This window comes from Aspergillus ochraceoroseus, assembly GCF_002846915.1.
Source record: "Aspergillus ochraceoroseus IBT 24754 chromosome Unknown P175scaffold_3, whole genome shotgun sequence".
NCBI classification, from domain to species: domain Eukaryota; kingdom Fungi; phylum Ascomycota; class Eurotiomycetes; order Eurotiales; family Aspergillaceae; genus Aspergillus; species Aspergillus ochraceoroseus.
The window spans coordinates 1,496,117-1,753,954 of record NW_024468478.1 but is presented as its reverse complement, the minus strand read 5'-3'; the positions used below and the strand labels follow the sequence as shown (position 1 = coordinate 1,753,954).

The window sequence follows — 257,838 nt, the reverse complement described above, 5'->3', positions numbered from 1 at the left end:
ACGGATAACGAGTACACCACAGTCGACCATAGAACTGCTGGGTAGGCAAATAGGATAAATGGCCGGGCCGCCACACGTAGCCAACGATCCTGGGAAATCCGGCCATTCCAAGGTCGAAGGTAGTGGGTGAATGGAATGGACGACCTCTCTCGGAGTCGGTTGGTATACTGCAAAGTTAAACTCAGCCCGCCTGTCGGTTCCAACGATTCACTTCTAGCTCCTGATTCATCTGCAACCGGGGGGACCTTCCCTTGCTGCTGGATGGCCTCTGATTCCGGTTCACCAAGCTGTTCCTTCTCAGGCTCACCATCAACAAACCCCACATGGCCTTTTTTGTGTGATTTATGCAACATAGAATCCCCAGTGTCCTCCGTGTGTGGGGCCTCTTCGTTCCGAGTACCAGCAGCGCGGCCCCTAAACCCGTGGCTTACCATGTCTGACACACTGCGATATATATTAGGCCGCTTGTGATGTCGTCGTGGTCGCGGGGTTCGATCCCAAAATGTCTCTGGGACGAAGAGGAAGATCAAAATGAGACAAGCCCCGACGATTATGGAGACAATCCAGAATACCCAACGCCAACCCAGACTTTCAATAATGGCTGCACTTACCAGGGGGACAAGATTTTTACCACCAAGGAGAAGAAGGGTATATATGCCGACACGGTATGCTCGCTCATGCAAAAAGTAAATTTCTGCGATAGTAGCTGAAGGTAGGCACTCCACTGTGCTCACTGCGATTCCCTGAAAAATCCGGGCCACAACCAGGCTGGGGTAATTGGGAGATAGAGCACACCAAACGGCGGAGAGAATGAAGAGTGTCGCACCAAGTAGATATACGGGACGCTTGCCCCACAGAATAGCGGTTGGTGACATGATCACTGAACCGATACCCAGTCCCATCATGTACAGGCCTGTTGTATATGCCACCTTCTGGGTGCTGACACCAAAGTCACTTGAGACTTGATTGAAGCCGGCCGCCAGAACAGGTGTCATACCTCCTCCCATAAGACAATAGAAACCGAGAGAGATTAATGCGGCGTCACGCCTCCAGACTGGCCAGTTCAGAGGGTCATTCATTGAATCGTCTGGTTGGGGTTCCAGAACAATTTTTCCATTGGCTGTCTTCTTTGTCGGAGGCGCAGATGCACGTGAAGACGAACGAGATGGGGGATATGGGGCAGGTAAAGATGAGGCAGAGGTGCGCTGAGGTTGGTGCCTCAGACCTAACGGCTCATTGCGATTCGAGGACAACAATAAAACAGTCCCTAAAATGTGTGTTAGTGAGGTGTCCTTTGGAAAACATATCTATTCAGGTGAAGCACTCATTCATACCCGGTACCTCGTCCGTTTCTCGATCGCTAAGAATACCCAATGTTGCTCTCGGACGATAGCCGATGTCGTCTACATTTGAGTTGGCATCATCAGATGAGGACCCGAGCAGCTTCTTCCACCAACTGGTACCTTGCGACTTTTCATTGTTGCTGTCGTTCAGGCTTTGGGCGGCCGGGGCCGCAGGCTGTGTCTCGGGAATCGTCATAATCGACTCGGGACGTGATTGTGCGGCAAAGTCAACGGAGGATGAGGATTGGATGACGGTAGTGAGGAGCAGAAAATCCAAGTATTATGCTGCAAAAACCCCGACTTTTTTGTGTAAAACGAGTAGGCACGTACCTATCACGGGGGTTGGTTAGCAATTCCGACAAAGGTCTTGCGATGTGAAACTCACGACTAGTTCATGCCTCATACAGTAAGGAGACAAGTCGCTGGTGGCTGGGTAAGGGATATTAATAGGGGGTATGCTTCGATTGCTAGCACCACGCCTATCCTTCACCACTAGTCTGGTCACAGCCTGCGATAAGCAGGACCGACTATGATAGCTAACGATAGTCACCATACATATTCGGAGGAAGAGTTAAAAGAAGGAGAGGATAAGGCCAATATAAATATGAAGATTCTCTGGGAGGCTGGTCAGTATCCAGTGGATTCCATAGTTGTCATGTGCAAGAGGGTAAAAGGTCGCGATGTTTTAGTCGAAATTCTATGAGCGCCACAAACTTCAATCCCAATGAATCCTGAGAGAGGCGGTGGGCAACAGCCGCCTCCCCCTAGGCGATTCTGAGTAAACATAAGCTTGTTAAAGACCCACTAACTGCAAACTAAATTATGTACTCCGTACGGGCTGCGATATAGCAGAGGAGATGCTGGTAACTCTGTAGTTTGTACCTAAACCAAGGGTCAGTTCGATCGACGGCGCTATACATGATAATGTCCACATGGGGGAGGGGTATCTGCACGCTGACGTCTGTAGGGGTCTCAAATTTCGTAAGCTGTGATAAGCACCAGCCAGTGAAGTTGGAACTTGGAACAGTTCAAGATGATGCCCACAGATTTGTGGGGGGGAGGGAAGGATTACAGGAAGATTGGAGCGACAAACTCGCAAAGGCTAAAAAGTGGGTTGTTTTGACCGCATGCAGAAGAGATCGCAAAACATCCAATCAGCAATCAACAGTGTCCGAAATAAGGCGAAAGTGTCTCTGCATCATATAGCAGCTGACAGGAGGCACTCCACAAAGACCATCAAGAGGCATTCATAACTCCATGTTCGGGATCCCCTGTGTAGTGAAATGGATGGCGGCCGGGTTAGGAGGCAAGTGGCTTGATTGCGGTCCCGTCTGGGGGTGCAGGTAGTTTCTCCTGTTTCATCTGCCTTTCATATCCACTCAAGACTCAAACTCTGTAAAATTTTGACCTTCGACGTCTTTTGTACCCTCTTCAGTACTTGTCCATGTGTTGAGGTTCGGAACTTGAGCGGTTTTGGCTGCTGCCAAGTTTGCCATTTTATCCCTCTCCCGCGATCATCGGAAGCTCCAACAAATTGATATTAGCGAAGGTCTGTGGTGGACACTGATAGTCCTCCAGTATGGGGAGTGTAGCCCAGCGATCTGGAATATTATTCGTCATCTTGCAGGGTGTTTTGTCTGGTAACTAGTTAGTTGGTGGGGGACGTGTAGAGTCCTTCAAAGAATACTGATCGTGCGTCAGTGTGCTCATTCTGAAAACCATGCTCTGAGTGAATTCCTAGCAAGTAAAGGTGTGGGTTAAATGGCCCAGGGGTCATCATGATGGTGAGACCATTCTCTGTATGGAGTACAACGAGGTTAAGAGGCTGGGATATTTTAGACATGGTTCAGGAAATGGAAACTGACCAAATAATCTTCTTGCAGGTATCCTGTCATGATGAGGGGGAACTAGAAGACCTGGGAGATTCTGGTGTCTCCTGAGATTCAGTCAACTTCTGGTTATTTAACAATCACAAGTGAAATCATAATCTAATAAAAAGTCCTGAGGCAATAAATGCTTTCCTAATTCAGCACAGTGTGTCCTAAGGCACCAAGGCGAGGTGATTTCCAAGACTAAACCTAATATGGACCCAGTCAGCACGTGCGTGTATAGCGAGCTTCAATTCCTCTACCTGTATTCATTTCTTGAATTCTTTGATTAAGGACGCAACTTATTATCGCCATGGCGAGATTTAGACGACATTCGATCTGTTCCCCTGCTGGCCCCCGCTCCAACGTGTCTTGAAGCCGCCGCTGGATTTGTTCCCTGGTATACTGCGCTGCGCCAAGATGGTGATGGAATTGGCTGGGGTGCAAACAGGGGAGAGGGACATCTGGGCTGACCAAGATGCCAGGGCTCAGGAATTCGATGAGCACACCCTGATCGCGCGTGTGTTTTGAGATTTATTTATATCAAAGCTTTGTCCGGTTTGTCCCAGTTACGTTGTCTTCGTATGAGACTACTTACATCGTGGTGGTCATGACTATGGAGCAGCCAATGCTATGGCACCCTTCTACAATGTCGTCCGGCAAAACTGGCGTATGTTTACTCCTCTGGAGAGACGCGATATAGCTATCTATATATTGGGTATCATGCTGTACAAACTTGGCTTAGAGGCGTTCAATGGATCTATCGTGACTCTTGCCACGAACAAATACGACTACGATGCCTACATCACCCACACTCCTCCAAAAACATTCCAACGCGTTGGGCTCATGGTAGGCCTTAATCAGGCTTGTCAGTGTGTCGGATCTATCTTGATCGCCCCTCTGATACGAAGATTTCCTGCGCGGATAGTGTTGGCTGCGGGAGTTCTCGTGTTTGGCATTCTCAGTGCCCTACTTCTCGTCATCGATGCTAGTACAGGGGGAACATTTGCCCCAGCATCCTTCCGTAACAATCATCCGGAACATGACTTTCATTACTACGGCCGCTACAACACGGACGGCATTATTCCTGTCTACTGTGTGGCTGGAATTGCATACGGTATGGTTGAATTGATACGTCGAGTAATTCCTCGCGATCTTGTTGGTGGCCACGTTCAGAAGTTGCGCCAGCTGGATGCGCTGGTGCATATCTTTTACGAGGTATCCGGAACCGCTGGCGCGTTCTGCACTGCTCTCGCTTTGATTCCTTATTTTGGCAACAACTACTCTTTTTTGATTACGCCTGTTTGTTTTGGGCTCGCGGCCATTGTATGGTTTTTCCTCTCGGACTGTGGGTTCCAAACCCAACGTGCCGAAGTTCTTGAAAACCAGCCTCCATATATCCAGGCGGTGGTGGTGGGATTCTGGCTTTTTCTGGAGTCAATTTGGACGGGTGCGCGCATCCTCTTCACTTCTCGCAAGTTTATCTGGCTAGTGCCCGGATACGCCATCGCGTTGTACGCCCACCGCTACCTTGAGAATAGTGTAGCTCCCGCGATCGCTCGTCGCTACTTTGGGAACGCCGCGTGGTCGCAGATCATTGTGGGCGGCTCGAATCTAGGAGAGCTTCTCGGCGCATTGTTTGTCATTCTATTCGCCAACCTCGTCCATACCCCGATCCCCTGGCTACGGCTGGACGCGATTATGTTGCTTATAACCTGGTATCTGCCCTTCTGGCGTCCACCACCTTCGCAAGTTTCCATGGCTTGGATCGCCGCCGCCACCTTTCTGCCCATCTCTTTCGGCTGGGCAGCAGGTGACGTATCCTTAGCGGCTTACATCCAAGCAGCGCTTGCACGGGTCGAGTCGAAGACAAAGAACGTCTCGTCTCTGGGCGCAGTCATGGCCTTTCTTTACTCCACATACATTGTTCTCTACGCAATCACATCTCCCATTCTCGGCAGTTACATTGACCACGTCTACGCTCGAACCGGCGGCTCAGAAGGAGGCGGCAACATTTACGAAGCGATCCGAAATATCGCCAGTGTCCAGTTTACTGTGATATCCGTCCTGGTCTTCCTCGCTACATTTGTACCGTGGGGGTCCTGGGCGTTGAATCCTGGAATGCTTCACAAAGAGGATTTATACCATGAATTACCTGGATTAGGAAAGTCGACATCAAAAGACAAGTGCGCAACGTGAAGAGCAGTGTTTTAGTGTAGAGGGAAAATCCCTATTTTGTTTCTACCAATTAATATACATTATGATATATATTATTTTTACAGTATATTCACTTAACAACATGATAATACTAAGCCAACCTCTTAACTCCCCTCAGACCATCCATGCAAACTGAAGACAAAATAAAAGTAAAAAAAAAAAAAAAATTAAATTTAGAACAGAACGCAACAAAGAGCCAGGGAACAAGACATCACATCATTTCATTTCATTTCATTTCATATATGTCCCTTCCAACTCCGAAGGCCCACTAACCCGACCCTTGGGCATCACGCTCTGATCCCAAATCCAATACGGCGGCTGTTGTTGTTGTTGTTGCTGCTGCCCAGGATGCCCATATCCATATTCAACCTGTCCTATCCCTAGCTCAGGTCCCGATCCCGGACCCGGACCCGGTCCCTGACTCTGCCTGAGACTCTGGCTCTGGCTCTGGCTGTGGCTGTGGCCGTGGCTCTGGCCCTGGCCCTGACTTTGCAAAGCCATATTCACAGGCGACGCACCAGAATACGGTAAAGAACCGCCACCGACACAGCTATCCATTTCGCTTTTCATGGCGCCTGTGCCTGGACCTGGACCTGGACCTCCGCTTTGAAATAACGCCCAGCGCGCCGTACGGGCAGTCGTGCTCCCCTCGGCGGATTGCGAGGTCACCCATTGCTTGTAGACGTTGTTACGGCCGAGTAGGAAGAGCAAGGCGCCGATGACGAGGACGGCGATTACCGCGCCGATGACGATTCCCGCGATGGCGCCGCCGCTTAGGGACGAGGACGAGGACGAGGACGCGGATGGATTTCCCAAGGTGGTGGAGGGAGAAGAAGGAGAGGCAGACGAGGTTGTGGAGGATGGCGAGGATTGTTGCTGCTCGCCTTCTGCGGGCATGGGCTGTCCTGGGAACAGCATGTAGGGTGCATTCAGGGCGCTTGTGTATTGGGTTTGCCATGTCATGGAAGCATTCTGGGAGTGGAGTGGATTCAAACAAGTTAGTTAGTATAATAATTTACTGAAACGAATTTATATCTGTGGATGGAAGTGAAGGAAAGGAGGAGATGTAGATGTATGTACTGTACCGGGTTGATGGCTCCCACCATGCCGTTTTCAAGACACGAGTCGATGGCAGTGCAGTAGAAGAAAGTAGGCTATTATGACGATTAGCACGGGGTCCATTTTATCTCTTTTCTTTGCTTTTCATTTCTGTTTTCTTTTTTCTTAACCCGCCAAACGGCAGTACAGTAGATGTTTCATAATCGTACCTCGCTTCTATCGACGGTCCAGCTCCAGGTAGGCGGCTAGAATAACAAAACTCCCATCAGATCAATGCCAGAGACTTCATTCGCGTCTATATAAATTAAGGGAAACATACGTCTCCCACAAGCTGACCATTAACTTCATCAAAGGTGTCGAAAATACCCGAGAAGAAGTAATCTCCGTTCGCAGGTATACATGGCGCGTTGTAATCGGCCTGGACCACAGAGTGATTACGCGGATAGAACTGGAAGACTACCACGTCGCCCACGTTTGCCGAAATAGAATGCGGTACATACTGATGCGGGCTCTCCCTGGGACCAACTTGGATCGTATGGGTTGCGGAAGCAGCAGTTGAAGTAGAGGAGGAGGAGGAGGAGGAGGAAGAGTTGGACGACATGGTGTTTTCTTTCCAATGGAGCTGAAAGATTCCCCCACGGTCTAACACACAGAAAACTTCTGTCCCCTTGGAAAGGGTGCATGAAGAGGAGAAAATAAGATATTTAAGGACAAGGTTCTTTGTGATGGAGGCGCAATTGCAGAGAAAGAGAAAGTAGCCAGGGAAACGGGAGGTAACTAAGTCGCACAATACGAGAGACTCTGTACATCAGAACTTCAACCAAACAAAGGACACAACAGTCTAAGGTTTCGAGAGAATAAAGAACTAGGAACCGGATGCGGATCGAAAGTGAGGCGTCATCGTCGAGGGATTGGTGCTTGGGCATGTTGGTCGACTGGGTAACAAAGAATCGAGCCCCCGAAGAACTCGAAGGATTTAGTTTGAACTACGGAGTACAGGAATAGATAATGGTTTCCTATCGAGTTACAGAGTAGTCTTCTACTTGTCGATGATGATGCTGTTGTGGATGCCATTCTGGCTTCTAGAATGCCCTGGCCTAACTCTTCGACACTGCAGCCATGATACCAACAACCAGAAAAAGGGAAAAAAAAAGTAGATATGGGTTGAACTTGCCATAATAAAATTACGAATAATACATCAAACCCTCTCCTCTTGCAGTCCCTGGTGTTGAGAATTCACCCGTATCAATCTCTAGCCCCCCCCGTTGTTGAGAACGACGCTGCGACGACTCCTTCACAAGAGTCTGAGCTTCATCTAAACATTCTTCGATCCGCGCAATCTTCTCTCTCATTTCGTCTGCTAATGCTGGAACACGGCTGGCCTCTGTCACCTCACCTTCAACGGCGATGGCCACTCCCAAGTCTCGGGTGATATTCTGGACCTCAGCCTCTAATCTCTGCTTCAGATCATCGAAAAGTGTATTCGTCATACTATCATACTCGACCTGGATCCTGGTTGCAAGCTTCAAAAAGATTTGCGAATGCCGAAGGTGTTGGTCCATGTTGCGCTTTCGTCTGTCATGACTTCCTCTCCCTACGCAAATTTGACATCAGGACGGACCATTTCCCATATAAACGGGGAGTCGAATAAAAGGAAGCAAGCATCTTTAGCTTACCAGATTCTAAGTTGCAGATGTCATAGGCTGGTCGCATAATATCGGCCATGTAAGAAATATCGCTGTGGCCGTCGCTCGCATCCCATGAAATTCGCCTAGGGCTGTCAGTAACCTCTACTTGATAAGCCAGGTAACGCTCAACATACGTGGAGCTGGCGATAATGTCATCAAAACAGCTGGAAATTGAGACGTTTATGCACCGTTGGTGCGCATCGATACTATCCAGGAGATTTTCCATGGCCTCGGGTGCCAGGTGGACATGCTCTGATTCTCGATATGAGCATGCAGTCAATTCAACAAGAGTCGCGCGGCATATACCAACCAACCTTCTAGTGTGTCGCAAACCGACTCGAAAATACCAGTCACCCGAGTTTCAGTGGTACTCTGTTGTTGACGCAACAGCTGCAGTAGTGACTCCCAGTTATGAAGGAGCTCATCCTGCGCTCCCTGGAGAATTTCATTGTTCCAGTAGCGTATAGTACTATCTCTGGATTGGTGTACTCCGTATTTTCTGCAAAATGCGGCGTATGTGTCATGGTGCTGATGGAGACATAGTTAACTAGACAGGACCGGTCAAGCTATATCTGTCTGTATAGGATCTTACTATTGTTTCCCAATTCCGGCTCACACGGGTAGCTTCAGCGTTCCATCTTCTTTCGGAATCTCCTACTATCCTTTAGGAACAAGATATCGAGTCGAGGTTACCCATGAGCAACTTACGAATTGGCCTGGTGATAAATTCCCTGAGCTGATTAGCAAGTCCGGCCTGTACAGGACGCATACATGAATTCCGTGAAGTAAGGCGCTACTTCTTGTCAGCATAGGAGCGAATCACTTCGTTCCCTTAACTCATAAGCTCCCTTTGGTCATTTCGAGAAAAGGAACCTATCATACCGACGTGATAGTAGCCCTTGCCTCGTCCAAGGCCCGGCGGAGGGTTTGAGCCCTCTCGACGGTGACCCTGTTTGACCCTGCCAGTATCCATTGATCGAGGGATTTGAGGAGAGCCGGGACGCTGTTCTCAAGGAAGGCAGAGGTTGCTTGGAACTGAGCCTGTGCCGGTACTAACTGACAATACTGCCGCAGCTCGAGAATACCACTCAAATCAATGTATTCGCTAGCTTGCTGCCGGCCATCCGCGCGATGCTTAGTGTATAGTTGACTGCTTACGCAGAAAACTTTAACCACTCTGTTATATTTCTTGGACAGCTTTTGATTCGCATCTCGATTTCGGGTCTCAATCAAGAGCTTCTTGAGCCTGGTTCAAATCAGCGTGCTGGGCGGCATCTATGGAATGGTAAATAAGCTACATACCTGAATTTGAGCTTTTTTTGTTCGTTTCTTTACATATCGCAAGGAATTAATCTTTTTCCACTCCCCCCCCCTAGCATGAGAGGATTACTTACCTTTTTGCTTCGCGTTTTGCAAGTCTCCATAGTTCCGTTCCCACTGCGTTCCGACTCTGAGATTTTTCCATTTTCCTCAGCGACCGTTCAAGGGTGCGAATATTAGCCAGGAGCTGTTGGATCTGCTCTATTGTTCCTCGAGGGGCTGCGCGGTCCCGCATGGTTTCTTCAGCATCCACTGTCTGTCGGCATCATATATGTCAGGATATAGCGATTCACCCGTGTTTGCACAAAATCCATACCTCAGATTGAGTGCAGACTATTCGGATCTGTTGGTCCGGAGTGCACTTGTCAATAATCTCTTGGATTGAAACATCTGAATCACACCGAGTGATTTTGCAGACTATAAACACCTCCTCACAGGAATGGCGAAGATATCTTTCAGTTGCCCTTACTCGGACATAGTTTGAGTCCCGCAAGCCTAGAAGAATTTAGGATTGATAAGAAACCGAATAGAAAAAGAACCCCCCCCCCCCGAGGGGAAATTCTCACCTGGTAGGTCTGCTATGACAAGGCCTGTTCGTAGAATGGGCGATTTCAGAAAGACCCTGCAACCCTTGATTAGAAAGTGGGAATTAATATTGAGAATCATCTGTACTGAACCTGATCATCTTGACAAAAGGCCAAATAGCCCTCCCTCCTGGGTGATAAGGCCCCATTGTAAGCATATCAAGTGAATCCTTGCACTCGTGGGCATCCTGTGCAGTAAATGAATATTGAATGGCATCGGGGCCACCAGGCTTATGGCTCAGCACATCTTGAATCCATTCTTTTAATTGCGTAAGAATTATATTCTCCGCATCAGGTTCCTCATTAGAGAGGAATTCCTCCGAGAAGCCAGGCTCCGAGGAAAATAAAGCCTCCAACGCCGCCCAGGCACGCACCGAGGATGATTGAGCCAAATCCCATTCATTTCCACCGACAATTTCTGATCGAGCTTCGGTATGAACTCTTCGAAAGCATCTCACCAGCTCCCGTAAAAGCTCTCTTATTTCATCAGTACCCATGAAATCCGCCTCAACAGTATATGGGCGTTGATGTCTCTCATCCACATTTCGAAACTCGGTTACGACGGAAGTACAGGCAGTGCCATTTCCGCTCTAACCCTGAAGTTAGATATGAAAGAGACGTTTCTGGGTTTATACATACCGATCGGGATAGACCGCTTTGGTCTAAAAGCGCGTTTACGAGGGAGCTTTTGCCTGGTTCGCGGTTACTTCAAGTGCATCCTACCAGGTCCCAATTGTAATCCGACTACTTACCTACGCCAGAATCTCCGATGAGCCCAACCGTGCGAGTCGCCGGGTAATCAAATTTGCTCATCATTTGAACCTGCTCGTATAAGGCGCTTATATCCGTTGTTTGATCGTGCGCCAGTCCGCATCGTCCCATCGTATTGCTCAGGTGAAGGAGTTGCGAACGCACCTCCTTGACGGCGCGTTGTAGACGAACATTATATATTGGAGCGTCGGGAAGTTTTTCTTGGGAGACATGATACTCATCACTCTCTTCACCAGAGCTGGCGTCGGACCAACTATCACTCGTGTTATCGCCTTGTTCTTCCTCGTGTCCTTGGATAGACGGAACCTCCTCATTCCTTATCGCCAGATTCCGAAAGCCAAGCGCCACAGATTCTAGATGTGAAGACAAAGGAGACCTAGTAATCACCGTGCTCTCCTGACTCCTTACCGCCAGATTCCGAAAGCCAAGCGCCACAGATTCTAGGCGTGAAGATAAGCTCTCCTGACTTGGCCCACTGGACGAAGTAGGTTGGGGACTCGGGGTAGGTGTTGCATTGTGGAGGTCCCTATAGGTAGCGATATTGAGATTAGGCGATAGATTAGATCTCTGTACAGTGGGCCGAGGAGTCTCGGGTGCTCCATTGTTTTCTTGCCTCAAGCTAGACCCTCGATCAACGGCCGACAAACGAGCTCTGGTATCTGAAGTGGTGGACTCCCGAGACACAGATGGCACGAGCAAGGGACCAAACCTAGTATTGGTAGTGTCGGAACCCGGTGTCATAATTTCTCGGGATGGAGGAGTAAAGGCGAAATTGAAGCCTGGCCCGGACGGAGAGAAAGTGAACTCCGTGGAAGGAACGATATGACGTACTTCAGGAGTGTGTGGACGGGACGTGATATTGTCAGCTGGAGGTGGCGAGGGCGATGAAGCCCCAGATATCACAGGCACACGGGTCATGATGGCTGTTGTTCTTCAGGTGCTTTCTCGTCGAGTGCGATGATAATGATGGGGAGTACTAAAGGTAGGAAAGGGAACGAGACCGAAGAGGAGACACGCCGCCATATTTATGCAGTTTGGCCTCTCCAGACAGGCAACTCACGAGGCAGGATTTCGTTAAGCCGATCCCTAACCATTAGTTATCTCTAACGAGCGGCGATTGGAGGAGGAAATGTGAACGTCGCTGCAAGAGAGCTGCGCCGCAAAATTGCCCTGGGGATGAACCGGGGTATTATAGGTAAAGCCCAGAACTAGAAACATCGTGCTTAAATTCGAATACTACTTAACATCTGGTATTGCAGAAAAGCCGTAAGGACTTGAAGACTATAGCTGACTGGAAGCTGTTGCTTCCTGGCACGTAGTTGAACCGCAGAGATAAGAAGACCTGCTTGCTAACTTGAAGTTATTTTGATCTGGCCCCAAATACCGCAATAGCCACGCAGTAGTTGGTTTGAATGATTCGCCATAAGATAGTCAGCCCTCTTCCAAGGTTGATTTGAGCGCCGCCCAGACAGGGGTGAAACGGTACTAGTAGCCTGGTTCAATCAATCGCTCCATCCAGAGCTTAGGTTCTTCCATCCTCGATGATGCACCCCTCCCTCACGGCTATTATACTTGGACCTGTATATACATTTGATAGATTAGAGGTGAAATGATGTTTGTCAGATCCCCCAACAAAGACCGTCAGTATTATATCATAGAGCTAGATCTCTAGGGTACATTTTTCCTTGGGTAGACAAAAGTTGGAAATGGAGTATAAAAGAAAGCCCTAAGTTCAAAAATTCCCGTCCCGGCCAACGGACTTGAATCCGCCAGATATTTACTTAAACCCAGGAATAAGAAGATTAAAGCTCAACCAGACAGTCCGGAGTCAATAATTTAAATACTCAATCCAAAGAGTTCAAAAAGATTCATCTCTAGACTACCAAAATGGAAGCTCAAACCCGCTGCAAGCGGAATGGGGTCACGTGACAGAACGCGGCGTTGCCCCTTTGCAGCCAGAAAAAAAAGGCGTTCAACAGTGCAGCGTCGTCCCTCTTTTGCCTCCCCTTTTTTTTTCAATTAATTCGAATTGTGACTTCTCCTGGCCTCGTTTTATTCTGTTCTTTTAATTTACACCATTATTATACCTTATATTCTTTATTTAAAAAAAAAGCCTCTCCTTTAAATTGATCCTCTTCTCGTTCCTTTCGCCGGGGATTTGCCATCGTGGCTTGATTATTGAGGATCTTCGACCCTCCGACAAGTTGAATTCCCTTGCGACCACTTCTTCTCTCTTGATTCAGCCCTCAAGGACTCTTGATTCTCTCTTCTTTCTCTCCCTGCGATTTCTCCACGGCTTCCTTTTCGTACAATCTTTAATCTACCCCGTTTTCTTATAATGAAGTTCCGCCTATCTTCGCCGATTGTCCTCCTCCTGCTTCCTGCGATCACTTCCGCGCTTGCAACACCAAACCCAAGTGATGAAAGCACAAAGGATTTTGCCGTGGTGGGACGTGAATACTCAGGTGGTAACCCAGTTATTCCTGATCTAGACGAACTCGCCCCAACAACTGCCTCGAAAGGGACGCTGGACGCCCCGGTTGACGGTAAAGATGGTAGACCACACGCTGGTCCGTGGGTAGAGACGAATGCGGAGCGGGATCGCAAAAAAACAGGAACAACAACCTCAGTGGACGAACAGACCAAGTCGGACTCAAGGTCTTCAGAGCACCTGGGCCCCGATGGCAAGCCAATCCCCTATTCCAATGATGGGGTCATGGACGACCGCAACCGGGCAGCTCCGAAAGAAGGAACTCGTGGAACAGAGGGTGGCGTATCGGAGAAGCTCAAAGGGGGTACTTATGCTAGTGAAAAGGCTCCAGGTAGCCCAAAGGAGGCGCCTCCTCTACCGCACAGTGAGGTACAGAAGCTCCCAACAACTGGAGAGGAAACTGGGTCAAAGGACAGCAAAGCTTCTGGCGCTGATTCGACCTTGGGCGTGCTCGAGGTATTTCCCTGAGGCATCTATTACACCCCGTGAGGAATGATTTATCTAACTGATTTAAAAGAAACCTGCAGATCTGCCGGAGAAGCCTCACGATATTCCGCTTCCCAAGTCTCCCGCCGGTGTACAAGACAACCCGCTTGGACTGGAGAAGGAAGGTTCAGCAGCAAATCCTAGCGATGCCATCCAGCAAGAAGATAAAGGTGCTTTCCACTCCCTCCTTTTCTCATTCACCATGATTGTTGTCTCCGAGATTGGCGATAAGACCTTCCTCGTCGCTGCTCTGATGGCCATGAGACACCCACGCCTACTTGTCTTCTCCGCCGCCTTCTGCGCCTTGATCGCCATGACTGTGCTTTCCGCCGTTCTAGGACACGCCGTCCCCACATTGATTCCCAAGTCCTTTACTAAGATATTGGCCGCTGTGCTCTTTTTTGTCTTTGGCGCCAAGATGCTCAAAGAGGGCCGGGAAATGTCTCCCGATGCGGGCGTTGGCGAAGAGATGAAAGAAGTGGAGATGGAGCTTGAAGAAAAAGAACACCAGCAGCTGCGAATGAGCCGTCGTCGTTCTTCGGTAACCCCTCATTCTTTGGAAGCTGGTCGACTGGGGCGTAAACCTCGTTCGTCTACGAACCGTCTCCCATCGCCTCCCGAGAGTCTCTCTTCCTCATCCTCGCGCGCATCATCTCCCCGCCCCACGCGACGTTGGAATGACCTCCTGGTTGGTATGAACAACCTGTTTTCGCTTCTTCTCAGCCCTGCTTGGGTTCAGACCTTTGTTATGACCTTCCTTGGAGAGTGGGGTGACCGTAGTCAAATTGCAACAATCGCCATGGCTGCTGGACAGGACTACTGGTGGGTCACTATCGGTGCCATTACCGGCCATGGGCTTTGCACTGCTGCCGCGGTTATTGGAGGCAGCGCTCTCGCTGGCAAAGTCAGTATGCGTGTTGGTATGTATTTATTCCCAAGCGAACCCACTAACGAAGACGCACGCTAACATTCGTGAAGTGACCCTTGGTGGCGCGACTGCTTTCTTGGTTTTCGGTGTTATCTATCTAATAGAGGCTATGTACTAGGCGGGAAGGAATTGTCAGTTCTACGGTAGCATTTAGACATGACCGGTGTAAAGGATGAGATTTGAGAGAATTTGAAAGAAGTGAGCGAACCGTCTGATGTTTTGCTATTTCTGAGTTATTAAAACCAGGCTTCTTTGTCCTTCTTTGTCCTCTGGGATTTGTCGCAGATTTATTATGGTTCCCAGTCGCTATCATGAGCTCCTTATAAAGGTAGGTACCTGGTCCGGGATGTAGGGTTAGGGTTAGGGTAATACTAGGGTTATGGGGTAGTTGGTTAGGGTCAGGATATTCGAGCTGACTCAGCATGATTACATAAGAAATACCCTATCCCCAACCTGTTGCCATTCTCCCCAGTTAAAACATAAACACGCATGTCCATCAGCCCCCCCTTTTTTTTTTCCCTCCCTCATCTCTCGTCTTTGGAACTTGCCATCTCTCACACCCGCAAGATTCATCAACCATGCAACCCTTTCATCAAAACCCCATCTGATACTGGAACCTATTCTCCTCTAGCGGCGGTTTTTTGGTTCTTCCCGCTTTATTTACCGCCTCCAGCATCGCTCCCAGCGTCATGGCGCACTCCCGATCGCGTTTGGGACAGAAGAACCTTTTGGCTTCTCCAGCTGTGCCTAGTCCGTCACGTAGACGTGTGACGAGAAGCCAGAGTCGCGAGCTGGACCAAGCGCCTAAATTGTCGAAGAATCATCACACAGCTCCATCGCATCCATCTAACGGCAGAAACAAGTGGGGACAAAACAAGGGTAAGTGTATCTAGATATTCAAGTGCCGGCTGCCCGCGACTCGCTTGTTTGGAGCACATTGTATTGTTTACCTGATCCGCGTTCCTGTTTGAGGGTATCTCAACCAAACTCGCATTCCCAAAACTTGTATCCTTTCATAAATGTTTGAACAATTCTAAGCTATTTAATTGCTTTTTCTGTTTATGTCTATGTTTGATTTTGATTTTTCTTAACATTTGGGTAGGTTTGTCTACCGTGGTCGAAGAATCGCCTTTCCGGTCCCCACATAAGCCTGGTGTTCGGTATGGCAACGCGGTCATACCCGAGTCCCCTGAAGATGTAGTAAATATCTCCGGGACAACTATTCTACCATCAGAACCCGATAATGACTTGGATCCGGAAATGATGCTGGAGGTTCTTCCAGACCTCGAGAGAGCGGGGAGGAATCTCCTGGATTTCCTGGCACCGAGTACTGCAAACCCGGTCAATATTGTCAATAAAGCCAAGCAACTCGGTGATCCCAGAAATACCGAGAGCAGACGCCTCCGTCGTCTGATTACGAATCTAGACGAAGAAGTCAAGTTTTACGGGAACGAGACCTATCTCGATGCGGAACGTCTCGGGATCATATTTTTTTCTGCCCTGGCTGGTCGACGTGGGGGGGTTCAAAAGGACTGGAGTCCCAATCCTGTTGTGCATATGGCCAACTGTGCACGCTTTGCGGCTGAGATCCTTCTTGCAAACGTCGGGACGAACTCTCCAAAACGGGCCATTGCAAATGTTGAGGCTCTGTTTCCCAAGCCGTTCATGGACGACCTGGTCGAGGATGACGAAGCAAAGGCTGCTGGGGATAGCTCTTTAGAAAAGGACACGTTTGACCTTGCTCTGGAAATTCGCACACAAGCATTGATCATACAATTGGAAGACCACCAGGATGATCCTCAGTTTGACGCCAAGAATGCTGTGCGAACGGCCTTTTTCGTCGGTACCTCTCGAACTGCGGCTCTTCGAGGCTTCAACTTGCCTATTTTTGGTGGAGAGAGCGGAGCTCTTCCTGCACAATACCGGGACATTGCCCAGGATCGTTTCAATGAAATTCTCCTGTCCGAGCGTGGAGACGGCTCCTTTGATGTTGAGGAGTTGAAAGGCGCTTACCGTTGGCCACGATTTGTCCTGCGAGCCGCGCAGTGGATTCGCAAGAGGACGGCTGAGATTAGCAACGACTTGGAAAATCATATGAGCGCGCAAGATGTGCACGATGCATTCTTCACCTCAAAACACCCCAGCTTCACTAGCACTGTGGGTGGGTCGGAGGGAGAACCAAGTACTGTCGAAGAAGCTGAGGAGGAACCCAACGAGTCGGAGGTGGGCGAACCAGCGGTATCTGAATCAGCAGAACGGCCGCAGGATTCACGGCCCTCACCACGGGATAGGGAAAAAGGAAGAAGGTTGTCTAAGCCGTAAGTTGCGCCCTGCTCAATTATTCTTGGTCGGCTTCTAACTTCCTGAAGTTCATTCTTGAATGCTCTGTCAATTCAACGCATAGCGCAAAGACAAGAACGCTTGCGCTCTGCAACCGAAACGTCAGATAGCCGGCGCCATTCTGACATTGGTCTTGCTTCACAGCAAGCTCCCGAGCAATCTTCTAGCAGCCGTCGTCAAACGCTTCCCGCACGCCCGGACCGGCCACCACAGGCGGACGAACCCCGTGAGATCCCCGCCTCGCCCGAGGACTCACCTACCTTGTTGCATGGTGAGGACGAGTTCACCATCGGCGTTGATACACACCTTGCCATTGGAAACGAGGGTACCCAATTGGAAAAGTCACACAGCCCTCCAGTCCGACGCACGAGAACCCCTCCCCAGCGGCACAGACCCTCGCGGGCTTTGAGCCAGGATGTATGGCATTCGATTAAGATGGGTTCCTTCCGCGAGGCCTCTTCATCACCTAGTCGCATTGCACCACCGGCATTCATTGACCGGCAGCACAACGCCGAGCGTGTGTCCCCGATCAGTCAAGATGTCGAGGCGCAAAGCGCTGTCGGGCGTGTAGAAGCCCGCGTATCCCGAAAGCGGGCTCGAGAGGTGTCCGAAGAATCCGAAGGCGATGAGGAGGAGGAGTTCTCCAATTACACTGGCCAGGCTGACATTGACCGTAGAAGAGCAGAGAAGCCGCGGCCCGTGGGAAACAAACGACAACGAGTTGAAGAACCAGAACCAGAACAAGAACAAGAACAAGTTAGTGATGATGACGATCTCGACGAGTCGATCCAAGCCAGTCCCCGACGCCGACAACCTGGTTGGGTTCCCAGCCGGCAAGCCAGCAGGGACTATCTCCATTCCGTAAACTCATCATCCTCGCACCAGCGCTGGTCGCCTGCGGAGGATAAGCGACTTCTTCGATTGATTGAAGAGCTTGGATGTGGCTGGGCGCGTATCGCACGGCAGAACGAAGCGCTGCCACTCAAGACCGGGGAAGCACGCATTGAAGGGCGCAACCAGGTGCAACTGAAGGACCGTGCTCGGAATTTGAAGATAAAGTTTCTTCGGTGCGTTCTTCCCCCCCCCCCCCTGGGCGCCCAACTGATCTAACCTTCCGCAGTGAATCCATCCCCTTGCCCCGAAACTTTGACAAGGTCACCATGAAAGCCAAGGACTACGACATGCTTGAAAAGCGAGGCATCGATGTGCCTCGTCCTTGAACTACGCGCCGACAGCCGGACACGGGTGGTTTGGGCTGAACCCAGTCCGCTTATTTTATTAGAACATTGCTATCAGTATGGTTTACGTATGATACCCAGGGGGAGGGAGGGATACTTGGTGTTTATTCCGTTTTATTTCCCAGCAAGTTCCGGATCCTTTATACAAGATCTCTAAAACATTTTTCTGCCCGTAGAGAGAGAGAGAGAGAGAGAGAGAGAGAGAGAGAGTCAAGTAAACAAAATGATCAAAACGAGAGAACACGATACCACAACCAAACATATCCATCACCCAATCAATGTCCTACTTTATGTAGTAGGTACTAAGTACACACATAGATGCAAAGCCAGTATGTATATAAATCCCTCATGTGCAAGCAACACATCATCACGTAGGTATGATTATTATTATTATCTTATGTATGTACACACACACACACACACACCACCGCCAACTTCCCCCCTAGAATCCAGAAAACGTGCAGCTCAAAGCTACATAGAGCTCAACCCATCCAGGTCCGATTCCGGAAAATAAAATTCCCGTAGTATGTACTTAGAACCAAGCCCCGAGCAGCAACAACAAGCCCACCAGCAAACCACAGACCACGGAGGACGCAGCCAGACCGGGGTTCCCTCGGGCCACTGCGGCTGCAGCGCCAGAACCAGAGGACGTAGTTGCGTTGGCGGCGGTGGATGAGGACGACGACGACGGTGCTTCACGGGATGCAGTCGCAGTCGCAGTCGCAGTCGCAGCATCGTCGTCATCATCTGCAGCAGTGAGAATCTCACTAGGGATGGTGGGAGCAGAGGCCTTGGTCGAGGATGGGGTTTCTGTCGGGTCGTCGCTGGAGGTAGCTGTTGCGAGGGCGAGGCCGGTTTCGACGACGGTGGGGTTTACGCTGAAGGAGGCGGTTTGGTCCGGGCCGGAGTCGGTGGCTGTGATGATTTCGGTGGCGATGGAGGGCGGGATGGTATCAGGGTCGTCGTCTTCTGGGGCTGCCATGGTGGAGGAGAGTAGGAGGGCGAAGACGAAGACGAGGAGGAGGAGGAGGAGGGGGTTGGATTTGGATTTGGATTTGGACATTTCGGGTGCTGCTAGTTATGTAGGTAGTATACTGTTTTAGGGTAGAGATTGAAGTATGTATATATATATATATATATGCGTATATGTAGGTCTGTCTGTATGTATGTATGTATAATGAAGGATTGAACACGATCAAGATCAAAAAGACTGGACCCCAAAGAGGGATAAAAAAAAAAAAAAAAGAATGTCAGCGGCTGGTAAAAGCAAAAAAAAAAAAAAGCCCGAAACCAAAACAAAGAAGATCAAACAAGCGTGATAGAGGCCGGGGAGTCCATTTAAGAACCTCTCTCTCTCTCTCTCTGTAGGTAGGTAGATCTGAACTCATTTCTCCGGATTCCACTCCGTAGTAACTCCGTAGGACTCCATAATCCTCGAACTGCGGCTGATCCCTTGCTGGATTAAGGATCTGTTTCATGTCGCTGGCGCTCGTAGTGCAGATGAGCGGCTTCCTAGTTGCTCCCCCTCGCGCAGAATGGAGCAGCTCTAATTTGATGCTCCTTTTGGAAGAAAGAAAGAAAAGAAGAAGATGAACGACCAAGTATGACCTGTCCAAAATCCACTCTCTGATGCTCGTCGATTTCCCAGGTAGGGATAAAGAAACCCTTGGATCAGTCCCCACTCCAGTATGATTAGGATTATGATTCTGAGACTTCTTGCAACAAAGATGTAAAATACTTCCCCCCTATAGTTATCTTATCCTATAGTTATACGGAGTATAAAGAAGTATTCCCATAACGACCCTAACCCTAACCCTAACCCTGCCTATCCATTGAACCCAACCCCCGTAAGTCCATCCGACAGAGATCTATCTACCTACACCAGCCACGTTCCTATCCTATTCGACGCAAGACAAGGCAAGACAAGACCGTGGTTGTCTCGGAGATATGCCTGTATCAGAATCGGAAAGGGAACACTGACACGCGGGGGATTCCCGTGGAGGCCATCCGTCGCAGACCGTCGTGCGTGGAATACTTATCGATCCTTACTGTACTCCGTGCTGTGGAGAGGCGAGGCAATGATGCTGTACTACCTCTAGACTGGATCGTTCGAGGCATCTCGTTGGAGTTACACTCGTCTGGAGACTAGATCCTCTGCACGTGCTACAAGATTCCCGATTTTGGTGTCTATTCTATTACTGTGTCCTTGATTGTCATCAGACAGACACGCAGACCACGGAGGTCAGTATGCACAACGTCCCGCGAATGCGTGGTGAACCAATGGCTATGAACGACAGAAAATTGGCCTTGGCCTTAAAAATATAGGCGTATCAATAGGTAGTATGTAGCGATTCCCTGCCGCTCAAAAGCGAAGCAAGTCTATAAACCATACAAGGCATATGTATATATATGCAGGAATGTCACATGCCCTCATTCAAAAGTAACAAAGCGAAGGCGGCACCCATTACCGGCCGAGCAATAAATGTTATTTGCGGATAGCTGCTCAGGTCAGCCAGATTCGTGAAAGCCATGTCATAACACTTACTCTCCAGATACCGTATCGTACAAATCGGTAAGAGCGCGGTTGGTAGGCGTCTCATTAATCCAGTCGGCCAGCAGACTGATGAACATGTCCCTGGTGCTGGTCGATGCGATTGCAGCCGCAAAAAGTTCCCAATCCGCTAGGTGCAACGTCTCAGCTATTGCCTCGCTGGGAAGCTTGGGGTCTCAACATACCTTTAGTGTATTGGTGCCTGGTATCGAGCGGCACACCAAACGTCTCTTTGATAGTTGGGTAGAAAGCGCTCTGCATATCGTACACTGACTGTGGGACTAAGTTCAGGCCCAGTTCTCGATCCGTATACAGGTTGTAAAGCAGTCCTATATCTTATTAGCTGTATGAACGGTGCCTATCATCTGCAAGACAAACCGTGAGAGTCATTAGATCCGTACGACAAGGTTGCGTGCGGGTAGTCTGTGTTACGAGCGATTCCCAAGGTCTGCCAGTTGGTGATATAATCGTGTGCGTAGTTGGTTAGATTGTTTGCATCCGCTGTGTTCGTAGTCATATTGCCAATGACCGACATGGCTTCGATTCCAATGATCCCTTTCAATGCCAGGTTGGTTTGGTTTCTATTCATGCTGTTAGTACAAGCACTGATATTGTGAGCAATCACATACGCCAAAGGGCCAGCAAAATCGTCCGTGGAAATCTGGTTGGCTGGATACAGAGCGTCATCCACCAGGTAATTTGTCCATTGTCTCAGCAAGGAGTAATGCTCGGTAAGATAATCTGTGTCTTTGGATTTCAGTGCATAAGCCAGAGCCATAATCACCATATTTCCACACTCTTCCAGAGGCATTGGCTCATCGTTGCCATCAGGATGTCCCGTCGCATTAGGGTAATGAGCACCAATATCGTGCATGGCATAGGCATTGGGGTAATGCCCTGACGCTTGAATTTCAAAAAGTGGCTTCATGATGAGGTTCAGGAGCTCTGGGTTAGTATACAAGAAGACCGGATGAGCGGGGAAGATCACGTCGACTGTATTCATGTTGCCGTTGGAAGATATCTCCTTCATAAACAGATACGGGTTCTCTGGTGTCCCACAAAGCTGGGTCGCAGCGAATGCCTGCCGCGCACTCAGCGACGTGATGGTTAAGTAATTCTGTCCGGCGGCGGCAATTGAGTCTCGCGCAACTTGATCATCTAGATTTGAGCAAAGCCTATTGGACTCCTCATAGTCATGATGAAAGAAGTCAAGCTAGAGAATGGAGAATGATTAGTGATATCTATGGAGCTCGGGAATCGACAACACTCACAGCGTCCAAAGCAGTATGAAAATAGCTTGTCCATAGGGAAGGTACTGGAGCAAGGCTACTGGTGTTACCGGTGTATTGAATTGCGTCAGTCTGGGCCAATCCTATAGAGAATAGGACACTCGAGGCCGAATTAACAGACCCGAGGTCATGAGCAAAGCCGAATACCGGCCAGTTTGTAGAAATAGCCCTATAGTTAGCGTCATTGGAATTATTTAACTTTCCGCTGCTGGAGAAAGTTCCCCGAACATCAACGTCTGCTCCCGTCTGATATGTGAGACTAGTTTCGTTGTCTGTCGCCCAATACCAGTCTCCCCATTCTCCCTGGTCCCTGTTTTCAGAAAAAAGAAGCGCCGTCTGGCGATGAACCTTGTGATAGGCAACCCCATCACCGGTTACACCAAAATCCCACTGTGCGATGGCAGAGCGGTCCCCAGATATCCATTCTAAGCGAATTAGTATTTCGTACAGTGTGGTTATTTATAAGTAGCAAAAAAGAAAAGAAAAGAAAGAAAAAAAAAAAAACTTACCTGCTGAGATGTCCGTGTACACCTGCACATCGTGAGACTGCCCATCCAGAGATGAAACACTCACATCAAGGTACGAAAATACAAGCGACTGACGTCGCAAATCATTAGGAGTAATAGGGGATAGAAATGTAATTTTCATTTCGACTGCATCCTCGATATGCATCGTAAAGATGCTCTTCGTCGACGTGTATTCATAGGCAGTTTGATTCACAGTGGTTGAGCCGGGGAGTCCCATCCACGTGTAAACGCTGCCATCAACACGAATTAAGCCCGCCCATCCAGTTATTTGACCCCTATTGTAACCCATCTTAGTCTTGCTGGCGAAACAAATGAGTTTACTTAGTATGAACCACACTCACTCCCAAAAGGTTGGCCATTCTCCGGCCAAGTACCCTCCATTACCACCGTCACGTCCCGCAGACAGCCAGGTATTCAAATACGGAGACTTAACCGCCAAAGGCAAGGCGGGTGGCCTAGCAGGAGAGAATGTCGAGGTAGCTCCTGTGAGAGTGACTAAAAGCGCGACCAGTATACCCAGAGAAAGAAGATACATTGTGGTTTGGACGGTCGTTATGAATCAACCGCAAAGCATCATCCTTGAAAAGAGGATGAAGGGAATTGAGGACAGAAAATGAATAAAAAGAAGAATGCACAATCCAAAGGAGTGTAAAATAGCTAAACAATAATGTGGCAACTGAGAATGTTCAAAGGAATGCCAGGAACTGTTTTATAGTCGGTGGGCCTAGCATTCCCCGCGGGCGAGGAAAGCTTTATAGAAGGAGTCTAGGAGCTGATAGAATGAAGTCTAGTCAGTTAAAAAAACCCCATCTAGACTGTGCAGAGGCATGCAGCAGAGTATGCGCATGATAGAATTCCCCGAATGTCGTCTGACCTGTCAATTTGACTGCGGAGACTCATGCAGTCCACGGCGTCGGTCTACGGAGACAAGCTAGACGAGCACGACAAGAATAGAGATTGTGGAGAATGGTCAGACTTTACCATGCATGCTATGCTGTTCATGAAGTTGAAGCAACCAGTAAACATCCTCCTCTCGACTATCACTCCACAGGCAGATTTGATCCAGGACCCAATGATCATGCCAGCCTACATCCAAAATCTAGGGTAAACACGGCTTGGATTTTGGGATCCACATGATAAGTGTCGAATAGTTTTCCTGTACGGAGTATTATAGGGACGAAAAAGGCCAAGGTCACTCATGTTATGCTGTCAGCACAGCCAACTGAGGAGATGACGATGATTTGGCGTTGAGCGACATTGGTAACTGGGGGTTAACCAGCCAAGGAGATGAACGAAGAGTAAGGTTGAAGAATAAGAGACGGTAGTAAGAAGGGGGGGAGAGAGAGATGGACAACAGGAAGAGAAAGAGAAAGCAAAACGACAAAATGTGAAGAAGGAGGAGGACGAGGAGGACGAGGAGAAACAACACTTCCCGAATAGGAAACTCATCTTCAACTTGTCTCAAGTCAACTTCCATCCTTCCCAAATCCATCCTTCCCCAGACCCCAACCCCAGATTGCCCTTTCACTAGCCTTACACAGTTGGATAATCCGCATCTCTCCCTTCAGTCTTCCATCCAATGTGACCACCCACCACTGACCAACAACTGTGATAGTATCATGTGAAAGAGAGAAGGAAAAAAAGAAAAGAAAACCATGTAAATCCCTCCCTGCCAACTACCTTGCAGCACACTAACTCACTCGCTACATACAGTAGTCTCCGACTATCTAGTCCTCATGTCAAGGAGGAAACCAACGTACTCGGTAGTGTGACCTCATTTCCACAGGTTCTCACCACCTCTCACGCCCAACCAACGAACCAACTTCTTCCTCCGTGTTCAGAATACAGTGGACGACTACATAAGACAGAAGTGGGCCAGACACCACCAGAGACGGCTTTTCTCTCGAGCCAGCCAAGTCGCCAAGCTATCGGATGGTCACCTTAATTCCTGATGAAGTCAGAAACCTATCGAGTGCAGTAGTCTAGTCGATAGGTAGGTACGCTGTGCACTGTAAGCATGCAGAGTACAGACCCATGAAGCTTTTCTTCCCTCCAGTTTTCATTTGAGGAGCAAGCAGAAACCCAGAAGGTGGTTGGTTAGTTAGGCACGCAGGCAGCCTGCACCCTACCGGATCTCGGCACAAAAGCTGTCATTTCTTTTCTTTTTCTTCCTCAGTGGACATCTGTCTGTCTGTCTGTCTGTCTACTCGAAGCATCAGGACCAAAAAAAAAAAAAAAAAAAAAAAAAAAAGAAAGAAAAAACAAATTTTAGTGTTGTCGGTCACCACCACCACAAGTGATAAGTCAGAAAGAAAGTTAACGCCATAATATAATATTCCACGCAGGTACGGAAAACACCGGGCAATTAGATAACTACCTGTCTCTTGGTGTCTAATAGGATCCATGAGCTGACTGCATGACTGCAGCAGCAGCAGCAGCAACGTCAACAGGGGTCGCAAAATCACGTAGACGATTTTTCTCAACATTGAACTTGAACAGAACTAGGACTCGAATGATGCGAACCCTCGATATTAAGATCATGATGTACGGAGTATACCGGGGGATATGATAAATCACCTGCCTGGTAGGTAACTCCGATGTAGTACATCAGCCCCTCAAAATAATTCCAAGTGTGTGTGCACAGGGCATGAGTGCATATCAGTTGACTCGACATGCATAGAGTACAACCTACACCTAGTTAGTTACCTACTCTGCTCTGTAAGCCAGCGCTGTTCACAGACCTTGCATTGGTAATGGGGATTAAGACTCAGTACTCAGTATAGGCTTAGATTGATTTGAGAATTTCGAATGTGAATGTGACATTAAATATCTTATACCTAATGTCTTCCTTTATCCAGTCCTATCATAAGTAACGCACGTGCATTCAGTTCGTCTCGTTGCATTCATGTCATATCCATATCCCATTCCATCCACGGTCATTATCCGTCCGCAGTACCAATACAAAAGGAGAGACATAAATATAAACATATATATATATATATATAAAAAAGAGAGAGAGAGAGAAAACGATAACAGCATTGTTTTATACCTTCCCAGCAAGCGTCTTCGAACTCTGCGCCAACTGAATGCAAAACTCCCCCCATTCAGTGCCCCCAGCCAAAGGCAGGATTTCCTCCGCAATCGCCTCCTCCAGCCGCTCTCCATACCGTCGGCGGTACTCGGTCTTGACGGTTTCGAAATGTCTCGGTTCCCAATGTAACCGGACCAGGCGGGAGATCAGGAGCTCGGATCGTTCGCGACCGGAGCGAGATTCGCGGAGAGCTTGGTGGAGAAGAAGGGCGTCGCGCATGGGGCGATTGATGGCGCCGTTGAGGATGTGGGCGAGAGTTTCACCCTGTTATATTAATGGAACTTCGCGTTAGTTGAATATATGGGGAAAGGAGGGGGGTTGTTTGGGGGTTTTTGGAGGACGCAAACGTACCACAAGGTTCTGGGATTTCTGAATCATGTCACGCGCAAAGTTTCGTTCGTAATGCTTCTCGTAAGCGCGGAGAACTTCACGCAGATGCGCGTCACTGCGGCGAACGATAATGTAGATCATTGCGGTTTCCCCGCCGTTGCGAGAAACAAGCGCTGCATGCAGGGCCTGCACGTCCCGATGGACGAGTTCCGGGTCGATCGGCTCGCGTTCGCTCTGTCGAGTCTCCTCTAGGGCAAGGAGCACCGCCGTTCGGAATTTGTCTGCCTTGAGTTCGGCCTTCATGCACTTATCGAGGCTGTCGAGGTACCGAGAGTCTTTGAACGAATCCTTGATCTCGCGTATCTCGCCATTGCTACGACCGAACAGCGATTCGATGAGGAGCTCGCGTCTTGAGGTGCCGGATTGGTAGTAGCAGTTAGCCCAGAACGCCTCGGATTCCCAGCGACCAAGGGCGGTAGCGTAGCAGACCTTTCCGAAGGAGCTGTTGCCCAGTTTAACGCGGATCTGCTTAGCTAGGTTAATGCCCTTGCCATGGATCTTCACATGATTCTTGTACTCCTTCCGCAGGGCTAAAATCTCATCGCTTGTCAAGTGGGGTAGGAGTTGGATCAGCGTTTTGTTATCAATGCTGCGAGTATGGCCAAGGGCTTCCTTCAGTGCTAGGGCGTCTGGCGTGGCATCGTAGAAGGTCACTTTTCGTCGACTATCCCGGGGTGAAATGACAACCAAAGACTCCGCACCGCCCCTGGAATCATGTCGCTCATGCCGTACGCGGCTGCTACCCCGCTTTGAATGATCACTCTTGGGCTCCTTGCGTTCCTTCTCATCTCTGGACTTTCGTGACTTGCGTCTCCGTCGCTCGCTGTCGGTGCTATTGTCCAGCGGCTCGAGATCCGAAATATCATCATCGTATCTAGGTGCGATGAGAATCGGGGACGGCATCGGGGACATGCTCTGGTATGTTCCCTTGTAAGGTTCAAGCATTGGGCTCGCAGGGCGGTGATCAGGGTCAGGACCGGCGACTGAGAGGTTGTGGGCCGACGAGACGGAGAGACTGTGGGGGCGACCAGCAGTGCGGGATCCGGGCGTAAGTTCGACATAATTTTGCGTGCTGTCCTTCTGGGGAGTGGATGCAGTAGGGAACTGAGGGGCTGCAGAATATCTAATGCCACCATACTGGCCGTCACTTGGTTGCGCACCGGATTTCGAGCCATACGGGGCTGCTGCGGCCGTCGAGGACTTCGAAGTGTATTTAACCTTCGGGTCAACCTGTGCATATTGAAATGGAGGAGGCTGCGCATAAGACTGGTGGGCCTTGGGGTCCCCGGAGGGGTTCCGCTGGTGACTTGGAGCAGGCACTGAATTCGTAGTCGGAGCGGTAGTCCACGAGGGGTTCACATACTGCGGCAACGACGCAGCTGGCTGGCTGGGCGTCGCGCCCGGGAATGCCCCCGGCATGGACTGCGACACCGGGACAAACCCTGGCTTCTCGCAGTCAGGAACCGGCGCCCAGGTTGGCTGAGACGGAGCCGGTCCGGACAGAGCAGGATTGGACTGTCTAGGAATAGCTGGATACTGGTACTGATCAGGCCTCCCATAGCCGGTGTGCCCACTGACTCCCTCCGCACTGCGTCTGGGGTTCGTATCCGGTTTCAGCGCCCCCGTCATCATGGCTGGCTGCGAAGGAGGCGCCGTAGTATGCGAGCTACTCCCCTTATACCCATAATATCCGCGCTCTAAATCTCCGGGCGCATCCCCGTAAACGAGATGGTCGTCATCCGAGTCCGACTCTGTATACGAATCATCCGAGTAGGCATCGTAGCGCACAGACTTCTGCTGGGGCTGACGGGAACTGGGAGTGGTGGTAGTGGCAGCGGGAGCGGTATACTTCGAGCTCTCTCGCTTCGCGGCCCTTTCCCGTTCCCTATCCTCTTCCGAGCCCGAGCGGTAGTAGTGGTCATCACCACTGCGGCTGGGACGAGAACGCGCATAGGAGTCTCTTCGATCGCGATCCGAGTCCGACTCATAGCGGGAACTTGTCCGATAGCCGCGGAGAGGGCTAGCTCCTCGAGTTCTCGAGCTTGCGCGGCTTTTTTCATCCGATGGGTCGCCGGCCACCAAGTACTTGCTGCTTCTTCTTGGGTCCGCAGGGGCAGGCGAAACTCCCCGGTCGTCGCGAGATCTGGACCGCTCACGGATACGGCCGCCTGGAGACTTGGAACGGCCGCGCGACCGTGGGTCGCTGACCTGAAGAGACATGGAAACGGGAAAACAGGAAGACCTGAACCACGATTTGAGAGAAGAGGAAAAATGCGATCGCAAATTGCAATACAAGCAAAGAGGGGAGGAGGACGGGCGGCTAACTACTTAGCTAGGTGCACAGACAGAGTCGGGGAAAGAGTCGTACGAATCAGCGCACAATCAAACAATGAGAAAAAAGACAATGCAGAGTGGACACGAGGGAGACAAAGAAGAGAAGGAGTACCGATGATTTTATCAATACTAAAGGAGGAGGCAGGAAAGACAGAGAGAAAAACAAGCAGAAGTCAAGGCTAAGTAAGGTAGTTGAGTTAACTAACTATCGCGGGGGCTGAACAAAAAGTGCCGCTTCAGGCTCTTCTCAGCTGAGGCACACTACAGTCCCACCAAGAACTCTCTTTCCTCTCTCCCCGCTCTCTACTTTTATGAGTAAAAAAATGAAGAAGGAAAAGAAAAGTATGTACTCACCCAGTTGTATATCGAGTCAAAATACCCTCATCCTCCAGGGAATCCTGTCGCCCCGTTGGAGCCGCATCTGAAGCTTACTAGGTACGTACAGAACCCAGACGCATCCACAATCCATATTAATTTGTCTTCCCCTCCTGCAAGTGGTCGCTGGCTTCAGAGTAAGCAGGGTATGGATCTATCTATGTACGGAGTACTGTACTGATCCAAAGGTTGCCTACAACGGTGGCCTGGCCGTTGTCACCCACACGTACGGAGGAGGTACGGAGTACTCTGTCTGTATCATGCAGGAGGATGCACTTAAACAACAACATCATCAAATGAGGACGAGTCCTGTAAAATCCAGGACCCTGCACCCAATCACTAGCGGCTACTGACTATCTGAGCGGCTCTTAGGTGGAACCCTACCACTCCACTTCGAAGACGGAAAAGGGCGCCGCCACCTTGTGACAAGTGCAGAAAAGTGGTATTTTATTTGACAGTTCAACTAAAACGGATCAAGAATACAGGGTACTCAAAGGAAATATGGTGAAATGAAAATAACTGGGATGGGGAAATGGTGGGTTAGAATCAGGTCTGGGAGTACACCGAAGCAGAAACGCCGGAACATCACAATGATGTCCTAGCCAAAACGAAAAGTGGTATAATGAAGGTCGAGAAAAAAAAAATGCCCCAAGAGACACATAAGCCTGTACAAGGGGTGGGGAATCAAATATGGCGATTTTGTCTGTTGGAGTTCCCGGAGATTGGAAACAACAACCACAGTACGCAAATCCAACAACTTTCATAGATTGAGAGGCAGATAAAATCGAGAGAGGATTTATGTCCCTCAATATTCCACTGTCGCAGATAGTAGTTCGAACCGAGAAAGCTCCTGACTTGTTGAAACACGCATAGTCAAGTGCAATCGTATTCAATCGCATCATGCTCATGACATCGAACGAGATAAAAAGGGGAGGGGAAAGAATTAAATGCTAATCTGAAAGGAATGTCGGTGCTTTGATGGAGAAAGGAAAAAGAGTTTCGTCCCAGAAACCCAAACTGAATCACAGCAAGTCTGGTTCCAGGGCAAAGGCGTGAGAATAGAAATAATCGTGTATCGAAAAAAAAAAAACAAAAAAAGTATCAACATATGTAAACGTCCTTTTTGGAAAAGCGCCGGCGCGTAGTGGTGCTCAAGACCGTTACCGAGTTCGACGACCTGGATCAGGGCCCGTTCTGCCGCCAAAGGTCCTCTGCTTCGTGGAAGTAGCAAGATCATGACGGTGCAGACGGCTGGTTCTCCATCGCTCGTACCAAATGACACGACTAGCCTCGCGCAATTCGGATCTCCAATCACTAAAGACCGAGTCCTTGAGTTTGAGGAAGTCACAATGCTCAGGATTGTAGGGGTCGGCAAATCCCCAGGGAAACTTGCGTCCAACTGGTTCATTTTCATTCTCTAACGAATATGGATCGGGCGACAGGATCGAGAAGGGGAGAGGAGGAAGGGCGGCGGGAGATCCGTTTGACTGTCGGGTGGATTCGCTGCGCTCCGAAGGAGATCTTGGGGTTTTCGACGGCGCCGGGTTATCATCACTCGACGTGGATTCAGACCCCTCTTTCCCCTTCGAGCCATCTTCGGCAACAGGAGTCTCCTCCTCGTATTCGCTCTCCGAAGACGTATATTCCTCCTGTTCCTCCAAAGTCAGGATCTCCAGGGGGTCGATGTTCGCCTTCTTCAAGCTTGCCCAAACTGCTTTTCGGAGGTATGCCATATGCGCTGTGGTAATCGTATCGGCTTTGCTGATCACAGGGACAACGGTCGTCTTGCCAATCACTGTCCGCAGCACTTGGATATCGAGGCTTTCATCAAGAACTCCGAGAACGTGGGAATCGGACGCTCTTGGAGTTCCTTGGGCAGCGCGTTCGGCCGCGGTGATATTTTCGGTCAGTCGGGACGGGTCGAGGATCAAAAAAGTGCAGTGAATATGGGTGTCTCGGACGCCAGGGGAGCGGATGACTTTCATCTCTTCGTTCAGGGTTTCCTCGAACTTGCTCTCCAAGAAGCCCGTTACACCACGGAGCTGGATATCAACAATATTTTTCTCCAACCCCTGGGAGTCCCACAGTGTCAGTCCCACTCGTTCTCCATCGATCTCAGTTTCCAAATAGTGAGAAGTATATCCTTCATTCGCCGGAGATTGGCGCTCATATTCCACTTCTTCGGGCGAACGACCGGGGTGTTTATGCGGGGGCAAGGCCAAAGACTTTCGGAGAAAATTAAGGAACGAAGTCTTGCCCGAGTTGCGAGCACCGATAACGAGGATACTGCGTTACAGTCAACATATATTTCTGTCTCGGGATCCACGGGCGTTGCGACTTACTTGTACGGGGTCGGGTCCTTGCGTCGACGCAGTCTACGTGGATTATTGACAGTACTAACCGCGCTGCTTGCGTAGCTATATCGACCACGGTGGGTCATACTCTCCGTACGGGCATAGGGGTCATTGTACTCGGAGGGAACAGGAGTGCTCATGGCGCTGCGAGACATGTACTGCTGAGCCGGCGACCGTGGGCTAGAGACACCAGCGACATTGTTCTTGGATTCATCGCCTCCAAAGGTCTCGAGGACGGGGGTGGGTGAAAGGTCAGGGAGACGGGGAGGTTGTTTAGGGCGTGTCTCGCGCTGACGACGAAGCTCCTCTTCCATCAGCTGGGCCTTGGACATCTTCTTGTTCCTGCCTCCGGATGATTTTCTGTCGCCGATTGGTTCTGTGGACTTGGAACGGCGGAGGAAGCCCAAGGAGGAAGAAGCTCTGCGTTGATCCTTCACAGAGTTGACGTTTTCTGTAATGACAGGAGGAACATCGTCAGGAGGCTGGTTGCGGCCCGGGGTCCGGGGTCTTGCTGCTGAGGTTGCCATAGGATCAGACTCGGGTGGCACTACCCTGTCACTCGACTTGTCTGTAACACCACGGGTTTCTTTTGCCAAATAAAAGTGGGGTCGTAGTGAATTAATACTGTCTCATATATAGAGTTCCTCAAACCAATGGGAGAGATATTGAGTGGTTCACCAACGCTTATTCGTCAAGGTCAACAGGTTGGTCTTGGATAATTCGACGGCACGGACTATACAATTTTTGAGATGGAATCAGTGAATATAGCCGGATAAAGGGGGAAGATCACTCATTATCAGGCACAAAGCTTCTCTGCACAAGTAAGTGGCAATATGGCAAAACACAACTTACTGATCTTGAACAATTCGATCGTCTAGTTTCCAATTCAATGGTTGACCAGATGCGGGGCACGATATTTTCTACCTGTAGGTACCTGGTAGGGTTGTCTCTCTATGATCCGCCAATGAAGCGATTGACTGCAATTGCCAACAGCAACCAATTGATCGGTCCCTGGAGTTTTTTTCTTTATCGTTTTTCTTTTTTTCTTTTTTTTTTCTTTCCACAAGTCCGTCAAGACGTGCAGACTCGGTGTAACCCCTTTGGATTCAATCCCAGGGAAGGTAGAGGCTATCTAAATCGACAATTCACTCGCCCAGCAAGTGTTTATCGAGATGATCCAGAGCCTCTCTGGTTGAGGATAATGAGCACAAGAGAATGTCAAAACGAATGGAATAGGAGGAGTTTCAGTTCCGATAATTGAACTCGCACCCTAGAGCTTTTTTTTTTTCTTTTTTTTTTTCAAAAAAGGTGAACTCTGAGCGCCAGAGAGTAAAATTGCCTGCTCACAGCGTCCGACTGATGCGGCGCATATAAGTGAGGGGAGTAAAAACAATTGAAGACGAAACGAACGGGGAACAGATCGAAAAGAAAGAAAAGAGGTTAAAGGAGAAAGAGGAGGAGATTTCAAAGAAAGAAATAAAATAAAACAAAAACGGATGATAGGCGCTGAATGAAGATCGCCCAGTGAGAGCACGAATGGATGTTTTCTTCTATCCTCTTTTGCCTCGTCCCGTACAGGAAAAAGCACGAGAGATTCGGACTGTCTTGTGTATCCGCTCGTGGGAGATGTCAGAACTAGCTGAATCTTTCACCAGGCCAATTCTTCTTCTTCTCTTTTGTTTTTCTTTATCCTTTTTTTGTCAAAAAAAATATGATTACTTCCCTTTGCAGTCCAAGTTCTTCGGTAGTAGTTCTCCAGCTCCAGAGATTCAGGGGCAACATCAGCCAGTGTACGTCAAGCTACTACACTAAGGGGCCGGACCTCTCCAAAAACTTCCAACCCTTTCCAAATTCCCCCACTCCGCGAGTCCTCTAAGAGATTTAGTTTGGCTAACTTGGAAAAGTTCCCAGGCGACTGGAGGGGCAATCCATTTCGTGATTCCAGAGTCCAGCCTATCTAGTCCAAGAGTACGGGGTATTCATCACAGGGGGCTCGGGTCATCTTGAATCCTTCCCTGGAAGCTGTCTTCAAATTAGAATGTTCGATGAACTGAAACAAGAACGAAAGCGACTATGGCGATCTCTTGGGATTGAACCTCGAGTTCAGCGTCTCAACATTCGTGCAGCCCAATTCCACGCCCCCAAATGGCTCGTATCCCGACGAGTCGTCATGGGTACTTGTGGTGGAAGATCAGGCAACTCCTTATAGCTGGCGGCATAAAAGACATGGATTATCGTGAAGGTAACTAGTTACCATCCATCCTTGCTCATAAGAATCCTAGTAACCACAATCATACTAGGACCAACTGGAAAGAAGTGTGGTGAAGCGCTGTAATTTTGCAGTCAAGCTGTGATCTAAACCCCATCCACACGTGGGACTAGTCCACGTTACTAACTATCCTACATAAATAAAGATCCAAGTTGACATGATTGGCATGCCATTCAGTGTCTCACTGTCTATAGTATTCTGGAAGGGGAATCTAGGTCGTCATCGCGCATATTCTGAAGTATATAGCTGCTTAGTTGGTAAATGTCCAAGTCCGCCGCTCCAAGCAAATGGAAAATCAATATAGTCCCGTCGTAGTGGTATGGAGTGTTGCGGGAATTAACCACCAGCTTCTCTCACCAGGGATGAGTAGAGTTTCGCGCGGTCCCGGGCCAACCCGTATTATTGTTGCCCCTGAGTTGGAACATCTTTGAGTACACACAGACTACAAAGTCTTGTTTCGTGTTGAGTCTACGGAGTACGGAGTATTCGGCGAGTATTCTTCTCAGACCCTATATATTTACCTCTCTCTCTCTCCCTGCCATCGTATCTACGGAGTTCCAGCAAAATGAAACCCCATCAAGAAATCCAAAATTCGGAGTATGTGTTTCTATCCATCCATCTCACGGAAATTACCCCCCCCTTAGTCCCCACCAAACCAATCTGGCCTGGACTGTGTAACAACCTCAGAGCTAGAGCCAAAAAAAAAGGGTGACAGGGCAAGTTCATCCCAAACTATCTACTAACTATTTCCAAGTCCGAAACGAAAGAACAATACAGGGATCATACCCATCCGGACAAACATTCGTTCGAGTAAGCCCCTTGAATTTCGGACCGTTCGGGCCTGCACTGTACTTGGCCTCGCCGAATAATTCTGGACCGCCGGGCAGCGCATCGTCCCCCCACTGGCCGTTGAAGTACAGCCAGTTGACTGGGTGGCTTGGGTCGTAGGGCTGGAACGTTTGGGTGGCTGGAGCATAACTATATGCATAGGCGTTGAGGATAGGATCCCAAAGCGTGCCTTGGTCAGTGTAATCGACGACAAACCCGGCCGGAAGATTCAGGTGAGGGATTGTGTGGTCATGGTCACTAAATCCATCCATCCATATTAGCCTTCTGCAAAGAAAGCAAAAGAGGGCCATCCATTCCCATACCCAGCGATCGAGTAGACGGCATGTGTCCCGTTCGCCGAGTACGCGATCGGTCGGTTCCCTTGTTTTTCGGTTGCCTCGTAGGTGAAAGCTTGTCCACCGGCATGCTGGCTGTACCAAAGGGCTTGTGGCGTTCCATTCTGGAATCGAACCATGTTATGCTCCCTGAATACAGCGAGTTAGATACAGGGATGTTAAGGCCGAAGTAGTGGGTGGGTGATACGCACCAATCGCCAGCATGGTCCCCAAACTCCATTCCCAAAACGGTATTTCCCTGGTTATACCTAGTTATTCGAGCATGAGTACGAAAGAGATATCCAGGAAGAGACCAACCAACTCACGCATAAAAGTAAAAATAATACGCATCCACCTCGCCATTTCCATGATCGTTAACAACAATGATCGAAGACCCTGCGCCCTCCGACTGCCCGTTCTCCTGCATCGCCGCACCCTGGAACCACGAAGGCTGCGGCTTCGCATCGATGCCCTCTTTCGAAGTCAGATAAACGCTGGTGTTTCCCAGGGTATTCAACTGGTCCAGATTGTCCAGTGTAAGTGGCAACTCCAAGTTCTGGACCACCTCCCAATCCACCTCCGGAGAGGTATGGACGAGTTGGTCAGCAATGCCAGCGGGCCGATATGCTTCTTCACTGTATAGCCACACCAGCGGTGCTATGTAGAACTCCAGTTAGCGCATGCCCTTTGAATACACATATATATCATATCTAGGCTTAGTATAACCCGGAACACTGCCCAGTACTCACCGTATTCGAGCACATAGCTCGGGATAGCAGTAGTAGCCAACCCACTGGCATCCACGTAAAGAGGGACCTGTACAGACATGATAGGTAACTGGATACCAAAGAGCGCGCGAGTAAGAGACCACATCAGTTTTTTTTTCTCTTTTTTTTTTGCTTTTCAGAATATCTCTTTTTCGTTCTCAAGCTGATAAAACAAGCCCAAGCGTCGCTAATGTCTCTAGGAAAACCCAGATCAATTTACACTCCGCAACAACGGTACCTTCATATGCAAATCTATAAATTCCCCCGGCCTCATGTACCTACCCTACAACTGAAGTATCAGCAGCAGCACTACGACCTAGTCCACCGGGAATGGTTTTGGGCCTCCTGATCGGATCCTCGTGTACCGGTATCTAACCTGTAGGTACATAAATTGCCCGCCGCATCCACTCATGCACCCTCGTGGGGCAGCAACTGGACTACACCGCAACACCTGCTGATAATCTTAAAATCCGACTCTGACAGATGTCGATGACAACCACCAACGAGTCGTTTTCTCTCCAACGCGTGCGCGGATCAAAAGCTTGTTGTTTATCTGGCTGACCGGCAATCCCTTTCTTTAGAGGTTCCTGTCCGTCTCAGGGCTGGCTGGCTGGCTGGCTGGCTGTAAAGTTCAGGGTCTGCAGCAGCGGCGGGGAAGGGTTGCGTCGACTCTTCTGCATATGATACACAATCCCATGGAACATAGATAAGCATGATTCGAAATTACCTAGGTAGGCCTGGTAGGGTTAGGATTGCCATGTTATTGGGGTTTGTACCTAGTACTTGTCGTGCGTTGCACTAGTAAGTACCTACCTACATCTGGATGGAGTGGACAACATTCCTCGGGGCTCGCTCTCCCTTTTCTTTCCCCCGCGAGGCTAAATAATAAGAAAAAAAAAAAAAAAGACAAAGACATCCCGTGATGTAAGGTGGTGCCCCTGAAGAGTCATCTGAACAAATCATCTCTTGGGATCAGATTTCCTAGGTACTATCGCATAACGTCGGCGATCTCCAGCCAGTCAACCCTGAATCAGACGCGGGGCCGATCGGATACGTGCATGACTATCTAAATAAAAGTGCTCCTGTGATGATGATGGTATCATTGTAACTACAGTACATAGGTAGTAGTATTCTAAAAACAATCTACTGCAGCCAAGTGGTCATAACTAAGTAAATTATAAGGCCAGATGTTAGGAATATACTAGTTCACTGATATTGGTCATTCCAATTCATTAACTATTAACTACATCAGATTTCCCGTACGGAGTACACCTACATCCAGTCTACTGCAGGGCTACCTATACCTCCTGCCTCTGCCTTTCCTTCTCCAGCTTAAAGATCCGCAAATCCAACGGAACCCTTTCCCCCAGCCAAGTCGCCCGCTGCGTGTGATTTCGCTCCTCTTCGGAATCGACTGTGTTCGGGTGCAGCAATGCACTCAGGGGACCCCGATTCACAATTAACCAGGGCACAAAAGCGCCGAATTGCGCGGGGGTAAATAGATTCACTTCGAACATTGCGATCGGGTGTGGACCGACGGGTTTGTCAAAGAAGGCGTATATTCGAAGTTCGGGAACTGCGCCTGTTAGTCTTTTTTTTTTTTTTTCTCTTGCTTGCTTGAAAGCACACGGTAGATCGATTACGAAGAGGGGAGAAGCTAGGATATGTGGTGGCTTACATTCACGTCGGATTCGCTCGTAAAGAGCCTTTGCGAATGTTACCTGGTCTGGGTTGTTCTGCAAGCAAGCAAAGGGTGAGATCAGATCCGTCCCTGTAACTATACTCTACTTTAATAATGCAGGCGGAAACTACTAACCTGAAAGTGATAAATGTGAATATCGAACCCTCCTCTTCGGTCCTTTGATAGCGGATCCGGAAACTCCTCGTAGGCTTTACTCAAGATCCCATGTTGCGGGTTTTTCAGCGACTTGCCGTCGGCGTTTCTCTCACTGTATGAATGTTAGTACTATAGCGAAGTCGGGGAATGGCAATGGAATGCAATTGAACATTCGTCTGAGGAACGTACTCCGACAGTGGCTCTAGGTTTTCGTAGCCCTCTAGCGGGGAGGGATAAGAGAAGGCGAATTGGTCGGTCATTGTTTTTGATTTCTTTGACTCTTGTTTTCTTTCAATGTGAAATAGAATATATCCAATTAAAGTATAGATTCAAGCTAAAGGATTTTATCTGATTAAGAATATGTATGGGGGGAAGCGGGACTGAGGAATTCCGCTGTCTGACAAATGTGCAGAATTGGTGGCGCTCACTGTAACTAATAGTAATACAAAAAAATTGTAAGAATAGTTACAGAATACAATAGAATATAGCAGAATTCGCAGAATTCAATGATACAAATGAATGACGTAAGGTATTGAAGATTTCTACCCAGTATGGATTAACTATAGTCCGTGAATCACGTAACATACAAAGAGGTGCGATTATGATATCCCTTTTAGGGATAAAATCTTTACAAAGATTTGTCAATTGTCGCTATCCTTACTTACATAATACATAGAGTCTACCAGGTACCTAAGGTACCTAATTTCCTACCTAGGGATAGTCCCATTCGACGATAGAGTAGATTATTTATCCAATCAATGCATCCATTCACCTCCACAATTTGAAGACCCTTTCTAGCCATTCTTTTGAACAATCACGCCAAATATCATGGCACACTGCTTGAAAATATTTGCGAACCCTGTCTCATTTTCTATGTCATCGACCTCCTCTCGACCTTCAATTCCAGTTTTCGGATCTTTTTGGCGTCCTCGAAAGCTCAGATTGGCGTGTTCCGCGCGGCTGGGCTCCACAATGGTCGAGAAACATCGCATTGAATACAACTGGATCAAGGGTGTGGAAACACTCGAAGAATATCAGCCTGGGGGTTATCATCCGATCATGGTCGGGGATGTGCTACATGGCCGATATTACATTGCCGACAAACTTGGCTTTGGGGGCTATTCGACGGTTTGGCTTGCCCAAGATACTCATCTAAAGCGATATGTTGCTGTCAAGGTCAACATAGCAGACTCGTGTCCGCGCGAGACGAAAGCCCTCAAGGCTTTGTCTGCTCCGCTCCCGTCGTCTTCGCCTACACACCCTGGGCATTGTTTAGTACCTGCTCTCCTGGATGAATTCCAAGTGCAAGGTCCTAATGGAAAACATACATGCTACACGGTGACCCCTGCACAATGCAACCTCAGAGAAATATCCTTCAGCCGTCTCTTCCCCCTCGAAGTGGCTCGAGCACTATCATATGGACTTGCGCAGGCCGTTGCCTATACACATTCGCAAGGCTATGTTCATGGAGGTTTGGTTTGTCTGACGGTGACGATATCTACTTGGGTTTCATGCTAGTAAGCTGATATTCAAAACATTGTTGATTTAGATATTCATTTAAGCAACATTTTGGTCAAGCTCCCGTCAAGTTTCGATGACCTTTCTATCCAGCAATTATATGAAAAATACGGCGAACCTGAGACAATCCCCGTCACACGATGCGGTGGGAAACCATTACCCCCTAATGCCCCAGCCGAGGCAGTTGTACCGCTGTTCCTAGGGAAATACGCAGAGAAGTTCTCTTTATCCGACGCGCACCCACTTCTAAGTGACTTTGGTGAGGCATTTTCCCCCGCTTCGGAGGCTCGTCTTGGGCAAGACTGCCATACGCCACCTGCGTTTCGAGCTCCAGAAGCCAAATTCGAATCGCAGACCCCGCTCTCATATCCCTCGGACATCTGGAGTCTGGCTACGGCAATCTGGGAGATCATCGGAATGAAGGCCGTTTTTAGCACCGATTTTGTGCATGAGGATGAGATAGTGTCTCAGCATATCGATGTACTGGGACCTATGCCTCTAGATTGGTGGCAGCGCTGGGAAGGACGACCTGAATATTTCGATGAGTATGGGTGTCCAATAGAGTCCTACAGGGAAAATAGATGGCCTTCGCTTGAGGAGTCATTTGAGATCGGTGTACAGAAATGGAGACGGAAGTTAGGAGACGGGATTGAGGAAGACGAGAAAGCTGCATTTCTAGATTTGATCCGCCGGATGCTGTCATTCCGACCGGAAGAGCGACCGACTGCTGAAGAGGTACTAAAATCGGAGTGGATGGTCAAATGGGCATTGCCTGATTACGAGCGGAGCTAAAAGATCTTGAACATCGATATCGTCCATTCTCTTGTCCGTGTGAGTGAAGACTAAACAGGGTTCTTGATTTCATCCCCATCATGGAGATGCCAGTGCGTTAGCGGGGAGATGAATGGCCGAATACAGGCTTGTTGTCTGTGGAGAGTGGCTCGCTTCGTACCACATTATCCTCGGAGACTCGGCAGTGCCAAGTAAGAAACAATGACCACAAACTATGCTAATCCGTGGCCATCTCATAGATTTGTCCAACTGGTGGCGGGGGCAGGAACGGCAGCGTTATACAATGTTTCTGGCAATGTTCTTCCTAGTCCAGAGCCCTGTGCGCGGCGCAGTCAATTCATCGACCTTTCAACTGCTGATCGTTCACCTCCATCAAAGTATTACGCACTGTCTTCTCCTAAGATCAGTCGGAATAGCGAGGAGCGCCTTACTGTCAACAAATCACGCATGGTTATATAAGCAAACATAGGCAATAAACTCATGTGTGACCTGGATAAGGTAGATTTAAAGAGCGTTCCTATCCAAGATGTTCAACCCCTTGCAATCATCAATCCGCTGTTTACACTCTATTTCTATCATAACCCATTCGTGATGGACGAAGTCAACCGACGTGTTCTCGAAGCTATTCGAGATCTGCGGACGATTCGGATTATTTCTGATGTACCTACTGAACGCTTAACCTCCGACAACTATTTGGAATCGGCAATCAATCTTGTTGAGCCATTCGTTAAAACTTGGGAAATCCAGCATGCGGTGCGGCATATTGTTGTTGATGTCTACCCACGGCACACATACATCGTTTTCGACATCAATAATCATCGTTATGACTTCAACGTTGCTCATTTGCAGACATTCACTATTCCCGTTCACATTCTCCGCCTGTCGAAGAGGAGCAACGATTGGACGTTCTTCAGACGCGAAATGGAAGATCGACGAGTCGCCAAGGACATTGCGGAGCTGCACAGATGCAATGGCCAGAGCCAACCCCCTTTCTTTGCAGACCATATTAGTGGATCTGTTTACCTTTCTCCCCGTCCAACCGGAATGCATACTGGGATTTGCCATAGATGCATAATCATGAGATTTTGAGGATGGTCCCTTGCCAGTCAATATGCTTTGTTTTCGCTTCGTCAATATACCCAATAAGGAAACCCTCCGAGAAGTAACACCTTTGAGATCTACACAAGATGACTTGTCGCATACGTCCACGCATGTTGCTGCCAGCATTGCATCTAGTTCAAGCATATGCCCATTAGCAGCATATTAGAAGTGGTATATGCCCTGATGATAAGATAAGCTTATCTACCCCAAGTTTGTTCTATAAATAAACCTTATATGGGGCCCTGATGTTTCTTCTAGCTCTTCCTTACCATAACCTAAAGCATAGCGAGGGATCCCCTTTAAGGCTTGTTAATAAAAGTCAGACCGTAGGACTGTTATGCAAATTCATCAAGTCAAGAGGGATCAAAATCAGAATGTCCTCAATCCTGGCTGGTGCCTCGGGTCGTGTTTATGTACGAGACAAGGTACTCAGAGCGCATCCCAAAAGACCAGAGCTAAATATCTATCGCGCGCAGTAAGTCTCACCACCCTTAAGAATCCCAGTAGTATTCCCAGTCTTTCCTACTAATTAGGCAGTAATGGATCTAACCCTAGTTGCGAAAACCAACCCGTTGTTCTAAAGCCTGTTTCCAAGTCAATCTTCGTTCGAGCAATCCTTAACCCTCAAACGGGGGTGTCCAGATACGAACCAACTTCGAACACATGTCGACGCCAACGAAGATGAACTGGTACTTGTTTATGAATACTTCGAGCATGACCTGCTTTCCCTAGTTCGGAAGAACTCGAATCTTCCACTCCGCGCAAGAAAGATAGATTATATTTTCCAAGACGTCGGAGACGGGCAGTGGAGAGGTTCCACGCTAAACCATTGAGGATCCATTTACATAGGTTTCGGGATCATACATAATCCATAGATGATCTCCCCTCTACATAACTAGTTCTTAAACTGCACTGACAACCTTCTTGCCCAGATATTAAGCCTGACAATGTTATGGTCGATTGGTTTTTCGAAAAACAACAACGGCCAGCGTGAAATCAAGCGAGCCGCCGCGTTATCTGTTCTGGACTGTGCTCTATGTACACCCGGACTTCAAAGAGCTAAAGGGAAGCGGGAGTCGAACCTGAGCTGGGAGATTCTGGCCCGGTTAATCACATTCTTTGGCCCTGTTCCTCCTGGGCTGGTAGCACATTGATGGAATTTATCGGGGGCAACAGCTGGAGATCCGAGTATGCGATTCAACCAGTGGAAGGAAGAGGATTTCCCCAAATCTTGACAGGGAGACAAAGAGAGTGATATCTAGCATGACAAAACTTAACCCTTGCTGAGAGAGCTACAATTGACCAGGTAAAAACTTACCTAAATCTCGTCATCTATTTCTATAAATGCGTTATGAACATCATACTGAGTAAGTTGTAGGAATAATAGTGACTTTTTGTTGTTCCGATACTGCGTGTGTTTACACGGAAACCAGAAAATATATATAGTACGTAGTGCCCGTCGGAAGACTAGGGTCAGCAAAAAACTATGCAATACAAGGTATGCTATTTGTACATGGATGAATATTCTACTCCGAAAAAGCACTCCTACCAGCTAGCCTTGACGTCAATATGTCCGTCGTCATCAATGAACTTCCCGCGATCCCACTCACGGCCTTCACCTTTTTTAGACCACTTGACGTTTTCTAAGCTCCCTTCAGAGTCTCCGGCTGGCGCCGCGGAGGAGCTGTTCTTCCATCGCTCAACGATATCGTTGTTGAAGCCCGCTTCTCGTAGCCTTTCCTCTCCTTTTTGTTTCCAGCGTGTGCGATCCCGTAGAGCTTCTAGGGCAACCTCCCAATCATCGTCTCCCGTCATGAGTCCTGCAACAGCGCGGCGAGTTAGCCTGCTACCTGACTGTATATCGTCATCCTCTGGTTGTACATCAAGAGTGGGGTCGTAGTCGGCGGCAAAATGAGCGTCGATGTTGCTGGAGTTGGGTTTGTATGCGCCCCGGCCACGGGAGCGGACAGGCGCTTCCTTGGCCGGAAGAGGCCCAACCAAATCTTCCAGAGGGTCAGACTCGTCCCCTGATTCCTCGTTGCGAAAGGCCGATGTAGATGGTGGTGGTGATAGCTTTCGTATATCTCTGCTCTTTCGCTTTTCAGGGGACCGGGAGCGAGATCGTGGTGAGCTGGAACGCCTTCGGTGTTGGCGGTGGCGACGAGAATTTTTGCCCTTTTCATTCTGTGGAGATCGACTCCGCGATCTGGAGTAAGACCGGCGCCGATGACTTTTCCTAGATCGTCTGTGCTGGTCGTCGTCACGGTCACGCGAGTCATGTCTTCGTCGAGAGGTGCATGATCGTTCCCTCTCTGTAGAAGGTGAACGGCTCCTTGGCCTTCGTCGATGAGAACGATGTCTGTCATCACGATCATCCCTTCTTTCTCGCCGTGAATCTCGGCTGTCGGATGTGTTGGATTGGCGAGAACGATGATCTTTACTGCTCCTGTGGGAGGAAGAAGGCGGGTTTCGAAGCTGTCGCATTCGCTCTCTGGCCTCCCTTTCCTCCTTCTTCTTCAACGCAGCATTATGATTATCGGTCTCTTTGATGATATGGCGAAGAAACCGGGTGTTGGGTTTAGGGGCCGCGCCTGTAGGCCTGTGGGAAGCAATGAGTTAGATATCATCAATCGTATAACATAAAGCAGAGGGGTCCGTACCTTTTCGGCACATATGCTTCCATCCCAAGGGAAGAGTACTTCAAGGAGCTGCTCCTCGCCTCCATTGAGAGTACTTGCGCAACGTAGTCATCGTCATTTGGGTCCGCAGCTGCCTTTTTTGCGAAACCTGGAGGCATGATTGCGGCGACAGAGCTGGGAATCGGAAATCGAGGAACGAAAGAAAGCTCGAAGCAGGGTTCTGGCTACATCACACCAGTTTATGAAATACGCCAAACAGGTTCCATCTGTGCAGTCACCATTTACAGCGCAGGAGGATGGCTGGGAGGATATCTCTTGATGTCGCATGAATGAGAGCTGGAAGTGAGTATTCTGGGCGGGCGATAGATGATTTCACCGCCCAAGGTATCGATCAAGCGCCCGCTTCGATGCTTTGTTTACCTCCACGAGTTCTGCCGCTTTTCGATCAACGTCGTGAAGATCTAATATTGTGGTTGCTGGTCTCTTGAAATCGGTATTTTTCTTTACAAGATAGGCGGTTTATACCTCATTCAAAATGGAAACGCCAGACCCTGCCCAGATACGACAACAGCTCCAGCAACTCGAGGAAGATCATGGTGACCTAAAAACCCAACTTTCCATCATTCGAATCAGTGAGCCGATTTTTTCTCCGGATGCAGAAAATCCAGGGCCGTCACCTTCAAAGCGTAATTCAGATGTTTCTGCCCTTGATAACCCATCTCCAGCGTCCCTCGTGGCAGACCTGGCACACTACAAGGTATGAATTGGGTTCCCCGGCCTCAACGGCGATGCAATTTGGCTGACGTTTGACGTAAGGAATTATTTTCCAAACTGCGCTTTTCATACGTCGAACAAGTTACAAAAGAGAAGTTCCTGCGCGCTATCGTGGGCGATCCTCCCCTCGTCGTCGGCCATAATGAGAATGTAGAACTGGAGGGGCAGTTGGCGGAAGTGAAGGCAGAACTTAAGGCGCGCAAAGAAGAAGTTCGGATGATGATAGAGGATATGGAGAAGACTGCTAGAGATCTTGCAAGTCGTAAGTGCGCTTAGCCTTCTATACAGATGGGATGGGAAAGAATATGAACTAACATTGGGTTGCCTGACAGGCTACAAGAATGTTCAGCTACAAATGACCCAGCTAGAGACTCTCCCTGAATCGATTGAAAACCTCGAATCTACTATCGCTACGCTGCGGGCGAAACAATCCTCCGATACGCATGCTTCCTCCTCTTCACAGAATCTTCCACTCCCTGCAACGCTGTCTCTTCTGGCGGAACGAGAGGCTGAACTCGCTGCACTTAATCGACAGCTCGCTGCAGTGCAGAACACTTTGCCACGAAAGACACGAGAGGCCGAGGCCATGGAACGAGAACTTAGCATACTCGAGCGACGGAAGACGGACGCGATCTATCAAGCCAAAGAAGCACAGAGGAAGAAACAGGAGGGCGAAAGCGATGGGCTTGAGGAAGCAGGAAGATGGTATAGAAGTGCGGAGGAAGCACTTAAGAACCTCGTGGGCGTGGAAGGTTAGGGTTGATCCGGGGATTGCGAACACTGCACGATTTATGATATCCGGAAGGATGGCGTTTGGGATTGACTAATAAAGGTATGGGTGGAGCGTGGCGCACATGTCTATGAGATCTACAGGTACTAGAAGGAGTCTATGAAAATGATTCAGGTTTCGAAATTGAGGCGTAGGCTACTTTTTTTTTGGTATTCATCCATTTTGGAAAGTCGTACAACATTATACGCTATGCCGCAGTGACATCAAAGCCCCGTGAGAGTTACTTTTCCATAACGAAACCCGCCGTACTCCTATTTTTGATCATTTACTCTTCCTCCTCCTCACCCTCGTCATCACCGCCGGAGGCAGCCTTGGCCTTCTTGCGCTGGACACGGCCAGGACGGCCACCACCGAAGGGGGAGCTGAGGGCGAAGTCAATGTGCTTCTGGGAGTCCAGGCGGACCAGGTAGGAAGGCACGTTGACGATCTGCTTGCCGACACTTTGAGGGTGTTAGCGTATAACCCTTCATGAAATAGCTGTTGAATGGTGCTTACCGAATGTGGCGCTGCTTGATCAGGACACGAGCGTGGTGGATAGACTTGGCAAGGCCAAGCTTGTACACGCAGGTCTGGAGACGACGCTCCAAGAAGTCCTCAACACGGAGGGCCAGGACGTAATCGAGCTTCATGCGGGACTCATCGAGCACACCGATGCGGACCAGACGACGAATCAAAGCATTACCTTCGAAAAGACGCTTGGGGTCCTTCTCGTCGAGGGTGAGCAGCTCACTGGGAGTTCCATTAGCCATTCCATTCCTACCCTTCAAAAAATATATTCTTCTTGGCGGGGTTCATACCGAGCAGCACGACGAATCTTGGACAGAGTGAGCTGGACACGCCACACCTCACGCTTGTTGCGCAGGCCGTACTCGCCGACAATCTTCAATTCCGAGTCACTAGATACACCATGTTAGGCGGAAAACACGACATAAACAGAAGCACGCTTCTGTTCAGTGGCCGGAGAGTACTAACAGACGAGCAGACTCGAAAGCTGAATAGAAGTTAGCACAAAGATTTTCAATTTGGAGGTTTTCGCTTTTTTTTTTTTTTTTTTTTCTTTTTTCTTTTTTTATTGCGATGGCTACTTACGACGACGAGGGACCTTGTAGGTCTTGGAGTAAACGCGCCTGCATTGCAAGAACGGTAATTAGAAGAGGCGACACATTGAGAATCTCACTCAGAGTGTATATACTCACGGGACGGGGGCCATGGCTGCTGATTGCGCGGTGTCGCGATGTTGTCGAATACACTAAAGCAGGACGAATTTCACCAAGTCTTTGAAGTTGAACGACTTTAGGAGATGGGCCCTAACCGAGCCCGTGGAGCGAATGAAAGCCACCATACCGGGTTGGGTTTAGTGGGTAGGGCTAGACCCCAAGGCGGAGGGCGGCGCACTAAGCATCCGAAAAGTCGAACATCGCGAAGACGACATCAGAAGGAGGCTTCTTTCGTTGTCGACAAGTTCTCAACTCCAGCACCAACAAAACCGTCAAAATGGGTCACTCCCACGGTCTCCGATCCGGCACCCGGGTATGTTGATACCATATTCTTATTGTCTACGATTTACTTGGGGGTTCGAAGAGCGTGCCCGCTGACGATGATTGCAGTATGCCTTCAGCCGTAACTTCCGCGAGAAGGGCCAGATCCGCCTGTCGACCTACCTGAAGACCTACCGGTACGACGAAACAAAAAAAAAAAAAAACCCCCCTCGAGAGAATTGATTATGAAAATATGGGATAGCAGGTTCTGATAAACGTTTTTTTACAGGGTTGGCGATATTGTGGATGTCAAGGTCAACGGTGCCGTTCAGAAGGGGTCAGTTTTTCTTCCTTTTTTCCTCGAAAGCCTTGGACGAGTCTGGATTTCGATTTCACAAAAATTGTGAGTATGAAAGAATGAGTTGACTGAGACACGGAATAGTATGCCCTACAAGGTCTACAACGGTAAGACCGGCGTCGTCTACAACGTCACCAAGTCCTCCGTCGGTGTCCTCCTCTACAAGGTCGTCGGCAACCGCTACATGGAGAAGCGCATCAACGTCCGCATCGAGCACGTCAAGCACTCCCGCTCGCGTGAGGATTTCATCAAGCGTGTCAAGCAGAACGCCGAGAAGAAGCTCCAAGCTAAGGAGCAGGGCGTCCACCTCCACCTCAAGAGACAGCCCGCTATGCCCCGTGAGGCCCACGTTGTCGAGGGTGCTGCCGCCGAGACCATCGTTCCTCTCCCTTACGACACCCACATCTAAACGAATGGAATGGTCGCAGCGGTTGTTTGGTGTTTCTGGGTTTTTCACATCCACGTGTGGAGTTTGCATTTGTGACGAGAAAAAAAGGAGGGTTCTCGATGCTCTGGCACAACTTTATTCTGTGCATAGATTCCCCTAAATGAAGAAAAATTAAACCAATTCTGATTTCCCGTTCATTTGCATGAGTTCGATTCGGTCAAGTTTTTGGGAGGGGCGATACAGGTTATGGATCACCAACCACTTGGTGAAAAAGTGTCAACTCCGTATTATAGAGGACCTTGCAGTTACGCAACCTCCAGTACATGGTTTAACATGCCCAACGTCAATCGCATGTTACAGAATGGCTACCTGAGGATGAAAGAAGCATTCCACCTGACTTCTTCTCAGATAGTTACAAGTGCCTCATAATAGCTCCGCCCCATCGAGCTCAACCCTCCCTGTCCCCTTTTAAGTTCTTACTCCGTATTCCTTTCACGAATAGGAGTAGGTGTAGGCGCAGCTACGGCCAAACATCGTTCTCTGACTTATGTCTACTTTAAATGATTCCTCACCGCCGGAGACACCCGGGGATATCTATCATATATAGTCATACGTACCTAGGTAGGAAGGCCCCCAATCAATAGACAGGGCAGCGCAAGGCAGGGTTAGGGGAAAAAAAAAAAAAAGAACGGTGAGACCAAGACAAGCTTGTATCTAATCCACCAAATGAACGTGTCTAGAGTTGAACTTATGCACCCGGGTCTTTTTCTCTCCTTGGGTTCTTTTCTTTTCTTCCTGTTTAGGCTGTTTTTTTTTTTTTTTTTTTCACCCTCACTGCCTCAATCGCAGAGCTGCAGCACAGTAACCCGCGTAATCCGTTCATCGCTTGCACTGCCAGGATAGCATGAGCTACTAGGTAGTTTTGCCCCTGTCAAGTGGTCAGTGTCGGGTTGGGCGAGGGACGCGGACGAAAATTACGTCCCCATTTCGACTTCTTTCTCCATTACACAGTGGCATGCACGGTTAAAGAAACGCGGTCTGACGATCTTATCGGGATTCTCGTGTTTCGGGACTGGCAGGGCTGTATACCGGTAGACAGATCGAAGACATTGCATGAACTCTACTATCTTAGATATGGTAGCTAACTCGGGAGGATTTCCTCCTCCTCTTACCCCGCACGCGCGCTACATTCTGTGTTTACCGAGAAAAAGAGAAAAAAGCAAAAGCAAAAGGGTTGGTGATGCGAGTGAACCTATGCCGCATCACACCCCCCCAACGCCCGCTACAGTCCAGACAGCTGCCAAAAACGAGTCAAGGGAAGGGAAGGGGAATAATCCTTCATATACCCTATGGCTAAACACATCCAGACTTGCTACCTTCTCCAAGTCATGTAAATTAGAACCAGGTTAGCTATAACATGCTAATATTTTGTCTTGATCTGAATCTTTCATTTCATGGTCTTATTTTTCCTGAATTTATAGTTAGTACGAACTATGTAGTACCTAGGAGCTTATAAACTAACTGCAGAGCAGGTGTTTGGAGCTTGCGCCTGATATTGTTGAAACACGGACTCGTAATACCTGAAGTACATACTGTCGCCTTCCAGATATAGAAAGCAGATCCTAATTCCGTTAATAAAAGTCCAGAATAATTGGGATTCATACCTTCCTACCTACCTACTTAGTACTAGTGATTAGTTAGTTAGTTAGTGGGCGAGTGAGTAAAACTCACTCGCCCGGAGTACAGAGTATGCCCATCATCATAGACTACCAAAGATAGGCAAAAAGAATGATATCCTTGGTCTAAACTCGGGACATCTAAGCGAGGGCAAGGCTCTCTAACCAGTTACCTAGTTAACTAACTATGCCTCATGGTTGTTAAAACATAGATGATACATCATTAATAGGTGGATAAATCATCTAACAGTCTCTCTCTCTCTCTCTCATCATTAACAAGAGAGAGAAAAAAGGGGTTAGCACAAGATAAGAATATTATTTGGGTTTAATTTTAATTTTTTCTATTTTTTCTATTTATTTATTTATTTATTTTGCATATGACTGTTGTATGCGCCTGCAGAAAAGACTGACAGGTTCCAATATTCCGAGAGAGAGAAAGAAAATAGATTGCAGCATTTGTGTCTTTGATTGAGTATGAGGAACTGATCTCCTACATGATATACGAGAATAATCATTCTATCGGGAAGACAGACCGCAGTTCCTGAATTAAAGCTTGAACTACAATATGTCATAAGCTGTGGCGGTGCAAAAGGATGCCAGCCAGAAAGAGAAGGGAAGCCCAGATAGATACGTACCTTTACCCTAGGTATTTCGTAGTGACCTTCTAGTTTTCTCTTTGCGCGGATATTATTCTGGATTTGATTTGTATGATTATTTCTCAAACAGCCGACACCGCATGTTTCTAGGCCCCTCATAGGACTCCTGGATTCTTGATATTCGCATTTCGGGCGTACACGCACGACTCGGTTTCGATAGTTGCAAGCTAGACAAGCATACCGAGTGAGTGACACACACACACACACCATTCCAGGGACCCGAACGCCTGAAGGGCCGGAAGCATACATCCGCGCAGAACATGAAGGAACTTAAGAAGTGACTAAAGTTGACGGCTGGGAGGGTTCTTTTCGGACCCGGCGACAATCACGCAAAAGCGAGGAAGCAAGCCGTCTGCCGGGGCCTTTGGTAAACTGCTAGAATCGTGGAATCACCCTCCTCGGTCTGGCAGTGATTGGACGGCGGAACTCCATCAAGCGGACGGGAGATTTATTAATTTCAACCCTGTTCAGCCACTGTCTCCACTTGTTTAACCCCCGGGCCCCCTGTGAGAAGCAAAAAGGGTGATTCTCGTCTCGATTCCCACTTGCTAATCAGTCAGGAACGCGGTGGCTTAGTTCTTCGAAGAGCAACACAACGGCAAACCGTACCAGGATGGTGCTGGCGGGGAAAGAAGGCCGATTCCGGTTCAAGGTACGATGTAAACAATAACCCCATAAATGGAATGAGGCCTGGGAAGGAATAATCATGCTGCAAGTTAGAATGTCCAGAGTTTAGGCACCCAATCCTCTCTAGGCAGACAGAGAAAAGGTTGTTGTTGCCTTAGTAGGTTGGTGTCAAGGTAGGCACCAACAGGAACTAAAAAAAGGTACTTTACTTTGATACTGAGTGAGGTACTTAAAGAAGAAAGTACTAGTTATACATGACATCTGATAGAATACTAGAATCAATCAGCCTTACTCTTTTTTTCTTCTTCCAAACTGTAACATGAATTATCAGCTGGTTCTAATTCCTGGATTCTTAAAATTGGTGAGCTCTTTCATTACCTGTGACTGCTCCACCATGGTTATGCCCTGGGTGAAATGGAAGCTACGTAGAGGAAGCTGAAACCAGTATGATGGTTAAATAAATTCTGAATAGACCTGATGTACTACAAAGTACCTACTAGTAACAAGAGGCAATAACTATCTATGATGTAACATTTCTCAGCTTTGTTCCTAGGGTGTTTCATCATTTGATATAGAGTACTCTAGTTATGCATATGGCTATTTGTGGAATCCCTTAAAAGGGGCCCTTAGATCTAGGCTAGAAATAAGGCTTGATTTTTGTGTAAACAAGTAAAAAGAGAAAAGATCTTTATTTTTTTATTTTTCTCTTTTTATTATTATTATTGTTGTTGTTGTTGTTGTTATTTTATTGAATTTTTTTAATGATCAGAGATTAGATCCCGCAAAGATACCTAGGAACGAGCGGAGACGACTACAGTTGTAAAGAAGAAGAAGAAGAAGAAGAAGAATTATAACTATCCAGAGAAATAGTGAAGCAAAACAACAATAATCTTGTTTTCTGCTCTTTCCTAAGGCGTTGTTCGATACTCTGAAGACTATCGTTTTTATTGGAGCTTGAGTGGACTACCTGGGATGCTCGTAATAATCATTGCGAGTAAGTATTAGTAGATGTTGGGCTGGGTGATCCAAGGGTTGTTTCTATGCTTCCTTTCCTTTCCTTTTGTGATTTGGGCATACTCTAGTTTTTCTTTTTAAATATGAAAATAATAAAATATAATAATAACCTTGGCCAGTTTACCCGGGTTTCCCTTCAGTCCGTATATATGAGACGTTGTCAATCCTATCACTGTGCCACTAAAGCCTCGCCGGAAAGGTGGAATCAGCCTACTATAAGATCAAAGCTGGTTCTGATTCTCTCCTATTTTCGTTTTTCTGAAAAGTTATTCCCTTTGCTGTCGTCGCTGTCCCTCTCAGCGCCCTGCCACTCCCTCCTCTTCTACCTCTGTGACGCCTTCCCCTTTCCTCAGTCCTCCTGGCCCCCATTAGACAGATATGTCAAGGAGACATCCACAGGGCTCAGGCCTTATCAAACAGGATGCCGGTAGGAGCCCGTGTGATCAATCCTTCGCCCAACCCTTCCAAAAACAAGCTAGCCCGGAAATTTCCATCGATAACCCGAGAGTATACCTCAGCCTTGCTTCTGCGGCAGGTCTTAACCAGCAAGGCATTTGTGGCAATCTATTTGACCAATCTTTCGCCCAACACGCACAGCAAGTTGCTCCCGCGAGATTCGACAGTTTCTCTGTCGTTGGTGATGGCGATGCAAGCCCATACCTCTCCCAATCTGGGTTTTTGGGCCCCAACCCACCTGTGGATTCGCAGGCGATTTCCCTATATTCTCCTGTTGGCCCTGCTTCTCTGTCACAGCAACGTTGGCAGAAGTTAGTGAGGGTTAAAGAGATTATCATTGCCGACAGCTCACACTATACTCAAGACCCCCAAGGTTTTGATATACTCAAGCCATGTTTTTCAGAAGCTGTGGAGATCATTGAACATCTTCTTTCACCCGAACAAGAGGAAGAGAAAGGGGAGGAGGAGCAGGTTTCCCAGGATGGGAACAGGGGGAATACAAACTTGTTCCGGTGTTTTCTTTGCGATGAGAGAAAAAGGACGGATTACACCAACCGTGGGACGTTTAGCAGGCATATCACAACTGATCATGCCCAGAGATTTGAGTTCACATGTCGGTTATGCCATTTTACCTCACGGCGGAGAGACAAATTGCATAACCATATGAGAGGTGCACACTCAGGTCATGGACCATTAACCAAAGAGGAAATCAAGGCAAATTCAACACAGCTGTCACCACCCACCTTTTGTTTATTTTGCGGCACTCCCGTGGATTCGTGGAAAAGCCTCCTAAACTGCCTCTGCTCTCACTGCGCTTTAACCCAAAATGGTCATCGGCAAAGGCAAGATGGAGATGATAGGAATGATGGCAATGGAGGCCGGGACGACGGCTCTGGAGGCGCCCAATTCCCTCCTTCAGATTCTAGTGGCATGAGAGGCTCCCAGGGCACAAGTGGTGGCGAGAACTGATATGAAACCCAAGGCGCGGGGAATTTGATGTATTATGGAAGCTCCTCTAGGTATCAGGCTTCCTACGGTGTCAACTTTTTGAAAGCCCAGGAGAGCCCTGAGATCTCTCCGTGTCCCAGCCTTGACACCCCTGTAGAAGTTTCAGAACCGGTTCCAAAGCGACTCAGTTCTCCGGAGTATCACAATTTTCTTGGTTCCGGGGAGAATGTTTGCTCGCGGGCTTCTGGAATCAAGAAGCTGATACTAGGTGATGCGCCTTCCCATTCCCCAAATCCAGATTCTGCTCGAGGACGAAGGAACAGACTACCAGATGATGGGACTGACAAACACTCCAAAAAGGATTCTCGCCCTAAAATGAACAAGGGGCTAAAAAAAACCCCTGTGGAAGCTGTGGGCACATTTTTGGTGACTGTAAACAATGCGAAAAACTGGGCCCAGTTATCGACAAATGTCACCTGTGCAGTCTGAAAATCTCTCTGAAGCGAGCTAGCACTGAAGGTTGTTTCATGAGTACTAGCCAGGAGCGCAGCATCGGCTGTCCTTACCTGAGCCAGTTACTTGGTTTGAATAAATTCAAGACATTTTTCGACCCAGACCCATGTATGAAGGCCGCCTTGAGTTCAGACCAATTGATACTCGGCACTTCATCCAAGTCTGTTGAGAAACCTGGCCGACTCGTAGGGTTCAACAGCACGGTTCTTGCTTTACGTTTGAAGAGGACCTATGGGGACGACGAAGACGACTTGAAAAAGAAAAGTCTAGGGCAATTCTGTAGTCTTGGCAAAAGGACAGGATCAGTCAATGAAGAGCATATTCCACAAGATTTTGACGTTTTATTCTACTTCGAACGTTACCTGGACGCAACTCAAGTGCAGCGATCGTTCTTAACCTGTGTGCATGAAAGACTCGTCATTTCAGAGCCGCAGCATCTCTCTGCTCTGTCCTTGCAAGGGTTGTATGGATTTGCGCCCTGGATTATTGACAATGCACGTATGTTAACTCACCTTTAGACATCGTGTATCCAGACTGTCACGTTGACTGACATGAACCTAGATATCCCTGTGTATCGTCTCTTCTATCTTGCCCGGGGGAGAGATCATGAATGCTCCACGGCAAACCTGCAAATCGCACGACAGTCCTCCCTAAAGAGACGAGCTCATTTACGAGTCAGGATCCGTGCAATCGCAGGGGTTCTTGCACTCAGAGCGGCAGTGTCAAAGTCAACCCCAGCAATGGATAACACTGAATCAGAGGACTGGGAATTGGGAATTCCGCCTCCGTCTCTCACAACAGATGATGATGTGCTGAAGGTAATAGCTGGAGGTGCCCCCAAATCCGCAAATATATGTCAGCCTGGCTAGTGGCCGCTGGGATATACTAAGATTAGTATGATGTATGCCTTTCTTCATTCCCTGCCCTGGATTTTATATTTTGAATTGCTTTGACGGTTTTATACCCGGCGTTTTGCATGTTTTAATATCCTGCGGTCAGTCGTTTCGGGATTTTTGTGACATATTTGATCAGAACTTTCCAGTATCTGGAAAATCTTTCTTTATTTTTCATATTTTTCTTTTGTCGGATGGGTGTATTTTACAGGCAGATGCCTGGATTTTCTTATCTTTCTTGATCTTGTAGATGAGAGTAGAACAGAAGATGTAGGACAGTAAGTGAAAGAGGGGATGACTCCGGAAATAGGAGTTAACTAACCTCTCAAAGCCGAAGGAGGGGGTGGACGGGATGACATAGTTATGTGGCACTATTTTATCGATAAGCACTTGTGAAGAGCCCCCGAGATTACATGAGTTTATGCATGATCCGGCCCAAGCTCCCGGCCAATTGCGAGAAACAGCATTCTCCTCTTCGTAGTGGTCTCCATCCTTCCTTGCGTTAGGTATTGAACAGGAAATGAATCTTTGATATCTATGACCCCTTAGAATCTATCCTCCGATTGCATGTACCCCGCTTACCTTTAACCCAACATGAGCTCATCCAACGCCCCTCCCGCTGGTGGTGACCGACGGGACGATTCGCACCAGAGTGACTCTGGGGGTGTATGGCACCCCGCGAGAGAATGGCTTGAACAAGGGGAAGAAGTAGAGGAAGAAGATGATGATATGGACTTTGAGCCAGAATCTGAAATATCCGAAGACAGAGCTGATTTGGATGACCAAGTGGACGACGACGAGGAGGACCCCGAGGGACCTTCCAGTATTTATGCCCGTTCTCCTCGGCTTCGTTTATTTTTCTGAGATTTTGATACTAATTTCAGGTGATTCTGTGCAGTATTTCAAGACCCTGAATTGCAACTTCGCAACATACATATCGAATTTTCGATGGATGAACCCGACGACGACGACGCTGGGGTGGATTCCGCGGCAAGGCATACAAGAGGTAGAAATGTCTCCTCTCAGAACCCAGAGGCTTGGTTAATGTTTAGGGTCCCATGCTGATTCTGAGTAGTTTCTGCTACACGCTTACTGAATATACTCACCTCTAGCGGCCTCCGACACATCCTCCAGTACAATGGATTCCGTCCTGGTCTCGGCGGTGATGCTGAAGACGAGGACGAAGACGACGAAGAGTTTGGGTTTTTTGGATACGGGAGACGACCACGACGGACTGGAGCTCCTCAGTACCCTAAAGTTCCAAGTGATGAGGGCACAACCCTGATGAGGTCCGGGATTTTCGGGAACGAGTCGGACTATGTTGATGAGCGGATGAAGCGCAAGAAGTCACTTATGTCCAAGATGATGTGGCGAGAGCTGGGAATCAATGGCCCCCGAGTGCAGAAGAGGGAGGTACAATCGATTACTCAGGTGAGTAGGCGCGGATGATGATTATTAACGTTATCCTGACACTTGGCTACTTGTAGGGGTTAATACCCGGCTCTACCGCGGATAAAATCATTCACTATAACGCAAAATGTTACTCGGGTCAATTTTCTGACGATGGTAACTTTTTCTTCTCTTGTGCACAGGACTTCAAGGTCCGTATGTACGATACATCCAATCCTTACGAGTGGAAGTACTACAAGACTGTAGACTATCCATTTGGGGAGTGGACTATTACAGATGCTACCCTGAGTCCAGACAACAGATTTCTGGCCTATAGTTCCCTCCGAAATCTTGTTTGCCTTGCTTCCACCGATCCAGATGATCAGTCGGATCCCTCTATACTAGACCTCTCCGCTATGCCTGGTGGAAGAGTTGGGCGCGGGTTATTTGGGAGGTCAGGATTCGCAGTATGCCCTATTATTCTCCAGAGACTACTGTATATTTATACTAACCGTGTTGTGAATAGGTTTGGTCCGTCCGATATTCAGGAGATGGTCGCGAAATTGTTGCTGGCACCAGCGACCACTCTGTCATTGTCTATGACCTTGAAACAAGACAATCAGTGCTTCGCATACAGAACCATGAAGACGACGTGAATGCCGTGTGCTTTGGGGACACGTCCTCGCCCCATATCCTTTACTCTGGATCTGACGACACGACCGTGCGAGTTTGGGACAGACGATCCATGGGTGATGGACGTGAGGCTGGTGTGTTTATGGGACATACGGAAGGCTTGACTTACGTCGATAGCAAGGGTGATGGCCGATATGTTCTCTCAAACGGTAAAGATCAGACCATGAAACTCTGGGACTTGCGAAAGATGATGTCTACCGCCAAATTTGATACACTCGAGGCCACTAGCTTTTCAACCGGGTTTGATTACCGATTCGATCCTTATCCAGATGACTTTTATGAACCGCATCCGCATGACTGTTCCGTGGTTACTTTCCGAGGCCACAGAGTTCTGAAGACATTGATTAGATGCCACTTCTCCCCCCCAGGAAGCACAAACTCCAGATATGTATATACTGGTAGCGAGGATGGAAAGGTCTATGTCTACAATCTAGACGCAACCCTGGCGGGGACGATTGATGCCAAATACGCGACGGTTGATTCTCGCCCCCACGATCCTCGTTTCCGGAGTAGGAGCGGCGAGAGTGCATGGAGGACATGTGTGCGGGATGCTAGCTGGCATCCCAATGTTCCTGTCTTAGCCGGTAAGCAAATTTCTCTCGCTTTCTATTGATCGGTATTGTCTAACCCTGGGCAGCAACGTCCTGGAATGGCTGGGGCTACTCCACCGGCACCTGCACGCTCCATACTTGGAACAGCAATGCTTCTGAAGACGAAGGCGATCCTCCAGTAGGGGGAAGCTATGATTCTCAGTTAAATTATATTCCAGAATTCAACGATCACAAAACCAGAAACCACCTCAAAACCCATCCTGTGGAATTCCGGGATTCTGATGAGGCGGAGGATGTGTGGTGGTAAATTCAAAAGATATGAGGCTTTACCAGGCTCATACATCCTGAGTTGCTTTTTATTTTCATTTTTGAAGCGTTCATTTACACTCTTTTATGAGCCATATATACACCGGCGGTCAATATCTGGGATATATTGCATTTTTGACTCGATAAATATAAAGAAAATCACAAGTCTGGAAGCATGTCTAAGACATAGTGTTGGGGAGATTTTATTTATTCTATCCGGGATATTGAGAGCGCAATTTACAGAAATTGAATGATAATCAATTAGCTACCTTGAATCTTGAGCGCGAAGTAAATATTAAAATAACGTTGGCGGTGAAATATCACGGGGAAAACAGTTGGCCCGGAGTTATAGTTGAGCCGTGTCCCGGTCTCAGCTGCAGAAAGCTCGAAGCTCAGTTGTCGTCCTTTCTCTATCGCGCCGCGCTCCACCCGACATCGTCCTTCTTCGGACACGTCTTTCAAGGGATTTATTTTGCCCCCCATCACCATTTCAGTCGCCTCTTGCATTTACCATTACCTTCCTCCTATCGCTTCTCACCTTTATCGCCGTCCCACCTTTTGTTCACCCGAGCGCTGGCCGTTACAATTCAGGGGATACTATCTAGGCGGAAATCCTGAGTACTTCCTGGATAATATCGGTGTTCAGGGCGGGTTTGACTGACCTTACAGACGGCTCTATTTCCTGCTTTCCTTTCCCCCAACCTTTTCATTTCCTGTGCTCTTATTGAAGAGTTTGACTAGACCTGTTCTCTAGCACAAGGCTGTGGCACCGGAAAGACAACGGGCGCCACTCCTGTGGAATTATCCTCCGTACCCATCTTTCATATTTGACCCAACTTCTCATCCCATTCTACCTGTATTTGGATTATCCAAACAAGAAGAGAGAGACGCTCTGCATTCCCGTTTCAGAGCTGTCACATCCGGACTGGTGAAGACTTTGTTCCCTTTGAAGCTGTGTTCGCTTCGGATTGTACGTATTTTCGAGCCTTCTTTTTCTGCTGTTGTTCTCCTGTTGTTGTTCATATCTCGCCTCCATCTTTCAAAGTTGCAAAGTGTTCTTGAGCATTTACCCCAGGTGGTATCCTGGTGTCCCTCCCGGGTTTTGGGCTGTTTACAAAAAAGTTTTCCTGTGCTTATCAAGTGAAATGACTTTCGTTGTGCTAATTGATAGCCTACGCCTGCAGACATGTACTTGCATTGATTCATCGAGACTGAAAAGAGAGAAAAAAGAGACAAAAAAAAAAGGACTGTATATTGAATCAAACCAATCAAGCAATCAATTTTTGCCTTGAGACTCCGGTCTATATCTAAGCACGATGGCTACTGAAGATGATAACTTCGATATTGACATCTATGGAGATGGCGGTAGCTACAACGCCAATGAACAGGGGGAATACAAGCACGACGATGAGATGAAGCAGGATGACACGGAGCTCATTTTAGACGCACCTGATAGTGCCCAGAATGGTGGCAATGTGTCGACAAAAGCCAATGCGAAGCATGAACAAGCCGTCCCAACAGCTAATGGCGACCATGTAACACACGCAGATACGGCAAATCAGCAGCAAATGCAAAAAGACACACCGGCCCCCCAGCAGGGTGTGAAACGCAAGGAACTTGAAGATCGCCCAACTGATCCCGATGCCACTCCTGCTTTGCTTATATCTGATCTGTATTGGTGGACTACCGATGACGATATTCGCGGCTGGGTTCGGGAAAGCGGGTGTGAGGATGAACTTAAGGATGTAACATTTAGCGAGCACAAGGTGAACGGGAAGAGCAAAGGGTAAGTCAAGGGAGACTATCCTAGCCCATCAACGAAGCCACAAGCTAATTCTTTCTTAATTACCAGGCAAGCGTTTGTTGAATTCACATCGCTTCCGGCTGCAACTGCTACTAAACACAAGATCGAGTCATTTGCCTCCTCGGGACAGGCGGCGCGGAAGCATACGGTCAACTACACCAGTCCCCAGCCAAATCCATTCCGCACTTTACCCAAGGATAATATCATGCGGAAGGATGGTCAATCACGCCCCGGCTTCTCCTCGACGACAGCCAACTATACCCCTCTGAACAACATGGGTGGGGGCTTCCGGGGGCGTGGAGGAGGCTATACTGGCCGCGGTGGAATGGGAACCAACATGGGCGGCTTTGGTGGAAATCGCAACTTCCAGAACCCCATGGGTGGTTTCCAAAACCCAATGGTCGGTGCCGGGTTTCAAGGAAATCAGATGGGAATGCAGAATTATGGCTTTAACAATCGTGGAAACATGATGGGCGGCAACATGCGGGGCGGACCTGGAGGAATGCGTGGTCGCGGTGGTGGTATGGGTAGTGGACCGAACATGATGAACATGCCAGGCATGAATCCCATGGCTAATATGGGAATGAATCCCATGTCAGGTGGTATGAATCCAATGATGGGTGGAATGGGCGGAAACATGGGAATGCAAGGTACGTATCTACTCTTTCAACCTGGCATTGATGATAGTGATTTCTGACTCCTTGTGAGGTATAGGTGGCTTCCAAGGGCCCAACCAAGGGTTCAATCAAGGCTTCTTCCCCCAGAATCAAGGCGTGGGTGATGGGTCATGGAACCCTCATGGCACGAAGCGCAGCCGACAGGAATAAAATGCATTTTTTACCTTCTCTCACATCCATTCTACTTCCTCTGCGAAGCTCTGTATTCTTCTTCTTGCTTAATCGGTTGTTGAACCTGGCGATATCAGGACATTCCGGGCTGGTATTATGTGTATCTCAATTTCTTTTCTTTATTTTCTCAGCTGTACCTTTTTTTTAAGCTTGGGTCTGTATGGTTCTCGTTTTTATTTCCTTCCGTCCTTGTTGTTTCTTAAAGATTTATCGGGGAAATTGGCTTCCATTTGTTGTGCGGGTCTTGCTTTTCTTATTCGAGCTTTGCTCAAGGTGTATTAAACAAATCAGATCTTTTTCTACATCCCATCTTTCTTTCTTTCTTTCTTTCTTTCTTTTGGCGGGGGTTATATCACTTCATGTAAAGCTTTGAGGAGCAAGCTGACATCTACCAGGTGGAAAGAACATGGACTAGCTTGTACCAAATTGGTCGTCTTTATGTTTCTTTTGTACTATAATTTCTTGTCTATTGCAGCGTCTAACTGCTATTTGGAAAGCATGAAAGCTAAGATCTGCTGCAACTCTTGCATTATCATGCGCCTTTTTGTGCCACATTTAGACACTCTAAGTTGGTATATTCAAGCTCCCTCTCACACCATCTCTTGTGAAAAGCTAGCCTTCTATTCAGGATAAACCTACGCATTAGTGGGATACAAAGACAGGCACAGAGTATGGAAGATGAGTAGTAGACATATGGATAATAACAAGATTTCTGTAAAATGAAAGAAGATGCAGGTTGCTGTAGGTGGATGCAGAGTGATATGCTATAGATCAAGCCACTTTCAACGGTCCAGCGCCACACCACCGTACCAGAGTACACAGCCACAGCAATCAACCCAAATGTCCAGACTTTGAACACCAAAATAGATCTGAGAGTGTCATATTAAATTATTGACATTCTTCCTATGGTGTATTCTCTTTCTCGGGTCGAGAGGAAATTGTGACCTCACGTCGTCACCATCGCTGAGTGTCTTAGGCGCGGTGTTGTAGGGGTCCGATGCAAAGGCTTGACAGAGGCTCCTCCACCCAAACCTCGAACTTCCCCATCGATGCGGGATTCGTAACTCTTCCGCCATATACGCTCTCCAACCAGCTGTTTTTTCTGGTTCGATATTGCCTCGCTGAATCCCATGAAAAAAAAATTCATCTTTACACCTAAGCGACCACTTTAGAATTCCCATCCGCGTGCGTCTTTGATCTCCTCCAAGACAGCCTTCCCCGCGTTATCCCCGGGTCCTCCTCGCATCCAACCCCTCGTGCTCACTCGACGACACCTCTCACCGGACCTACAAGACCTGAAAAATGCAAGCGGTACCTGAATCGCGACAACAAACATTCGAGGAGATCTACGGACCTCCCGAAAACTTTCTGGAGATCGAGGTAAGCTAGATAAATATCCTCATCCCCCTCCGCCTGGACATGTACCCCTCCTCCTCCTCCTCCTCCTACGACCTCGCCTTTGCCCTATTCTATTCAAATCCACGCTGCAACCTGAACATGGGATTTCAATCCCCTACGCTCTCCAATTTTACTCGGCCAAACGATTTTTAGCTAACTCACATCTCCAGGTCCGCAACCCTCAAACGCACGGCACGTCCCGCAGCATGTACACATCCTATGAGATCATCTGTCGCACAAACATCCCCGCCTTCAAACTGAAGCACTCCGTCGTGCGTCGCCGATACTCCGATTTTGAATACTTCCGCGATATCCTTGAGCGCGAGAGTACAAGGGTGACAATTCCTCCTCTTCCAGGGAAAGTATTCACGAACCGGTTCAGTGATGACGTGATCGAGCACCGGCGGGAGGGACTGCAGCGGTTCTTGCAGATTGTTGCTGGTCATCCGCTTTTGCAGACAGGGAGTAAGGTACTTGCAAGCTTTATACAGGGTCAGTCCCCTCCCCCCAAAGCGCCTTGGATGTTGGAAATAGGTTTGGTCCATACTAACCTAGAATTTAGATCCTAACTGGGATCGCAATGCTTGGTAGAATTGGCAGGGGTTGAATCAATTAATTCACTTAAATTCTATCTCTCTCTCTCTCTCTCTCTCTCTCTCTCTCTCTCTCTATCAGCAGCTCTCACACACATACCTATTGATTTACCGGCGGAGCAAAACAGCGTTTCTCTCTTGAATCAGTCGATCGAAGTGATTATGGCGGCAATCTAGTTCTGTCTATATTATGATTCTCCATGTTGTTTCTTCTCTTTTTTTTCATCAAGCACTGTAATCTTTGTTATATCTGTTTTGTTTGGGTTTGGTTGAACCCAATCTATGCATTGTGTTCTGTGCTCATGCATTAGTTATTTTCTGAAATACCACGTAGTTTCTCAATTTCTCGATTACTTTCCATCTGGGCAACATGATGAGCAGATGGACTAGAGTACCACATCCCAGAGGAGACACTCCACCGCGCGTGAAATGAAATAAACAACTTGGTTCAACTTTAGCTATCTGTAGATATAAGTAGGTTCAGTTTGAGCTGGATCCTAGGTAACTAGTAGATAGTATAGTATGACTACCAGAAAGGTACCTATAATACCTCGAATATTACTTTTCAGCTGGGGCAACGTAGGTAGTTAGTTGCTCAGCCTCGGGATATGATTGCCTAGGCTAGAGGCTGGCCCTGGCCCTGACACTTGGGATTTGGGTGTTTGTTTTCCAATATGGGGGATCGATCCGACCTGGTAGGGACCCCAAGGTAGAGAGTGCGTGCCCCTTAGTCCAACTTCCTCACTCACTAGCAAAGCAACAGTATAACTAGAACTATACCTTCCAAGGTAGCGGACGGACATCCATTAACTAGTCAACTACGGTTCTAACTTCTCACTCATTTCTCAGCCCTGATCTCAGGTCCAAGCTAGCAATCAACGAGACACTATGTGGACATGCAATGATGCATACATACCGGAGTAGGTATTAACCTGATTAGGAAATTCATTCGAAACTGCGTCAGACTCTGGAGTGGAGTGGAGTCATTGAGAACTCCAATTGAAGAATAATACGTACCAGTAATTAGGTAGTAGTTAGTTAGTTACTACTCCGTAGTGGTGGTACTTAATAATAGAAGCCGTGGCAAGGAAACAAAGAATTAACATTCATTATGGAGCACTCCTAGTGCTTGATTCAGTAGATCAGTTCCTATTTCCACGTCGCAAAGAAAACAAACAGCATCGCATCGCGGTCCCGGTTTTCTACAGAGTACTACTCCGTAAGTACTCGGTAGGTAGTTAACTAGGCGGAGTACTGCTCACTAAGTGCAGACAAACCAACCAATCCCGTCCACGATAAGAACTATAGAGGAATAGAAGCGCCGAGTAAACCCGATATAACAATCCCTGTACGGAGTTTAGTGAAGTGGAAAATAACGGTTGACAGGATCTACAGAGTACAATCCCTGCGGGAAGATCTTGGCGTACGATTAGGAAGGAGAGCCAGGGGATATCGAAACAGAACTTTTTTACGTTGGTGAGATTCAGTTCTGGGGGGGTTGTGCTTGTTGTTGTATTGTCTGGGGATCCGGCGTACTAGTATATCGAGTTTGGTGGATAAATTGCGGCTGCTGTCTGTCTCTCCGGATCCTGATCCGGATCCGAGACTTTCTCTGGAGCACTTTCCCAGGTTGGGGGTATTTGGGGCATTATAATTCTTTCGGAGGATGATGGTGCGCGCGTGCGTGTGTGGCTGCAGAGTATGGTGTGGGACTGGCGTGTGTCGACGTACTTTGGGACAACCAGACTGGTAAGGCACGAGAGGCTAAATATTATTCAATATAGCATTCATTTCCCCCAACGATCGTATGTGGTTGGTTGTATAGGAGGTATACGTCAAGGTTAGGTATCTTGTAGCGCCGGCAAGAGTGCCTAAAAGAGTAAACCCGCGCGCCATTGGAGAGGAAAACAAATACCTGGCAAATTGCACAAGCCGTATTGGACGTTAGTAGTGGCCTGGACTAAAATATCCCAGGTTGGATGCATCGTTGAAATTAGGTACAACTACTCCATACCGAAGTACCTATACCAGAGTAGGTATACGGAATCAAGCGCTGTATGACAAGCTGCTGACCCCAACCAATGTACATCGTACTGCGTATATTCAACCAGGGGAATTCTGCTGGCCCCCAAACTTTTTTCAACACGTGTGAGTGAGAATCTGTGATTTATAATGAATCATTATGTACTCACGCAGGTGGGGAAATTTCAGCTGTCTTGCTAGAGAGGAGCGAACGCGCGCTGAAAATCAGGCGTTCCAAAGACCTTTCGATCTGGGGCCTCAGGGCTGAAGAGGCAGGCAGGATCAGTGGATAGATTCCACTTGCTGGAGGGAATAAATGCCGAGTAGATCAACAGCTAGAGCTAGCTTGTAGAAGTAGATGGGCTGTTATGGCGAGTAAGCTGAGCAGACACGGATGGGATGGCCCAACGGTAAAGCAGCTCTGGAGCCTTCCATGTCGCTCAGTTTTAGGCTGCAGGGATCTTGCGAAAAATAGATATATATCTTAACCCTTTTCTTTGGCTTGGTTGATCCCAAGGGGAGGGGAATATCTGGAGATAGTCTTGTCTCAACACACAAGGCTGAGTGTCAGTACAAGGGTGGATGTGCGTGAGAGTGGAAATAACAGGGGAATCTTTCTGCGCCCCTAGAACAACTTGCAAGTCATTGTCAGGATCTTCACTGTCATTAGGCTCTAGAAAAGACCCTGGAAAAAGGAGGGCATGTTGGTCAGTTATATCTCCAAGTTATCCGTCGTCAACATTGACAACTCTACCGTTTCCCTCCTCCACCTATTTCAAAAAACCATCTTTGCCCTAGTCATCTTTATCTCTCTCCTCTTTTTAAACATTTTGCATCCTTTGCCTTTCGTATTGGCGAATTGCATCCCAGGTCCAGCCAGGGAGCTTGCGAGATACAAGCAAAATGGTGTATCCAGGCGGCCCCAGTCGGGGCTGTTATACATGCCGGGCTCGCAAAGTGAAGGTCTGTTCTCCCTTCCTCCCTCCAAATATCTTTTTTTTATATTACTACTCGGTATATTGTCGAGGAGCGTATATACTGAGTTATAGCAGTGTGATGAAATGAAACCAGTTTGCCAGCGATGCATGAAGGGAAACCGTACTTGTGGCGGATATCGTGTTCTCGATAGTAATCCTTCCAAGAAGACTCGCAAACGCCCATCGTCCCACCAACTCCAGCCAACAAAAGGAGCCTCAATACCTCCAATAGCGCCATCATTTGGCCAAGTGACTCTGAACAGTAGTCACAATCGCTTTGGCTTTAGCGACTTTTCTTTCTCGGTACCGAAGCAGAATCTTGTAGAGAAACAACTCGCGCATTGCGCGGGGTCTCCTTCCTCTGTCCATGGGCAGTTCGACCCGTGTGCCTTTTATGCACATATCCTTCGCCTCCCGCAAGCACAGAGTCTCTACGGTGGCTGTTTGGCAGCGCTTCCTAGTGTTCTATCAGAACTGGATGGATTGTCTCCGTTGTTACCGGCTCTATCGGCCTTGATTCTTACCTTTGTCGCCGAAAGGAGGGAATATGGAGCTCCTGCTGTGGCCGACGCCATCGGATGCTATGGCAGCGCCCTACAACTCACTCGTCAGGTAGTAGAGGAGCGAAATGAAAGTAGGACCTGCGAGCTGATCTTGACAATTTTCATCCTGGCCATGTACGATGTACGACTTTCTGTCCCGCAGACTCTCAGGTCATCTCACTCACTCACCCATTTCTAGGACCTGGCCAACGAAGACCACTCCAAATCCACATCAAATCCACACCTCGAAGCTGCAATTGCGTTTGTCCGGACGCAAAAGAATAAGGATTTTCAAAATGAGACAAACGTAAAATTGTACGGCGCTCTCCTCTCCCGAGCTGTACGTTCTTCTCCTCAACCCTACCTAGTAGTATATAAACCCAGGAGCAAGACCTCGCAATAGGGGCAAAAAGAAGAAGAAGAAGAAGAAGAAGAAGAACAAAAATAAATCAACTACTAACCCAAGATCAAATAATCAAACAGCTCTGCACCTGCTTCGACACCGAAAACACCTCCAACTCCAACGAGTTCTTCTCCATCTTCACAATCGACGAGCTCTACGGCCTACAAGCCGCTCTCTCCAAACCCTCCCCTGCCTCCCCGAACTCCTTCATCCATCTCTACACCTGTAAACTCCTCATCCTCAATCTCCAGCTGCGCCAAATAGAATTCGCCTGGCCCTTCCTCGAAGCGCCCCTCCTCACAATTTCATCCTTCCTCGAAACCATCTCGTCACTAGACCACCAGCTAGCCAAGTGGCCGCACTCTCTGCCCCCAGAATGGAAGCACATGACCATCCAGCTGCCAGAGAATAGCGTCGATATCTGGGCGGCCAGCGCACACATCTACCCGACATTCTGGGCCGGGAATGGCTGGGCGCAGTATCGCACGCTGCGGGTGGTCTTGCAGTGTTTGCGCTTGCGGTGTTATGATTTGTTGACGCAGTTTGCTTACGATGATAGGAGTGGAAGTGGTGGTAATAGTACTGGGCATGCTTCTGCTTCTGCTTCTCCTTCTTCTTTTTCTCCTGCTTCTGATGCTGCTTCTTCGACTTCGACTTCAACTTCCTGCTCAGGTTCGACTGTCTCCAGCTCGCCATCACTCCACGACCTCGCCAGTGATATCGCCACAACACATAGCAAGATCCGGGCGCTGACGGCTGATATCTGTGCCTCTATGCCGTACCATCTTGGGTACCGGGCCGCGTCGGGAGAAATCCGCTACCCGAGTGAAGGGTTCCCGCATGGGAAATACGCGCGGCTCATCTCTGCTTGCCATATTGTGTGGCCGTTGTATGTCGCTGGGATCGTGGAAGGGGTGACTGTCACGCAGAGACTGTGGGTGTCCAGACAGCTGGATTTCATTGGGAGGGAGATGGGGGTTGGGAAGGCCGTTGTGCTGGCTGGGTTGGTGAGGGGTGCGGCGCTGGGGGATGTTACGTTGGCGATGGAGTATACGGATATGTGGTGATTTACTGACTGGACTGACTGATGGTTGCGAAGAGTGTAAAAAATAGTTACAATCAGGGGAGCGGGAAGGGGAGTTAGCGGGCGTACAGGATAGACTCGAATTCGGTTTAATTCGATACGAATTGTATTACTGATTGACTTGGCGAGGCACTGCACCTAGGTAGAGCTTGTATAGTGTTCGGGAGAGAGGCCCACCACAACTTGTAATATAATATTAGACTGAGTGGGAATAGCTAGGTGAGATCCTCCCAGAGCAACGGTGGTAGAGTGTTAGCTGTCCACGAAGTGTCTACGCTTGCATTATTCGTCGCGTTCTCGTCCAGCGAAAATGAGAAGGCACCAGCGGGTGCAGCCGTGGAGCTCTCGGGTGGCCCTTGGGGCGGTACGGGAGATGGAAGAGCTGTATCTACAACCCCCGTAGGAGCCTGATCTAGTTTAGAGGACTTTTCTGGACGATCATCGGATGGCATACGGTCGAGGTCCAGGGGGCTTTGCTTGTTGCCAGGGGGGCGAGTGGATCCGTCTTTTAGGATGGCATCTTTTGTCTCGGTATGCAGATTTCTTCCGTTTACCGAGCCCCCATCCCGGTATGCGTGAGGGAATTTAGTCCGGAATCGGTCCCGTAAATCAGTTGCCCTTCGATGGTCGAGGTTTAGGCGTTTGTCTTGCTGGATCAGTGTCCATTGAAACCCGTGAACTGCGTATCCCTTCAGCAAGGCTTCATCCTCGGATGCAGTGAACAGGCGGCGTGAACGGCGCCGGGATTTTGTGGCAAAATGTGGCTCAGGGATTCCCAGGGACACCAAGGCAGATCTAGATTTACTGGACAGGATTGGGGTAGTTTTGAACGATGAGCTAATTCTAGAGCGGGACTTTGGAGATTCTGGCCCCGCCTCGTTGGTTGAGGAGAAACTCGAAGACGAGCAGTCGTTTCCAGAGAAGTTTGAACCTTTCACTATCGAACGCGATTCGGAATCGGTTGATTGTGGTTGGGGAAGACGGAGTTTCCCACCACTGCCGCTCAAACCATCGGTTTCGGTCCGTGATAAGGAGCTGGTGAGAGCGTCCCGAAGTTGTCGCGTCGCTTCATTCGGGTCGGAAGCCCTTGTGTGAAGAATTAGACATGATTCTTACCGTAGCTAACAAAAATTCAAACTTCGCCTTACCGGTAGGCCCAGGGACAGCAGACACGAAACCTAAAGGTGCTTAATTGGCTTCAATCCCACCTTCTAGTCACATTACACATACCTATCTTTCAAGTTCGACGCACTCCGCCTGTTGAACTTCAGCTCTGGTTGCGCCAATATTGCCGTCCAATTGCCAATACCACACTTCACAACACCACGGAGCAGTGCTATGGTCTCCTCATCGGTCCACTTGCGAAGATTCTTCCGCGAACGGCCTCTCGTTTTAGGAGAAATTGGTTCATCGCATTTCTCTGCGGACGGTGGCTCTTTCTCCACGTCAGGTTGGCTTTTATCGGCATTTGGCTGATGAGTCTTAGAATTGGTCAAGATCGTATTCTCTAGGCTGGCATTGTCTGGCTCTGCAAGCTTTTCAACAATAGGCGTAGCCAAAATATCCTCAATCCGCCCTTCTCTTCTTTCCCCAGTCTGACTATCCGAGATGGGGATGGTAACCAAGAGAGTTGGCTCCACGAGAATACTATCTCGCGAGGGTTTAGTCAGGAGCTGGGTAATCGAGCCGGCCTCGATGGGTGGAAGCAAAGCCGCGTTAGGAGGAGGCTCGTTAAGTCCATTGAGAATAGCAAACGGCCCGAACGGCGGAGGTCGCTGCTCCTTCTGTGTCTGGGGTATCGGGAGCTGCAAGTGCTCTCCAAAAGAATCCCCATGAACATCCACACGTCGCCGTTTCCGAGAATGTAGGCCGTCATCGTCAAAAGAGGAATACGGGAATCGTTCAAGAGCACGGAGGTTGACAAACGCCGGAAGGATTGGCCGTGGAGGTGGCTCCAACAGGGGGTCCGCGGAGAAGTCGTTCTTCTTTGAGCGAGCAGCGCTTGTACCTTCTGGTACCTCGGGACTCTGTTCATTCCGTGGGGGCAAATTTCTAGCGGAATTGCTGGTCTTTGAAATCGAATTTGGGTCCCGGACCCCACTCGCATTGGGCTCGAGGGGTAAGGGAACGCTGAGGATGCGGGATGAGACCGGCTCACGAAGAGGAGCGATGCGGGGATGAGGTAGTTCGCGTGTTAGAGATTCGTCGAAACTACGGGCAAAAGTGCCGTTGGAATCCATGATGGAAAATCACACCATTAGGAGCATGAATCATGAGAAACAACTAGCACCGGAGAATGGTTGCAAGGAGGTAGACCAGGTCATTTTGCATGGACTCCTTCCTTCCTTGACTTTCGCACCCCGTAGACGAAGTTGTTATTCGATGCTGGTCCAAATCAGGATTCTTGTCTGAGAAGAGCCCCCCTATCACGTGGCACCTGAGGATCCTCATAGGAGCGGATAAACTATATTGCTGGATCACATGACTACACGTGATTCCCTGGATTATTAGGTAATCCTGGGGGTAGCTCAATGCCACAATGGTAGGTAGAACGTGACGGGGCGGACAAGTACTTTTGATATCTATTGCTTAAAATTAGGTACCTACCTAACCTACCTAAGGACCTACTAGGCATATCTGAATTATAATTGGTTAATTATATTCTCCAGGGACAGAAATATTTTTTGTTCTGACCACCACTGACCCACAGTTGCGAGAAATGGACAAAGAACTTTCTGACCCCCAAATATGCTATGCTATACAGAGTAACATACGGAGTATATCTAATAAAGTTGGGAGGTTTGGAACAGCAACAGGGTCGCTGACAGTATTAAACAGCAGTGAGTGAACCAAGGCTATCTGTAATACCTTCTACTTAGTTAACTACTAAGTTCTCACTTCCTTACTATTATCTCCCAGTTCCCTGCCCCTCCTCCTCCTCCTCCTCCTGCCCTCCACCACAATGACGACTTATAAAACATATAGTCTTGACAGCGCAATTAACGATTTCTCTCAACGCTAGTACTACTGTAACAAGACAGTAATGTGATGAATTTGCTATTTCTCATGCTGGTGGGGAGTCCACTGCTTTACAGATGCAAGGAGTGTGCAGCTATACCATGATGGCAGGGCCCAATAACTCCAAGCTCCTCTAATTTTGAGATGGGGACTCTATCCTTGATATAGGCAAGATTAGTCTTGCTAAAGCTACCTACCCTGAATTTGTAGCCAGCTACAAGTATCTCAAAACTATAGCTGATTCACGGCTACTCTATATCTACAAGATAGAGAAGCTTCCTGGGATTGCTTATATTATGGCGCGCATCCTACTAGATGATATGTCCTAATAGTATAATACTATTAAGGACTTTATAAAATATACTAAGAAATCTTTTTTCCCCTTTCTATTTTCAGGAACTAATATTCTAGAATAGGTTCTTTATATAATTATAGAATAATAATTAATAATTAAGCCTGGATAAAACTGCAACCTTACTTATAGAGTTTTAGTTAAATTTTGACCTTCTAGCTCGAGACCTACTATCTTACTTTGCACTAAATCTTAAAAGGGTCTGCCAGGAACTCCCGTCTCTCTTCTCCAATACCTTCCCGTTTATTCTGAGCTACAGGGACCTGAACATGACAAATCTCCTGGCCAATTCTGGAACTAGATATATCACTGGAGTTATGGACTAGGCTAAATCAAAGATTCTGCCTTTTGGGTTCATGCTCTACGGGCTTGAGAATATTTTAGGCTGGATAGATTTAAAAGGGTGGTACTACTATAATTGCTCCTGCAAACTTAGGAGCCTATTCTGGCAGACCTTTCAGGAGGAGGCTTGGAATATCTCTAATGCTGATTTCTATTTAATCCGTGCAGCAAGGATGGCTGGACTTTTCTACCAATATGGATTTTTTTGGGACATGAAAGGTATGGTGGAAAGTGTGCGGAAGGATCAGCAGGGTGGTTTGCTTGCATACATATCTGGATGCTTTCTGTACTACTGATGATTGGACCTCTCTTTGGTGAGCTAGCGTATGTATGATGGGTTGCAAAACAGGCAGGGAGGTGAGACATCGTGGGCAGATATAGGGTATTTTCTCCATGTATTGACAGTAAACTCTAGATAGTTGGTTAATCTAATGAAGAAAAAAAAAAAAGAAAAGAAACTACTCTAATATGGTATTAAACTATCGCGATAACTAACCCTAAGTAAAGGATCAACTCAAAAACAATAAGATACTATCCCTAGGTAAAGGATACACTCAAAAGACAAGGTCCTCACTTTGGAGAATAGCCATAAGCTGGTTCTCCATTTCAATCTTGCCCTTAATATAAACTTTATGGGTGTTTTTGATAGTTTATGCATGAGATTCTCCCGTCCTTGAACTCAGGCATGTCTGTTTCTTCAAGAAAGAACCTAGTGATGTAGAAAGGTATCCTATAGCTCTTCATATCTCTGTTGTCCAGCATGACAGTGCTGTTATTGGTGAGGATAAACTCACTCATCATCAGCGGCATATCATCACGAGTAAGGACTTGAAGCCCGAGGAGATCGACTAGGTCATGGGCTTGAGAAGGTATCTAACTAGTTCCTGGAAGAAATCAGGATCGATTTCATCCAGACTGGTTGTTGGTCCTTGGCGATGCTCGTAGGCTTGCAGCTCGCCGTTGGCTGTCAGCTTGAAGATGTGACCGTGGATTTCTGCCGGTTTGATATCTGCGATACTGGTAGGCTGGGTCCAGCATCCCCGAATGGATTTGAGGGGCGTCCTAAGCATGATCTTGTCTTCCTCGATTTGGAAGTGTCCGTGGATGAGGTGGAGTCCAAATATTTTCTGGACATTGAAACGTGTAAAGAGACTGGCAAGCTCCTGGTAGAGAATTGTAACTATCTCGATGTGGCTGATCCTCTGTCCACCCTTCTTCCCACGCCATCCCCTTTCAAATCTCTACCACTTGGACCTTTTGCCGCAGAACACAAAGCAGGACGCTGTGCTCGAGTTTTAGTGGTGGATGACAATTGTTAGGGACTTACTCCGTACACGGCCATGCAGCATGAGTGATACTCCTGTTTAAAATAGAGATAAGATGTGATGATATGTGGTGACATGATATGACAATACATACACACACATATATATATATACAGCAAACATGAACTGAATATAGACAATGAATAAAGTTGAGATGATTGATGTGCATATTTTATCATTTGGTGAACAATTAAAATCAACGACGGTACAGGGTATAAATAAGACTAAAGAAAGTTTATCCAATTCCTCGTATGGCTCGTAAATATATAGTTTTAAGGTTATTTAGATATTATTATGTGGTGACAGTGGAGGTAGTGCAGAAACCGTATTTATCTGCAGAGCATCATAACAGAGGCTAAAATGGAGAGGGAGAGAGTTAGTAGTCTATAAATATGCATTAGTATCGCTCTATTAGCCATTTCCGTCGCGTGTTCTCATCCATGGCTCTGAGTTTCGCACTCTCAGCTCGTTTCACAATAATGTAGTTCGTTACTACATCTGCACCGAGGATATCCTGCATAGTTTTGTTGGAGGCTAGAGCATCAAGACTCTTGGAAAGGGTATTCGGGAGTTTAGTCGTGATACCTAGGGAGGCACGCTGGGCATCGTTGAGGGTAGCTGCGTCATCTATATTTATTTGTATCAGTATTGTAATGGGCCTTTTAATAGGGAGCCCGGGGAAATTGAATGGCTTACATGCACAGTCCTTAACGGTTAGCGGTCTATTTTCCTTGACACCGGAGTATCCTGCAGCAAGGAAGGCAGCCATTGCGAAGTACATGTTGGCCAGTCCATCTAGAGACTTGATTTCCCAGTGACCTAGGGAGATCTTTCGGATTGGAGCCTCGCGGTTTTGAGTGCCCCAGGTGACCCATTCGCTTCCGGACCAGATGCCGGACATAACGCGCTCGTAGCTGGCGTCCCCGGAGAGGGTAAAGGCCACCAGAGCTGGGTAGTTTTCGAGTACGCCAGCCAGGAAGGAGTCTTCTTTTGTAGGTGGGGAGATGGAGATGTGTGCGTGGGAAGCTGTGCCAGCAGCGTTGGAGTAGGGGCGTGGGTGGAGGGTGGCCCGAATGCCGTGCTGCTCTGCGACGCAGGTTATTACTTGTCGGACTGTGATAAGCATATCGACTGCAGCGACGGGTGAGCCCGGTGGGAGGATGAATTCGAATTGGCCCGGAGCGGATTCAGAGTGGAATTGTTCAAGATTGATCCCAACAGAGGCGAGAGTCTCGGCGATCTCTTCGAGTAGCGGGACCAGGCGGCGTGTTTCCTGGGTCATCTGAGACCACGAGTGGTTTGTAGCACTAGGTACATAATCTTCTTTGCCGGTTTCGGGGTCGATAACAGACTTTAAAAAGACGACTTCCACTTCAAAGCCGCAGGTGGCCTCGATACCGAACTCGTCGCGGAGTTTGTTGGCTATTTTGAGCAGAGTAGTGCGGGGACATCCCTCCAGGGGTTGGTCCTCTTCGGTCCGCCACCAGGTCATCACAGTAGCGCTTTTTGAGTTGATTCCAACATTTCGGCGAAGACTTGATAAATCCGGAGTCATGTAGAACTGGCCAGTAGTAGAACCTCCGACTACCATGTCGTCCTGCAGCATCCAAAGAACCGCCATACAGATACCAATCCGGCGCTGCTTGCGGACAATCTTAGCGAACTCCAAGATAGGGAAGATACGCAACCGAACGAGCGCTGTAGGGTCGATGAATTGCATCCAAATATATTTGACATCCGGGTTACTCCTCATAAACACCTCAAATGCATCCGCAGACGAGGTATGCGACAGGGGGCTAGCCAATGATCCAGACGCAGGTCCATCGAAATGGAGATTCTCGTGAAGATCATATAACTTGTTAGAATTGTAGAAGAGAATGTCTACTGCAGCTTTTTTAGCTTGCCCAACAGTGTAATCACCATTTTGGACGTATTCCACAAAAATCTAACGACATTTAGTTCAAATCAATTTCAAAGACAATTCAGGGCAGTAAACCTTTTCTAACGCATCACGGAACTGTTTGTTGGCAAGCCAGAATGTCTCTGGGAAGAAATGGCCGTCCGTGCTCCACAGCAAGCGCGTTGTAGGAACAATCTCAAGACTCTCTCGGATGATGGACTCCTGTGCATCTCGACTCACCATGGGGAAGACCTCTCCGAGGTCTAAGTAGACATTAGGATAAACGCACGCCAGGTAACCGGCTTCACGAGTGTACGGATAAGACGAATGCAGCAAAACAAAATCAACCTCGGGATACTGGGCAATCAGGGCTTGCAGGTGAGCAGGGTTAGAGCGGAGTAGATTAATGTCGTTATCACCTAAACCAGTATGCAGCTGAATGGGTTTATTTGGCTGAGTGGTCTCGGCCGATTTGAGCAGATTGAGGGTTTGACGAACCAGCCAGTCATTAAGCGGCTTATCTTCTACGCGGCAAGTGGAGATGGTCGCTTGGGAGATAGTGCGTACGAACGAGTGAAGCACTGGTCCAGTATCATCGTCATCAGTTGGCTGAACATTTAACCCAGTGCGGTAACATATAACCGACTTAAACCCCACTACCGCGGGGTCGTGGATAGCTTCGGAGATCCGGAGATGAAACTCTTGGGCAAAGCTCTCCCAGAGAGGCTGGAAAGCAGAGAGGTCTGCGGAATGCAGTGGGATTGATGTGTTCCGCACAAGGGAGGATAAGATTTGAGCGGCCACCGCCTCAATGCGGACAATGCGCTTAGTGCATGATACGGTGAAGCGATCATGCCAATTGAAAGGCTCAACATCCTGGTCCGTCAGCAGATCGTCGAGTAGCAGGGTATGGGTCCCCTCCAGGCACTGGCGGACAAGGTCCTCATAGTCACGCCGGACCCATTGGTTCCGGGCCGCCTTCAACTGGTCCCAATCGGATGAGGAGCTTTGATAGAGGGAGGCAAGCTGGACGGCAGCGCGATGAAAAGGTAATGTGGATGTAGCATTGGAGAGAGCGACTCCTTGAGCTTCAGAGATAATCTGTTCAAATGGATACTTTGTATAATCGCTAGCTGCAGACTGAGAAAGGAGATTATGTGCGTGATTATCGATTAAGGGATGGGTTTGGATGAGTTGACGTAGTGAGGAGAGAGGATCCATGGCGTGAAGACAAGTAGGAGGGGAAGGAGGATGTTTTATTCCAACCCAAGGAGACTTAAGGAATGGGAGGAGACCAAAAAAAGGGAAAGGAAAGGAAAAGGAGAAGAAGAAAAAGAGAGAGAGAGAGAGAGAGAGGATGAAATTAATATTATAATTAGAAGTGAAGATAAGGAGCGAAACGACAAGAAGAAGAAGAGAAAGAGGATGAAGTGGTGATACTTACCCAATTAGGTGAGTCAGCTCACATGAGGAATGAGAAATAACTGTATTATATTAACTATCATCTTCTATATTCATTTATTTCATGCAGATGCGGAGAGGAGGGCAACTGGATCATTAATAGTAACCATAATTTATTGGGATTTTTGTCTGCCTGCTGAGCTTTGATACAGTGGAAAACTGATATATGCTCTTCTTGCAGACCATTCATGGCCCAAAGCAGCAATCTTGACGATACTACGAAGGTACTCTCGCAGGAATCTTCCCTGAGCTTTCTCTCATACAACTCACCCTAGAAAGGAAAATCCTCAGACAAAATAGGAATCCTCTACGAGCTCCGGGGAGACAACATCCGACAACAGATCTTAGCGGCATGCACGGAAGGAAAAAAATAGCAGGGTTCAGTGTTCACTTATATTAATGCTACCCTGTCTGTAGTAGAGCCTACCTAAAATAGTAGTTATCTACCTCTCACAATATGTATTCATTGAAAATTCATCAGCTGGGCCGCTTCTCTCGGCCCATCGAGTTGTCCCAAGACCGCTCCGTCGCACATATAATAACATCAGACCCAGCCGCGGAGGGGTCCGTGCATGCAGGGAACGTCGTGTAACAGCTGCTCTTGTTAGTTAGTACTGCCCTTCGATCGTCAAAGTTCCCGTCTTCGTAATAAGATACTCGTTCACGGCCACATCCTTGCCGCTCTCCTTGCCGTACCCGGATTCCTTGATGCCCCCAAAGGGTGACTCCGCCGCAGAGGAGTTACCAGTGTTCAAGCCAATCATACCAGCCTCCAGATTCTCCAGTAATCGCCAGGTGCGGTCGATGTTCTTCGTAAAGGCGTAACTGGCCAGGCCCATGCTGGTGTCGTTGGCCAACTGAACAACCTCCTCCTCGGTCTCAAACCGGTACAGAGCAGCAATGGGTGCAAAGGTTTCTTCGCGAGACACCAGCATCTCCTTGGTCATATCTTTCAGGATGGTAGGCTGGAAGAAGTATCCAGTCTTCCCTTCAACACGGTTTCCACCAAGAATGACCTCTGCGCCCAGCTTTCGCGCATCCTCCACCTGAGCGATAGCCTTATCAATGCTGCGGGGAGTCGTGAGGGGTCCCATTGTGGTGCCTTCCTGGGCGCCATGTCCCACCACTAACTTGGCTGTGCGCTCCTTAAACAACTGTGCGAATTTCTCATACACACCCGCCTGCACGTACACCCGGTTAGCGGTAATACAGGCCTGTCCGGCGTGGCGCCACTTGAGCGCCATCAATTGATCCACGGCCTGGTCCAGGTTCGCATCATCGAACACAAGGAAGGGGCAATTTCCACCCAGTTCCAGGGTCACTTTCTTCAGCCCGTGCGCGCAGTGCGCAGCGACCAACTGTCCAATCCGTGTTGAGCCTGTAAAGGTAACCTTCTTCACCAGTGGGTGCTTACAAAGAGCCTCGCTGAGAGGAGGCGTGTTCTCCATATCTGTGGTGAGCACATTGAATACACCTGCAGGAAACCCTGCCTTCTGCGCGAGGTCTGCGAGCACCAGCGCTGTCAGGGGTGTCTCAGGACTAGGCTTGAGAACCATGGTGCAACCAGCTGCGAAGGCGGCAGCAGCCTTACGCAGAACCATGGCAATAGGAAAGTTCCAGGGAACGAGAGCAGCTACGACGCCAATAGGCTGCTTCACGGTGAAGACCCGTCGGTTGGGAGTGGAAGGCACAGAGATAGTACCCTGAATGCGTTCTGCCTCTCCTGCAAACCACCAGGTGAAACCGACGGCATAGTCGATCTCTCCGTAAGATTCAGCGATCGGTTTTCCGGTCTCATGGGTCAGGATCTTGGCCAGATCGCTCCTAGCTTCGCGGATAAGGGTATCCCATTTCATGAGCCATTGTGCGCGCTGGCGCGGGGTTGTCTTCTTGAACTTCTCAAAGGAATCGTGGGCAATTTGCACAGTGGGATCGACATCCTCAGCGGCGTTTGCAGGACAGCTTGCCCAGGGAAGATCGGAACCGGGGTCTATGCCATTGGTCAGTATGGCTGAATTCATAGAGATCGTGACAGTTACAAGATATACAACTTACCAACAACTTCAAAGCGTTTGCCACTCTTTGCTGTGACCCAAGCACCACCAACAAAGGAATCAAACTGGAGGAGTTTGGGGTTGTCAAGCTGGGGAGAGCTTTGTTAGTGAGGGTGACATGTTTTTAGCGGACGTGGGGAAGCTAAGACATGACGTACCTCGAACGGAAGCTTGTATTGCTGCGCCATAACGGAGGCAATCAGTTGAGATCCCTAATTAGTCTGTTATGGATCTTGAGATATTCAGAGATTGAAAGAAAGGCGGCGAGTGAGGAAAAAAGAGACACACACAGAGAGAGAGAGAGAGAGAGAGAGAGAGAAGTAAAATAAAAGAATGAACCCCTCTTTCAACCCCTCCTCTCGATTGACTTGTCGGGGATCTCGGCGACCTGGAGAATCTCCCAACTCGGAAGCGATTCCGACTCCTATGCGTTGCTGATAGATATCTAGTTATTTTATAGAGATATCGTCTTTTCATTGATTTCCTTGCTCAACGGAGATAGATGAACTAAGGCTCCAGCCAGCCGGAAAAGATCGGTATACGTAGGTATACGGATGCACCGGTCAAGCGGATCACCTCGTAATCACGAATACACTCGAAAATGGAAGCTACTCAACCACTCATGGATTCTAAATTGATCGAACAAGAAGGCAGGATATTACTTGCTCTTCGAGCTGATAAGAAAGGTGATTCAACTCCAAAGTCTCGAAACCTACCTAGCACTGCAGGTGAATCTATACTTCTCAACGAGATTATAGATATAGATGAATATAACTAGCCTCCCTGTTTAAATCAGTACTATCCATATACTAGCCCAGAGTCTGTTAGATTAGGTACTGATGTCAGTAATTAATAGGTCTACATTGACGATATTTTGCTCAATTTGAGGGGTAGTTATTCTCTCAGGCAAGTAATACTAAGCTGCGTAGTATAACTACATATGTACCCTAATTAGACTATTAAAGTGACAATGACTAGTAAAGAAGATGTGCCGCTTGCAGATTCAAGATCTTATACAGAGCAATTAGCCATATAAATAAGATTAGTTTCTTATGAATATACAAGTACATACAGCCTCAAGTCTTCTCTGGGGTAATCTATAGCTAGCGATTTTAAAATGCAATCCCAAACGTGGTGGTTGAATAGCTTCAAATTTCTTGAGCTTGACCCTCAGCGGATTAGGTACGCCATGACTGAGTACTAAATTATCAAAAGTACACTGCTGGCTCTAACTCCGCCAAATGCTCCGCCCGACCTTCTCTAGGATTCGGATTCCCCGTTCTTGGTCGAGGATTGTGACCAAGGTTGTTGCTTGAAGCTGCAGCCGAAGAATCCTTTTCTCTGGTATCGATCTCCCCTGCTCCCAAACTCCATACCGGTGAGGAAGCTTCTTCTGCTGCCCCGTATATCTGGTTCTTACTGGTCCACCATCGTTCCAGATCGCTCGGATCGCGCAAGGGGAACTGAGCCCATTCAGCGACTGCGGCGGTTCGCGATGGGGTTTGTTGTGGTGAATTAACGACGACAGTGAATGAGGGTGGAGAAACCGCCCGCAAAGAGGCATAGGTGCTATACAGCGCCCGCTCTGTGGCCGCCAACCGGTTCTCCAGATGTGTAATATAGCCCTGAGGAAGGCCACTATTTTGTTTCATCTGTTAATGTAAGATCTGGAGCTGACGGAGGAGATATGTACCGTTTCCCACTCTCGGGGTATATGCATCGCCCTGGATCAGAACATTGCGAACAGGACGGGCTAGATAATTAGTTGGATCTCAGGAGAATGGAAGCAGGAGACGAACAGGGTACGATCGCACTATAAGTCAGACTGTAGCTACCTAGATTTGGGAAGGAAAAGAATACCTTGCATTTCTTCTGGCGACAGGGTTCACATGCGATGGGATTTTGTTTGTCTGTCATTTATACCGTATATAAGGATATGTCCAAAATAGATATGTATTATATTATATGATGAAGGTCGTCAAACTATGACGGTAGAGAGTTGACCGAAATGGATTCAATTAGGTCTAACTAGGAAATAGAGAGAAGGAGAGATGCTTGGAGGAAGCATGGAGATCTGGAAGGAAATAGTGGCCTAAATACATAGAGTAGTCACGTGTCACTATCTTTTTCTTTATAGTGATGCTACTTTATAGTAGTACTAGTTATATTTACTAAGTATAGTACTCTAATATACCCCCCTTAGTAATATATCTATTATATAAAGCTATTTAGAGTCTATCTCTAACCTACTAAAATCTAACCTCTTAATAAATTTATTAAATTTTATAATTAGTAGTACCTTAATTAGCCTATTAATAATATTATCCTCTCTACTAACTATTTATAATTAAATTCTACTATTTTTAATTACTTCTTTAATAAAGAAATAGTAAATATCTATCTAGTAAAGTATAGATATATAATTTAACTTCTTTATTAATATAATAATATTTATAGAATTAATATATAAAGATATAATATTTTTTATAGACTTTCCTAGTCTAATAACTATATATAGTTTTTATAATTATATAGCTAGCTTTATTACTATATCCTATATAATAAATTTAGTAATAATTAAACTTAGAGTAACTAGTAATTACTTTACTAATCTTTATATAATTAGTACTCTAAATATAAAAAATATAAAGTCTTCTATTAATTTCTTATCTTTATAATCTATATAGAAGGTATTAATATATATATATAATAGATTATTTAAATAGCCTAAAATTATTATATAGTTTAAGATCTTCTTTAAATATTAGAAAACTTATTTAATTATATTATAGTTTAACTTACTAGAATTATAATTCCTCTATAATAATTATATTATTATATATTAAATATCTAGTTAGATCTAAATAATAATCTAATTTAAAGATTTAGTTAACTCTTAATAATAAGTAATATTATCTTTACCTATAGAGGTATATATAATATCTAGAATAATACTACTAGTATCTTAGGTAATACTACTAAATTCTAGTATTTCTTTAATTAATTTCCATTCTAGAGTTATTAGTATATGATATAGCTAAAGACTATAGAAATTCTATTTATAGAGCATCTTTTGGATATATATATATTAAGATATTAATATTAGATTACTAAGCAGTCTATAAATATTATATTTTAAGAACTATATAGGTTTACCTAGTTACTTTAATTTAAAATATTTTTCTAGCTTATCTATAAATTATTAAATATTTACTTTATCAGGGCTAGTAACTATTATATTATTAATATAAATAATAAGTATTAGCTACTAATCTAGGTTATAATAAAAGTATAAGTCTTTATTAATTACCTTTATACTAATTTTTACTAGAATATTATAGAATTCCTTATACTAAAGAAATACTAACTATTATAATCTATATAGGGCTTGGAGTAATAAATATATTATATTATTTTACTTATTAAAACTAGTTAATTAGTATATATAGATCTTTCAGTCCTTGATTATTATATTAAGATAAGTAGTTATTATATTAAATTATACTTATTTTAAATTAAAATAAATAACTATACTTAAAAATAGCTTTACTAAAGTATTTACTATTACTAGAGAGTAAACTTAGTTAAAGTCTATATCTAGTTTTTAGAAGTTTCTATATATAATCTATCTTATATAAAATTATAATATATTATTATTTATATCTAATTTTAAGTTATATACCTATTTTCCTAGTAAGACCTTTATATTTTTTAGTAATAGTATAAATTTATAAGTTTAAATAACTTTAAGCTTGCTAATTTAACTTTATATTACTTATATCTAGTAATTCTTTTATAGTAATTTTATTACTTAAGTATAGATTTATAAGATTCTAATTTTATAAGTCTTTATAGGCTTGATCTCTAGTATAAAATTACTAGGATCTAGTAATATAGTATCTAGTAATATTATAATAATTATATTAGGTGATTTTCCTAGCTTTAGATAGGATCCTAGTAGATAAGGTATTTTTAGAAGTATTTTTAGAGGTAATATAGACTAGAATTAAGATTATTATTCTTATTTTATTTTTTCTTCCTATAATTACTTTGCCTACTTATCTTTAAAGTAAATACTTTAGTATTAATCCTTTATAAATCTTAAAGATCTCTATAAAGTAATAATACTACTACTAGTATTATTACTAGTAAGATTCTATACCTTTACTAAATTAATTATTTTTATATTCTTAATATTAAATTTAACTTACTTTCTAGTCTTTAAATACTTCCTTTTTAATATATTTAAAATTATTAGAGTATAGTTATCTTTAGAAGATTCTAAAATTAGTAAGACCTTCTTATATTAAGTAAATAATTTTAGAAGTCTTTATATTAGTTATAATACTAGTATCTTTTTAAAAATAGGTTAACTAGTATATAGATTATTTATAGTAAAATAATTAATTATCTTTTTATATCTACCCTATCTAGATTATTTCTCTATACTAGGTCTTACTATCTCCTCTATATCCTTACTAATCACTTAATTATTTTACTTGGTAATAGTTTTAGAAACAGCCCTAGAGGCAGGCCTGGAGGCAGGTATCTGCTCTAGTATAATAAGCTTAGTAGTCTTGGAGATAGCCCTAGGGGCAGCTCTAGAGGTAGGTAGCTACTCAGGTATAATAAGTTCAATACCTGCCTCTAAGTTAAATAGGGTGGTTTTAGTAATAGCCCTAGAGGTAGGTAGGCACAAATATATCAAGTTAGTACCTACCTCTAGGTTAGATAGATTTAGTTTAGGTAGGACTAGATTAGATATTAATATTTAAATTTTCCTTATAATAACTTTATTATTAATTACTAATAATAAGATTTAGAAAATAGTATTACTTTAAGATATTTTATTATAAGTTATTCTTTTCTTTTTAATATTAATAAATATAATTACTCTAAATAAACTATTATTCTTTAATTTTAGTTTATTAGAAAATTATAGTTATATTCTATTTATTTTATTAATATTATTTTTATTAAATATTACATCCCTTAACTAAATTATCTTCCCTATATCTAGATACTATACCTTATAAATATAATCTTTATTATATCTAACTAGTTAACTAATTTTTACTCTAGGTAATATTTTTATATTTTTAATCCTATTCTTATATAGAATATTTATAAATACCTTATATTCTTATATATAAATATATTATAGATTAATATCTCTAATTAGAATATTTAATTCTTTATAAAAAAGTTATATAAATAGCTTTCCTTTATTATTATTTTTCCTAACTAATCTATTTAAAATATAGATTACTATATCTATATTATATAGTTATATAGTTAGTTTTATTTTTACTTAAATATATATTATATAGGTAGTTTAAATTATATAGCTACTAAACTATTTAATAGTACTATTTTTCTTAGAGGTTTATAATAGTATTAGTTTATATATAGTGCTAAAATCCTTACTCTACCTAATATACTTATTAAATTTAGAAGTAGAATTAAATCTAACCCTTTTAATATAGATACTAGTTATATTTAGCTAATTATTATATATTTCCTTTAATACCTTTAAAGATTTATTTTTTATCTTTAAATATTATATAAAAAGGTATCTAGAATAATTATTTAGAACTAGTAAGATATACCTAATATTATTTCTTTTAATTAGTTTAATTTCTTAAAGATCTATATATATAAATTATAATAATTTTATTATATATAGTTATAGTTTTTAGGATATTCTTTTTTTTAATTTTAATAATTAACATGCTTTGTAGTATAATTTAGTATTCTAATTAGTAATAGGCAAGTTATTAGTAGCTAAGTTATTACTTTTATTATAAAGTATTATCTTGTTGTGCTTTAATTATTTGATAGATAGATAACCTAATTATTAATATAATAAGTCTATTAGTATAGTAGGCATGATTACTACCTTATTTAGAACTAAAAATAGGATATTATTATCTAAGATAGTATATTTAATTACCTTGTCTATTACTATCTTATAAATATATTAATTTTTTAAGTTAAAATAGATTTCTAATTCTATCTTTATTCTTTCTACTAATATTAGGTTATATAATATATTTAAATTCTAAAGATATTCTATTTAATATAATATTAAAGTATTATTATCTAATTTAAATTAAATTATTACTTTTCCATAATCTTGGGGATATACTACCTTATTATTAGAGGTAATAAAACTATAATTCTTGAAGCTATTTAGATCTTTAATTAAATTATTAAAAAGATTATAATTATTATATACTATATAGCCTACTCTAGAGTTATATAGCTACCTATTCCTAAAGATAATTAATATTAAAGTTATTAGTATATTAACTCTAGATAGCATGAAATTATTAGTATCTAGAATAGTATTAGCTTATATAGCTAGGGTAATAACTTAATTTTAGATTAAATTATTCCTATTCTTTAACTTATATAACTTAAAGTATTAAAATATTAAAATTAGTCTTTACCCTTCCTTTTACTTATCAATTACTAAATATAGATAATTCTTAGTATTATATTTTTTCTCCTTATAAAATAAGTATAGCATTCTAGGTTTTCTAGATTACTTTAACTAATAGTTAATATAACTAGTAATTATTATATTCTATAGTAGTATATATTTCTGCTATTATTACTACCTTCTTCTATTATTTATTATTAGTTAAGAATTTAATATATTCATAGTGTCAGGGGGCAGAGTCGGATTCAGATATTTATTGACTAGGAGCTAACTAAATAGAACAGCAGAATAGTAGGTATTAGGTAATAAACAGGATATAGCTTGAAGAGCTATAATAAGATTAAGGATAATATAGCTTAAATATAGGAATAAGGGTAGATAATTAAGATAGAATCTAACTAAATAAATATTATAGCTTCGCGCTATAATAGTACCCCCCCCTTTAGGGTTAAGCTCTATTAAGACTAGGGAAGAATTAGCTAGGGTTTCTTAGGATAATAAAGATAGTAATTATTTACTAGTTAATAAGTATTTTTTAAATATTTAGCAAGCTCTTTAATTAATTTATTATATTTAATTTACTTAATAATATATTATAGTTTAAGTTTACTATAATTTTAATAAATTTATTAGAAATTAAGGATTTTTTTAATTTCTTATTCTTTTAATCCTTTTACTTTAATAAGTAGTAGTAAATTAGGATATTAATTAGATAAAGAGTTATTAGTAGTAGAGTAGAGTAAAGATATATTAAATATAGAATAGATTTTTATATTTTTAAGTAATTTAAATTTATAAGTATATAGGCTAATAATTCTTTTAATATAATATAGCCTAAAGTTCTTCTAGTCTAACTTCTTCTATAGGTAGAGTATTTAGATATTATAGGTATCTAGCTAGACTTCTTGCCCTATAATATAATAATATACAGGTTACTTTTAGTAGTTAGCTTATATTTTATAATAAGCTTAAGTAGATAAAATCTTAATATAAATAAACTTATAAATCTTATATATAATATTAGTAAACTTCTTAGTATTTTTCTTAGTAAGGTAGATAATAGAGTAGCTTAGTTTAAATCCTAATATTAGGTAGAATCTATAATTAACTATAAATAATAATACTCTTATAGACTTAAAGTAGATAAAGTTAGTAATAAACTTAATTATTAATAATTATTTAAATTAATTATTTTATAAGTATAATATATATACTTATAAGTATTATTCTAGAATAATATTAATATATTTAGTTTAGTTATTAATTTTAAAATAATAAATAATAAATAATAAGTTATAAATCTTTAAGTAGGATATTAAGTATTTCTAAAAAGTAGTAATAAACTAGACTCTATAATTTAATATAATTATTTTAGGGATATTATAGAGCTTCTAAATATACTTAAGATATAGATTAGCTATCTCTTTAATATTAATTATCCTAGTATAGGAAAGAAAGTACTTTATCTTTATTAAATAATTAATTATAACTAGAATAGTATTATAGTTATTACTTAGTAATAAGTATATAATAAAGTCTATACTTATATCTTACTAGATATATTTAAAAATTAATAAAGATTTTAATATTTCTTACTTTATTTTTTAGAAAGGAATAATTTAATAATAGAGATAATAATTCTAGATCTATTAATTAATATATTTATAAATCTTAGACTAGAAATATTTATATAATATTAGTTTATATATCTTAATTCTTCTAGAATATCTAGTAATAAAATTTTTATAATAAAGTCTTAGTATTTTAGCTTTTATCTTATTATAATTAGATATATAAAGTTAGTCTTAATATCTTAAATATAGACTAGTATATCTATAATTAGCTAGTATAATATTAAGATATCTTAATAAACTATTCTTTAAAATATTTAGAATAGACTAGAGCTTCTTATTTTATAAATAAGCTTTATTAAATAATAATTATAATATTAGTAGTAAGGAGATTAGTTTATTAGTAATAGATTATTTAGTAAAGTATATTTAGTATTAGCTATTAATATTTAGTCTTAAATTAGTAGTAATCTTAGGTAGTAAGTTTTTAGATTTTAAAATAGTCTAGCTTTAATAAAGGAATTATTTATTCTTCTTTTTAGGTAGGTCTTTTAACCTCCTAATTAATATATTAGGCTTAATACCTAACTTTCTAGAGTAGTAATATATTTAGAAGTTAAATCTTAATAAAAATTTAAACTAGCAGGCTTATTAATAATTTAGTAGCTTAATTAATATAAAATACTCTAGATTCTAGTAATCTATAATAATTTTTATAAGTAATAGAGTTTCTTCTAGTTTAAGATATTATTTTTTAAAATAATAAATAATAACTAATAATTTTTTATTATAAATCTTATAATTATATTCTATTATAGAATATTTTTTAGAGAAAAATATAATAGAGTATAATATATCTTTATTATTATATTATAATAGTATTCTAGTAAATATATAATTAAAGATATTAATTTCTAGAATTATATTTTTTAACTAGTTAAAAGGTTTTAATATTAGGGTATTTATAAAAGTAGCTTTTAATTATTTAAATACTTTTTAATAGATAGGTATCTAGTTAAAGTTAATATCTTTCTTAATTAGGTTAATTAATAGTCTAATAATTTTTAAAAAATTATAGATAAATTAGTAGTAAAAGTTCCTAAAGCTAATAAAAGCTTGAATATTAATTAAATAGGTTAGTATTTTTTACTTAGTAATTATTTTTACTTTATTAAGATCTATTTAGAAGCTATCTCTATCTATAATTAGTTCTAGGAACTTTATCTCGTGCATAAAGAATTTATATTTATTAAATTTAGTATAAAATCTTATTACTTATAAGTATTCTAATACTTATTAGATATAATAAATATATTTAGTATAAATTTAGCTATAAATTAGAATATTATCTAGATATATAATATAGAAAATATCTAAATAATTATATAAAGTTTTATTAATAAATCTCTAGAATAATACTAGGGCTCTAGTAAGCTTAAATAGTATTATTAAGAATTTAAATAGGCCTAACTAAGTTTAAAAAGTAATAAGGTATTCTTATTCTTTCTTAATCTATAGATTATTAAAAGTAAAGATAATATTAATTTTTAAGAAATATTTTATCTTTTTTAAATTATTTAATATCTCTTTTATTAGTAGTAGTAAGTAATAATCTTTTATAATAATTATATTTAGAACTTAATAATCTATATAAAATTATAAGCCTTCTCTAGATTTTTTTATAAATAAAATAAGAAATATAGTAAGAAAAAAACTAGAGTAAATAAAATCTTTTTTTAAATTTTCTTTAATCTATTTCTTTAGAATTTTTAATTTATCTTGGGATATACTATACAGGCTCTTAAAAGATAGGGTTTTTTTAGATAATAGTTTAATCTTATAATTATTAGATTAGTAGGGTAGTAGGTACTCGGCCTTCTTTAATAAGAATATATTATAGAATTTAATAAATTTAAGGAGTAGTTATTCTTATAGCTTAGATTTAATAATAGTAATAGAATTTAGAGTAGCTTTAATATTAATAATAGTAGTAATAAATATCTAGTATCTATAGTAGGTATATATAGTATAAGTAATAACTAAGACTCTAGTAATATCTTAATTCTTTAAAGATTTAGGATAGGGGTTAAAGTATTAGGAAGAAGCTTTTAATAATATATTATATAATATTAAAATTTTTATAAGTTTTAGAGATATATTATAGTATTTTTTATAATAAAAGCTTTTAAATAAAATAATATAATTAATAAATTTAATCTAGAGATTATAAGTCTTTAATTAAAATAAGCTAAGAATAATAAAAAAGTATATAAATTAAGTTATAAGAAAAATAATATTTTTTTTAGTATAATTATAAATTTTTTAGATTAAATAAATAAAATAAGTAATATAATTAAACTTTACTAGAGTATTATTAAATTCCCTTAATAAAATAAGATTTTTTAATAATAATATTTCTAATTAGTTATCTATAGCCTAATTATAGTCTATAAAATATTTACTCTTAACTCTAGAATTAATTATTATAAAAGTTAGTAGAGTCTTATTAAGAGTTTCTAGGTTAATAAATAAGATTATTAATTTAAATTAATAACTTTCTTCTTTTACTATTATTCTAGCTATTATAGCCTTTAATAGATAGAGGGAATACTAAGGATGTTCTTAATTATAATTTAGATTAGAAATACTCTATTTTCTAATTTAGGGAATATAAGATATTTGGTAGGTAGGATTCTAGTTAATAGGAAGTATAGATCTAGTTTAGTAGTAAATATAAAGATATAGCTAGTTAGTCTTTAGTTAGGATATAAGTAGCTACCTACTAGGTAGTTAGCACTACTATAGTAGTAATATAGGTATTAGGTTTAATAATTAAGATAATAGATAATAAATAAGTCTATTAGGTCTTTAGTAGGAGTAGTAGTAATAATAGGATTAATAGGGACTACAGGAATTTAGGTAGTAGAAGTTAACTTTAAGATAAGTTAGGGAGGCTAGAAATTCTTTATAGATAAAGGTAGGATAATACTTATATAATAATAATAATAATTTTTTAGATTTTATAGATAATTAGTAAAGTTATAATATTATAATAAGACCTTAAAGTATATTAATATCTCTTAAAATTCTTAATTAATAACTTATTCTAGAATTATAAATAAGATATCTTTATTTAAATTTCTTTTTAATATAAGATATTAGAATTTAGTAAAAAAGATACTAAACTTATAATAAATTTATTAAAAATAAAATAAATTAGTATAAATATTAGTTTCTAGATTTAGATTTCTAAAAACTTTCTCTAAGATTTCTAAAATTTTAATATAATTATTTAATTTATAAATTTTATCTTAAATATATAATAAAATTTAGGTATATAAGATTTCTTTAAGATAACTAGTTATATAAGTTATTCTATTATTTAAGGTTAGAAAATAATTAAGATTTATAATTATCTTCTAGTAAATTTAAAAAGTAAAGTATTTTAGATTACTTTATTAATTATTAAACTTATTAGAGTTAGGAAGTTATTTAGAGATTTAAGTAGTAGGAATAGATATAGTAAGAGTAGTAGTAGTAGTAGAGGGGGTAGTAATATTAGTATCTTTTTTAAAAGAAGATAGTAATTAAAAAAGTATATTATTCTAAGTAAGTACTTTAAATAGCTCTTATTAGATTTCTTTAACTTATATCTTCTAGTACTTAATTATACTATCTTTCTATTAAATATAATTAAGAAGATTAGTAATAATAGAGTATAAAGTAGATAATTTATAGAATTTTTCTATAGTAGTAGTAAAGAACTAGTATATCTTAGTAATATATTATTTTAATTTATTAGGGGTATTATATAGGAGGGTTTCTATACCTTTAGATAGCATGGGTAGTAAGGCAGGCATGATAGTAGTAATTAACTTCTAGTAGAGAGGAGCTATGTAATATTAGGGGGCAGAGTTAGATTTAGATATTTATTAATTAGGAGCTAACTAAATAGAATAGTAGAATAGTAGGTATTAAGTAATAGATAGGATATAACTTAAAGAGCTATAACAGGATCAAGGATAATATAGCTTAAATACAGGGATAAGGGTAGACAGTTAAGGCAGAATCTAACTAGATAGGTACTATGGCTTCGCGCCATGACACATAGCTAGTATTATAGTATTAAATATAATATTAAATAATAGATTCTCCTAAACTTTATCCTTTACTATATTATATATAGTATAAAAATACTTCTATATAATTATTTTAATAGGATTATTACTTAAATTATTTAAGATTAAATTTATAAAGTTTATATTATTTCTTTTAAGCTCTTAAAGTATTATAGTAATTATTTAATAAGATATAATAATTATTTTTAACTTATTAAAAGTATTTATCTTCTAGATAAAGTCTAATATAAACTTATTAATAATTATATAATTTTTATACTTAATCTTAATAACTTCTCTCTATATCTAGTATATATATCTTTAACTATTACTAATTATTATTTTTTATAACTTCTATATAAAATTATCTATAAAGATATATAAAATAGTATTTATTAATAATTTCTTTACTAGTTTCTTATTTATTAAATATAGTATTTAACTAGTTACTATTTATAAAAGAAGTTCCTATAATTTATACTTAAGATTATTAAGTTATAGTCTAAGAATATTACTTTTAAGAAGCTTATCTATCTTATAAAGTCTTAGCTTTATTTATATAAATAAAGCCTAAATTTCAAATTTTAAATTATTTTTTAATATTATTATCAGGCTTAAGTTAAATATACTATTCTTTAGCTTTATTACTTGATTTTAGCTATTAGTAAATAGGGTAGTAGCTATTAAAAATAGGTGTAGTAAATTAGGGATATTAGGATATCTGCTAGGGATAGATTTAGTTATTATTTTAGTTAAATTATAGAGATTTTCTACATACTATTGCCCAGGTAGAGTAATACAATAGTAGTATAGGTGGTATAATATAATAGTAGTAGGTAATATTTTTACCAGGATCTCTTTCTAATTAGGGAGTAGATTACTATACAGGGGTATAGGAGTATGATAAGAGTTTTAGAAATCTATAAAGCATAAAATAGAACCTTAAGGAGGGCTTATAACCTGATAAAGGTTATTAAACTATAATAGTAGAGAGTTGACCGAAATGGATTCAATTAGGTCTAACTAGGAAATAGAGAGAAGGAGAGATACTTGGAGGAAGCATGGAGATCTAGAAGGAAACAGTGGCCTAAATATACAGAGTAGTCATGTGTTGCTATCTTCTTCTTTATGGTGATGCTGCTTTATGGTGGTGCTGGTTGCATTCACTGAGTGCAGCACTCCAACATTATATGCATGTATATTAGAAGTACTCCGGATGGCAATGTTGAGAAGAATCTGGGGATCCGTTTGGATGCGGGGAAGAAAATGCCCGGTTGGAAAATCCCAGCGCCGATGTTTGAACTTCCACCTCTTCGTTTCTTTTCAATTCTGCATGTATCTAGATCCTACGGGATCAACAACCGCCAACTGACGAAAATTAATGGACTCGGGCAATTCCAACCATGACTCTCCTGCGAAACGCCAGAAACTTACCACCCGCGCCCATGAGCTTGGGGTAATGCGCAAGTCGACGGACAACGGATCCGCATCGTTCCTGGGCTCTTCCAGTGGCATCCACTTTATTCGCGTCGTCTACAATGCTTTTGCCCGTCGGTCTGCTCATCTGAACCAGCCTCAGCAGGTCTCCAAAGACTCGCAAGTCCCGGGGGAGGACGACCAGCTGCAGCACCAGCACCATCAATACTGTCGCGATCTTTGGCTACCCCATGAACTGGATCTCCAGCCCGCCTCGTCTTCACTTTCCTTCGATTCGCTGGTGCTGTGGTGTCGCAGCTACTTTGACAGCTGGCATCCAATGTTTCCTTTTCTCTCCGGACCAGCATTTCTCATTATCCTAGAGCAAATCAGTCGCGACGGGTTCAGCAATCTCCCCGCTGCAGATGCGATCCTCGTCCGCTCAATTATGTCCATATCCTTGATGGACCGTCGCCAGATCAATGCAGCTGGCTTACAGCCCCGAGTACTGCCAGGTTTGGTGTTTGGCTCCGTGCATCAGGCCATGGAGAGTTTACACACCCTCTTTTGCGATCCTCCAACCGTATCCATCCTCCAGGCAGCGTTCAGCGTCCAGCTATTCCTCACTTCGTTGCTACGACTGAATGCTGCTTCGCGGGTTGGCGGGGTCATCATCCGCACAGCCTTCCATCTAGGCCTGCACCGCTGTCCTGTACGGTTCTCCTGTTTCAGCCCTCTGGAAATGGCCACTCGTCGTCGATTATTCTGGTCTATCTACTGTCTTGAACGATATCTGTCTCAGGCACTAGGCATTCCCCTTGGCATTCGAGATGACGATATCGACGTATGCTACCCTAACGCAGAGCGACATGGCCTCGCAGACGAGGGTGCGCTCTTCTCCCACAACCTCTTACCATATTATCCTCAACCTAATCTGACTAGACATAGACAGCAGACTCCGCCTCCTAGCCCACCTAGCCAAATTTGCCCGCGTCCGCGGCCGCATCGTCGAACTCCGCAACAAATCCATCCTCCACAGAGACGACTCGATTGACGCCACTCAGGTCCACGGCGAACTAACTCAATGGTGGAACGAAGTCTACGACGACGTCTACCCGATCGAAACCGCCGACGACAGCAACCCGGCAGAGCCTACCCTCGCACCATTCCACCGACTCCTCCTCACCGTTCTCCGCCACGAATCCATCATCTCCATGAACCGCCCGCTGCTGGCAGCTAAGGCATCTTCACCGGAGTACCGCACGGCTCTGCAGATCTGCATCGAGTCGTCGCGGTCTTTACTCACCTCCCTACGGCAGTACCTCTCCAGCGATCTCTCGGAGACGTCTGTTCCGCTGGTGTGGCCGTCCTTCACCTGGGCTGTATGGATGAGCTGTCTAATCCTGCTCTACGCAGCATGGGAGGGTGAGTTTCCGGCTCCTTCGGCTTCTCGGTAAACTTTCCACTTCCTTCCTTCAGCCAGTATATACTAATCCGAGGGGGGAACACAGATACTCCAAAAGCGGCCTCACAATTCTCCAAGCCCTCTCCCGTCGCGGAAGCACCTGGCCTCAAACCTGCATCGAAGCCATCCGCGACCTCGACTCAGCTCTCGCCACCTCAAATCAGAGGCACGAACCACCCATAGCAGGCCCTCTCAGCAATGATGCCCTCGACCCGGGCATTCCCATTGACGCACCGTCCCAGCCACAACCCCAAGGGTCCTCAGCGCCAGGAGACCCTTTGCTGCCTGATAGTCTACCCACCGCTGCAGGGAGTACGCAATGGAACAACTCATCCATGATATTCGGAGACCGCATATCGGGCATGAACACGAGCAGCACCAGCAATCCAGGAGCTAGCGAATTCAATCTTCCCGAGATATTTCCGCCGGGGACTAACGGTGGTGGCGAGATGGATTTCGGTGATTTTTGGAGTTTGGCGGATGGGCCTTGGTTGATTCATGAGGGGGGTAGTGGAGTTTACTAATTTCGTATGACTGGTTGTTATTTAAGGAGGTTAATGTGTATAATACTGTATAATACTATTTCTACGACTATTGCTATTACTTATAATTACAGCGCAGTAACATACTTGATTATATAGAAGAAAATGTGAATCCGGACAATCCAAGTCCGCCGGACAAAGACTCTCCGGTGCGGGGGGGATTTATTTTTTACTATATCTAGAAAACACCCCCCCCCCCCCCCCTCCCCCCAACTCAAAACCACTCCCCTCTCTATTCCATCTTGACATTCACTTGAACCCAAAACTTCCTTCAGAAAGAAACTACCGAAGAAGAAGAAAATGACCAAAACATACCGTATCGCAACTATTCCCGCCGACGGCATCGGACCCGAAGTTATCAGCGCAGGCGTGCAAGTGCTGCAAGCGCTCAGCGCAAAACTCCAGACGTTCGCGCTCGATTTCACACATCTCGACTGGAGCTCGGAGACTTATAAGCAGACAGGGAAGTATATTCCTGATGGTGGACTGGAGGAGTTGAAGAAACACGATGCGATTTTGTTTGGGGCTGTAGGGGCACCAGGTATGTAATTAGGTTACCTAGATTTTATGTTATATTGTATATTATATGGGCATTTCTTTTGATTTGCTTTCTGCCTTGGTTATTATTATATATCTGTGGTGCAGAGTGTTCTCTGTATAGAAGAGAAAAGGTAATAATCGTTGATACAGATGTCCCTGATCATATCTCGCTCTGGGGTCTCCGGTTGGCTATTTGTCAACCCATGCAACAATACGCTAATGTGCGTCCTACGCGCATCCTGCGAGGCACTCAATCGCCCCTGCGCGATTGCGCTGTCGGGGACCTCGACTGGGTGATTGTTCGTGAGAACAGTGAGGGCGAGTACGCCGGGCAGGGCGGACGATCGCACAGGGGCCAGCCCTGGGAGGTTGCGACGGAGACGGCGATTTTCTCCCGGCACGGCGTCGAGCGGATTATGCGGTTTGCATTTGAGACGGCCGCCAAGAGACCCAGGAAGTTGTTGACGGTGGTGTCGAAGAGCAATGCGCAGCGCAATGGCATGGTGCTGTGGGACGAGGTAGCGAGCATTGTGGCGAAGGATTTCCCCGAGGTCACGGTGGATAAGATGTTGGTCGATGCGATGACAGCGCGGATGGTGCTTAAGCCGGAGACTATTGATACGATTGTGGCTAGCAATTTGGTAACACCTTCTTCCCTTTCACGCTATTCAGATGCTTGATAGAACGAAGCTAACGGTGTGTGTATGTGTAGCACGCCGATATCCTCTCCGATCTGGCCGCTGCCCTGGCCGGCTCCATTGGAATAGCGCCTACATCCAATCTCGACCCCACGCGCCAGAACCCAAGCATGTTTGAGCCGATCCACGGCTCTGCATTCGACATCACCGGCAAGGGCATCGCCAACCCCGTCGCAACCTTCTGGACCGCCGCAGAGATGCTCACGTGGCTGGGGGAGGAACCCGCCGCGGAAAAGCTGATGCAGTGTGTTGAGCGAGTCTGCGAAGCTGGGTTTCTCACAGCCGATTTGGGTGGAAAAGCCACGACCGTGGAGGTGACTGCTGCTGTTGTTGAGGAGATCAAATGGTTGAATTAATTCATTCATTCATACATACTCTTTCCGATGTTGTATTATTATAAACAGAATAACTATATAACTAGCTTGCGAACCAGGGTATCATTCCAGACGACAAAAAGCAAAAGCAGAAATAAAAAAATAATCAATCACAAGACATTCTAATTTCGTGTTTCTCGTGTGGTCTTCCACCAGCAATTTTGGGCCTTTTTCTCGCGTTCTTGTCTCGCAAGGAGGCTCTTCTGGCGCTCTTCGGCGGTCATACAGCGGTGCGTTTCTCGCCCGCGATCAGGGAACTCTTCGACTGAAAGGCGTCGCGCCAGCCGTTCCGCGACTTCTACAATCGCTAGTGCGATCGGGACAAGAAGAAAGATTCCTGCCGCGAAGAGTTCGTCCGCATATCGATCTAGCCATCGAAAGGGACTTTGCGCTGTGCGGAGGGTGTGGGTGTGAGTGTGGCCATTGCGGTTGTTGTCGCGGGCGTGAGTGATGAATGTGCCGTGGGTAATACGGAGTGTGGTTTCAGAATCCGAGCGAGAATCGGAAGGGAAGGCTGAAATTGGAGAGTTGTTGATAACAGAAAGAGGATGTTGGAGTTGGAGATCTCCGTCATTAGGAGAAGTCGGGAGGGAAGAGATAGGGAGGACAAAGGAGAGACAGAAAAACACGAGGAATAACTTCATCTTCCCATTGACATTATTGTACTGGTAGGAATTGTCAAAGAGTTTACAAGTGAAATCTCCCGCACTTTTGACGATGAATACTTTTATACTGAATAGCTATAGGCAAGTAGGAAGAATAGAGCCACAACCGCTCGAAACGCTCTCGACGCCCCCGTGTGGTTCTCTGCGACCGGATTGGCCACGAACGGGTTTCAGTATACGAGGGATAACTATAGGTACGAAGTACAATTCTTGACCCTCATAGCTTATCCCGATCGTGCTTTCACTCCATCCTGCATGGCCTTCAAATGCTCCCAGTTCAACGTATCTTCGCCCAGGCTCCAGGCCATCACGCCTCCTAGTTTCAGCGCGTCCACAATATCCTTGAACTTGCGCGCAATCAGCTCCGGCGTATCCCACGTCCAGAACAGGTTCACTTCGGTATCCATGTAGTACTGTCCCCCAGCCTTCTCGTCCGTCTTACCATCCTTGAGCGCCCGTCGCCAGGAATCCGTGATCGAGATGCCCTTGCATTCGCCGTAGTCCGATAAACATCCAGCCTGGCAGAAGTCATCACCCGTTCCACTATGTAGTGCTCGTTAGCGCAGCCTCTTTCATAATGCTTAAAGACAAGGAATAGCAAAAACAGGAAAAGAAAAGAAAAGACAAGGGTGGCATAGTTACCAATTTCCATACTGACTGCAGCACGATCCCGGCGGGCACTTGGTCCCCTTTGCAAAGCCACAGGTCCCGTCGTAAGAAACCTTCAGGTTCGCTGGTGGATCAGACATCGTCCCCTTTTCAAATGTGAACGCGCCCGATTTGCCATTGTCAGTCCCATCTGGGTTCTCCATCACCACGACGGGACACCCAATCGGGTGGCTGCCGCAGTCCGCGTTCGCCTGCGTGGTGAACCATTTCGCATAGTAAGCAAAGCCCAGGTTGACCTTCTGCGGGTCCAGTCCGATATCTAGAAAGGCCTGGATCGTATCCAGAGAGCCCGCGACACTGGTATGGTGGTCGGTCGCGTTGTTTCGTCGGTTCATCAAGTCGTAGCTCATGACATTGACCATGTCGACAGACGGCCAGATCTTGGGGCCCTGTTCCTTGGTAAACGCAATCATGTCCCCCCGTTTACCGGGGACCGCGATGGAGATGATTTTGTCCTTTCCGACGGCTGCGCGCAGGGCTGCCAGGAACTTAGGGTATGTTTCGATCTCGGATACTTTTTGTGAGTTGGGGACTCGTTTGTAGTCATCGCCGTTGCCACCAGGGTATTCCCAGTCGATATCTAGCGATCAATTCGAGTCAACCTTGGGTTTGTTGTCACCAGGAATTCATCGTAACTCACCCACGCCATCAAATCCAACACTATTCAACATGGATGCAACGTTCTTCGCATACCTTGCTCGAGATGCGTCGTCTTTCGCACCATCCGAGAACCCAGAGGAGTCACCCCACCCACCAATAGCGATCATCAGCTTGGTGTTGGGTCCGAATCGCTGTCGCATTTGCGAGACTGGTTCAAACGGGGTAAACTGGGGAGGAGAGTCCGAGTTAAACAGGGTTGATTTCGCAAACGCCATGATAGCATGGGTGATTCCCTGCGTCTGGTCGCTGCTGGGTAAATCAACAGTATGATACCTATCATAACCCTTTAGTACTTTCGCACACAAATATCGGAAAGGAAAAGAAACCCACTCGTCAATATACATGCCCATGCGCATACCCGCCACGCACTGCAGAGCCGCCAGGGCCAGCAGACCGAATTTGACCATGATGATATTTGCCCAACAGAAGATAAAGACCGACAAAAGAGGACACGGGGGAGGAGAGGGAGAAGGAGAAGGAAAGCCGAAATCCCTTCTCGCGTACACTGTAACACGCCGAATGTCGAACAAAAACAACAGCGTGCAAGGGCCACGAGTCGCAGTTAAGTAACACGAAAATTGTCGCAGGCCATGGTCACAGGGGGGCCCTCATCATTCAGCCCACTCCCCCGAGTTCCTGGAAGACTGTTTGTCTCTAAAATCTAGGGTTATGCGTAGGCATAGTAGCAACATTCAGATGGGTGGAGTCCCGGGGGGCGAGAATCATAGAAAAGCTGAACATAGATACAGCTAACGAGGGATACTAGTAGTATGGCATCTAACATGAATGATGATGTGAGCTTGGATCCCATTAGAGCCATACTGCCTGGGTGAGACATACCATTTTCAGATGCCATACGCTGGAGTAGTTTTGAGTTCGCGCGAATTGTGTTGGATGGTGCTTCCTGCAATCAAATTCCAGACCTGCGTATAGCATACCAGCAACACAAGCATTCCGGTCCTGGTATGTTCCTGGATATAACAACATTAAGCAGAGAAAAACACAGGTCTTCTCTCCATTGCGATAAAAAACGATTGTGGCCTGGAATTGTGGCGAATTTCCAAAAGGTACGAGCTGAGCCACAAAACTCCCTCGAACTCCATTAAGATGAAGGTATGCTGAAATGCTGGAAACATTGTTGAAAATTAGAGCCAAGTCTAAATAAAAGCAAGATTTAAAAAATCAACAGGATGCATTAATGACGCTAATTCAACAAGTCATGGGTATAGGAGAATGCAGCCTGGGTAAATGACCCAGCATCAATATATCCTCACAAAAGAACAACCTCGCAATGCTTGATCCGATGCACTCAATCCCACCGACGCCTGATAATCGGACGCGCAGGATCCCAAGGCCCTGTGACAACATTCTTATACTTCTGGAGGCTAATTAACCACCAGCTACAACCACCCATGGCAAATGCCGTAAGAATACTACCCAGCAGTGATCCAACCACAGCGGCTGCCCATCCACCTCTTAGCGTGATCCCCACGGCTCCTCCGGCGACAATAACCAACGTCAAGGTTAACAGCACATGTCCGGTCCAGGAAATGTGACGAAGTTGCCGGCGGAAGATGGGAAACAACCCAAAGACCTCGATGGAAAACAGCATCAAGCTAAACACATGGGTAGTAGAGGGCAGTCGAGATGCAAGCACTGTCGACGCCATCACAGCAGCGTTCGTAGAAAGGGAGGCAGGAAACTTGGTGGCGCCCGCGCCTTCCCCGCTCCCATAATCAAAGGAGAATATGTTCATTATTAGCAGCCAGCAGCTCACCGCCCAAATCGAGTCGCTGGCAGTCGACTTGGTTAGTGATTTCAAAATCGGGCTCAGTCCGAGTAACGAAAAGTAGATCAGAAAGGCCGATTTCACTGTGGATAATCGCTGTCGATTTCGCGAAGAAAATAGCGGGAATTGGTTGGTTCCATGCAAATCCTGAGAAGGATCAAGAGCACTGAGGACCCCACTTGCATAGCCTGGTGGAGGAGAGGCTGGATCCAAGGCACTAAATGAATCGACACTGAATCCTGTACTCTGTCGACGAAGCGGTGGGCCAGGTTCGTTTTGCGACATCGTCAGTCCAAGGCCATGAACCTGCGAATCCTTCTGTCCATTCGAGCGTGAGGTGGAAGATGGGTTGCCCGAACTTGTTGTAGAACTGAAACTGGACCCGTCGTCGCCCTCAGCTACACGTTCAGTGCCCTTCCAATTCTCCGTATGTTCCCTAAAAGCCCAAGAGTCCCACAAAATCCAGCCCACGGCGGTCCCGACACTACCCCAGCAGACGACGGAAACGGGGCTGACCCGACCCTGCACAATCCCGACAAAGCAACAAATGAAGATAGCCACAGAGCAAACATGCTGTACGATCACGGTCGAGTCGGCTACCAGCGGCCAGAAATCGTAGGGACGTACGCGGGGGTTTCTCTGGAGGTGATCGAGAAAGGTTTCGGTGTCGGTGTAATTATCAGGGTCTGTCCTAAGAAATTAGCCATCGCGCGACGCAAGAAGTATTGGGGGTGATCTCAAACCAAGTGGACATACATGATTGCTTAACCCAGAGTAATTTCTTCCATGCTCCCTTTCGTCGCCTGCGTCCCCCTATTCCTTGTACCTTTCGAATCTCCTTTCGAGCAGCACCCGGAACTGCGGGCGGGGGTCGGAGGGCTGCAACGGAGGCAGCACTCGCAGCATTCCCACTCAATGTAAGTATAGACTCATCATAATTGACAGGCCGGTTTCGAAGGAGAGAAGAGGAGTAGTAAGCATCTTCGGGGGCAAGACGAGTGGGATCTGGAAGGACGCGGTGTTCCGATGGAGGCTTTAACCCGCCGGTACGATTGGGGTGAGTCTCGACGGGGACAGGGGGAGGCACAGGACGGCGAGATGAGTCGGAGAGAGAAGGCATCAAGTCAGCACGAGGGTCATGCTCGAAGCATGGTGGTTGAAAATCAGAAGGAAATAAAAACAGCTTTCGTTCAGGATAGGATTGAACAAATTGCTGACCTTATGCATCCCAAGATCTCTCCCGGCGTGGAATTAATTATAGTAGCAATAAGTTTGTACAAAAGCACGCTAGCGGGGACGCTCAACCCCATAATAGAAAGGGCCTTTATATTAAGGCTTTATTAGCTAGCTGGAAAGCCTTTTGAATTGCAAACTTCTCTCCCAATCTAGGTCCATATATATAATATATAATATAATAATCTACCCAACACTTTCAATAGTGAAAAGATAATTCTAGTGTATATAATCCTATTGTGTCCAGCACATATAAAGGAATATCTGGTAGGTGAGTATATCGGAATTATCCGGTAATATTACCACAATAGTCAAACGCTGACTAATTACAGGCCTCTATTTCCTAGTTGAGGATAGTCTAAATTCAGCAACACCTCCTTATCCCCAACCTGGAAGTTCTCTCAACTTCCTCCTTTCTTCTCCTCTCTGCTCCCTCTACATATGCAGTTTACACATTGACCCGGTGATCTTGTGTGCCAGCAGAAACTAGTATGTCACTCCCTTTTTACTCGGTATATCAAATACCTACTAATCAAATTACAGGGATCAATATTACCGATGGCTTCTACGGAGTATTGCATCCGACTTTTCATCCGAAGAGAGGTCTAATCTTAGCCCGCGTCTCAGTTTAATACCTCTGTGCCCTCGGGGCCCATGATGCTCTCTTTCCACCTGTCAATTGTCTTAAGGGCCCAGAAGCTTTCCTGTGCCCTTTCAGGCTTACTTCCTAGTGCAAACGGGTAGATATGGCACGAGAGAAGACAAAAGAAGAAAGCTTGAATCAAAATGGGCTGGACCATATCAAAACACAGCACCTACTATCTCTTTTATTTGCAATATCCTTGACTGCTAGTGATTTCACTGAATACATGAAGACAGCACATAAAAACAGCCATGGAAATAGCGACCCTACACCTGTAGAACTGCAAGCGCTACTTTTGAAGGCTTGCGATGTGTGGGCCCAAGATACTATTGACGAACAGTCATTGCGTCGCCTTCAGGCCAACCAAGGGCTGCTTTAGACTGCTTCTTCAATCGAGGTATTCTGCTGGGACACCTGGGCATTTCCCGAGACCCTTAAAGGACAGGTTGAGACGCCCCAAAAGAGAAAGTGTAGGGAAACCTCCAGGTCTCCCAGTAGAATACCTCGATTGAAGAAGCGGTCTAAAGCAGCCAAGGATATTGCAAATGAAAGAGATGGTGGGCGCTGTGTTGTGACTAAGATGGGTGAGCCCATCCAGGTGTGCCACATTTACCCGTTTGCGCTTGGAAGTAAGCTTGAAAGCGCACGCGAAAGCTTTTGGACCCTTCTGGAGAGCTTCTGACCCCGCAAGACAATTGACAAGTGGAAAGAGAGCATCATGGGTCCCGAGGGCACAGAGGTACCGCAAAACCTACTGTGCCTCTCGACCATTGTGCATGACCTCTGGGGCTTGGCACGCCTTGCCTTTGAACCTGTTGAAACGTCTGACGACAAGACATCCCTGACAATGCGGTTCTGGTGGCTCCCTCTTCGAACTTTCTCCATACAGGCCTACCCTATACAATACGTATTCCTTCTACTTGCCATCAGTACTCAGGAAGAAATGCCGTATGTGCTTTGACTACTGCCGGTATGCTTGGAAATGCACATGACTTGTCAGAGGTAATAGAATGGTATCATGGTTTCTGTGATACGGATGATGAAGGCAACAATATATGGGACGAATGCGTGCGGGTGCCTCCCTCCCTCCCCGCTGATCTTAAAGCAAGTCCCCGCAATACTAAGTTTTTAGACTGCGAGACGGATGAGCCTATCTATTCCGGCCAACTTGTGGCAATGACGATCGGGGATCCGGAGGCCATGCCCCTTTTAGATATGTATAATGTATTTCAATTTTAACTGTATACTGATGCGAAGATATAAAATAATAGTAAGCTAATAGTTAGTTAATACAGGCTATGCTAACTAACTAACATATAAAACAGCTGTCTAAGCATATTTTTTAGTCCTTAGTTTTGTCTATAAGGTAACTGGTTATTTCTACTGAACAAGACATAAAACCCCCCCAGCATATAAGGTTTTGAAGGAGTAGTTGATATACATATAAAGCATTCCCACATTCATGAGAATAAAGTTATTATATAATTTCGTTCTCTATCCCGGAAACATGAATTCAAGCTGCAGGCTTCTCGAGCCACATGACAAATAAGAATGCATTTCACCACATATTAGTTTTTTAAGGAAAGGAAGAAATCTAGAAACAAAAATTCCCCGAAAATTGCGGAGAAATCAAAGCCAAAGCGGAAACCAGAACATTAAAATTATCATTTTGTATACAAGCACGCTCGCAGATGAAGTGTAGAATCTGACCCGCAGAGAAATTTCAGATTCTGCAAGCATAGGAATGTTGAGACCAAGATGCACAGAATGTCAACATGATCGACGGGTATCAAACGCTCAAAGTGGGTTAGAAAGGGGGCAAGCACACCTTTGCCCAGCCAAAGTCTGCAACTGAATGAATGCTGTCATGGGCCCTGTCCGGAGGAATCAGTCTCGAAAGGAGAAGCCCAACGCTTTTTTTTTCCCTTGGGTGAAAACTGTTTTACACGCCATAGGGCAAGGTGCCCGTACGCTCATCAATACTGTTTCTGCGGCCCCAGTTCGCTGGCTTCCTGCGTAGGAATGCGCCAACAGCGCCGATATAGCCTTCATGGCGCAGGAAGTAGGCCTGCTTCTCTCCTTTAGACCAGAATCGGATGGCATATGACAGGGTGTTCATGGTTTGTCTATGTCCTCGAATAAACGAGCCACCGAAGTAGATATGCTTGACTTGGTGTTTTTCGGATTGCAGGTATGCGATTTGTCCAATATTGTTACTAGACGGGTCAGAGGTGTTGGTTATCTCACGGAAGGAATGTCATACCTGATAGCATAAAGTAAACTTCTACTCATATCTTCTCCCTTGAACATCACATCGCCATTTGTGTGCTCGTGGTCGTGGTCGTGGTCGTGATCGTGATCATGGTCCATACCATTCTGCAATGCTTCCTCCTCGCGGTGTCGCTCGGCATTATTCTTCATTCGAAAGACTTTACCGAACGTACTAGCGATGGCCGTGCTCTTAAGACCAATCTTGTTATAGTCCATACCATAAATATCGCCGACAAGCATGTCAACACCGCTGTTGTCGCCCCGGTCCGCCATAGCGAGCATCTCGTCAAATGTCCGAGCACCAGTCAACAACGACATGATGCCCCAGAAGGTTCCACCTCCTAAATGAGTACCCCCCACACGCTGGAATTGTTTAGGCCCTGATACTTTGATCATGGATACACCGGATCCGATGTTGACCAACAGATACGGGTAGACGTCCGGTCGGGCCTCGGCAAACTGCATCGGCTCCATTTCACTGTATGTGAATACTTCGTTGGGGATCTCGGTGATGAAAAAATCAAGGCCTAGGATTATCATGATATTTAGCGGGGTTTTTCTTCTGGTGTTCGCTGTTCGTACGTAGGAATTTCAAGAATCATACCTGTAATGAGACACTCCATCTCGTCTTCTCGCATAATATCCACGTTCAAAGTCTCTTTGAGCTTGTCATAATATTTGTAGGCCCCTCCACCCGTCGCCACCACGCATAATTCGTCCTTCGCAGCTCCATTGAGTTTCTCGTGCTCTTCTTTTATTTGTTTGATGAACTCCAGGCACAGGTCTATCCTGTCGGTCTCGAAATTAATGAAATTCAGGCGGCCCCCGTTGTCAAGATTGTCCAGCTCTCGTGTAAAGTAAACTAGTTTCGCAAGCGAACCACCAATCTAGAGAGTATCATCATCAATTGTTAGGTTGGACTGAGTCTCCTTCATTTGACGGTCGGGAAAGGGGTGCGATTGCGGGGAGGGAGAGAGAACAGGTGCGGGGGAACCGCGGAAAGGGAAAGAAAAAAGAAAAGAAAAAAAACTTCAGGAACTCACATCGACAGCAACATGGCTCACGACGCCTGTATGGTGCGGAAGACGAATGTCCTGGCCTTCGTAATGGACGCCGTCAGTCCGTACCGGACTCTTCGAACGAGGATCATCATCGACAATAAAGGCGCCCTTGACATTGATCTTGACGGTTCCTGGGTTGGTGATGGCCCGCTCCAGTCGGGGGGCACGAGCAACGGTCGCGGGATCCGTAGAGGACATAGTACGGGTGTATAAGAGGGCAGATAGACGATTGAAGGAGAGGATTGAAGCCAGAAAAGCGACCGATTTGACATAAGAGGTAAGAAATAATGCAAGGTAGAGGGAGGAGAAGCTCCTGGTCGCATGTCCTTCAAGTCGGAGGAACTGGTTCCCGTGATGGTTCGTACGGCGTATATCTCCTTCTGCCCGGTTTTTGTTGAGAATTTGGGTGGAACCAAGAATAGTTTACCTAGGTAAATAATTAATACTTTATGAAGGAAAGGATGAAGTGTGTTAATATAATGTAGTTCGAGATATACCTAGTAGTGGTAGTGGTAGTGGTAGTCAAGATATCTTTCTACAAGATCAATGACGTCAATTAGGATATTCTTTCCACTAGGAGATAGATACTCTCTACATATATCATAAAAATTACCATCAAGACAGTTAATAAATAAGTATTATAATACCTAAATGATGAACTGTCAGAGGATCTCCATTGGTTCGGGTGGATGGAATCTAAACTTCCAGCAGTATTAGTACTTGGTGCTATCCTAATAGTACCTGGTAGCTAACCTCAATATTATAGATTAGATTCTTCTATTTAACATTCTATAGGAAAGATTCATTCACATTATTATACTATATGTATTCACTATCTTCTAGGCTGCCTGCGTAGCCTGATGTGTGTTGATGTTTGTTTTCTAATATTATGCTCAAACACCATGCCTGATATTTTTCCCTTTTCTTCTTTTCTTTCTTCTCTCTCTCTCTCTCTCTCTCTTGCCCCTCTGTTCTTCCCTTTCTCTGACCCCTTCACTCTCCTCATCTAAATCCCAGGTTCAGAGCATAAGAGAGTGCCAAAAGTAAGTCATCCATTCTCTATCTACTCGATCTAAAGTACACCTCTCTTTCTTCTAAGTTTCATATTCCAATACAAAACCCTCAGATCCAGACCCTATTCACATCACCATGGAAAGCGTGGACAACTTTGACCCCTCCGCCATGAGGGCCGCTCTCACGGATGTGACAAACGAGCAGACCAACAAAAACGCTGATGCTGCAACGATTGCTCGTGAAAAAGGTTGGGCTCAGCCTGAAGTTTACAACTACGAGAAATACACTGCTGCTCCTCCTCCCCCGGCAGATACTCTAGCAGAGGAGGTCGTGCAGGAATCTGTCCCTGAGTGGGCTGCCCAGGCAGCGAAGTACGAATGGAATGACGAGTACGGGGATATCGGTCCTGAAAACCCTGAGCTCGAGGAAATGCTTTTCCGCAATGAGTTCATTAACCGTACTGGCCTCAAGCTCGGAGCGTAAGTCGCGTTATGCTTCTTATTCTATCAACGCCTCTAACCCTATGTAGCTTGCAGAACATTGAAGTTTTTGCTGAGAGTCGTGAGCGTCCTAGACCAATCAAGAGTGTATGATGGTACCTTTCGAAAATACAGTGAATCTTTGCTAACATATTATTGATCAAGTTCAATGACGCTGGTCTTCACCCTATCATCCTCAAAAATATTCAGCTATGCAACTACGAGCTGCCTACTCCCATCCAGGCATATGCTATTCCTGCCGTACTTACTGGGCATGATTTGATTGCAATTGCGCAAACTGGTTAGTTTGAATCATACTTTCTTTAGGCTTTAAATATGCTAAAAAGGACCAGGATCTGGTAAAACTGCCGCTTTCCTCATCCCAGTCCTCTCCCAGCTGATGGGGAAAGCCAAGAAGTTGGCAGCACCACGCCCAAATCTAGGTGCTGGGTTCAATCCCGCTGTCGATGCAGTTCGTGCAGAGCCTCTTGTGCTTATCGTTGCACCTACCAGAGAGCTTGCGACCCAGATCTTTGATGAGGCCCGTCGTCTGTGTTACCGCTCAATGCTACGCCCCTGTGTTGTTTACGGTGGCGCACCTGTTCGTGATCAGAAAGATGAGCTTCAGAAAGGGTGTGATATCCTCATTGGCACTCCTGGCAGACTCTTGGATTTCATGGATAAACCTCATATTCTTTCTCTCAGTCGCATTAAGTAAGGGCCCCGGGTTTTTATGTGGATCGCAGCTAAATTTTAATTTAGATACACCATTATTGACGAGGCTGACGAACTTCTGCTATCTGACTGGGAATCAGACTTCAACAAGATTATGTCCGGAGGAGGTAAGACTTATTTTTTGCATATCATATGTGGCCCGGCTGACAGTCCAGATATGAACGAGGATTCTGATCATCGTTACATGATGTTTTCCGCCACTTTCAACCGGTCTTGCCGCCAGTTGGCTCGCAAGTTTCTTGCAGAGGACCATGTTCGCATCCGCATCGGGCGTCCGGGCAGCACCCACACGAACGTGGATCAGAATGTAGGTCTTGAGCAGAATATTCCATCCTCTATTGCGTCTTAACTTAACCAAGTCCTCTTTCCTAGGTTATTTACGCGGAACCAAACCTGAAGAAACAGTGTCTCTACGATCTTCTGCTCGCCATGCCTCCATCCCGTACCTTAATTTTTGTCAACTCCAAGACCCAGGCTGACTTTTTGGATGACTATCTGTACAACATGGGACTTCCCAGTACCTCCATTCACTCGGATCGTACTCAACGCGAGCGTGAGGATGCATTGTATGTCGACTCCTCCCCTATCGACACGAATTAACATACTAACCACAATACAGGCGTGCCTTTCGTACCGCTAGATGCCCGATCCTTGTTGCAACCGGAGTCTCTGCTCGTGGTCTTGACATAAAAAATGTTATGCATGTGATAAACTTCGACCTTCCTCGTGTCCAGCACGGAGGTATAACCGAGTACATCCATCGCATCGGTACGTATATATCTCCTGCAATGTCCTCTCGGTTTCAATGAACACACACACCAACAAACAGTTCCCAGGTCGTACTGCTCGAATCGGTAACGAAGGTCTCGCTACTTCTTTCTACAACGACCAAGACTCAGAAATCGCCCCAGAACTTGTCCAGATCTTGATTGAAAGCAAGCAGAAAATACCCGATTTCCTTGAGACCTACAAGCCTGAAGGTGGCGTGGTGAATTTCCACGACGATACGGATGATGAGGATAATGGTGACACTATCGTCGTTCAGGATGATACCGCTGCCAACACTGGGGGATGGGGAGGAATTCCCGCAGCTTCTACTGATGTCGCTCCCCCGGCCGCATCTTTCGGGTGGGAATAGGGGGCTTTTCCTCCCTTGTCACTACTTCGTCGCCCACACACCTTGCCGCACGGCTTAGTACCATGTCCTAGGTAACTGCACGGCAATGGAGTGGAAACGATGATGATGATCCAGGCGGGCCCCCTAGCTGAGCGTTGGTTTCAGATTGAGTTTCTTCAGTTTCTTTAGTTCAACAGAGAGAGAAAAAGAGGTACCTGCTTCTGGAAAGTAGGCCTTCTGATCTCAAAACATAGGCAGACAAGAAGGCTCTCGCAGGCTGCCTTTCCGGTATCTCGCTCATCCTTGGAAGCCTTGCAGACCAAGGTAGACCATCTTCCACCTCTGAAAAGAAAGTCTATCCAGAATTCGTGTGCATGGCGCAAAACTAACTGCTGGTTTGGTTGGGAGGTTTGGGGCGGGTCCAGAGAAGATGGCTAGCTGATAGTCTTTTTGTTGAATCTTTGTTTTCCTTTGGAAATAAGTCAACCAGCTCATCGAACTGTCTCTTTTTCTCATATTAATCTTCGCACATCGTACTTCGTAGGCCATGATGTATCCTCGCAGGCAGCACCTGCCTCACCTTAACGATAGTGATGTCGTTCGCTCCTTCTACTCCTCATGCACAGGCAAAAGATGATTTGAAGAAATTCCTGGCCAAGGGAACACAAACCTATCCAATCTATCCACCCTATATTTCTAGTCCATTGAGCTTCATAATATTCGGATATTGGGACCCTTCCGAGGTATTCTCTAAACCTTCAAAATGAAAGCCATCCTCTCTATCCCCGAAACCATCATTACCTGGGCAGCTCTCATGGCAATCTTACGCCCTTCCACCTTCGCAATCCAACTTCTCCCACCACCCCCAGTACCCTTTAACCTCACGGCTCCACTCATCATCAACAAACCCGCAACTGAGCTCTACCAAATCAACAGCACCCATCCTCTAATCGTCGACACTTTCACCGATGCAGAACGCAACAACATCGGATTCTGGCACGGGCCCAGCAGCACCCTTGCAACCGAATACGGCGATGGCTATGTGCGTCTGCATGCCTCCGACCCAGATGAGAACTACCACACCCAGCTTGCACCAGCAACATGTTTTGATATGCAGCCATACCGCGATATGTACCTTCACGTGGTCTTCTCGGGAACGACCAAGTTCAGCATCTCGCTAAACCAGCATAATGAGGAGTGTGACTCGCGTCGAAGTCCGTTCCTAGAGACATGGGATACCGTCGAGGCAGGCCGTTATGCGTGGGGGAACGATATCTACGTGCCTCTCGACCATTTCAAGATCGACCAGAGACGAACAATGTCGGTGTCATTCCATGGTTTCTATTCTTGGGAAAGCTTGACCCTGTTCAAGGTGGAGATTGTGTCGCGGGTTCCACGTGGGTTCTACATACCTCCTAAGGCTGAGGATGGGAGCCTGTTTCTTCGCTGTACGAGGCCGAACTCGTTTGCATTTGGCATTGACGATGGGATGCCGGGGTTGGTGCGGGATATTATGAAGATCTTGGACGAGGAGAATATTCTGGCTACCTTCTTTGTGGTGGGTGCTGGGCTTCGGGACCGGGAGGCCAATTTCTCCCAAGTGTACAGAGAGATGCTACAGCGTGGGCATCAGATTGCTCTACATTCAAACACACATCAGAAGTAGGTGTTGACTAATCCTTACTATGGAATCTTTCGGACTTCTGGGGGATGTTAACTTGTTGCAGAATAGAGGGTCTCGAGACAATCCAGAGTATTGATGAGGAGATTATCCAGAATATTGAGACATTCCGAGAGACTCTTGGGATTGAATGTGAGTACTTCTCCCGTTAACCATACGCCCTACCCCCCTTCCTCCTTGATCAGATGCCGTCTGACATGAACAGCTCGTTACTTCCGGCCGCCGTATGGTACCGTTGGAGCAAGGACCCGTCAGCGTCTAGCGTTGTATATCAAGGATCCCCAGATCATTAACTGGAGTGTCGACATCGAAGACTGGCTGTGGGCTGACACCAAAACCCCTGAGAGACAGAGAGATGCCTTCTTTCGCGACGTGGGACGAGGAGGCAATTTAGTCGTGATGCATTATCTGAACCCGAGTACCGTCAAGTACTTTAGAGAATTCATCCGATTCGTCAAGAGCATCAATCTCGATATTATGCGGGTGGATCAGTGCCTAGAGGATCCGGACAGTCCACCACTCAAGGGTTAAGGCAAAGGATATCTCCTTTCAATTGGGTTAAGATGCCGAGATAGGCTATATATAGTATGATTAAGGTAGATATGGGATGGGGGCAATCCTACCTGATCAAACAGGTTGAAGAGTTTTGAGAACCACTGGGCTCACGCCTTGATTGTAAACCCATCAAAAAAAAAAATGCAACCGTTATCACACGCCCACATGGATAAAATTGAAAAATGCTTATAAAAATACAAAGGTCCTATGCAGAATGCAGTGAATGCAAGATGCTTTTTAAGTGTCCATCCAAGTAGCCTTGCTCTGAATAATTTCGTCCTGCGAAAAAAAAGAAAAAAGAAAAAGAAAAAGAAAAAGAAAAAGAAAATCATATATCGAGAATCAGAACCAAAACCAAAACCAAAACTCTCATTCATACTCATCATACACCAAATTCTGGTTTCGAGCATCTAGGTGCGCGATTGATCATGCGTTCTATTTTATTGACGATCCACCCAGAGCGGGCATCCGATTTCCTCGAGCCCAGTCGTGGGGTTTTGCCTGTATAGCATGTACCGCCGCGGATGGCGAATTGCGTGCACTCCGAGGATTCCTCGCAGTATGTTTGGCATTCATGGAAGGTGGAGATGGAGGGCTGTTCATTGTCGGAGAGGTTGTCCCAGTCGTCGCGGGCGTTGGAGAGTTCCGGGAAGATGAGATCTTTGAAGACGTTGCTGTGGAGGAGGATGGGGTTTGCAGACTTTTTATGATTAGTACTTTATATATATATATATATATATATGTATGTATGTATGTATGTATGTATATAAAAGAATGAGGTCGGGATGGAAAGAAAGCGAAAGGGGGGGGGGGCTTACTTGGATGAGTCTTCGATGCTCAAAATCATTGAGATATTGGATATCAGATGGAGAAAGGTGATGGAATGCAACGGCTGGGTAGCACCAAGGACGTCGGTAGAAGGCTGTGGTGAACTCGTCGAGTTCACCGATATTTGAGTTTTGGAGGATAGGCCAGGAATATTGGAGGGGGACTCCGACGGTGGAGAGGACCTTGCCCAGCACGCAGTCCCCGGCCCAGTGGGCGTCGGTGTATTCGTTTAGCTCGATGGCGTGTTCTTCGTACTCGTCTGCGACGAGCTTCATGGCCGGGTTGGAGATGATGAAACCGGAGCCGCCATGCGCGAAAATGACGTCGGCGATTTGCGTCTCGGTGCCGATGTACCAGGGCTTCGAGGCGTCGAAGCGGGCTAGCCAGGTGAGGAGCGTGGGCCACGAGAAGTACGTGTCCGCTTCCATGAAGACGAACCATTTGGCCTGGGGTCTGTGCAGGTAGGCCTCCCGGGCCATGGGGAGGAACTTCCATTTGTCGAGCTTCCAGCCCGGGTTGTTCGGTTTCCCGATGGCGGAATTGGCCTCGTCGGCAAAATCCGCCGACTCCAGGCCTGCTCGACCGCTCTTCTGCAGGCGGTTGTAGATCTGGAAGTCTGGGACGGTGGCCTTCACCTGGCTGTCGACATTGCGGAGGGCATCGTGGATGAGCACGCCGTCGATCTCCTCTTCGAAGTCGGAGTAGATGATGTAGTGGGGGACGCAGCGGAAGGTAGTCTGGAAATGCACGGGAACCTTTTCGAGGGCTTCTGTAACGCCGGTTTTCATGACAACCAGGATGTCCTCGATTCCTGGGAGGGGCGGGCAGCCGTCGCGAAGGTTCTGTTGCACATTGGGGGGGTATTGGACAGTGGATCCGAGGGTTGAGAAGTGGTAGATGAGGAATAGTGTGATGAACGTTGCGGCCACAGCAATGCGACGACGGGTAATCCGGTGTGAACTCATTCTTCCTAGCAAGCTTAAGGGGAGGTATTATTGGTGAGGGCCAGAAACCAGTGGCCCGGAGGTAGTTCGAGGAGACGACAGCAGTGTGTTGAGCGATCTTTCAGGCTGACAGAGAGTGTCGCTCATCTTTGGGGGGGTGTTTCGTGGGCCGAGGGATGTGAGCTGCGGCTATCCCCGTGGTATGGAGGAGGAGGAGGGGGGAGAAATTGTTCCAAGGGATGTGGGAAGGGAAGGCGATAAGTAGGATGGGAGGTGAGGTGAGAGTTCTGTTTGATTGAAAAAAGGGAGGGCGGAGGTCGGTCTGCGCCTCATAGCGGAGAGGAGTGAGCACTGAGAGCGAGAGCTGTCGGTGTCGAGGATGGTTTGATGACGCGTTAAGTCAGTTTCACAGATAATAATGGAACCAGCCCGTGGGTAACGACGTCAATTTTGGAGGTTGGGCCCTTCTTACGAGTCTACAGGCAGTGGTGGAGCCAGCTAGTCCTCAATCTAGTGACGCCAAAAGGTCCCAAAACAAACAGACTCATGGCATTGCGATGCAGTTCGAACTCCTGGTCCCACGGAGGAATGTCGATCGGCCGCCTAACCGTGGGCCTAACTAATGTAGTGAGATGCCAATCTTGTGTCCATCAATGGTGTCTGCCTAGGTATCTGGGGGAGATATTCAGGGGAGCTTTACTTGTGATAGACGAGTAGTTATAGGGGTTTTATAACTTTTATTTAACCATCTGAATCTCAAACAACGAACGTCAGTTATTCAACACTAGAAATGGAAAATATCCCCCGCAAAAAAAATTGATACAAACTAAAAGCAGCAAAAAAAAAAAGAAACAGAAACAGAAAAAAGAAATGGGGTGACCCGGGATCGAACCGGGGACCTTATGATTGCCTGTGGGCTGGATTGAAGTTGATCTTCAGTCATACGCTCTCCCAACTGAGCCATCACCCCAATTGATGGATGGTTGCTTCGGATTTACCTATACAATCTAGCTTTTGGTTTTTATCATACCAAGCACTCTGTACCACATGAAACAATCAGGCCCTGGAGAAGTTCCCCGCAGATCAAGTCGTGGAACACCATCCTGCAAGGTAAGCAATAGTTAGTTAACTAATTATGCTTAGTCTACTAGTTATATTTAACTAACTAGTTCGAGACTTCGAGTCCTACTGCTTGGACCATAGACGCGCCTGTGTTCTCTGGCTGGTCCACGCTCCCAGTTTGGGGTATTGTCTACTGTCGACCCTTACAGGAGGACATGTGCCCTTTCCATGTGCACTATATTGTGGTACTTTGGAATACCTCCTTGGTATTAAATAATGGGGGTTGGAGTGTGTTTGTCCGGGTTATTCGGTATATGGTGTCGGGCTCTTGGCGATGGATGTAAATATATATTCGGGACGGTAAGGAGGAGACATGTACATAGAATTTAGCATTAGATACCCAATACCCTGCTTATTGCTAGCATACATATTAAGTGATCGGTACAAACATGCATCGCCCCAAGAACAAGATAAAAACAAGCGAGGCAGCTGTAGCTAAAACCCGTAGAACCAAAGGAAAACTACCTACAGTACCATCAACACCTGCATACCACCGGCAGATAATTACTGTAGATACCTGTTTCCTAGAAGATAGACCCTGCCAAACGCCAACAATCCACGCTTGTTCGTTTCATTCCAGAAGCATGTCTCTGATAGTGCATCTGCATTATCATAATGAGGAAAAGCTCATATTAAAGGACATTCTGAAGGAAGAAATATTGGAAGAGCTTGAAACACTAGCATTCCATACCTCTGGCTCTTCCTCACCTTGCGTTCTTCGGGGTTAATTCGGCCAAGGCACACGGAGATTGTATTCATGGGCTCATGTAGCCTAATTCTGGAGCTCCTTACATCAATTGGGGTGATGGCTCAGTTGGGAGAGCGTATGACTGAAGATCAACTTCAATCCAGCCCACAGGCAATCATAAGGTCCCCGGTTCGATCCCGGGTCACCCCATTTCTTTTTCCTTTTCTTTTTCTGTTTCTGTTTCTTTTTCTTTTTTCTATTCTCATTTGAGTTTATTATGTATGCCCTCATCAAATTGTAATCCATAAGATGATGTTTAAATGGACGAAAGAGACGTGGAAGTTATTTTGATAGCGGACAGAAGCTTTTTTTTATATCTCTGGGTCTGCCTTAAAAGCACTGATATACGTGCATGCAAGAGATTGACAAAACTAGCATACTGTTATTATTTCATCTACCTGATTGGACATTATCAAAAGTGAGTAGCACTCTGCGGCGAGCATAAATAGAAGCTCTAAAGGTTCTACATGAAAATACTTTTGTACATACTGGTAAGTGCCATTATTATATGGACAAAGCACGTTATCTGATATATGCACCTTTAAAGATATCAAGCCGGACAACATTCTTGTAAACTATAACCAAGGAGATATACAATTTACAGACATCCAACTGGCAGACTTTGGGAATACTGTTCCTGCAGATTCAGCATATGCTAAAGATGGTGACTTGATCGGAGCACCTATCTGGAGAAGCCCTGAAGCGCAGCTCCGAATAGGCTGGGGCACACAAACAGATATATGGTCTTTGGCGCCTTGGTATGCCCATATTAACTTTGTTTACATACTACTAAACAGGTCTAACCCTGCTCTAGCTTATAACCCTGCTCTATGGAGATAATTTTTTCCTCTTCAAACCAGATGTCCCGGCGGACCATGAGGATTATGAATTAAAGATTCTCCAGAGACAGTGCGAGTTCTTTGGGCCATTCCCCTTGACATATACCTTAATGTTGCGTGGACCTATATTACTGACCCTGTTCAAATCCTATATCTCCTTCTACCCAACCCTTGACTAGGAGCCCATTTCCTGCCCATTTCCTGCCCACCATAATGCCCCTATTTGCTAGGTAATTAACTATTTAGTCCTGGTGTTACTGCCCTTTCAATGGTTGACTTGCTTACGGTTTCGACGACTGGAACGGGCATGGCCCCACATCACCACATAGTTCTATACACCATCAACTGCGCGAAGGCCTACATACAATAAAGATGGGTTTATTACATAGAAGAAGCAATGCCCATCTTCCCTAGGCTAGAGACAATCCATGCATGGTTTTCTTCTGCGATCCAGCTACAAAACGCCTCCAAACCTTTCCGTACTCTATAGAACTCTTCTTTGCCCCCTAAGAGGCTCCAGGAGTACATTAGGAAGTGTTCATACCAGATCGCCGAGTCTGTCGAGCTACAATGCGTCCAATGTCCATAGACATCTACCTGGTCGCGGGTCATGGTGGCCGTAAGTACGCGTACCTTGGTGTCGAATTCGTCCGTGCTTCCGTGGGCATTTTGGAAGAATAGACGCAAATTCCTGAGCATTAGAGCGGCGGCGTGGAGATTCTGCATACGTGCCTGCTGCTCTGTGCCATCCAATTTCACCTCGAGAGAAAAGAACGGCAATGCGGTTTCGAAATCACCAGAAATAGGGAACACGTACTGAGGCCCTATGAACTGTGGACTGTAACAATGGTCTTCGATCAGCGATCGCCAGTTGAACCCAATCGTAATATCCGGTTTAGGCATACTCAGTGATCGTGTTTCCTGCCCCCGACTCTCAAGTGGTTCAGTTTTCCACTGGATAGATAGGCCAAATCTCAACTGCGGCATTCCGACTAGCCATTCAGTTATGAAAAGGGGAATGACGAGATGGTACGTCGCTTCATTGGGAGCAGAATTCCTGATCGCCACCGCATGATTTAGAGAGGATTCGAGTTTCTTGGGAATGGATACTCTGGTGGCTGTTTTGTGCAGAAAGCGGGGTTCATTGTATGGTGCAGGGGTCAAAGGACCAATATCCACGTTTCTAGAAAAAAGTGCACTTTTGTACGCCGCACCATCCAAGTAACTAAGATTCTTGGATTTCGCAGAGGGCTCTGTGGAGTGTACCGATGCATCCATGTCTGACAATAGTGAGGGCGATGGACAAGATGACGGTGTCGTGACTTTCGTGTCGGCCCAGGAATCGAAACTGATCCTATCAATATATCCTGAGACACATTGTAGTTGACGATCCTCATGGATCGTATCACAATTTGACCGGTAGGGGAGAACGCTTGGGTTGGAAACACGCACATTAGCTAGCCAACTGGCAAAACGGGAAGGAGAGTAGGGTGTTCCTTACCTTTCAGCACCTGGAGAAGTCATTGCTAGTAGAACAGACAGTAGTAGTTACGCAGTTTGACGTTGAGAATTTGAAGGATGCCGTAGGAAAAAAGGGTGGGTTGAAGAGTGATGGAAGAGATGAATATTTTGATGGCCAATGGTTATTGGCGAGACAAGATGTCATTATGATGATGGAGAGAAACCCCGACGGAGAGAAGTTAAGCACTATTTGCCAACCAAATTGGAATATCAATTTATGCTCTATCTTATACAAATATTATCCCACAGTGACCTACCTGGGTATGAGGTTATATCTTCGGCCATGAATATAGTTGAGCAAATCACCTGTCACAGTCTATATTCTGGAATCTGCTACACTATTTACCATTTTATGGCGCCCTGTTATCAACCAATGGGGTGATGGCTCAGTTGGGAGAGCGTATGACTGAAGATCAACTTCAATCCAGCCACCAGGCAATCATAAGGTCCCCGGTTCGATCCCGGGTCACCCCATATCTTTTTCTTTTTTTTCTTTTTCTTTTCTTTGTCGTTTTCTTTGACCTTTTTCTTTGAGAAAGATGGCTTGATCACTGTATGTAGCTAGCAATTGGCTTTTTTGCTACATGCTTGTTTTTGAAAGTCTTCATTGGCTCATTAGATGAGACCCTTGAATATACAAGCACTCTTAAGCTGACAGGTGTCTCGACCAAGCCATGGTGGTTTTACATTGGAACCAAATAAGCGCCAGGTGGTGATAGGATTGCATCCAGACTGCGAACAAAGAAGGTGAGCGGTAAACTATTGGATCATTCATGGGATCTTTGATCTAAACCCACCACATATGTGACTCTATAATATGTTGATCTTGAGTTTCCTTGTTTTGTTTCTTCATGCATGCCAGGGACTGCCATTGATACACTCTGCTTTGAAAAACACACTCCCTAGTCCCTATAGTAAGTAACTGAATTTAACTCATATTAGATATAAAAATAATCATGAAATAATTCACTCTAAAGGGCGTCAACTTGCCCTGTAGAACGAACTACATATATATAGTATGGTGGAGGTGTGCTGCAGCGGGCCGATCCGTGCATGAATAAATGCTGAATGAAGCGCCCGGGCTATCAACGAAATTAGCAGAACTAGCAGATTGCAAATGTACTTGGTCAAAGGAATGATCAGCACTGTGATGGTATATAGGGCCTGGTCTCTCACAGTGTCTGTACCACAGAAGCAAATCCTTTATCCAATACTTCTGGAGAACATGTGGCACATCAATCGAGTCAGCATGGGCTCCTCCTCATCCCCATCCCCAAAGACCAAAATCTCCTCCATACACCGTCATCTCCTCTATCTTCTGTCGTTCTCTGCCGCTGCATCGCTCGCAAATGATCTTGGATCCTCGGGGCAGTCTACTCTCGATCTCAACCGGTTCCTGAACCCACATGACCAGGTAGTTCTGAAGGGGGGTCCGGACTTTGACTACGGTGTGTCCCAGGCTGGGGACGATCTTGTTTCTCCCAGCAACCAGGGTATGTATTCGGTTGGGTTAGTTAGAGACAATACCATAAGCGCTGATGAAAGGCAGCCGAAGCTAGCTCCCACGTCGACCTCGTCGTCCATCGCTGCGAAGAAGGACATTCCTGCGTGGCAGGTGAACAGTGCTGTCAGGGTGGCTGCATTCCCGAGTCCCACGACTGCTGCTCGGCAAGCCAGCACTGCTTCCCTGGGGATTACTGCTTCTTCTACGAAGGGATAGTTCGCTGTTGTCCAGAAGGAATGAGCTGCTCGCAGATGAGCGAGGACGTGGCCTGGGAACAGACAGTATACTGGTACGAGGAGGTGCATGTTGTGGAAGAGAACAGCGAGGAGCGATTTACGTCGCAGCGTCTGGAAAGCTCTGTGCGGCAGACTACCACAAGCATTACTGTGTCGGCGTCATATACCAACGAGGCAAGCTCTTCCTTGTCTGCTCTGAGTTCCAGTGTGTATTATGCCGCGCAAACGTCACCGGAGCTGCACTCCATACCTACGCGGACTAGCACCGTGACCAGGGTTCCGACGAGTTCTAGCACCAGAGATGTTCTGCGGACATCCGCACCTCAGGGGACAGGGTCTCCTGAGAAGTTTATAACTAGAGTCTGGAGATAGCCTAGATCTGGGATCAAATATATCCAATACCACACTTGGGATAAGAGGGAGCACAGAACCTAAGTTGGGGATACTGGGGCAATAAAAACGCCTTGAAGTTGCTATCAAAGGCTAGACGGATAACTAACTATCGCAAGATCGTGACTACATATCGTGCTTATACTCAAGAGACCCGACAACAGCCCAAACAACAACCAGTCCAAGGTCGCCAGTTATCTTACCTGCTATAACTATATTATCATACAAATGCTGCCTAGGCACACACCTACGTAAAAAGATAAAGGAAAAAAAAAAAGAAAAATCCCAATCAATGACGGTGGTGACCCTGAATCAAATCCCTCGCGGCAACTTTTCTGCATTCCTCCAACACCCTCAATTGTCCAGCGACCTCGCCCAGTCTGCTAATAACCTCCTGGTTCCCCCGGGTAAAACTAAAGATTACGTATGGAATTCCGAGCTCGCGGCAGAACTCCTTCACGAACGGTTGCGCCCGGCGCAAGTTATGTCGCGGCAGCCGAGGGAACAAATGGTGCACGACCTGGTAATTGAGGCCGCCATGCACAAACTCCAACCAGGGCGGGCAGTCGACATCCATCGTCGTCCGCAGCATCTTCTGGGGGAACGACTCGTGGGTGCCCCGATCGGCGCTGGACATGGCGAAATGGCTGAGCGTGAGCTGGACGTGCAGCGGGGCAGTGACCATATGCGAGATGAGCAGAAACGTGATGCGCGACGACCACGTCGGGATCGAGAGGTACAGCGTGCGGTAGCCGTACCAGTACCAGAAAACCCCCTGCCCGGTCATTTCAAGGTAGCGATGCCACCACGCGGCGCCTTTCCGGGGCGCCTGCGCCGGATCTAGCAGGTAGGACCATGCGAGGCGGTACAGGTTGAACCGGCCGAACAGAAGGATGGGGTAGTAGAGGTAATGCTGGTACTGGATGAAGAACCGTGCGGCGGCGTCGAGCTTCATGTCGCGATCGTAGTAGCTCGAGTGCAGGGAGGCGAAAAACCGCGAGGAGATGGCGAAAAATGGCATGTGCTGGATGTCCGGATCGTGCTCGGGCGAGTTGGTGACGATGTGATGCACGTTGTGATTCCGCTTCCACCACCCGACGGAAAGACCGCCCAGGAAATCTGCAATGAAAATCCCGATGCAGCTGTCCGTGTGGAATCCATGCGTTATGCTTAGGTGGCCGGCGTCATGGACGACGAATGAAAGCAGGTGCCAGAGCATCCCGAGGAAAAGGGCCGAAAGAGCATAATAGGAATAGTGAAGAGACGTCAAGAAGAGAACGAAAAGAACGGCGTATCGGATACTCTCGACAGCGTAGCAACTATATCGACACTCATAGAGTCCCTCGGACAGCAATCTTTCATCGAGCTGGCGGTACTTTGCGGCGACCTCGTCCTGGGACCTCTTGTCTAGACGGGGATAGTTTGAAGGATCTGATGATAGCGCGTGAGCTATTGACGCTTCCGTAGATTTGGATTGCCCCAGGTCCGGCTCGGCCGATGAGTATAAAAAAGATGAAGCTTGAGAAACGGGGCTATTATTGCCTGCATGCCGCAGACGAACTTCGTCTCCCGTGTCCGCAGCATCGAAGACTGGGGATGACGCTGCCGATTTTCCAGAGGAGCTGGCATCTTCTTCAGTGTATAGCGCTTTGTTGTCGACTTGCTCCGATACCAGCGGCCTGAAAGTTCCTCCCTGTATCGGAGGCAAGAGGTTTTCCCATTTCCCGTGTACTCTTCCGATCACATACTTTTGCATATGTGCCTGTGCTTCTTTGGAGTGCAATGCTGTTATTTCGTCGGTCGCATCTCGACCGACCATGTGCAGCAATGATTTATCGCCGCCGGGATGATATGGTAGCCAGGCGTCGGCCTTCAATACCTGATCACCGAATATGATGATCTTTCGCCCATCTGCTATCAATCCCTCGATTTCTCTCCGAGACCACACTCGGGTTTTGCCTGACATGGCCGGCACCATAGCCCAATGGTGGCTGCAGCAGAAAAGCGGACGATTGACTTCAAATCCCAGGACAGATGATGGAATGAGAAAGAGGTATTCGCATCACACCACATGTTAGAACCAACTATTAACTAGTCAACTAGTTAGTTATTGCTGCCTGTTGTTTATTCATCCTCAGCATCATATGTCGTCCTATAAAGTCACGTGTAGCACATAGCCCTGGATGTTTCGGCCAATAATCAGATTCAGCAGTCAGTGAGGAAGGCGAGCACGCCCCACTGTCAGACATTAGTTAATTATCTTGTAGATTTGTCAAGGCTTCGGATATCCCGGAGTAGAACGGCAAATGTGATACATATGCTACACCGTCTGAGCGGCGGGGGCTGGGTACGATTCAATCTTCCTTCTGTGCCAGGCCCCAGAAATGGTAACTCACAATAACAACAAAATAGAAACTATATTCACAACATTTAGATATCTATATTCCAGGGAACTTACAATGCAAAGGTTACTCCCGCAGCTTCTTGTTTTCCCTCATGAGAATGGGCCGCATTACCCACGCTAAAATCACCACGCCGGCAGAAAGCCCAATATTAGCGTACATGGCGCTCGCAAACACATAGGTAGGGAGTGTATACAGTGTATACACATTGTCCAGGTTACCTAGAGTATTGGTAATGGCAATAGCAACGGATTTCTTCTCATCTGCTTCTTTACCTTACTGTCAGCCCGACAATGGCGAGTGAATTGGAAACAGTGACCGAGGAGGGACCCTGGTTAGGTTGTGGTTAGAAACTCTCCATGGCCCTTCTACAGAGACTTGAAGATAGCCAATTACTCATCCGACAAAGAGAATACTGACGCAGGTGTTGTACTGCGTGCCGTTTAATCCCAGATCCTCAAGAGCCTGCCGTTGACAAAGCATTACGGTCCATGAAGTACTAGAAAGTACATCGAAGCAAAGAGCTGGCTTCAAGATATCAGCCATCATGCTTCGAAGTGTAGGAAAAGCATCATATTTTTTCGGAATTGTCTGGATGAGAGAGGTCTCCGCCATGGTGAATGGCTCCTTCGACGGTTCAATAAGAATATAAAAAGCCTGGTGGACCCTGCCTGATATACTCCCCACCCCGGCCACTTCACCCGAGAAACGATTGAAGAGTTGCTCAAGACGTACGTTGTGATGGTGATGGTGAAACCGTGAAACACCGCTGAAAAATGCCCAATCTGGGGTTTAGGGCTAAATTCCTCCCGCGTACAAAATCAAATCGAGCGCACCCTTATCTTCAGCAGAGAGACCTGTTGGAGTGGTCGAGAAGATGGTAGGGTTGCCCCAATGAAGTAAGTAATCTTCATAAAAAGATAGATAGGCTGAGGTCGTAGATGTTACTGAATGTTTGTATACAAGGAGGCTGGCTCAGGGCATTTTGAGCAAGAGCTTCAGCTCCTAGCCAGGGATTTTCTAGGACATTCATGCGGCGCAGCAATTTCGCAACGTCAAGGCACCTGAGACGTTGAGAAAACACTGATGGCGTCGAGCGGGATGAGAGCTGCTCCGGGGGCCAAAAATGAGATGGATTGCTGGAGAGAGATTTCAAGCCCCTGTCCCATCTGGCGATATCAAGCGCTGCTAGAAGAATAAGACTAAACGGAAGAATGGGATTTCATAACAAAATGCGCATTATAAAATATGATTCACAGTAACCGGAGAGATGCGACTCTATTTATTTGCTGTTGTATTTCACAATCATGGTGGAATGAAGCTGGACCAGCTCTGGGATGATTAAGCCCTCAATCTCCACCCCGTCAATATTTGGACTCTGTCCGTGTTCTTCAGTCCTCTCAGTCTTCCCGATCTGGGGCGAAACGCCTTCATGGTGGCTTGGTGCTTCTGCTTCTGCCAACCCAACTTGGTCTTCAACACCCGAGATGCTCTTACTGCGCCGAGACTTTGGTACTCGAATCCATCGCTCATATGGTGCGTCCGGAGTGACAAAGACAACCTCCCACTTCCTCGTCGAAAGCAGGTTCCCAATCACCAGGTGGTGCGCATACCGCTGAAGAGCTGTTTGGGCCTTGTATACCAACAGCTTGGGGTCCGTCTCAAGCTTGAAGGAGACGATCATGCTTCCATCTGGCGACCAACCCTCGACTAGCTGGTGGAGGAATTTCGGTACCGGATCTAAATTGATAACGAGTTTCTTGCTGTGGGTGGGGGGTGTCGTTTCGAATCCTCCTGTGTAGATGTCCTCCGCGTCCACCGCTTCTTCATTATTTGTAAACTCCGGCGGGAGCTCCGACGATTGGATTTTGTGTTCTGCCATGCGATCGCGGGGGATGAAAAAGTCGCTGACGGCCGCAGCCAGGTAGAACAGCGCATCGGGGCCAAGGGGTTTCATCAACTTGGCAAGCATGCGCAGCTCAAACAGGTACTCGGAGATGGTGGTAAAAGGTAGAAGCAAAAGCAGGTTGTTTTGTTTTGCATATCGGTATTTGCGCAACACATCGCGCATCTCATCCTGGTATTCGCTGCGCACCACAATTGGGCCGTGGTCTGGGTTGCCGGAACCGAAGGAGGGGTTTGGCGGGGCTTCGTCCATAAAATCTAGGAAGCAATTGGTCGAGTGGCTGTAGTGACGCGAATATGGAAGCAGACTGAACTGCCGGTGGAGGAAAATCACGGCATATCCCTCTTGTAGAAAGTATTCCGCCGACGTCGCACCTCTGGTTCCTGCGGAGAAGTTGTCGATGAACCGGACGGTCTGGTTCTCCAATGGGACCGTTGTGCCCCCGGACGTAACAAGGACGAGACGTCGATTAGCTTCCACATGGTAGTTTATGAAAGATCTAGCCAGAGACTCATGTTTGGGGAGTGCCTTGGGTGGGGGGTAGTTGTTGAAATAGGCGGACTCGGCGTCTGAAGGCGACATTTCCTTCAGATGGGGGTCTTTTTTTTTTTTTTTTTTTTTTTTGTTTGGCGAGGCGACGGTGGTCAGAAGGGAGCTAAGTTTCGAGCAGAGAATCGCCGCAAGCCATACCTTTGCACGGAGTAAACGAAGTAGATATATATACCTGGTGAGGTGAGGTCGTTCTGCGATGTACGACGTACTTGTACGACCCGCTGATGTCAGAAGCTAGGGGCAGAAACACACCGCCTTCGGAATCTCTATAAATGAACTACCGAACTGTTTTGCTGCCAGTCCGGAATGGGTCTAGCTCCGAGCCGCTTTTTGCAAGATATAAGTGCGTGGCTCCAGATCCCCGAGTAACAATAGTGGAATGCCTGCTACTCAAAGTCGGGTGCATCGTCGTGTGCAAGGCTAGCTCTCTTTCTGCAATGTTAGCTGCGTTGCTCGGTTGCTTACAAGGCTACCATGACCTGTACATCAAAACAGGGCTTTTGCAAGGCGACATATCTACCGGAAACCTGATGATGAATGAAAATAACAGCCATTCCCGGTCTGCATTTCTTATCGATTTGGACCTCGCAATCCGTGAGAAGAGAGACCAGCCTTCTGGGGCACGAGGTAAAACTGGTACGAGAGCTTTTATGCCTATAGGGCAGTTGCTGGGTGAGCGCTTTGACTACTTAGTACTAAGTCATCTAGCAAGTATAAATTCGCTATAATTCTCAAAATACAGTAATTATTGCTCGCACTAAGATAAGAAAGATATTATGCTTATTTTATCTTATTTACATCTATATCTGTCACATGATATTACTACTTTTATATTTCCCAACCTTCACGCTTTTCTCTTCCTACTTACACATGTCATTCACTGTTTGGTACAAAGCCAGCATTAACTGACGGAAAAAGTCATTTTCGTGAACTGGCACAGAGGCCTCTGGATATAGTAATCAGTATTGAATAATTATACACTGTCGCCGAATTAAACCCGACGCGCTCAACATCCAGTACCTCAAAGTTGTACTATAGCACAGCGTTAGCATGGTGTGCTAGTCTGATCCAGGACGGGCCCGCAAGTTACCGTTTACTTCACTCAAGGACTTGAGCGCTCGGTTAGGATGCTTTATTGATAAACGTCATTGAGAGATACTGACTTTGAAGAAGTGTTTCAAGCTGGGGGGTTCTGCAAACCCTGTAAATAGACGTAGTTTGTTATTTCCGAAGCAAATAAAATGCTAACACCTGCAGGGCTTGCCAGAGATGTGGATACTCCAATTTATCCGCTGTTATGCGAATGCATTCTTTCTCGACCAAGGTTAGATAAATAGTGACAACCAGGGATTGCTCCGCCATCTCTGCGTTTAATTGGTAGGATTGCTTCTCATAAGTAGCGACTGCGAAGGGCTTGGCTAATCGTACTCATCCGGCTGGCCATTCCGCCGTGTTGCATATTGCTCAGAAGTGCTTCCTCAAGCATTGATTGTGTCACACTCGTATCTATGGTTCAACCTGTCAGCCGGAACGGACACGGAGGCGGGGTGAAAAGGATCTTCCATACCATCTAAATCGCTGAAGCTGCTCCCCATGCTAGGCGTTCCATCGCTTATCTCTCGCCCTGAAGCAGTCAAACGACGCGGACTCATCCGAGCTAAGTCTGTAGCTCGGCGAGGACTAGGGTGACTCATTTGTTTGCGTCTGTGGGGATGAGACCCTGTGACGGGAACACCAGAGCTGACAGAGCTCGTGGATGAATCTGCGGTCATCGATTTTCTCAGATTCTGATGTGGTTCCGTTGCCCGTCGTCGCACGGCCGCAAGTTCTTCTTGCTCCATCCGCAGTGTTGCGTTCAGATCCTGGCCTGACATTTCGCGAGGAACCTGCTCGGCCCTGTGAGAGAGCGGAAGAAAGGCAGGGGAATCATCGTCGTCGTCTTCATCGTCCCGCAAGGCCTGTCGATGCATTGAGAATCGCCCGAATCGTTTAAAGCCAACTCCCCTCCTACGCGCAACATCGTCATTGTCGTCATCAGACTCAGACTCTGATGAGCTTGAAGTCAGGCCCTCCTCCTCAAGAGTCGGGGACCTGTGGGTGGCCGGCACAGGAGCTTGCTCGCGTTTGCCGATGGAAGGTCGTTGGCCATCCCACTTTGGCTCTTTTGTTTCGAAAGTGGGAGTCCCAGGGTAAGATGGGTCTCGAGTTCCTTTGATCTGCTGAACAGTATTCCCGGAGCTTGTGCGTCGCGGAAGAGGTGCTACAATCCTGTTAGAGATATCCATAAATGGGATACAGGCGATTTAAATGCTACCAATGCATACCTCGCTGGGGAACATTTTGCTGCGATGATAGTCTAGATGGGGCTCGAACGCCTTGAAGGAAAAAAAAAAAAAAAAGAAAAAAAAAGTTAGTAGACTGCAGCAAGGGTGTGCTTTATAGGCTTACCACTGGCTTGGCCTATTTTGGCTGCTTGTCCTAGAGCCGTGCTGGCGTATATGGAGCCTGGAGCCGGGGATGGCGCGTTCGAATGCGTAGTACCTACTTTGCGCATTTGCGCGCGGACTTGCGATAACTGGCGATCGTAAAGCCATGCTGCTTGCTGGAGCAGAAACTGAAGCGTTACATCGAAGCTCTCTGCCCTAAGCAAAGTAAGTAGATGAACCCAAAGGAAGGCAATATATCGGGTTGGGTGAATACAGACAGGGCTTTCCCTATAGAATATTAGCATATTTGTCCCCTCCACATTTGCAGGCGGTTGATGGGGTAGTAACATACAATCTATATCATTCCCCTTTGATGGACGGGACAGGATATCCCAGAGCGCTTGATCTTTGGCAGCATTCCATTCCACCTTTGTTACGTTAGTGTATAGAGGTACGAGATCGAACCAACCGAGGCACCTACCGGTGGAGGATCCACAAAGTCACCTCTAGGGAAAGGCAGACGGATAAAGACGGTGAACTTAGTGTCTCCAGCTTGATTTAGAGTGGCCATGGGTAGCGGCGGTCTCCAGACCACCTTGGGTCCCGACTGATAAAAAAGGGATTTACAAATGCAGACAGTGAGTCTCAGGCCCTCTGCATAAGCTCAGGAACAGGTGCGATGAAGGTGGTGCGATGGAAGATGATGGATGGGTATTGTAGACGATGAAAGCGGAAGCGTCAACGATGGATTTCGGTTGATTAGGCGTGGGCCGTCGAGTTTGGGAGAGTGCGTTGGAATAGTGTAGTTCTATGTCAGACGCCAGGATATTGCAGCGAGTACTCTTATTACCACGACCTCAGTAGTCGGCCGGGGCACATGACTTCTGGTGCTTCTGGAGCTGATTTTCTTCTCTTGAATTAAAGACTGATTTCCCCATTATTTCCCTGTATATTTTATTTTGGACTCTATTATTATGGAAGGCTTTACATATTAAACCCTGTCTATAATGGTAGCAGAAGGAAAGCGGAAGCCGGGCAATGAACTGCGGCGGATCGAGATGCGTAGCTTTCTTTATGTATAATAACACCTGTTATATAACTACGGAATTGTACGGAGTAGCTGATGGGGTCTGGTATTTGTGACTTAGACTTAGACAATAGTTAGAACTGCTATATGCCCTAGAGCCTAGAGGTTGTTAACAAAGACATTGTCCCTCGCGAGCGACGTATTAGTTAGCATACTCCGCTCCCACACGAGGTGAATGTTCCATAAATGCATTGAACTCCTATTCAATTTTCTTGTCCTCTATTAGTATCACCTTCATATTACCAGTTGTTGTGGTCGGTTGGCCTATAATTTATGCAGCATGTCCTTCTTTACCTACCTTTATTACAAGGTGGTGGTCACCATAATTCGATTTTTGGCCGCGCGTGGAAGACGCATAAGCACAACCCCAGATGAGGTTCAGCAGATCAAGTCGCGGGATCCGACGAGATCAATCAAGGCCCATGTCTATAAACCAGCATCCGCGTCCAGGCCGGGTCCCGTCCTCATCAATTTCCACGGAAGTGGATTCGTGATCCCCATGCATGGGAGTGACGATGAGTTCTGTCGCAGAGTGAGCGAGGAAACGGAGTATACCGTGTTGGACATTCAGTATCGGTTGGCACCCGAGAACCCGTTTCCCGCAGCACTCAACGATGTCGAGGATGTAGTGAATTGGGTTCTCCAGCAACCCGACACGTTTGATAAAGCCCGCGTCGCGCTCTCGGGGTTTAGCGCGGGGGCCAATCTTATTCTCGCAGCGGCATCGAATCTCTTCTCGAGTGAAACCTTTAATGCTGTTCTCGCGTTTTATCCTCCCGTCGATCTCTATACTCAGCCCGAAGATAAACTCTGTCCTGATCCTACAGGAAAGCCTATCCCTCCGCGCATGGCTCGATTCTTTGATGGGTGCTACATCCCCTCGGGCCACGATACGAGAGACCCCCGAATCTCGCCCCTGTATGCGCAATCCGATGGCTTCCCCAAGCGGGTTATGGTTATCACGACGTCCCAAGACAATCTCGCGCCGGAAGCTGAACAGCTTGCAGCTAAGATACGGGAAGAACCTGGTCACCAGGTAATCTGGGAGAGGCTGGAAGGCTGCGGCCACGGCTGGGATAAAAACCCACAGAACTCCATACACCGGGAGGCGAAAGAGAAGGCCTATAGGATGGCAATAGCCATGCTAAACTAATGACGGGATATAGTTAGTTACTGTTATGCCTTACGGAGGAATCTAAGTTTACTAAACATGGGGTTTCTTTTTCCATCTTGATCCTTCACCTCCTTGCTAAGCTTCTTTAGTCTCGCTCAAATTGCGGTGAATGCGACGAAGCCCCAGACCACTCACTGTCTTTTTTGGGAATTTGAACCCAGGGATTGGCCCGGATATTTTAACCGAGGATCTATCTTATCGCCTTGCTTGCCGCTCTGGGTATTCTACTATTCACTAGTTAGCCTCCCCATGGAAGGATGGAGGAGGGCCAGATTGCAAAGTTGCAAAGCTGCAAAGGAACGAACTGGACTGGCAGGAGGGGATTATAGATCCGCCCTGGGACTTGCTCCAGCCTGCAGGTCATCTGCTCCCTTGGGAAATTCTGAAGCTGCAGTGCCTGGCCCAAAGCCATGGTGTTGCAGTGGCTGAAACCATGGCTCTCGGGATACCCCAAGGCCCTAGCTTCCCAAAGCAGATAACGGTTCCTAGCGGCCAGAGGGATAGTCATTCAATAATATTGTCCCCCGTATTCCGTAGGGTACCACGGAGTATCGTATTCCTGCTATCCACGCCCCCATCGACCTTGAATCATGTAAATATGAACGGTAGTGGAGAACCAGAGCCGCTCCAACGTCCCATAGTGTGTTCCCTCTTGACTGCATGTCCCGCGCTGTCTCTCACGATTCGTAGTTGCGAAGAAGGTGGGTGCTGGGTCAGTCCATCGCAATACATATTAAATTGATTCGGTCAGGCGGGTCCCGGGTCGCAATCAATATAATATATGCCAAAGGACGCAGAATACTCCGGAATAATGAGAAATAATCATCTTTCACGCTGTGGTGACTTGTCATTGCGCACTTTACAGCCGCATAGAAAACCGCTCCAGCTCATTATTCTTAACCTCATTCAGCTTTTCTCCTCTTCTTCTATCCCGCCTATATCCACCTATCCGCCTTACTCTCCTTAAAGTCTTCTCTCCCCTCCCCCTCCCCTCCCCCGCGCAAGTCGGATGCTGCTCAAGAGCGACGCTCTCTCGTCCACTGTGCTTCTGGTACTGTGGACGAGTCGATGAGTGTCGCGCAATTCGTGCACTGACAACACTGTCCTATTTTTACCTATTTTTTTTCTCTTTTTCTTTCTCTCCTTTTGTTTTTGGTTTTGTTTTTTTTTTCAATCTCTTCCTCTTTTCCTCACTCGACCGCCTACTTTCGCCGTTTATCATAACCGCCCCCCCCTTTTGGGATCTGCTTTCATGACCTCACCCGAGAAAATAATTGAAGGTAATTGCGCTTCATGTGCGGTTGGGGATAAAGGGGTTTGCAGTTGGACCATGGAGTCGGATATGTCTATCGGTGTTGATGAGGATCAATACCGCAGGCAAGTTCTGCTGTTATCCTCCGAGGAGCTGGAGACTGCGCAACAGCAACAGTTAGTAGAAGAAGCGCAACAACTGGGACTGAAGGTTCCGGAAGTTGAGATTGTGGCGTCGCTGGCCGCTTCGATTGCCTCAGGAATGGTCGATCTTTCCTCTCCGATCATCTCGTCCGGATCATCGACCGATCGCAATTCAGCGTACGAAGTCTCAGTAACACAAGCTCCCGAGTCCCCGGTCCTGGACCAGCTCGCCTTATCCCTCTCCGAATGTACTCTCTCCTCCGGCCCCGCAAAATGTGGAAGCACTCGGTCGATCGCTTCTCCCTCAACCCGCCCGACCTCGTACAGCTCTAGCGATGGCAGGATCGCGAGCAGAGCTTCTGGACATAGGAATTCGCTGTTAAGTGTAGCCTCCAGCATCGACAAGAAGGAGAAGGAAAAAAGGAGATCGAGTATCAAGTCTGCAATTGGGAAGATACATTTCAGGAAACGAAGACTGCCCTCTACAGTCCTTCTTCCACCCGCTGCGCAGCTGACCGTCGCAAAGGGCGAACGAGGGACCGAGAAAATCTACCTGGAATCGAAACCGAAGGAGTTGTGTCAGTCAGTCTCCACGGAAGAAAAAGAAGTAAGAGAACCCGAAGTTCTGAAGCTAGAAATCCCCGTCTTCGATAACGCTGCGTTGCTGCAGAGCCTTGCGAATGCAGAGCTGAGGCAGATGCGCCAAACCCAGACCGGGGAACGAAACCGTCATATATCATTTCAAAACACCCTTGTCCGTGAACTCCGACACCGCCAACAGATAACACTAGACGGTCGGCTGAAACAAAACCAGACGCTTGAACAAGCAAAACGAGAAAAGGTATTTATTCTCCTCGCGAAGATTTGCACCCTTCGTTCCTTTCTCACATCCCGTTAGAATCTAAACGATGCTTGCCGGATGGAAGAACGACAGTTGGTGACCGAGATGGAACAAGTACGAGAGTTTGAAAGGGCCAAGGCCAATTCTCGAACGCGAATAAAGTATATGGAAGGGTACCTCAGCAGCTCCAGCCCTCCACCGTCCCGATCCCCATCTATATCGGGGTCCGACTTGACCCCACCCAGTCGCAGTTTCACGCAGCAACATCGCGCCCAGCTCGCGCAGGAATACCATGATTTCGATTCCATGGATCAACTCCATCACGCCAAAATCAAGGTGCTGCGAGATCGACAGGAGCTTCGACTACAGGGAGCGATTGCTCGGCTGGAAAGGGAGCTGGAGGCCCTGATCGAGAAGCATGCCATGGAAGTCAACGAGCTACAGAAGGGCCATCACAGAGAGGAATCGACTTTAATTCAGCTGCTCGATGCGAAAAAGACCAAGCTACGCCACCGATGGAACTTAGAGGAAGCTATCATCCGGAAAAAACTCGAGAACCAGGACGGGAAACCCTACGGACCGCTCCCTCCGCTGTTATTCTCGGACTCGCAGTCTGACACGCGAGACTCGGCCATTTGCGTGGCAGACCATCCCGACACCCCCAACGGGAATGAAGAAACCAAGCACTACAAGGAATTTTGAACGATGCGCTCTCACTTACGATTTGATGTCTACGTGATACCCCCCTTTTCCTTCCGTTTTCCTCGCATTGTCTCCTCCTTTGCCCATAATGTCTCAATATCCAGCTATTGGGCCTGGTTTATAACTGTCTATTATCTACTTACCGACTTGTAATTATTTGACCTCGCTACTTTCTTTTCTTTTGGTTACTTGGTGGAGCGGGATATGGTATACAGGTACATATTCAGTGGCTTTTTTTTTTTTTTTCTTTTTCTTTTCTTTCTTTAGATTTTCTTGTGCATAGCCTGACGTCTTTGGGATCATCATCCCAGGGCCGTCTTGATAGATAGAGACGTTGACACAATCACATTAGTATACAATATCTACTCTGCGAAATCGTCCCATTATTGGAAATGTATATAGTCTGTTCATGGTCTATTCTAGGTCCAGCGTCCTCCTCTTACCGCTCGACAACGAATACTTCTTCAACCGATCCAAAACGGTGAGCAATTTCCTATCACCCGTGGTGATCGCAGCCTCCAGCGCCTTATCCCTCCCAGTATCCCCAATAACAACAGCGCGCTCCACAACCCCAGAATTAGATACCTTCAACCTCCCCACCCGGCCATCTTCCCACTCTAACCGCACATACGAAGCCTCCAGCGCTGTGGGCGCCAGCGCCACAATCCCCAGCTCGTTTTTCTTCAATCGAGTCTCTCCAGCCCCTGAATCGCCTAGCACGTCTCGATCCCACAGCCCGTCCTTATTTGCGTGCTCGTCCTCGTACCCGTACTCATCTTCATCCACTCCGCGCCGAATAACACCCAGCTGCTCGCGGAGGTAACTCACCGCATCCATCCTGGTATGCCACGCAACTAACTGTCGTCGAACTTCGCGCACGAAGCCACGCAAGTCCTGCCCTCGCGCGGAGCTCGACTTTTTCTTCGTTTCGTTCAGCCTCTCTCCTTCTCCCTCATCACCTTGTACAGACACAGGCACGGGCAGGAAGACCCGTTCTAATCGCTCAACGGGTATAAATGCCGGAATCGTATGTCTGTGCACGCGGACTCGAGTTCGCTCCTGCTTGCCTGCCGCGTCAACACGCACCCGTCGGAGAAGCAGATAGTATGGCTTGGAGAATCTGCCGCTCCGGACACCGATATCAATGCGCACCCCGAGTAAATTGGCGTTTCCGGTTGCGCTATTGGGCGGATTGTTATTCGGCGACGGATCCTTGAATGGAAATGTGGTTGTGGAGAACGCGATGCGGTGGTGGTTCGACTGCGCGTGTATGCCTGCGGCGCGGACCAGCGGGGAGATGTCTTCGTTTAGGGTTGAGAGGGGGGCTGGTCTTGTTGCTGCTGCTGTTGTTGTTGTTGTTTCTTCTTCTTCGTCTTCTTCTTGCTGTGGTTGATGCGCCTTGAAACGAGACTGCAGTATATCGGACGAGAGAATACTGGAGGCAAGGAATCGACGGCGGCGTTGGAGGTTGCGGACTACGCGGTTGTGGTGTTAGCTTGGATCTGTATAATGACAGGTATTCACGGATCAAAGTGAGACATACTTTCGGCGCGGATTGAGGAGATTTCCGAGTCCAACTCCTCTTCCATATTTACTGTTGAGTGTAGTAGGTCCATGGGGTTGGGATTTCGCGGTTGTTTCTGGAGCGTTGCGATAAACGTCGAAGCGTTTGTTTTGATGACGATGACACGTGATTTAACCCCCAGCTCGACGACTTGACAAAAGCACTTGCGACGTGATTTTGACAGGTTGAAAAGATAATTTCGCTCTTGCTAGTTATGAATGTATTCTGAAGAGGTCTGGTCTCCTGCGACAGGAAAAAGCAGTGGCTGTTGTTTCCCTGAATATGCCTATTGTGGATCACCTGTACTAGTGAGAGCCTCTACTACTAGTTAGTAGTTCCCTAGTAGGATATGGGTATCGTCACGGAGATTTACTAGCGAATAAGATATTTAGATACTGAGACTGTATACAAGTCATATCAAGCCCAACTGTTAGGCACAGGTATCCTGACGTGTCGTACCTTGTGCTTTGGCGAGTGTTGGGCTAGGCTTTTAGACGGATTACGAGTACTCGCGGGGCATCTAGAGACTCTAGAGTAGGGAGTAGACAGAGTACTCCGTAGGGAGATAGAGATTCAAGCAGTCCCTTCTTAATTCTTATGGACCAGCCGAAAATATCCGCTAAGCATGTGGCGGACAAAGGGTCCTTCTGTGTAGTAATGCGGAGTTGCTGAGAATTTCCGCTTGAGGCCAGCTTGCCTCAAATAATCAACCGCCACATCCACCACCACCTTTACCTCAGATTCTTCCCCTCGCTTGCATCATTTGACTCAGAACGGTCTGGCTGATCATATTTGGTCCTTTTCCTTCCTCCCCAGAATCTCGTTCTCCTGGTTCCCCCCTTCCTCCATGTCCACGCTCCTTGCAGTTCTAGCGACCTCCCAACATCGTCATCCTCTCACGCAACAACACGTCCGACGAGGTGGAACTCAATACCCTAGTATGCCCCAGCATCGAAGGTAATCACGAATAATATCAAGATCTCACTCACCTCCCCCAACCCTGGAGATCAGTTGTCCATCACTCCCTCCGACGCGGGTTATACTGACACGAATCCCGGCACGCGACGACTTGGCGACGAATCGTTCTCCTCCTACCCCGGACACGGCTCCCAGATGAAGCGCAAGAATCACACCATTGCCAAACGTCGCTCGACGCCGAGTCTTAGTATCGCGACCCGCCAGAACGGGTACGGGAGTGCAGATATGAATTCCAATATCGAAATGCGCAAGCGGGACAATTCGGCTGAGTCCTCGTCCAGCCGGGCGAATCGCCTCATGTCCCGGACGAGCTTTTCCCTTGACCAAGATCCCCCCATGACTCCTCAGACACCCGGAATGGCGACCACAAGCTTTGGCGACCTTCCTCCCAGCGACCGGAGAAACTTTCTGCTGTTGTGCGTCCTGTACTTCCTCCAGGGTGTCCCCATGGGCTTGGCTACTGGATCGGTGCCGTTCCTCCTTAAACCCTACCTCTCCTACGGCCAAATCGGCGTGTTCTCGCTAGCCTCATATCCTTATTCCCTCAAGCTACTATGGAGCCCAATAGTGGATGCCGTTTGGAGCCCCCGGTTCGGCCGGCGAAAGAGTTGGATTACTCCCGTTCAGGTCATTGCTGGCCTCGCCATGATTTATCTTGGTGGACGCATTGAAGAGATGATGAAGGCGGCGGGCGCCAATGGCGGAGAAGGGGTCTGGAACTTTACATATTGGTGGTTTTTGCTGGTGCTGTTCTGCGCCACGCAGGACATTGCCGTTGACGGATGGGCTATTACCCTCATGTCTCCGCCGAATATTTCATACGCGTCAACCGCGCAGACCGTCGGCCTGACAGCTGGCCACTTCTTGTCGTACACTGTGTTTCTTGCATTCAATTCCCAGGACTTTGCAAACCGCTATTTCCGGACGACTCCCGGCGAGGGTGGTCTTTTGTCCCTGGGAGGCTATCTCACCTTCTGGGGATGGGCGTACCTTGTCGTGACCACCCTCCTCGCCTTCATGAAGAAAGAAGATAAGGTGTCAGAGCGAGACAGTATCATGGACGTGTACCGCAGCATGTGGAATGTGCTGAAGCTGAAGAATATCCAGACCATCATTCTAGTCCATTTGATTGCCAAAATCGGATTCCAGGCCAACGATGGCGTCACCAGCTTGAAGCTTTTAGATAAGGGATTTGGCCAGGACAACATGGCCCTGGTCGTCCTCATTGACTTCCCCTTCGAAATCGGTCTTGGCTACTATGCCGGAAAGTGGTCAACCGAGTATACCCCGATGCGACTGTGGTGCTGGGCCTTTGTCGGACGCCTTGCCGCCGCAGTCCTGGCCCAGGCTACGGTCATGATCTTCCCATCCGGTTCGGATGTTCCATTTTGGTATCTCTTGACGGTAATCGTCGAGCATGTTGTTTCAACATTTATGAACACCGTCATGTTTGTAGCAGTTTCTGCCTTCCACGCACGGATTGCCGACCCAGTGATTGGGGGCACGTACATGACCATGCTGGCAACGTAAGTCCCCACTGCGCTGCTGTGTCTTACTCTTCTAATGCCTCTCTAGCGTCTCGAACTTGGGAGGTACATTCCCGCGGTACTTTATCCTCAAACTCGTCGACCTATTTACGGAGGCTACTTGTGTTCCACCTACCACCGTGCCTGCCCTTGACTCCTTAAAAGGGGATCTCGTGACGGCCCCGTTCTCCTGTGCCCTCGAACCAGACAAGACCCGCTGCATCAACGGCGGTGGAAGCTGCAATGTCACGCGGGATGGCTACTACATGACAAACATCTTATGTGTTGCGATTGGAACCATCACCTTCTTCCTGTTCATTAAACCTGCCGTTTTGAAACTGCAGAGTCTGCCACTACGGGCATGGAGATTAGCTCCTGGCAGTAGGGATTAAGTTATAACTACAAGATAGAATCAAAACCACCGCATACCGCAGAACGAGATATCGCTATCTCGGATGTATTCATAGAAACCTCATATTTAATAAACAACCCCAACAATACGCACAGATGAGAGATTTGGGTATGGTTGTTGAGGAAGGGGCGATTCTTAGAGAAATTCCTCCTTGAATTCCCAACTATGCCTGAACATATTCTACTGCGCAACTATCATCAATTTATCTTAACAGGATTGCAGTTTGATATTCTTTTTATTCTCTACACTCGTTAGCTTTTTCAACCCACCTGTGATCAACTTCCACAAACACCAACTAACTATGGGGTATATATATATACACAAGCTGACTCCGTAGAACCAGAGCCCCAACCACTAAGAATTACGCATCTAGATACACGCATTACTACGGAATCGAGGACTGGAAGGCCCGCCAGTGGAAAAAAGCCTGGAAACAACTAGTCTTGGACGTGCCCTCCATCGTCAAGGCATCCTCGGCCAACATCTGCGGCGAGACCCGCGACGGCAAATCCTGTCTCCCGACCATCGATCAGCGGAAAGGCATATATTTGAACGGAGTCGGCGATGAGGGACACGAGCCTCTGACTATATACCCGAACTGGAGAGGCTGGTATGTAAAGACGGCGCGGCGACAGTATGATGAAGTCATTGCTTGTGTGTTGTTGAGAGCGCATATGCTGGCCCCGTCGTGCTTTTATGTTAGGTATGCATGATACCATTGGTTCTGATTGAGATTGGAGATGGGGAGATGGGAGGGCTAATTGTTCTTCCTCCTTCTCTTCTTCTTCTTCGTCTTAGATCTGATGGGAATTGGGACCATGACTGGGCGGATGCGAGGCGCCTGTATCGACGTGCTTTTCCGGGACAGCCTATCTGGTGTCCGTGGGAGTGGAGCGCTGCACTTCCTAAATCTCCTAAGAGTGCAAGTATTATGAAGAGAGCAGTAGGCCGTTTGGTGAGCCGGTTGCGGTGGGAATAGCATCCTTTTATTGTCTCTTTGTACCTTGGTTCTAGCTAGACGTTGATAGTTGAACTTGAACTTGCGATCCACGCATCTCACACACATATATATACATATATATGCCTAGTGCTGTATGTAATGACTTATATAACCGTCAAACACGATCAGGATCCCCCGGAATTTTACAAAGTCTTCGACCCAGCGACCTTTCCCACCCAGATAACCGGCTTCACATCCGTAAACTTATCAGAATTCGTCGTCGTCTCCTTGGTGCCCGGCGCCAGAAACGCCGCACGGAGCTTCTCCTCGCTTTCAAAAGTCACCGTTGTCTGAACAACAAATGGCATGTCGCTGCCATCGAGAGGATGCTCAGCTGGAAACTCCGCAGCCGACCAGCTCTTCATGCCATGGGGGCCCCAGGCTTTTTCGGTGTTGGGCATGTGGACGTTTAGATAACTTTCCGATTCATCAGGTTGGATTAGGCACTCAGGTCGTATTTTGGAATGAATGTTAGGGCTTACTATTCTCTATCGAACCGGGCCGCGGCACCGGCAGCGGTCTTTGCGGGGTAGGAAACGATGCATTGGATGGGTTCGGACATTTTGTTTCTTTCTTGTCAGAGAGAAAGGACGTTGTCTTGCTAGTTGTCTTGCTGTCTTGGTGGTTGATTATTGTATGGATCCTGAAGTTATCTGTGCCCGTGTGTGTCTTTATAGTCGAGATATTCGGCACTGAGAAACCGCGGTAGAGCTCCATGCTTTTGGTATATCATTACTCTGCGCGAACAGTTCAGGCATCACATAATATCAGCATCCATGTCACTCGTTTCAGACTTCCCCGGAACCTTGACTGATGCGAATTATTTGGCCGGAGGACCCAGGATCTATCGATAGTAGGACTCTGAGTTGTGAAAGAGCACAATAATTAGGCTTCAAGTGACTGCGAGGATCCCATCTTGTCAAACTGTAGATGTCTCTGTTTTTGAGCCTACTGCTGTCCTTGTATGCAAGTTTAGGGCAAGTCAAGTCCCATTTTCTAGGCAGAAGAAGTATCTACTGCGGATTAAACCAGATGAATCAATCTCGCAAGTATAGCCAAAGTTAATTCTGAGTATCGACAGATGCTGCAATACCTAGTATTCCCATTCCAAACCAAAGGGAAACCACCAATACATCAATCAACCGCTTACTGGCCGCTGCTGCAACTCCCGAACAGCAAGATGCAGAATCAACCGGGCATATCCACGATGTAATCTGCCCACCCAGCCGGGAATGGTCTTCTGCCGCTCGCCCTCCTCAGGAACAACCACATAGTCATGCGCCGAGGCAAACCTCACCTCCACAAAGGGGCCTTCTTCTTCTTCTTCTTCTTCTTCACGCCGCCGCCCTTCCATCTCCAAGGGCCCGGACACGCTCATTTCATGCCGTCCCCCGGACACCAACCGCCACGGGTACCCCCACCGCGCGATCGTTTCGAAGAACTCGCACGCGCCCCGGTCCATCCTCCAGGAAGTTAGTAGGCCGTACGGGTCCCCTGGCGCGGGCGGCCGCTCCACAACCAACACCCCGTTGAGAAGCTCGCGCTTGCACTCGCGCTCGCCACCGTCGGGTTCCGGGCGCGGGGCGAATCCAGCCGGGGAATCGCCCACATCGCCCGGGTCGAATTTCCCACGGGTCACTAAGCCGAACAGGCTGCCTTCTAGGCGGAGGATGCGGCTCCCGATGACGGCGTGGGCCCAGGCGGCGGCGATGCTGCGGGTGGCTGCTGGCTTGTTGTCTGGGCTGGTGGTCCGCGGGGCGAGAAGGGTGCTCAGGGGCACCTGGGTAGCGTAGATGTCGACTCCATCGCATCGCTGGGTAGAGGGGGATTCGGGGGTGCGGAGAGCCGCGCTGCAGGTGGACGAGGTGACTGGCAGCTCGGGGTATCGGGACTCTAGACTGCTGAGGGTGCGGTGGATGGCGTATGTGGTGACCACGGGCGGGAGAGCCAGAGCAATAAAGACACGACGGGCTCGGATGGCCATGGATGCGCAGAGGGGTGGAATAATGAATTACTGTGTTTTTTTTTTTTCAGTGATGTGAGAAGAGACGTTGTTGTAGTTTTTTTCGGCTTTGGGGGGGGGGGGGGGGCCTAAAAAGCAGGAAACATACATCATCACGCAACCCCGAAAGCAGAGGTGTCTCGAATTAGTTAACTATGTGTAAGATTTCAAGTAACTATAATACTATTCAGATTGAGCAGGTATAACTGGGAAATATCTCCTGGTTTATTCTGATAAAGTGTATATATATATATATATATATACATACTTAGGTTACTTGAGGCGGACCCCCGCCGATCCAATTTTTCTCACCTTTTTTTTAACATCCTCCTCCTCCTCCTCCACATCACCCAATTCTTATGGCCATCTTATCCTCGTTTTAAACCGAATGATCTGCTCTGAATAAATAGAAGAATACCAGATCCCTTGAGATCCTGCACCCCCCCAGCATGTCCTCCCAAGAACATCCCGCAGATTCCAACTCCCTCGACGACATCTTCGGCTCTTCTCCTCCTCATGCAGACCACGACAATGGGATGACCGGATCCTCCACGGAGACACGCGCAGACCGTACCCCCGAACCCTCGGAACTCCCCTCTCTCCGCCGCCAGCACGTCACAGCCGGGTACCGCGATGGCATCTCCACCTCGAAGGGCGAACACGTCCAGCGCGGTTTCGACGCGGGGTTCCCGATCGGCGCGCAGCTAGGCATGAGGGCCGGAACGGTTCTAGGGATCCTGGAGGGCGTGCTTCGGGGCTACGAGAGCCGAGCCGGCTCCGGGGTGGTCAAGAAGCAGCGCGCCGGTGGGTCGTCGATGCAGGAGGAAACGCCGGCAGAGCTGGAGAGACGACGCGTAACAAGGGAGGCGATTCTCACGGTCTATCGAGAGGCTGGGAAGGAGTTGAAAAATGTGCAGGCGGTTTTTGCGGGGTTGGAGGAGCACCACCACCACCATCCGCCGACTGGGGAGGAGGAGGAGGAGGAGGAGAAACCCGAGACTCAACTCGCGCGAAAGGGGGAGGCGGTGGTTTCCAAGTGGGAGGAGAGGGTACGGGTTGGGCATTGGGAGGAGAATATGGATCTCCTGGAGATGAAGAGCGAGGGGGGGGCGGCGGATGCGGATGCGGATCCGCGGGTTTTTCCCGAGCAGCCTTGAGACCTTCTGGTGGAATCCGATTTTCCTGATTCGACCCGAGCCTGACCTCTCCTACCTGCTCTTGACCGATGCAGTCGGCTGCTGCTCTGGAGTAGTCTTCTGTCCGTACGGCGGTACTGCATTCGGATAGACAACGTCGTCGGTGCATTCTTCCTGCGCGGCCATGCAGTCTGCGGGTGCCGCGGATGACTGGACGGGACATCAGCCATGCAGCAAGGGTGGATAGGCAGGCCGGGGTCGGGTCCCTTGCTGTTGTTGCCTGGTGGATATCTACCTGCAAGGCAGAGCGAAATCCCCGACGGACAGCAACCCGGATCCTCAAGCCAGACATCCATGCATAGGTACTTTGTCTGCGGTTGCTTTTTGAATGGTCTGGACTCGAGCTTATCCATCGCATGTGATGGAGAAAGATCGACCTACCTGTTTTTTTTTTTCCGAGTATACATAACTAGTTCCATGAGCAACCTGTTCATTTATGAAGAGGTACTCGCTGCTACTCCATAGAGAGAGAACGCCACGAATCATCTACTGACCTACCGAGTACATCCGGAAAACACATACTTGCGTAGAGGTACTCTAGGCAGGGTTGTCCTATCAGAATCCGAATGACGAGTATGTACTGCAAACCTTTCCACAAGTCCTGAAACCATGTCTAGCATCTCTCTCCAATAGACGAAGAATCAGTATCAATATCGATATCCCAGAATATCAAGCAGAAGAACTGCTACCACCCAAGGGATACAAAGGGAGAAAAACAAACAAACCAGTATACACAACGAGACAACAACAACAACAACAACAACAACAACAACAACAACCCATTTCCAACCTGTAGAATATTGCTCGTGCCATAAGATATGCAATGGATGACTGAGCACGGAGTAGCGCGGAGAATTCTCCAGCATTTATTCCCGCGGGATCTGTCTACGTTGTTGCCGCTGGACGGAAAGAATGGAATGTAAACATTGCCTAGGCTGTAGAAGGAGAAATGAAATGATATTTTGCCCGGGGGAGCATTAGCGTTTTGCTATAGAGACTTTTGCTATAGACAGACATAGTATGAGGAAATGGAAAGAAAGAATGACTAGAGAGAGAGAGAGAGATAGTATTCCAGCCGTTTGAGCGAGGGAAACGGTCAAGCGTGCAAGGAAAAAAAATAAAGAAAAGAAAGGAAAGAGGAGATAGACAGCCATAGAGCGTCTCATCATGATGCGCGCTGCATGCCTCGTCGAGTTCTTGTGGGCGAAATTATGGATGTCGTGAATATATCCAGCGCCGCTGTTCATAAGTCATTTCGCACAGAAAGTCGTTTCCATGCGTGAGCCCCGTTGATTCCATTACTGGTCCGTGAGAATACCAGCATCGTTAGACATTATAGAAGCAGGCAATAAAAAAAAAAAAAGAAAGAAAGACAGAAAAGAAAGTCATGGGTTGATATCGTTGGATCGTTGGTAAAAGAATGCACTGCGCGCGCCATGAGTGTTTCCGTATACATAACCGTACAGATAGATCGTTTCAACGCCTTTTTTTTTTTGGGGATATTGGTGAGTGCCAGTCAGACGAAGGAGACGAATTTTACATCGCCTTGCGTGGTCTGGGCGGCGTGATATCGCCATGGCAGCCCAGGACTCGGAGGGATTCCCAGACTCGCTTGTACAGAGGGGGACGCGACAACGTCAAGCTGTGATGGATGGCTTTGTCAGACCGCTCCTCGCGGCAAAAGGTGCACATCTTCTCGCGTTCTGCGGATAAGGATATCTCGGGGCAGTCAGATCGTTGCCGACGACGCGACTTGGCTTGCATTGCGGCAGCGGTGGACCGGTCGATGTCATAGGTTCTGGTTTTGCTGCTGTTGCGGCGAGATCTGGGATGGACCAAGGAAGTCGTTGACGGCGCCACCAGGCGCAGAGTGTGTTGCGCATTGCTTCGCAGGATATCCCGGCCGGGACGGGCTTGGAGGACCGTTTGCTTGGGGCTTGCGGTTGCGCAGCACAGCGCCTGCCGTGGTGCCTCGGGCATCGTGGGGAACTTTTCCAATCCCGGGTGGTTGTGGTGGTTCTGCAGCTTGGGCGTCGACTTTGCAACGCGTAGTTGGACCCTGCTACGGACCTTCTTCAGAGTGTCAATTGGTTTTCGAGAGAGCGACCTGGGATCCGCGTCTTCATTTTCAGAGTCGGATTCCCAAACGGATTGCTCACAGTACATCTCGGAGGCCGAAGTGGAGGGCCTCTCCCGGCTGGACGGCGCTGTTGGCTGGCACTCAAATGCAGGCGACGGGGGTCCTGGACTGGGCACCGGGCTCGGGCATTCATTGGCCGGGATAAACAAAGCCTGATCGAAATGTGATCGGTGCGGCTCCAGGGTGACGGGGTCAATGAGACTGGGTGAAGAGATCATGGACGGTTCAATCACCAGCCGGCTTGGAGGTGGCTTCCTCGGCGGGTGTCCATTCCCGCTGCGGGGGTTGCTTGGGAGCGAGGGTAGGGGTTTGCCCCGGAGGGACACCGCATCCTGACTCCTGGCGGGAGGCATGATGAGGGTCTCTGAAGAATCGTTCGGGAACGTCGGTTGCGGTCTTGTCTCGCAGATTGGCGGCGTCGACGGTAGTGTAGCGAGCGTTATCTGGGATCGATTGAGAGGCGTGGCACAAGACGGGTATCCTGGGTTAAAGGGGGTCTCGTTTGCCTGTTTGGAAAGAAGCGAAAGTTGTTCCGTCGCCTTGATGACGGTCTCTGGGTAGATCGGAGCAGAAGAGTTGGAAGAGAATGAACTGCTCGGTGTGAGGTCAGGGGTTGCCTCTGTGTGGACGGAGCTGAAGGAGCCCTGGCTGTAGTCGGTTGGTTCGCCTGCCCAGGGCTGGCTGGGGAGCTGCTGTAGACTGAGTTGGTGTTCGAGCTCGACGACGGACAGTGTTGATCGATGGCTATTCGCCTGGGATCTTGCAGTCTCCCCGCGCGCTCCTGGGCTGGCAACCGGGAGTTCTGCACCAGACTTCACGAGGGCTAGCATGAAGAACCGTTGGATTTCTTCACCAGTTCTCGCATGACGAAAGTCCTGTCGACAGGATCCCCAGCTGGCCGCGCTCTTCAGCGACTGTTCGAGGTAAAATGGATCCGGGTTCGACTCATCCGCGGTCTCATCAGGCCCGCGAGGCGGATAGAATGAGGATGCTCGCTTCTTTGGCGGCGAGGGAGCGGGCGGCAGACACACTGTGGTCTGCGATCTATTCCGGCTCTTCTGCGGCGCGTTCAATTCGCCAGGGAGGGCAGAGTATCCGTTAGCCATGGGCTCCGTTTCTGACGGCGTGAATGACGGTGATGGCGGTGGCTCATCAGCAACTAATTGAAAGAGAGGACGCGGACGACCATGCGTGGGTACGCTGGACTCAGCAGGGCAAAGACGCGGGATAGGCAATCAACCGAACGAGAGGGAGACTCAGGACGGAGGAGGAGAATGAAGCATGGGCAAGGGTGAAGGGGGGGATATGTTTATAGATCCGAGTACATTGTTGCCATGTTCGGCTGCTGGGGATCGCGGCTCAGCATACTGGTGGCTAGGGCTAGAGAGCCAGCGCGGACGCATGCCAATGGACGACGGGATGGTGTAAACAAAGCTCCCTCGGCCGCGGGCCACAGATGCCAATGACCTATCTCAGACCTTACATGATCTCCTTCCCCAGGGATGAACCTGTTGCAGCAAGGCGATCGATGCTCCAGCAAGGAGGCTCCCGGAACCCGATCCGCCAGTATTTTTTTTTTTAATTCGGCTTTGTTTAGGACATAACATTCAGACTTTCTCTGCGTGCATCATCATGGGTTGAATGATATCAACCAGTCCCTCGAGTTACCGGATCTGGATAGGTCTGAGGTATAGGTATAATAGGCACAAGCTCAGCCTCATTCCCTCTACTACAACTTCAGATCTGCAAAAAGCGGACCCTGGATGAACCTGACGCCGTTGCGCGTCCCAGAAAGAAGGTAAAATAAATGTGCATGAGGCTGGAGATCCATCCAGTGTTAGGATGTGATATCTCAAGATTTCACATTCCTCCATCCATACCGGTTGCGGGGATACCTTCGCCAACAGCCAGCCTGAGCTAACCTTGGGATTGCCCATCTGCAACTCTGCATCTTGCTAAAGTTTAATGATCCAGGTTGTTGTGGACGCTTTATCCAGACGCCTGCTTTGAGGGTTGTTGAGGGTTTGAGGTGACCTATCTCTAAAGCTTCTGCCCGGTTTCCATCGAATTCACTGATTCTTCTCTTCGTAATTGGTGCATTGAGCCCCGGCTGAAAGGACAGCTCTAATCTAACATAATTTCTACGCTCCGAAAGTACTGCGCGTACAGGTAATGCTGCAGGCCCACATTCCTCAGGAGTATATGCGATGGCATTGTGCATTGTACGGGTAATGGTTAATTGCAGTCGTACTTTTGAATTCAACGGCTTTCTTGGATCTAGATAGAAGATATGGATTGACCTTTTAACTGTTGTATACTGATATTCCAAGGTATCTTCCACTAGCATATAAAGATCAGAAACACGATCATGCAAGACAAGATAGGTATATTTATCCTACCAAGATGTATAGATGCTCCATCCGGCATTCCGAGTGGAAATGAAACATCCTGTAAGGTCTTCCGATATGTCTGAAACCGGGACAGAGACTTGAATAAAGCCCGAGGATCGACTTGCCCTTACAGACGGTTCAAATTGATGAAGATTTTGCAGCCTGGATCCTTGATGACGAAGCTTCAAGAAGGGTGGAAGATGTATGTTTCGAGTATACTGTAATAAAGGAACAGCTGTCGAGATACTCTGTTGTTGCCAACACATCAGGCTGAAGAGATTCTGTAGAGACCAGGGCTTGTATTATTATTCTTTATATGACGATGATGATGTTGATGTTGCCAACGGTATCCCTCGTCCTCGTAGTCAACCAACCTGATCAATAATTTGATATTTCTCTCTCGGGATGAAGGAAGAAAGTAAGGTCCAATTCTAGTCCTTGCTGGCAAATTAATTCCCAACCCTCCTCCCTCTGTGGTCGGCTGTATTTAACTCTCTCGACGCTCTTCTGCGCTTTCAGCATCGGATCTGAGGTGATGAAGGGATTAAATTACCCATACCTTCCTTATACCGTCAGTCGTTTCAATTATCCCTCGCTATTGTGTTGTAATTTGCTGGATTTTCATCTGCCCAATCTTACGGGACCGTCGCTTACCGTTTCTTTCTTTCTCGCTCGGTTTCTCTTTTTCTTCACTCATTTCGATTCTGGTCTTTCCTTCTCTTCAACCCTCACGACTCTCCCTCGCTACGTCTAGTCGACACGGATTTCCTGCTTTCCAGCCATTGAGCTCTGCCTGCTCTGCTCCATGACTACCACGGGCTTATTCCAGCGCGCGTTGTGGTCTAGTAGCAGCGCTCGGAGGTTGGTTCCCCCAGCCATCTGAATTCCACACCCGCCCTCATTCGACCAGCCACTGCGTCGCCATCCTTCCTACTTTCTCTCTCGTTTTTGAGCGCTTGTATTTACCCACATTCCGTGCTGTCAATTAATTCCTCCATACTTACCTGCTACGGCCTTTCCAGAGACCTACTACTTCCTACGAGACCCATCTTTTTTGGAGTCGCCATTCTCGCTCGAGCTGTATCAGATCGAGATTAACGTGCTTCAATCCCTTTGAACTTTCGGAAGCTCGCACATTCTCACGTTGTCGTCGCATCATCTGCCTCCATCCCACCCCATCCTCACCCCAGCGGTGTATCATCCATCCCACCGCACGTTTGACGAGACCTACGACCTTTACGACCCTTCTACGCTTACGACCCCTTCCCAGCAACGCCAGCAGCAGGCTGCTCCTCGTCCTGCGCCGAATCCAACCACCCGCAGCCCCCTTTCCCCTCCCAGTGCGCAACAGGGCAGCCCCCGTGTTATCCGGAGAACTTCCCGCTATTCGCCGCGACGACCGGGCTCGGTAGATGCATCGGGACGACCTTTTCACATAGAACAGACCATCCCAGTACTCGTGCGACCCGCTCCTGAACCACAAACGGACGACGACGACGACGACGAGAATAGCGATTCTGCACTCGACGAGAATCCGCAAATCTCAGGCGAATCCTACTGGCCTCGTCGATCCACCCGCGTCTCTTCCCGCACAGCATCGGCTATTCTCTGGGCGTTGGAAGAAGCTATTCGAAAGCCATTTCCGTTTACTCCTGATTGGCAAGAAGTGAACGCGTCAATGTCCGACCTGGGAGGAGCACCTGGTTCTGCCGCGCTGGCAGGCAATGGCCGCAGCCAGAATGGCGCGTCACGGGCGGCTCACGGCCCGATTCCCGTGAACCCACATCCACCCAGTGGTGTGCGAACGCCCACCGATATTATGAGACAGCGCCGAGATCGAGAAGCGCGCCGGAAAGCGGAGCAGGAGGCCAAAGACCGGGAACAGGACGAGGTGGGGCGCACACTTCAGCAGGAACACGCTCCCGCCCAACCCTACCCTGCTGGCGCTGCTGGCGACAGATCTTCACAACGACGAGCGGCACCGAAAGGGCCGCCCGCGCCAGAACGCACCGCCACTGGTGCTCCGATCACCTCACCAACGAGCCCTCGCCGTCCAGACCCTCAATTTCAGCCTCAAATACCCACGGGTGCAGCAGCTCAAGGCCAGCAGAGGCCGCCTACTACTTCCGCTCCGCTGCAGCCGGGTTCTACAGTGCCTAAGCCCTCTGTTCCGCAAACCCAAGTTCCTTCCAGTGGTAGCCAGCAGGCTACGTCTCAACCTCAACAGCAGCAGCAGCAGCAACAACCCCGTCGTGTCGGATTCCCACATGCGTTCGAAAGGTGGGAGACTCTCTCATCACATTGGGAGGGCCTGACCGGCTACTGGATTCGCAAGCTTGAGCTGAACAATGAGGCCCTCGAGAGGGATCCGCTCAGCCAACAAATGGCTCGCCAAGTCACCGATCTTTCTGCCGCCGGTGCTAACCTTTTTCATGCCGTGGTGGAACTGCAGCGCTTACGCGCATCCTCGGAGCGTAAGTTCCAACGGTGGTTCTTTGACACCCGTGCCGAACAAGAACGGGCCAAGGAACTCCAGGCGAGCCTCGAATTGCAAGTTCAAACCGAGCGACAGGCCCGAAGCGAGGCGGTCACATCCCTGCAAAAGTCCGAAACGGACAAGGCCCGGATTGAAGAGTTGCTGAAAGAGATGCGTCGTGAACTGCAAATCTCGAAAGATGAGGCTCGTCGTGCCTGGGAGGAGTTGGGCCGTCGCGAACAAGAAGAACGGGACCGCACCAACTCCCTTCGTAATGGAGAACCCACCCTAGTGGGCGGAGTCCAGGTAGTGCCAATGATCCCTGGGCCCCCTGGTCGACGCGATCCCGCCCGTCCTCCCACTCGCGATGGTCCGTTTCCCGGAGGCGACCATCGTGCCAGTATGGGGGCCACCCCAGACCACCTATACGGGGAGACCCCGGCGTCACCGGCTGGAACTGATCCTTTCACTGAGGGCTCCCAAGCGCAGCCGTCTACTTCTACAGCCTCGCACACCCCGGCGCAGTATGCGGGTCAATATTATGAGCAAGAGGGTACCCACCCGGCTCAAACCACAGCAGAGCGGCGTGAGGAACCGTCCCATGGTCCTGGCTTGGGCAGCAGCGAGCCCGGTGAGGAGGACTACGGTAGCTATGCTCATAATTCACAAGGTCGTCAAATCGTCTACCCTCGTCCAATGTCTGAGGAAAGCGACGAATATGAGCAGGGATCAGTTGAAGAGGGTGAACACCGCTATGCGACCAGCACCATGCCGCCTTCCTCGGCGCCACTGTATGTTGGTTATGACCAGGGAGCAGTGGACTACAGCGGATCTGGCTGGGGTGTCGGAGCCGGATGGGAGTCGCTCACTCCTCGTCATCGCCATCCTACCCGTCTGAGCGATGTTCTCGAGGAGGAAGAACCCCGGACCACCCCCAGTCGTGCGAGCCGTGCCAGTCAAGCCAGCAGGAGTGTACATTGACCGAGATGAGGTTTTTTTTTCTTCTTCTTTTGGGGCGTACATAATAAGCAAAGCGTATTTGACATTCCACCGGACAAAAACGTGGCTTTCGTTTTCGTTTCCTTTTTTTTTTCTTTCTTTTTTCCCGCCCTCGATTTTCTCGATTCAACCACGCGATTATGTGATGCGATATCGGGTCCAGCATTATGCGATGATACTATCTTTTCGAAAATTTCCTTCTCCTTTCCTCTGCATTATTTAAGCCGCCAATTCCACCTCGTCGATCATGGTTGTCATAGCATAGACTTGGGAGTCAGGAAGCGCAAGTAATTATTTGTAATTCTAGTCGATGATTTTGGTTTCATGAATATACAGCATCATTCCGGTTCCAATCCCCTTTGGCTGTCCTTCGCAGTAATAATAGTTACCTAGGAATATAGTAGAGTTATACTACAAAGTATGTTGTATGCCTTAGGCCGTATTTCCACGTGATAGCTCCGAATGTTGGTGCCCCAGGCAACAGCGCTAAACCGGATAAAGAGCATCTGGAGATCTCAAAACCGGCCACTCCAACAGCGTCGTCTCTTTTTCATCTCACCCAGCACCGGTCTATCCTAACCCAGTCACCTCCGAGTCTCTGGGAACATGTCCTCATCCATCCGCCCTCTCGCCAGGGTATTCACCCGGGCATCCCGCGCCGCTCGATTTCCTTCCACCCCCATCACCACCGCCGCCGCCGCCTCCCTCCACTCACAATGCCCACGCCATATCCCCCGAATAACCAGCACCACCACACCGGCAACCGCACATGCATTCTCCACGACCTCCGTCCGCGCGCGCGCCAAGACCATGGGCCAGCTCCGCGCCCGCAACTCCACCGGTCCGTTCTCGTGGAAGGCGGCGCTGCTCTTTGTGCTTACCGGCGGGGCGATGATCATTTACTTCCGGGTGGAGAAGGAGCGGTTGGAGCGGAAGAGGATTGCGGAGATGAGCAAGGGAGTTGGGAAGCCGAAGGTTGGGGGCCCGTTTGTGTTGAAGGATTTGGATGGGCAGGAGTTTACGGCGGAGGATTTGAAGGGGAAGTATAGTTTTGTGAGTTTTCTTTTTCCTTTTTAGACAGGAGGAATGAACAACAGGCAGGATGTGCTGATATGTCAAGGTTTACTTTGGGTTCACTCATTGTCCGGATATCTGCCCCGATGAGTTGGACAAAATGGCCGAGATCATCGACCAGGTCAAGGCCGCCACCAAGGGCGAGAATATCTTCCTCCCCGTGTTCATTACCTGCGACCCCGCGAGAGATACGCCCGAAGTGCTCCGGACTTATCTGCAGGAGTTCCACAAGGATATCATCGGGTTAACGGGGACGTATGAGGAGGTGAAGCATGTGTGCAGGCAGTACCGGGTTTACTTTAGTACGCCGCGGGATGTGAAGCCAGGAGAGGACTACCTGGTTGACCACAGCATTTACTTTTATCTGATGGGTAAGGGGGTTTTTTTTTTTTTTTTTTTCTTTTCGCTTTTCTCTGATGAGTTTTGCTGATTGAGTGCAGATCCCGAGGGCGACTTTGTTGAATGTATCGGACGCCAGGATACACCGGACACCGCGACAAACACGATCATGGAACATATCAACGACTGGAAGAGAGAGGGCAAGCCATTGAAGAGGGATTAATCTTGCTTCATTCATTCATTCATTCATTCATTCATTCATTCATATCATCATATCCTGTACCAACCAAGCAATGTACCATAACCTACGATAATAAACCTACAAAGGAACTTAAGAACCAGTCAAGACCAACAACCCCCCCTCTGCATCCCTCTCCCTATTCGCCCTCCACTCCCCGGCCCCATCCACAAACTCCTCCTTCTTCCACACCTCCACCCTACTCTTACACTCCTCCAACACCTCCTCGCCCGCCCTCCACGCCGCCCCGCGATGCCCCGCCGACACCCCAATCACAATACTCGCCTCCCCAACCGGCACCACGCCCAGCCGATGCGCAATGTACACGCCCGCCAGGCCGTGCGCGGCCACGGCCTCGCGCGCGATGGCCTCGAGCGACTTCAGCGCCAGCGGCGCGTACGCCGTGTAGCTGAGTTGCGCCACCTGTCTGCCGGCGAAGCTGTCTCGGGTCGTGCCCTGGAAGAGCACGTTTGCGCCCGCGGCGGCGGACGAGATCGCGGAGAGCGCGCGGCTTGCGTCCAGCGGGGCGTAGGTTAATGAGATGTGGATGTTGGCGCGCGGGATCGTTAGGGTTCGTGGGTAGGTGGCTGGGTTTAGGTGTGCTGGGATTTCTTCTTCTTTTTTTTCTTCTTGTTCTGGTGGTGGTGGTGGTGGTGGTGGTGGTTGTGATTGGGAATCAGGTGGGTTGTTGTTGTTTGCAGAGGACATGCTTGTAGATTGGGATTGAATCTGATAAAACTTTGTAGCTAAATTCGATGTAAAAAAGTTGAGTTGAGATGAGAATGTGTGTGTGTGTGTGTGTGTGTGACTCGCGGAACGGAGATGAGGGGAAGTTGGTGCCTTAGGTTTCTACTGATACGTCCCAAATATATATATTTTATTTATTATATATATTATATATATATATATATATATATATATACCATTGTAACCCTAGATACAAATTTAGGCCCCTGTTTATTTAAATCCCATCAAATATATTTTAGGTCTGGGTATTAGTTCAACAAGATAACAGCCGCCTCGTACGGCTGCAGCGTCCATTTCCCACCGCGGAACCTCTCCTGCACTGCGCTCGCAGGCCCGTACGTATCCAGGAGCACCTCCTTGGCTTCAACCTTATGGGCGGCTGCATCCCAGGAAAGCTGCCCGGCTGTCCAGTTAGCCACCACCAATGCCTTCGAGCTATTGTAGGTGCGGGTAAACGCGAAAAGCTCCTGGCTGTCGCGATCCACAGCCTCGTAGTTCCCGTACACAAAGATGTCGACATAGGTTTTGCGGAGTTTCAGCACGGACGCCCAGAAGTTGTACAGCGAGTGGGGATCTTGCACCTGAGCGGCTGCGTTCACTTGTAGGTATTCGGGGTTGACGGACATCCACGGCTTCACGGCAGCGCTGGTAAAGCCGCCATTTGGCTCCGCGGACCACTGAACGGGCGTGCGGGCGTTGTCGCGCGACTTTTTCTGGTATTCTTGCCGGGCGATTTGCTGTGCCTCTGTGTCAAAGGGTTTGGCTTTGAGGAGTCTGCGATATGATCAGTTAAGCATGTGTTTGGCGCTTCGCGTAAGCAGGAGACGACATACCTCTCCCAGTGATTGAGACAGTCAATATCCTTGTACTCTTCCATTCCCCACTCGCGAGGCACATTGCCCATTCCAATCTCCTGGCCTTGGTAAAGAAAAGGAGTCCCCGCCTGCAAGGCCAGAACCGTAGCGAGCATCTTTCCGGATGTCTGTCGGAGAGCTACAGGCGGATTGACGAACCGGTCAATTGATCGCGGTTGGTCGTGGTTCTCCCAGTACAGCGCGTTCCAGCCACTATTCTCGTACATGAAAACCTGCCAGCGCTCGAAAAACGCCTTGACGTCGGTAAGTTTGAAGCTGCCCGGCTTGAACTTGTCGCCCCAGGGACCGTGGTCAAGATCCACATGTTCGAAACTGAAGATCATGTTGATCTCGTTCCGATCGTAGCGCACAGCTTTAAGCACCTCATTTGTATCTTTAACGAACGGCATCTCGCCTACACTAAAGGCACCGTACTCATTCAAGATCCTTCCAATCTCCTGGAGGTACTCGTGCAGCCGGGGTCCATTGGCGTAATATTTATCGCCCCATTGCCACATAGTGTCTTTGTCGTTAACTGGAGCATCAGGGAAGGCCTGGTCCTTGCTGATGAAGTTGATAACGTCCATGCGGAATCCATCCGCCCCTTTATTTAACCAGAAGCGCACGATATCGTGAACGGCTTTGCGCACAGCCGGGTTCTCCCAGTTCAGATCAGGTTGTTCGACGGCATACAAGTGTAGGTAGTATTCGCCGGTTAGTTCGTCATAATGCCACGCGCTGCCTGTATACGACAGGTCAGTTCTGAGCCCTACAGCGGGAGGTGGGAAAAAGGAAGAGTGATTGTGTACCCTGGAAATGCGAAACCCAGTTGTTCGGGGGGTGTCTGTTCCCATTCTCATCAATGCGAGGAGGCCTCCAGATGTACCAATCACGGAACTCATTATCCCGGGAGCTTCGCGATTTCTTAAACCATTCGTGCTGATCACTCGTATGGTTCACCACTAAATCCATCAGCAGCTTCATGCCTCGGTCGTGGCATCCCTTGATTAGATTCTCCACATCTGCGACCGTGCCATACTGGTCTGCGATGCTATAGTAATCGGCAATGTCGTACCCCATATCAACCTGGGGGGATTTGTACGACGGACATAGCCAAACAATGTCGATTCCCATGTCGCGAATATAGTCTAGTTTCGAGACGATGCCGGGAATGTCACCGACGCCGTCATCATTGGAGTCTTTGAATGAGGCAGGCCAAATCTGATAGACGGAGCATTCTTTCCACCATGCGCGATGAATCTCACTTGGGGGTTGAACGAGGGCGGCTGAGGGGCTCATCATACAGATTCAGTCGGACGGGGGGGGGGTTGTGTGTTTTGACAGAATTCTACTATCTAGGGCGGATGGTGAAATGTTGGGCTTTTTGCGGAATAAACGAAAAAGCATTGCGATGAGCGGAGGGGCAGCATGAAATATATTGAGACAGCGGCGAAATTGTCGGCGGATGCCAGTTGTTTTAGAGCGTCAATGGAGGATGATTGTTGGGTCAAGATATGGATGAGAGCCAGTGAGAGCCAGCAGAGAGCCAGCGAGATGGAGGTGAGGGAGCTCTGGGATCCACAGAGGCCGATCGCGAGGGGCAGTGCAGGCCACGAAAGAAAGACAGCTATCTCAGCATCGAAGGCAAGAGAGGCCAGAATCTGAAGCATGGCTGTAGTCGGGAGAATTATCCCAAGGCTTCTTTATTTCCCTCACTTTGTTCTACGCGAGTATGTCCTGAGGCACCAACTCAGCTATGACGTCATTGCTGATTGCCCTTGTCCCTGAATCTTAAGGCCACAGCCAGTAAGATTTATCTACCAATCACACTTAATCACAGCCAGTACGTGGCACTGTGAGATTAATAGACAGGTAACTAGTTAACTAGTTAGTTAAAGTACTCGAGGATTAGTAAAACAGGTTGTCGATCATGTGAAATCGGAGTGGGTCTAGTCTAAACCGAGAACGGAATGAATGTCCAAGTTGGGTGGAGAAGATGCCGAATCCGGAATAGAGTGGGATCATTTGGTGGGATTATGGACGGAAAGGTACATACCTGTTTGGGTAATTGCCAAATCAGAGCCGTTTTCAACCACCCAACTCTATCCGGAATACAAAAGACAATGTATCCTGTCAGGTAGATGGTGCTGGAGGGTCGCATGGAGAGGTCCGGATTTTTATTCAAAAGGATGATGATGACAACGGCCCCTCCGACCCAAACAATTGCGAGCTGATGATGGTGACACCTTCTGCTCCTGTTGACACTGTTTTGCTTCGATAATTCCCACGACTCTCGGCGGCCATTATGATAACGCGGTGGAATACGAGATTGATCAAAGCGGCGGTGGGCGTATTCTGTATTTGTGTGGGGGTTGCTGTTCTCTTCAACAAACAAGATGGCTACCAGTCTACGCGAGGATTAATTCATGCGGGCCGAACCCGATTGGAAAACACCGTGTTTGATCACATTGGAAACGAAACTCTAGGGGTTCGTCGCTGCAGTCTTTCAATCAGGTGTATAGGTATACTAACTCGCTTCTAGTTTGAGCATGTCTACGCTATTGGATTGAAGGAACGCACGGACAAGCATGATTTTCTGACCTTGGCCGCGTCGATTTCTGGGATAAATGTGGATTGGTTAGACGGAGTGCGGCCGGGAGAGGTGTCCCAAAAGGCCTTGCCTGATGTTGGTTATCCTTAATCTGATATCAACGGACCCTGTGCTAATTGAGAAATCAGAGGCTGGATGGACCCAACGTTCCTTACACCGCCGTTTTGTGTTGGCGCGCTCATATGAATGCACTTCGGAGGTAATTGAACTCTCTCTCTCTTTTTAAACTACTGAAAGAATACAGACTAAGTAATATCCTGCAGCGTTGTTGAGAACCGCTATGCGACAGCTCTAATCATGGAAGATGACGCTGACTGGGATGTGTCGGTGAGGCTGCAGCTGCGGGAATTTGCGCGCGGCGTCCGAAAGCTCACGAACAACGAGAAGGCGCCGAGGAAAACACCATACGGCACCAATTGGGACCTGTTGTGGGTGGGAGGATGTGCCACGACGCAGGAAAGAAATACCACCGAGCTCTATGTTATCCCTGACGACCCTACGACCATTAGTGTTGATCGTCGAGGTCCGTGGGACGATAAGATTGGCCCAACCGACAGCTGGAAAAGTAAGCACCCTGAGTATTCGATCGACTCCACGCGGTTTGTGTATCGCGCAGGATCAGGGTGCTGCATGTATGGATATGCGGTGACGTACGAGGGGGCACGGAAGATCCTCGCGGCTCTGTCTTTAGACTGGAGTGTCGAGGTGGATACCTCCCTTAGCGATCTCTGTGGCGGCTGGAGTGGCCGCGAGCAAATCCGATGCTATGGGGTTTACCCGAACATCATTTCGACCTTCAAGCCCGCGGGACCTGCCTCACGTTCTTCTGATATTCAGAATTACACGAGCAGCGAGTACCGGGAGGCAGAGTCGTGGAATATCATGTATAGCACGCGGATGAATCTGAACCGGCTCCTGGCGGGAGAGGAGACGGTATATTCCCAATGGAACACGTCGTTTATCCCGTGGTCCAAACCCGAAATTCGACTGCGGGATTTGGAGTATCCCAGAGGATATCTTGTGTGATTGTCTCAAAACTAGTGAATTTTGAATTGGTCATTGGCTCGGGTATGACCTCTAGTGGGAATTCCCTATGCGAAATACGAGAATACTTTGCAGGTGTAAGCCGAGGATCTTTTTTTTTTTTTTTTTTTTTTCGAGTTAAGCATAACCATGGATTGAGTACAAGTACTCCGTAGAACATGTAACCGTCTCGGTAGCTTCACTCAGGTCAAGTCAAGCCCAGTTACATATGTCCCCTGTATATAGTTGTAGTTCCGAACTACTCCGTACCATCCCCGGATCCACTGCGACCTACTAGTCAGTCTAGTCTCAACCGTCAAAAGCCAACTTCCTCCGATAGTCTACCTAGAACCAAATGGCGTTTTTGGCGTTTTTCAGGATTGTCAGAGAAAATGTGATATGTAAGCAATGCTTGGGTAACATCCAGCCAATCCAACTCCTTCGCTTGCATTTGCTGTGATGTTCTCGACCTGGTTCTCTATGTAACTCGGCTGACTGGTGGACAGGCCCCTGGTGTCTCTCCATCTCTACTTTAAGACCATCAGCATGTCCGCTACTGCGGTGATGGATGTCCTACCACCGCCATGATTTATCCACCCTCGACGTCGGAACGCCACGATGAGGAGTCCAACCTGATCAATTCCTCCTCCTCCCTGGCCGCTGCCGATGTTGAAGACGCCTCTGTGGAGAAGCAAGACTATGAGTATGACTACAAAGAAAAACCCCTCGAAGAAGTCAATGAGGAGTCTCCAAGTCGCAACAATCGATTCCTCCTATGGACCGCCTTGAATATCGTCTCTACGGTTGGAATTGTAAGCCCCCCTTTTTCCTTTTTTCGGGGTTGAGATACCAGCGTCGACTAACACTCTGAAAGGTCTTCACCAATAAATCCATCATGTCCGACATTTCCTTTCGCAACCGCCAAATCTCCCTCGCCGCATACCACTTCTCGATCACCGGCGCTACACTCTGGATCGCATCGCGACGCTGCTTCGGCGTCTTTGTGCCTAAAGGTATCAGCGTCATCCAGATCATCCCCATCGCAGCGGCCATGTGCATTCAAGTCGTCCTTCAGAACCTGTCGCTCGCCTATTCCTCAGTCATGTTCCATCAGCTCGCCCGACTACTGTTAACTCCGACCGTCGCGCTGCTCAACTACATGTGCTACCGCGCCAAAATCCCCCGGGCGGCTATGTTGCCCCTCGCGCTTCTCTGCGTGGGAGTCGGGGTTGTGACCTACTACGATTCGCTCCCCACTGCAGACAACGGGAGTACCACCTCCGCGTGGGGGGTTGTCTTTGCCCTGGCCGGGGTTTGTGCGAGTTCAATTTACGCTGTATGGATCGGGGTTTACCATAAGCGCTACGAGCTCAGCAGCATGCAATTGCTGCTCAACCAGGCGCCCATCAGTGCTTGTCTGCTACTGTGTGCGATTCCGTGGACGGAGACATCCCCGGTGGTGTCGACGATATCGCCGTCTATGTGGAGTTTGATTTTGCTAGTAGGCCATCCCCCCTTCTCTGATTTCGATTTCTAGCTAACAGGGTTAATAGAGCGGTGTCTTTGCATGCATCGTCAATCTCTCCCAATTTTACATCGTCGATGCGGCTGGTGCCGTCAGCGGAGCCGTGGTCGGCCAGCTCAAGACATGCATTATTGTCGGCCTAGGGTGGGCGTCGAGCAATCACGTCGTGCCACGTCCCAGCGTGGTAGGGATTGTGATGGCGTTGATTGGAATGGGCATGTGAGTACTCAATCTTTTGATCCGATTTGTGGTTGGAATGGGAACCCGGTGTCTAACGGAGTAACTTGCTCAGGTACATGAATATTATTCTTAAGACCCAGAATAGATAGATGGAAAAGGTGCGCAACTGGATATCTTGGATACGGCGTTATACATACGGGGATTAATATATGATCAGATAATATAAAGATGGAATCCAAATGTGATTAATACTCCATCAATCTTGGTTTTGTATGAGGCTCACTTTTTTTTCTCTTTTATGCGTATCTCTGATCAGATCGAAATAAGATTATCTTGGGCTTCGATTTATCTTATCTGCGGGGTTTCCCCCGACTGCTTCTTAAAACTCCAGCTCCAACTGCATCCAAGTGAAAGCACATCGCACATAGCTGCCAAAATGGCAGACATACCGCATGTATCAAGCTGGGTAAATGGAACATATACCTCCCCGACGTTGGCTCGGGTCGATGTTCTCAATCCCGCCACCGAAACGCTCATTGCGACGATCGACTCTACCCCCAAAGCAGGAGTGGACAAGATTGTTGCAGACTCCTGGAAAACATTCCACAATGGAACCTGGTCCCGCGCAGAGGCCTCTGAGAGATGCCAAATCCTGTCGAAAGCAGCAAGCCTACTCCGCGCTCGTATCCCCGAGTTCGTCGAGCTGGAAACCCGTCAGACCGGCCGACCCATCCGTGAAATGCGCGCCCAGCTAGCCCGGATCCCCGAATGGCTTGAATACTTTGCATCGCTGGCCCGTGTTCATGAAGGTCGGGTCACCCCGTTCAAAGGCCCCGTAGTCAATACACTTACCCGTCTCCCGTTGGGTGTTGTCGCCCAGATCACCCCATACAACCATCCGCTCCTGATCGCGACCAAGAAGATCGCAGCCGCCCTGGCAGCGGGGAACGTGGTTATCGTCAAGCCATCCGAGCTCGCCCCGTTATCTGTCTTGAAGCTGGGCCCACTTTTCAAAGAAGCTGGTCTTCCCGATGGGGTGTTGCAGATTCTGGGCGGATACGGCCGAGAAACGGGGAAATACTTGTGTGAGAATCCTCACCTGGCCAAGATGGACCTTACAGGCGGCCTTGCCACATACCAGGCGATTGCGCCATCTGCTGCAGCAAATATGATCCCTATCACGGCTGAGCTTGGCGGAAAGGCCCCCGTTTGCCTTTTCCCGAGTCTTGAGGTGGAAAAGGCCGTGAAGGCCGCGCTGTTCGCCAGTTTTATTGCTAGCGGGCAAACCTGCGTAACAGGGAGCCGACTGCTAGTCCACAAAGACATCTACGATAGCTTCAGGGCGCAGCTGGTGAAACGAGTAACAGCACTGAGGGTCGGTGACCCGTTTGATGAGATGACCCAGATTGGCTCCGTTATCTCTCGAGCGGCCGTGGAACGATGTGCAGGGTTTGTGTCTCGTGCCGTGCAAGAAGGAGGGAAGATCCTGTGTGGTGGAAACCCTACGTCCACGACCGATGGCAAAGGGTACTTCTTTGAACCGACCATTATCGAAACCGGTGAAACGTCCGACTTGGCCTGCAACGAGGTCTTTGGCCCCGTGATTGCCATTTTGAAGTGCGACTCGGAGGAGGAGATTATCAGAGTCGCCAACGGCACTTCATTTGCGCTGGGGGCTTCTGTCTGGACCAATGATTTCGCCCAGGCGCATCGGGTTGCGGACAAAATCGAGGCAGGGATTGTCTGGATTAATGGGCACCATCTCAACGACCCGTCATCCCCCTGGGGTGGATTCAAGGAGAGTGGCCTTGGAAAGGAGAATGGACAGGAGGCATATGAAAGCTATACTAAAGTGAAAAGCACTGTCATGAACTACGGAGTGTCACCAGATTGGTTTGACGATGAACCTGCTAACGCCCGGTATGGTTAATTTACTAGTGATCCAAAGGAATATGAATGGTTTTATGATGATATACTACTCTGTATACAAGGGATATACGACCTGCCTGAGATTCTTCTAGAGGTGAAAGCATCCGGGGATGAACATATAATGCCACTGAATGCCCATCTATTTACTACCTTTATTGGAACCAGGGCCCTTATTATTCAAAGAATGTCCAGATAGGTAAACCCCCATTCATCCAACAGTTATTAACCACATTTATTCAGATTTAATAGTATTACAGCTTCGAACAAGGATCAAAGTCGAAGAAATGCAAGGATTAGGCTGTCGATTCCATTCAGAATTGCTTACCTGCATCAGTTTAGTCTTGGATCTGGAGTGTTCTTTGTATGCCTTCAAAGGCCATCACCACCACTTTACCCCGGATTATACTGCATTGATTACCACCACATACAACAACATAATTTAGTGAAAGAATTCTTTATAGACCTCAGCTTTTCTGCCCCCATCTCTTCTGAGGTGAACAAAGAATATGCGCAAATCCTATATTTATTCACTGCCAGGTTGTTTCCCTGGAGTAGTTTTTCATGATGCTATTCACCAAGAGATATAACAGACTAATTCAGACCTCGCTTATTTGTCTATAAAGATTGCTCTCTTGCATCCTCTTCCTCTCTTCTCTCTTTCTTCTCCCCATCTTCCTCTCATTTATCGCCTCCTCCTCGCCATTCTACGAATCTCATCAACCCTTTCCGATCTGCCACACACTTCCAACATGAAGCTCCTTGTTCTTCTCTTCTTCATATCCCTCGCGGTCAGCGACATCCTCCACCCATGGACCTCTGCCTCTGGTATATCTGATGCTCTTGAAGCACGTGGTAAGGTTCATTCCCTGCTACACTGACAAGCCTATCTCTAACTGAACCCAACCTCGAATCTTCCCATAGACAATGACCACGATTCCACCGTGCGAGCCATCGACTTCATCCCCATGGACTGTTTCACCGATGATGATTGCAAAAGTAACCCCAAGGGTCACGTCTGCGTCAGCCACATCTGTGTCCGCTCTCGTCCTGTCCTCACCGAAACTCTTCACCCCGAGTCTCGTGATCCCACTGACCCTAACTGCCACAACGATCGTGACTGCCAGGGGGGCTATTGCTACAATGGCATCTGCATTGCAGACCCTCCTCCAGTGATGCGCTTTGCCCGTCGCTCCCCTGCTGATCCTAACTGCCACAACGATCGTGACTGTCAAGGCGGTTACTGCTACCGCGGCATCTGCATTGCAGACCCTCCTCCACCCCAGTTTGAGACTCGTGCTCCCACTGACCCTAACTGCCACAACGACCGTGACTGTCAAGGCGGTTACTGTTACAATGGTATCTGCATTGCAGACCCTCCTCCAATGATGCGCTTTGCCCGTCGCTCCCCTGCTGATCCTAACTGCCACAACGATCGTGACTGTCAAGGCGGTTACTGCTACCGCGGCATCTGCATTGCAGACCCTCCTCCACCCCAGTTTGAGTCTCGTGCTCCCACTGACCCTAACTGCCACAACGACCGTGATTGCCAGGGTGGCTACTGCTACAATGGTATCTGCATTGCAGACCCTCCTCCACCCCAGTTTGAGGCTCGTGCTCCTTCTGACCCTAACTGCCACAACGACCGTGATTGCCAGGGTGGCTACTGCTACAATGGTATCTGCATTGCAGACCCTCCTCCACCCCAGTTTGAGGCTCGTGCTCCTTCTGACCCTAACTGCCACAACGACCGTGATTGCCAGGGTGGCTACTGCTACAACGGCATCTGTGTAGCTGATCCCCCCCCTGTGCTCTAGGTTCGTTAGAAGATGCAAAGGAGAACCAGTACTGCTGCCCAAAGGGTACTCGATCGTAGCTACTGCATGCGTCCTTTGACTGTATTGCTCCTCATCATCCAGCTGGATTGGGCGAGATGGACTTGTTTACTGGCATGGTGTTTTCTGCAGCGTTGTCGTTACTTTGTTACTTATGACTTGTTATGTTTCCACAGAACGCACAATTGAGATGGATGGATGGATGTACTTAGCTGAGCGGCCTTTCTATCATGGTAGATTGGGTTTGCTACAATACAAAGAACATCTGATTCTTTACAAAGTGTGCATTGGCCAGGTAGAAAGTAAAAGCAAAAGTAATAAGGAAAAAAAAGTACAAGTACATTAATACTCAACTTAACGTTTACTTGCCATCCACCACGTATATGAAAAAAAAAGAACTGGTGAATAGTGAGTGTAGTTTGTATATAATTAAGCCCTAACTGAGCATATTGATACCTGATAGCCATCCATCCCAGTATAAACCAAGAGAGTCAAGAAGAAAGAGATCATCCTAAATAGTATTATAGAGCTAAAGTAAACAAAAAACCCTTCAGCAGTGACACGCCGACACGGTACAACAGCACAAGGCATGATGAATCCTGTTAATGGATCTCCTGCCCATAGTATCCCCGAACTACCATATCAGGCTGATTCGTAAAATAAGCCGTGGATCCAATCGGGATCCTGTCATTCTCGATATACAGGGTTTCGCTAGGACCTTTGAAAATGCTAATGACCCCAAAGCCCTCCTTTCTGGTCCACAGGGGAAAGACGGCCATCGACCGGACAGGATCTCTGCTCTGCGGCGCGAGCTTCTTTTTCGTAGCCGGACTGGTAAAAGTCTATATTAGATGACCCTCTGTGCGTTAGCAATGGCCCACTCCGAGATCGCTACGTCGATGTTCCTACCGTTGTGCTGAGATTTAAACCGCCACCGGCGCTTGATGCAGTCAATCCCCCGGCGGAGAGCAGACGGTTCGGCCGGTACTTGGATACTATAACTGTGATGGCCTCCGAGTGCTGATTGACTACCCAGACGCAAGGAGGTATGCGTCGAGTAGCTCTCACAATCGAACCTATGACTCCCTATATATCGATATTAGCCAGGACGGACGGGTGAAGGAGCGTTGTCAGTTCGCTGAACACTAGTAGTAGTCCCTACCTTCGGGGCTGCAGCCGCAGCTGGTGGGTGGGACGGAAGGGCCCTCCACTGCGCATTCGCATCCGGAGCTGGGATTTCATCCCCTGGCAGAGGCGCTTCTTCCCCAGGCCACTCCCCAATGGAGTAATCGACCTTGGGTTCAACTTCTTCCTCGCGAGTCTGCCCAGAGGTGTCTGTTGGCGTGGAAGCGGGCTCGATTACTTTAGGATGGAGAGAAAATGGAACCTGGAGAACGTCATAACAGATGGACGCAATCCCAGGTGTCTCACCGAGATCGCGACTTCCACCGTATGAGATCCGATATACCAGCTGCTCCAGGTTAGAGCGGGCTCCACGCGTCGTCGTCGGGCGATCCGCTGGATTCGCCAGATGTCTGATATCCACAGGGCGATCTGTGAAAACAAGGACCAGCTGCTCGCTGACCGGCTGCGACTTGGGGACCCCCTTCGGCCACGTAACTTCAATGCCTGTGAGTAGAGTCGCGAACTGATCGCATCCCAGCGTCGAGGACCGGCCAGGAGGTAGTTCGATCCCCATGGGGCTATGGCTTGAGACCAAAGAAATCTTCCCCGCGACATTGACGTCAAAGACGGACGTATAGATGGTCCCGCCACCCTTATTCCTCAGTGTGATATAAACTCGATCCTGCTCTGCCACGCTATCGCTGCCGTCTGGTCGAATAATCCGGCCGCGGTTGCCGTTGTCTACTAGCCCGAGTTCTGTCTCGACTCGGTGGTTCAGCGCTTCTTCCGGGGTTTCACACTCAAGCGCGAGCAAGTGCTGCGCTCGTGCCAGCTGTTCCGCTACTATGAGAACGTCGTTGAGTGGATTGGCCGATGATCCTTGACTCGGAAGCTGCTGGGACCCGACTTCGATGCCGTCCATCGTGCGTACGATCACTTGGTCTGCCTGGTGCTGGAAGTCCAGAAGAGCGGGATGGGCCCTATCCCTGTCAGGGTCACTGAGTCTTAGATCGTTCGACTTTATTATGGCTTGCTGCAGTCCCGTGAGGTCCGATGGAACGTTGACCGGCCACTTTGATACGGTTTGCTGGATAAGAAAAGCCTGCGCTCCCTGGTCTGGTATTCTACGTGCCGGAGTCGGGACATTTACACTGTCGTCGCTCTTCTTATTCTCACACTCGGTATCTGAAAAGAGAGATTGCGTGACGTCGTCTAGGTCAGCGTCTGAGATGCCCTCGATATCACCGTAGAACTTTTTGCCGCACGCCTGGGTTTGTTTATTAGCTCTAATCCGTTCGGTTTCTGCATTGGCGAGGAGGGAGTGACATACACATCTCCATCTGATTCGAGTTGCGCCCTCCCTCTGGGGCCTTTCCACGAGTTCCAAGGCTTCTAAACTCGGGAAAAGTATCCTCTCCCATACAAGCACAAGGAGAAATTTCACAGCATTGCTTACGATTCGCCAAGTAAGAAGACCACCATGCCATCCACTCCTCGTCGAGAGAGTAGTAGCTGGCTCAGAATTATTTGCCCCAGTAACCGGTTGCTTGTCCTTGGTTGTGGTCTTTTGTGAATAACCTTGACCTAGCCCACTGATGAGGATGAATGGTGCCCAAAATGCGGGCAACGAATAGTCTACAGGGTGCAGACTCTCCGGGGGCTGCAAGTCTCGAGGGAGCGCTATTCGTCTGTGATCCTGGGCTCGGGGCCCTTTCTGATTGCCCTCCGCTTGGATCTCATGTGAAGCGCTGACCTGGGGGTGGATCAACGGGCAACTGTGGCGAAGCGTCTCTTGTGCCGCATTGAGGGCCTCTGGGAATGACTGGCCTTTACTGACACCCTGGTAGAAATATCTGACGAGCTCACAGGTGGCCTCATCATCCACTGGCCACAGACTGACCAGCACTGCCCGGGCTCCAGCGGCAAGTAGTGCACGACTGAACCCTACAACATCGTTGCCAGCTGTCAGGGTGCCCTGGCCTGTCTGGCAGGCGCTCAGCACAACTAGATCGACATCAAGCTGCATATTCAAGAGATCCAGCACTGAAAGCTCATCCCCGTTGGCGAGACTTATCGAGGAGAGCAGAGGGATCTCTGAAACTAGTCGACAGTGTGCAGCAAGATGCAGAATAGAATGGTTGTCATGGATATGTGCACGGAGATTCGACGAATTGGCATCGTCGCCCACGAAGACTTTGCTTCCAGCCAGGATCTCGGCAATGAGTGATACTTCTTGCCGGGTGCCCGGCAGAGGATGCGCAGGATGGTGCTGTCCGTACACGTCTTGGAACGACATGTTAGACGGATTCCCTAGGGCGAGAACGGACGGAGACTGGTCGTCCTTGACTTCCCTGGAGTCTAGGAATCTTAGGAGGCTCACTGACGGAAGGTATGTCACGATATGCGAAGATGAAAGCGGGCTGTTGTCTGTGAGGGGCAATGCATGGAACGGTACGAGATGGAGAGAGCTATGCGGCACAATAACCAGTCTTTTGTAGTGCTGCATCAGCTCCTGAAATGGTTCCAGGAGCTCAGAAGCAAGCTCTTTCCCTAGGGTTCCTGGCTGCAGCGCGCCTTTGCAGGCTTCATGGAACCTTTTGGCGGCTCTATCGAGCCAGTACCTTGGAAATGAGCTTTTATGAAGCTTCACCATACCATCGGAGGATATAGCCCATGAAAATAAATCATCGCGATTAAACATGTACTCCAACACCAACATATCATGAGGAAGTGCTTCACATACAGCACCGAGAGTACTCACTTCTGCCGTCACGGATCGCACGGGCTGTCCTGCAGCGGACATATCGTTTTCTGCCGTAGCGATCAACTGTTCGACACTCGCGATATCTTCCTTGAGAGCCGAAACCTTGGACTGATCCGGCCTGTCAGTGTGCAGCTCTTGTTCTAGTAGACCGCAGCGGCTTGTTCGATAGGCATTGAGGCGTCGCCAGCGACGTAACGGACCGTAGTCAGAGGAGGATATGCCGCCAGCGACGCCACCCTGAATGAGGTCCAGAAGACTCCGCGCTTTGTTTCTTTCTGCCACGTCGAAGATCTTCGCTTCGAGTTGTTGACTTCTCGGGGAGCCGTCCATATCGGGCTGCTTTCGCAGCTTCAGTAGGGTTCTGATATAGTCAAAGAACAACGCGCCGGTCGAAGAGTCCCCCGCAAAGGCGACTTTGAAACCGTCGATGGAAAGACGACGACGCTGGGCCTCAAACGTACTTATACATTCCTCGTACATCTGGAGCGCGGACTCGAGGTTTCCCACACCCTCCTGGACCTGCGCGATTCGGCCAAGCGAGAGCCAGGTCTGCCCTTCTTTCTTCCACCAGTCGGGCCAGCTTTTCTCGAGAAGCTGCAGCCAATTTTGGGCTTCATTGAATCGGCCAATTTCACAAAAGAAGCTCAAGGCCCGGCTCGCGGCTTGTCTCCTTCGATCGTCGTCCAGCGCCATTCCCAGCCCCGTCCGTTCCATCCATGCCGTCGTCCCCAGCTCCTGAGCCGCACACTGTTGGTAGGCAACCCCTGCCTGCTCGAACTCTCCCTCATAGGCATATGCGAGGGCATCGAAATAGTGGCGGCGAGAACCTAAGGACGACGCCACCGATCGTACCCGGCTAAAAAGCGCACGGGCTGTCTCTATATCCCCCTCTTGTTCCGCCTTTTTGCCGCTGTAGAGATCCTGATAGAGCTCCGAGTCTCTCAACTGCGACTCCAAAAAGATGTCCGTGATCTGACTGGCGGGGTCGTGCTGTTGCATTTCCTGCGCCAGGGGGGGTTCTACACCGGAAGGACTCTCACCGGCTTGTAACTGATGGAACAGGTTCTGCAAGATATCGAGGCTGGACAGCGGACCCTCCTGGTGTGACGGCTCATGCGTGTCCCGAATACTCTGTATGTAGCCCCGTACTCGCTCAATAAGGTGTGGAGCCGCTCTACCTGTGGCAAGCCCCAGCATCTGGATTGAAATCCATCTGGCCATTTGCGTAGTCTCAGCGGCAAGTCCCGGTTCCTGATGTCGCGCCGCGATGCACTCGTCCAGGGCGCATTCCAACGCCCTCGAGCAGCTGGGGAAATCACCCAGCATCTGATAAACCTTCAGCTGGTCTATTATGGAGTGGATGCGCGAGAGCGGCGCCTGCAGAGATTCAAAAAGGGTCTCTGCAAGTCTAAAACACGCCAGGGCCCGTTCATAGTCGCCCACATAGTTAACCCATCGCCAGCCTATGCGCGCGAAGAAAATGCCAATTCCCAACGCAAACCCAAAGCTTCCTTCTCTACAGCCCCAGCTTCCAATCGACGCAGCGCGTGCTGTTTGCTCGGGCTGGCCGCCTTGTCCAATCGCGCAAAGAGCCAGCTGCGCAACGCCCAGCTGGAAGGCCATGGCATCCCCTGCCTCGGAAGAGAGCGCAGTCGCGAGCTCGAAGTCATCCTTTGCGGCGGCAAATGTTAGCTCGTAGTCAATCAGTCGCATGCCCTCTAGGAGCTTCACGTATCCGAGACGCATTCTCGCCGCCGCCATCCCCCTCCGCACATTTGCAGACGCAAACAGGTCCAGCGCCTTCTGGTACGAAGCCATTGTTTCGCGGATGTGCCCGGAGTCAACCTCCCATTCTGCCTTGTCAATCTGCCAGTACGAGGTCGTGTCATAGGTCCCCTCCGCCAGGAATGCGTTCCAAACCAGAGGCGAGGAGAGCGGAGCAGCGACCAAATCACCTAGCGCGAGTTCAATATTGGCCAACCCGACAACATCATCAGTTGTGCGAAACAGTTGCTCCGCCGTTTGGACATCCTTCATCGCTTCTTCACCTGCGCCGTGCATGCGGGCTGAAATCCGCGCCCGGAGGAGTCTGATCTGCCCCAGCAGGCCAGGGTCAGGATGCAAGAGTTCCAAGGCCTCGTACTCCGTATCGAAAGTTGACAGAAGAACCCTCTGCACTGCCTGGAACGTGGCGTCGCTTCGAGGACGCCCTCGTGGAAACGAGGTAACTTCCTGGTCCAGTCTCAACACCAGGCGCACCACGCTTAACGGCGGATCTGTAGAATATGCCACGGCAAGGGGATTTGTTTTCGCCTGCCACTCCTGGAGCGTCTCCACACTATCGAACCGATACTGGATATCCCTTGCCTCTGCAGGGCCGAGGTCCGGGAATAGCTTATACCGTGTTCGCGTGGCTTGATAGATATACAGATAGACGAGCATCTGGAGCGGTAAATCCGGGTGCGCCATATCAACTGCCGAATCCAAGTCCCCCAGGGCAGCAGAACAGTTGCCCTGTAGTGTTCTCACGATGCCCCGGCCTGTGAGGGCCGCTGCGAGTGTGGTGCCCCCGACGGAAGAACTAGTCTGGCATTCATTCTCGGCGATTTGGAGAGCAGCCTTGAAATCTCCTTTATGATGCGTATATAAGGGGGTTCCGCCGAGCGCTTCATATACCTGTTGCAGGACAGGATATCTCCTAATGACCAGGGGGGTGTTGTCTTTGTGGCTCATGTTCGCAATTCAATGTCGCCGCTTAATTCTAGCGCGCAGGACACGGTGAAGCGCTTGTTCATTCGGATTCTATACGTCCTTGACGGATTTCAATAGAATCGATTAAATAGTAGCGAAAGCATTTATTCAAGCCCGAACACTAAACGGTCCGTTCATAAGAAACCCTATCTCGGCAATATCACACCACCAATCCACCCTTCCCAAGAGATTTTTGTTTATTTCGTTTAGGTATTGTTAGCTAGGTCGAAACCGCCTGTTAGTTCCGGGATATCGAGCCCCAGAAAAGTGCCATGACGAGGTGTGGCTGAGAGCAACCATGGATTATACAGTTGGTTAGGGTTTCCACTGATTTCCTCCCAACGGCTGTATGTATAAGCGGATTTCGAGGTCGGGTGAAAGTCTAGATCTATCAAGCAACAAACCGGGTGATATCCTCTGTCCGTGGATCAGACTCTCTTTCCACCACTGATGCCTCTCCTCTTGGTTATGGGCAAAGCAGCCTCTTGCAACTGTAGATGATAAATGACGTGGCAGCACTCTAGACGTTTCTTGGACATTAGTTACAAGTGAAGAATCCTTCCTGCCTTGTTATTGGAACTACAAAAGAGCGACCTGGGTTTATTAGGGAGTTTCCCCCGGAGCGATGAGAGTCGACTTTTGGTTTCCAGAGTTGGATGTCTCGCTGAGCCTATATGATAGGCACCGCTTTCTCGATAAGACATTGTTGACATCTTGGAAATGCTATCCCAAAAGCGAGCTTTATTGATTGCAAGTCCCATCCGTGGACTGAGAGGCCCGTTGAATGATGTGGAAACGATCTCCAAAGTCCTTAGTAGGCAGAACTTTCAGATAACTCGATGCTGCGGTCCGGACGCAACCCGTGTCGGGATTCTTACTGCATGGCGCGATCTAATCGACGCAAGCACGGATGGCGATGCGGTCGTCATCTACTATTCCGGACATGGCGGGCTTGTAGAGACACCGAAATCAGACGCAGATGAACATTGGCAGTTGCAGTTCATATTACCAGTGGATTATGATGCAAGCACAAGGAACGACTTTCGAGGGATCCTGGACATTGAACTGTCGCATCTGCTGCACCAGACCACCGAGAAAACAGAGAACGTGACGATCATCCTGGACTGCTGCCATGCTGGACGAATGGCTCGTCATCCCGGGCATGGCCGGAGAGCATTCCCTAAGAAGATCCTTGATTTGCAGCATCACGACCTACGGCAACATATAGAACGGCTCCGCCAAACGGGGGAGCTTTCTGCGGAATTGTATCCTCTCGGTAACCCCAAAGCAGTGCGAGTTATGGCGGCGGCTGCACGGGAAACCGCCTGGGAATATGAGAACGCAAACGGGGAATGGACCGGCGCGTTGACAGACGCGCTGTCAGATGCAATTGACGAGTCCAGGGACCACACAGTATCCTGGAGAACAACCCTCTTACGGGTGCATGAGCTGGTAAATATTCAGTTCCCGCAGCAGCACCCTGTGGCGGAGGGACCAGACACCCGTCTCCTATTCTCTACGCAGGAGATTGCATCAGGCGCCCTGGTTCTAAGAATGGAAGGCGATGATCCAGTTCTCCAGGGGGGTCGCGTATCAGGGGTTCGTGAGGGAAATGTGTATTCTCTCATGCCCTTCGGACACGAAATCCCAGAGAGTCGATTCGCCATTGGAAGAGCAACCGTCACCCATTTGAACGGCTTCAGAGCGAAGGCAAGTCTGAGCTTGGGTTTGAACGGCGACAGAACCGACCTCCCACCTGCTGAGCCCGCGGAAGGGCCTGAATACAAGAAACCCGGGAGTCCTCAGGGGGATCCTTCTAGAAATCACACATCTGTCCCCCGTCCAAGTAGTTCCAGCAGGAGTCGGCCAGGCAGTAGACGTCGTCCATATGTCCCTACGCCCGCTCACGCTGACAGAGTCCCCAAATGGATCTTGTTGTGCTACCGACCTCGGGGCGGCGGTCTCTCCAAATATGCCCATGTAAAAGTCACTAATATCTACCGCGATATGCAGTTGTTTCAAGCAATGAAGTCAAAATACAGGAGAAAGCTGGGTGTCCTCCGCATTTTCAGGCCCGGCGTGGAGCAAATTAAATTTATCGAGGTAGCTCTTCCAGCCCAGCAAGGACGGTGTATATATCCCACGACACTGACAAGGAACCAGTTCGAACCCACCGGGAACAAAAAAGTCGCCGTAGTGAGAAAGAATAAGTGGCCACAGAAGGATGTTGCCGACTGGGAGTTTCAACGTTCATCTTCGGCCTCCGCACGCAGTATGAATCTCCTCACGGACAGCAAATATCTTCTTCACAACTTCAATAACCCTCACGCAAATGAAGTCTGCATGGAGGCACTGAAAGCCAGATATGCGATATTTAGAAAATTCGGGGCCTTTTGCTTGTATTTGCGCCAGGGACTCTTCCACTATCTCTTAAAGCAAGACGCTTTAGATTGGAGGGAGCTCCCATATCTCGCCCCTACAGCGCTGCTGCCCCCCATCGGGGAGGCCAGAGTATTTGCTTCCACGCCCAAGAAAGTGAGGGAAAGAATCGAATACATCCCGGGCGTAGCAACTCGCTCGTGGGGGCTTATTCTCGAGGAGAAGACGGGCGTACCTCAATGGATTAAAGCTGTCAAGGAGACTATCACCATCGGCATACTGGCTTGCTTTGCCCTAGCAGCAACGCTCTTTGCCCATAACTTGGTGCCCTGGCTGGGTCCTATAGCGGTTCTCATCCCGAGTATTTTCGTTCTCATCGGGTTTGCCTGTGAGCGTTTGTAAAACCTTTTACAAGGCTAGTGGCTGGTTGATACTATTTGTGCCTCTCTGCCTGTGTTTGTAACATATGAGAAGCCTTGATCATCATATTAACCTTCTCTCCCTAAATGACATGACATGGATTCGCAAGTATAGACAAGAGCATCGTAAAAAATCCTCTTGCGCGGCCATTCTCAACGCATATATGCTTCGATCATATCAACCAATGCTGTGCCACTAGTACTAAGCAAATTCAAACTCAATCATGAATAAAGTCAAGGGCAACCTTCAGGGCCCCATGGACAGATGCAGCTTTGAAGGTGTCGTATGCGGTGGCCGCCTCGGGGAAAGGGAAGTCTATCGTTCACTTTTAGTCTCGCATGCGAAGAAGAATTCCTCGGATAGACTTACGGTGCGTCACTAGCGCACTGAGATCCAGCATACCCGACTCTGCCAGTTGCAGCAGACGCGGAGTTGAGGTGGCATTACATAGCGACATGTGGATACCTTGTCCAGAGTCAATATACTGAAACTCAACCCCGTCCTCCTTACGTATACTTACTGATATTCCGATCCCACAGCTTTTCCAAATGCAAGTCTACCTTTGTCCCATGGACTCCCACATTTGCGATTCTTCCCCCGATAGCCACCAGCTCCTGGCAAAAAGTGAACGTCGCGGGGATGCCAACGGCCTCAATCACCGAGTCGTACCCCTGGCCCTGCGTGAGAGACAGAAGTCGGTCTTTGGCATCCGGCGCGGACGAATTCACTGTATGGTTGGCACCTAGGGTACGTGCGATTGCGAGACGCGAGTCGTCCAAGTCGACCATGACAATGAGAGATGGGGTGTACAGGCGCGCGGCGAGTAGAGCTGCCATCCCCACGGGACCGGCGCCCACAATCACCACCGACGCTCCTGGTTGAACGTTGGCACTGAGGACCCCGCATTCGAGACCAGTCGGGAGCGCATCTGACAAAGTCACCGCGGCGCGCGAGTCGAGCGAATCATGCAAACGGTGCAGGGACAGCGTCGCGTGAGGGACCCGAACGTATTCGGCCTGGGTGCCATCGAGGCGATTCCCCAAAACCCATCCACCATCCTCGCAGTGAGACGGCATGCCGCGCTGACAGAATCGACACGCACCGCAACAGGTCATGCAGGAAATCACTACACGGTCACCAACCTGCAGGCCCTTCACCGAGTCCCCGAGCGCTTCGACAACCCCAACTCCCTCGTGGCCTAGCACAACCCCGGGCTGGATGCTGGGCACATCGCCCTTGAGAATATGTAAATCTGTGCCACAGATGGACGCGTGCAACATGCGCACGATGGCATCTGTCGGTGCCTGAATAGTCGGCTCCGGACGGTCCACGATATCCACCGCTCCGGATTTCGTGTAAATGAGCGCTTTCATGCTGTCCTTTGAATCAGTGCTTATTGAATCAGTGCTTACAGAATGGGGGAAGTGAGCTTCTCAAACTGAATCCTTCATTCATGACACAATGACAGTCTCTAATCTGTGGCGGGGAGAGATATTTATAGGCTTTGTGAGCAGCTGTCACCTCATCCACAGGTAGACACACACGCACCGCTCATAATACTCTGATTGGCACCGATCCCTGAATACACACGGCTGCATTTCTCATTCCGTGCTTTGCCCATTATCCCGTTAGGTTTTGGCGTGACTGGTGATTAGTTACATGGATGTGGCCAGCAGCTGATCCCTTCATCCGATACTATTCTTTGGAGTACGCCGAATGCGGGGAAGATTATCGCAGGATTCTCAGCAAGTCCAGACTGCCTGGTCATAATTGTAATCAGTCCGGGGTATTCATAGGTATCATGCGGGGTCTTTGAGGGGATAGGGAACTGGAAAGTACTCTGCGTTTGTATGCTCGAGTGCCTGTGATACAGCCCGTCCCTGCTTACTCTGGCAACAAGGTAAGATTTCAGGTCTTCCAGTGCAAGGCGTACTTAAGCCAAAATGTCATTCTAGAGGACTATTCTATCCTAAGCGAAATAAAGATCTATCCAACTCCCTAGGTGGAGCATAGCCTACGATATTCCTAGCATGATATGCCGTTGGCTGATATGTATCAACCAGGTGAATGTATAGATAGGTTTGTGTTGAAACAGGTTTAAAGATAGTAGTTCACTCTGTCTACTTCTCCCCATATCGATATAGGCCAGCCTCCAGGGCCTTAATCTGCAAGGCCAATACCCTGGAATAGTATCGTGCAGTTGCGAGATTGCCGCCATGGAACCAGAATCCTGGATGGCCACTCTGCTGCCATATGGTTCTCATTTCGCCTTCCTCATTGAACCCCCAGATGTCAGAGACCTTGTCGGCAACCTCGTCTCCAAGAATCAACCGGGTTTGGGATCGCATGTTCTCGTAACCTGTGGCGAAGATAATTTCATCGGCTTGGAGCAGAGAGCCATCCGCGAAGCGAATCCCATCAGACAGAATCTCTGCAATCTCTTGACCTTGCTTCACTTTGATCCTGCCGTCTGCAATCATTTTCGATGCGCCAACATCAATGTAATAGCCGCCGCCCCGTTGGAAATACTTCATGAAAAGTCCCGCACCGTCTGGGCCACGGTCGACTTTGAACCCAGCCCTCGCAAGCCCGTCAAGAAGCTCCTTGTCATGGTCCGCTTGCTGTTTCGTAACGTGCACCTGGAGCGCTTTCAGAACCGGCATGGGAGTGCCGTGGAGTAGAATGTCTGCATCGTCCACTGGTGGCCCGTCTTCCTCGTAGAATCCCTTCAATCCGATTTCGGTAATGGCCTTGGAGGTGATCACACAAGTAGTGGAGCGCTGAACGATCGTTATATCGTATCCCTTCTCCTGGTAATCCTGTGCGATATCATGGGCGGAATTGCAAGACCCGACAACCACGGCTTTCTTGCCTCTTTTGTTTTTCGCGGCCCCAGGGAACTGGGATGAGTGGCAGAGGAGATCTCCCTTGAAGTTCTCCATCCCCGGAATGCAAGGCATATTCATCTTCCCCGAATGCCCGGTTGCCTGGATTATATGGCGTGGGTGGAAGGTCCGTTCGACATAAGTGCCGTCGTCTTGCCTGGTCGAGAGGGATACAGTCCAGTTTCCCTCTTGGCCATTCCATTCACTCCGCGTGATGGTTGTCTTCATCCACACATTGAGTTCGAGGATTTTTGCATAGCACTCGAAAAACTCGGCGAGCTTATCCTTGGGGGTGAAGATAGGCCAGTGGGCTGGGAAATTGAGATACGGCATATGATCGTACCAAACCGGATCGTGGAGGACCAACTGGCGATACCGTAGGCGCCAATTATCCCCAATGAGGTTGGCTTTGTCGATGATGAGGGCATCGACACCGAGCATCTTCAGTCTCGCTGCCGCTGACAGTCCACCTTGCCCGGCTCCTTAACGTGCATCGTTAGCGAAGCCTCGATTGTGGCTGTGAGTCAAGGAAGGTCTTTACCTATGATCAAAACAGTCGGCTCTTTATCGTTCTCGTAGGCAGCATCGTCTGCTCGTTTCTCCGCCCAGTTCTTGCGGTCTGGCCGACCTCCGTGTTCGGCTCCCTTGGGTCTTCGATGGTATGTAGCTTCCTCATGCCCGTTTAGGCTCCGAAGCCCCGTGTACAGGGTGAAGATCTTCCATATTCCATTTTCCGACACCAGACGAGCGACACCCATCCCAGAGCCGAGTTTGGTTTCGACCGTGAAGAAAAACTGGACGCCCGGAACACTCCCCGTTCCGTCTATGGTACATACTTGGGGGGCGCGCACGGCAGAACTTGTATCGAGGGCGATTTTCTTCAGTCTCAAGCCGTCCCTTGATTCGGAGCAGCTTTGGAGGAATTCGACAACCCCTTTGGACCCTTGCACTGTGCGGAGCTTCCACGAGAGTGCCAGGTGATCGCGCCAAAAGCCGTTGTCCACGAACAGTCCGGCGATGCTCTGGAAGTCTTGTGTGTCAAGAGACTTGTTGAAGGCATCTACCACCGTGGATGCGATTCTGTCCGCGTTGATGGGCTCATTCTTTGCAACACTGGGGAACCGGGCAACAGGAATATTGAAAGAACCAGGAACTGTGCGCATGTGGGAAGGCACTTGTTGAACGTCTGGAGTAGCCATGATTTCAATTCAAAGACTTATTTATGGGGTACATGCAATTGTTTTGCTGTTCTGACTCTTCCTTAATCCACAGGAGGAGAGGGCTGAGACCTCGTATTTAATCGCCATCTGCCCTCTGATTACATACGATGTAGCTGGGGATATCCCCTCATCTGAACTATCCAGCGGCTCCGCAGATGTGAGGTATCCTTTAGGATCTCCTAGGCACCCCAGATAGAGCAGTGGAGGTTCGAGTATCACGGCCTGCGTTCTCTTCATGCGGAACCGCATGGAATCCTAAAAAGTGGAGGACAACGCCCGCCCCCCCCGCTCTTACAACTATGCAGATCAGACTCAAGCGGAGCCGCCCGGAATTATAGCCGTGATCCTCTATTGCAGTAGTATAGTACATATATTTATTTATACGGGGATGTACACCTCATCCGCGGATGTAAACTGCAAACGAGGCTACTGCATCCCAGCATACCTGTGAGCAGAACCTGGCCTATTGGGATCTGCAGCCGCAAAATGGTAAAATCGGAGTCATTCCTTGGAATGGCCATTTTCAACCTGTCTACGGAGCAAGGGAAAGTCAAAGTAAAAGGATTTTCTGGTCAGCCCGGACACAGCTATCTGTAATGGAACGAGGCAAAACTAATTTATTGGTCTAGTTCGCGCCTTTCCGTTTCAACGAACTCGATTTTTGTGCTCGAGTGATCTTGCGGATCATTGGTTCCCATAAACGATAGACCTTTGAGCTTGACCAGACTCCAGATGAAGAAAGAAGATCACGAGCAACCATGCATAACGCGCCTCTGGTTTTCACAACCCCGGAGTAGTGGAAGTTACCCCATACCCCAACCCCCATACCCCGGAATAGCGGAGGCAAGCGTTGTCGATCCGTTAAGTCTAGATTCTTGCCCGGCTGGAACGAAGAGACAACTTTCCAAATCATAGAGCCCAGAAAAGGAGAAGCTATAAATTCTGCTCTCTACACCGCAGGACGGTGGTTATTGCAATCAAGAAAAGATTTCCAACACCTACAAGCCAAGCAGCTCCCCATGGACAGCCACAGCGAGGAATTCAAAAACCCGACAGACCATGATGACCAGTATCTGGGTCCACAGGAGACTCGGTCGTCTGCAATTCATAGGATACGGACAGCTGGAAACGTATCCATCTCGCCAGAGCTTTTTGAAAAGCTCTACCTGAACCCAAAGATCCCAGTCGCGGGAAACCTGCGACAGGTCCTTGGTAACCCAACTCCGATGCAAGAACACTCATCCTGGGGCTGTTCCGCAGCGCATCCGCTAATTTCGTTTCTTCCAGTGCGATTACGGGCTTTGTGATAAGCTTGACGCCATTGTCGTGCGATCTTATGGGGTGGAGAGGAGCTGGTGGCAACGGTGCGGCTAATATGTATGTCAAGTTCACAATTGCGGATTCCTTTCGGGAGCACAACACACTCCTGCTCCAACTGAAATTGACCCGTATAGCGGAGCATACTTCTTTTTCGGAGGAATTCTGTTGATGGTTGGGGGGTTCTTGGAGTTCATCATCGGCAACACTTTCTCCAGCGTCGTTTTCATGTCGTTCGGTAAGCATACCTACCTGCCTGCCTGGTGCAACGGGTCGCTGATCGCTGATCGCTGATGATGTGGTGCTACAGCTAGCTTTTATCTGACTCTCGGTTCAACTCTCCAACCATTCTACGGCGCCTACGCAGCGTACTCGCCATCAGCTACAGATCCCACGGCAGGACTAGATACACAGGGCTTCAATGCAACCTTTGGTGAGTTTCTGTTTCTGTTTCTGTTTCTGTCCTTCTTCGGGGTCCTGAAACCTAACCTCCCGAATTCGATGCAGGATTCTTCCTCGTGTTTTTCGAAATCTTATGCTTTTTCTACTTGATCTGCTCTCTGCGAACCAACTTGGTGCTGGTGTATATCATGTTCACGGTTGTCGTCGGTCTGGGTCTCACGGCAGCTTCCTACTTTCACAGGGCAACGCAAGACGCATCCCTTGCTCACAGTTATCAAGTGGTGAGTTTGTTTTCCCCCTTTTCATCTCAACCGTTGGCCATTGAGACCAGATGATTAACGCTCAACTGCCACCTTATAGGCTGGTGGTGCGATCCTGTTCGCGTGCTCGCTGGGTGGATGGTATCTACTGTTAGCGTTGCTCCTCCCAACGGTGGATTTTCCCTTCGAGCTGCCTGTTGGTGATCTATCTTGTCGCATTCCCTCCATGTCTCAGCGAAAACTGAACAAGGACCAAGTCTAGCGCACGTGAGGGTTGAGAATATCGTCTAGGGTAGAAAAGGGGGGAAAGGTCTCATCTCACCTTCTTCTGTCATATGAGAATGAAGCGATGAAGGGATAAGTAAGGTAAATAGGGTTAAATTTCTACGGCGAGTTTTCGGAGTCAGATAGGACTACGGTAATAAGTATCTCAAGCACAGATAATAATCCATTCATTGAGCTATACATACCTTTCAGTGGCAACTCTGTTTCCCCCCTCCCTCCCCCCGGTGCCCTCCGTTGTACAGCAATTGTCACTGGATCAGCCTGCTCGTCACGATGGTGGCCAACGCGGGCATATCGCGTCAAGCCCTTACTTGAAGAGACTGGGTCCAATATCGACCGCCACATCAACGTTAGCTTCCAAAGGCGTCTTCAACTGCTACACGCTGGCAGCTAAAGAGATCATTGCGCAAGACGACCCCAGGAAGTCGCGGGGATGGCGGTGTATACGTTTATTGGAGCAGGTTCTCTTCTCGCGTTTAGGGATTTCCAGGAGTTAGGCAGGATTGACTCGGTGCATGGAAGGAAGGGCAACACTAGTTGTACTACGAACCATGTTTCTTAATAGTATGTAATAAAAAAAAAAAAAAAAAAAACTCAATTATTACGGACAACTATAATCGTCCATCCTAAGCCGTGCATCCGAAAGGCCATACACGGAATCAAAAGCCGAGGATAGACCGCGATTTCCTCTGAAATGCTCAGGATAAGTGGCCGGATATCCGCGCCAATGCTGTTGCAGCTTCGAATCCAAATTTCTGGACAAGTTTCGGGCCATTAGAGATGCCATGTCGGAATGTTTCCCAAGACACCACAGGGAGCGGATACAAAATTCGCAATTTTGGCGCAGTTGCTCAAACGATCCGTCCAGCTTACAATGGACGAACCGCTGCGATAAACACATGTTGTCAATGAGGATATATCCCGCTTTGGTGAAGGCGTGGATTAGCAGAACTGTAAACGGTTCCGTTAAGAAGGCTGTCTCGTTGAGGGAATCGTGGAATCCAGGGCGGCGCTGGATGACGGACTCTTGCGAATGGAGAGAGCACTGGGCAAGAGCAGCAATCCCAGCCGCATTGTCTCTCCTCAGCGCTGAAATCAAGTCCATGGACTCGCGAGACTCTCGATGAGAGTCGGAGCTAATCCGTGCGCGGTCGATGCTCTCTATCCCGTCCGCCAGCAGCATGCCGCCGAGATGCCAATGCGCGGCAAGCACAACATACCACGACTGGATACGAGGCGGAAGCTGGGAGTGATGATCCATGCAGTCAAGGATAAATCGCCGGTATGTGGAATTCCAGTGTCGATAGACAAGCAGGGAATTCTGAACGACTTCTTCGAGACATTCTGGCCCGGCGCCTCGATATACGAGTGTCTGGAGTTTGGTAATTCGACGGAAGAGCAAGACTTTGACAGGCGCTGCATCCGAAAGTATCTCCGCTGCCTCCTTGTAGGAATAAGGCCAGCCTGGCACATTCGTGTCGAATCCTTGGTGTGCAGCAGCAGCCGATCTATGAAGGAATAGGTCGCCCCATAGATCCCGCGTTTCCGGGGGTGTTCCGTTTGGTTGAATATTCCATCCGTCTAGGTCAACACGGCTCTCGTCGTCGGCGGCCATATGAAACATACGCGGTGAGACAGAGGTAATTTGGCTGTCGCTATCCGAGATCACCAGGGGACGCTGGTACATGACGGCAGCCTGAGTATCGAGCATAACCCCCAACCAGAATAGGAGGTTGAAAGTATGGCTAGACTCATAACTGACAAGAATTGGGTTCGCCCGCGGAGGTTCAGGAGGGGTTTCCCCTGCGTATTGGACATCGGACCGGTCAACGAGCCTCCCCTGTGTCAAGTCTCTTGCAGGGGTATTGCGGTTTTCCAAGGTACGTTGAAGCCGAGTTACCTTGTATCGAAAAGTGACGAGTTGCCGGAGGGCCTTTTCAAGAAACAGAGGTGCACAGTCATTATCAAGTAGCTCGTCCAGCTCTATATCTTGCCTATTGTCCAGCGGACGCTGGGTGAAGAAGAATAAAATATTCGCAAAGATAATTCGAAAAGATGGAATCCCAGCTGCCTTTTCCAACGCATGGCGAGCTTGGTTCCAAAGGCTTTCTCGCATAGAACGCTCACTAGGTGCGATGGGCGCCAATAGAGAGTCATCGCTCGGTTCTTGAGAATGCTGGGCCCACTGAGAAGCAAACGCCATAATTGATACATGAAGAACTCGGGCGGCAGTCATGTTTTCCGTAATGCTTAAACTTCGACTTCGTAAAGACGAGGACGCACGATCCAACTGACAGACTCGGTCGTATATCCTGTTTGTCCAATTTGGGCCCCATTCGTTCCTCTCGCCGGAGAGCAAGTGGCTCGCCAGGTTGCTGTAAGGACAGTTCCGCTCTGTCAACCAGCAAGACAATGCATTCTCCATGCTGTCGTGGTATATGCGGATCAAATTCTGCGTCATCGTCAACCGCACATATTTATCTGCCGTCTTATCCGAAAGGATGCAGAAATCGATTTGGTTGCTCGACCGTGGCATATATGCCTGTTTTGGTTCCGAGGGAGACTGAAAGAGACCGTTATTCCGGTCCAGAATCTCGGGGGACCCAGCAGAAGAGGGGTGTGATTCCGTCAGTCCGGGGCTGTGTTCTTCGAGTATTTGACACATTTCCGTAGCGTTGCTCCAGCAAGCAGGTAGCAAATTGGAAAGACTTTGCTTGTCATCCAGCCTCCATAGGGACTCTCCAAAGTCTTGGATCCCACCGTGACTCTGTAAAGTATCTAGCGTGTTCGGATTCTGTGCAGATATACCGAATTGGTCGCCATCAGGGTCGCTTCCCAGTAACAGTTCGGCAACTGCACCTGTCTGTGTCAAAGGCCATGGTAAGGGTAAATCCGAGGGTTCAGTAGGTGTGATTCCAGCTCCCAGGTTGTCAAGATTCTCTTGCGGGAGGGAAGTAACTTCATCGTGCTCTTGTGGGCTGCTCGTACTCCTAGCTTCCTTCGTCCTCCGATGTTTCTTTGGCTCTGTTTTCTTCAAGGAAAGCCAATCAAACGTGCATCTCTTCTTCCATCTCTTGCAGTTGGAGCAAGAACTGAAGCCACTATCCCTGATTATCTACGGACAGGTCAGAATGTGCCAACAGCAAAGTAGAAGATTTTTCCAAACCGGCGAGTCACAAGCCCTCTTGCCTTTCCGGCACTGATCACAACTATGATGCTGACGTCGACGGGAAGGTTCCATGAGGGAGTTGGATACGAACTGACTACTATCTCCAGGGTTCACGGGAGAGGTAAGGTAGGGGTAGAGAGGCCAAGGAATTGCGGGGGTGCGGGGGGTTAATTATACTCTTCTTCCCCACGGGGCATTCCTTCTCCGCCGAGCTGACTTCTTGTGGCAATAAACCAAGAGAGAGAAGGTCGATCTATAGCAGGAGTTGTAAGGGGCTCAGCGTGGCAATAACAATGCCAATAGGACGTGTTCAAAAATACGGGCTCTTTTGGTTCACCGAACCCACAGTAAGACAGTTCGAGTTCTTCGACCTCGATCTACAGACTTCCTTACAGCATGAAGGCATCCGGTCTAGCTGATTCTTCAATTTGACAGACTCTTCGATTCCGTTAGGGCTCGAAATCGCCTCGTCCGCTCAAGCACTGATATATCCCCTGCGTGAAGAAAGCCTGCCACAAGCCCCAGGAGGATCACGGCAGGGTTGTATATAGACATACGAGCATAAATATGAAACACATAGTTATAGAAACTGAATTGGATCATGCTAAACTAAGCAGTAGGGACACTTCTTTTTTTTTTTTTTTTTTTTTTTGAATTAATCAGAATTGAGGTTTGATAAACCGACGTTTATACAAAGGCGGTCTATGTAATTCTGCCGCTCTACTGCGGCTTCGACAATGAAGCTGTTTTCACTGCATTTCCTCCTCTTCTTGTATCCTCTCTACCTTTGCTCTTCATGTCTATTGATCATGTCACATTTCCACTCCGAGGATACTAGATATCCACCAGCACCATCTCATCGTTCTTTCCCCCGGATGGACGATAGGGATGGTCGAATGTATGACGACCGTTCCCCATCCCGTTCGCACTCGCCTGGAGGTATATTATCCCCGCACCAGATTCCCCAATATTTCAAGGCGATATTGAGCCTGTCTCATTAATTTGGCACATACAGGTCCCTCACACTCCCCTCCTCGGGGCCCTGCCACCGATAGGAGACGTGATTATTCCCGAGACCATGCCGATACCCGACCCCGATATCGAAGCCGCGACCGCGAAGACTTGCGAAGGAGGGCCTCGCGGTCCCCCCCCAGACGCGCACGGCACGTCTACCGCGATCGAGATCGTGAAGGATATCGGTCACGGAGTCGAACCAGGAGCTTCAGCCGCAGTCGAAGTCGAAGCCCGCGTCGAAGTCGGTCGCATTATGGACAAGAGAGTCGAGAGGTGATGATGGATGGCCTACCGGTGGATATGGCAGAAGAAGACGTTGGGCAACTCCTTCCCTCCCTTTCTGCATTTTTTTTTTTTTTGGATCTTTCTGCATTGCATCGGATTTTCCAGAGTTGCGCTTCACGATACGAACTTCCGTTATAGCATGATACTGAGATGTGCGTCAACACGGTGAATAGGTATCGAATGAACTGAAAGAATTCTACCACATCGAGGGACTCGAGGAGGTTCGCGTGATTCGGGATCGCCAGACAAGTAAGCATCTAGGCTTTTGCGGATATTGCGGATAACTAACAGTGCGCAGAGATATCTCGTCAGCTGGGCTTTCTTCGGTTCCGAAATATCAGCTACTCCCGTGCCTTTGTTGAGCGAAACTTTCCTTTGATCTACTTGTGTGGTCCGAGCGCCCAGGATGACCGTGGCACGAAAGTGCGCATCGCATTTAGCCGCGAGCGAGAGGATAGGGCTAGAGCCAGGGCTGAAAGTGACTGGACCTGTATGATGGTGGGTATTAGCATGCTTTCTGTGTGGCTCAATGCTAATACGCTCAGTGCTCCATCGTCAACTATTCTACGCGCCAGAAGTGCTTCCGATGTCAAGCTCCAAGACCTGGTATGTCTGAACTCATGTGCTGTATGGTTATTTCTGCTGACGAAGATAGATGCTGGTCCGACAGGTCCCCCGGGAATAGCCGCGCCGAGGGTAGAAAACCATGGCGATAACGACGCTGCCCCTGAAAACCAGGCCTCCCAGTTCCTGCTTTTTCGGGGACTGGAACACTCCGTCACCGAAGAACTGCTAGCAAAAGGGGTGGCCAAGCTGTATCGACCGGCGAACAATAGTGCCGATGGCGTCTCGGGCCAAAAGAAAGGAGCGAAGGTGGCGTCAACAACGGGTGACTCTAACCTAGGAGCTAGGGAGGGTTCTATCCGGCGTGTTCTGCTGGTTCGGGACCGCCGAAGTAACGAGAGCTGGCGCTATGGGTTCGCGGAGTTTTCTACGATTCAGGTATTTCGACTGCCGTTTGCTTATTTTACGTCGCTCACAAAGTATAGGATGCGCAAGCGGCTGTCTCCCGGCTCAATTCGTTTGAGAAATTCACTATCTCATCTCGACCGGTCATGGTCAGCTACATCCACGCGGGTGTCTTTGTGCCGGTCATGAACCCAAGCGCAAGTACCGAACGATTCACTTTCAGTCCCTTGAATAACCCATCGCTAAAACTCATGTACTGGGACGAAGAAGCATACGTAACCGAGCTCACAGTCTCGCCTGGAGAAACGGAACAGCAAGGGCTCAAACATGACCAGCATACCTCAACTGGCCAGTTGGATAGCCAAGCAAAAAGCAAGGAAGCCGCTGAAAAGGCTAAAAAGAGAAAGGCCGATGCAGCTGCTAGTGCTGCGGGAGCCAAAAAGATGGCAATGCCATCTCACCTGCAGTTCTGGAGTGACCGTCATGCAGAGCTGCATGGCATTCAGAAGAAAGATGGTGATGAGAAGGTCGCGGGAGATCACGGGTCAGAAAATAAAGCGTCGCCATTTGATTCGGAAACTGCTCCAACCCGTCAGTCGTACGCCGATCCAACCCGAAACTGCTGTTACCTCTGCATGCGGCAATTTAAGACAATGGCAGACGTCAACCGTCACGAGCGCCTGAGCCAGCTTCATCGCGGTAACCTGCAGAAAGAAGATGTCATCACGAAAGCCATGGGCAAACTCATCAAACATGGAATTGTCCCCCAACCTCCAGAATACCGAGATCGAGCCCGCGAGCGTCGCCAGGCATTCGGCCGCTCGAAAACAACCACCACCAAGCCCGCTCCAGCTGCAGAGCCAGAGTCCCCTCCGCCAGCCGAAAGTACATCTAAAGGCGCTTCACTACTGAGCAAAATGGGCTGGTCCGCTGGAACCGGACTAGGTGCGCAAGGCACCGGCATGACCGCGCCGATCACGACAGAGGTCTACGCTCAAGGTGTCGGCCTAGGCGCGCAGGGAAGCAAACTCGGCGAAGCGAGCGAAGAAGCCGGTCGCAACACCCGCAACCGGTACGACGAATTCCTGGAGAAAACCAGGCAAACGGCGCGAGAGCGATACGAGAAAATGGACCAAGACAAGGATGTAAAGTAGAGAGAAATCCAATTCCTAATAATGTACAAGATAAGATATAGTAGTAGTTACACGCAACACACACACCCGCGCCCCATATGCAACATAAACATACATACACACATAACATGTTACTTTACTTTACTTAGAGGACTCCTCCAACTCCCGAAGTTTATCCCCCTCCACCCTCTTCCCCAAATACTTCCGAATCCAATCCTCCACCTCCTTCTCCAACTCCTTATCCGACTCCGTCAACGGCTCCCCGGCCTCCTCAGACGACAACATGCCCTTCCGCACATACGCCCGCATATCCTCCAACCCATTGATATCCATCGCCCACAGCACGCCGCCGCCCCCCATCATGCCGAACGAAACCACATTCAGCGTCGCCAGGTTCAGCGCCTCAAGGGCCTCCCCGGCCCCGTTGACCTTGGGCTTATGGTAGAGCGAGGACGTGTAGAACGGCGGCACGCAGGCTTGGTGGCGTCGTCGCAGCGCGCGGCGCGTCGCCAGCACGCTGAGCGAGAAGAAGAGCAGCCCGCCGAAGAAGAGCTTGCGGTTTGTTTGCGGCGTCCAGAGTTTCGGCGGGTCCTGGTCGTGGTTCCGGTTCTGGGTCTGGGTCTGGGTCTGGGTCTGGGTCTGGGTCTTTGCTTGGGGTTGTCCTGCTGCTTCTTCTTCTTGTTCTTCTGGTGCTGCTGGGGTCGTCGTCGGTGGGAGTGCCGGAGGAGGAGAGGAGGGGTCGGTTGGTTTTGAGCGGAAGAAGGAGGAGAACATGGTTTTTTTTTTTTTTTTTTTCCTGTACTTTCGGCTTGTTCAAAGGAGGGCAAGGGCCAGGGTCGCTCAGCTACGGCTTGGTCCTCTCTTCTCTTGCTTCCTTGGTGATTCTTGTATCCCGAGGTGGGTGGGTTGTGACTGATGCCCGCCGTGTGCTCAAGTGCAGTAATGGATGAGGTTGTGATATCGGATGGACACAACGGTGCAAGCAGCTCTAGATTATCCAGATATTCAGGCAATCCGCGCACAATTGAAGAAAACGTGAGATCATGATGCTTGGTCGTGGGCAAGATGTCTGCCTGGACGCTGAGGCTTTGGATCGAGAGTTAGGTCACGTGCCATGTTGTCAGCCCGATAAGCTTATCCCCGCTATTCCCGGTTATCTATGCACTTCTATTATTCTATATATGTCTATTGTCTATATGTACTCTATATAACACACTAAAATATAATGACGAACATGGAAAATGTACATTTAATGCTCATAACCTAGCGGGCCCAAAGATATATATTTGCAGAACCCGCTGCAATTGGCCCCTGATCCACTCCCTGTGGTCCTCGGTTAAACTCTCCACCGCGCAAAGAGTCTCTAACGAAGAAAAGACGAACCATCCACCTAGTAATGGAGCAGTTTGCTGGTGCGCCTGACTCACGCGCCGTGTTTCAGCCTTGGGGTATTCGACGAGACTAGGGTTCATTTGCACCGATGCCATTTGGCTCCCCAAGTAAAAAGGGACCGTGGCACAGACATCCAGCGCGATGGCGCGGATTGTGGCTATGGTTGCGTTGATGGCCTCTGCGCGACCCGGAAGAACAGACAAACATTGGAGAATGATTTCTTGGACGACGAGGCGTGAATTCCGGTAGGAGTTCCAGGTCGCTGGGATCCAGAAATCCGAATAGCAGTCACAGCGGCCTTGGTAGATGCCGGCTTTCTGGACGGACGGCGGGATGGTGGAGGCCGCGGCAGGAATCCAGTGTTCCGGGAGAGAGTGCGACCAGGCGACAAGCTGACTATCGATGTAACGGGCTTGGGATAGAATTAACTCGACTTCGGCCATGTAGGATGCGTCGGAAACGCGCATCCACCGTTGGCGGAGCTTAACCACCTCGGTAGTGGCCATTGTTAGCTGTGAGGAGGCAAACTCGGGGACTGAAAGGGGTAGTGGCCAGGCATCGGGTGTCTGGATTAGAGGAAACGCCCCGGAAATGGAGGTGTTGATCTGAACTATTAGTCGGCGCAAGGGAAGAGAAATAGGACGAGGCTCACTATTTGTGTTTGAACCGCATTGGTCAATTTTTTCGACTGCGGGGAGTTCCGACGTTCGGGGCTGTAACTGTTGATTAGAGCAATTGCTCCCCTGAGATGCGCTTTAGACGGAGGTTTATTCTCCTTCATAGCGCAAAATTCCTGTCCGGGGTCAGCGCCCCCATACGCAGTTATGTCAACCGAAAGGAAAGGATAACATTACCTCGTAGGTGGACAGTAACAACACCGTCATAAGAATCTCATCCAGATTCTGATCAATATTACCCTGCAGCGCCTGCCGAGTCCGCGACAGCGCTTTTACAAAACACTGCTGCGATGATCGCAGCAGAGACTCCTGGTGTGTCCAAGCAGCCACAGAGAAGAACGCCACGGCCAGCGTGCCTAGTCGCAAATGAGAATCCAACGGAGCGGTCGCGAACAACTGCGGGAGAAGCTCCATAAACCCTGTCCTCACTAGGGGGTCCTTCGGGAGATATAAATACGAATTGAAGAAAAGCGAGGTCACCGTGTCTTCCATCGGTAGGCAGAGGGTACTCGGGATATGGGAGGATGCCGCTGAAACCGGGGGTGTGCCAGGTTGCACGGCGCGGGTGACAGAGGGAATAGTCGAGACCTCGCTTGGACCTGCCGCGTCGTCGCTTTTGACGAAGGACGGTGTCTGGGAGGAAGTGCTGCGTCCTCTGCGTGTGAATGCTATTCGGTCTCGGAGCATAAAGTCGAGAGGGTGCGGGTATCCGGGGCACTGGCGACCTGTGCGGACGCAGGCTTTGCAGTGAGGACGGGTTTCATCGCACTATCCATATACAGATCCAAGTTAGAATATATCACTGTCAAAATATGGGAAATAGTCAAAGCACAAAGACGTACCTTGATATGTCTCGAGCGGCAGCTTTGACAGCCCGTACTGGGCTTTCCGTGGTATACCATGCTGCGGGATCCAACCAGGATTGGAAGGAAATGGCCGGAACAACTGATGGGTGAGCCAAGCCCCGATTGAGGCCCATCGTACGTGATACTTTTATCGTATCTTTTACGGCATCGGATGATAGGTTCAACTCCCTCAAACAGGGACTGTCTGGACGATGCCAGATGATGAAGAAGATGAAGATGGGGGCTAACTACTTGCGCACGTGGAGGCTGACTCAGTATCCCAACGTGACCTTATCAGCCCTACAATCTAGGGTATACGATGTATTTCTAGTTGATGAAACTGTCTGGAAAGAGCAAAATATACAGTAGGCATTGGGATATAAAATCTACCTAAAAACGCCCGGTAATGCTATGGAAGTCAACATCAAGTAAAAGACCGCCAAATAGAAAACATCCACCTCGTCAGCATATCTCATTATCATTAGTGTTCGTCAACCATAAAACAGCATCCATGCATGCATGCACATCATCAAATCATGGTAGTAGTATCAGGAAAACAATCGGAAGGACATATTTTAACATAATCATGATCATCATCATCATCATCATCTCAGTCACAAAAACAAGTCACCTCATCGATCCCGTGGTAATGAGCATATCAGCCCGGCCTGGTCGACGATAGCGATCGATACCCAAGTGCTCTCGTCCATCGCGACCTACATAGATACCAAATCCGTACTTAGGGAACTCCTGTTCACCTGGAGGTGCAACAACTAGTCGGGTGACGAGGTCTGTCTTGCTGCGGGGCTCGCGTAGTAACTTATCCGAAAGAAGTGGGCTCTGGTAGAGGAAACTCATTTGGTCGGCTAGTGTGCTAATGTCGTGAGGTAAGTAACGGCGGCGACCGGGCCAAATACACAGGAATGAGATCATGTATACAGCACAGAAGCCAATGATAGTATAGAAGGCGGGCATGAGTGAGCCAACACGGATATCATTTTCAGAAGGATAGTAGAACGACATGAAGACCCCTCCAGCCAAGATCGGAAGCGCTCCGAAGACGACGCTCATCAGAGAAATCCAGGCGATCTTGTAATGTTTGTTGATAATTGCTATGGCCGTGACCTGGAATGGAAGGAGAGACGGGTATGCGAGGAGCAGGCTTTGCTCTGCAGATGCACCTTCGGGAGAGGAGAGCATTGCATAGGGTTGAAGCACTCGGAAATAGGAATCGATGTGCTGCCATGCAAGAAACATGAGGTTTCCGATGAAGGCCGGAATTAAACTGTATAAGAAGTTGGATGATGAAAACGCGCTAACAGATGGCATAGTCGGTAGACGCGGAGTAAAGCCGTCTTGAATAGCGTGGTGAAGGAAACTGGCAACCACAAACGCAATGAAAAGCCCACAGAGTATAACAGTCCACCCGACCACAGCCGTTTTTCGGAGAAACCACGGAGCCCATCGGTAGCGAATAGACGGTGAGTAAATGTCGGAATCGTCATTTTCGGAAACGGCCTGTTGCTCCACGTCAAATGAGACTTTTGATAGGCCATGTGGCTGGTCTCGACGGTTCTTCTCGATCCGATGCAGAGATGGATTTCCAATTGACGCACCCGCTTCACCGATTCCATAGAATATTCCGGAATGGGCTCGCTGAGATAATTGCCAATAGCCTAGACGAAGAACTCGGGAATCAAGGGTTTTCCCAACGTCTGGGGCTATTTCCGAGTACTCGAAATCATCCAGGATATTGGATCGCTGGACGATACATATCAAATCTGCTAGACACACTGGATCCCACATGAGTCCAGACCAGGTGCGAAGAAAGCGAAGGAGGAGTAGGATCAATCCTATAGCGAGAAGGCCATAGACCGAAACTAACGTCCATCCAATGCTCGTAACCGTAGCCCATTGCCACTTCCCTTGGCCGTCTATCACGTACCACTTCGCTTGAAAAAGACAACCCAGTAGAGGTACTGCAACAAAGTTCGAAAGCCAAATCGTAAACAAGGAAAACCCCACCAGTGCCTCGCCATGAATGAAATGAGATATATCGGGAAACAGGAAATTCCGCGGTAAAATTGGTATTTTTTGCAAAACCTTCCCAAACGGCCTCTCGGACGCCATTGTCACAAACGGCATAACACGATAAACTGCCGCCTGGACCACAATCGTCAAAATCGAAATAACGACTCCCAGAATTTGCGGAAGGAATTGGAAAACAAAGTACCGCGAACCGCTGCGGCCATTGTATCCCCAGATCCCTTGATGATCTTTGGACCAAACGTTGCAGAAAGTGACACCAGAAATCATAAGCAGTACACAGAAAATAACCACAGCGAGGGCCCCAGGTCTGAGCACCACAGGCACAAAATCCAGCGGCGGGTGAATCAGGCTCCCCTCCGGTGGATCAACCGCAACAAACGCCTCTGGATCTACCGAGTTGTGAGGATCTCTTTCCGGAGTGAGTAGTGGCTGCTGGGCTGGAGATGTAGCCGCACGAACGAAGTGGCCTAGATCATCGTCCCATACCAAATTCCCGGCGGTAGTGGATTCACTTCCACTTTCGCTTGTTCTCCTCGACTGACTGGCCTCCGGATCTCGTGTGAGCTGGTTGATCGCAAAGCGAATGTACGGGGAATCATCCATCCCAGGTGTTGGGCCCCGGCCTGCATAGCTGTCCTCTACAGCCGGGGCACTGGTTCCTTCAGACATATCCCGATCCTCAGTCAACTGCTCTGCACTATTAATGGGTGTGAAAGTATCCCGGTTCGCAACTTGCGCGTTCGACGTGTATCCCGCCCTTGGAGCAACAACGGGTGGGGCTAACATCGTTCGCGAGACATTGGGAGACGAAGTACGAGATACAGGGCGTGAATTGGGCGTCATATAGCGGACAACAGTGGCTCGACTGGTGGTGCTCGGGGACCTTGAGCTGGAGTTACGACTTGAGAGGGAATAGTAGTCGTCCGATGCGGCGGCGGACTGCTGCGACTCGGATCGGAGCAGTTGCGGTCGACTAGCTGCAAGATGTTAGACACAGCCCCATCTTCCGATATCGATTACTTACAGCTGACTGTCCGCAGACTCACATTCCCAGATGCCGGGGCAAGCATGACGGTGGGGGGAAGGCCGAGGAATGTACAGTACGGAGTATTTGCGGGAAGCTTCACTGGCAGCGCCGGACAGACATTCCTAGAACACACCAAGACGCAAGTTATGGAGGAATAGAGGAAGAATGAACAGGATGAAAATTTTTCAATTAACGACAAGAGCTTGGAATTTCATGATTAGAAGACGAAGCTCTCATTGATCTGGAGAGCGAGGGGGTTGGCTTAAGATCTGCCAGCCCCCTCATAGCTTCACACCCAGCCACCCAGCAGCGCTGAGAGCCCGACGATAAAACTAGAGCCAATAAGATTGACAACCACCACGATCCAACATGGTCTCGCACGACTGGAGATACGATTCAGGCCAGGAAATGACGTGGAGGGGCACTCAGGATTGTAGTCAGGGAGATGAATGGGTTGACTTTTGTGCTGGGGGTTGAGTTGGCAGTGGGCAGAAAGCTATGGAGAGCCAGACAGGAGAGAAGCTTAAGTTGCGGCCCGATCGATGCTACCTTTATTTATTAAAGCTCCAAATATAGATTGAAGTACGGAGTATATAATAAAGTGTTATGGCATTCAAAGCGAAGCCGAGAAATGATCATGATATATGTGGAGGTCTATACTATATATACGGAGTACCGATTCCTCTCCAGTGTCTGGAAAGAATGCGACCAATGATTCAATTTTTGTCAATCAACCCCCAAGTCGAATGCCAAAATAAAGAGACTATCATGCAAAGAAACGTACGGAATCCAGAAGACTTGAGAGACATCCCACGTTTTGGGGTCTCAAGCATCGTACAGGTACGCGGCAATGACTCCTCCCCAGCCACCAGCATTTTGATCCTCCGTTGCGACCGCTACGTTGCCTTCAAGAACCATATTGATCGTGCTCTTCGTGTTCGTTCCATATAGATAAATCGGATGCGAATTCAGTACTTGAACCGCGTTCTTCTGGCACTTTCCGTTATTTGAGTTGCAGTTGCCTCCATTGTTGAAGAATACCCAGTTGCACCCTCCGTAGAGGAAGAGATCTGATGACGAGTGGATTCGCTCAAACAGCGCCATGCGACACAGCGCATCATTTGCAGCACATTGAGAAAAGTCAGGATCGCTGGGGGCCACGTTGTCCTGCCAGGGGGCCGGCGCCAGCGTGTTCCCAGGGCCTTGCCAGTAAGGTGTTTCGCTCTGCTGCAGGGCTGAGAAGACGTTGCGTGCGCCCTCGAAGTTGTACTGGTAGAGAGTATGATGCTCGAATCCGGTGCCGACAAGCCAGGTACCTGCGGTCGCTTCGACTAGGAGTCCACGTCCGGTAGAGATAGTCTGACTGTTGTTTCCATCGAGATCGTGGTCGGCGGTCCATCCCCACATGTTCTCGATGTAAACAGAGGAGGTCGTGGTCAGATGGAGCACCCCCCAGGCGGCTTTGCACTGGTCTGGGCTACCAGCGCATTGGGTCTCGACCTTACTGCCTACTGCGCCCCCGATTCGGATGTGCGTGTTCCAGAAGCCGACATCACCATGTGACGACCCAGCAATGTTTACTTCGACCTACAGCATGGCCCTTAGCTGGCAGTGCTAGCGAGGGGAAAGAAACAGACTCACTACTTTACACCCGGGCAGGATATCTGCGACTGTAAAGATCATGTCGCTGACCTGTGCCACACCGATATCGCCTGGATATCCAAATTTTATCATGGGACGGACGGACGCAGAATCCTGGAACTTGCTGCCGACACCGCTGATGGTTGAAGCGAACGCGTCTCCAATGATGCGCCTCCCTGCTGGAACAAAGATGGTGTCTGTCACAATATAAGTACCAGCCGGGAAGTAGATGACTTTGCAATCAGGATTCTCAGCCAAGATCAGATTAATGTTCTGGGTATCATCGGTTGTGCCATCTCCATAAACAGGCCTCCCCGAAACTGTCTTAATATTCAAGACCTGCCCCACGGGGTACTCTTGATAAGTTGGTGGGGATTTGGTGAAGTATTTGTCGCCATCCAAAAGGGTGGAAGATCGCACAGTCCTGACGGTTTCCCCGCTAACTCTCCTCATGTTGGTGCTTCCAGGATCATACTAAGTGCCCAGTCAGTCTTTCTGTTGTTTTTGCCCCGTCTCCCTGGGATCAAAATGCTCACTCACCACGTCACCATGCACCCAAGTATCCGAAACACTACCGGCAAGAATCGCGACACCTCCGGCACTCACTGTAGTCCCCGAGCTCTGTACATTCTCCAAGATGATGGCATTCCCTGCACCAGTTGTATTGGCTGCGACGACGAAAGTGTCTACTCCGGAAGCATTGGAATCGATCACGGTCAAGGATCCCGAGGTTCCAGTCGCATCAATCCCAACTCGATTGCCACTAAAACGGCAGCCCAGGAAGAGGATATCTGTTGCTCCCGCTTGCACCGCCGTAGATGTACCGTAGAAACTGATATTGCGAAAAACCCACTGCTGGCCACTCAGTTTCATGCCGATGTTTCCACCATTAAACCACAGGTCATTCTATTGCTTCTCAGTACTTGCTTTGGTGTTGCATATACCTATCGAGACGGTCTTACCAAGATAAGATTACTGTTATAGTCATACTGTGTCGTCAGGCCCACATGAGACGTTGTACCATGAGGCATGTTAAACCCCACGTTTGACAGCTGAGTCGCCTGACTAACGGTCCAGTCCAGAAGATTCATCCCCAGCGCAGGATCCAACCCCGTCGAGTCCAGTATAATGTTCTTGATCCCGATGTAAAAGTTGATTGTTCCCCCGAAATTGGGATCTTTGCCGTAAACCATATGGTCTCCCGAAAACCCAGGCGCTGCTTTGAGCACCGGTGGATTAGACGGATCTCCCACCAGCACAGTTCCCACATAAAGTTGCAACGCTGCTTTCATTAGGTAGACTCCTGCTGGTAAATAAATAATGGCCGGTTGACCAGTCGTTCCCATGGAATGGGAGTCACGCGCAGGGCCTCCAGCTGGACCATCTAGTGTTTTTTGTTTCTCGTGTCAGAGTCTCGCAAATTCAAAACGCTCTATCAAGGAGGAGGGGGGAAAAGGGGAGGGTACCTCTGATTGCAGACTGGATAGCTGAAGACGAATCATTGTGGCCAGTATTATCGGCACCATACTCTGTAACCACATTGCGAAACACCTTGTATTTGGCTTTGTATTCTGGCAGCAGGAAGGAGGATTGTCCGTTATGTTGGATCTTCTCGTACCAAAATCCAGCGGTCCCTGTTCCGGACGCGCAAGAAGTGGCTGGTGAAAAGGCATGATGCGTCACATTTTTCAATTTGTGCCATGGTTTCGCGTCGTAGTCCTGGATCGTAAAGGGAATTCCTCTACTACGGTTAGCTGAGAGTCCATGGATCTGGAGGGCAGCGGATAGATGCATACGAGTAGTGAGGTATATACTCCATAGTCGGGGTCATATCGATCCAAGGAACGACCTCATTCTTCCCTTTGTTCAGATCGGTGGCCAAAACATCATTGGCGCAAAGCAGAGCCAGCACCGAGATCCAAAGCAAAGGGAGAGAGGATGCCATTACTAGCAGCACGGCAACAATGCACCTAAGTATAAGCAATCATATAGACCAACATAAAGCAATCCAATTCAAAAAGTCCGACCTGGACAAGATGTAATAGGAGAAAAGAAAAATATTCATAAATAGGATCGATGGTAGCCCCTTCGGCTAATTTATATGACCTGGATGAGGCCGATGAATTCTTGCATACTTGGGCTGGGCCGAGCATGACAATCTCAGTAAGAATGATCACCATCGCGACAAAGGTACGAAAGGAAGTCTAGATCTATCCTCCTCCTCATTCATAGAGTAATTACTATGCTAGGGAAAATAGAAAGAAAGAATGTGATCAAGTCTCATACATTGAGAACTGTTAGGGGGAACTATCAATTCATGATTGCAGGGAAAGACAGCAATTCATACAGGTAAGCCCTATACCATAGCAATAGCAATAACAATAATTATACTCATAAAACAACGAAAGCTAATTTTGAAGATTCCCATCCAGGTTCAAGAGATTTGGCTAGACCTGCCAGACGTTTCGCGACGGAACTGGGAATGAGGTAACTACCACATTCCGGAGAGGATATTAAACAAGGATCTTAGGTATGATGTGGAGATTCTGATTCCACTCAGGATAACTTTTCATCACAGGTATTTTCCTTGCCCTGTTCTTCGCGAGAAATAAGGTCAAGGTCACCAACTGTTAGCTAGGAGACGACCTTGCCTTCCTCAACTCCACGCGCTTTCACCCTATTTTCAAAGTAAGTGTCGGGGTTATCGAAAGCAAGGGGAACAAGTAGAGCAAAACAGACTTGCGAATGTTACCAGCACCCCCAATCCCAAATCCAACATAGCACACCTGCGACAAAGCCTGAGAGCATGGTAGTGTGGCTCCTAGTGGTTGCGAAATGGCATCTGTTGCTGATAGTTGGTTGAAGCTTCGTCGTTTGGGGAGTAACTGAACTCGCTCGTCATCATTCAGACTGGTTTTGGATTTCATCCAAGGGGCTTTCCAAAATCTGGGCATATTGTTTTTTTTTTCTCTTCTCTTCTCTTTTTGGTACAGACAGTTGTCGCCAATAAATGGTGAATAAATTGATCAAGAGGTGGTTTCCCTTCAACCGCCGTCATGGTGCAACTCCGCATCACCCACCAGGGTCGAGGCGAGATCGCATGACTCTTTAGAATCACGAAAGCACGGGGTGTACAGGTGAGAAACCCCTCATGGTGTCCGGGAACTTACGCAACTCCATTTATAGCATGAACATAATAACTAGCGATCTCTGCGTTGTAGATGCGGTCCAAGTGCGGAGACTTCTCGATCATAAGAGACGAAAGGAAGGCATTCCATCCTTATCACAAGATTTCCAACTGCCAAAAGACAACCATGGCGGGAATTTCACCATCCAGCACAAGCTCACGATCACAACTCTTAAAAGTTGAATGACGACCAGGGTGAATTCATCATTGGTAGCCAAAAAGATCTCGTCGCGGTGGAATGTACCGTTTCCACTACAATACCCGATCATAAGGTCTCGGATAATAAGAGTTTTGGGTGAATCTTATTCTATATTTACTTCGACCTGTCTTTCTAGAAAACCCCTAGAAGAGGAGGTCCGGAGATCGATAGCTTTTTGCACCAAGCCATGACTACGAGTGCAATGCGCTCCAAACAGGACAGCCTCATAGATTCTCTCCGTGACGGAAACGTTTTGGCCAAGGGACTAAGCCGAGTACGAGTAAGAGACTACTATTACTACTACTCCTACTACGTAGATACTATGCAATATTGGGTACTACAGTGCTAGTGCAGGGTGAGCGCAGTAGGTTCGATAACCCCAAGCTGTTGGTGATTGCTGCCAATTGTTGCATACATTATTGTGATTAAATCCCTGCTTCCCAAGGTTCCTTGAGGTTCAGGTTCAGTTGGATCTGTCTGGCCTCAATACCAAGTACTACTACTACTAGTAGTAGTAGTGGCACTTCAATCTCGCATAAGCACTCTACTTTCAAGTGACAGTGACAAGACCTTAAATTATTACGCCAGACCCATTAAATGCATGCAATGCTCCACACAGACTCCGCTGTCGAGTCCGTCGAGATAAGTACCCATTGTTTCGAAGGGACTATAAAAAGTCATTTAAAGAGGCTTTGGACCGAACCAGATTCAAAGAAACTCTGAGACACCATCCAATACCTAACTGACAATGAAACACGAATTTATGGTTCTCGGACCCGGTTGAACTTTGGGATTGGGTTGAGCTTGAGACAAAATTCGACCCCCATTCGGAAATTCGCGAAATATAGAAATAGCCGATGATAGGATCCGACCTTACTCCGGTTCCCGTGTACTTCTCACCGTCTAATATGAAAAGCGTGTTTTCAGTGGGACGGAATGTTTCTCCTTGACTTTGAATTCACCCCAACTCCAAACGAGTACGTACCGTTTAGCGGGGGCAACCAGACGCAAGTGGGCTCTTCCACATGGTGAGACTGAATGGGAGAACGAATCATGGCGCACAAGTAGTGGGTTACTTTGGCAGTCGATTTTAACCCGATGGAGTTAAAGTAACGACTGGTCAGTGTGGTTTCTATCAATTAGTGTAACAGAACAGGAAGAAGAGAAGATGCAACGAGAAAGAGGAAGAGAGGAGGTACAGATAGGATGGATAAATTCTTCTGAAGTCAACCAGGAGAAACGTGACCATAGCACACAACCACCTGATCTCAGGAATCACACTAACAGTAAAGTAAATTGAGTGAGATATTGCTTCGTTTATCCTTCCTTCCTTCTCTCTCAATCCCTTTCTTCTTCTCCATCACGGACTAAATCCTTTGCCTCTTGGCTCGTATCTTCATTTCTTCTTGTCTGGACAAGATCTGTCTCTCGCTTTTCTTCCCTCCCCGCCCTCTTTCCCCCCCCTCTCTCCTTCTTCCCCCCTTCCCCTCCCCCCAGAAGCGTGTGTCACACAGGAGAAAGTGAGCCGCCGTAAAGCAATGCCACGCTCAATCCTGTAACTCTACAGGGACCCCCATTCTCCCCTTGTTTCTTTGTGCTATCATCTGGGGTTTTGTCTCCCTGATCTCTCGTTGCTTCCTTTGGCCACTCCTCATCGCCCTCCTAATTTATCGCGGTAGCCTTGACGGCTACTGCGTCCGTCACTCGCCATGTTGCTCAAACCTGCGACACCGTTGACCATTCTTCTTCTAATCGCCTTCGCTCTCTTACTTCTCTCCGTTCTCTCTACCCCCATCATTAAAAGCATTCCACTCGCCACTTTTGAAAATGTCGAATACGGTGTCTTTGGGTACTGTAAAGCTGGGAAATGCAGCAACCTCCATGTCGGATATACCACTCGTCCGTCGCTCGCCTCTCCCCTGTTTGGTGACGCGGTGCTAAATAGTCTACAGAGGACATCGATAACACCGGTGACGGTGATGATTTCAATCTGCCTTCGTCTGCGCGGAGATCGCTTTCGTCCATCCTGATCATTCACCCTGTCGCCGCTTTGCTCACTCTGATTTGCCTGTGTCTCGCCGCAGCAGCTCACTTCCACGGTCCATCGCATTCGCCTCGCTACCTGCTCGGCTTATTGATCCTTCTCCTTCCAACCCTCCTCGTGTCTCTACTCGCCTTCCTGGTGGATATCCTGTTGTTTGTCCCGCATATGTCATGGGGTGGGTGGATTGTACTCGCTGCGACCATCATTTTGGTCAGTTGCGGAGTGGTTACTTGTGCGATGCGCCGGACCCTCGTTAGCCGCAAGGCGCGGAAGAGACGCATTGCAGAAAACGCGGAGATGAATGGGGAGAATTACTACAATCGCCAGAACGCTGCCGCTGCAGCATTGAGTGAGCCCAAGTCGATCCCGCCCGAAACCAAGGAAGCTTTCGTTACTGCCTCGCACAGCTCCGATTCTGCACCCACGTTCGCGACATTCCCCGCCGATACGCGCGAGAGCGACGACGACCGGACACCTTTGAACTCCCGGAGCAATCCATCGATGTCGGAGAGTACGTACCCTTCACGCATACCTGGGGACCCGGTCCCTTACAACTCTTCGCGTGATGAACTCGGAAATCCAATGCCCCCAGCGCCATACGGTCCCGGATCTAGAGCACGCCCTGGTCCTACAGGGCCCCTGGGGCCACCCGGGCCACCAGATTCCCGAATGCGCGACCCATATTCCGATCCCCGGAGAGGCCCACCTCCAGGATTCAACTCACGCGGTCGTGGCGGCTACCCTCCCCGTGGAGGATATGGCCGTGGCGGTCCCTACGCAGGAGGTCCCTACGGGCCTGGTCCTCGGGGTCCTCCCCCTCCAGGGCGCGGCGGTTCTATACGTGGGGGGCCTCAAGGAATGATGGGCCGTGGATATCGACCACAACCAAATGGAGGTTATGGACCTGGACCTGGACCACGTATGAGCCCACCCATGGGTGAAGATCAATACGGCTACCGCGGACCCTCGCCTCCCACCGGACCCCGCCAATCTCCCGGTCCCATCGGAATAGCTGTATCGGCAGATTCAAGACCCGTTGGCCAGTCAATTGAAATGACACCACAGCCAAGGCGCGATCTGGATCCCCAGGATGCTCTGCTAGACTCGCATCAGCCTCATGCTGTCTCTACAAACCAGTACGGCGAGCCCATCAGCCCTTCAAGCCTCTACAGTCGGACACCGTAAGCCGTGTCCCTTTCTCTCTCTCTCTCTCTCTCTCTCTCTCTCTCTCTCTCTCTTTGTTATCTAGCTAATCTTGATTTATTTTTTTTTTCGCCCTGCTTTTAGATCTTATGTTCCCCCTCGCGCCAATTGGGGTCCTAACGAACCGCGTAACGCAGCATCGCCAGCGCCCAACCCTGCGTACGAACCGGCTGAGCCGGAGCAGCAACCACACCATATTCGATCACATTCTGGAAGTGCTTACTATGAGGATGTTGACCCTGCGTTTGCAAGTCGCACCGAGCCCGCAGCGGGTAATACGCGGCTACCCTCTGTTTTGACAGCAGGCAATTCTAGTGAGCAAAAACCGAAAGAAAATGTAGGAGGACGCCCGAGCTCACTTGCTGCTAGCGAAGTAAGCCATTTCACATCGATCTCCGAACGACCCGTTAACCCGAAATGGCGTCCGCCCCCTCTCCCGGGCCAAACTGCGGCTCAGATGAAGCAAGACGTATTGCTGGAGAACAACCCCGACTTTGATCTGCGCGCAGGCATGGGCCGAGGGGGGGCATCCGGGTTGGGCAGTCGCATGCCGCCACTATCCAGTCAAAATGATTCGAGATACCCAATACCTTAATATTTCTTTTTTTCCCCTTTTTCCTACGTTGAAGGTATGGTTTGGCGTTTGGCGGGTTATGGGTTCTATTTTTTACTGCCTGCGTTGCATCGCATCCGAGTCCAGCTTGGGCTTTCGCAATTGTTCTCTATCGAGATACATGTTTGATTCAGGAAACAGCGTTTGGTGACTCCCTGGTGGACTGTACAAAAACGGAGACTTTGGCTAAAGCACTCAGTACATATAGTACGAGTCATGATTGACTAGATTTATTTTAGCCTTGTTTCTATAATCCGCTCACTCATGAGATCTTAAAGCCTAGATACAAGATGCAAGCTCAACAAGCTCGTATGATAGAAATGTACAAGGGATCGGAAGGGATCGGATTAGAAGTGCATCTTGAACTTCCAAGTAGGATTTCATAAGTTGTGGTAGGCAGACGGAAGGATAACGTGTCTATTGTTCAATCCTCATACCATTCATAAACATCAACATCAACATCAACATAAACTAAAAGTCAGTGGACCCTTGGAGAATAACCCAGAGAAGCAAGCAAATGCAACCAGAATAACCAGATCAGACATCTCCCAGCCCGGGGCCCTTCCTTCGCTGCTCCGCCTTCCACACAAACCAAGACACCGTAATGAGCACCTTCACCCCCATCGCAAGCCACAAACTCGCAGCCATTTCAGTAACTTTCGAGAGCCCACCGGCCGTCATGGCGCCCAAGAACAAGGCCAGGAACCCGCCTGCCCGCCGATTGCGCCTCGGGTTGGCCTTCCAGGCGGCGGCCAGATCCGGATCCACCAGCAAGTCGCACAGCAGCGTGGTGAGCACGACGGTCGGGAGCTCGTCGAATTCCAGGATGCGCGACGTGGTGATCTGCCCCGCGGCCTGGAACGACAGCAGCGAGATCGGGAGCACCTGCATCCACTGGATGGGGGCGCGCGGGTCTTCGGGCCGCGGGCTTACGACTCGGAACTGGACGAGCAGGGCGGCGGCCAGGAGGGCCGCGCTCTGCACGGTAAAGGAGAGGATCAGGGTGCATCGGCGACGCGCGCCAAGGGCTCGGGAGACCCTGATGAAGAGGATGTTGCCTGTGATGAACACGCTCAGGGCGATCAGGGACTTGGCCCATAGGTAGGCGGGATATGCGGGTTGTCCGGATGCGCCCAGGGCGATGAAGACAGTGTTCCCTGAAGAAGAAGAAGGTTACATCCCCAGAAGCTAATTTGGTTTTTGGTGGTGCGCGTACATACCTGTTTGCATGCTGGAGAAACTCCCCCAGGCGTTGAAGGACAGTCCGTCCACGAGGCCACTCACAAACCCACAGATGATAAGCAAAAGGTCCGTGTGCCGCGTGTCTATCTTAGCGTTCAGGTGCCGGAGCAGGCTGGACTGCCATCTTGTTCCGTCGTCGTCTGAGAGAGTGGCTTGGTTTCCGGAGAGAGAGACGGTGGTACTCCCGCCGACGGACCAGAGCCCTACGGGTTCTTTGGGTTCATACTGAGACCCTGGAGCCCCCGATGGCGCGTCCCAATATGTGAGGCGGTTGTTGCCAGTTCCTGCTACATTGGGGATCGGTTCTATCTCAATTGAGGGTGCCTCGGGGCGTTGCATTGTATCTCGTGGAAAGGGAAGAGAACACACACATACACATACACACACACACTCTCTCTCTTTCTCTCTCTCTCTCTCTCTCTCTCTATCAATCGCAAGGGAAACCTCTTGGGCTTAGGGTAGGTCTAGTTTCACCGGGATAGATTCGAATTACCAGGCACGAGGGAAATCAGCTTAGGAACAGATTAGGGCAGCGGTGTCGCTCTGGTTTATAACTTAGGTATGCTCTCGCTCGGAATCCGCCCCGGCTATAACCCCCGTCATAGCCTAACGATAGAAAATCAATAGCCCATATGCCAAGAATCGATTCCTGAAGCCGTCAGGTTGTTCGGAGTATAACCACCCATATCGCGTGGTGGTGTTACACCGCCGTGTTTCAAATGGATGTGTCGAGAGAGGAGAGCACTGCATGTCTGTATGCGGCTGACCCGACCAGATACCATGGCTAGATAGGCCCGGCCTTGGGGAAGCTTCTGGGCATGAATCTTGGCCGGTCTTGAGGGGAAGAACTGTAGGCTCGAGAATCCGCAGCCAATCGTGATCACAACCGGAGTGACTATCCCAGCCATTAACTTGAGGTCGATCGGTGGATACATATGCCAAGGTAGAGAGAAGCACCCCCTAGACCGCATTCTCGTAGTCCGAAAAACAGGATGACAGCGGAGAGCCTTTCAACATGTAAGACGCTGAGAAACAGGCCAAAATGTCATCTCAGGATGCGTAACTTCTTCCGATGGCTTCAATTTTGGGTGATTTCTCACCGACGCTCACTGCACCGCCTCCCGTTCGCGGTATGCGCCAAGATGATTACCAGCTCGAAGAATCCACTGGTCACTTCGCCAATGTGTACAGAGTCCTTGATTTGGAGATCTCCACCTGTTCCCGGCCATGTCCCGCAGAGTCTAGATCAAGGAGCAAAGATACTGACTGGTCCGGGATGAAATCCAATGCGAGTTGGCGTGGTCTTGGGCCGTAATAGAAACACATCCATGATGACTCGAGTCAATCTTCTAGTCTTTAGGCTCCCGGTTATTGGAGATGCTTGAACTATACTACCGTGCGAGCTTAGGTCACACTCACCTATAGGTACGACTGGGCTCAGATTCGGAGAAGTACGGAGTCAAGGTGGAATCCAGGTGAATAGATCCAGACCTTGCATCTTCTCTATACCGAATCTTCCCGATATCAGATATCCTGGCAGGATTGGTTGGCATCACATCAGGCTCTGCTTCTCCTCTCTTAACGCGTCATCACCGTACTCCGTATAGCATCAACTATTTTAGCCCTAAGGTTACCTTTGAAACAATTCGATCTCGGCAGCGGTACCTTCGTCATGCCAAGTGACAAGAAATATGCTTCTCCCATCCTACAGCATGAGACGAAACAGGTAGCACCGCTGCGTGAGAACGGTAAGACTTGGTAGATTTGTTGTTGACTTTGGTGGAGTTGGGTCGTATCAGCTTCTTGAAGTCGATGTCATTAGGGCTCGTTTCGAGGGTTGAGCTACTCTCGTCATGTCTGCATAACTAGCACATCCAACTTCTCTACTCTGTAGCTTGACTTGCTTTTATTACTCTATTCAATCACAGTATATCGTCAGCCTTAGGGATGATTGGATTAGTTCCAGCGGGACAACACAGCCCCAGCCACATATCCAGCGCTAAAAATAGCCTATTTCCCAGCCACATTCTGAATTAACCATTTGAGGAAAGAATGTAGAACGCGTAGGCCCCAAAAATCTCCTGATGGGATTAAAATGCGATACGCCTGGGACTTGGATTTCCATCTTCAACGTTCTCGCAGCGACGACGGAAACGAATACATACCCCATGGCCCCCTATTACGCTGTCGAGGCTGCAGAGCCTCATCTACTCAGGCGCGATCTTACGGTCAATCACACCCAAGCTGTGACTCTCGGGGTGATGGCGGCCTATGTTGTCGTGATCGCACTTTTATGGAATCTGCCCTACGTGCGCTGGTCCCTCTGGCCGTTCAAGGTATGTTCACGGCTCTTTGGGATATGAGAATCGCCGGCCCTAAACAATCCTGAGGTAGATGTTAGTTATTGCTTTCCATGAATTTGGCCACGCCATCACCGCATGCTGCACAGGAGGCCGAGTCAAATCTATATCGCTGGATCCCCATGAGGGTGGAGTGACACATATGCAAGGCGGCATCACAGCCATCACGCTCCCGGCTGGCTATCTCGGCTCCTCCATCATCGGAGCCCTCTTGATTTTTGCCGGCTTTAATATTATCGCCAGCAAAGTCGCCAGCATCATTCTGGGAGTCTGCTTTTTGCTCACTCTCTGGTGGGCCCGGCGGGATTGGTTGACGATTCTGACGGTTCTTCTTGCCGTGGGATTGCTGGTGGCATGCTGGTTCATCGCGCATGGAGAAGCTCTGAAATGGGTTGTAGTGAGTGAGATCCTCATCAGGAACCCTTTTCTTTGCAAGACGCTAATCGTAAACTATTAGCTTTTCATCGGCGTTATGTCTGCTCTGTACAGTGTCTGGGATATTGTAAGTGCAGCAGCTCATACCAGATGTGTCTTGCCTCGCTAATAAACGAACAGTGCGACGACTTGATTCTGCGCAAAGTCAATTCCTCCGATGCCAGCGTTTTTGCAAAGAGATACGGAGGCTCGTCTCGCTGCTGGGGGATTCTCTGGTCCTTGATCTCATTGCTCTTTATTGCCATTGCAATTGTCGCAGCCCTCGCAGCATTTCCTCAGTCTTTCAGCCAACAGGAGGACGATTCGAAGCACTTTCTCCCGACGCGAATGTTTTAGTCTTGTCCTTTGATTATACCCTTATTATCATAATGACTGAATGAATGTTGTTCCATCATTTTATGTACTTGCCTGCCTCTACTGTGCTGGCAAATCCTTCATTTCCCTCTAGTTAACTAGTTGGCGGGGTTGATTGAGCCTTTTTCAACTACACTTCAACTCAATGTCAACCTTCCTTCCTTCCTTCTGCCCAGGTTAATCTGACCACCTCCCGTCCACAGCTTTCATAATGGTCTTATACTACTCAATGAATTGCGTTCATTCAATCCGACATATACCTGCCATCGTTTTATGGCGGACCGGAGCGAACGTGATGGCGGCGCCGGACACGCGCCATCAATTCCAAAAGGAACCCCCAAAACACCATCCATCTGGTCTCGTCTGCCAGAAACAAAAAGTGAAATGCGATCGCAAAGATCCCTGTTCTTCCTGTTCACACCATGGTACCAAGTGTGTTTACCGTGCCGCAAAAGGCAACGCTCAGAAGAGACGCGAAGAGGCACTCTTTCCAGACAGCGCGACACAGCTCGGATCAACTCGATCGACTCACCAGCTGTACCTCGGTACTACGAGAGCCTCGGCCGCAGGCGACGACGCAGTCCCACCTTGATCCTGAAAGCCTGGGCCGCTAGCTCTGAAGAGCGAAGCACAACGGGGCCTATCGACTGGACACAGTGGGATGACCTGTTGGATCAATTTCAACAGCAACTCGTCGAGGATGACTTTCACGCAATAGACGACCACCATTCATAGCCTGGGTAGTCAAGGGAACAAACAACTCTACCGATTTCCCTCCTCCTCCTCCTCCTCCTCCTCCTCCTCCTCCTCCTACTTTGCTACATGTTACGTTACCTACCTATTACGTATCTAGGCAAGTCGTAATCCGGGACCTCGAGGTTTTCTAACCCTGTATAAAACCCATCTCATCCCACAAGTAAATAGACGGTGTGAAGAAGAAGAAAAAAGGCCGAAAGCCAACAGCCAAGGATACTTCCTATCAAAGAATGGATAAAATATATAGCAAAAAGTATATAAAGTCAGATTAGTGAATTTGAAATATAGGAGCTATGCAAGGTATGTAAAAAAAAAGGAAAAAGGAAATAGCAAGCCATAGTGTGCACCGCTGTATCAGCGTTGATCTATCAATGAAGAATTGACATATTTACTCGAAGGAAAAGTCCAAATGCGCTCTTAGAGAAAGAAAAAAAAAAAAAAAAAAAAAGACATGGTAGCTGGAGCAACGTAGGATCCTCGTAGAAAAGATCTAGGCGTAATGAAGAGAAAGAAAAAGAGCCAATACTACAACGGATATGCGTCATTCGTTGGGGCGCAAAGACGAAGAGCAACCCAATAGTAATACATTATTAAAAAAAAAAAAAAAAAAAAGAGTAGACGGGCGTATCTATCCTGATATCAACACCCAGAGAAGGAAAAAGATCTATGGCTAGGTTAGTAACGGGTACAATCATATAAAAAAAAAAACCGAGAGTGAGCATACCATTAATACTCCAAACATCTTGGCAATTAGCCACCGGTTTCCTGACACCCGTGTCCAGTACTTCATTAATTCACGCTGTGCTCCTTGCACATTATCCACCACATCTTCCGTATTGGCGTCTATCCTTTGGATCATCTCAGACTGTTCGCTGACCATTTGCGCCAGTTGGCCGAAAATGCCTCCCAGTTCACTGATAGTCCTTTCAATTGCATCAATCGCTTCGCCTCGTGCTTGGATGTACGAGTTACTCGACTGGGCTTCCTCCATAATCAAGAGTTGTTGGTCGGAATGCATTGGTGAGCGGCCGAGGGGTGACGGGTTCGAGGGTTCCAAGGTCAATAAATCGGAAGAGCTGCCTGGTTGCGGTGTCCTTCGGCCAGAGGGATAAAGGGGAGAGTCCGATCGTTGGGGGTCTAGGGCGGTTTGTGATTTGGACGAAACAGATGATACGAAGTTCTCCGTCCGAGAACGCGACGCTTGGATGTTCTTGGTGCGGACTTCGAGAACCTCCTTAAAGTTGGCACCTACATCCGCCAACTTTCCCTGTAGCAGAACCACGACCTAGAGAACAGGTATTCGTCAGTGTCCCCCTTTCCAGCTATGAATCCTTGAGTGGCAATTGACATACATTATCATTGTGCTCTCCCTCTTGGTCCGCTCTCGGACGTCCAGACTTGGGGTGCTGTGAAAGTGTGAGTGCCTGTAGTGAGGCAATCTGCTGATTTAGAGACGCAAGGTCCTGTTTGATGACATATGTCAACTCGGAGATCTCGACCGGCTTGTCATCGAACAGAGTCTTGCGTTTCGCCACTATGATAAAATCAGGTCCTGCCAAAGCCAAACTCATCTGTGATACTCACGTTCTGCGAGCCTTCGTAGCTTCGCCGTCGTCGCCGTAATACCGCGTCCAATATCAGCTGCGCGTCGGGCGAATTCCGATCTAGATCCCTTGCCACCTTGTGCACTTCCATCTGCAGCACCATTTGCCTGTCGTCGCTGCGAGTCCGACAACAGCGCCTGTCGCTGCGAGCCAACCTTCGAAGATGAGATACGTTTCTGGGCCTGTCCTAAGATGGCGCGGAACTCGACCGTGCGGTCCTGAATCGACGGTCCGGCCATATCACAGGTTGCAGGGCCGCAGCGGAAAAAAAAAAATAGAATCTGGGGATATCGAGCAGTATCAATAATCGGTCTCCGCAAATGTGAAAGGAGCGTAATGCGACAAAAGGGACCTAATCGATAAGGAGGCAGCAAATAGAAGATGGGTTGGAGCACCAGGGAACGGAAGATTCGGAGGCGATTAAAAAAAGGTCATGGGAAGTAATACAGAGATAGCTTTTAGAAATGAGACATCCGTGCCATAGTTCTCTAACTCGAGCAAGAGTGATGAGTATCAGGAAAGATGAGGCCAGCCAAGTTGTTTCAAGTCGCCGCACACGTCCTTCCCAATCGGACTGATGATCACGGGATTCGCCCTCTGCCGAAACGGGTTAAGTGCCATCACCGCCCCGGCACGTGAGAATGGTGCACAGCCACATCTTCCCCAACACCAGCCACACCCCATGTATGCCCGAGGCACCGAGGCAGCGATAATTCAGGAGAACGAAACCACCACCATGTTCTATAATAAGAATAATCAATGAATTCCAGCCCTGGTCTTTTTTCTTCTCAATTTCCTTGGAAAAACTACCGAATCATAAGGAGGAGAATTCTCCCTTTTTTTTTTTTTTACACGTCATCTTGCGGCTACTATAGTGGGACAACCTCCATTCCGCCCTTCCTCCCGCACGTCATCCTAACCTGTTGCCTTACTCTCTCCGCTTTGTATCTTGGTGACCGTCGCAAGAGCCATCAACGTCCACTTCGCAATCTAGACTTAGCACTAGGGCGCCTTGATAGGGGTTTCTACACCGACTTGATTGTTGACACTACTGCTAGGCTGGAGAAATCCAGTCAGCCATAGCTATGTCGCGCCCGTATCAGAACCCGTAAGTTGCTGCACTGCCAGCGCTGACAATGTGAGGCATCTCACTGACCTTTTTTTTTTCCCTTTTTCTCAAGGTCCTTTAACTCGTCCAATTCCAACAATACATTATCTCCCAATCCAAACAGTGATACCCCTGTCTCCTTCAGAACAAATGTGAATCGTTCAAAAACGAAGCGTTGGGTTGAGGCGAAGAAGTACTCGTATGATGGGGATGATTGGGGCGAGGACGAGTACGGGGAATATGAATATGATGACGATCAAACCCCGCCAGCTGCCTCTCAAACACATCCAGCGACTGTGAACCAAGGTACTGCAGACACTGCAAGTACCATCTCCAACGACCCATCTCAATCTGCGGCCCCCAGTACAGATCGTTCGCGTGGGGCAGATCAGGCGTTGACCGCACCACCGGAAGGTCCGGCGGCCTCTGCCAGCTCCCCAGCTTCAATCGTACGCCCAGCCGACCTATACAGACGGATGCGAGAGGAACAGAGGGGCCAACAACATGCTCCAGGTAAATCTTCTTCCAATGACATTGCGCCAGCCGTTGCTCCCTCCGTAAACCCGCCCCCTGCCATCAGCGCCTCTGCTGAGATCCAGCAAGCTGCGGTGGAGTCTACCCCAGAAGGGAAATTCGAGGCTCTGGACAGTCCAAATGTTGCTATACCCCCAGCAAATGAGATTTCAACGATTTCATTACCTGATGTAAAGCGGCTATCCGGGTTCAGTCCTCAACTCTTTACACAATCTGAGTCCACATTCCAAAAAGACCCGGAACCTGAAGCTCAGTCCACTCAGCTACAGCATAACCCTTCCCTCGGCTTTCGATCAGCGGTGAATCAAGCTTTTGACGTCCCCGAGACTCCGAGTACTGTTGCAGAGAGTGTGGTCCGCTCAAACAGCGATAGCACTGCCGGGATCAGCCCCATTATCACTCGTCGAGCAACGAACGAGGACAAGACACCTACGATTGAAGAAGAATCCAATGAGAACCCGCACGCGCCATCTGAGGACAACATTGCGTTTAAACCTGGTCATCGCCGGGATTTAAGCCTTCCAAGCCCTGGCAATAGTCCCTCTAGAACACCGGTAATTACCAACCCGGACGCGAGTCCTTCCTCGATGCTGGCGCAGATTTCTACAAGGACCCCTTCCGACCCTCCCCAGGATATCCCAGAATTGTTTCTGCAACAATCTTCCCACGCGGAGCTTATCCAACCTCCTCCAGCCATCTCGCAGCAAGATCTACCCGCTCCCCTTAACGTTCAAATAAATGTGATAACGGATTCCCCCGTAATAACATCTGATGACCATATCCCAGCGATTATTCCGTCGATGAGCACGGATAATTCACCCCAGGATACAGAAAATGACCGGTTGAGGAAAGAGATTATCCGCTCTTTGAGCCGAGAAAACACCCCTTCCGATCAACAAGAGCAGGATACCCCACCCCAAACAGCCAGACAGGACAGCCTCATCCCCAGCGAATATGAAACATATTGGAGCGAACAGCAACCGACCACCCCCCCTCAGGAAGTTCCTGCCCCTGCATTCAATCCTCCCCAGACAGCGTCCGAGGTTCTTCCGACCGAGCCTGCTGCTTTAGTTCCACAACAGAAGGCTCCGCCCAAATTGCAAAGACGCTTTTCATGGGAAGCCTCATCTTCAGATGAGGGTAATACCCCTGTAGCTCAAGCTCCGTCTCTTCCACCAGCGGCTATGCCAGGTCAATTTCCGCTTTCCCAAGAAAGCATCCATCATGAACCAGTGCCCATGGCCACTCGACAGTCCCTTGATACAACAGAGTCCAAGGACAGTACTAGCGATCCTGGCCTTGAAAAGCCAATTCTCACTATTGTACCTCCATTCACCACAGACAGTGCCAGTATCGCTTCAGGCAGCCATGCCCCGGAGGTTATTGAGCCACAAACTGCCGAGGATGTGTCGCGTGCAGAAGAGGGTCAGCAATTAATCTCCGACCAGCAACCTTCGGAACCGCCTACTTCAACCCCGTCAGCATCAATTGGAGCAGGTTTGCTGGGCTTCAAGGATATCCTTGGTATACAGTCCTCGGAGGAGCGGGTCAAAGCCTTTAACCGCACCCGAGACCAGTTTGCGACTATCGATACCGGCTTGAGTCACTGGATTCAGGTGACCATTCGCGCCCATCCAGAACATGCAGACGTTGTTGCGCGCAGCTCCAAACTCCCTGTTGGTGACCCCAAGCCGAGTATGGCCCGCGCGAAATTCCCTAAGTTATCCTCCCTGGGAACTTTCACCTCTTCGCATCAAGAAGGATCTATGTCAACATCGGGTCATATAAGGCGGCCGTCTGCGACTCTTGGATCTATAAAGGGGAAAGAGGTAGGAAAGGAATTTCTACATACGGCTGGAATGTTAGGGGGTCAAGCCGGAAAGGCTGCCAAGGGTCTCTTTTCTAAGGGCCGAAGTAAATTGAAGGGTAGTGGAGGATCTGAAAAGGTAGATTCTTAATTTCATTTCAAAGGATGTCTCTCTCTCTCTCTCTCTTTTGCTCTTTTCTTCTTTTCCACTCTCATGCATGCCTTCTCTTGGTTTTCTTCTGTTTTCCATTGTTTCAATAGGTGGAAGCGTGTGGTTATGTATACCTAAATTACGGTCCATCACTCTACCTGTTTTATTTTGCCTACACAGCTATTATTTGATTGATACCAGGGCATGCTGTAATTGAAAATATGTCAATAAGCATTTCAAAATGTGACAGGATTGGATGCTTGCAGATCTTCTCTCTCCTTCCATCAGCCCTTTATTTCATCCTGTTTGTTCCTGTTCCTGCCTTCCCTTCCCTCTGCGCTTGCCTTCGCCTTTCTCCTTTCCTCCGCTCTCCATGTCTCTTCTCGCTTCTGTCGCCTCTAATGTCCCAATGGTGATGATATAGGGGTTTCAATCGATGCGTGGGTACCACAGACCTGTGCGCCTTTCAGACCTTCAGCCTGACGCTGAGTCTGACATAGACTTAGATGGCCACCAGGAAAGTGCTGCTGCGCCTTTGGGGGGCCTACCGACCATAAAAGCCGACTCTGAGGACCTTTATTCCGCCCCTACGAGTAAACCATGGACAGTAAGTTGGAATGATGATCGATTGGCGCCCACTGCCGGAGAGGAAGCCTTTGTACGACGTCCAGCCGCATACTCCGACCCCAATGCAAGCAACCAAATGGCTCAGAGACAAAGCTTTGAGCGTCGTGACGACGTAGCGCTGGTGGGCGCGTATGCTCCCCGGGAAGACGACCAGCAGCAGCATTGCCCAGCAGGCCCCAGCGACTCCATCCAGGGGTCAGGGGAGCATATTCAACCTTCTCGCCCACCCAGTAATAATAATCGTGCTGACTGCAAAGAGGTGGAGCAGTCGGGCGCTAAGCCACTCCAAGAGGCATCATCGTCGAGGAACTGCGACAGTTTTCAAGACAATGAAAAGGACGACGCTATTTTACAGGCCAATAATAATAATGCAGCCTCTGCTCCCCGTGGGAACCGTCCGGATCATCTTTCACTTTCTACTACAAGCCCTCAATCACAGTCCCAGATTATCCAAGACTTGTCAACTCGCAGTCGCAGGTGTAGTCCGCCCCCTGTAGCAACAACAACAACCTCAACAACAACAGCATTCGACCATCGACGAGGCGGCTCCCACGGTCATCTTACCCTTGGCCAGCTGCCGTCAGTGTCATCATTGGGTGCTCAGGAAGCCGATCTAGGCCCACCGCCATCCCTTTCGCAGAAGCTTGGTGAGTCCATCCGCCCATTCCTGCAAACAATTGATGTCGTGGCTAATTTTCTGCCATCAGCCCAGGATAATTATTCTCTGGTTTCTCTCCCATCCGACATAGGTGACGTCCAGCCGCGTAATCCTGGCGGGACCTTGGGCGCCAGGACAAGCCACAGCGATTATTCTGAAAGGCTCTCTCCGGGCGCTTCAGCAGGTCATGGGGCTGAACAGAACCGACTGAACGGATCTGCCTATTCACCTGGTCAACCGCCTTCGTCGACCAGGCCCCAATCAACTCTCACCATACAGTATGACTGGTCGCGCCCGCCAGAACAGATTTCCTCGTCGTCGCGGGACCCCGCATCCCATAGACATTCCTCCTCGCGCATGGAGAAATTGAAGAGCATGAGTCGATTTCGCGGCATTTCAATGGGGTCAAATCAGCCCGATCCCAAGGCTGGACAATCCTCGAAGAAACCCTTCAATAGATTGACTGTAAGTTTCTCCTTGTTCCTCCCTTTCTGATTACCGTCTGGTCTGGATTCGGCTGTTAACTTACCTTACCAGGGACTTTTTGGTCGCAGCCAGCACAAACAGACACAATCATTGGGACGGCCTGGGTCTTTCCCACAAGACATTAGAAAGACACAACAATATCTCGCACCAGTCTTGTCACAGCCAACGTCGAGGAGGATCACTCGCTCTTCTGTGTCCTCCTTTGACAATCAGGAACCGCCTGTTTCCATTACCGGCAGTCGCAATAACTTCCAAGGCCAGCGCCCACCCGTTGATGGATACTTTGCGCGCGAGTCGCCCGAATCGTTTTCTCTCGCTCAAGCGCACGAGCATGTACCTAGCGCTGTCAACCAAAACCGAACAAGATTAAGCTACACTTCGCCTACCGACCACGCGCGACTCTCGCCTCAATCTCCACGATACCATCCTCTATCGTCTAGCCCGCAGCAGCAGTATCACCTCTCATCGCCTAGACTTAGTTCCCCGCTCCCCTCCCCAGTCCCCCGCACACCGCCATCCCGCGGCCGTTCTCAAGAGCGCACCTACGCTCAAGACCTCCATCTCCGTTCCCGCAGTCCGAAGACGTTTGCTCCGCGGCCTGAGGAAAGAGACCTCCCCAACAACGACCCCTCAGATCCGGCCTTCAATCTAGGAACCTTCAGGACGAATCCACGCACAAGCCGCGTGGGCGACCAAGAACTTCCTTGGAAGATCACGATTCCCGGTGAATCCGAGGACACTCCCAAGGATTCATCAGCCACCTGGCGGCAGGAAACGACGGCAGGCGTCCTCAATTGCACCCGATTACCCAGCTACCAAGAAGACGCACAGGAACATGGGCAGTCGGATCCGCATCAGTACCTGCAGGATGAGAAGCGAGCTCCTTCTCCTTCCGGTCATCCCGCTGTCCCAACTCTACAGCTCAACGAAAGTCACGAAACTGGTCAAAATAAGAATCCGCCCCCACCCCTAGAACATCCGCACCGCAGCGGGGCCCGGGCAATCAACACCTTCGAAACCCCAGTTGAGCTTCCTGTCACGGCAGACAATGATTCAAGCGAGGAAATCATAATGTCGAGTACCTCTTACCCTGGTCAGGAATGGCGCCCTCTCGGGTTCTCCGAATGGGACCACCCATGAACGCCGAGTAGTGAGAGACCAGTGCTGTGCCCTAATTCGATATATACAATACGATATGATACCCTCTGAGATTTGCATGCGGGGTGTGTCTTCTTTTTTTTTTTTTTTTTTTTTTTTTTTTTTTCCATTTTTGGTGGTTCAAAATACATACTCAGTCAGCAAGCGCATTTAACTAGTTAACTAGTTATCTGTTGATGTTTTTTATCCCTTTTGGTTTATTTACTCTTGGTTACTTTCTTGTTTCTCTTCCTCTCAGTTTTTTTTCTTCGAATTGCAATCATGGGCTATGAGAAACGAAAATTATGCCTACCGTGATGTGATTTGCTTGAGATGCTCGCTAGATACCCAGTTCCCTCTTAACCGCTTTGTGCGCCGATAAATCATGACAGGAGTGTTTCTTATTTTTATTTATTTTTTTTTCGTTAATAAGTAAATGTACATAGGAGTATAGTGTATAATCACCGGTCTGCCAAACCAAGAATGGTTTTATATATCAGCCCTCGAACACGCTATGGTTGAGCTCTACGCCCATATCCTTCGCCATGATCTGCATCTGCGCCTCGATGTCGTCTTCCATTCCACCACCGAGATGCAGGAATTGCCGCACCTTGGTAAAGTAGAAAAAGACATCGCTCGAGAACAGCACCATTCGGAACAACAGATGGCGCCCGAAGTTCCTGATCTTCTCGCTCAGCGGGAGGTCCGGCGACTCCGCCAGCGCCCGCGACGCCCACAGCCCCGTAATCTTGACCCGGTTCACAGGAGAGCCCAGGAACTGGTTGTTCCCCTGGACAATGCGCAGGTTGCGGCCGATGAAGATCAGCTGGCGCGGCCACTTGGTTTCATCTCCCAGGACCTCGCGGATGGCTTTACGGGCAGCCTGCTGCATTTCGTAGTGCCGCTGGGCGCGCTCGGATTTACTCAACCCTTCGAGGTGCTGCTGGGTGGAGAGGTTACCGCCGCGGTAGGGTCTCATGAGCGTGGCCGAGGCGAAGATATCCGGGTTTGTGACGCCCCAGGTCTTGACGATGTCCGAGATCGTCTGGTTGTCAAAGGTGAGTAGGGCTTTCCAGAAGCGCGCGTACTGGTGGCGGAAGTCCGGCTCCATGTGGATATACAGGCCGTGGTCGATTAGCACTAGCTCGGACTGGCCCGAGGGCTTGCGGCGGATGAAGATGTTGCCTGGGTGCGGGTCGCAGTGGACCCAGCCCCAGAGGAACATCTGGGCGGAGAACAGGTCGACCATGGTGGACATGACATCCTTAAGGGAGAGGCCTAGGCCACCGCGGCCGTTCCAGCCGCGCCAATGATCTCGCTCGGGCTTGATCTTGTAGGTCGAGGTTCGCGGGGCGGGTTTTGGTTTTGGTTTGGCTTGCGGGGGATCCAGCGGGGTCCCGTGGCAGCCGGGGCTGCCTTCGCGCCAGCCTCCGCGCCAGGGACGTGTGATAGAGTCTTTGTCCCAGAGTCGTACGCCTTCTATCCATTCGGCTGTCATCACGCGCTTCGAGCTGAGCTCCCGGTAGACTTTAGGAATGTACACACGGTCTCGGAGTCGGGGTTCTCCGGCGACGAATTTGGCCATCATCTCGGAGTTGTCTGCCTCATTTACGAAGTCGGTTTCGAGGGAAAGGCGCTCGCTCACGTAGGGGACAAGGCTGTAGAATGGGATGTCGAATGTTTTGCTGTAGATCCAGGCCACGACTCTTCATATCGCGAATTAGTATCAATACAACGTATACTGGGGCAGTGAGTGATAGGCGGACATACTTGAATGCCCAGAGATCCCACTTCAGTTGCTGGGCAATCTCTTGTTTCTGGACCTTGATCGCGACTTCTCTCCCATCAGGGAGACGAGCCCAATGAACCTGGGCCACACTGGCACTCGCTCTGGCGGTACGTTCCATCACTCCCTTGGTAGGATCGCCTGCAAACGACACACCAAAGACTTCCTCTGCAGATTTGCCGAAATCCTCTTGGATAACCTTTTGCACATCCTTCCAGTCGTTCTGGGGTGCGTCGTCGAACATGCGGGCGAACATCTTCTGGAATTCCGGCGGCAGGATAGCCGATTGCATGGCAATCGCCTGGCCGATCTTCAGGTAGAGACCACCATTTTGTCGGAGGAGGTTTGAGAGTCGTTCCGCGTTGCGAGCATGGACGGCGGCAATGGAGCTGGCAAGTGGCGGGTTGGGGCGAAAGTTGACCTTATAGTCCACTGCGACAAGTAATCCCAGCGTAAATGTCCGAGCCGTGCGGGTTAGGGAGGCAGCGTTGAATTGGGTGTCGACGGTGTACGCGACACCAGTCACGAGCGATAGATAGAAGAGGCGACGGAGCCATCTGCGGGTTCGCGTGTAGGTCTTTGCGGGCTTTGGTTTGCCTAAGGAGCTAGGAGAGGGAGGCACAAAAGGTTGGAATTCGCTAGAGTGCACGTATCTACAAGGCGACCGAGCAAATGATAGACGAGGATAGGGAGAGACGTGCGGGCGCAGGTGAGGATGAAGTCGAGCACGAGGAGAGCTGACGGAGCTCGTGAAAGATGAGCTTGGCCGCAGGGCGCGGACGACGGTGGAAAACGGCATAAGAAGGGAGGATCCGGTTCAGCTAGAACAGGGTCTCATGATGCTCGATAAAGACAAGCACTGGAGATTGTTTTGGGTGGGATGGGATATCTTTATGATTGATTCGCGATGAGGTGAGACGAAGATTTGTGGAAGCAGCTGTTGGACACCTCAGGCAGAAAGATCTGACGAATTCATAAGAAACGGCATTGAATTAATCAAGTACGGTAATAAATATCTCTCTTACTTGATTGATTTACCAGATACTCTCACGATATATATTGTTTGTACACTCGTCATCAAGGAAAGAAGGCGCCTGAGAACGTATTCAGATTCATCCCCCCCATCACTGGCTCCCATCGCAACTCCTTACACACTCTCGCATACTCTCGCATATTATTCGGGATGATTTCGTCCCACAGGTCGTCCGATTGGAGATATTCATATTGTTTGCGGCACACTGGCTCAGAAGCCATCGGGAGCAAGGCTGGTAAGTTGCTCATGGCAGCCCTCACAAAGTTCGTCTTGAAGCAGTTCCCAAAGGCAGCCAGGATGTCCGAGTCTGCGCAGATATCGCGTCCCTGGAGTTTGGGTCCGCAACGGCGCTTGATGATGTCCGCCACTTCATCCCCGAGTTTCACCATAGCCTCCTCCTGCTTTGGAGCATTCAAGTGTCGCATCACACTGCGCACAGCCGGGACAAAGGTGTTATTACGAGTCCAGAGATCCCAGTGAGGCACCGTTGGCTGGCATCCTTTGTCACAGATTTCGCGCTGAAATGTCTCGAATAAATCGTTCGGTCGGCTGGCCAGCGCTGTGACGACTTTGATGCAGATGGGACTAAACTTGGCAGATGTGAGGGGGGTGGTGAGGAGAAACAGAGAAAGGAGGACGAGAAGGCGCATATTGACCAGAAGAAGATTAGATTCCGATCAACTAAAGAGATGAAGCGATTGAAAAAAGAGAGAAAAGACGAGGCTAAAGGGAAGATGTTAGGAAGATGAAGATGAAGACAAGGAAGGACAAGATCTCACTTCTATGGTTCCTGGGGGATCGACGATTCCCTGCTAATTCAAGTAGACGAAGAAAAGATAGAAGAACTGTTTGATGTTTACTGTAGGTTCAACAAATATAAAGGAGTGCGTCGTCTCCTTACGTTCTCCTGGTCTGGAGTTCCGAGGTTTATATTACATTACATAGTATATATATATATTCCCAGATCCTGAATGATTATGTGAACCTCAGCCCCAAAGTCTTGCCCCTCCTCAACTTATTCCTTCTTCAACCATCCAGGCCATTTCTGAGATACACCCACCACCATGGCGGACCTGAACCTAGTCGAAGTGGACTCGCTAGAAGCCGTTGTTATCATCGACAATGAGCTGGATCCCATGTCGACAATTGCTCCTGACACCGTCCAGGTCTCTGGCCTGATGGGCCATCTGGCCATGTCCTCACCCCATCATCTACAGGACCGAGGGGAAGCCCATAAAGAGCTTCAGATGGAGGATATCTGCTGTTCAGCCCATGGCCTATCGATTCTTATAGTATGGATGAGCGACACCTCCATTGATTGGTCCCCGCAAGGTCCCTTGGCTTTGCTAACCGTTCTAGACTGCGACCAAAGGCGATAAGAAGCACTCGGTCCTGTTCGACGCAGGGCCCGAGGAGGATGCATGGGAGAGAAATGCTCGACGCCTGCGACCCGATCTTTCTTCTGTAGAGTTGATTCATCTGTCCCACTGGCATCGGGATCATTCAGGTCTGCTTGCTCCCGCGCCGCAAACCACCGGCCAAAGACTAAAGCACTGCAGGAGGAATTCCCCGGGCCATTAAGATGATCAACGATGCTAAGGAGGCAAAAGGTCTCGCCAAAGATCTCATAGTAGATCTCCATCCAGATCGTCCCGACTATCGAGGCTTTGCCATGATGGAGAATATCATATCCCTTCAGGCAGATCCTTCTTTTGCAGAGATCGAGGCAGCCGGTGCTACAGTTCAGAAGCATAGTGATACCCACACAGTCCTGGATGATTTCTTTCTCATATCTGGTGAGATCCCTCGCCAAACACCGTACGAGACCGGCGTCAAGGGTGGGATGCGGTTCGATAAGCGTGAGAACGACTGGGTCTCGGATGAGATCATTGCTGACGAGCGATTCATCATGTGCAAGGTTAAAGGTAGTTCCTATTTCAATCTCTGGTGCCAAAGCCCCAAGGCTATCATATGCATTCCACTAATTCATCAGTCTCAGACAAAGGAGCTGTCATGTTCACTGGCTGCAGCCATGCTGGGGTGGTCAACTGTACCAAACATGCAATCAAGCTTGCAGGTAAATCTGTTCCTCTGCATGCAGTTATTGGAGGCTTTCATCTTGCCACCAGTGACTCAGTCCAGACAGAACGCACTATCAAGGATCTTATTGATCTGGATCCTGCCGTTCTTCTCCCTGGACACTGCACTGGGTGGAGGGCCAAGTTTGCCATTGAACGGCGCATGCCTGGTCTACTTGTTCCATGCTCGGTGGGCATGAAAATTAAATTTTAATCATTCAACCGTCGTACGCTACGCTTACTGTATATAAGGATAAGGATTGCTCGAAATCCCCACCGAGCGTTGGTAGTTTTACAGGCCCCAACATACGATAACCATGATGATGTATCCTTCGACATACAATGAACGAGACTCCGCCTATACCAGCCGTCTCGGGTAATAAATAGCATTCAGGTTAAGCAAACCTATTCATTGTCAAATCGACTTCGTAGACCCCCCCCCCCAATAGGTAATATTCATCGTCAGTCCATTGATAAACTCTGCCAGTCCATGCCTCCCAATAATCAACAATATAGCTAGAATGACAACAAGTGTAAGTGTAAGCTTCAGGATATGCTATGATAATATAACCCAGACACTCACCGTTTCAGTTTCTCTTTATTCCAAATGAGATTTGCGAGATTATTATCCAGATTGACGAAGCCAAGCTTTTTGACACTCTCTGGAAAATCGTGTAAACTGATATCAACAACCAAAATGATAACTACCTAGGTAGTTTAATATAATAGGCACTCACTCACTCTCGTATGATGCCTTGAACGCGAGGCCTATCTTCTGTCGTTCATCAGGTCTTGAATCATAGAGATAGAGGGGTCTTCGAAATGGATTCTCTATACTTGGTAATGGGTAGAGGGATGTATAGTGCGTATGAGAAAAGTATTCTATCTCTCTCCAAGCAGATAAATTGAAATATACAGAGGACGTAGGATCAGCATGGTTCAATAGTTATCTTACAACTGGGGTGACTTTTAATCATCGTTACTAGCTACCGATGTAGATCATATTCGTTATTATTATCCGTACTATAGAAGAGCAACCAACTAACTGATTCTCGATTGACTCCTGAACGAGTCACGTACCCAGTTCGATTCACAGGGGCAGTGCACCATCGACCTCCTGCCCAGACAATAATCCTCACCAAGAGACTTGTAATGTTATTAAACAAGGGATGCGAGAGGAAGAAAGGGGGCTGGCTGTTCCGTTCCTGTTCTTCTGGAAACACGATTGGATCCGGAAGCGGACGCAAGGAGGGTATATATGTACAGAGTAACCTCTGCCAAGAGGGGGGTTATTGTATTCGTGGAGACTGGAGAGGGAATTCCCACTCCGGGTATTAATTATAGTAACCAGGTCAGAAAACAGACACCATAAGAGGTGGAGAGACCGACAACAACATTTCTTTTTTCCCGGAATGGGTATCCAGAAGCACAATGAACTTCAGATAAGTCAATCTTGCTTCCACCCACGCTGTTCCTGGTCATGTTGAGCAAAATGAGACTTGAAGAGGCTGAATTGTTTGATTTCTCTGCATGCCCAGACTTTGGCTGCTCTCCCCCTCATTACCGTGACTTGTTTACCGTTCTGGGCATGATTGACATCTTGGAGTCGAGCAAGTCTCTTTGAAGTATTTAACACCTGCATACAGCATCCCTCCACTAACAGTACCTTCATCAACCCACAAGTACGGAGTCCCTCTGCTGTAAGTCTACCTACCTACCTAACATATGTAGGTACCCATTCCCACGAGCATGACACGTGAATCTCAACCCAGACGTTGACCAGATACTTAGTACCTACCCAAGTAAAACTTGTACTATGTATGTATCGTCCTCGAATCAGTCCTACCCTTGTCTGTGTGTTGTGAAAAAAAAAAAAAAAAAAAAAGACTATTGCATTCTGGACCAGCGCAGCCAAGCTCTCCGGGATTCTATAACATAACTTATAGGACGTATTTACAGGCTGTGTTGTGTTACACTGGGTGGGATACCTCCTCGTTACCCTTACCATACAATTAGGTAGTATACTACTACTACTAGTTACATGATAGGCACCTAGGTAGTACTGCTGCTGACGGGTGAGAATGGAGTTGCGGGGATGGTGTCCATCCATGCAGCGATCCCTTGGCAGCAGTGGAATAATGATCCTGTGATGGATACGCTGCCTATAGAGTCAATATATATAGTGAAATGATGTACTTGAGGTATGTACATAGTAGTACTCCACGGGTATTAATAGGAAGAGATAGCAGGGATTCTAGTTTTCATATTATAGAAGAGTAATTTCCTTTGTCATTATTGAGTATGAAATGCTGGAAAAGTATGCATCATATTGTCCGGAGAAAGAACTAACTCGGCAGCGAAAAAGTTTTCAAAAAGTTCTAGAGTTTTCTAGAAAAAGTCTCCCTTCCAGAGTTGAGCAGAAGGAAAAAAAAAAAATAAAAATAAAAATAAAGAACCATGTTGCGAGAATTCTCCTACCCATGGTACGTATATGTAGTTAGTTCTACTGTTCGATATCAACTTCTTGGCCACCCCTAGCGGACGGTAGGTAGAACCGTGCCGATTCCCGATGGATCTAACTCTGACACCGGGATTAAACTGAAGGATTTTATGCCCCGAGGGTATGTATTCTATGAGGGGTTTTTTTTGTAGGGGCGAATTTCTGTTGATTCACGACGAACGACGGCCGGCCTGGTCTAGCACCGAGTCCGAGAAATTCCCCAAGGACTCTCTATTCTATGCCCGAGCCGTCTGACTCGGTCGGGAAATTCTCCTTGGGGAAAAATGACGCTGAACCGCATCTCCCAAGCGCTACGTAGTTAACTCAGGTAGTTACAAAGCAGGGTAGCGCACGGAGGATTTCATATGATTTTAGGGTATATTAAATCGGATATCTTAATTATCCTAGTCCTAGCGATTTAACAGATATGGTCAAGTGGCGTCCGGCGCGAAATCAAACCTGAAAATCGCTCATCCACTTTGGCTTCATCCTGGATGACTCGTGGGGGTGTTTTTTTTTTTTTTTTTTTTTTTGTTCAAAGGATGGCCAATTTTTCCTGGATGTTTCGAAAGCAGGATGAAGCTTGAAAGAAGAGTGTGGTATTGTTTTAGTTCCCACTAATGTGACCTTGGGTTAGTTAGTGAGTTAGTTCGAGACAGGTTTACGGAGCTGCTGCTCCTGCTCCTGCTGCTCTGTCGATTAGTTAGTCTAGTTCTCCCGTCTTTAAGGAACCTAGCTAACTGTTTGAGGAGGCCCGAGAGGATTCATGAATCGGAGAACCCGTGAAGGGATTATTACTCCGGATGGGAGCAAGAGACCGCGGTCTCTTGGCTCTTGGCATTCGCGCTTCCTTCCCATTCCTCCGCGCGGTGTTACGGATACTGAGATGATATCAATAAATTCATTGATGGGGGGAACAACCTCGGATGGAGGAGCAAAGAGGGCTGGGCAAGTGCGAGAAAATCCCTCACCAAGATCATCGATGAGACAGCTTGGCACGGGCGATCGTCAAAAGTGGGCCTTCGGACGAGTGAGGAGCGTGCATTTGATTATCATGATTCACCATTAATTTATTCCTGTTTATCCTGTGAGTGGCAGTATTTATGGAGCGTAGTCTGGGAAACTACTGTAGGTACCAGAAGCCAAGCACAGGCTGGGGGCAGGATTAGTCCAGAATACCCAAAAGGTCAAATCAGACCCTGGCTGGAGAACAGGTCCATTGCTTCTCTGGTAGGGAATCCGGGGGGGGGGGGGGGGAATAAATCTCTGCTCTTTGTTTTTGAATCCTCAACAAAGGCTTGCAGTGTAAGATAACTAACTGAAGGAGTACCGACAGTCTGACTAAAGTTAGGGCTAGTTCCAATCCTACTGCATTGGGGATAGAAAAATACCAGAGGCCGCGCTAACCCAGCTGGGAATTTCGCTTCTCGACCTCAATTTTACTTGGCCGAACACAGCAAAACGCCGTAACCTAACAAGCCTGAATGTCCCCCAGTTGCCACCACCACCAGGAAGCAGCTGCAAAATTCTCCAGACTTCCTTCCAGTAGGCACGGGGGAAGTTATGACGTAGTTTATTCGTCTTTTTTTTTTACTTTCTCTGACAGCATGCCGACATCCGGGCATTCCTTGTCATTGACGATAATAACTCTGTAGTCTGTACATGGTCTGAGCATCATACAACCGTCTCTATGATGACATGATCGGGCCCAACGTAGTATGCTAGAAGAAGGGGGACAGGATAGCCGATAGATTGACTGGATTGCAGCTAGATAAGCAGACCCACGAAAAAAAAAAAAAAATTATTTCTAGAAGGCGTCGAGAACGGATCTCGCGGATTGATATGGCCCACGGTACTCCGGACGCATGATTGGAAGCCCGCCTCGTTTGCTCCAGATGTGCTCCGTCCGGAGTAAGGTTAGTAGGTATGTTCTACCTACACCTACGTCGATAGTTGGCTTTAGTGTAGAGGAGGAAGAAGACCATTACCGGTGTGGGATGCTTTCCAGCCAGAAAGTTGGTATCGTAAGTTCCGTAACAAAGTTCCTCCGGCGACCGGAGGACCCTCTCTTCACCGCCCACTAACCAACAATCCCACTGACTATTGCCTGTACGGAGTACTGGCTACTACTACGTTGGGTTAAAGTGATTGGCAGGTATACCGTGTGGTGCGGGATATATTGGAGCATATGGAGCACTATTCCTCTCAGTCTCCGTCTATGGAGTATGATGGATTGGCGCCATTTGTCGTTTCATTCTGCTTGATTGAATTCAAGGGTACCGTAGTACGGAGTAGATTAGATAGTGAAATCTCTCTCTGAATTCTCACGTGTCCCTTGTTCACTTCCTGAAAAAAAAAAAACAAATTTACATGCCTGTGTTATTATTGGGACTAGCAGGGATCAGCATGACTTGCTCCCCGTACGGACTACGGAGTATGTCAATCATCATTATCAATATTCATTAATATTAGTTACTAGTCATAGTTGGCAGTTCTTGTCTTGTTATTACTGCTTCCGGAGTCCTGAGATGATAACCTGCGGGTTTGTTTCATATATCCTTACCTCCCAGCCTCCAAAATTTCCAGCAGAGTCCAGATTTTGATTAGGTACTTTGAAGATTAATTAAACCCGCTGGATAGGGGCCGAATTGACATTCGACCGAAACGCGGGTTCCATGGTATCTGGTGGGGTGGCTATCTCAGGTACCAGTAACCAGAAGTTGTCGGCGAAAAAAAAAAAAAAAAAAAAAAAAAAAAAAAGCTGTGCAATTTGGTACTAACTATGTACAGTTAGCTGGAGGGAGCTATACGAGTCCTCTGTACGGAGTACAGACAGCACCCACCCAAGCTTGCTCGACTCTACTCTAATCCAATCACAGGGAAAGAAGAATCTCACCAGATACTGCTAGTACCGCGTAGTGTAATAACAGCAATCAGCGCCATCTCGGCTGGTGAGCCACTAGCGGAACATCCATATGTAACTTTTCCAATCCCCTCGGTATTCCCAACCTGTCAGAAGAAAACTTCAATTTGTCAAAGACAAAGAAAGGATACCTACACTTAATTCAGCCCTGTGAGGAGAATTCCTTGACATATTACACCACACCATCGAGAGCCATGCGGCAGAGATGGCGTGGAAAACCGCTCTTGGCTGACGTGGCCAGATGTCCGTTTCTTGCCTGCACGACTCGCGCCGGCGTTGGTGAGAATCCCCCAGATATTCGATCGCAAACCTCTTTAGGTTCTTAGGAGTTAACGTATGGGGGGGGGGGGGGGGGGTGCGCTGGCGGGCTTTGGTTCGGTCAAGGCCATGCCAGTCATTTCCTTACGTACCGAAGTATGGAGTAGTTAGTACGGAGTATACCTGACTCTTTCTCGAGGACGTCATTAATATAGTGAGAATAGTCTGCTACTACTTAATGTAGTACTACCTCTACATCTATCCATAGGGAGAGTTTACTATAGACGAGAATTGAGAATTGAGATCGAAGAGAATGGAAAAAAAAAAAAACCTCAGGATCCTGGGCTATTATGATGAGTATTATTATTAACTATTGGCTTTGGGGAATTACCAAGCGTTGCGACATTAACTAACTAACTATTAACTAACTCATCCCAGAGTACATCCCCAGGTGTAACTATTTCGCAGCCGCGGAAAGCGCTCGCAGGGTATGCCACCTCCTCGGACCTCCCGGCGCACTCCTTTTACTCTTGAGTCTCGACTTCTCTTGGAAGACGATTTCGATACGTCACAGCAGGGTATGGAATGGCAACGTCGTAAATTATCCTATTTCCACGTCGATCTCTCTCCATTCGAATCATCTACTTCTGCTACCTACCTAGGTACCAGACTGGATTGGACTTTTCTTTCTTTCTTGAACTTCTGTCTCTCTCTCTCTCTCTTCTACAGGAATTCTTTTTTGAGCTGGATGTGGAGTTGGTCGCATTTGGCATGCGTTTCCCCATCCCTACTCCGTACACAACGTTTGCAGCCGGATAACGTGGCCTCGTTGAACACCTGCAGGTGGTGAGATATGATAGATATGCTCTCCACGCAATACCTGGACTCACACTGCTGGGGTTGAATATGAAAGATGGAGGTACCTAGGATAGGTACTTTGTTTCCTAAGCACTGATAACAGGATAAGGTTTATGAACCCGAATTCAAAACGAGCCTTGTTCCGATCGTAAAAAGCCTCACCCAGGCAGGCGAAGGAAGAAGCACCAAGGAATGAGAATAATCTTTTTTAAGATTCTCAATAACTAGCTGGTTAATATATCTAGATACCTCGGTACGAGTAAGAGAGTAGTAATAACGAACGAGATACCTAGGTACGGGTAGTTAATATTTCCCTGGAGACCAAGTCAACGACAAACAACCAAACGGATGATAGGATGGGAATTTCCAAGTCGCGAGCTCAAACTCTCGATCCTCGACTCGACTCTCGACTATCCACCCCAGGGGAAAGCTTTTCACTAGTTAAAAGGTTGTGGAGGAGAAACCTTGGCGAGGTTGGCAGTTCAACCACTTTGATTGATTGAATAGCAGGACAAGCCTTCTGCTGGACCTGGAGATTCCCCGTCAGTGTACACTGTACAGATAGATGATGACAGGATAGATAGGAGGATCTGGATCCTGGATATACGGACCGCCGGTTGGGTGGGATTTTGTCCGGCTTTCTTCTTTTTTCACTTTTTCTTTGCCTCTGCGGAACCTTGGGTGGAGAGTTGTTTTTCCTGTTAAAAACGCATACAGAGTACAGAGTACATTTACAGTGTATGTATGTATGTATGTAGGTCCTTCGTGATACCTAGGGGTTGTCAGACTATCGAGACCGCAGGCGGGATCTCAACTCCAGATGCAAGATATGGATGCGGTTATCTGGTATTATCACTTACTACTATTACGGAATACTTATGGTGATTCTCACTCTAACACTAATGATGATAATGATGATGATGATGATGATGATGATGATAATTACGGAGTAGAATTCAAAGCTCTGCGAAAGTTTGATTAAAGAAGAGCAAATGGAGTGGAGTCTCGCCCATGGATGCTGGCCAGTCACAAGAAAATACCGCGTTTAGACGAGAAAGTCGGGGATTGGTGTGGGAAGAAGAGTGAGGAGTGGGGGATAGTCGTCACTCAACTCCGGTGTTTTACAGGGATGGTAGACAGCTTGGTGTGGAGGAGATCCTTCAGTTGCATACGACGCAATGGCGAACGAGAGAGAGATTAAATATCGAGGAAACTGAAAGAGAGATTGATGGGGCCAGTCTCGAAGTAGTCAATTGAACAGTTACCTGTAACTAGCTAATAGGATCCTCAAGTATGTAATAATGAGATCCATTCCTTCATAATCAAAGTATGTGTTGTTGTTGTTTTGGCCCTGCATGACCGAATCTGGAAATATGTGGTAACCCCCCTTGCGTTGCCGTCTGAATGAGCTCGTGGTCCCAATTTCAGATTCCTGTCCAGTCACCAATACCTCATCAGGATCGGAGGATTATCTACAACAGGACGACCAGAAAATTTTAAGAGAAACATAATCAAAACCAGAAGAATGTGACAGTAAGACAACAGTAGTACTTCCCTCCTCAATTTGTAGTCTTATTTCCGGAAGGGAAACGAGGCGACACATGGGAAAAAGTGAGTAAGACCTCCATGATTGCCGATAAGACGTTCTTTTATTTTATTTTTTTTTTTTTTTCGCGGATGGGGGATTATTACGATCAATTTGATTAACTATTACTATCATCCTTCTCTAGTGACTTTGCAAGTCCGGAAGAAAATCGCGCATAGAAAAAGGGCAGAAGCAGGAAAATTAACGAGGAACCCGCACGCGGCAAAAAGTGACTACTATTGATGTGGTAGTGTACCAGCGTATCATAAGTCATAACCCAGAAATTCAACTTCTTGGACTCTGAAGCTGTCTTTTTTCTTCTGCCGGGTTGATTGATTGGACATGAATGTCTTGTATTTTACATCAGGATACTGTAACCCTTCAATTGTAGTGAAAAAAAAAACCGAAGAAAAAGAAGAAGAAGAGGAAAGGGAAAAGTATCTTGCCTCCGACCGAGATAAAATCGGGGTTGTAGTATCCCCAGAGTTTCTGAGATAAAAAAAAAAAAAGAAAAAAGAAAACGATTTTGCCTCCTCCATCCCGGACGAGAGAAGATAGAGCGCCCTGTTCATGTTACTCCGTAAATTTCTCTTTGAGCCGACAGTATGGAGAGAGTGAGGGGGGCAAAACTCGGCACAAGTCTGCCGGTCATGGATGCCAAGTGCCATTGATTGTACAGAAGGGATTACCCCATCGAGACATCAACACAAGAGAACGAGTAAGCGGCGTAAAATGCCGTACCAAAGAGTCCTGTCGAAGATGATGATAAAGGGAAAGAGTAGAGTTTTTTTCTACATCCTGGACTATCCCTGTTACAGTAAGGTTGGTAATAAAAAGGACCCACATCCTTGGAGACGAAATCTAGGGAAATAAGTAATAAAAAAAAAAACAAATAATAAATATGAGGAAAAAAACAAGAGAAAATTCCCCAGTTGAGACTAGTCGGGAATGGTGCGTGCCGTTAAGCGGAAATGTGTGTGTACATGTGAATGACCTTACAAGTTACCTAACCAGGGACAGCGAACCTTCGATCAGTGGCTAAACTGCTCCCGGTGACACTAGGCTGAAAACGGTAAGAGAAAATTAATAAGGAAAAAAAAAAAAAAGGCAAAATGAGAAAAAAAAAAAACGAAGGAGAAAGAAGGGAAAAAAAAAAAAAAAAAAAAAAAAAAAAGTGGGCTTACGCACAGGGAAAGTTGCCCGCCCGTTGGAGCTTCGAGACTAAAGACGTGTTTGTCCTGGTCCCGTGGAAATCATACTCCCCCCTCCGCGAATATTAAAGCATTCTCCCTTCCCACCCCTCGCCTTCCATTCCTCCCCTCTCTTCTCTCTTTCTTTCTCTATAGGATTGTCCGACTGTTACGCCATTCCTGCCACTCTGTGTTTGCCTCTGCTCAGATCGTTTTGGGTTCTAAGGGCTTTGTGAGCCGAAGCAACAATGGCGGAGCGGAGGATTTCCTATGCTCCTGACGTGGAGAATGGTGACCATTCTCGCACTGCTCCTGACGTGAACGATGGCGCTGGCCTTGACGAGTATGCCGCGCTCAACCGCTACATCTCGACTGCTCGTGATAAGCGTCGCGGCTCTACCTCCAGCGCTGGTGCTCTGAGCGAGAAGAAGAAGAAGTCCGGCTTCGCATTCTGGAAGAAGGACGCAGATGGTACCGAGGAAGCTTTCGTCTGCCCCGATGAATGGCTGGAGACCGACATGAACTCTGGTCTTCCTTCCAGCCAGGTCGAACCTCGTCGCAAGCGCACTGGCTGGAACGAACTGACTACCGAGAAGACCAACTTCTTCATTCAGTTCATTGGTTACTTCCGTGGTCCTATTCTCTATGGTGAGTGCGCAATGATCTTACGATGACGGGGGAAGGATGGCATTGGAGTATGCGTGCTGACTGACGCAATGCCTACGTTTAGTTATGGAATTGGCTGTTCTCTTGGCTGCTGGTCTGCGTGACTGGATTGATTTCGGTGTCATTATTGGTATTCTGATGCTTAACGCTGTGGTCGGTTGGTACCAGGAGAAGCAGGCTGCCGACGTGGTGGCTTCCCTCAAGGGTGACATTGCCATGAAGGCTGTTGTTAAGCGTGATGGCCAGGAACAGGAAATTCTTGCTCGCGAGCTTGTTACTGGTGATATTGTAAGCCAATCCTTTACCCCCCCCCCCCCCTCTTGAACCCAACTTTCGAAGAACCAGTGTTTTTAACATGCATCTTCTCCAGGTTATTATCGAGGAAGGTACCATCGTTCCCGCTGATATTCGTCTGATCTGCGACTACGACAAGCCTGAAATGTACGAGACTTACAAGGAATACCTCGCCACTGCCAACGATGATACCCTCAAGGAGAAGGATGATGAGGATGAGGATGGTGGCATCGAGGCTCGCGTCGGTGTCTCTCTTGTTGCCGTTGATCAGTCCGCCATCACTGGTGAATCTCTCGCTGTCGATAAGTACATGGCTGACACTTGCTACTACACCACTGGTTGCAAGCGCGGCAAGGCCTACGCTGTCGTCACTGCTACTGCCCAACAGTCCTTCGTCGGTAAGACCGCTGCTCTCGTTCAGGGCGCCAAGGACCAGGGTCACTTCAAGGCCGTCATGGACAACATTGGTACCTCTCTGCTCGTTCTCGTCATGTTCTGGATTCTCGCTGCCTGGATTGGTGGTTTCTACCGTCACCTCAAGATCGCTACCCCCGAGCACTCGGACGAGAGTCTTCTCAAGTACACCCTGATTCTCCTGATCATTGGTGTCCCCGTCGGTCTTCCCGTTGTCACCACCACCACCCTCGCTGTCGGTGCTGCCTACCTCGCTGAGCAGAAGGCCATTGTCCAGAAGCTCACTGCCATCGAATCCCTGGCTGGTGTCGATATTCTCTGCTCGGACAAGACCGGTACCCTCACTGCTAACCAGCTCTCCATCCGGGAGCCTTACGTCAACGAGGGTGTTGATGTCAACTGGATGATGGCTGTTGCTGCGATTGCTTCCAACCACAACGTCAAGAACCTCGACCCCATTGACAAGGTCACCATTCTTACTCTCCGCCGCTACCCCAAGGCCCGTGAAATTCTCGCCCGCAACTGGATCACCGAGAAGTACACTCCTTTCGATCCGGTCTCCAAGCGTATTACGACCGTCTGTACCTGCGATGGTGTCCGCTACGTCTGCGCGAAGGGTGCTCCCAAGGCGATCTTGAACATGTCCCAGTGCTCCGAGGAGGAGGCCCAGAAGTTCCGTGACAAGGCTACTGAGTTCGCTCGCCGTGGTTTCCGTTCTCTCGGTGTTGCCGTCCAGAAGGAGGGTGAGCCCTGGCAATTGCTCGGCATGTACCCCATGTTCGACCCCCCCCGTGATGACACTGCCCACACCATTGCTGAGGCCCAGCACCTCGGTCTGTCCGTTAAGATGTTGACTGGTGATGCTCTTGCCATTGCCAAGGAAACCTGCAAGATGCTTGCTCTCTCGACCAAGGTTTACGACTCCGAGAAGCTCATCCACGGTGGTCTTGCTGGCTCTGCTCAGTACGATCTCGTTGAGAAGGCTGATGGTTTCGCTGAAGTTTTCCCCGAGCACAAGTACCAGGTCGTCGAGATGCTCCAGCAGCGTGGTCACTTGACTGCCATGACTGGTGATGGTGTCAACGATGCTCCTTCCCTCAAGAAGGCTGACTGTGGTATTGCGGTCGAGGGTTCCACCGAAGCTGCCCAGGCTGCCGCCGATATTGTCTTCCTTGCCCCTGGTCTCTCCACCATCGTCGATGCTATCAAGCTTGCCCGCCAGATCTTCCAGCGTATGAAGGCCTACATCCAGTACCGTATTGCTCTGTGTATCCATCTGGAACTGTACCTCGTCACCTCCATGATCATTATCAACGAGACCATCCGTGCCGATCTGATCGTCTTCATTGCTCTGTTTGCTGATCTTGCTACCATTGCCGTTGCCTACGATAATGCTCACTTCGAAATGCGCCCCGTCGAGTGGCAGTTGCCCAAGATCTGGGTCATCTCCGTTGTCCTCGGTGTTCTCCTTGCTGCTGGTACCTGGATCATCCGTGCCTCTCTCTTCCTTGAGAACGGCGGTATCATCCAGAACTTCGGTTCTCCCCAGTCCATCCTCTTCCTTGAAGTTTCCCTCACTGAGAACTGGCTCATCTTCGTCACCCGTGGTGGCAAGACCTGGCCCTCGTGGCAGTTGGTTTTCGCCATCTTCATTGTCGATGTCCTCGCCACCCTGTTCTGTGTCTTCGGCTGGCTCGCCGGCGACTACCACCAGACCAGCCCCCCCAGCCAGGATCACTTCTCCATCCACAGCGATACCGATATTGTCACCGTCGTTGTCATCTGGGCCTACTCCATTGGTGTTACCGTCATCATTGCCGTCGTCTACTACATTCTCACCATCATTCCTGGTCTTGACAACCTCGGCCGCAAGAACCGCTCCGTGGTTGACACCAAGATCGAGAACATGCTGGGTGCTCTCGCCAAGCTGGCTATCGAGCACGAGGTTGATGCCCACGGCAAGTCCCGCTACACCCTTGGTGCCCGCGCTTCTCCCGAGGATGAAGAGGAGTAAGCGTTTTTGCTTTTGCACCCGTTCCTTATTTCATACCACCTGGATATCGCTTGCGCATACATGCATAGGCTGTCTCACAGCTTTGCACTTTTTACCCGTATTATAGATTTTTTTTCCCCCCCCCTATTACTTGCTCTAAGTTGATAGAGTTGATTTCTTTTCTTTTACATGTATGTATGTCATTAATAGTGGTAAATTTAGTGAATCAAGGGTTTCAAGAAATTTCGTTTTTTATTTTTAGTAAATGCATGTTCGAACCTGTAAACTGAACCCCAACCCCGGAGACTGAAGTGACTCGACTTTCCAGACCCGATTTGGGGGAATCATTTCCGGGCTCGACTCTCGGTACTCCGTACTCCCATTGTGGAGGATAGTCCTGTACTCCGTATGCACAGTGATGCACTAGAGAATAGTACAATTATAATTAGTATAAGCGCCAGGATGACGATTTACCCCTTTTTTTTTTTTTTTTTTTTGATTTGATTCGGATCGGCCCCCGATAACCCATTAATTGTTACCTTTCGTGAACCTCGTTGCGTTGCTCCTGGATCCGTCGCTGATTTTTCGTCCATGTTAGTTAGTGGATGGAGCACCGTAGTAGCGAGCCAGCGAGTCAGTCAGGGCCAGGAGTCTCACCGAAGCTGGGCTCCATAATTTTTCCCACCTGCTTTGGGAAATTGCCATCTCCATAGCTCTCGTCATCAGCTCCATCGGCTGGGCTGTCTCTCGCTGTGACTAGCTCCAATGGGGCCGAGCTGTAGTGGCAGTCATTTATTGATGACGACTGAGTGTTTGGGAATCAGTCATATCGAACCGCCGTGATAGCGGAGAAGTAATAGATAACACTAATGAAAACTGAGCTCAGAGTATGGGATCCTGGATGCGTACCTGACGGGGAAGTTGTAGTTGAAGTTGAAGTTGAAGTTGAAGTTGAAGATACCACCTTGCCTCAGGCAGCTCGTCCTTGTGACTTCAGCTTTTCACCTCTTTTCTTTTCAACCCCTCGTTCAATACCCTGTAGACCTCCAGTCTCATTCGTTTCTATCATCATTCTCCATCGCTGTCTCTGCCCCTACCTGGCATTGGAGACTCTGGTTCCAGGGAAATCATTCCTCTCCCACAATGGAAATGTCACCATGCTGACAGGCGGGATGCATTTCTCCGTCGCTTTTCGCACGGATTTTTCCGTCCGCTCATCTGGTGCATCTCTCCGCAATAGCGACTGATCGAATCTCCTAAGCGATATTGAGGCCGCGCGCAATTGGACAAAGGGATGCTTGCAACGGTTAGCAGATGCTTCACCTAGAAAAACAGAACAGGGTTTCTCATCATTTCGCGGTGGAACTTCTGCTATTTCCCCGCGTTGAATCTCCAGGAATCAGGCGAAATTGCGGGGAAATGACGAGCAATCCTACATCTACATAAGGGATGATATTGGCATGAACAACGTTGAGGTTGGGTGACTCTTCAGACTCACCCGGTGGCTTCCTTCAAACAGGCATGGGCAAAATGACTAGACTATTCTACTGGCTTTTCCCGCTTTTTCTCAATGCATGGCTGGCATGTGCAGCTGGTATACCGCCAAAGTCACACCGCCAATGCCAGGGATCTCTGACAGCTTGCCCCGAAGGGACGATCATTGTGTCGAAGTCCAACCCCAAGGCGCACTTCTCTACCGTCCAGGCAGCCATTGAGTCTCTGCCAAATGATGACAGTACGCAAACAATTTTGGTTCTGGCAGGCGAATACAAGGAGCAGCTCAACGTCACCCGCTGTGGCCCGATCACCTTGCTTGGCCAGACAGACCATCTTACCGATGCCTCCAAGAACCAGGTGACCATTACATGGGCACAAGCCAACCATGATGGCACCGGCAAAAGCGTTGACAATGTGTTTTCAAGTGTCCTGGTTGTTGCACCTACATTGGATGCTAGCTACACTGGTTCTGGCACTACGGGGTATCCTGTGCCAGAGGATACGCCATTTGGCAACGTTGATTTCAAAGTATACAACATCGACTTCACAAACACCTGGGCTGATTTCTCTGATGGCCCAGCGCATGCGCTGAGTTTTAGCCGTGCCAACGGTGGTTTCTACTATTGCGGGTTCTATTCCTATCAGGATACGGTGCGCAGCCTCTCCCCCATAGTAACCTAGGCAGAAAACAAGCTGACAACCCCCAGGTCTACGTGGGTAAACTCGGAAATGCATACTTCTACAAAAGTATCATTGCCGGCCAAACCGACTTCCTGTACGGATTTGGCACCGCCTGGATCCAGTCCTCCGAAATCCTCCTCCGCGGCTGTGGTGGCGGTATTACTGCCTGGAAGGGCACCGAGACCACCTTCGAAAACAAATACGGCGTCTACGTGGTCGGCTCGTCCGTCATGGCTGCCAACACCTCGATTGCTCCTCAGATTGTTGGCCAATGCGCCCTCGGCCGCCCATGGAACAGCTTGCACCGCTCCATCTTCGCCCTCACCTCCGAGGACGCCAGCATTGATCCCATCGGTTACATTGACTGGGTTGTGGGCGGTGTTAGCCGCCTTACCAACGAAACGTTTATGGCGGAGTACAGAGCTTTCGGGCCTGGGTTTAATGCCACCGGCCGTGCTTCATCGAACACTACGATGGAGCTGAATCGCAAGGAATACAACCCGTATGATTCCCCCGCCAAAGTCTTCCTTACTCCAGATGGGGAACCGGGCAACGTTGGCTGGATTGATTGGCACGCATAGACGGGTTCAAGTTTCCTATAACAGACTTTTGACTATTACATCCCCTATCATATAATCAAATAATCAAATAAAGATCCAGAAAGATCCACCACCACCACTCCTCCTCTTCTCATACAACACAACAACCATCTTCTCCACGTCCACCGCCCCAGGTCGCGTCGATGAGAAGGAGCTCCCCCAGTAAGCGGAAGTACGCCCGGATGCCGTCTGGGCCGGTGAATGTGCGGCCGAGGAAGGGGGCTAGTTGCGGCAGGCCATGTTCGTGGATTATTTGCGGGGGAGGTGGTTGATGATGTGAAGTTTGTGAGGAGGGAGGAGGAGGAGGAGGAGGAGGAGGAGGTGGTGGTGTTTTGGGAGAGAGAGGCGCAGAGGGAGTGGATTGGGGAGAGGAGGGATTCTCTTTTCTTTTCTTTTCTTTTCTTTTCTTTTCTTTTCTTTTCTTTTGTTTTTCTGTTTGGTTTCTTTGGGATTTGTTTCTTGGGGCGTGCTTGGTTGGTTTGGGAGATGATATAAGTAAGGAGGGAAGAAGAGAAGAAGTGTACTTGTATACTGATGACGTAAATGCTAAGGTTGACGGGTAAAAGAGCAAACAGTCTGTCATAAAATCTATCTTGCAAGGCTACCTAGTAGTAATAATAAGAATATTCCGACTCCAATCGATTAGGATGGATGACCGGATGGAATGAAGAAAAAGAAAAAAAAAAGAATACTAGAGAAAGTCTCCATTAGCCAAGGAAATGTCCTCCCCCTTTTAAACAACCTTCAACTCCTCGCCGTTGGTAGTAGTAAATTCACATATCGAGCAATATCGAAGAAAAGAAGAAGAAGAAGAAGAAAGAATTTACTGCCGCCATGACTTTCCGCAATTCATACATGTACAGAACAGCGTCATAGGTTCATCAGCACTCCGGGTCTGGGCTTCGGTATAGGTCACCTTGCGCTGGCCGCACTTGCCACACTGCAAGCTGGTACTGATACTGCGTTCTGCCTGGGCCACCATGGCCTTGTCCATGTTTTCCTTCTGAATCTTGCGGTCCTGCTCGCGCTGTTCAGCGGATCGGAGCTCGTCGTGGGTCATCTTCACAAAGTATTCCGGGGTGACTTCGTTGCCCAACACACGCACGCGAAGCATTGGGTTGGACTTGTTCTTGAGGTTTTGAAATAGACTACGGATCTTCGTGCGGTATGGCTCTTTTGTTTCCGGACCGAAGGCGCTGTAGGCGGCTGCTTCCACGGCTGCGGCCTTGGACAGCACAACTCTTGGGGGTTCTGTAGAGTTGAAACACAGCCCATCATACATGAGTCCAATACAGTTGTCACGGGCACGGTTCCCTGTCTGATTGACATCAACCCCGTCCGCTTTCCACGTCCGCTTATCCGGAGGGACTGAGAGCTTGGACAGCTTATCCGAGGGAGTCGACCCGGCGGGCGAGGCGGTTCCGTGCTGGGCTGGGCGTGGAGATCCGCTCGATCGTTGGCTGGCTGAAGCTGACCCACCGGCCTTCTGCTTGTTGACCTCGTTTCGCCATTTGGATACAATCTCACTCGACAGGCGCGCGACTTCGGGTGACTTGTGTTGCTTGAACTTGTTGACGATAATCCCAACGCGGGTGGATCGCAGTAAATCCTCTGTAGCCTTCACGCCTTGTTGCAGCTCCTTTAGGAGTGATACGATATTGGACGCAGGCTCGTTCTGAGTTGCAGCCTTTGTCAGGGCCTTTGCTTTCAGTTCAATTTCTTTGGCATCCATCGCCACGGTGCTCTAACGACGGTATCGACGGGGGATGGTGAATTCTAAGGCACCTACAAAAGAGAGTTAGAGGTCACGTATTGAAAAAGGTATAGTTGACAAGGTAACAGCCGAGTAAGCTGGAGGCGAGTGACATGCCGCGCAAAGCACAGACAGATGCACGAGTTGAGTATGGGGTTCTCCAGCCCATAGCATGCGAGTTATGCAGAGATGCTGGGTAATATGGGAGAGGTCTTGGGGAGAAAATCCAGAATCAATTGCCATCCTGCACTCCATAGCCGTATGGGCTCGATTCCTCGCCTCTAAAATGGTGTCGGCCAGTCGCACGTGCTGCTATGCATCTGCCGGAGAGGGGTTTTGGAAAGCAGAAAGTGGGCTTTTCTAATGACAAGCTGCGCAAAAAGAAACTTGCACAGACCCCGAGCGCGAGGAGATCCAGCGAAGCAGGACGATAATTTCAAAGGTGCAGAACCAAGATGGAGCAGGAAAAGACAGATGGCGCGCACTCACTACCACTTTTATGCCCGAGAGAACGGACTTGAACCCCGAAGCGCAAGATTAGCGAACGAGATTTAGATCGGAGGAAAACAAAAGAAGAGAATTAAACCGAGCCCGTGCAGTCTATAGGAGAGCGTAGAGGGACGGAGGAGGAGAGAGGAGGGAAGAGAAAGACGGCTTGCAAGCGGGAACTGGACAAGAAGGCAAGGAAGAAGTCCTCCGAGCCGCCATCTCGATGCCAAGCCTCCAACTGCCTATTTTGGAATAGCCAACGGCCCTACATGGAATTGCGAGATACTGTGGTAGACTTTCATATTTATTTCGAAGCATATGGCACAGTGATTTATGGTCTTCTAAAGCATTATTATATACATCACGGGGGGGGCTAATAACAGGCTCGCTGGGGTGACGGATAGGCAGGCGACGGACGGGTTATACATCTCTCTCCTCTAGAAATAAGAAGCATCTGATGATTTCTAGGGCTTCAATTGTGAGGCAGAGCGAATACCAAATGAACCCTGGGCTAGGTATAGCTCTCGATGGGAAGTAGGGTAGATAGCACTCCAAAGATCGCGCCATGTCGTGGGTACTGCTTGCAGACCCTCCTCCATTGACAAAGCCGAACGTATGCAGGCTTGTGATTAGACTGCCAATCGGTCATGCCCAAGTATCCAGCTCCCATTATGCAAGTCGTGGAAATATTGCCACAGCACTGGTAAATCCAAGACAGAATGGTATAGGGGTATTTAATAAGGGGTATGTTGGGAGAAATAGTGATTAGATGGCCGTCTTGCCAAGAGCCTCGGCGAGCTTGTCGACATCCTTATCCTCGACCTGAGCAACTTTCTCATTCTCAGCCCGATCAGTATCCTTAAGGAGCTTCTCAGCCTTCTCCTCCTCCTCCTCTTCTTCTTCCTCTTCTTCCTCTTCTTCCTCCTCTTCGCTCTCCTCCTCGAGCTCATCAAGCTCATCCACTCCCCACATATCCTCAGGGTCGTCATCCGTACCTTGTTCCTCCTTCCGGGTCTCCAAGATCTCCTGGAGTTCAGTTATGTTGTTGTCATCTTCGTTGAACTTATTTCCATTAAGTTCAATACGGCGCAGAGAGGGAAGAGCAGTCTTGGTCGCATGCAAGAACTGCTTGACACCCTCGGCGGAAATATCATTATACTGCAGTCGCAGAGTCTCAACCTTCTGGTTCTTTCCTTCAGCCAAAGCCTGGGCGACCTTGACACCTCCACGAGCAGATAGCAAGCAGTCACCAACGCCAAGTTCGCGGAGAGAAGGCCATCCACCAAGAACACCGGCAAGAGCAGTAGATCCCATGACCGTGAAGGTATTGTCCTGGAGGTCAAGAACCTCCAGTGCGCTGGCGTGGCGGAGACCCTCCTTCAGCAGAAGCGAGATACCCTCCTGGCGGATTCCATTCTGAGTCATCTTCACGGAGCGCATTCCAGCCGCATGTACCTCGTAGGCACGTGCCCAGGCGGCCATGCTACCATTCTCCAAACGATTCCGTCCACAGACAATGCTCTCCAGGAGAGGAGCCCCCTTTCCTGCCTTTCGCGCCTCTTCCTTGCGCCCCGCAAGCTGTGTGAGCGCCTTGGCAATATTTGAGCCGGCTTCGGGACCCATACCGTTGTTGTTCAGGATGAGATGGCGGAGAGGGACATGGCGGGCAAGGAAGTCGACAAGGGGCTTCTGGGTATTGGCGCCGAAGGCATTGTCGGAGAGGTTGACGGTATGAAGGGTCGAGATTTCAAGGAGCGCGTTAAGGAGGAAGGTCAGAGCGTCGGGGATCTCGCTGAGCAGACGCGACGTGAAGATATCCGCAAGTTCAGCCACCTCGAGGCACTTTTGGGTGGAGAGGACGGCAGCCAGGCGTTCACAAGCCGGGACTCCTAGAGTGTTTCCGCCCAGACGGACTTCAGTGTAATCAGTGCTCTCAACGAGAGGCTTAATATGGGCTTCAATGTCGGCAGCAGTGTCCAGCTTGAGACCCTTGCCCTCAAGAGAAAAGACCTTTGGAGGGGCCATGGCGGGGTAATTTCAGGGGTAGAGATTGAAAATCGCACGAAAGAACAACAAAAGAAAGAAATATGAGAAGTTCTGCTTATTGTATGATTCGATCTTCAAAGGAAAACCAAATCAAGCAGCGCTCAGAGAAAGAGTGGTTGATCGAAATGAGGGCTGAGGGGAAAGCACAAGACAGTCAAGAAACCGCAGCGACAATAATCACGAGGGAAAAAAAATCCCCGATCGCTGCTCCGGTGTCCCACAGAGTCCAGGTACGCAGTTCCGCATCCAAATTATTAATCAAGCAAGCACGTCTTCACCATCTCACATATTGATTATTATTAGTATTAGTATTGTTGATATCTCTCCGTCGTTGTTGTCTGCATTTTCCTTTCTTACACTCCCTCCCCTTCCGTTTTCTCTCTCTAGAAAGTGTAATTCCTCATCATGTCGTGGCTCTTTGGCTCTTCCAGCGGTAGGTCCTTCGCCATTCTTCCCTCTCAGCATTGTCAGCATCGACTCCTACAATACCTGCCCAAACATCATCATACCGTAAAATGATGAGCTACTAAACTAACAATCTGTATCCAGGCGCAGCTGAAAAGACCCCCGCCCCCGCTGAGCCTACTCCTGCAGAGAAGCCCAAGGTCTGTCCTCCATGTCACCAATGAACAGGGCTCCCAGGTGGTCCGTTAAGCATTCCACTGCCTGCCGAACTAACACCCGTCTACATAGCCTTGCTGCGTATGCAAAACCGAAAAGACTGTCCGAGACGATTGCATGCTCTTCTCCAAATCCGATGATCCGACGCAGGAATGCAAATCGCTGATCGAGCAGTATAAGTCCTGCATGGCCGGGTACGGATTCAAGGTCTAGACTCTTATCTAGCCCCCTCTCGCTCCATGAACAAAAACAAAACTGTCTTCTTGTCGAGGCGTGAATCGGTCGATCGGATGATGTGGATTGATTGATGCATGGCCAAGCGCCACTACATGATAGATTTCTGTACACTACACGCCGCAAATATCGGCGTCGGAACACTTTTGTGATAGAGTTGAGGCTCGGCGATTGAATCATTAGCTCGGTGTTATGGGTTGGGTTTCGCTAGGTTTATTATTGTACATTAGTGGGCATTTTGATTATTTTTTTTTTGACCACCTCTCCTTTCATGTACGTATATTATCATCAAAATGAATGTATAGAAATTCTGCTTTCTTCCGTAAACGAGAAATTTCGAAGGGGGTATCATTGTCAATTAGCTGGTTCTAAACTGAAGAGTCGGTCGGAAGTCGCTTGATTACTGATTTTTCTTTCCAACATCTTCCCCGACTTTGTGGTCCATCCGACTAGATTGGCTGGTTAATCTCCAGAGGCACCATAGATACGCGATCCCAAATCCCCCGGCACCGATGAGCACGTTCAGCACCACCCACAAATCGGGCTTTCCGGGTGGAGCGGGGACAAAGGCCTCCAACACATGCCATCCTAGCATAGCGAGGTAGAACCCAGAATGGATAACTTTTGAAAGAAGGTGAGGCTCCGGAGTCGCTTCCGACTCCCCGGGCGGCTTCTGGTGACGATAGATCTCCAATGATGTTGGAGGCAGGCCCAGTAAATAAGCCCAAAGGAATGTCATGACGAAATACGGCACCTGAAGGCCATCGCGCTTGAGCAACGGGTACATGGTCCAAGAGCCAAGCATATTGGCCCATCCAACCCAGGATCGAGTATCCTTATTCAAACCTCCGTCGCCCGAAAGGAGTAACGTCATGGGAAGTAAAGGTAGCAATACACTTTTCTCATGGACCTGGAAAGAGAAGAGAAAGAAGCCCCATGCGACAGTCGCAAAGGCGGGAAGGAGAATAGAAGCACGAGGATGGCGGAATATGATAGCGCATGGGATCAGAATTGATCCCAGCGTGGCACCAAGCGATACTCGCTTAAGCAACTCGGCCTCAAAGCGGTGCAACTTGTAAAAGGTATGAATGGCGCACCAAGCGTTCGCCACCTTGTCTTCGAACAATCCCCGGGAAAATGGGAAGATCCGGTGAATAACCTGTGTGAGTTGGAAGAGAGGTGGGTAAAACCAAGACTCCTTATCCAGCGTAACGGGAAGTGCGTTCAAGAGAGGAGGCTCCAGGGTTGAGATAAGATCCTTTCTAGCTTCAGGCCCAACCGCTCCGACGATGAGTGGAGCGAATATCACCATAAATGCAGCGACAGTCACAAGCGAGATGCAGAGAAGACGTCGGAATCTCGTCCATGGGGGCATACAAATGCCTAGGAGAAATGCGAACATGACGGGAGCATAGTATAGGGCCATTTGTTTGAAGCCCAGAGCTCCCACGAAGAAAATACACGCCCAGAGCATACGTCCTGCCATTATAGCATCCAGGCTAGCAACAAAGAGACCGAGCATCACAGTGTTGTATTGAAAGTGTCCATGGTCGATGAGGATAGTAGCCGGTTGTAGGAGGATAGCAGATAGAGCAATGGAGGCGGACCATACCGGAACAGCTTGCATTCGGGTGAAACGACGCAGGAACGTAACAACAGCAGGGATATAAACAAGGTACTCGGAGACAATGACTGTTGCGCGCATATAGACTTTCAAATGGTCATCCTCGAAACCGCGAGACTCATCTAAAGCGAACCACGCGGGGTCAAAAATAGAACCACTGCTCCGAATCAGCCTCAGTAAAAGTAGCTAACAGCAATTATGTTTGGACGTACATTTTTCCTAGTAACCAGCTGTGGTAGGCTGTCAACGGTGGATAATCAAGGCCCCAGTATTGTAAATCGTACGTATACCATTTGGACACAGGCAGATGGATAGTGATCTCCATCCAATGTCGCTGTGCTTCAAAGTCACCATGCATCGGAGGTACATGGAAACCTACTCCTGGTTAGTTATACAATGTTCCTGTATTTCATGACCTGATAATATGCCATGACTGCTCACCCGAATAACCCCACAAACTAACTGCCCAGCGAAACAGGCCCACCGTCATTAGAATAAGAGGCAGAATAAGCCATTGCGATACACCAGCCCGAGCACCCCATAAAAACGATACCAATGGGAAAGCAGGTGCAGATTTCCCTTCTCCAGCGTCTACTGTCAGAGAGTTATTCGATCCAGTGAAAGGAAGCTTTCTCTTCTTTCGGGGCCGATGGGAAGACGGATTAGGAGGGGCCATATTAGAAAAGAGCAAGCCAGTAGGATCCCATTGACCACTGGCAATAAAAATAGAATATTAAAACAAGAAAAGAAGAAGAAGAAGACCGGGCAAAGAGCGACTGGGCAACCAGAACCGTGGGGTTGCAGTGTGGTTGTTAAGGGTACCGCAAAGTGACAATCTGGCAGGGGAATATTTGCGAACAACCAAAAGTACCTCTCAGGTACCCACTTTTTTGGTATTGCCGTAGTGCCCGTTCTAGGCCTAGCACGGAAGGCGGTGTGAAAATATTTTTGCCTGCCCCAATTTTTTTTTTTTTTCCTCCTCTTCCTTTTATCAGTTCAAAGTCTCTCAAAAAATTTTCTCTTCTTCCTCTATTCCCCAGTCAACCCTTTTGTTTCTTTCTCAAGGAAAGGTTCAAGTATATTAACTTGGTCTCAAGCCTTGATTTGATTTCTCTGAGATAGAATTCTATTGCTGACGCATTATCGAAAACTGTATCTTACCAGGTACACTTCAACAGACGTCTTGTTTGTGGGCTTATTACACTGAGGGCTGTGGGCTGTAGCATCTATTCTGTGGGATCTCAGGAATTATCTCGTGGGTTTCATATCATAGACGGTTGCATATCTCCTGTCTGCTGTGGGCTTGAACATTGTCAGTTGTGGGTTACTTGTGGGCGTCCGTATTAAATCTCTTCTACTTGTCGAGATTTTCAAACTCAGTGGGATTTCCAAATCGGGTGATCGAGGGATCAGAGGGTTTGCCGCACCATTAAACTGCGTGTTTTAAAACTGGTTTGATTCTCATCTAGAACAAATATTTTTTAAGGTGCGTGATCCCTTGCCGTCTTCAATATAGCCCACTATCTTCCATCCCGGCTAACATGTTCTCAATAGATTCAAAATGTCTAAGACCAAGTCCGTTACCAAGAAGGGCGCCGAGAAGGCTGTCGACAAGACTTTGAGCAAGGTCAAGGATTCTGGTGTGTCCAAGGCCACTCAGTCTCCCAAGGCCAAGAGCAAGCAGATTGCTCGTGAGGCTGCCACCAAGAAGGAAAAGTCTAAGCGCAAGGCTAAGGAGCCCACTCCTAGCAGCAGCTCGGAGTCCGAGTCCGACAGCGATGAGGAGATGGATTCTTCCAGTTCTGGTAGCGAGAGCGAGGAGGAGAAGCCTGCTGCTAAGAAGGAGGTGAAGAAGGCTGCTGAATCCTCCGACTCTGAGTCCAGCGACGAGGAGATGGAGGACGCTTCTAGCAGTGAGAGTGAGACTGAGAGTGAGGAAGAAAAGCCTGCTAAGAAGGTCAAGGCTGAGCCTAAGGCCGCCAAGAAGGCCGAGGCTGACTCCTCTGACTCTTCCGATTCCTCTGACTCTGAATCCGAGTCTGAGGAGGAAGAAAAGGCTGCCCCTAAGAAGGCTGCTGCTGAATCCAGCGAGAGTGAGGATTCTGAGTCCGAGAGCGAAGAAGAAGCCCCTGCCAAGGCCAAGAAGGCTGCGACTGTATGTGTCTTTCTAACATTGCGAAGCTTCATGTTGCTGACTGATATAGGAATCTTCTAAGGAAGACTCCTCCGACTCTGACTCCGACGATTCCTCTGCATCCGAGTCCGAGGAAAGCGAAGAGTCCACCCAGAAGTCCAAGAAGCGCAAGGCAGAGGAGGAGCCTGCTCCTGCCTCCAAGAAGTCCAAGACTACCGACCCCGCCCCTGGCGCTTCCGCTAACCTCTTCGTCGGTAACCTTTCCTGGAACGTGGATGAGGAGTGGCTTCAGAGAGAGTTCTCTGGTTTCGGTGAGCTTTCTGGTGTGCGCATCATGACTGAGCGTGACACCGGCCGCTCTCGTGGGTAAGTTTCCCACCTGCCCCTTGTTCAGTGATGATGTGCTAACGTATCTAGATTCGGCTATGTTGAGTTCGCCAACAGCGTTGATGCCGCCAAGGCCTTCGAGGGTATGAAGGAGGCCGAAATTGACGGCCGCAAGATCAACCTTGACTATGCTACCGGGCGCCCTGCCAACAAGGATCAGGGTGGTTTCAAGGACCGCGCCCAGAACCGCGCCCGCTCCTTCGGTGATCAGGCCAGCCCCGAGAGCGACACCCTTTTCGTTGGAAACCTTCCTTTCGGTGCCACTGAAGACTCCGTTAGTGAGGTGTTCAGCTCCGCGGGTTCCATCCTGGGTATCCGTCTGCCCACTCACCAAGAGTCCGGCCAACCCAAGGGTTTCGGTTACGTCCAGTTCTCTTCCGTTGATGAGGCTCGTAAGGCCTATTCCGAGCTCAACGGCGCTGAGATCCTCGGCCGTGCTGTCCGTCTGGACTACAGCACTCCCCGTGACAACAACGGTGGCGGTGGCCGTGGAGGTGGCCGTGGTGGTGCTCGTGGAGGTGCTCGTGGCGGTCGCGGTGGTCGCGGCGGCCGTGGAGGCTTTGGTGGACGCGGCGGTGGTGCCGGCGGTCCCCCCAACCGCGCCCGTGGCGGTATCCCCGAGTACAAGGGCACCAAGGTGACCTTCTAAACTTGCAAGGTAATTCCATGATCCGTTGATTATTGGGTTTCAATTTCAACAACATTTGTAGCAGTATTCTGTGTGAAAGTTCAGGGTCTATCAGGAAAAGTTTCGTCGCTGTTTTTCTTTTTCTTTTTCTTTTTTTTTGGAGTCTCATGTACGGAATGATTCAATCTGAGATAGATTTAGGTCAATGAATGAATAATACATTAGTTATTAGGCATATCCCGGTACAAGTACAAGTACAAGATCTCCTTCGATGTTGGTGAACCTTAGATAAGCTAAGGTCAGCTGCCAGCCTGCCGTTGCAGCCTGAGCCTTGGCATGATCCCTCAGGCTGCGAATTACTCCATTCTCCTTCAGTTTATGCATGCATTTTTATCTCCCTTTCTTTCTCCCTCCTATCTCTTTGCCCTATTCCACCCCCTCTTCTCCCCTTCCCCCCCCCCCCCCCTTCTTTGTTTTTTCTCTCTTCCTCTCTCTCTTCCTTTCCTCGTGCGTGGCGTCCGAATATCTTCGGCTCGGGTGGTCTCACTAGTCGTGTGTCGATCGCCAGTGCATGGAGCAGGTGTTCGAAGGCAAGTCACCTGTTATCTATCTAATGATCCTTCGCAACTATTCATCATCATCACAACTTCTGTCAACGCAATATCCTTGGGCTTTCTTTTCTCTTTCAACTTACTTCCAAGGCCTGATTTCTGACTGTTAAACTGCATGCCTCTACCAGACAATTTGTTTGGTTCACATACCTCAACAGATCTAAAGTCTGGGTCGCTTTCTCCACGAACCCCACCATTATCCATCTTGACCGCTCTGAACAGTCGGACGTACCATATCTGAGTATGCGGCCCTCCCCCTTCCTTTGTGGTCTGACTATTGATTGATCTCATTCCCCTCCCTCATATTCGTATCTTCCGTTTTCTCTCATTTTGCATCTTTCTGCCCGTCTCTCATCTCTCTGCTCTACTTCTCTCTTTGCTGACTCGACTTTCAGCGTTATGCAGCCAAACCACTATGACCTTCTGGGTCAGGTGCAGGATGAACCCAGAGCTCCTAATCGAATGACGTGGGAGACCCCTCAGTCACGTTTGCCATCGGGTGTCGCACCCACGAGATCAGAAGGTAGGCTGTTCTTCGTCCTGTGTCAACCCAGATATTTTGAATCCGGATTGTCTGTCCCTGTGCGATTTTCGCTGAGAAGACCCGACATGCATCTACCTCTTGTTCCATACCGCGCTTCTATTCTGTACTATGACCACAGTTATAGCCATGTACTCACTCCAATACTATATAGATTCCTGGATTGAGGTATCGTCGCAGCCGTCTTCCTCGTCCCTGTCTTCGGCTGCTACCAATGACGACATCATAACTACCGGCCTCCGTGTTCAACAAAACGAATCTAGTCATTACCGCCGCAGTCGCCGCCGGCGTCTACAACATCTTGCGGCTGTCGCTACCGCGCAGGTTGATTACTCGTCTCGCGAGCCTAGCAGTAGTCAAGATGAATACGAAGAGAGTGAGAGTGAATCAGACCGTGTTCTGAGCAGCTCGAATGAAGATATCGGCCAGCGAACCCATGTTGACTCCTACCTACCTCAACCCAGTGCGCCAGATGCCAGCCCCTCAAGCGATGAGGATGATAGCTCCACCGCACTTGGAATGCGTATTAGCTCATCGCCATTTATCCCTCAACCAAACGTCTTTTCACACCCCCCTGCTTCTCAACACCCTTCCTGGACCAGGCCCACTGAGGCACGTCGCTCTCAGCCTCTCAGCGAAGTGTCCACATCCAGCCGTCGAACTGCCATCCGAAGGAGCTCGCAAGCTAGTGCACACTCTGCTCGACGACCATCGAACCAACAGCACAGTCCATACAATCTGATTTCACCCTCCCACCATGCAGATCACGATGCGGCTCTGCGCGCCAGTCTTTCTACCTTGCTTTCGTGCGCCGCCGCCGCACGAGGTCTTCCGAAATCAGACCCGCAACCTTCTCCTTCTGGTCCTTCCAGAGCGCAACCGGCGTCATTCCGCCTTGTATCAGAATCGGTGGCAATGGGGGAGGAAGCCCGCGAGGATGACCCTCCTTCCGAAACAGAAATCAGCGTTTCACCCCACTCTCAGCGACCCAAACAATATCAACAATCTCCACCACCATACTCCCCACGGGGAATTTCCTCCACCCGTGCAAAGCGCCGTTCAAGCACCTCCAAAGACCGTGGAGGCCATTCGTCTACCAAAAAGAGCCGTCGAACAGGCAATGCGGAATCTTCCTCGGCCGTTATGACTTGGGTCATCAGTGCCGGCGTTGTGGTGCTTTTCTCCGCCATCAGCTTTTCCGCTGGATATGTACTTGGTAGAGAAGTGGGTAAGCTAGAGGCAAACACCGGAGTAGGGACTGTTTTAGGAGACAATAGCCTCACCGCAGGCAAAGCATCTGCGGCCTGTGGTCAAGAAGCAGTTCGGGGTGGCCTCAGGCGATTCCGATGGAGCCCCGGGTCTGCTGGATCTGGAGTCATTGCTTAGATTTTTAAGGGGTTTCCCTGTAAACATCGGCTGGGAACCCATTCCGTATCCACAATATTCACGGATCTATTTGGATGCCAACAATGCTTACGACAACGACGACAACGACGACGATGATGATAGTTCATAGTTTTGGGGGGGTGCGGAGAGCAAGCTACGGCGATTCCTTTCTTTTAGTGTTTTTTCCTCCTTGTGTTTGTTGGATTGAGGGTTGCATAGCCTTGTTTTGGTATCCCTACACGATTCAGGCCGTGGGCCTACCGGGAGCAAAAGTTCCTTGCAGAACATGCCTACGATGTTACTTGTGAGGATTTTTATCATTACCCTGGAGTTTTTAATTTGGTTACATGGTTGTTTTGACATTTGATGGCAGGCTATACCCATCTCGACTGTTTGGCATTGGAAATAATGATAATCCCAGATCAATACAATTTTTTTTCAAAGAGAGATAGATATATTTACTTAGGTATATAATGTATTGCAGCATTGGAATGCCCCATCCAGTGATATAAGTAGCAAAGTAGTGGTCTCTCTTATCAGCTCAAAATAGGCTTGGCGAAAGATGACCCAGATCAAACAGAGCAAACAACCACGACCCATTTCTCTCTCCACATTCGCGATCTATCGGTGGTGAGGTTTTGATTTATTAGCCTGCGTGCAGGTGTTCTTTGAGTTTTAATGAAGGCATGGAATGTCCTCTAGAATTGCAGCCATCACTGAAGGTTCGCATAGGAATTGATTCTGCCGGATTCGTGTTCTACAGCGGTGTTGGGAATCCCGCGCGTCTGTGTCGCGTCCTCTCCCGATTCCATTATAGTGAACAAGATACCTCCACGACGAGCGAGGGTAAACCACGATTAAACGGCCATTGTTTGAGTCAGATAGCGGATAAATAATGTCGACCCGTCACCCGTCACGTCCCCGTCGTATTGATGACGCCCTTTCCCAGCTCATCGACTCTCTAACTCCGCCGCTACCTCTGTCTGCCATAGGAGATGAATATTTGGATGATGCTGAAGAAGCGCTGGCAGCAGCAGAAGAACAGAAGCATCAGGAACATCTCGAACGCTCATGGCGTATTATTGATGCTCATTCCAGTGCCGCGAATGACCCTTCCTCGCCGTCTGGAGTTCCAGGGAGTCTAGGCCTCGGTCGTCGAGGTAGCTTAGCAGGTGGAGAGAACATCAACAACGCCTCAGACTTGATAAAACGGAAACTGCTACGCGAGAATGCGAGCCCTGATAAGGCTGTCCGATTTTCAAACTTATACTCTCGTCTCTTAACCCAGCCGGTCCTGTCGCAAAAATGGGGAATCCTCTATCTGCTTTATCGACTCTCTACCTCAGATGACTCAGAAGGAAATGCCGATGATGACGGACGGTCTCGCAGCCCGCTGATGGATCAAACAAAGTTACAACGGATGTTATGGAAAGATCAGAGGGCTGGACGAGGCATGGCAGAACTCTCGGACGAAGATGGCCCAGCTGCAAGCTCGTCTGCATCTCAGATTCCTGCGCTTATGGAGCGCAAAGCTTCGTTACGGCGTGCAGACTTGGAGAGGGAGCGAGAACGAGATGCGGATCATGGATCAGGGTCAGAGAGGCACCGGATGAGCCGTCAGCACGAACCGGGAACGACGAAAGATCCTCGTGGGGAGGAGCAATTGTCTACAGATCGCCACCCCAGGGACCCGGAGAAGGATGACAACCCAACGCGGCCCGTTGAGCAGGGATTATTGCGCGATTTACCCTTTAACTTACAAGGTTTATCATCTTCCGACCTACAGTTTTCTTCTGCGACAACGCTTAAACTACCTCCGACCCTGCCGCTCCCCATGGTATCTCTTCTAAACGCCCTAGCAGAGCCATGTCTGTTATATCGGGGTCTTTCAACGTTTGTTGAAGGCAGTGGCGGAGGGCTTGTTAGTCAGAGCTTGCGGGCAGCTATCTCAAACGAACTCCGCTCTTACCTAGGGTTAGTAGCGACATTAGAAGGTGAGATTCGTAGGGCACTGGCTGCTCCCGAGGAATCTGCTGGGTCTAAGAGTGGCGTTACCTTGAAAAGGTGCGTGGTATGGACGAGGGATGCGACGATGGCGCTACGGTTAATGAGTTTGATTGTCGAAGAATCGAAAAGTAAGCATACTTATCTTTCTGGAGTAATTTCCGCTCTGACATGTTACAGACAAAAAGGGTGGCCAGTTGATCTCGTTGATCCATGGCTTCTCGACCTCTCACGGAGATCCTTTCGTATGCAGTTTCGCAGAGAAGCTTCTCACCCATATTACCAGACCATTTTATGACATGTTACGGCTGTGGATCTACGACGGCGAACTATCAGACCCGTACAAAGAATTTTTTGTCGTTGAGCCGGAATTTAGGCCGAGTACAGATCCACGCCGTATTGCAACCAGCGTCTGGGAAGATAAATACAAGTTGGACGACGACATGGTGCCGTCAATTATCACTCAGGATTTTGCAAAGAAGGTGTTCCTCATCGGGAAATCATTGAACTTCATTCGATATGGCTGTGGTGATTCTGCATGGGTCGAAGCGTATTCCAAGGAAGCCTCCAAAGAACTCCGGTACGGTGATACCGCCAGCCTCGAAACGTCCATTGACGAAGCCTACAAGACTACTATGGCACGACTAATTCATCTCATGGACGACAAATTTAAGCTTTTCGACCACCTCCGCGCGCTGAAGAAATATTTATTATTGGGCCAAGGAGATTTCATTGCTTTATTGATGGAGTCGTTGGCCTCAAACCTCGATCGTCCCGCAAACTCACAGTACAGGCATACACTGACTGCCCAGTTGGAGCACGCTATTCGTGCTTCAAATGCGCAATATGATTCGCCTGATGTTCTTCGACGTCTGGATGCGCGGATGCTGGAGCTAAGCCATGGTGAGATTGGCTGGGACTGCTTTACTCTGGAGTATAAGATCGATGCGCCCGTAGACGTTGTCATCACCCCATGGGGCTCCACTCAGTACCTGAAGGTCTTCAACTTCCTGTGGCGCGTGAAGCGTGTGGAATTTTCTCTGGGCAGCACCTGGCGACGTTGTATGACCGGGGCCAGAGGCGTACTGGGCAGCGTCGACGACAAGGTTGGCGCTGATTGGAAACGAGCCAGGTGCGCTATTGCGGAGATGATCCATTTCGTTTGCCAACTCCAATACTACATTCTCTTCGAAGTCATCGAGTCTAGCTGGGATCAATTAGAGGCCTCAATTTCCAAACCAGGATGCACGCTTGACGACCTGATTGAAGCCCACACGAAGTACCTTAACTCCATCACGCACAAGGGTCTCCTAGGTTCCTCAACCTCATCAAAGGGCAGCTCCAGCAGCTCTACGAGCAAACCGGAAGAAGGCTTTCTGAGCCAGTTACACCAGATCCTCAAGACAATGCTCGCATACAAGGACGCAGTAGACGGACTATACTCCTTTTCCGTCGCAGAATTCACCCGAAGACAAGAACTAAATGCAAAGATCGAGACCCGTACCGCCCAAGGCCAGTGGGGGGTCACGGAGCGTGATCTCATCTCGTCCCGTCACGGACCGACCCACAAGGCCTCTGCGTCATCCTCATTTTCCTACACGCCAAACATCGCGAACGTCGTCGATGACATGGGCACTCCGTCCTCCCTTGCCGGTCACGATCTCTCAACCGATGACCAGATGCTCGCCTCGCTCCGTGTGCGACTCCGGGATCTTTCAGCGGATTTCCGCTCAAGACTCAACATGCTACTAGGTGATCTTGCTTACCAGCCGGACGTCGACATGCGCTTCCTAGGAGTCGTGATGAACTTCAACGAGGTCTATGAGCCGGTTCGTAGACGAAGAGCAACGGGAGTTAACTCCCGAGACAGAGAGAGAGCACGACGTAAAGCCGGCCCACCTGGAGCGAATCCGGAAAGTCATCAGACGCCACAGGAGCTAAGTAAGGAGAAGAAAGATTCAAATGGACAGCAGCGGTTCATTTTTTGACATCAATTTGGTTGTTTTTATATATTTCTTTCTTTCTTTCTTTCTTTCTTTCTTTCTTCTATACGGTATCGAAGCATAAAGCTCGGGTTGGCCGGCGGAGTCTTGGAACAGGTAAAACCAGAAGGGGAAAACTGGCATGGTAATGTAAATGATGATTGTACGTACGTTTGTCCATATAGATATCATATTATCATATTACCCATAAATGGAGAGTTTTATATATTCCTTAATTTATTTTATTTTATATATATATATATTTAGCCCTGGCATTACTTAAACCACGTCCTCGAAAAATACGGATCCCGCGCACCTCACCTCCCGTGGAAATTTTCCCGCAAACAAAAATAATTTCCCCAACTCCAAGTTCTCAACCACAACTACGAAAAATCTTCCCTTCCCCTTTTCTCTACCAATTCCAGTGCTCCCCGGGAATCAATTATTGTCGCGACAAAGAGCACCCCCGAAAAGCAATACAGTCATCTAGCCTTCGCCTCCGCCTGCGCCTCGCTTGCATTTCATGGCGGGTGAGAAAAATTCGCCGGACGAGCGCGCCTCGAAAAAGCATAAGCGCGTTAAGGATACGACAGATGGGGAAAAGGATTCTTCAGCAGTGAAGCGCAAGGATAAGAAAAGAAAGGAGGTTGTTGAAGCTGAGGCTGAGGCCGAGGTTGAAGAGAAGGAGAATGCTGAGGATGGAGTGAATAAGAAAGGGAAGAAGCAGAAGCGTGAGAGCAAGAAACGGCGGCTGCAGGAGGATGATAACGAGGGTGGGGAGGAGGATGCGTCAAAGGAGGAGAAAGAGGTAGAGTCGCGGAAGAAAAAGAAGAAGAGGGTTTCGTTTGCGGCGGACGCGAAGGTCGAGGATGGAGATGAAGATGAAGATAAGGATGAGGATGAGGATATGAATGACCAATCTGTGGTTGAGGCGGATGCGGAAGCCGAGGCGGATGATGAAAGCGACGACGCCAGCAAGAAGGAGAAGAAGAAGCAGAAGAAGAAAGAGAAGAAAGACAAAAAGAAGAGCAAGGAGGGAAATTCGAATGGTTCTACGACGAATGATGCCTCCGCGGCGAAAGAGGAAGCCCACGATGCTCCTATCCTTTCCTACCTTAGCCTCTACCATAGCAGCCGATCTGCGTGGAAGTTTCAGAAGAATCGGGAGACGCAGCTGTTCAAATATGTTTTATCGTTGGAGCATGTTCCCGTTCGGTATAACACCGCTCTACTTTCTTACCTACAGGGATTGAAGGGCGAAGCCGCAAAGCAGCGGCTACGTGAAGTCGCCGGGGCTGCTGTCAAGACGGACATTGAGGAAACGCAACCTGAGAGTAGCAACACGGAATCTACAGAGGATGTTGAAGAGCCCGAAGACAAGACTGATTCGCCGATGGTGAAGTACAGAAAGGCAGTGTACGCTTTCAGAACGGATTTGGCCGAGGGCAAGTCGACGGATACTACGCCGGAGTCTCTTGTTGGTGATGCAGAGCTCGTGAAACGATTCGAAAAGCGACAGCGTGCCGAAGTCGTCCTGTTTGCTGTTGACGGAAGGGTGTTCACGATGCGAAAGCTCAAGGCTCCTCCGCAGAAAGGAAAAGGCACTGCAGTTCAGAGCCAGCCAACCAAGAAAAAGAAGAAGAATAGGACTGCCTTTATCGAAATTTCGAGCAGCAGCGAGAGCGACAGCAACAGCGACAGCGACGACGGGAAACGAAAAAAGACCAAGTCCAGCAAATCGTCGTCAGAATCAAGCAGTGACAGTGATTCTGACAGTTCATCCTCATCCTCTTCGTCCTAGATTCCTAGGAGGAACTTTCTATGATCCATCTTTCCGCGATTACCTCGATGTTCAAGTGAAAAAAGTTTTGATATTCTTTGGCATGGCGGCGTCCTTCTACTTAATGATTGGTTTGGTCAACCAAAAGATTCCAGCATATACTGCTTTATGGTGTATAAATATGTATTAGAGCATAGAAACAACATATATACAAATTAGTTATACCAAGCAGAGGAATTCCATCCGTAACGTAGAGAATTTGATGGGCATCGAGGCTGAAGGCGGTGACGATAGAGCTTACTCAAATTGGGCCCAGAAGCTTAGAGCTTCGGCCAGGCACCCTTTAGCACGCGTCCTCTGCACTCCAACCACCTTTCATCCCCCATTCCTCCTCTCCCCGCACTGTGATACCTTTTTTCTCTTCATCATCTTCTCTGTCTAGTTTGATTCTGTTGCCCAGTTGTTGATTTCTATCACCGCAGCCATGTCCGGTAGGATCCCGAACCGTCTTGACCGACCTGACTTACATGACTTCATTGGCTGACCTCTCTCTCTCTCTCTCTCTCCCCCCACAAACAGGAAGCGCAGGTTACGACAGACACATCACGATCTTCTCCGACCAAGGTCGTCTGTATCAAGTTGGTATGCACATTCTACGCCCGATACAGCTCCCCTGGGTCGGCCCTGCACCACCCACCTCTCTCGCAAGCACCAAGTCCTATGATCGAGATATCACTGACCAGGAGTCCTATGCCCCACAGAATATGCCTTCAAAGCCATCACCGCTGCAAACATCACCTCTCTAGGTGTGAGAGGCAAGGATTGTGCCGTGGTGTTGTCCCAGAAGAAAGTCGCCGTAGGTTGACCGGTACCAAAGGACGACGATTATCCGCTTCCATTTCTGATAAATGGTTCTAGGATAAATTAATCGACCCATCGTCCGTTTCGCATGTATTCCGGCTCTCTCCTTCAGTGGGCTGTGTGATGACCGGCTCCATCGCAGATGCTCGAGCTTGTGTTGATCGTGCTCGTGGCGAGGCCGCTGAATTCCGATACAAGTACGGCTACGAAATGCCCTGCGATGTCCTCGCCAAGCGTCTTGCCAATATCAACCAGGTTTACACACAAAGGGTGCGTTATCATCATCCAGCCTTTTTCTTCTTGCATGTCCACTATTTTTGGATATGGACTTCATTCCACAATTTTCACCACGACAAGACTGGGAACTGACTCGAATCTGTGTTGCAGGCTTACATGCGCCCCCTAGGCGTTGCAATGACACTTATCTCTGTCGACTCGGAGAATGGCCCACAACTCTACAAGTGTGACCCGGCTGGGTACTACGTCGGATACAAGGCGACTGCATCGGGCCCGAAACAGCAGGAGGCCCTCAATCACTTGGAGAAGAAGCTGAAAAACAAGGATTACGCAGAGGGCAGCTGGGAGGAAGTGGTGGAATTGGGGATTACGGCGTTGAGCAGCGTGCTGAGTGTGGACTTCAAGAAGCACGAATTGGAGATTGGCATTGTCGGGGGACCCCGGGCAGACGGACAGGAAGGCACAGATCCCAACTTCCGAGCTCTGACGGAGGAAGAGATCGATGAACGGCTGCAGGCTATCAGCGAAAAGGATTAATCGTATTTATTGGTAGACGCAACACGATACATGAATCGCACTTTGATATAATTTTTTTTTTTTCGAGGAATTGATTACTTTTTTCCTTTGGTTGTTCAATATCACAGAGTCCGGGTTCCGTGGGAGTAAGTAAGGTTTCCTTGCAGACGGTGACACCAGGCAAGCCCAATGCAGGGGGGGGGGGGGGACGCTCCTTGAAGAGATTGTGGCGATTGTTCATGGATATGGACCTGGATGGATAATTGATTGATGAGGGAAAGGGGCGGACAGTAATATCAGCATCAGCACGCATAGATAGAAGTTGACGTTGGAATTTCTCAATCTTACAGGTTCAAGAGAACCTGCAGGGGAGGATATGATGATAATACAGTACTGGAGAAGCCAACAGAGTATATAATTTGGGAGGGGAAAATTGCCACCGTCGGAAAAGAAATGTTGGAGTGCTGCACTCAGTGAATGCAACCAGCACCACCATAAAGCAGCATCACCATAAAGAAGAAGATAGCGACACGTGACTACTCTGTGTATTTAAGGCCACCGTTTCCTTCTAGATCTCCATGCTTCCTCCAAGCATCTCTCTATTTCCTAGTTAGACCAAATTGAATTCATTTCGGTCAACTTTCTACCGTCATAGTTTGACGACCTCTTATCAGGTTATGAGCCCTCCTTGAGGTTCTATTTTATGCTTCATAGACCTCTAAAACTCTTATCATACCCCTGTACCCCTGTACAGTGATCTGCTCCCTGATTGGAAAGAGATCCTGGCAGAAATATTACCTACTGCTGTTGTGTTACACCACCTGTACTGCTGTTGTGTTACTCTACCTGGGCGATAGTGTGTGGAAAATCTCCACAATTTGACCAAAATGGCAACTGAATCTACCCCTGGCGGATATCCTGACATCCCTGACTTACCACACCTACCTTCGATGGCTACTACCCCGTTTACTGATGGCCGAAATCAAGCAATAAAGCTGAAGAATGGCACATTCAACTTGAGCCCGATAATGGTGTTGGAAAATAATTCAAAATTCGAAATCTGGGCTTTATTTGCACAAACAGAGCTAAGGCTTCACAAGATGGATGAGCTTCTTGAAAGCAATATTCCTAGACCACAACTTGATGATCCTAAGTACGAATTATGGGAACTTCTTTCACAAACAGCAGCTAGTTGGATGCTACGTTCAATAAGCGAGAAACTAGTAGAGGAACTACTAATAGATGCTGCCCCACACATCTTTGCAGATGATTTCATACGGAAGTTACGAAGGATAGTTGTTGGTGGTGGTCAAAGATATGCATACCGGACATGGAGAGAAGCTGTCGAAATCAAGCGTGAGAATTATGCAACTATTGATGAGTTTGTATCAGACTTTATCCGGAAGACGAATGCTTCTAATAGGTTGAAAATGGTTATTATACCCTATCAAGCAGTTGCTGTGATGCTTCGGGAGCTTGAAAGGGACAATATGAGCTTCGTGGATTTAACCTTGAACAACCTAGGTGACAATCCTATTGAAACAACTACATGGAAGCATTTTTATGCTATATGTAACGCGGTAAAGGACAAAGTTCGGGAGAATCTGTTGTCTAATATCATGTCTAATGCTGCGATGCCGGCCACGAATACACCAAATTCTCAACTGACGATGAATAATAGAAGGAGGCAGCAGCAACAGCGGAAACATGCACCACCACAGAATGTGACAGTTACAGGCCATATTGACTATTGGTTAAAGCGATCGAGGAAACCTGGAATGCTATGCCCATTTTGTGAGGAGGAAAAACATGATACCAAGGACTGCCCATATTTGGTGATTGACAAGCGGAAGGAAGGGTGGAGACCAACTTCAACACTTTGGTGCTTCAAGCCACACAAGTTGAAGAATAGGAATAATTCGACCCAAAACCAAGCTATTACCCCAGCTGTACAAGCTAATGCTATTCCGGATGCCAATAATTTCATGCTGTCTGGAGTCAACATACCAATAGCTTCGACATTGACTACCTTCAGGAATAGGTGGCTATGTGACTCCGGAGCAGGCTATGCAGTATGCAACAATTGTGATCTCTTTGACAACCTAATTAAAGATCCAAATAGCTTCAAGAATTATGGTTTTATCACCTCCGATGGTAAGGTAGTATATCCCCAAGGTCGTGGAAAAGTGACAATTCAATTTAAATTGGATGATGGTACTTTAACATCATACCAAATGGAATGTCTTTGGAATCCAAATGCACCATGCAACCTGATGCCAGCAGAAAGAATGAAGGTGGAATTGGGAATCTATTTTGACTCGAAAAATCAATGCATTCGTGAGATGGCAACAGACAAGGTAATTGGATACACTGTCTTGGATAACAATGTCCCATTTTTGGTTCTGAATGAGGCGGTGATCATGCCCACCATACCAATGGACTTATTACATCGATGATTAGGTCATCTATCAATTAAACAATTGAAGCGCAACAAGGCAATGCTTTATGATGAAAGTAATGACTCGGCTACTGATGACTTGCCTGCTGCTAATTGGAATACTGAACCACACTGCGAAGCATGTCAATTGTCAAAATCAAAGAAAAAGATATCCCGAAAACCATAACCACGTGCGACAAAACCATTGCAATTCATACACGTGGATCTCCAAGAAATCAAACCAATTGGAAGAGATGGTATTAGGTATGTCCTACTGGTTCTAGATGATCATTCTAGATGCCTTTTTGCACGATATTTGAAGGCGAAAAGCGAATCTTCAAAGGCATTAAAGGAAATGCACAATGGTTGGCTGAATATGACTGGTATCCATGTTGGAAGGGTCAGATTTGACTCTGCTCCTGAATTTAATGAGTATGCTAGGTGAAGCAAGGATTTTGGCACTATATGTGAACCAACACCACCACGAACCCCCGAGGAAAACGGCGCTATTGAACGGTTTGGTGGCTATGTGATCCAGACTGCCCGCACAATGTGCATACAAGCAAAAATGGAGCCAACAATGTGGCCGTATAGTGTGGATACAGCGGTCTATATTTTGAATAGGTTGGTCAGGGAAGGTAATGATGAAGGAAAGCCACCCGTGCAACTTTTTTGTGAAGGATTGAATATCCCAATTGGAGACATTAATCTACGATATATTCGTGTATGGGGATGCAAGGTATTTGTGAATATCCCACACGAGGATAGGGTTAAAAGTATGAAAATGTTGTCTAGAGCAAAAATTGGTCGACTGGTTGGATATGATGGAGATCATATCTACAAGGTATGGTATCCAGATACAGGGAAGATAATTCAGTCAAGGGATGTGATATTTGATGAAGGTGATACTGATGGAATGGATGGAATGCAATCACGACTTCCTAATGGACCAAAACCAAATAATAATAGTCCATCTGGAGCAACTGCATCTATTAATGCTGAAAGGGGAAGAACAACCCATGATAGTGCATCTCAAAACAACACTATTCCCCAAACCTTACCATTAGCAAATGACAACGAAGTTATTACAGGGAGAATTCAAACGTTGACACCTGATCCAGCCCTACCCGAACCAAGCCTATCCAACCCAGAGGCAGGTGCCGACTTGATATATCTGCGCCCACCTACCTCTGGGGCTGTCGCTAAAACCACCCTACCCGACCCAGAGGCAGGTATCGAACTCATCATACCCGAGCGGCCACCTGCCTCTGGGCCTGCCTCCGGGGCTGTTTCCGAAACCATCGCCAAGCGAAACAATCGAGCGATTAGCAAGGATGTGGAGGAGATAGTAAGACCTAGCGTGGAGGAACAATCTAGGCAGGGTGGATATGAAGGAATAATCGACCGTTTTACTGTGGATAATCCATATGCTGGTCAACCTATTTTTGAAAGGATGCCAGTATTACGACCAATGCAAAGGCTTCCAGAGTCATTTACCCGATACAGGGAGGTCTCACCAGTTTTGGAACCTTCTGAAGATGACTATGCTCCAACAACTCCGGATGCACCAAAAAGGAAGCGTTTGAAGACCAGAAAGCAGGTCAAATTCAATATTGGGAAAGCAGAAACGGTCGACCAGGTGAAGGCATGGAATCCTGCTAGTAGGGATACTAGTAGCAGTATTACTGCTCCACGGAGATCTTCAAGATCTACAAAGGGTCAATACCAAAGTATTCGCTTTGAAGATGAGCAGGCAAAGCAACTACAGGAAGAGGAGGTAAAACGGGAATAATAATCTCAATCCCGGTCCATATCACCTCCAAAAATGCTTCCAGAAACGCCTCGTCCACCAGGATCCTATCCAAAGCCAGAAGAATCACCCAACACAATTGCTGCAGCATTACCAGATCCTGGTAGTTTTACACCAGAGATCAAGCCCATGAAGACTTATGAAGTCAGAATCCCACAGACCTATACCCAAGCAATGAAGTCACCACAAAAGGATTACTGGATACAAGCAATGTAAAGTCAAATTAGCAAGCTTGAAGCTATTCAGACTTATGAATTTGTGCCATTACCAAAGGATGCAAAGGTCTTACCAGGAAAATGGGTGTATGACTTGAAGTCAGATGTGGATAATAATGTGTTGCAATTCCGTGCAAGATGGGTTGTGTGTGGAAACTTCCAAAAACCAGGCATAGACTTTGACCAAGTCTACTCCCCAGTGGTAGTAGATGCTTTGGTAAAGCTATTTTTAAGCATGGTTGCTCGTTTTAATTTGAAATGGGCACAATTCGACATGGTGACTGCCTATCTTAATGCGATGATCAAGGATCGAAAGATCTATATGCGCCAACCGACTGGTTTTAATGAGCAAGATGGTGTGGTATGTCTACTACTCCGAGCCCTATATAAATTACGACAGTCAGTATTTCTTTGGCACGAGGAATTCCATGATATTCTGGTGAAAATTGGCATGAAGGCAATTAACGAAGACCCATGCTTCTACCATGACCCAGACCAGCAGCTAATGCTTATTATCTATGTTGATGATGCAATAGTTGCTGGCCCTGATGAAGCAAATATTCAATAATTCATGGATAAGCTGGAAAAACATTTCAAATTGAAGCGACTGGGTGAACCTGTACGATTCTTGGGATACGACATTTACAGACTGCTCAGTGGTCCAATATTAATATCCCAACATGCATACATCCAAAAGATGCTCCACAAATGGAATTTCCATGGTCTTTGGCCATGTCATACACCAATGACTCCGGGATGGAAATCAACTGGAGAGACGCCAGACACTAGCAGCGTTGTTCCAGACGCCATGTGTGCCTCTGCTGGTGAAGATGATATTGCCCACTACCAGGAGCTGACTGGATCGTTGAATTGGATTACTATTCGGACCCGACCGGATATTCAATATGCAACAACACGACTGCTACGGAGGAATCATAATCCTAGCAAGTCAGACTATGATGCAGTCAAACGAGTTTTCTGATATTTGAAGAAGACCTCAGACTATGCAATAGTCTTAGGTTATTCAGATGATCCATTACATGCATATGTTGACGCCTCCCATGCAGATTGCGAAGACAAGAAGTCGACAGAAGGCTTCATATTTTTCATATTTGGAGCACCAATTGCATGGAGATCAGCAAAGCAATCACTGGTTGCCCCAAGTTCAACTATTGCTGAATTTATTGCATGGGATGCAGCAACGAAGCTAGCGATATGGCTACAAAAGCTGTGTACGGCTATTGGACTAGAAAAGTCTGCAAAAGGTGCCATACCTTTACATACTGATTCTGCAAATGCTATTGCTTTGGTAAAGAAGCCAAATTACACGTCTATACTCCGCTGGATAGACATTCGCTACTTCTTTGTCAAAGAGGCAATCAAAAATGGCAGAATTCAGCTGCAAATGGTAGGTGGAGAGGACAATGTCGCTGATGGACTAACTAAGGCACTACCAACTGCGAAATTTGATGAATTTGTCGAGAGGTTGGGTTTTGGCAGTTTGGAGATGGACTCTGAATAGCTTCATGTAATAAACGTGTCGCTAAGGGGGGTGTGTTGGAGTGCTGCACTCAGTGAATGCAACCAGCACCACCATAAAGCAGCATCACCATAAAGAAGAAGATAGCGACACGTGACTACTCTGTGTATTTAAGGCCACCGTTTCCTTCTAGATCTCCATGCTTCCTCCAAGCATCTCTCTATTTCCTAGTTAGACCAAATTGAATTCATTTCGGTCAACTTTCTACCGTCATAGTTTGACGACCTCTTATCAAGAAATGAATGATGACAGACTTGAGTACGTTAACTAATATTTGGATTTAACTATTAGTTACTTTCTTGGAGACCGGATTGAATTGAAACATTTTTTTCGTGATAGAAAAGAAAGAACCACCAGAGTGAGCCTAAGGCTGCATGAGGTGTCTGTTCAGCTGGCGTTTGGCTGTGGCTGAGCTGTAAAGATTTCGCTCTGTTGGGTGGTTCCTGAACTTGTTTCCATCCAATCTCATCATCTCGGGTCTTTTGTTATTCGGTATAAACGCTTTCTTGTTCAGACAGAGTGTGGCGATATCCACAATGTCAAACTAGTTTGACACCCAGCTGGCTCCTCTTCCCAGTTACCAGAGTGAGTGCTATCCTCTCTCCACCACTGCATACAGGATCTCCACTCTCTCTTTGGGATCCAGCACTTGGATAGTCAATTAATCAATCTATCAACCAGATTCCTTCAGCCTGTCACGTTCGAATCTATTCTTATCCCAAATCCCATCCATCCATGTATGTATGATCTCCGGCCCTGGCCCAGCTGCTTAGGCTCGCGCTTAGCGGCCAAGGTCTTTGCTTCTTTTGTGGGAGTCTACTCCAGTAAAAATTCAGAGCTAAAATTGTTTGGAACACATGGTTTTTCCCACGGGTCCCGGTCCCTCCCTCCGTATAGATCCACCAGAGGTTTGGCATCATCTCCAGCTGTGATGTCTCTGATCTCCCGACATCAGCGATCCATTGGTGCAGCCAGCCACGACGAATGATGATCCGCTTTCTGCAATTCTCTCCGTCCGTTGCGATGATGGTCCAAACCTCTATCCAAGAAAGGTGGCCCGGGAGAGTGTATATATCTCACCCACAACCGGAGGGAACTTGGAATTGTACATGGATCACTTCAATTCTATCCTACTCGAAGGAGCTAGACAGTCTCTCATTCTTTCTTTCACTTGTCATCTCTTTCGTTAATTCATCAATTGTCGTTATTCCCCACGATATTATTAAAAAAAAAAAAAAAAAAAAAAAAAAGCTCCAACTATCTAATCAATAGCACAATGGCTGACGGGCGTATGCATTGCCCTCTCGCCCTCAATTGCAAGCGGTATCCCATACTAACAGGATCTCAATATCATAGTCAACCAAGCACGCGCCTTGAGAGTCGCAGAAATCATGAATGACTACCGGACCCTCCTCGTGCATATCTCGCAGCTTAACGTCCGCGCATCGCAAGAAGATCAAGCGGAAGAGGGATTCAGAGAAATCCGAGACTGTCTAGCGGCTGCGAACGCCTTGATGGCTTCGGGCTACAGTCCTAGCGCCCTGCCAGCTCAGGCCTCGAACGAAGAAGCGGAACGAGTCCAATTGCAAAGGTAACCTTTCCAATTCCTTCAATGTCTTATGATTTGGCTCTCTAACATGCAGTAGGGTCATACTCGATGGCAGCGCCCGACGGTTTCAAGCGCATCGAATCTATCTCCGCGCAGCAGCAGCAAAGCGATGGGTTATGCATCGCGAAAATATCCTTCGCGGACATCGACCAGGACCGCAGCATTCTCCGCAATTGAAAGCCATCGGCAATACCTTCCGTCAGGTTTGTTTCCCTCTCTTCCTTGGTCCTGTGTAGAATCATATCTAATAAGGTGGCAGGAACTCGCAGGAGTGACGAACCAATACGTGGCTGCTGACCTCCGCGCTGCTGATATGCGAGCAGGCCACTGGCTCAACGATGACCCGTCCCTCGAGGCGATTCTTTCATGGATCCGGTCACATCCATAATCGACCTTATGTTCGGTTCAGAGTAACTAAGCTTTGGGTTGCAATTGAACCATGCAATTCATCCTTCCGGACAGAAAGGTAGAAAGGCAATGAACGAACTCCCAAGTATGATTTCCAGGATGTCATGAGATATGTGATGGCACTGCTACTGCAGGATCATGCGCAGGACGCATTGATTCTTCTATCTGGAGGAGAGAAAAGTTATATTTCTTCTTCTTCTTCTTCTTCTTTATGTGTATCTGTGTGATACTGTCTTTTCTGTTTTTCTCTATCTGTTTATTTGTTTTGTCTCTTCCCCTACTGTACTATCTATGATGACATGATATCCCTAAGTGCTGGCTCACATTCAATGTTCGATCCTCAGCGAGGCTCTTCTTCTTCTTCTCTTCTACTTCTTCTATCTTGTCGACTAAATTTCTACGTTGAGCTACCATCCTATCTGTACCAGTCAGAGAGACAGGACAAGCTTGGTATTTTGGCCAAGACTAAATTGATGAATTTCGGTTCTTCCAGTTGTATTTTACTGAACAATAATAATCAATCCACCATCATTTCACGAGTGCTCTACCTGGGTAAATCCTGAGATTACCCACCTTAGTCTTACGCCATCATTTCCCCCTGACAGACGCCATCGCCCTACTGCTACTAAAGTAGCACCTACATAAGGTGCCTTACTGGTTGGATCTAGTCGTGTCGTTTCCTGTCAGTCACTGCCATTATCAAGCTAAACTAGTCTTACTAGTGTACTTGTCTTGCCTTGTACCTACAGTAGTAGTTATT

The 257,838-nt window shown here is 48.2% G+C and overlaps 97 protein-coding genes and 3 non-coding genes across 100 annotated transcripts in view; 52 read left to right on the top strand and 48 right to left on the bottom strand.

Moving 5' to 3' along the window:
* Positions 1 to 1,539, bottom strand: part of P175DRAFT_0434898 (putative MFS transporter) — a gene marked incomplete at both ends in the record, with an annotated part of 2,214 nt that extends 675 nt beyond the window's left edge. Inside the window, 2 exons of the mRNA XM_040893697.1 lie at positions 1 to 1,267; positions 1,335 to 1,539. The exon at positions 1 to 1,267 is cut by the window's left edge and continues 425 nt beyond it. Of these exons, the coding sequence (XP_040753270.1) occupies positions 1 to 1,267; positions 1,335 to 1,539 (1,472 nt within the window). The remainder of the gene's footprint in view (positions 1,268 to 1,334) is intronic.
* A 1,973-nt stretch (positions 1,540 to 3,512) lies between these two features.
* P175DRAFT_0500756 (uncharacterized protein) lies at positions 3,513 to 5,463 on the top strand. The gene has a single exon (XM_040897017.1). The coding sequence runs from the start codon at positions 3,845 to 3,847 to the stop codon at positions 5,408 to 5,410; it is 1,566 nt and encodes a 521-aa protein (XP_040753269.1). The 5' UTR covers positions 3,513 to 3,844; the 3' UTR covers positions 5,411 to 5,463.
* Positions 5,464 to 6,022: 559 nt separating this feature from the next.
* On the bottom strand, positions 6,023 to 7,049 carry P175DRAFT_0405875 (uncharacterized protein; the record flags this gene model as incomplete). Its single annotated transcript, XM_040893025.1, has 4 exons — positions 6,023 to 6,400; positions 6,514 to 6,582; positions 6,697 to 6,732; positions 6,807 to 7,049. Coding segments are annotated over 4 exons (726 nt in total), but the record flags the coding sequence as incomplete, so codon positions are not given.
* A 622-nt stretch (positions 7,050 to 7,671) lies between these two features.
* Positions 7,672 to 11,591, bottom strand: P175DRAFT_0436233 (uncharacterized protein; the record flags this gene model as incomplete). Its single annotated transcript, XM_040893790.1, has 14 exons — positions 7,672 to 8,081; positions 8,164 to 8,258; positions 8,310 to 8,427; positions 8,490 to 8,703; positions 8,768 to 8,829; positions 8,884 to 8,968; positions 9,058 to 9,421; positions 9,570 to 9,751; positions 9,812 to 9,990; positions 10,062 to 10,117; positions 10,173 to 10,669; positions 10,719 to 10,764; positions 10,825 to 11,241; positions 11,332 to 11,591. 14 exons carry the CDS (start codon positions 11,589 to 11,591, stop codon positions 7,672 to 7,674), a joined length of 2,985 nt encoding a protein of 994 aa, XP_040753267.1.
* Positions 11,592 to 12,864: 1,273 nt separating this feature from the next.
* Positions 12,865 to 15,176, top strand: P175DRAFT_0556823 (uncharacterized protein). Its single transcript, XM_040900719.1, has 3 exons — positions 12,865 to 13,797; positions 13,859 to 14,747; positions 14,806 to 15,176. The coding sequence occupies exons 1-3, from the start codon at positions 13,189 to 13,191 to the stop codon at positions 14,871 to 14,873; spliced, it is 1,566 nt and encodes a 521-aa protein (XP_040753266.1). The 5' UTR covers positions 12,865 to 13,188; the 3' UTR covers positions 14,874 to 15,176.
* Positions 15,177 to 15,265: 89 nt separating this feature from the next.
* P175DRAFT_0500753 (SANT/Myb-like DNA-binding domain-containing protein) lies at positions 15,266 to 18,606 on the top strand. Its single transcript, XM_040897016.1, has 4 exons — positions 15,266 to 15,634; positions 15,858 to 17,073; positions 17,125 to 18,162; positions 18,216 to 18,606. Exons 1-4 carry the CDS (start codon positions 15,445 to 15,447, stop codon positions 18,313 to 18,315), a joined length of 2,544 nt encoding a protein of 847 aa, XP_040753265.1. The 5' UTR covers positions 15,266 to 15,444; the 3' UTR covers positions 18,316 to 18,606.
* A 259-nt stretch (positions 18,607 to 18,865) lies between these two features.
* Positions 18,866 to 19,396, bottom strand: P175DRAFT_0531404 (uncharacterized protein; the record flags this gene model as incomplete). Its single annotated transcript, XM_040899872.1, has 1 exon — positions 18,866 to 19,396. One exon carries the CDS (start codon positions 19,394 to 19,396, stop codon positions 18,866 to 18,868), a length of 531 nt encoding a protein of 176 aa, XP_040753264.1.
* A 1,357-nt stretch (positions 19,397 to 20,753) lies between these two features.
* gta1 (glutaminase GtaA) lies at positions 20,754 to 23,235 on the bottom strand (the record flags this gene model as incomplete). Its single annotated transcript, XM_040893659.1, has 8 exons — positions 20,754 to 20,832; positions 20,879 to 21,014; positions 21,070 to 21,213; positions 21,263 to 21,465; positions 21,514 to 22,097; positions 22,156 to 22,598; positions 22,683 to 22,975; positions 23,042 to 23,235. 8 exons carry the CDS (start codon positions 23,233 to 23,235, stop codon positions 20,754 to 20,756), a joined length of 2,076 nt encoding a protein of 691 aa, XP_040753263.1.
* A 2,508-nt stretch (positions 23,236 to 25,743) lies between these two features.
* On the bottom strand, positions 25,744 to 28,401 carry anxc4 (annexin ANXC4; the record flags this gene model as incomplete). The annotated part of the gene is made up of 2 exons (XM_040893688.1): positions 25,744 to 26,055; positions 26,143 to 28,401. 2 exons carry the CDS (start codon positions 28,399 to 28,401, stop codon positions 25,744 to 25,746), a joined length of 2,571 nt encoding a protein of 856 aa, XP_040753262.1.
* Positions 28,402 to 30,059: 1,658 nt separating this feature from the next.
* On the bottom strand, positions 30,060 to 31,771 carry aspE (septin; the record flags this gene model as incomplete). The annotated part of the gene is made up of 2 exons (XM_040893016.1): positions 30,060 to 31,176; positions 31,233 to 31,771. Coding segments are annotated over 2 exons (1,656 nt in total), but the record flags the coding sequence as incomplete, so codon positions are not given.
* A 153-nt stretch (positions 31,772 to 31,924) lies between these two features.
* P175DRAFT_0203502 (uncharacterized protein) lies at positions 31,925 to 32,643 on the top strand. Its single transcript, XM_040892576.1, has 2 exons — positions 31,925 to 32,065; positions 32,123 to 32,643. Exon 2 carries the CDS (start codon positions 32,134 to 32,136, stop codon positions 32,503 to 32,505), a length of 372 nt encoding a protein of 123 aa, XP_040753260.1. The 5' UTR covers positions 31,925 to 32,065; positions 32,123 to 32,133; the 3' UTR covers positions 32,506 to 32,643.
* Positions 32,644 to 34,098: 1,455 nt separating this feature from the next.
* On the bottom strand, positions 34,099 to 35,092 carry P175DRAFT_0500745 (uncharacterized protein). The gene is made up of 3 exons (XM_040897015.1): positions 34,889 to 35,092; positions 34,665 to 34,826; positions 34,099 to 34,599 (listed from the first exon to the last, which is right to left on the bottom strand). The coding sequence occupies exons 1-3, from the start codon at positions 34,915 to 34,917 to the stop codon at positions 34,257 to 34,259; spliced, it is 534 nt and encodes a 177-aa protein (XP_040753259.1). The 5' UTR covers positions 34,918 to 35,092; the 3' UTR covers positions 34,099 to 34,256.
* A 1,570-nt stretch (positions 35,093 to 36,662) lies between these two features.
* Positions 36,663 to 37,685, bottom strand: P175DRAFT_0545447 (uncharacterized protein; the record flags this gene model as incomplete). The annotated part of the gene is made up of 5 exons (XM_040900392.1): positions 37,470 to 37,685; positions 37,260 to 37,392; positions 37,122 to 37,179; positions 36,748 to 37,019; positions 36,663 to 36,686 (listed from the first exon to the last, which is right to left on the bottom strand). Exons 1-5 carry the CDS (start codon positions 37,538 to 37,540, stop codon positions 36,663 to 36,665), a joined length of 558 nt encoding a protein of 185 aa, XP_040753258.1. The 5' UTR covers positions 37,541 to 37,685.
* Positions 37,686 to 38,252: 567 nt separating this feature from the next.
* On the top strand, positions 38,253 to 39,590 carry P175DRAFT_0508759 (uncharacterized protein; the record flags this gene model as incomplete). Its single annotated transcript, XM_040898377.1, has 2 exons — positions 38,253 to 38,751; positions 38,830 to 39,590. 2 exons carry the CDS (start codon positions 38,253 to 38,255, stop codon positions 39,588 to 39,590), a joined length of 1,260 nt encoding a protein of 419 aa, XP_040753257.1.
* A 591-nt stretch (positions 39,591 to 40,181) lies between these two features.
* On the top strand, positions 40,182 to 40,679 carry P175DRAFT_0434555 (uncharacterized protein; the record flags this gene model as incomplete). The annotated part of the gene is made up of 1 exon (XM_040893668.1): positions 40,182 to 40,679. The coding sequence occupies one exon, from the start codon at positions 40,182 to 40,184 to the stop codon at positions 40,677 to 40,679; it is 498 nt and encodes a 165-aa protein (XP_040753256.1).
* Positions 40,680 to 40,808: 129 nt separating this feature from the next.
* P175DRAFT_0203302 (uncharacterized protein) lies at positions 40,809 to 41,844 on the top strand. The gene is made up of 2 exons (XM_040892575.1): positions 40,809 to 41,166; positions 41,275 to 41,844. Exons 1-2 carry the CDS (start codon positions 40,937 to 40,939, stop codon positions 41,522 to 41,524), a joined length of 480 nt encoding a protein of 159 aa, XP_040753255.1. The 5' UTR covers positions 40,809 to 40,936; the 3' UTR covers positions 41,525 to 41,844.
* Positions 41,845 to 42,069: 225 nt separating this feature from the next.
* Positions 42,070 to 43,651, bottom strand: P175DRAFT_0556815 (uncharacterized protein). Its single transcript, XM_040900718.1, has 2 exons — positions 43,352 to 43,651; positions 42,070 to 43,290 (listed from the first exon to the last, which is right to left on the bottom strand). Exons 1-2 carry the CDS (start codon positions 43,486 to 43,488, stop codon positions 42,237 to 42,239), a joined length of 1,191 nt encoding a protein of 396 aa, XP_040753254.1. The 5' UTR covers positions 43,489 to 43,651; the 3' UTR covers positions 42,070 to 42,236.
* Positions 43,652 to 43,761: 110 nt separating this feature from the next.
* P175DRAFT_0515898 (uncharacterized protein) lies at positions 43,762 to 45,026 on the top strand. The gene is made up of 3 exons (XM_040898881.1): positions 43,762 to 44,087; positions 44,147 to 44,366; positions 44,437 to 45,026. Exons 1-3 carry the CDS (start codon positions 43,866 to 43,868, stop codon positions 44,859 to 44,861), a joined length of 867 nt encoding a protein of 288 aa, XP_040753253.1. The 5' UTR covers positions 43,762 to 43,865; the 3' UTR covers positions 44,862 to 45,026.
* A 16-nt stretch (positions 45,027 to 45,042) lies between these two features.
* P175DRAFT_0523067 (40S ribosomal protein uS4) lies at positions 45,043 to 46,104 on the bottom strand (the record flags this gene model as incomplete). Its single annotated transcript, XM_040899295.1, has 6 exons — positions 45,043 to 45,334; positions 45,390 to 45,623; positions 45,692 to 45,790; positions 45,867 to 45,885; positions 45,984 to 46,021; positions 46,091 to 46,104. 6 exons carry the CDS (start codon positions 46,102 to 46,104, stop codon positions 45,160 to 45,162), a joined length of 579 nt encoding a protein of 192 aa, XP_040753252.1. The 3' UTR covers positions 45,043 to 45,159.
* A 284-nt stretch (positions 46,105 to 46,388) lies between these two features.
* Positions 46,389 to 47,139, top strand: P175DRAFT_0435767 (60S ribosomal protein eL21; the record flags this gene model as incomplete). Its single annotated transcript, XM_040893757.1, has 4 exons — positions 46,389 to 46,424; positions 46,502 to 46,569; positions 46,662 to 46,709; positions 46,815 to 47,139. 4 exons carry the CDS (start codon positions 46,389 to 46,391, stop codon positions 47,137 to 47,139), a joined length of 477 nt encoding a protein of 158 aa, XP_040753251.1.
* Positions 47,140 to 49,244: 2,105 nt separating this feature from the next.
* Positions 49,245 to 50,168, bottom strand: P175DRAFT_0500737 (uncharacterized protein). Its single transcript, XM_040897014.1, has 2 exons — positions 49,430 to 50,168; positions 49,245 to 49,352 (listed from the first exon to the last, which is right to left on the bottom strand). Exons 1-2 carry the CDS (start codon positions 49,697 to 49,699, stop codon positions 49,341 to 49,343), a joined length of 282 nt encoding a protein of 93 aa, XP_040753250.1. The 5' UTR covers positions 49,700 to 50,168; the 3' UTR covers positions 49,245 to 49,340.
* Positions 50,169 to 51,469: 1,301 nt separating this feature from the next.
* P175DRAFT_0492476 (putative C2H2 zinc finger domain protein) lies at positions 51,470 to 52,516 on the top strand (the record flags this gene model as incomplete). Its single annotated transcript, XM_040895895.1, has 1 exon — positions 51,470 to 52,516. The coding sequence occupies one exon, from the start codon at positions 51,470 to 51,472 to the stop codon at positions 52,514 to 52,516; it is 1,047 nt and encodes a 348-aa protein (XP_040753249.1).
* A 506-nt stretch (positions 52,517 to 53,022) lies between these two features.
* On the top strand, positions 53,023 to 53,877 carry P175DRAFT_0523064 (uncharacterized protein; the record flags this gene model as incomplete). Its single annotated transcript, XM_040899294.1, has 2 exons — positions 53,023 to 53,506; positions 53,570 to 53,877. 2 exons carry the CDS (start codon positions 53,023 to 53,025, stop codon positions 53,875 to 53,877), a joined length of 792 nt encoding a protein of 263 aa, XP_040753248.1.
* A 459-nt stretch (positions 53,878 to 54,336) lies between these two features.
* P175DRAFT_0477488 (WD40 repeat domain-containing protein) lies at positions 54,337 to 57,113 on the top strand. The gene is made up of 6 exons (XM_040895322.1): positions 54,337 to 54,724; positions 54,800 to 54,907; positions 54,977 to 55,332; positions 55,389 to 55,757; positions 55,817 to 56,567; positions 56,621 to 57,113. Exons 1-6 carry the CDS (start codon positions 54,496 to 54,498, stop codon positions 56,839 to 56,841), a joined length of 2,034 nt encoding a protein of 677 aa, XP_040753247.1. The 5' UTR covers positions 54,337 to 54,495; the 3' UTR covers positions 56,842 to 57,113.
* Positions 57,114 to 58,156: 1,043 nt separating this feature from the next.
* Positions 58,157 to 59,471, top strand: P175DRAFT_0435707 (uncharacterized protein; the record flags this gene model as incomplete). The annotated part of the gene is made up of 3 exons (XM_040893752.1): positions 58,157 to 58,626; positions 58,693 to 59,294; positions 59,359 to 59,471. The coding sequence occupies 3 exons, from the start codon at positions 58,157 to 58,159 to the stop codon at positions 59,469 to 59,471; spliced, it is 1,185 nt and encodes a 394-aa protein (XP_040753246.1).
* Positions 59,472 to 60,359: 888 nt separating this feature from the next.
* Positions 60,360 to 61,908, top strand: P175DRAFT_0523061 (sorting nexin-3). Its single transcript, XM_040899293.1, has 3 exons — positions 60,360 to 60,872; positions 61,061 to 61,382; positions 61,453 to 61,908. The coding sequence occupies exons 1-3, from the start codon at positions 60,795 to 60,797 to the stop codon at positions 61,479 to 61,481; spliced, it is 429 nt and encodes a 142-aa protein (XP_040753245.1). The 5' UTR covers positions 60,360 to 60,794; the 3' UTR covers positions 61,482 to 61,908.
* Positions 61,909 to 64,265: 2,357 nt separating this feature from the next.
* Positions 64,266 to 66,494, top strand: P175DRAFT_0556807 (Zn(II)2Cys6 transcription factor domain-containing protein; the record flags this gene model as incomplete). Its single annotated transcript, XM_040900717.1, has 4 exons — positions 64,266 to 64,468; positions 64,558 to 65,166; positions 65,224 to 65,364; positions 65,508 to 66,494. Exons 1-4 carry the CDS (start codon positions 64,409 to 64,411, stop codon positions 66,492 to 66,494), a joined length of 1,797 nt encoding a protein of 598 aa, XP_040753244.1. The 5' UTR covers positions 64,266 to 64,408.
* A 232-nt stretch (positions 66,495 to 66,726) lies between these two features.
* On the bottom strand, positions 66,727 to 68,751 carry P175DRAFT_0531385 (uncharacterized protein; the record flags this gene model as incomplete). The annotated part of the gene is made up of 3 exons (XM_040899871.1): positions 66,727 to 67,597; positions 67,660 to 67,689; positions 67,742 to 68,751. 3 exons carry the CDS (start codon positions 68,749 to 68,751, stop codon positions 66,727 to 66,729), a joined length of 1,911 nt encoding a protein of 636 aa, XP_040753243.1.
* A 2,102-nt stretch (positions 68,752 to 70,853) lies between these two features.
* P175DRAFT_0436219 (uncharacterized protein) lies at positions 70,854 to 71,048 on the bottom strand (the record flags this gene model as incomplete). Its single annotated transcript, XM_040893787.1, has 1 exon — positions 70,854 to 71,048. A coding segment is annotated over one exon (195 nt), but the record flags the coding sequence as incomplete, so codon positions are not given.
* Positions 71,049 to 71,824: 776 nt separating this feature from the next.
* Positions 71,825 to 74,835, bottom strand: fluG (extracellular developmental signal biosynthesis protein FluG). The gene is made up of 3 exons (XM_040899292.1): positions 73,545 to 74,835; positions 72,245 to 73,493; positions 71,825 to 72,175 (listed from the first exon to the last, which is right to left on the bottom strand). The coding sequence occupies exons 1-3, from the start codon at positions 74,667 to 74,669 to the stop codon at positions 71,946 to 71,948; spliced, it is 2,604 nt and encodes an 867-aa protein (XP_040753241.1). The 5' UTR covers positions 74,670 to 74,835; the 3' UTR covers positions 71,825 to 71,945.
* A 682-nt stretch (positions 74,836 to 75,517) lies between these two features.
* On the bottom strand, positions 75,518 to 77,151 carry P175DRAFT_0435526 (NAD-dependent succinate-semialdehyde dehydrogenase; the record flags this gene model as incomplete). The annotated part of the gene is made up of 3 exons (XM_040893738.1): positions 75,518 to 76,899; positions 76,965 to 77,052; positions 77,122 to 77,151. 3 exons carry the CDS (start codon positions 77,149 to 77,151, stop codon positions 75,518 to 75,520), a joined length of 1,500 nt encoding a protein of 499 aa, XP_040753240.1.
* Positions 77,152 to 77,990: 839 nt separating this feature from the next.
* On the bottom strand, positions 77,991 to 78,947 carry P175DRAFT_0477470 (Zn(II)2Cys6 transcription factor domain-containing protein). Its single transcript, XM_040895321.1, has 4 exons — positions 78,824 to 78,947; positions 78,763 to 78,776; positions 78,657 to 78,716; positions 77,991 to 78,601 (listed from the first exon to the last, which is right to left on the bottom strand). The coding sequence occupies exons 1-4, from the start codon at positions 78,878 to 78,880 to the stop codon at positions 78,172 to 78,174; spliced, it is 561 nt and encodes a 186-aa protein (XP_040753239.1). The 5' UTR covers positions 78,881 to 78,947; the 3' UTR covers positions 77,991 to 78,171.
* Positions 78,948 to 90,425: 11,478 nt separating this feature from the next.
* Positions 90,426 to 92,568, top strand: P175DRAFT_0556802 (CeGAL family transcription factor). Its single transcript, XM_040900716.1, has 3 exons — positions 90,426 to 91,400; positions 91,462 to 91,966; positions 92,025 to 92,568. The coding sequence occupies exons 1-3, from the start codon at positions 90,479 to 90,481 to the stop codon at positions 92,500 to 92,502; spliced, it is 1,905 nt and encodes a 634-aa protein (XP_040753238.1). The 5' UTR covers positions 90,426 to 90,478; the 3' UTR covers positions 92,503 to 92,568.
* Positions 92,569 to 92,745: 177 nt separating this feature from the next.
* Positions 92,746 to 94,254, top strand: P175DRAFT_0477464 (putative tartrate dehydrogenase). Its single transcript, XM_040895320.1, has 3 exons — positions 92,746 to 93,061; positions 93,211 to 93,701; positions 93,773 to 94,254. Exons 1-3 carry the CDS (start codon positions 92,821 to 92,823, stop codon positions 94,112 to 94,114), a joined length of 1,074 nt encoding a protein of 357 aa, XP_040753237.1. The 5' UTR covers positions 92,746 to 92,820; the 3' UTR covers positions 94,115 to 94,254.
* A 767-nt stretch (positions 94,255 to 95,021) lies between these two features.
* Positions 95,022 to 96,533, bottom strand: P175DRAFT_0435786 (uncharacterized protein; the record flags this gene model as incomplete). The annotated part of the gene is made up of 4 exons (XM_040893759.1): positions 95,022 to 95,340; positions 95,440 to 96,046; positions 96,107 to 96,399; positions 96,457 to 96,533. The coding sequence occupies 4 exons, from the start codon at positions 96,531 to 96,533 to the stop codon at positions 95,022 to 95,024; spliced, it is 1,296 nt and encodes a 431-aa protein (XP_040753236.1).
* A 902-nt stretch (positions 96,534 to 97,435) lies between these two features.
* Positions 97,436 to 99,129, bottom strand: pigc (phosphatidylinositol N-acetylglucosaminyltransferase; the record flags this gene model as incomplete). Its single annotated transcript, XM_040894639.1, has 2 exons — positions 98,672 to 99,129; positions 97,436 to 98,601 (listed from the first exon to the last, which is right to left on the bottom strand). The coding sequence occupies exons 1-2, from the start codon at positions 99,033 to 99,035 to the stop codon at positions 97,436 to 97,438; spliced, it is 1,530 nt and encodes a 509-aa protein (XP_040753235.1). The 5' UTR covers positions 99,036 to 99,129.
* A 1,231-nt stretch (positions 99,130 to 100,360) lies between these two features.
* On the top strand, positions 100,361 to 100,800 carry P175DRAFT_0500722 (uncharacterized protein). The gene has a single exon (XM_040897013.1). It carries the CDS (start codon positions 100,510 to 100,512, stop codon positions 100,750 to 100,752), a length of 243 nt encoding a protein of 80 aa, XP_040753234.1. The 5' UTR covers positions 100,361 to 100,509; the 3' UTR covers positions 100,753 to 100,800.
* Positions 100,801 to 101,705: 905 nt separating this feature from the next.
* P175DRAFT_0500720 (pantothenate kinase) lies at positions 101,706 to 103,596 on the bottom strand. Its single transcript, XM_040897012.1, has 4 exons — positions 103,106 to 103,596; positions 102,667 to 102,949; positions 102,055 to 102,589; positions 101,706 to 102,007 (listed from the first exon to the last, which is right to left on the bottom strand). Exons 1-4 carry the CDS (start codon positions 103,319 to 103,321, stop codon positions 101,734 to 101,736), a joined length of 1,308 nt encoding a protein of 435 aa, XP_040753233.1. The 5' UTR covers positions 103,322 to 103,596; the 3' UTR covers positions 101,706 to 101,733.
* Positions 103,597 to 103,946: 350 nt separating this feature from the next.
* On the top strand, positions 103,947 to 106,980 carry P175DRAFT_0500719 (DEAD/DEAH box helicase). Its single transcript, XM_040897011.1, has 10 exons — positions 103,947 to 104,166; positions 104,250 to 104,616; positions 104,667 to 104,724; positions 104,782 to 104,917; positions 104,970 to 105,330; positions 105,379 to 105,458; positions 105,507 to 105,658; positions 105,724 to 105,917; positions 105,971 to 106,119; positions 106,188 to 106,980. The coding sequence occupies exons 2-10, from the start codon at positions 104,273 to 104,275 to the stop codon at positions 106,487 to 106,489; spliced, it is 1,776 nt and encodes a 591-aa protein (XP_040753232.1). The 5' UTR covers positions 103,947 to 104,166; positions 104,250 to 104,272; the 3' UTR covers positions 106,490 to 106,980.
* A 302-nt stretch (positions 106,981 to 107,282) lies between these two features.
* Positions 107,283 to 108,680, top strand: P175DRAFT_0477449 (polysaccharide deacetylase family protein; the record flags this gene model as incomplete). Its single annotated transcript, XM_040895319.1, has 3 exons — positions 107,283 to 108,130; positions 108,196 to 108,281; positions 108,355 to 108,680. 3 exons carry the CDS (start codon positions 107,283 to 107,285, stop codon positions 108,678 to 108,680), a joined length of 1,260 nt encoding a protein of 419 aa, XP_040753231.1.
* Positions 108,681 to 108,738: 58 nt separating this feature from the next.
* On the bottom strand, positions 108,739 to 110,983 carry P175DRAFT_0556794 (glycosyltransferase family 31 protein). Its single transcript, XM_040900715.1, has 2 exons — positions 109,523 to 110,983; positions 108,739 to 109,404 (listed from the first exon to the last, which is right to left on the bottom strand). Exons 1-2 carry the CDS (start codon positions 110,495 to 110,497, stop codon positions 109,087 to 109,089), a joined length of 1,293 nt encoding a protein of 430 aa, XP_040753230.1. The 5' UTR covers positions 110,498 to 110,983; the 3' UTR covers positions 108,739 to 109,086.
* Positions 110,984 to 111,347: 364 nt separating this feature from the next.
* Positions 111,348 to 111,446, bottom strand: P175DRAFT_0t56. Its single transcript has one exon. It is a non-coding gene; the product is annotated as a tRNA-Phe (tRNA).
* A 951-nt stretch (positions 111,447 to 112,397) lies between these two features.
* On the top strand, positions 112,398 to 112,496 carry P175DRAFT_0t57. Its single transcript has one exon. It is a non-coding gene; the product is annotated as a tRNA-Phe (tRNA).
* A 1,070-nt stretch (positions 112,497 to 113,566) lies between these two features.
* Positions 113,567 to 114,709, bottom strand: P175DRAFT_0531370 (uncharacterized protein; the record flags this gene model as incomplete). The annotated part of the gene is made up of 2 exons (XM_040899870.1): positions 113,567 to 114,617; positions 114,687 to 114,709. The coding sequence occupies 2 exons, from the start codon at positions 114,707 to 114,709 to the stop codon at positions 113,567 to 113,569; spliced, it is 1,074 nt and encodes a 357-aa protein (XP_040753229.1).
* A 372-nt stretch (positions 114,710 to 115,081) lies between these two features.
* P175DRAFT_0t58 lies at positions 115,082 to 115,180 on the top strand. The gene has a single exon. It is a non-coding gene; the product is annotated as a tRNA-Phe (tRNA).
* A 742-nt stretch (positions 115,181 to 115,922) lies between these two features.
* On the top strand, positions 115,923 to 116,818 carry P175DRAFT_0556792 (putative GPI anchored protein; the record flags this gene model as incomplete). The annotated part of the gene is made up of 2 exons (XM_040900714.1): positions 115,923 to 116,199; positions 116,256 to 116,818. Exons 1-2 carry the CDS (start codon positions 115,932 to 115,934, stop codon positions 116,816 to 116,818), a joined length of 831 nt encoding a protein of 276 aa, XP_040753228.1. The 5' UTR covers positions 115,923 to 115,931.
* On the bottom strand, positions 116,819 to 118,931 carry P175DRAFT_0500716 (uncharacterized protein). Its single transcript, XM_040897010.1, has one exon. The coding sequence runs from the start codon at positions 118,800 to 118,802 to the stop codon at positions 117,126 to 117,128; it is 1,677 nt and encodes a 558-aa protein (XP_040753227.1). The 5' UTR covers positions 118,803 to 118,931; the 3' UTR covers positions 116,819 to 117,125.
* A 373-nt stretch (positions 118,932 to 119,304) lies between these two features.
* P175DRAFT_0531367 (uncharacterized protein) lies at positions 119,305 to 119,853 on the bottom strand (the record flags this gene model as incomplete). The annotated part of the gene is made up of 3 exons (XM_040899869.1): positions 119,305 to 119,459; positions 119,519 to 119,569; positions 119,655 to 119,853. The coding sequence occupies 3 exons, from the start codon at positions 119,851 to 119,853 to the stop codon at positions 119,305 to 119,307; spliced, it is 405 nt and encodes a 134-aa protein (XP_040753226.1).
* Positions 119,854 to 120,186: 333 nt separating this feature from the next.
* Positions 120,187 to 121,859, bottom strand: P175DRAFT_0202611 (phosphopantothenate--cysteine ligase CAB2). The gene is made up of 2 exons (XM_040892573.1): positions 121,835 to 121,859; positions 120,187 to 121,743 (listed from the first exon to the last, which is right to left on the bottom strand). The coding sequence occupies exon 2, from the start codon at positions 121,724 to 121,726 to the stop codon at positions 120,521 to 120,523; it is 1,206 nt and encodes a 401-aa protein (XP_040753225.1). The 5' UTR covers positions 121,727 to 121,743; positions 121,835 to 121,859; the 3' UTR covers positions 120,187 to 120,520.
* Positions 121,860 to 122,069: 210 nt separating this feature from the next.
* Positions 122,070 to 122,509, top strand: P175DRAFT_0500715 (uncharacterized protein). The gene has a single exon (XM_040897009.1). The coding sequence runs from the start codon at positions 122,134 to 122,136 to the stop codon at positions 122,422 to 122,424; it is 291 nt and encodes a 96-aa protein (XP_040753224.1). The 5' UTR covers positions 122,070 to 122,133; the 3' UTR covers positions 122,425 to 122,509.
* A 577-nt stretch (positions 122,510 to 123,086) lies between these two features.
* P175DRAFT_0531365 (multidomain presynaptic cytomatrix related protein) lies at positions 123,087 to 124,693 on the bottom strand (the record flags this gene model as incomplete). The annotated part of the gene is made up of 7 exons (XM_040899868.1): positions 123,087 to 123,202; positions 123,264 to 123,956; positions 124,021 to 124,071; positions 124,145 to 124,338; positions 124,401 to 124,410; positions 124,475 to 124,550; positions 124,604 to 124,693. 7 exons carry the CDS (start codon positions 124,691 to 124,693, stop codon positions 123,087 to 123,089), a joined length of 1,230 nt encoding a protein of 409 aa, XP_040753223.1.
* A 633-nt stretch (positions 124,694 to 125,326) lies between these two features.
* On the top strand, positions 125,327 to 126,589 carry P175DRAFT_0202463 (putative esterase/lipase). Its single transcript, XM_040892572.1, has one exon. It carries the CDS (start codon positions 125,490 to 125,492, stop codon positions 126,360 to 126,362), a length of 873 nt encoding a protein of 290 aa, XP_040753222.1. The 5' UTR covers positions 125,327 to 125,489; the 3' UTR covers positions 126,363 to 126,589.
* Positions 126,590 to 127,713: 1,124 nt separating this feature from the next.
* P175DRAFT_0434945 (uncharacterized protein) lies at positions 127,714 to 129,321 on the top strand (the record flags this gene model as incomplete). Its single annotated transcript, XM_040893701.1, has 2 exons — positions 127,714 to 128,619; positions 128,677 to 129,321. 2 exons carry the CDS (start codon positions 127,714 to 127,716, stop codon positions 129,319 to 129,321), a joined length of 1,551 nt encoding a protein of 516 aa, XP_040753221.1.
* A 462-nt stretch (positions 129,322 to 129,783) lies between these two features.
* P175DRAFT_0404477 (uncharacterized protein) lies at positions 129,784 to 130,937 on the bottom strand (the record flags this gene model as incomplete). The annotated part of the gene is made up of 2 exons (XM_040893009.1): positions 129,784 to 130,796; positions 130,865 to 130,937. Coding segments are annotated over 2 exons (1,086 nt in total), but the record flags the coding sequence as incomplete, so codon positions are not given.
* Positions 130,938 to 131,998: 1,061 nt separating this feature from the next.
* On the top strand, positions 131,999 to 133,781 carry P175DRAFT_0434255 (SD08430p; the record flags this gene model as incomplete). The annotated part of the gene is made up of 2 exons (XM_040893648.1): positions 131,999 to 133,389; positions 133,439 to 133,781. 2 exons carry the CDS (start codon positions 131,999 to 132,001, stop codon positions 133,779 to 133,781), a joined length of 1,734 nt encoding a protein of 577 aa, XP_040753219.1.
* Positions 133,782 to 133,966: 185 nt separating this feature from the next.
* On the top strand, positions 133,967 to 134,833 carry P175DRAFT_0531360 (uncharacterized protein; the record flags this gene model as incomplete). The annotated part of the gene is made up of 4 exons (XM_040899867.1): positions 133,967 to 134,022; positions 134,139 to 134,504; positions 134,600 to 134,756; positions 134,816 to 134,833. The coding sequence occupies 4 exons, from the start codon at positions 133,967 to 133,969 to the stop codon at positions 134,831 to 134,833; spliced, it is 597 nt and encodes a 198-aa protein (XP_040753218.1).
* Position 134,834: 1 nt separating this feature from the next.
* P175DRAFT_0523038 (uncharacterized protein) lies at positions 134,835 to 135,363 on the bottom strand (the record flags this gene model as incomplete). The annotated part of the gene is made up of 2 exons (XM_040899291.1): positions 134,835 to 135,218; positions 135,284 to 135,363. The coding sequence occupies 2 exons, from the start codon at positions 135,361 to 135,363 to the stop codon at positions 134,945 to 134,947; spliced, it is 354 nt and encodes a 117-aa protein (XP_040753217.1). The 3' UTR covers positions 134,835 to 134,944.
* A 479-nt stretch (positions 135,364 to 135,842) lies between these two features.
* Positions 135,843 to 136,852, bottom strand: P175DRAFT_0500709 (uncharacterized protein). Its single transcript, XM_040897008.1, has one exon. It carries the CDS (start codon positions 136,783 to 136,785, stop codon positions 135,940 to 135,942), a length of 846 nt encoding a protein of 281 aa, XP_040753216.1. The 5' UTR covers positions 136,786 to 136,852; the 3' UTR covers positions 135,843 to 135,939.
* Positions 136,853 to 137,084: 232 nt separating this feature from the next.
* On the top strand, positions 137,085 to 137,960 carry P175DRAFT_0477415 (Yae1 family protein; the record flags this gene model as incomplete). The annotated part of the gene is made up of 1 exon (XM_040895318.1): positions 137,085 to 137,960. Exon 1 carries the CDS (start codon positions 137,253 to 137,255, stop codon positions 137,958 to 137,960), a length of 708 nt encoding a protein of 235 aa, XP_040753215.1. The 5' UTR covers positions 137,085 to 137,252.
* Positions 137,961 to 139,535: 1,575 nt separating this feature from the next.
* P175DRAFT_0531355 (uncharacterized protein) lies at positions 139,536 to 142,566 on the bottom strand (the record flags this gene model as incomplete). Its single annotated transcript, XM_040899866.1, has 4 exons — positions 139,536 to 141,339; positions 141,465 to 141,647; positions 142,062 to 142,479; positions 142,539 to 142,566. The coding sequence occupies 4 exons, from the start codon at positions 142,564 to 142,566 to the stop codon at positions 139,536 to 139,538; spliced, it is 2,433 nt and encodes an 810-aa protein (XP_040753214.1).
* Positions 142,567 to 143,334: 768 nt separating this feature from the next.
* P175DRAFT_0556778 (uncharacterized protein) lies at positions 143,335 to 146,352 on the top strand (the record flags this gene model as incomplete). Its single annotated transcript, XM_040900713.1, has 2 exons — positions 143,335 to 143,390; positions 143,658 to 146,352. The coding sequence occupies 2 exons, from the start codon at positions 143,335 to 143,337 to the stop codon at positions 145,984 to 145,986; spliced, it is 2,385 nt and encodes a 794-aa protein (XP_040753213.1). The 3' UTR covers positions 145,987 to 146,352.
* Positions 146,353 to 146,775: 423 nt separating this feature from the next.
* P175DRAFT_0422849 (SCO family protein) lies at positions 146,776 to 147,640 on the top strand (the record flags this gene model as incomplete). Its single annotated transcript, XM_040893112.1, has 3 exons — positions 146,776 to 147,057; positions 147,125 to 147,449; positions 147,519 to 147,640. Coding segments are annotated over 3 exons (729 nt in total), but the record flags the coding sequence as incomplete, so codon positions are not given.
* Positions 147,641 to 147,748: 108 nt separating this feature from the next.
* On the bottom strand, positions 147,749 to 150,555 carry P175DRAFT_0508729 (uncharacterized protein; the record flags this gene model as incomplete). Its single annotated transcript, XM_040898376.1, has 4 exons — positions 147,749 to 148,290; positions 148,704 to 149,176; positions 149,236 to 149,998; positions 150,066 to 150,555. The coding sequence occupies 4 exons, from the start codon at positions 150,553 to 150,555 to the stop codon at positions 147,749 to 147,751; spliced, it is 2,268 nt and encodes a 755-aa protein (XP_040753211.1).
* Positions 150,556 to 150,611: 56 nt separating this feature from the next.
* Positions 150,612 to 150,926, bottom strand: P175DRAFT_0531350 (uncharacterized protein; the record flags this gene model as incomplete). The annotated part of the gene is made up of 1 exon (XM_040899865.1): positions 150,612 to 150,926. One exon carries the CDS (start codon positions 150,924 to 150,926, stop codon positions 150,612 to 150,614), a length of 315 nt encoding a protein of 104 aa, XP_040753210.1.
* Positions 150,927 to 151,213: 287 nt separating this feature from the next.
* On the top strand, positions 151,214 to 152,984 carry P175DRAFT_0500703 (uncharacterized protein). Its single transcript, XM_040897007.1, has 4 exons — positions 151,214 to 151,744; positions 151,799 to 151,942; positions 151,996 to 152,066; positions 152,131 to 152,984. Exons 1-4 carry the CDS (start codon positions 151,562 to 151,564, stop codon positions 152,891 to 152,893), a joined length of 1,161 nt encoding a protein of 386 aa, XP_040753209.1. The 5' UTR covers positions 151,214 to 151,561; the 3' UTR covers positions 152,894 to 152,984.
* Positions 152,985 to 153,474: 490 nt separating this feature from the next.
* Positions 153,475 to 154,638, top strand: P175DRAFT_0435551 (uncharacterized protein; the record flags this gene model as incomplete). Its single annotated transcript, XM_040893740.1, has 3 exons — positions 153,475 to 153,702; positions 153,765 to 154,391; positions 154,444 to 154,638. 3 exons carry the CDS (start codon positions 153,475 to 153,477, stop codon positions 154,636 to 154,638), a joined length of 1,050 nt encoding a protein of 349 aa, XP_040753208.1.
* A 393-nt stretch (positions 154,639 to 155,031) lies between these two features.
* P175DRAFT_0434380 (aldehyde dehydrogenase) lies at positions 155,032 to 156,525 on the top strand (the record flags this gene model as incomplete). The annotated part of the gene is made up of 1 exon (XM_040893658.1): positions 155,032 to 156,525. The coding sequence occupies one exon, from the start codon at positions 155,032 to 155,034 to the stop codon at positions 156,523 to 156,525; it is 1,494 nt and encodes a 497-aa protein (XP_040753207.1).
* Positions 156,526 to 157,248: 723 nt separating this feature from the next.
* P175DRAFT_0545367 (uncharacterized protein) lies at positions 157,249 to 158,578 on the top strand. Its single transcript, XM_040900391.1, has 2 exons — positions 157,249 to 157,376; positions 157,446 to 158,578. Exons 1-2 carry the CDS (start codon positions 157,274 to 157,276, stop codon positions 158,336 to 158,338), a joined length of 996 nt encoding a protein of 331 aa, XP_040753206.1. The 5' UTR covers positions 157,249 to 157,273; the 3' UTR covers positions 158,339 to 158,578.
* A 380-nt stretch (positions 158,579 to 158,958) lies between these two features.
* P175DRAFT_0436251 (uncharacterized protein) lies at positions 158,959 to 159,442 on the bottom strand (the record flags this gene model as incomplete). The annotated part of the gene is made up of 2 exons (XM_040893791.1): positions 158,959 to 159,198; positions 159,266 to 159,442. Coding segments are annotated over 2 exons (417 nt in total), but the record flags the coding sequence as incomplete, so codon positions are not given.
* A 13-nt stretch (positions 159,443 to 159,455) lies between these two features.
* On the bottom strand, positions 159,456 to 164,978 carry P175DRAFT_0492437 (uncharacterized protein; the record flags this gene model as incomplete). Its single annotated transcript, XM_040895894.1, has 1 exon — positions 159,456 to 164,978. The coding sequence occupies one exon, from the start codon at positions 164,976 to 164,978 to the stop codon at positions 159,456 to 159,458; it is 5,523 nt and encodes a 1,840-aa protein (XP_040753204.1).
* Positions 164,979 to 165,347: 369 nt separating this feature from the next.
* On the top strand, positions 165,348 to 168,012 carry P175DRAFT_0201579 (uncharacterized protein). Its single transcript, XM_040892571.1, has one exon. It carries the CDS (start codon positions 165,717 to 165,719, stop codon positions 167,775 to 167,777), a length of 2,061 nt encoding a protein of 686 aa, XP_040753203.1. The 5' UTR covers positions 165,348 to 165,716; the 3' UTR covers positions 167,778 to 168,012.
* P175DRAFT_0435854 (zinc-dependent alcohol dehydrogenase family protein) lies at positions 168,013 to 169,168 on the bottom strand (the record flags this gene model as incomplete). Its single annotated transcript, XM_040893764.1, has 3 exons — positions 168,013 to 168,110; positions 168,165 to 168,260; positions 168,316 to 169,168. The coding sequence occupies 3 exons, from the start codon at positions 169,166 to 169,168 to the stop codon at positions 168,013 to 168,015; spliced, it is 1,047 nt and encodes a 348-aa protein (XP_040753202.1).
* Positions 169,169 to 169,915: 747 nt separating this feature from the next.
* Positions 169,916 to 171,879, bottom strand: P175DRAFT_0492434 (flavin-containing monooxygenase; the record flags this gene model as incomplete). Its single annotated transcript, XM_040895893.1, has 2 exons — positions 169,916 to 171,162; positions 171,222 to 171,879. 2 exons carry the CDS (start codon positions 171,877 to 171,879, stop codon positions 169,916 to 169,918), a joined length of 1,905 nt encoding a protein of 634 aa, XP_040753201.1.
* Positions 171,880 to 172,919: 1,040 nt separating this feature from the next.
* P175DRAFT_0508722 (putative plasma membrane ammonium transporter (Ato3)) lies at positions 172,920 to 174,141 on the top strand (the record flags this gene model as incomplete). Its single annotated transcript, XM_040898375.1, has 6 exons — positions 172,920 to 173,128; positions 173,188 to 173,277; positions 173,355 to 173,455; positions 173,528 to 173,650; positions 173,725 to 173,900; positions 173,980 to 174,141. 6 exons carry the CDS (start codon positions 172,920 to 172,922, stop codon positions 174,139 to 174,141), a joined length of 861 nt encoding a protein of 286 aa, XP_040753200.1.
* A 516-nt stretch (positions 174,142 to 174,657) lies between these two features.
* Positions 174,658 to 177,457, bottom strand: P175DRAFT_0515863 (Zn(II)2Cys6 transcription factor domain-containing protein; the record flags this gene model as incomplete). Its single annotated transcript, XM_040898880.1, has 3 exons — positions 177,331 to 177,457; positions 174,926 to 177,279; positions 174,658 to 174,721 (listed from the first exon to the last, which is right to left on the bottom strand). The coding sequence occupies exons 1-3, from the start codon at positions 177,403 to 177,405 to the stop codon at positions 174,658 to 174,660; spliced, it is 2,493 nt and encodes an 830-aa protein (XP_040753199.1). The 5' UTR covers positions 177,406 to 177,457.
* Positions 177,458 to 178,233: 776 nt separating this feature from the next.
* Positions 178,234 to 180,755, top strand: P175DRAFT_0531338 (putative G-patch domain protein; the record flags this gene model as incomplete). The annotated part of the gene is made up of 7 exons (XM_040899864.1): positions 178,234 to 178,272; positions 178,349 to 178,612; positions 178,806 to 178,881; positions 178,931 to 179,130; positions 179,178 to 179,238; positions 179,288 to 179,634; positions 179,682 to 180,755. The coding sequence occupies 7 exons, from the start codon at positions 178,234 to 178,236 to the stop codon at positions 180,753 to 180,755; spliced, it is 2,061 nt and encodes a 686-aa protein (XP_040753198.1).
* A 120-nt stretch (positions 180,756 to 180,875) lies between these two features.
* P175DRAFT_0531337 (uncharacterized protein) lies at positions 180,876 to 186,767 on the bottom strand (the record flags this gene model as incomplete). Its single annotated transcript, XM_040899863.1, has 8 exons — positions 180,876 to 181,429; positions 181,537 to 181,820; positions 181,998 to 182,731; positions 182,779 to 182,919; positions 182,981 to 183,571; positions 183,646 to 183,853; positions 184,280 to 186,674; positions 186,722 to 186,767. The coding sequence occupies 8 exons, from the start codon at positions 186,765 to 186,767 to the stop codon at positions 180,876 to 180,878; spliced, it is 4,953 nt and encodes a 1,650-aa protein (XP_040753197.1).
* A 782-nt stretch (positions 186,768 to 187,549) lies between these two features.
* Positions 187,550 to 191,319, bottom strand: P175DRAFT_0435541 (glycoside hydrolase family 55 protein; the record flags this gene model as incomplete). The annotated part of the gene is made up of 8 exons (XM_040893739.1): positions 187,550 to 188,311; positions 188,366 to 188,839; positions 188,906 to 189,271; positions 189,328 to 189,749; positions 189,832 to 190,109; positions 190,162 to 190,335; positions 190,861 to 190,911; positions 191,042 to 191,319. 8 exons carry the CDS (start codon positions 191,317 to 191,319, stop codon positions 187,550 to 187,552), a joined length of 2,805 nt encoding a protein of 934 aa, XP_040753196.1.
* Positions 191,320 to 193,211: 1,892 nt separating this feature from the next.
* P175DRAFT_0500689 (putative pH signal transduction protein PalI) lies at positions 193,212 to 195,507 on the top strand. The gene is made up of 4 exons (XM_040897006.1): positions 193,212 to 193,650; positions 193,704 to 194,976; positions 195,083 to 195,312; positions 195,368 to 195,507. Exons 1-4 carry the CDS (start codon positions 193,461 to 193,463, stop codon positions 195,373 to 195,375), a joined length of 1,701 nt encoding a protein of 566 aa, XP_040753195.1. The 5' UTR covers positions 193,212 to 193,460; the 3' UTR covers positions 195,376 to 195,507.
* A 641-nt stretch (positions 195,508 to 196,148) lies between these two features.
* Positions 196,149 to 197,192, bottom strand: P175DRAFT_0531332 (YoaK family protein; the record flags this gene model as incomplete). The annotated part of the gene is made up of 2 exons (XM_040899862.1): positions 196,149 to 196,768; positions 196,832 to 197,192. 2 exons carry the CDS (start codon positions 197,190 to 197,192, stop codon positions 196,149 to 196,151), a joined length of 981 nt encoding a protein of 326 aa, XP_040753194.1.
* A 281-nt stretch (positions 197,193 to 197,473) lies between these two features.
* P175DRAFT_0531331 (uncharacterized protein) lies at positions 197,474 to 198,183 on the bottom strand (the record flags this gene model as incomplete). The annotated part of the gene is made up of 4 exons (XM_040899861.1): positions 197,474 to 197,748; positions 197,811 to 197,878; positions 197,954 to 198,068; positions 198,117 to 198,183. The coding sequence occupies 4 exons, from the start codon at positions 198,181 to 198,183 to the stop codon at positions 197,474 to 197,476; spliced, it is 525 nt and encodes a 174-aa protein (XP_040753193.1).
* Positions 198,184 to 199,021: 838 nt separating this feature from the next.
* Positions 199,022 to 199,984, top strand: P175DRAFT_0434831 (M50 family metallopeptidase; the record flags this gene model as incomplete). The annotated part of the gene is made up of 4 exons (XM_040893691.1): positions 199,022 to 199,189; positions 199,248 to 199,610; positions 199,671 to 199,715; positions 199,769 to 199,984. The coding sequence occupies 4 exons, from the start codon at positions 199,022 to 199,024 to the stop codon at positions 199,982 to 199,984; spliced, it is 792 nt and encodes a 263-aa protein (XP_040753192.1).
* Positions 199,985 to 201,349: 1,365 nt separating this feature from the next.
* P175DRAFT_0500685 (t-SNARE syntaxin) lies at positions 201,350 to 202,884 on the bottom strand. The gene is made up of 4 exons (XM_040897005.1): positions 202,343 to 202,884; positions 202,111 to 202,292; positions 201,483 to 202,043; positions 201,350 to 201,422 (listed from the first exon to the last, which is right to left on the bottom strand). Exons 1-4 carry the CDS (start codon positions 202,599 to 202,601, stop codon positions 201,387 to 201,389), a joined length of 1,038 nt encoding a protein of 345 aa, XP_040753191.1. The 5' UTR covers positions 202,602 to 202,884; the 3' UTR covers positions 201,350 to 201,386.
* A 563-nt stretch (positions 202,885 to 203,447) lies between these two features.
* On the top strand, positions 203,448 to 205,962 carry P175DRAFT_0492422 (uncharacterized protein; the record flags this gene model as incomplete). The annotated part of the gene is made up of 2 exons (XM_040895892.1): positions 203,448 to 203,470; positions 203,544 to 205,962. 2 exons carry the CDS (start codon positions 203,448 to 203,450, stop codon positions 205,960 to 205,962), a joined length of 2,442 nt encoding a protein of 813 aa, XP_040753190.1.
* A 436-nt stretch (positions 205,963 to 206,398) lies between these two features.
* On the top strand, positions 206,399 to 208,873 carry P175DRAFT_0492421 (uncharacterized protein; the record flags this gene model as incomplete). The annotated part of the gene is made up of 2 exons (XM_040895891.1): positions 206,399 to 207,712; positions 207,785 to 208,873. The coding sequence occupies 2 exons, from the start codon at positions 206,399 to 206,401 to the stop codon at positions 208,871 to 208,873; spliced, it is 2,403 nt and encodes an 800-aa protein (XP_040753189.1).
* Positions 208,874 to 209,366: 493 nt separating this feature from the next.
* P175DRAFT_0436141 (ABC1 kinase family protein) lies at positions 209,367 to 211,455 on the bottom strand (the record flags this gene model as incomplete). The annotated part of the gene is made up of 2 exons (XM_040893781.1): positions 209,367 to 210,576; positions 210,641 to 211,455. 2 exons carry the CDS (start codon positions 211,453 to 211,455, stop codon positions 209,367 to 209,369), a joined length of 2,025 nt encoding a protein of 674 aa, XP_040753188.1.
* Positions 211,456 to 211,644: 189 nt separating this feature from the next.
* Positions 211,645 to 212,584, bottom strand: P175DRAFT_0500682 (uncharacterized protein). Its single transcript, XM_040897004.1, has one exon. It carries the CDS (start codon positions 212,337 to 212,339, stop codon positions 211,734 to 211,736), a length of 606 nt encoding a protein of 201 aa, XP_040753187.1. The 5' UTR covers positions 212,340 to 212,584; the 3' UTR covers positions 211,645 to 211,733.
* Positions 212,585 to 212,688: 104 nt separating this feature from the next.
* P175DRAFT_0500680 (MBL fold metallo-hydrolase) lies at positions 212,689 to 214,152 on the top strand. The gene is made up of 4 exons (XM_040897003.1): positions 212,689 to 212,981; positions 213,049 to 213,196; positions 213,249 to 213,614; positions 213,683 to 214,152. The coding sequence occupies exons 1-4, from the start codon at positions 212,754 to 212,756 to the stop codon at positions 213,979 to 213,981; spliced, it is 1,041 nt and encodes a 346-aa protein (XP_040753186.1). The 5' UTR covers positions 212,689 to 212,753; the 3' UTR covers positions 213,982 to 214,152.
* Positions 214,153 to 223,589: 9,437 nt separating this feature from the next.
* On the top strand, positions 223,590 to 226,639 carry P175DRAFT_0500676 (plasma-membrane proton-efflux P-type ATPase). Its single transcript, XM_040897002.1, has 3 exons — positions 223,590 to 223,729; positions 223,812 to 224,035; positions 224,118 to 226,639. The coding sequence occupies exons 1-3, from the start codon at positions 223,600 to 223,602 to the stop codon at positions 226,467 to 226,469; spliced, it is 2,706 nt and encodes a 901-aa protein (XP_040753185.1). The 5' UTR covers positions 223,590 to 223,599; the 3' UTR covers positions 226,470 to 226,639.
* A 1,339-nt stretch (positions 226,640 to 227,978) lies between these two features.
* Positions 227,979 to 229,207, top strand: P175DRAFT_0435776 (putative pectin methylesterase; the record flags this gene model as incomplete). Its single annotated transcript, XM_040893758.1, has 2 exons — positions 227,979 to 228,596; positions 228,653 to 229,207. The coding sequence occupies 2 exons, from the start codon at positions 227,979 to 227,981 to the stop codon at positions 229,205 to 229,207; spliced, it is 1,173 nt and encodes a 390-aa protein (XP_040753184.1).
* A 109-nt stretch (positions 229,208 to 229,316) lies between these two features.
* P175DRAFT_0531319 (uncharacterized protein) lies at positions 229,317 to 230,957 on the bottom strand (the record flags this gene model as incomplete). Its single annotated transcript, XM_040899860.1, has 2 exons — positions 229,317 to 229,447; positions 230,081 to 230,957. 2 exons carry the CDS (start codon positions 230,955 to 230,957, stop codon positions 229,317 to 229,319), a joined length of 1,008 nt encoding a protein of 335 aa, XP_040753183.1.
* Positions 230,958 to 231,776: 819 nt separating this feature from the next.
* On the bottom strand, positions 231,777 to 233,656 carry P175DRAFT_0500670 (GTPase-activating protein RNA1). Its single transcript, XM_040897001.1, has one exon. It carries the CDS (start codon positions 233,490 to 233,492, stop codon positions 232,233 to 232,235), a length of 1,260 nt encoding a protein of 419 aa, XP_040753182.1. The 5' UTR covers positions 233,493 to 233,656; the 3' UTR covers positions 231,777 to 232,232.
* A 262-nt stretch (positions 233,657 to 233,918) lies between these two features.
* Positions 233,919 to 234,347, top strand: P175DRAFT_0434252 (copper metallochaperone COX17; the record flags this gene model as incomplete). The annotated part of the gene is made up of 3 exons (XM_040893647.1): positions 233,919 to 233,946; positions 234,063 to 234,118; positions 234,207 to 234,347. The coding sequence occupies 3 exons, from the start codon at positions 233,919 to 233,921 to the stop codon at positions 234,345 to 234,347; spliced, it is 225 nt and encodes a 74-aa protein (XP_040753181.1).
* A 421-nt stretch (positions 234,348 to 234,768) lies between these two features.
* P175DRAFT_0477327 (dolichyl-P-Glc:Man(9)GlcNAc(2)-PP-dolichol alpha-1,3-glucosyltransferase ALG6) lies at positions 234,769 to 236,743 on the bottom strand (the record flags this gene model as incomplete). The annotated part of the gene is made up of 3 exons (XM_040895317.1): positions 236,434 to 236,743; positions 236,205 to 236,370; positions 234,769 to 236,149 (listed from the first exon to the last, which is right to left on the bottom strand). Exons 1-3 carry the CDS (start codon positions 236,666 to 236,668, stop codon positions 234,769 to 234,771), a joined length of 1,782 nt encoding a protein of 593 aa, XP_040753180.1. The 5' UTR covers positions 236,669 to 236,743.
* Positions 236,744 to 237,446: 703 nt separating this feature from the next.
* Positions 237,447 to 239,320, top strand: P175DRAFT_0200331 (putative nucleolin protein Nsr1). Its single transcript, XM_040892570.1, has 3 exons — positions 237,447 to 238,147; positions 238,209 to 238,492; positions 238,544 to 239,320. Exons 1-3 carry the CDS (start codon positions 237,554 to 237,556, stop codon positions 239,160 to 239,162), a joined length of 1,497 nt encoding a protein of 498 aa, XP_040753179.1. The 5' UTR covers positions 237,447 to 237,553; the 3' UTR covers positions 239,163 to 239,320.
* Positions 239,321 to 240,147: 827 nt separating this feature from the next.
* P175DRAFT_0500666 (uncharacterized protein) lies at positions 240,148 to 242,128 on the top strand. The gene has a single exon (XM_040897000.1). It carries the CDS (start codon positions 240,405 to 240,407, stop codon positions 241,677 to 241,679), a length of 1,275 nt encoding a protein of 424 aa, XP_040753178.1. The 5' UTR covers positions 240,148 to 240,404; the 3' UTR covers positions 241,680 to 242,128.
* A 176-nt stretch (positions 242,129 to 242,304) lies between these two features.
* On the top strand, positions 242,305 to 245,882 carry P175DRAFT_0477321 (tubulin gamma complex associated family protein). The gene is made up of 2 exons (XM_040895316.1): positions 242,305 to 243,814; positions 243,864 to 245,882. Exons 1-2 carry the CDS (start codon positions 242,575 to 242,577, stop codon positions 245,669 to 245,671), a joined length of 3,048 nt encoding a protein of 1,015 aa, XP_040753177.1. The 5' UTR covers positions 242,305 to 242,574; the 3' UTR covers positions 245,672 to 245,882.
* A 156-nt stretch (positions 245,883 to 246,038) lies between these two features.
* Positions 246,039 to 247,658, top strand: P175DRAFT_0500664 (WKF domain-containing protein). The gene has a single exon (XM_040896999.1). The coding sequence runs from the start codon at positions 246,189 to 246,191 to the stop codon at positions 247,464 to 247,466; it is 1,278 nt and encodes a 425-aa protein (XP_040753176.1). The 5' UTR covers positions 246,039 to 246,188; the 3' UTR covers positions 247,467 to 247,658.
* A 185-nt stretch (positions 247,659 to 247,843) lies between these two features.
* Positions 247,844 to 249,113, top strand: prs2 (proteasome core particle subunit alpha 1). Its single transcript, XM_040894638.1, has 5 exons — positions 247,844 to 247,936; positions 248,025 to 248,087; positions 248,207 to 248,301; positions 248,364 to 248,576; positions 248,694 to 249,113. The coding sequence occupies exons 1-5, from the start codon at positions 247,930 to 247,932 to the stop codon at positions 249,078 to 249,080; spliced, it is 765 nt and encodes a 254-aa protein (XP_040753175.1). The 5' UTR covers positions 247,844 to 247,929; the 3' UTR covers positions 249,081 to 249,113.
* Positions 249,114 to 256,337: 7,224 nt separating this feature from the next.
* Positions 256,338 to 257,058, top strand: P175DRAFT_0508699 (uncharacterized protein; the record flags this gene model as incomplete). The annotated part of the gene is made up of 4 exons (XM_040898374.1): positions 256,338 to 256,350; positions 256,418 to 256,652; positions 256,708 to 256,873; positions 256,930 to 257,058. 4 exons carry the CDS (start codon positions 256,338 to 256,340, stop codon positions 257,056 to 257,058), a joined length of 543 nt encoding a protein of 180 aa, XP_040753174.1.
* Positions 257,059 to 257,838: the final 780 nt, after the last annotated feature.

What these genes read in the sequence shown, in the direction of transcription:
- P175DRAFT_0500722 (XM_040897013.1), top strand. Translation starts at nt 100,510, where the DNA reads ATGGGTCCCGAGGGCACAGAGGTACCGCAAAACCTACTGTGCCTCTCG.
- P175DRAFT_0202611 (XM_040892573.1), bottom strand. Translation starts at nt 121,726, where the DNA reads ATGTCGCCTTCAGACGCCGAGTCCGCCTATTTCAACAACTACCCCCCA.
- P175DRAFT_0200331 (XM_040892570.1), top strand. Translation starts at nt 237,554, where the DNA reads ATGTCTAAGACCAAGTCCGTTACCAAGAAGGGCGCCGAGAAGGCTGTC. An exon ending in AGGCCAAGAAGGCTGCGACT is followed by an intron (nt 238,148 to 238,208) that starts GTATGTGTCTTT and finishes GAATCTTCTAAG; the next exon opens with GAAGACTCCTCCGACTCTGA. An exon ending in GACACCGGCCGCTCTCGTGG is followed by an intron (nt 238,493 to 238,543) that starts GTAAGTTTCCCA and finishes TAACGTATCTAG; the next exon opens with ATTCGGCTATGTTGAGTTCG.
- P175DRAFT_0202463 (XM_040892572.1), top strand. Translation starts at nt 125,490, where the DNA reads ATGTCCTTCTTTACCTACCTTTATTACAAGGTGGTGGTCACCATAATT.
- P175DRAFT_0556815 (XM_040900718.1), bottom strand. Translation starts at nt 43,488, where the DNA reads ATGCCTCCAGGTTTCGCAAAAAAGGCAGCTGCGGACCCAAATGACGAT. An exon ending in GAAGCATATGTGCCGAAAAG is followed by an intron (nt 43,291 to 43,351) that starts GTACGGACCCCT and finishes TGCTTCCCACAG; the next exon opens with GCCTACAGGCGCGGCCCCTA.
- P175DRAFT_0515898 (XM_040898881.1), top strand. Translation starts at nt 43,866, where the DNA reads ATGGAAACGCCAGACCCTGCCCAGATACGACAACAGCTCCAGCAACTC. An exon ending in CAGACCTGGCACACTACAAG is followed by an intron (nt 44,088 to 44,146) that starts GTATGAATTGGG and finishes GTTTGACGTAAG; the next exon opens with GAATTATTTTCCAAACTGCG. An exon ending in TGCTAGAGATCTTGCAAGTC is followed by an intron (nt 44,367 to 44,436) that starts GTAAGTGCGCTT and finishes GTTGCCTGACAG; the next exon opens with GCTACAAGAATGTTCAGCTA.
- P175DRAFT_0500676 (XM_040897002.1), top strand. Translation starts at nt 223,600, where the DNA reads ATGAACTCTGGTCTTCCTTCCAGCCAGGTCGAACCTCGTCGCAAGCGC. An exon ending in CCGTGGTCCTATTCTCTATG is followed by an intron (nt 223,730 to 223,811) that starts GTGAGTGCGCAA and finishes GCCTACGTTTAG; the next exon opens with TTATGGAATTGGCTGTTCTC. An exon ending in AGCTTGTTACTGGTGATATT is followed by an intron (nt 224,036 to 224,117) that starts GTAAGCCAATCC and finishes CATCTTCTCCAG; the next exon opens with GTTATTATCGAGGAAGGTAC.
- P175DRAFT_0500689 (XM_040897006.1), top strand. Translation starts at nt 193,461, where the DNA reads ATGTTGCTCAAACCTGCGACACCGTTGACCATTCTTCTTCTAATCGCC. An exon ending in CCATGTCGGATATACCACTC is followed by an intron (nt 193,651 to 193,703) that starts GTCCGTCGCTCG and finishes AATAGTCTACAG; the next exon opens with AGGACATCGATAACACCGGT. An exon ending in AGCCTCTACAGTCGGACACC is followed by an intron (nt 194,977 to 195,082) that starts GTAAGCCGTGTC and finishes CCCTGCTTTTAG; the next exon opens with ATCTTATGTTCCCCCTCGCG.
- P175DRAFT_0203502 (XM_040892576.1), top strand. Translation starts at nt 32,134, where the DNA reads ATGGTTGACCAGATGCGGGGCACGATATTTTCTACCTGTAGGTACCTG.
- P175DRAFT_0500753 (XM_040897016.1), top strand. Translation starts at nt 15,445, where the DNA reads ATGGCGCACTCCCGATCGCGTTTGGGACAGAAGAACCTTTTGGCTTCT. An exon ending in GGAAGAAGGTTGTCTAAGCC is followed by an intron (nt 17,074 to 17,124) that starts GTAAGTTGCGCC and finishes AACTTCCTGAAG; the next exon opens with TTCATTCTTGAATGCTCTGT. An exon ending in TTGAAGATAAAGTTTCTTCG is followed by an intron (nt 18,163 to 18,215) that starts GTGCGTTCTTCC and finishes AACCTTCCGCAG; the next exon opens with TGAATCCATCCCCTTGCCCC.
- P175DRAFT_0556802 (XM_040900716.1), top strand. Translation starts at nt 90,479, where the DNA reads ATGGACTCGGGCAATTCCAACCATGACTCTCCTGCGAAACGCCAGAAA. An exon ending in ACATGGCCTCGCAGACGAGG is followed by an intron (nt 91,401 to 91,461) that starts GTGCGCTCTTCT and finishes GACTAGACATAG; the next exon opens with ACAGCAGACTCCGCCTCCTA. An exon ending in CCGGCTCCTTCGGCTTCTCG is followed by an intron (nt 91,967 to 92,024) that starts GTAAACTTTCCA and finishes GGGGGAACACAG; the next exon opens with ATACTCCAAAAGCGGCCTCA.
- P175DRAFT_0500709 (XM_040897008.1), bottom strand. Translation starts at nt 136,785, where the DNA reads ATGGCCATCCGAGCCCGTCGTGTCTTTATTGCTCTGGCTCTCCCGCCC.
- P175DRAFT_0500716 (XM_040897010.1), bottom strand. Translation starts at nt 118,802, where the DNA reads ATGTCAGGCAAAACCCGAGTGTGGTCTCGGAGAGAAATCGAGGGATTG.
- fluG (XM_040899292.1), bottom strand. Translation starts at nt 74,669, where the DNA reads ATGGATCCTCTCTCCTCACTACGTCAACTCATCCAAACCCATCCCTTA. An exon ending in TCCGTGATGCGTTAGAAAAG is followed by an intron (nt 73,494 to 73,544) that starts GTTTACTGCCCT and finishes AAATGTCGTTAG; the next exon opens with ATTTTTGTGGAATACGTCCA. An exon ending in AACCGTTAAGGACTGTGCAT is followed by an intron (nt 72,176 to 72,244) that starts GTAAGCCATTCA and finishes AAATAAATATAG; the next exon opens with ATGACGCAGCTACCCTCAAC.
- P175DRAFT_0477488 (XM_040895322.1), top strand. Translation starts at nt 54,496, where the DNA reads ATGAGCTCATCCAACGCCCCTCCCGCTGGTGGTGACCGACGGGACGAT. An exon ending in CGCGGCAAGGCATACAAGAG is followed by an intron (nt 54,908 to 54,976) that starts GTAGAAATGTCT and finishes GATTCTGAGTAG; the next exon opens with TTTCTGCTACACGCTTACTG. An exon ending in AGGTACAATCGATTACTCAG is followed by an intron (nt 55,333 to 55,388) that starts GTGAGTAGGCGC and finishes GGCTACTTGTAG; the next exon opens with GGGTTAATACCCGGCTCTAC.
- P175DRAFT_0477470 (XM_040895321.1), bottom strand. Translation starts at nt 78,880, where the DNA reads ATGACAGACAAACAAAATCCCATCGCATGTGAACCCTGTCGCCAGAAG. An exon ending in TACCCCGAGAGTGGGAAACG is followed by an intron (nt 78,602 to 78,656) that starts GTACATATCTCC and finishes GAAACAAAATAG; the next exon opens with TGGCCTTCCTCAGGGCTATA.
- P175DRAFT_0500719 (XM_040897011.1), top strand. Translation starts at nt 104,273, where the DNA reads ATGGAAAGCGTGGACAACTTTGACCCCTCCGCCATGAGGGCCGCTCTC. An exon ending in GTCCTAGACCAATCAAGAGT is followed by an intron (nt 104,725 to 104,781) that starts GTATGATGGTAC and finishes TTATTGATCAAG; the next exon opens with TTCAATGACGCTGGTCTTCA. An exon ending in CGCGAGCGTGAGGATGCATT is followed by an intron (nt 105,918 to 105,970) that starts GTATGTCGACTC and finishes ACCACAATACAG; the next exon opens with GCGTGCCTTTCGTACCGCTA.
- P175DRAFT_0500685 (XM_040897005.1), bottom strand. Translation starts at nt 202,601, where the DNA reads ATGGCCGGACCGTCGATTCAGGACCGCACGGTCGAGTTCCGCGCCATC. An exon ending in GCTACGAAGGCTCGCAGAAC is followed by an intron (nt 202,293 to 202,342) that starts GTGAGTATCACA and finishes ATTTTATCATAG; the next exon opens with TGGCGAAACGCAAGACTCTG. An exon ending in AGGGAGAGCACAATGATAAT is followed by an intron (nt 202,044 to 202,110) that starts GTATGTCAATTG and finishes CCTGTTCTCTAG; the next exon opens with GTCGTGGTTCTGCTACAGGG.
- P175DRAFT_0477464 (XM_040895320.1), top strand. Translation starts at nt 92,821, where the DNA reads ATGACCAAAACATACCGTATCGCAACTATTCCCGCCGACGGCATCGGA. An exon ending in TGGGGCTGTAGGGGCACCAG is followed by an intron (nt 93,062 to 93,210) that starts GTATGTAATTAG and finishes TCGTTGATACAG; the next exon opens with ATGTCCCTGATCATATCTCG. An exon ending in CGATTGTGGCTAGCAATTTG is followed by an intron (nt 93,702 to 93,772) that starts GTAACACCTTCT and finishes GTGTATGTGTAG; the next exon opens with CACGCCGATATCCTCTCCGA.
- P175DRAFT_0500703 (XM_040897007.1), top strand. Translation starts at nt 151,562, where the DNA reads ATGATAACGCGGTGGAATACGAGATTGATCAAAGCGGCGGTGGGCGTA. An exon ending in TTGGAAACGAAACTCTAGGG is followed by an intron (nt 151,745 to 151,798) that starts GTTCGTCGCTGC and finishes ACTCGCTTCTAG; the next exon opens with TTTGAGCATGTCTACGCTAT. An exon ending in CCCAAAAGGCCTTGCCTGAT is followed by an intron (nt 151,943 to 151,995) that starts GTTGGTTATCCT and finishes TTGAGAAATCAG; the next exon opens with AGGCTGGATGGACCCAACGT.
- prs2 (XM_040894638.1), top strand. An exon ending in AGGTCGTCTGTATCAAGTTG is followed by an intron (nt 248,088 to 248,206) that starts GTATGCACATTC and finishes TATGCCCCACAG; the next exon opens with AATATGCCTTCAAAGCCATC. An exon ending in TGTCCCAGAAGAAAGTCGCC is followed by an intron (nt 248,302 to 248,363) that starts GTAGGTTGACCG and finishes AAATGGTTCTAG; the next exon opens with GATAAATTAATCGACCCATC.
- P175DRAFT_0556794 (XM_040900715.1), bottom strand. Translation starts at nt 110,497, where the DNA reads ATGAGTTCACACCGGATTACCCGTCGTCGCATTGCTGTGGCCGCAACG. An exon ending in AGCATCGAAGACTCATCCAA is followed by an intron (nt 109,405 to 109,522) that starts GTAAGCCCCCCC and finishes AATCATAAAAAG; the next exon opens with TCTGCAAACCCCATCCTCCT.
- P175DRAFT_0500682 (XM_040897004.1), bottom strand. Translation starts at nt 212,339, where the DNA reads ATGCGCCTTCTCGTCCTCCTTTCTCTGTTTCTCCTCACCACCCCCCTC.
- P175DRAFT_0545367 (XM_040900391.1), top strand. Translation starts at nt 157,274, where the DNA reads ATGAAGCTCCTTGTTCTTCTCTTCTTCATATCCCTCGCGGTCAGCGAC. An exon ending in TGATGCTCTTGAAGCACGTG is followed by an intron (nt 157,377 to 157,445) that starts GTAAGGTTCATT and finishes ATCTTCCCATAG; the next exon opens with ACAATGACCACGATTCCACC.
- P175DRAFT_0523061 (XM_040899293.1), top strand. Translation starts at nt 60,795, where the DNA reads ATGCAAGCGGTACCTGAATCGCGACAACAAACATTCGAGGAGATCTAC. An exon ending in AAAACTTTCTGGAGATCGAG is followed by an intron (nt 60,873 to 61,060) that starts GTAAGCTAGATA and finishes TCACATCTCCAG; the next exon opens with GTCCGCAACCCTCAAACGCA. An exon ending in ACTTGCAAGCTTTATACAGG is followed by an intron (nt 61,383 to 61,452) that starts GTCAGTCCCCTC and finishes CCTAGAATTTAG; the next exon opens with ATCCTAACTGGGATCGCAAT.
- P175DRAFT_0500745 (XM_040897015.1), bottom strand. Translation starts at nt 34,917, where the DNA reads ATGGAGTTTGGGGACCATGCTGGCGATTG. An exon ending in GGGGACCATGCTGGCGATTG is followed by an intron (nt 34,827 to 34,888) that starts GTGCGTATCACC and finishes CGCTGTATTCAG; the next exon opens with GGAGCATAACATGGTTCGAT. An exon ending in GCCGTCTACTCGATCGCTGG is followed by an intron (nt 34,600 to 34,664) that starts GTATGGGAATGG and finishes GGATGGATTTAG; the next exon opens with TGACCATGACCACACAATCC.
- P175DRAFT_0556823 (XM_040900719.1), top strand. Translation starts at nt 13,189, where the DNA reads ATGAAGTTCCGCCTATCTTCGCCGATTGTCCTCCTCCTGCTTCCTGCG. An exon ending in CGACCTTGGGCGTGCTCGAG is followed by an intron (nt 13,798 to 13,858) that starts GTATTTCCCTGA and finishes CTGATTTAAAAG; the next exon opens with AAACCTGCAGATCTGCCGGA. An exon ending in CAAAGTCAGTATGCGTGTTG is followed by an intron (nt 14,748 to 14,805) that starts GTATGTATTTAT and finishes ACATTCGTGAAG; the next exon opens with TGACCCTTGGTGGCGCGACT.
- P175DRAFT_0201579 (XM_040892571.1), top strand. Translation starts at nt 165,717, where the DNA reads ATGCTATCCCAAAAGCGAGCTTTATTGATTGCAAGTCCCATCCGTGGA.
- P175DRAFT_0500670 (XM_040897001.1), bottom strand. Translation starts at nt 233,492, where the DNA reads ATGGCCCCTCCAAAGGTCTTTTCTCTTGAGGGCAAGGGTCTCAAGCTG.
- P175DRAFT_0500720 (XM_040897012.1), bottom strand. Translation starts at nt 103,321, where the DNA reads ATGTCCTCTACGGATCCCGCGACCGTTGCTCGTGCCCCCCGACTGGAG. An exon ending in TGAGCCATGTTGCTGTCGAT is followed by an intron (nt 102,950 to 103,105) that starts GTGAGTTCCTGA and finishes GATACTCTCTAG; the next exon opens with ATTGGTGGTTCGCTTGCGAA. An exon ending in GATGGAGTGTCTCATTACAG is followed by an intron (nt 102,590 to 102,666) that starts GTATGATTCTTG and finishes TGATAATCCTAG; the next exon opens with GCCTTGATTTTTTCATCACC.
- P175DRAFT_0500715 (XM_040897009.1), top strand. Translation starts at nt 122,134, where the DNA reads ATGTTAGCTGCGTTGCTCGGTTGCTTACAAGGCTACCATGACCTGTAC.
- P175DRAFT_0500666 (XM_040897000.1), top strand. Translation starts at nt 240,405, where the DNA reads ATGACCACAGTTATAGCCATGTACTCACTCCAATACTATATAGATTCC.
- P175DRAFT_0500756 (XM_040897017.1), top strand. Translation starts at nt 3,845, where the DNA reads ATGGCACCCTTCTACAATGTCGTCCGGCAAAACTGGCGTATGTTTACT.
- P175DRAFT_0500664 (XM_040896999.1), top strand. Translation starts at nt 246,189, where the DNA reads ATGGCGGGTGAGAAAAATTCGCCGGACGAGCGCGCCTCGAAAAAGCAT.
- P175DRAFT_0500737 (XM_040897014.1), bottom strand. Translation starts at nt 49,699, where the DNA reads ATGTATGCTTCCGGCCCTTCAGGCGTTCGGGTCCCTGGAATGGTGTGT.
- P175DRAFT_0203302 (XM_040892575.1), top strand. Translation starts at nt 40,937, where the DNA reads ATGTTTCTTCTAGCTCTTCCTTACCATAACCTAAAGCATAGCGAGGGA. An exon ending in CTAAATATCTATCGCGCGCA is followed by an intron (nt 41,167 to 41,274) that starts GTAAGTCTCACC and finishes GTTGTTCTAAAG; the next exon opens with CCTGTTTCCAAGTCAATCTT.
- P175DRAFT_0477321 (XM_040895316.1), top strand. Translation starts at nt 242,575, where the DNA reads ATGTCGACCCGTCACCCGTCACGTCCCCGTCGTATTGATGACGCCCTT. An exon ending in GATTGTCGAAGAATCGAAAA is followed by an intron (nt 243,815 to 243,863) that starts GTAAGCATACTT and finishes GACATGTTACAG; the next exon opens with ACAAAAAGGGTGGCCAGTTG.
- P175DRAFT_0500680 (XM_040897003.1), top strand. Translation starts at nt 212,754, where the DNA reads ATGGCGGACCTGAACCTAGTCGAAGTGGACTCGCTAGAAGCCGTTGTT. An exon ending in CTGGCATCGGGATCATTCAG is followed by an intron (nt 213,197 to 213,248) that starts GTCTGCTTGCTC and finishes AAAGCACTGCAG; the next exon opens with GAGGAATTCCCCGGGCCATT. An exon ending in CATCATGTGCAAGGTTAAAG is followed by an intron (nt 213,615 to 213,682) that starts GTAGTTCCTATT and finishes CTAATTCATCAG; the next exon opens with TCTCAGACAAAGGAGCTGTC.